This window comes from Stigmatopora nigra, chromosome 14 (assembly GCF_051989575.1).
Source record: "Stigmatopora nigra isolate UIUO_SnigA chromosome 14, RoL_Snig_1.1, whole genome shotgun sequence".
Taxonomy (NCBI): domain Eukaryota; kingdom Metazoa; phylum Chordata; class Actinopteri; order Syngnathiformes; family Syngnathidae; genus Stigmatopora; species Stigmatopora nigra.
In genome coordinates, this window is record NC_135521.1 from 11503537 (window position 1) to 11791894 (window position 288358).

The window sequence follows — 288358 nt, forward strand, 5'->3', positions numbered from 1 at the left end:
GAAAAAGTCATAATTCATCACATTTTAAAAATAAATTATTCAAGTGAGCAAGGAGTAAAAAAAGGTAGTTTTAGATGCCGAAATGGTCAGAATTCAATTTGTATTTCTTTGTTTGAGTTGATATTTCAACCAGAATCCCTCAAATTATGCATTCACAAGAAACATTAATAAAATAAAATGAAACTTACCCAGTGCCACTCACCTTAATTGAACTCTTGAAACCCTAAAAATGCAGAATATCAGAAAGCTGGTATAAAAACTGTAGTATAATACAATATAATACAAAAAGGAGGCACATAAGGGCATTTTACTATAATAAACTTAGATATAAAAAAAACCTTTTTGTTTGAAATATTTTATGTCCTATCAGATGAATGAAACATTCAACTTTTATTTTATTTTAAATTGTCATTTAATTCAAAATGTAAAAATAATTGGATTTTACTTCAATTTTGTCTTATCTTCTTATTCTCACAGACTAATCAAGTTTCCAGTGATCTATTTCAGAATCTCAATGAAATTATATAGTATCTCAGATGGCACTTTTGCAGAAAAATGTCACAGTCATGTACTGAACAGGGTTACCACCTAGTGGCATATTCAACTGTGTGCGTATATTTAGGAAATAACAGAAAGTACTCCCTGTTGGGGTGTACTTGGCACTTTAACTTGTATTTTGGAATACTACAATGAATATAAGGTCACTGTGAATGCATGTCAATAATGATCTTTAATGCCAATATATACATAACTTGAAAGAAAAATAGAATCTTAAAAATCAAATAAAATAAATACAATATGATACAATTTTCACAATGTTTTTTTTTAAAGAGATATCTATGGATTTTTCTTTTTTTATTATTCAGCCTCTCTGGTTTGAATGAGTGCATTTCATTCCTGTCAGAGAATTCCCAAAAGCTCCCACACATGCTCTTCATCTATAGAATATTCACTGTACATTAAGATATTATGTACAATCATTTGCGAATGAACTCGGTACACACGGACAAAACTAAAAAAAAAAAAAAAAAGTATATGCACTATATGATCCTATTTTTTTCTTTCCATCCAGAAAGGTTTATTTTTAAATCTAGTGCTGATATTTTGCACGCTATTCACTTTTCATCACCGAAGCATTAAAGAAAAAAAATAATAAAGAAAACCGATGCAGTAACAGCCTCATAAATGGGTCACTGTATTAGTTTAATCCAGGCGTACCAAATAAATTAGCAAGTAATATATGTCTGTGTGCAATTCAGAACTTCTGTCATATTTACCACAATGTATCATCACATTCATTTCAAGACATTTTGTCCCTCCACAGCGTCTTTAGACCACTTTTGATACGTACATGGTTAGCATCACAAACATAAAGTAAAGGTTAAGGAAATACAGCATCTGTCCACACATGCATTTTTACTGCCAAAAGTGCTTGAAGATGATTTTTATCATTGGGATTCATCACTACCTCAAAAAAATAATCACATTGATTCTTGTCGGCTTTGAATATGGAAACTATGTGACTCTCCTTTACTAGTTATCATCTTTCTAGCACTCTCATACCTTTTTATGTCATAATAGTGGAGAAAAGAAGAGTGTAAACTCAATCAAGGAAGGAGAAAGAACTGGGAAGGGTGGTAGAAGAGAGATGAAGAGCAGTGGGAGGCCTGGGGTGGGCACAGTTTACCGAAGCAGCTTTATATCAGCCAATCACAGTGAAGTAGAACGTCAGCTGGTGCATTTCTTCCCGGGGAAGAAAGAATGAAAGGCGAGGAGGGCAAGTGCATATGAAAGTTGTGGAAATAAATACAGGTCTGTCTCCAACAGTAACAGATGCAATTGTCTGGTCTTGCTTTTGAGTTGATCTTTGTCAAGTGGGCATGTGCATGGAGCCGCCTGTCTTGGTTTGGTTAAATAAATACATTAAAATGGGAGACTGTTGAATTGAATGATTGAGGTCTGTATGGTACCATGGGGTCCTTGTGTAGGTGTGTGTGTGTGTGTGTTTCTACATATCCGTTGAGGTGAGTTTCTTCATGCTGCGTCGTTGGGCTAAACTGGATGCAGCTACGGGTTCGAGAACGGGCTGCTGGCTTGTCTTCTGGCTCAGCGCTGAATAAGTGGCAGCCATAGCTCCCTAGAGCAAGGAAAGGAGGCTAAAATTGAACTAACTCATCTAATATTTGTTTTATGGAGTCACAATTTACAGTGGGAATGTACATTTTTATAGAAAACAAATACTACTATACATGTATTGTACGGTCTATTGCAGATGATATTAATCATTAGATCCCCTATTCAATTTTCCTGTCCCTAGGTTCCATCTAAAGGTACAGTACACAAATTAGGTGGAACTGTAAGCATCAAACGATTTAAATCCAATTTTTGACTGTGATAAGTAAAGACATTGCAAAGACCACTCACCTTGACGAGGTGCGGTGCATCATGGCGCGTAAGCTGGAAGTGTGGCAGTGAATCTCTGCAAGAAATCCAGGAATGCTTTAGAACCTGCTCTGCTGTGTATCGCTGGTGAGGATCCACATGGAGCATGTGGGACAATAGGTCCTGCAAAATGTAAAACAATTGGTATGTTTTCCTTCACAACGAGCTTGTATTTGTTGCATGTTATTAATTTTGGACACACCACATAAGATACTAACAGGTAAAAATATTTACAAATGTGGATGCCAATTTAGACTCATTTACCTTTGAGCTGTCTGATACTGAATCCCAGTTACCACCTGTCAAAGAAAACTTGCCAGAGCCTATTCGAAGAAGAATCTCCTCTGGTGTGTCATTTGGGCCATTTGCAAATGGGGTATACCTTAAACACAAAAGAATAAAAATGACCAACTTGCTCAAAATGTAAAGTTAAAAGCACAATTGCCATGTCCTGTTTTAGTCTTACCCAGCTAACATCGTATATAGCAGAACCCCTAGACTCCATATATCACAAGCTGCGTCATAACCTTGCCGCATTAGTACCTGAATATGAAGACATTTGAAAAAGACAGTCTAAGATATAAATAACTGACTTCATCATGCATGTATTATCATTTTTATAAGTAATGGTTCACCTCTGGTGCCACAAAGTTGGCGGTATAACAAGGTGTAAGGAGTAGGCCATTGCCTCCTCGAAGTTGCTTTGCAAAACCAAAGTCACAGATCCTGATTGAGTCTGGATTTCCAGAGTCATCCATATACAGGATGTTGCTGGGCTTCAGGTCTCGATGTACTACCTGACAAAAGATGATGTAAACATATTGGACCATTGCACTTCCTAATGTGCTTCTGTGGATGCATGTCCTCACCCCTTGGCAATGGAGGTAGTCAACTGTCTTGGTGATGGTGTAAAGCACAGCACTGGCTTCTCGCTCTGAGAAGAACTTCTGCCTGAGGATCTTGTCTAGAAGTTCTCCCCCTTTCATCAGCTCCGTCACCAGGTAAACATACCTGCCCTCGTCATATACCTGAAACATTTACATGCAACAATTGTCTGTCAGCACATTTGACAAAGTATTCCACACTTAATAAAATAACGAAACGCCATCCAAACAAACACTGTACTTACATCCTTTAGCGTAATGATGTTGGGATGCTGGCCGTATCGCATCAGGATCTCAATCTCCTCGGAAGGGTCCCTCTTACTTTTGTCTATAATCTGTGATATTAAGAAACAAATTGCTTGCATCATGTATACGTTTTTGACCAATGCTTTTCAGTTGTTGCGTAAAACTGACATGAACGGCTGTACTGCCCTCTACTGGAAATCCACATTGCTAAACATATTTTCAAAACCGAGAACTATGAAAGCAACTAGTTTTGCATGTATATGCTACATAGGCAGATACAGTTGAATATCAGTGTAATATATTATATCGCGGGCAAAAATATCTGTAATGACAGTGGGATTTAGAAAAATCATACTTTTGTACAGCAAAATGTTAACTTAATAAAAACTGTGCCTAGTTTTCCTTCACTGCTCAGCTAGTTTAATTTTCTAATTATTTTGTGACCTTTGAAGGGTTTTCTTTAACAGCCAAAATGTGTTGATGGGGAATTGGTTAAGCACATTGCCGAATAAAATAACACAGATTTGAGTCTGAAGGGGGTTAATTACTAGCTCTAGCTGTCAATATGCCACATGCTTACTACGGTCATGCACTTTAGCACTACACTGCTGTGAAACATGACAGGTGCCAAATCAAACTGTGGTATTATTGAAAACATGTGCCAATATGTGTAGCAATGTGGAAGTGAGTTTTTTTTCAACTAAAAAAGCATTTTAACATTCATTGGCAGAAACTAGTCACCTTCACAGCATAGTCCACGGCAGAGACTCTGTGAACACAGCGTTTACAAATTGAGTAGGAGCCAACTCCAATGTCCTCCTGCAGTTCGTAGAGATCCAAAAATTTGGATCCCCCATGCATCTAAAAGGAGGACAGAAAAAAACACAATTTCTTAGAAAACATGAAGTTACTACTTTTTTGAGAGAGTACATAAGCTGCCTATATATGAAAATATATCTGTGAGCAAACTGTTCTGCACTGTGACAAAACAGTGATTCTAATTAATCATATAACCTCCCACACAGAGTACAGTGCTTCAGCAGTGTCATGTAAACTCAAAAGGAGTTGTCATAAATAGAGCAATGTTTGTTTGCAGGTTTAACATTAAACTCTTAAAATAATATGGTAAATTTTGTTTTAGGATGTCAACAGGAATCGGTGTTTGCAATTTATTGGTAGAATGTTTGCTGATGATCGAAGTTCATTCTGTGGATGAAATTTTGCATAATAATTTAGGATTGTTTTTAAAGGAATATGAATGATGGATAGTCAAAGAATAATTCAGTTAGGAGGCATGAGTGACAAATTATGATGCCAAACATAAAAAAAAATGAATTGGGAGTAACGTGATCAATGTATGCCTTTAATTAAATGTTATGTAATTTTATGGATAGGTTGATTTGGGTAGTGCATCTGCACACACACACATACGCAAGAAGGGAATGAGTAAGTTTACCTGTACTATTGGGAGTATACTGAGAAGCGGGGAACTCTTGTTTTCATCCATTGGCGTTGGAGCAACAAAACTGAAGCCTTTGAAGAGCTGGTGGGCATTTGCACTGGGGGGGATACCTGGGGAGTCTAAACCAAACAGCGATGCTGTATAATACAAGACGACGAATACACAACCACCCAATAAATTATGTAGTGACAGGTATGCCCACACAGCAGGATCCTTTTCAAGCTTACAAGCTTGAAGCGAGAAGGAGTGTATAGGAATACTTACCCTTCGGCGTCTTTGCAGTGAACTCTGGGTCGAAACAGAATGTGTCGTCTGGTTTACCAGCCGCGGGCTTGAATGGGGGTTGCAACTCTCTCCTGTATAGCTTCTAAGAAATGACATATTTTAGTATTTTAAGTATTAGGGATCAAAACATACCACTGGTGGCATCTAATCTGTAAACAATGTGTCAGAAAAGTTACAGTACTAGTGTCACAATACCATATTTGTGTGTCTAAATAATCACATTTTCTGGGATTTCAGACAGGTTAATCCAGTTTTTTTTTTATATTGGACTAAATTATCAAGACATCCCCAAGGGCTCAGACAAACAGCAGTTGCCATTAAAATGTTACAAAGAACGAGCGTGTTAGACAAATCCCGGACCTTTTTTTGATATATTATGAGAGGTAGAAAGGGCAGACTGCTCTTTAAAGAAGCCATTCCTTTTTTTCCACTACCATGATGCACAGCCAATAGAGGTCTGCTGGCTGATGAACACTCACGCGGTGCTATTAGTGCACACAGCCAGAACTGGCCATCTGCCTAGATGCGCACATACAGGGTTGGCAAAGCCAAAGTCCTGGGCAAACTGAACATTTGTGAGGTGTGAATCTTCAGCAGAAGCCATAGTTACATGTGTGTTTGTGTGGGTGGGAAATTAAAAGTGAACGTTCGTGTGTGTGTGTGTGTGTGTGTGTGCCTACATTCCAGTCGATGGTGGAGAAAAAAGCATGACGTTTGATTTCTTCCACACCGTCGGATCCAGCCCCTGAAGACAATGATCAAATAATTTCAATTAAACTGGCACGGTCAGGTTGTATCGCGAAAGGGGATCAACACTTTTACACGTTTTTTTTTTTATTCTCTGTGTATGCAGAATGCATTTGAAGGAACTGCCATGCAGTCAACAGGTTCATGTTTGAAAACATTCAGGTTACAGGTGATTCACCAGTAACTGGATTAGTACTTGCCTAGTCTGTTCGTGGGGTTTCGCTTGAACAGCATCCTTAGCAAACTCTGGGCTTCCAGACTAAGGAACTGAGGCATTCCTAGCTTTGCTCTAGAATGGAAGAAATAGAAGAAGGGAAATTATGCACCATAATGCAACTGGTCAATGAAACCTGTAGCTATTTTTTGTCACCTAATTGCCTTATTTAAAGATTAAATAAACCATTATTGGGAAAAATAAATATATATAATATACAGACTTACATGTGTATATATACACAAAAAAACTATTATATTTATAGATATAGAAAGTCTATTTTTCGTGCACTGAAACAGTTAATTGTTCTATTTCACTACTCACTTGAGAATCATGTTCATAGTCTCATTGCGGTCTTTCCCTTGGAATGGTAACGTTCCTGTTAGCATCTCAAACTGCAAAAAAAAAAGGGAAAACAAAAGTAATACAATAACTATCTCCAGTAGTAGCAATTCTTATTAACCAGGTGCATGTTAATTAAGTTTAAAAGACTAAAAAGGTTTTACTTGAGCTAATATTCCCGCATACCATTAGTACACCCAGCGACCACCAGTCAGCACTCTGTGTGTGTCCTCTCCTATTGACCACCTCAGGGGCCATATACTCCACTGTACCACAGAAAGAATAAGCCTTCTTGTCAGCATCCACTGACTCCTTGCTCAGGCCAAAGTCTGTACACAATGACATCCGATTATGTGTCATCTGGGCAAACAAAAAAACATGACAGTCCCATCCAGAGGTTGTAGATCACATTAAAGTATTGTACATCTATCTTTTGAATATCTCCTTTCCAGTCATACTATGTTAAGCTGCTTAAAAACCAACAAACAAATGAATAAACCCTACATTATATTCTGAACATTTTTTAATAGAAAGAAATGTATATATTTTAACAAAATACAGATGGTTACTAAATTTGCAATAGAACATGTTACGTCTATTTATTGTAAAAAACATACCTGTTAACTTTACATGTCCAGCTTCGTCAAGCAAGATACTGAGGAGAAAGCACAACATTTTTGGTGATGGAAAGAATCATTAAGACAAAGAAAAATCCAATTAATAAATGAGATTTTTTTAAGGTCAGAGTTAATTAAAAAAAATAAGTGTTGGTGTGTGACACTTTGTGAAGGGTTTCAGGTAATGTTTAGGTGTGAAGATCAGAGAATAACGTGGTTTCTCTTACTTCTCTGGTTTGAGATCTCTGTAAACTATCCCCAAGTTGTGCAGGTGGTCAAGGGCAAGGGCCAGCTCTGCAAGGTAGAATTTCACATCTTCCTCTGTAAACATAACCTGTTAAGAACTGGACAGAATTACTCTCTGAACATTTCAAAGTGCAAAATATGTCAGAAAGTTTTGTTCCTGAGACAAGCTTTAAAAAAAGCTCATTCAAAACACACAACCACACATCACTTGTTTCATTAAAATAATGCCACAGAAAGCACTTGGTGAGGGCCACAAAGTGATATGCAATTAAGACTTAAAAAGCTGAAAGCACTTGTCGGAAATGCACTCATAATATAATTAAATGTGAACACAAAAGAGATGTCAATTGACAAGAGCTGATGTTTACAAAAAAACTTTAAACCATTAAATAATGACTTTACACCAGATTCAATTTTAACAATTGCTTTGTATTTGAATAACATTCATCTCTGGCTGTTAAAATAAACATGAGCTCTTGTTGCCTTTCAAACTAAAAAATAAATACAGATAGGACAAATTAGGCAAAGGGTAAAAGGACATGGGCTCACCTCTTTGGATAAACGAGTGAATACATCTCCACCCCTGAGAAAGTCCAGTATTAAATACAGTTTCCCTTCCGTCTGAAAGGCTGTAAATGCAAAGAAATGATGTAAACCACCATTACAATGTTAAACTATGATTTACAAAGAAGATGCTGGATGCTCATCCTGCTAAATTGCATCAACCTAAGCAAGACAATTAATACGTAATCAGTACCTGATGATATATGTTCTCAATTTTCTTACCGTAGTGCAACTTCACTATGAAGGGATGATTGACCTCCACTAAGATGTCTCTCTCCATCTTAGTGCGAACTCTGTCCCTGACTGGACATAAATACAGGAATGCCATTATAGATTAAAATGATCATTTTCATGGATTTTGTAAAGTCATCTTACCTTTCAATGATGCCTTTTTTAGAACTTTCATTGCATATAACTGACTGGCATCTGGACCCACAATTTTTCTTACCAGAAATACCTTATGAAGAAACAACAATTTAGTAAGATTAAAAAAAAAAGATAGAGATCGATTTGATTACTACTTTTGTCATCACCTTGCCAAAAGAGCCCTGGCCCAGAACTTTGAGGAGTTCAAACTGTGATGGATCTGCTTTCTCACAGCCTTCTTTCACATGGTGTGTGATAGGAATCTCCTTGTAGGTCCCTTCATCCTGCAAGCACATGCAGTGAAGTTAATAAATTGCAATCCTCACTTGTTGTATATACCACTATCTATGCATTAAAATCTCAAATGGGACTTACACAGTGTGTGTAACACTCTCCCTCCTCCATGGGCTCATCGATGATCTGATGTCCATTGACCTACAACCGCAAAAACAAATGACATCATAGAAGTCGGGGGAAAAAACAAGGCTCAAGGAAAGCTTGTGCATGCAAGCTTTCAGCTCAACAAGACTTCAGCTCCTGCACGCCCACGTTGTACAAATCAACAGATGAATATGATGAGTCACATGCAATAACAGCATTTTCAGCCTCATGCAGTTATGTTTGTTGACAAATAGAATGGAATCCATGCTTTAAAAGTGTATATTTAAACAGCAGCAAAGCAAAGAGACTGCACTAGGGTGGAGAAATATCTAATTCCTTAAGTATTTTTCCTAGCATTTAGCCTCTTAAAGATAATATCATCCTGATTCATGGTTTTAACAATGAGTTAATCAATTGTGATAGACAAAATGCAGTTCTGCCATGTAATAATAATAATGAACAATGCAAGTCAATGCAATGCAATGTGCATGCAAATGACATCAGTACCAATTGTCCTGGACTGCAGAGGTTTTCACATTCATATGATGAAATTTCTTTTACTGCATGATGTATTTAATCTGTGTGTATTTGTGTGTGCTGAATTCCATCAAGCCTCTGAAGAGAGGGGATGAGTCATAGCACTACGTAAGCCCACTCTCAGTGGGTGGAGCAACTGACATACACTCACTCACACCCACCCACAGAACTGAGGCCAACAAATCACTTTCCAATACGACTGAGTGACAGAAATCTGTAAGAGTATTAGCTTTGAAAATGCCAAAAACGCAAGAATTCCAACACAAGATCCAATTCCGTGAAATCATAACGTGTGACATGCGGGCTACATCTAAAGCCAGGACATCATTCACACATGCATCCTCACTCCCACCTCTGCTGCGGCTCATCACAGCTTGTAACAAGAGTGCAGCCTACACTTGCAGGATGGCAGGCCTTTTTTTTTCTATACTCAACAATTAATGCCCTAATGCTCTTTGAACATGGCTTTCTTTAAGTGACTTTAAAGTTCTGAAACTGATGCAAAGTGGATTAAAAGGCAACTCTAGTTTGAGTGGCTAATCTACATGTTTACTTCTGTGCTGTCAATGCACTGCTTGCAGGACTTGTGAAATTGGCGGAATTTGGAGTAAAATATGAACAAAAAACAATATGTCTGTAGTCGATAGAGATGTGCTGCATAATGAGACTGCAACAGACAAGTGTCAGGTGTTTTCATATCTGTGAGGCTGCATGTAACCACATAAATGCAATTTTACATTGACTACCATTGAGGGTGATTGATGCCAAATCCATTTGATTTGGGAGTACTGGCAGTGTCCATCCCATCAAAATGAATTACAGGTATTTTCGGGGAAACGGCAAAGTTAATTGAGCAGTACTATTTTACTGATGTTTAAAATGAATAACAGAACTAAGTATTGGCTTTGTTAAAACATGAAAACTATTATAATTTGCTTTCCCTTAGGGATAATAAATTTATATTCAACAGCATCACTTTTTAAATATTGACAGTGTTTACTGATGTATTATGAGATGTGTTGCAGACAACCCAGCCATTTGTATTAAATATGGAAATATAAACGTCTCGTGCTGCCTAGTAAAAAAAGAAAATGAATAAATAAATAAAAATCAGTGATGTTTAATCGATCATGGAGTTTAAAAAGTTCTCTGATCTCAGAGCTGTCACTAAACACACCAACTCTATGCTAATGTTTAGGCTACGCGCGCTAGGCTAGCAAAGCACCAAACTCCACATGAGAAGTAAAAATCACAACAAACCCTGCAAAAAAGCAAGGTGTAAATGTACAAGCGATTCCGACATGCTGATGTCCGGATCGTTTTGGAAGTGATAAAGACAGGCGATGGGAAAAAAAAATAAACATCTAATCAGCTGATAGCATTAGGTAGCGGTTAGCATGCATTGCAACGCGCTGCAAGTCGTGACGCGAATCGAACTAACCTTTCGCCGCTAAAGGATACCTAAAATCTGTGGGAAAAGCCAAAAGAATACAGAGCAACAATACACAAACCCACCTCACTACTGACGTTGTTGATCTCCATGTTGTGCCAGGATTCTTCTTTAAATCTAAGGCATCCTCGTCCACCTAGACCCCGACTCCAAAGTACATGTTCCCCCCACTTCAGAATCCTGGCTGATCTGCTCGATCGTTCGGTGTGGAGATGCGTGGATGACTGTGCTCCACGATCCGCGTGGTTTTTGGGTGTCGGTGCGCCAGTATTTGATGGCAGTGATTGGACCATGCGCTCTGCCACGGAACCGCTACCCTGCCATTGCTGCGAATATGGCGGCTACTGAGGCAACTGCATAGTAAATGAGTTTATTGACGTATTAGTGACGCAACTCAGGAAAGGATTTCCCCCTTCCCCACCAGAGCACCGCGTCTCAACATAGACAAGGACATGCTTAAAAAAGGCAATATATATTGGTAATCGATGCAAGAAAAATGATCTGATAACATCAGATTCTTGTTGTCATCATCACATGTCTCATATCCCAAAGCCGAATGGTCAAGCTTGACCATCTCTTGTCCTGGTGGAAATAAGAGGCTTAACCCTTGTGCTGTATTGCGGATCAAAAGTGACCCGCAAGGATGTTTAGCTGTAGTTTTATGTGTATGTTGTTATATTTACTCATATTTTAATACTATTTATATAAAAACCTGCAATTGAAATCATGTTTACATTTCTGCTTTTGTAATTTTCATTAGTTTCATCAGTATTACACTACTATTCTTTTCACAATAAAATTAAATTGTTGCAATTTTACAGAATATTCTTGTGTGCACGGCCTCCTCTTCAGGAATTAGGAATCAAGTCACAAGCCATTTGTATATTTTGTATTCATTACGATACAAGGCAGTTACTTAAATGCAATAAAAATGAACTGAATGAGCCAAACAGTCATAGTGAAACTTCAATCCACAGGCACCAGGCACATAGTATTTTTAAAATGACGATGAGCTAGTAAATCCTATTTCAAAAATGTTTTGAATAGCATCTGGAAACATTGTGCATAAGAGTTTGGTCATAGTCACTAATGTTGTTGAACTCCTTGCATTTGCTCCTCTGATGCAGAGTGCTCAGTAACTATAATGTAATTGTCTTCTTTAATGTCCATCTGTGGGGGACCTTCAATTGTTAACTTCTGCACGTGTTCAACATTGTGTTTTGTCATGGTAATGTGGCAAGTAGAGGACTTGTCTTCAGACACAACATCAGGCAGAGTTCCTCTGTCCTTGGTCATGTCCAACACCTGGTCCAAAGGCTGAGGTAGAGGGGCAATCAGTTCCTGAACATAGAAAAATAAATACATGTCAAGTTGAGGTCAATATTCAAATGTATCCTATCGTCAAGGGCACCTGCTGTTTCTCCACATCTTTATTTCTCACAGCACACAGCAGCCTCTTTGTGAAGCTTACAAGGTCCAAGTATTTTTGTTTTTCGTTAGCTAGCTCCACCTCCAAGAACTGCACTTCTTCATGCTGAAAGAGTTCAAAATAAAATCCTTCCTTTTAGTAATGTTTACAGTAAGAATTCTTCAGAGACTATAACAAGGACATAGTAAGGCAAATAAGTGTGTGTTCTTACCTTGAATTCAAGCAGACTTTGCATGTGTTCTAAATCCAAGGGCATCATTTCATCCTGATCGTCACCTTGTCCGTCGTCCTCGGCTATTACTTCAACCTTCTATAAAAACATATTACAGTCAAAGTCAGTGCTACACCCATTTAACTGCATAAATGTTTCAAGCCTGAACATAGGAGGGATATGTACCACATTATTAGCCAATTGTGCAGCACTGGTCACATCTGTTCCATTTTCGTCTCTATGGTGCAACTTGATGGTGCTGTCTAGAGGTGAAAGTGCTGAATTAACACTGAGTTACACCATCCAAGAGAGTTCAATAATGATGTGAGTGGAGCAGTGACCTCACCTTCAGATAGGCAGGTAGATGCCTTATCATTCAGGTCATCTCTAAGTTCGGGTGTTCTGAGACACTCTTCGTTAGGGCTAAAATCAACTGGAGAATGAATTCTGGGGGAGCTTGTGTTAGTGAAGCCAGCAGGCCCACCTTGTGCCGTTGGTATTTCAATACACATGACACGGTACTTTCTTCGCATGTTGCTGATCCAGGTCTGTAAACCAGGAACAAAAGAAAAATGCAGTGCACAAAAGTTTAAGCTTAATCTCAATTTAAAAGCATTCATTAGCTCACTTCTTCAAATGATGTTCTTTAATTTTACACACTAGCATTTTATATATACTAGTTGCGCAGTTGGCACTCGCATCTGAAAATATGTCCTGTAGATGGCGTCAAACTCCATTTTTCTTGAGAAGCAGATATTATATATTGGAGTTTTTACCTTAACTATTTCAGGATCCACGTGGAGGTGGTTTGCTGCAGCAGTGATCTTTTCTTTACACAAAGTGCCTAGGCTGGTCATGCCCCTCTCCCAGTAGCGTTTCAGTTGAATGATATCATCATCACTGAATTGAGTCCGATCCTGGAACTAAATCCACAACATACACAAAGATGATAAGCACTATTTATTTTGGAACATTATTACATCACAAAAAATGTTAAGGATGGGTGTGGAGAATTTAAATGCAACCACAGTAAAGTCTAAAAGTAGCATATGTAGTAGTTCAGTGACAGTCAAACCTGAGTACTAATATTTATTATCCAGCTCTCTTTTCCTTCCCTCATTAGATTTTTGTACTTTCGCAAATAGTGGCCACGGGGCATTTTTCAAATGAAGTCATGGAAATAATTTAATTGCAGTGTTTTATTTTTGGTTGCAATGGCAGTAATGGGTTCCTAATGGCCACTATTTGAGGAACTACTATATGCCGGTATACCTAGTAAAGTGTCCATTGAGTGTGTGTTGCATTCTTGTTCTGGAATTGGCAGAATGAGACTCACTGTTCTTTTTCTGGAGCTGCTGACAAAACAAGTGGCAGCACTGGCTGAACTCTATAAACAGAGAAATTATGATTAGATTTAGGGGTTCAATTCAGTTAGATGGGCAACTTTAGAAAATACATTCCTACCTGTGAATTGGCTTCCATAGAAAGCGAGGTTTGAGTGCAGGAATAGTTGCCCTGATGAGTAGAGTTGCTATTGAGCGGGACGTTTGGGGAGCAGGCTGTGGCCAATGAGGGACTCCCTTTCATTACAGATGTTGCCTGCTCCTGATTGTTGATATTCTGAGCAGCCATTAATGCCAGTTCTTCTTCCCTTTGCCACTCATCTTCTTCATCTCCGGTTTCCATAGCAATGGAGAAGTTATAACTGGTATCCAAAGAGTATGAAACAGGCTTCTGAATCTCCTTGACTTTTAAAGTAGAACCTATCACATCCTTTATTTTGATGCCCTCACTTCTTTCTGCTGAGTTGAACACCTGCTGCTTGCGAGGTGTCTGCTCTGAGGTAGAACTCGAGTTTTTAAGAATGAGGGATAAACTAGTTTTCTGGGGACCAGGCGGTGGTGATTGCAAATTGGTCTCCGATTTAGGCTGAAGCTGATTATGGGAATGAGAGGATGACCATGGCTGAGTTAATGACGTTCCAGGTCGAGTCCAGCTGGGAGGTAGGCCTTCTATCCCTGTAGTCAATCCTACATCCCTGAGGGGCAAAGTTGTCTTAATATCTCTTGCAGCAGTGTAGACCAGTGATGTTGAGGGAGATATGAGGGATGGCGGATTCTGGGACGATGGCACCTGCTTTGAGTGAAGAGATGAGGCGCTAGCGTGTGTCCTGCTCTGGATGGCCTGTCTGATTAGGGGGGTGGGAGAGAGTTCAGACTCTGACTGTATAGGTCCTGTGGGTTTTGGCCAGGGACGAGGGTTGGAGTTCAGGGAGTACATACTGGGGTGGATGACGTTATCATTATCGTTGTTCACACTGTTAAGAGGAGATGAAGAAGACGTGGAAGAAGAAGATGATGAGAAAGAAGGAAAGGAGGATGATGATGTGGGAAAAAGGTGTACACGATTATGAATATTCCGCACGGGAGCGAGTTCAGAGGGGGCGAATGCTGCTGCGGAAAGCCCATGATTGGCTAGACCTCCTCCACCTAGTGTGTGATTGGACAACAGTGCCCCAGTAAGTCCGTGAGTAGGTAAGGGATGAGACACGCCTCCATCCTGGTCTCCCTTAGAGGCAATTTTTCGTCTTTTGTTACCGACCCAGGTCTAGTGAGAGAAGATTTAATCAGTAAAATTAAAGATCATCACAGCGAGTGAGTGATATGAAGGCAGAAAAAGGAAATTTGCTTTGTTATGCTCACCCGGACAACGCTGAAATCTAGTTTGGCCTCTTGAGCACATTGCAGTATAAGCTGGAAGCATGCTTTGCTTTGATTTGTCATGCCATTGTCGTAGTAACGTTCCAGGATGATCTGCTGTTCCAATGTGAATACAGACCGCAGGTTCATCTACAAAGTAATCAAAAGCAGTAGTGTAACACAGTAACAGAAGTTTGCAATTAGTAATTACATATTGCAAACACTTTGATATGAAGTTTATCAATGCAATACATTTGCTGACAAAACGGAATACTCACAGTCTGGAAACCACGCCTCTGTGGCCATGAATCCATGTCACTACCGGAGGGAAATGAGGATGCCATGCTGATCACAGCAAAACATCCACAACCTTATGTGGTCCCCATCTTTCTTCACTTACATATTGTCCCAGTGCACCTGACCCACTGTAGGCAAACATAAGAAAAAAACAGAAACGTTAGGGATGAAGGCTTAAAAGTCCTTTCTTCTAGAATAACAAGGAGTATAGTCATCCACAGGGGGTCAAAAGTAGTTGTTGCTATGCGACAATAATGGTTATTTATATCAATAGTAACCGGCAGATCCATTAACGGTAAAATAATAATAATAATAATGATAATGATAAGAAATAACGAGTACAGTAGTGAGCAACTTTGTAAAACCATCTCAGGAGGATTAAGAAAAACATACACACAAATCACATGGGGTTCGATCAACCAATAAGCATCCAGCCGCTTTATTTTGGAAATCTCAGTGCGCATGGCCACTGTCGGCAATGATAAACCAACAGAGATAATTAGCAAAGCCACTTGCATGACGACTGATAAAATAATCCACCGATCTAGACGCGTCTACTTTTAGTTTGGAGCTGACAGGCAGACGGCAAAGAATTCCGGCGATCGGCACAACAGAACACGCGCTTTCAACGTAGTTAGCTTGCAGGCCCAAGCGGCCGTGTACGTAGGCAGACGTGCGTTAGCATTAGCATAGCTTTCCTTAAAGGACAGCCACAGCTAAACTTTTCCTACAAACGCGATCTTTCCCGAGCACCGCATGCCTTTCTAGTGATCCGGGATTCCTGTGGTGAGCGTAAATAGGCTAACAAGAAGCAACTCAAATGGAAAGTGAGATGATGTCCCTACTTGCTGAGTCCAATTCAGACGGAGACCCAAAATTCAAGCAGATTTCTTCCCCACGGTCCCCGTTGCTAGACAATGAAATCAGACTGTCCGATCATCAATTCTAATCATGATTGTGACGTGTTGACGGACATGAGCCAATGGGAACGCGCCATCAAGAGAGCTGAAAACTGAGCAGTCAGGCCCCGCCCCTCGGAAGGAGGACGTGGAACATGCACCATATTGCGTTTATCTTGCTTCCACTAAATAATATTAATAACAATTAAGTCAAGTAATTTATGAAAGCTTGGCGCAAGACAAAACTTTTCTGTTATCATTGCTTTAACATGTGGCACAAGTTTCCTTTTTAGTGCATGCTTCAAGTGTGTGCTTTTTGATTTTATTTTATTATTTATCAATTTTTTATGTTTGTATGTACAAAACAAGATGGACAGCACCAGTGGTGGAACAAAGCAAATCTGGGTCTGAGGTAAGACACAAGTCCGGGATCCCCTAAACCCAAATATTAAGTACTCTATTTTTATAATGTCGCCATGCTGACGTTAAAAAAAGAAACACAAGTACCTGCTGAGGAAAATTTGCTAAATGCACCTTGGAAAAGCAAAGGGATTTAAAAAAAACACAAAAACTAGACATCCCAGGGACTAGTTGCTTGTGATCCCCTCTCCCACCTGGGCCACCTGGAGTCCCTGGTATAAAAGCACCTCCAACACCCCCTACGTGCTACCCATGCGCAGTACATCATATTCTACTCTGCATGATTCCAACTTTTAACCCCCTTAAAATGTGTGTGTATGTAAGTGCTTTTCATAACTGACGCGTTACCCTATGACGTCACCCGCCTCTTAGGTGCACGACAGGGGGCGCTGTACCTCGCAGTTGATCGATAACTTTGAAGTGCAGATGCAAACGACTGCTGCGGATTTCCCCGTAGAAGCATAGCATGTCACAATTTTCTGTTGCAGGCAAGACAAGAAGGCACAAAGTGTCCTGTTGTGTTGTGTACTTTTTTACCCGAAAATCCTTAAAGGATAGTCTAACTCTTCTCTAAACGTAATTCTGAGTCGTTGAAGATCATCTCAAATGTGCGTTGCACCATTCCAGGGTCTTTATTGTGAGAGGTGGCCGTTATGATGCTGCAGCGAGGTGGGTAGGGGGAGAGGAGGGAGGGGGGCGGGGTCGCTCTCATCCATTTGCTCCCACCGAATCCCCTTCTCACATTGCGCGAACTGCTGGCGGGGAGGCACGAGAAAGAAAGAGAGGGAGAGGGGAGGGTAAGGGGGCAGGAAAAAGCGCGTGCGTGCGTGTGTGTTTGTGCGTGCACGTAGATTGCACCACCGCATCCCGTTCATCGTTTCTGCAGGCGTCCATGCTCTGATGGAGGGACTAAAACCGACAACCTTCACTTTACATTGCGAATGATCATCCTGGCGTCACGTCACTCCAGATGTGACTGACAAGTCGTTCTATGTCGCCTGATTTCACTCTTCGGCTGTTTAACGCGGAGGAGAGGCTGTGACATCATGGCTTTGGTGATGGAACCTATAAGTAAATGGACACCAAAGCAAGTGCTGGATTGGATGAAAGGTGAGTTAGGATCTTTTCTCTGCATCGCTAGCACCCGGCCGGCCTGGTATGTGATCTGCCTGAGGATTATGGGGTGGTGGTGGTGGTGGTGGTGGAGGGAGACTCCATGCATGGAACGTCCCTTACTATGAACGAGCGAGTGCTTTTAACTCCAAAGCATATGTGGTGGTACAGTGAGATGAGTTCCCCTCTCTTGTGATATCACATTTGCTGGAGAATGAATGACCCTTGCATGGAAAACCTCCAGAAAGATGCTGCTGGTGCTGATGCGGTTGGAGTAAGCATGCGGTGCTCTCATCAATGAAGGTGGAGGATCTGTCATCTGCTCTTTTCACTGACACGCTCTAGGCTTATATCACCACTCATAGTGTGTATGTGTGCTAGTATGTGTGTGTGGCTATGTGATAGTGTGTTCTGTTTAGCTCACGCCTCTGATTAATGGTGTTAACTGCCCCTCTACACACATGCACACATACACTCAATTCAAACCAACCTCAATTTTCCCATAAAGTCAACCTGTTCACTGACATTCACAAAGGAATTAGATTAACCTTATTCGGCAAGCAGTCAATAAGTGGCTATTAATCATACATCTGTATATCCATGACTGTGGTTTAACTGGTGGAGGGATGCTGGTAGGTGGTATGGATACTCACACACTGATTAGCTGGAGAGAGCAGTGTGGTTGGCATACACTGTGGCAGTCCTATATGGACAGTGAAGGAAAAAAGAGGGGAGGAAATGAGGGTGTCCGCAAACCTGTGTGATCAGACAGATTAAATGTGTGTGTGTGCATGCAGTGTTATTACATTATCTCTAATAGTGGATCGTGATTCGGGATGATGACACGCTGAGAAATGAAATAAATGCAAAGCATTCTCACAATTGTATTTTGCACATTTTGAAAAGAGTACCTGATAGGATCAGTGGCTAACACTGTTAACTCACAGCAAGAGAGCTGCAGGTTGGGAAAATGAGATTTCTAGTCTTTTTTTTGTGTTCATGTTCTGCTGACGTTGTCTGGGTCCTCTCTTTGGTTTCAAGACCCACTTCCCATAGTCCAAAATGTATGTTGGATTAAAGGAATAAGTAGTTTATGATTTAAATGCTGATGAGCTAGGACCAGACCGTGGTATATATTATATTGATCAAGTCAGCAAAAAGGCTTGTATGCTTCCTTGGCCATAACTATTCCATTCATACACGTCCTTTGAAAAGTCACAGTCACTCAATCCATTCTTTCCCCTGTTACACTTTCTCGAACAATATGTCGTCACTTTTATGTGGATGTGACATAGGAGCCATTTCAAGAATATATATATATATATATATATATATATATATATATATATATATATATATATATATATATATATATATATATATATATATATATATATATATATATATATATATATATATATATATATATATATATATATATATATATATATATATATATATATAATGTAAATTAATACTGTTTGTATATAATACTTTATAACCAAACATAATTTAGAGCAGAAAAATAATCTTTAAACATTGAGTGAAACCTGGATAATGGAAATGAGCAACTAGGTCGCTTTACCCCATCACCCCCTTCAGTTTGACATGTCACTCTCCTCTTGTCTTCAGTTTACTGGGTGTTTTTTGCCCTGACATGTTTTCCTTTGGTAAGAATGGTCATATATTGCAATAGCCTCACTACATGCACTATGTAGCTCATGTTTTTAATCCTGTTTTATGTATCACAATTGTTCTTTCTTTCTGTTTATCCCCCATAACCTCTTTTTGTTATGCTGCTACATTCTTTGAGTCAAAAACTAATTAATTTTTCGCTTTTGCTCAGCATGTTTTCAGACTGGCATAGATTGAGGGTTCAATCCCGTGTTGGTTTTGATTTTTCTGTCAAAGTATTTTGTCCTTAAGCAATATACTGGATTTGAATGACAAGATTTAGGTAGTTCATATTCCATTTATCTATCAATAATTAGGTATTTTTCCAAGAAAGTGAGCCATTTTTACACAGGAATGATAATTTCATCCACATTTTTAGCTTTGTACTTTTTTTTAGGATTTTTTTTTGTTCTGCAAGGTTAATCTATTAAGGCAGAAAACCAGACTTGGTGTGCAGCTGAAAGACTTCAAGCAGCAAAACGCAGGCAAAGCTCATAGAAAGATGACTCATCAGCATTTATTTTGAACACCCACACCGGAGGAGTTTCCTCTGTGTGTACAGTATTTGTGTTTGACTGAAATGGAATGTGCCAGGTTGTGTTCCAAAGATCACTCAATGCACCAATGCTGCTAATTTGTCCCATTTTATTTTAACCGGAATAGGACATTATTATTATTATTATTTTTATTAAGATAAAACAAATGTGTCTAAACTTATAATTTGAAAAGGGAATTGATTTGTTGATTAAAACATGACAAAAATGCTTCAATCTGACTGACTTTCCATTTAAAGAAAGTCATTAAAGCAATGTAATGTAACGCAAAGAGATAGTCAACCATTCATACTCACAATTACTCACCCACTAATTGGGAATCAACTTTACTCTACTCACACCAAAGTCAGGCGAATGAACCTATTCAGTGTACACAATTATAAGCCAAAAAATGGTAATGTCTCCATCACACCTATGCATAATTATTTTTCCAAACATTATCCTTAAATCTCCCAATAATGCATTGGGTGAACCCCAATACAAGGCATATAACAAGTACAGACAACTACAAGTGAGGAATACACACAGTTCCTATACTGGGTAAACAATGAATATAGCTCACAACATGAATTGCACTAAAATAGGTTTGCATTATCACATCATGTGATGCTTTTATATATAATTGCAGTACATTTTCTCAGGACTTTTTTTCCTATTTAGTTGAACTTCATTTACGCATTCATGAATACCCACGCATCCATATACACACAAACTACAGAGTACGGGCTTTAAGTGGGGCATTGGTAACCATGGAAACCAAATCTGATCTTGTTGGAGTCACAACACGTCATAAGACGGAGCGACTGAAACCACACACAGATGTCCACCACATATGCCTGGATTACATATATTGATACAGAGTATGACACGTATGAATTTAGAACTGCTAACGAATAAATAAACAGAACAGAGAGAGAGAGAGGATCAAGAAATTTAGAAATGGTGAAAGCGTGCTGCAAATTGAAAAAGCTTCTCTGAGATGGGGGGAGAGGAAATGAGGGCATGATGGAGAAATGGGGAGAACACAGTTGATGGCTGTACTGTGCATAGAATGAAAGATGCAGTGGGCATCATATCAAAGTAACAGCTCTATCCGGACATTGACACAGAGGGTCCTGTGTTTGTGTGTGAGTGTGTTTTCGTTTTGCACCTGTTGTTCCGGGAGCAGCACTTTACCAATCCAGCTTGATTTTATACGAACACCATTTGGTCTGTCTTGATCTAATAAGAAAAAAGAGAGAACAAAGCTAAAAAAAAATGAAAAGGTCAATATCTCCCCACTGTGTTTTTTTTTATTATTATTATTTTGCCTATTCTGGTGTCAACATTAATTAACTCATCTAAAATCTGTTTCCCTTGTAGGAAGGGTTGGGCAAACTGGTCCTGGAGGGCCAATGTGGGTGCAGGTTTTTGTTCCAACCCATTCAGCACAGACACTTTAACCAATGAGATTTCTGCAGAAAACAAGAAGCACCTGACTGCCATCCACTGATTGCACTTGTAGGATATCAGATTGAGGAAAAGGAGTTGGAATAATAACATGCACCCATTTGTGGAATAGTTTGCCCACCCTTACCTTATAGAAACCACCTTAGGTAAGAATTAAACAAACGACTTCCAACTTAGACTGCTTTGGTTTTGGAAGGGTAACAGCTAATCTCTACCAACTATATTTATTCTTCCTTATTTTCTGATAATGTCCTCACCTCAGAGAGCAACTGGAATTAGACTTTCCCCTCAATTGAAGGATTTCACTGAATAACATGACTCATTTCTAACATGATTTTTGTATAAATATGAATGCTTCCACCGTAGAAGAGCCATCATTTCAGATTGCATCAAAAGTCAGTCAGCAAGCTGTGTTTTTAGAGAGCAGGCTGAAGTGCATTTCAAAGCTCACATACAGATGGACTAAAATGCCACCTTCTTAAGAATATTCTGCACGATGTGATGAATATTTCACGGTAGGGACATTTTAGTGAGTTTTGAGACGCTTCATTTTTACTTGCACTTTCTCCTGTTGAAAACTAAAAGATAGAGTGTGAAGCTATAAGAGAGAATCCAGCGCTGCCTGTCGCTGCTCTTTGCACGAGTTCCACACTAACCCTAGCCTGGTCTCAAAGGAAAAGCTAAAAACAGATTTGACGTTCTGGTTTGAAAAATGTTAATGGGCAGGTCACATATGCTCATCTGTTACTTCTACTAGTGGAAGCCATGTTGCTCTTTTAAACAGTGCTATTTATTGTCTTTTTATTTCAACTCAGTGCCAATAAACAAAGCAGTATTTATATTTTTGCTTAATATTAAGGTCATCTAACTATACTGAAAGGGTTCCATATTACTAGTGATTTAATTTAGGGAGAATAATTTAGTTAGTTTTATCCAGAAAGTTACCTACATAGAGTAAAAAACAACAATGTAAAAAAACCTACAACACAAAATAAAGATAACGAACAACTTGAAAAATAACTAAAAAATAACAAGACATTCCAAAATAGACAGATGAATTAAAAAAAATATTTTAAAAAAAGTATTTATTCCCATGCGACCGCCTACTAAGAAAGAGATTGTACAACATGGCCAGTAGGCCACATTTCATTAATGGAATATAAAATAACAAATATGTCTCTCTTATATGGTAATGTTTGGAGTCATGAGTTTATATTCCTCGTTACTTGCTGCAGGGTCTGCACTTCCACCATCCTTTTAGTGTGGCTGTATCTGCTCGCTTGCATTGCTGCCGGCTGCATGAAGAAATCTGCTCATGCAGTCAACTTGCAGATATCTCTGCCACTATTGGCCATGATTTATTGGAATACACTGGGCTATTTCTGCACCGCAGTAAATAATCTAAAAGATATCCATTTGAAATGGAATCCTGCATGGTATGCATTCTATTTTTTTTTACAAGCTAAAGATATATAATGTCAATCAAATGATAAAGCACTGTTTTTTTTATGCAATAATACCTTTTTTGGGACATTAAGATTATTAATTTACACAGTTTTGGGGAATAATATATTTGTTTCTCGTAGTTCACTTCAATGTACACACTCAGAAAGTGCTGGGTTTTTATTTAAAGGAAACAAACAAAATCATATACTTATGATAAAACTTTTTTTATAAGGTTGTCACTTCAGTGTGCAGTTTCTCTAAATTTAACCTTTATATGGGTGAAGCTACTATCTTTTTTTCATAAAGGATGGTGCCGTGTCAGCAACTATTAAATCATTTTGAAGCTTGGAAAGATAAATCTTTAGGATTACATGTACATAATATATGCTGGTTGAATATTATTATTAATTAATTTTTGTATTGGAAGATATGTTGCAATTACCATTAACTAGGCGCCTTTTGTGCTGTAAGCTATGCTGACAATAGACATTTCATATGTAGCTTTCATGAACAAAAAAAATGATGTTATCATCTTGTATCTTTCATAAAATAATATCAGATTGTCACCTCCGAGGCAGACAAAATGAATCATATTGAATTCAATTACTGTAGACTGCGTAGACACGTGTAAGATTAAAATTCACCCTGCATGTAACAAGATTGTGATTCTTTTAGAACAACACTTGGATTATATTTTGCTGTCTGTGTCCCCATGATATTCTTGTTGCGAGATTCCTAACACTCATTTTTGCTATTAGTGTGTGTGTGTGTGTGTGTGCTGATTGTGTGAAGGTGCTACCACACTGTCTGTGTCGTTCTCGTTTCCCTGGGGCATCAGTGTTTTCCTCACGACTCCACTCAGTTTTATCAACATGCCACATGCTCCACAGAAAGCCAATCCAAGAATAACAATAGCAATAAATGTTCTGTAACTGCCATGTTTGAAGCAAATATCCACAGGCGGACTCTAGTGCAAGGCTATAGTGCTTTATAATGTGCTCTCTCTTGCTTTTTCGCCTAATGTGCTCAGATTTTTTTTCATTGGGTCTGTAGGGGAGGCGTTCTTTTTTGCTGACTTTGCTAATAAAAACCCTGAGGCTCTGAACTGATCGATGGTATCCCCAGACCACATCTATATACTGCATGGCAAGTGGCCATAGCTTAACAGCAAAAAGAGGAAAAAGGGCAATATGTTGCTTCTAAATTTTGATGCAGATTTGGGACATCATCTTAATTGAATAAATTGTAATTTTAAATCGTAAAATAAAAGTGAAACAATTAGAAAACTGCAGCAACTTGGTTGGTTTGTGTGATTCAACATTTTGTGAATATAAAATATATGGAGACATTTTCTTGATTTATGGTTTGTGTTCATCAGCCAAAAATATTATTGTATTTGTCACCTATGTTTCATTTTGATGCATTTTCTAACAATTTTTTTTTTACTTAGGTCTGGATGACTGCCTCCAGCAATATGTGAAGAGTTTCGAGCGGGAGCAAATGGGCGGGGAGCAACTTCTACATATCACCCATCAGGAGCTGGAGGAGTTGGGGGTTACAAGAATAGGACATCAGGAGCTCATCCTAGAAGCAGTTGATCTCCTCTGTGCCCTGGTCAGTCACACACACTGCATGAAAAAAATTTCTAACCAGTTTTTTGTATTGGTTATGAAATGGTTAAGTTATTTTCGACCTGATTTGTATGTCTTGACAGGCAGCCGATTTAGTGGCCCTGCTTGGGATTAGAGAATTTAAGGGGAATTAGGTGCTACCCTCCAAGAGATGGAATGAGTAAAGTGAATGGGGAGGTGTGAGAGGGAAAAGGAAATAGTGTATGTGGAAGAAAAAAAAAGAAGCATGATTCACCTTATCTCTTAGACACACATTGCTGGATTTGCCAAGGTTGTTTGAATGTGTGTGCACGTGTGCACACGTCTGCATGCTTATGGCTGTTAATCATCTTCAAATTTCATAACATGGTAAGAAGGCATCTGTGTCTATGCACACATACAAAATTCAGCATCACTTCACCTAATTCCTTGGCTAACTCGAGCCAAAATTCGATATTTGGAGACCAAGTTATGGTCAACCAAAAAATATTTCGCTATATTTGAAGCAATGTTTGTGCTATTGTAGGATCGCTTCATTCTAATTCCTTAAATCTAGGTGAAGGATTTTAAATACAAAGCTTAATCCCAAAATGTAACCATCTCTGTAAATCTGACATTTTTTATGTTAATCTTAAAGAAGTTATCTCATTACCTGCCATTGATGGCCAATTAAATCCAGGAAACTTTTCCCTCTGTTTTATATCTCGTACTTATTTGTTGAAGAAAATCATTCAGTGCCAATATGTATTGCTCGTGATACATAGGGTTGTGAACTGGAATGAATAGAGCAAAAAATGGATGTGAGTGAAAAGAAAAAACGACGACCGTAGAGTAATTTGTATATCAAAAATAACGTCTGATTGTGGTTACATAGCAATGATTAAATTCCAGCATGGAAAAAGGCTTTACCGCACACTGCTGCTATGGTAACCAGATCGACATGAAGGTAGTGGGGGTCTGCTCTAATGGCATCGCCCTTGTATTGTATTGATTGACACACAGAGGCACATAGGCACGCTCAAATTCTTTTTCTCTTCTTTAAAGCCAAACACATACACAAAATCTTGTTTTTAATTTTCTTCTTTGTTGGTGCACTAGGTCCCCAGGAGGGAGACACAAGTGCCATACTGAATCATAGGAAAGCCTAATTGGAGCGTGTACAAACACACATTTCAAATTCACATGTACATTCCCATTTTCATACACTAGATTATAAACAGCATAACATATGCATGACCCAAATACAGCATGATGCATAGCGAGTTGCTCCCTATTCCTTATTTTCTGCTTCTTTAGCTTCTATAATTTGCTCGTTCACTTCTCTTGCTGCCACTGTTCCACTCTCTCCATTGTGTAGTCACTGTGATCGTGACTGTGTTAAATAGAACTACAGGCAGAGTGGGAATAGATTGTACTTTTCTGTATATAAGCGTACACAGTCGTTGTGTCAGCAGGAATCAGCATCTTTTTTGGGAAAGATGTTTACAGAGGTGCCTTGGATGAGTGTGTATAACGCGACTCAATGGATCTGACTGTTTATTTACAAAGGTTGAAGTACAGGGTTAAGATGTATAATTGGCTACATAACCCTGTAGTCATAAATGAGGGTCTTTTCATAAAAGACAATGTAAAATTGTTGAAGAGAGCTAATGGACTGGCCAGTAATAATTTTCTGCTACAGTGAGAGAGGTATTCATTTCTTGATCTATAAGATTATTGTTGTGATAGGTTAGTACATGATTTTATGGCTTTAGTGGTTATTATGCAGCATAGTTATGACATTTTGGTTTACTTTACTGCTGTAACAAATGCTTGTATTCCCTCATTGGTCACATTTTTATAAAACATGTCTAAATATCTATTCAGCCACTTTTCTGTATTCTCCCAAGATATTTTTGAAGGATATAAATTAAGTTGGGAGGATTGCTAAGAAAAAAAGCAGATTGGTCTGGCCACACTGTATTTATATCACAGTGATACAAACAAAAGAAAACTTAAACAAGAATATATAGATACCTTTGGAGGCTGTTGGCTCCAGTCATCGACTCTTCTCATGCATTTTCCTTACAGAGCCGATGCAAACGGTTGGGTCTGTAAAACAGCTTCAGGAACAGGCACAGAAAGAGTGAGGCCAATTTAAAGAAAAAAGGTTTATTACTAGACTACAGATTGGGGGAGAGCTCTAACAGTTGTGAACCGCACAGCCTGTTGTCCTTGGAACTCTCTTTGAATGAACAGTGGTTGGGTCTTGCATATATGCGGACAGAGCACCGTCTCCATGACAACGACCAAACTTGCAGGGCAAAGTTTGATTAATCAGTGTCAAGTCTCTGACAATGATCAAACTTTGAGCAAAGTCTGATTAATCATTGTCAGGTCTCCATGACAACGGTTAAACTTTGGGCAAAGTCTGGTTAATCAGTGTCAAGTCTCTGACTAAGATGGTTTTATTCTTACAAATATTGATACAATATGAACAAGCAATTGCAAAGCGACTTTGTCATCTTATCTTACAATTTTATCTTTCACAAGCTTTGCTGATTTTTTTTCATGGATAAGTTCTATTGTAAAAATAATAGTAATAATAATAATAATAAATGAACTACAAACGTAGGGCAATTATACTTCCTTGGTGCTTTCTCGGCTGAATCTCACATTAAATTGAGAAGAAAAAAATAATTTTGGTTGCAAAAGCTTACCAATTTTTGATTTTAATGAACCTTGAATTATGAATTGAGGGATTATTTAGAACATAATGAAAAGAAGTTGCAATGCCTCGCACACTGCTCATACACATTTAATAAGATCCAAAATGATTTCGTCCCCTCCAGAATTACGGCTTAGAAACGGAAAACCTCCGGACTCTGTCTCACAAGCTCAATGCTTCGGCCAAGAACCTTCAGAACTTCATCCTTGGCAGACGGAGGGGAGGACATTATGATGGAAGAGCTTCCCGAAGGCTACCCAATGATTTCCTCACATCAGTGGTGGATTTGATTGGTGCGGCGAAAAACTTACTTGCCTGGCTCGACAGGTGTGAACGACACTCACCAATGAATTTGTGGAGTGATTGTATTTTCATTTTTATCATTTTCAGTTCAGAAATGAGATAAAAAACATATTAAAAGGATAAAATATTAAAAAATATAAAAAAAATACTGCTGCAGAGTTAAAACCTTACAGGATTTTTGTAGTTGAGGGACCACAATAAATGAAGAAATAAAAAAAAATCAGGCATGCAGCATGCTGGTTTTGATCCTGAAACAAATATTATTGTTTGTGCTGATTCTTTGCTACTGAGTATTTGAGAGAGGAAAAATATATTTACCTTTTTTCTTTTACCAAATCTCACAGTTTTTTCTTTGATTCCAGGTCTCCATTCGCCAGTGTGACAGAGTATTCATTACTGAAGAACAATATCGTGCAGCTATGCCTAGAATTAACTACAATTGTACAACAGGTGACTTTACACTCATACCCATACATGGGTTTAGGTAATATTCCTTCACACACATCCACCGTTGAATTCTTCCTTCTCACGCCGTAACAATCATTAACAATCAAGTCAAAATAAGACTTTTTAGGGTCAAATTTCTCAAACAACAATTCACAGTTTACAGAGCATGCAGCATGACATTTAAGAGATTACTCCATGCATATCAACAATACAGTTGAAATGCCAGGGAACATTTGATTTGTTGTCTGTGTCATCAAGGCTAGGCACTGCAAGGGAGCAAGGACAACCATTTGTGTAGGTTATCTACACAACAAGTTTAGTTTATATAATATCTTCAATGTATTTTTTTTTTTAAATCAAAGGGGCTGCTGTAATTTCATAAAACTCTAAATTACACATGGATGTGAAAGCCATAATTTTAGCTAGAAGGCTAGGTTATATCTGTAGTATTGTATTCCTAATGTAAAAGAAAAGTAATAAAATACATCAGGGCCTTCTAGGCTGATGGGACAATCATGCTCTATCAGAGATGCTCTCCCCATTTTCTTCCATAATGCAGATTTCTAACATTTACAATTGTCCCTTTTTCTAAGAATGATTGCTAGTGGAACCATCTTATTGTTTGAATGGAGACTTTATATATATTCTTCCATTCACTGTAGATACTTAAAGATCTTGTTTGGAGTTGGTGCCCAAAGTTACTCATGGTGCCTTGCAGATAAGACAAAGCCACACTAATATGAGCCATAGTACCAGGATAGCAGAGAAGACCCTGCTAGTCCACAATGGTCCAAATGGACTTATCGCTGCCAGTGTGCAGTGATACACACAATGGGGGTAAAACAGCCTGTACTAATGGATCAGGAAGATGTATTCGCTACTGCCGTGTGGGTCTGGTAGGGTCTGTTGGCTGCTTTCCCAGAAATAGATGAACAATCAGCAATTGTTAAATACCAGGTCTGTCAGGTTCACACATTGGAATTGATAGTATTCCAAATGCTAAAGAGACTTCTCTCTGCCTACCATTGAGCCATATGCATATTCTGGGTGTCTAAAAATAGAAATAGTACTTTCTAGTGAAATAGCATGTATCTCCATTGATTTTGATCCTATCATTGCTCCAAATTTCCTTATATTTGGTACAGAATGGTAGCTTCAGGAGCTAAAATCAATGTTTTTTTCCTCTTTTCACAGGATTGCACTGTATATGAGACAGAGAACAAGATTTTGCATGTGGTAAGTTTATTCACCAGACAACACTTTTTTTCCCCAAAACGCCATTAAAACCATAGAGACACCATATTTCAATTTGCATTTATGTTTAAATATAGCATTAAGCTTTTTAATGCCAAAAAATCTTAAATTTATTTGACACCTAAATAGACTCACTGTGCAGCTGTATGTTTCCTAATGTAACGGATGACAAGAGTATTTTGCAAATTTGATGTTTATTTTGGATGACAAAGCTTGTAGACTTTAAAACACTAAGACTAAGTGTTGTTTTACCTGTGTTAAATAGTCAGTAGCAATTGCCTGGTTGTTGAATGAGGGAACTTTCTTATTACATTCATGGTTATGGTTTAATTTTACCTCAATTGTGACAGAGCTATCTGACTCCTTACTGACAGTGGATGCAGGTTCATGCCCCTTTCTACACACTGTATACACCAGGACACATGCACACACACTCCAGGGGTGACAGACTAAGAGCTACATATGACTCTCGGTTATGAGTGGGAGGTTTATGCATGAAATTGGAAGACGGCATGAAAGAGGAAAGAGGGGGAGGTGTTTATAGGCGCTGCATTCTGATACCTTTTACTAAAAATGACATAAAGCTGGGGTGAAGTGACATAGCCCACTAAACTCTTCCCTTGACATAAACCTATGAAGAAAGGAACATGGGGGACATTGCAGATAGAAAGAAAATATTAAAATAATGCAATAAATATGACTTAAAAAATAGTTAAAAAATACATGTAAAGATGTTTTAATTACTGCATGACACCACCTTTAATTTGTCTTGAATAGTGGGAGAAAATATTCAATCTGTAATTATGTTTTTTTTTATTCTAGCTGTCAGCCTCAACATCTGTTCTTATTGGGAAAACATTTGTATATACTCATTACAACAGATGGTTTACCGAAGTGAACTCCACACTGAGTGAGGCCACATTTGAACAGTCACGCACCAATTGCAAATATAGCATGAGGTTGATTTCTGTAGTACATACCATTTGACTGACAGTAAGAATTTGCTGTAAATCCACAAGATTCTTCAATTATTTATTCTAGTTCAATTTTGTTTTCATGCTATGTTGTTCTTTGTCATACCCAAACACACAACTAGTCAAAACAGATTTTTTCATTCCATTTAAAAGTTGGAATCCACAGAGACTTGGTGTGCCAAGACAAGATCAGATTTGACAAGTGACTTAATTTAAATGATGAAATAAAATAATTTACAAAAGCTGTAAGAATATTTTTGTTTAAATTCAAAATTACCAGTACCCTGCCAAAATCACCTAACTTGATGTAGACCTTTGCTGAATGTGGAAATCAAGCCCAAAATTTGAAACTGCTAGCCAGTTGGTGGCTTGCTTGTTTTAGTTGTTTTAGGTAATTCGCTATCGGTCCTGATTGTAGATATCTCTATATTTTTCTGTGGATTTTGCTTGTCTTTGGGCAGAATTTTATTGTCAAAACAAATAAGAATCAGAATTTCAAATCAAAATGCATGATCTACAACTGGAGGTGAGTGCATATTATAATACAATATGAGACAGTGAGCTTCCTACTCTCATATGGTTCAGTCTTAAGCTCCGGTCAGCCCTTGTGTAGTGTGACTTGTACATTTGTCAGCTTCTCCTCAATAATGCAAAACTCATTGTTCCTTTGCTCTGCTGTAGACTACAGCCTACAGCAATCAGATGGACAAAGATTTTGTGTATGGGAGGGAGAACGTAGCGCTCAAGTCTTGCGCCTGATGGAGCAGAAGTGTGTATAAGTGTATGTGTTTTTATGTGCATTCATGCATAAGGATGAGTACTATTACGTAACGCTGCCCTAGTTGTGTTTTTCTCCTTTTCTCTATATTTCTACACTGGATTCTCACTTTTTACCTTTTGCCCTTTTTGTGCCTTTCCTCTACCGTCCTCATTTTTTCTCACTCATTGTGATTGTGATGAGCCACATATGCACAATGTATACACTGATGATGATGGCGATGCCTGTGTATGTTAGATGCAAGAATAGGGAAGAGAGTTAGGGAGGAGGGTGAAACCATGAAGCCAGAGATTAATCCATTTGGCAGTGTACTATGTCTGGCTTTCTATTTGACTGCGCTTAAATCTCACGCCAGCGAAGCACATAAGTGAACTTCTCCGTAACCTGTGTTCAGATTGTCCAGAGGCGTGTCAGATCAAGGTGGGGTGTGTCAGTGCAAGGCAAGTAGCAATTTCACTCTGGTGATTTGCCTTTTTGTGTCTTGTTCCTTGTTAATCCCAGGTCAGGACTCTTAGTCTGATGATCACAGAAGAGGACAAGGAGAGCCGTGACATTATACTTTGTTTCAGTTTGTAGTTGGAGGCCATTAAAGATCCACAAGCATAAAACCATACACTTAGAAATTAGACCCTGAATTTTGGAACACAAACTATTACTTTTTTCCTCTGATTTGAATCTTATGTTTATAATCCAGAATGGATTATATTGGTATATGGATTTTTAAAAGTTAATAAATTCTTTTAGTTCGATTATCCCTATTGACCACTGAAGTTTAAAATAAAATATATATTTTTTGCAAAATCTTGTGGTTGCATTTCATAATGAGGGCCACAATCTAGTCCAAATAATAATATAAAACTAAAAATTCCCTTTTTGCTTTACTCTGTCATTTTTATTTCATGTTGTGTAGAGAAAAGATTCCAAATGCAGCAATTTTATGTAATTCACCCAAAAGAAGTGACACGACTCCAACTGAGATAGCCAAAAATAGCAAAACCATTATCTCTACTTTTTCTATCATGAACGAATCAGAGATACATGGCTATCAAATGTGTTTGAGTACCTCTCTGTGTGTATTCATGTGTTTAGCTGCATATGTGTGTTGCTGAGATCTGCTCTCTTCGTTCCAGAGCTATAATCCTGTAATTGCTCATTAAGATTGAGATCAGAAGATTATTTTATGTAGGGGTTATCGGTGTGTGCACTGCAAGGCATCGTGCAACACCACTTAATGTGAATATCAATTTTATTTGAAGCCTTTTTAACTTTCATATCAGGATTCTAGCTTGTGTGTGTGGATGTTTGTCACCAAGCTTATGGGGAAAGGGAAAAATACATGTGTGAACCCATTTGCAGTCAGTCAGAAAAGATTAGAAAGCACTGATGTGGCTGATAATTTATTCAGGAACGCATGACCTAACACATAAATAGTCCCCTATACAGTCAATGTTTATTTAGGACACAAGCAAAGAAAATGACTTTCATTTTTCAATGTGTTTGTACAGCATGCCAAAAATGGCATTCAGATTTAACTGTCTATTACTCATGCATCTTTTGAGTTGTCTATTTTTGATCGGTGTTCCTTCAAATGATCACATTTGTATATATATAAAACATGAGGATGGCTTGTTGTAGAGGTATATTAGGATTGGCTATTCATGGTGTTGACTGTTCTGAGAAACTTTTGTAGGCATGCCCATGGATACATAGGAAACATTTGTGTGTTGAAATGTTAAAGCAGTGGCATGGAACAAAAAAAAAAATCCAATTCATTTGGCTTGTTCTTCTCTCATTGTGTCACTATCTTTAGTGTAAGACCTTAGCGGGAATATGCGACCACATCATCTCTTTGTCATCGGATTCACTGGTTTCTCAGTCTGCCCATCTTGAAGTTGTCCACCTGACAAGCATCATGCCCAGTGAAGGCTTGGTAAGAAACACAAATATTGCCCATTGTATCATATAATAAACAAGTTATTAACAGAACTTTTGGAAGGAGATCATAGCAAAGACAGCTGGTTCACGGTCTACTCATGGAAAAGGACTACTACTACTAATAACTGTAATTTATAACTTTGAAGGCTTGCTGGACAGATATTTATAACATAGGCAGGGAAGGACTTATAACATTAGCACTGGGTCGAACTTTATTTTTTCTTTAAAGTCCCAAGCCAGTCTTAGAAGATTTTTTAGATAAATGGATGACAACTTTAAGGAGAACCCAAAATAGAAGAATGTGACTAATGTATAAATCAAACCCAGTTGGGACAAAGAACAATTTTTGGAAAATGTTTTCATAACTATAAATATGGAGTTGACATTGAATTTCAAATGACCTAACCTCCCTTGATTTTCCTTACAGGGAATGTACATTAAATCAACATATGATGGACTTCATGTTATTACCGGGACCACAGAAAATGTAAGTTTGATCATAATTCAAATATATAAAGACTGTTTTCTGATTTGATCTATTCTAACAGTTTATTCTACCTTAATTCCCTTTCTCTCGCTGCAGTCTCCGGCAGATCAGTGCAAAAAGATACATGCAGGGGATGAAGTCATCCAAGTCAACCATCAGACAGTGGTAAGTCCAATGAGTCTACATCAACACTAATACCCAACCAAAAACTAAAAAGAATTCCTCCCATGTTTTTTCCTGTCAAATCCTACTGCACATAAGTGGTTGTTGTCCATTCAAAGTGACTATAACCCTGAAAATTGATGCACTCCTCTATTGCTATAGAAGGAAATTAGTTTTGCAAGCCCAGGGGATTGTTGAACACATTCTCTGAAGGTCTCAAGGGACCACGCCAGTGTGACTGACCTTCGATTGACTGCCTGGTTAAGCTAAACATGAGAATCATGTTGCTATACCTGAGTAAATTATCTTGTTGTGCCTAATTGCTCGGTAGCTGGTTTTGCCATGTACATAGTCGTGCTTTGTAGTGCTGATTGTTTTTAGCTCTGGTATGAGTTAACTGACATTTATTGAGCAGAATGATTGTTTTTGGATTTAAGGTCTCTCTGTTATCTGGCTTGTGTCTGACATAGTCTTCAGGGATGTTTTCCTTTTAGTTCCTGGTGTCATCTTCGTTTTTTCATTGACTTTTTGAGGGAGCTCCTACACTACGACTCCCTAGCACTCGCCCCTTGGGTGATGGTACAGACTGCTCCCTGCCGGGCGCTTAGTTCCAACTGCTCGTTACTCCCTCTGTGAGCCCCTCCATCTCTCTGATCTCTCACCCTAGGGGTAGGAGATAAGTAGAGGGAGGCACAGGTGTGGGGAAGGCAATCGGAGCATACTGGTGTGAAGCAAACCTGGGGGAGAAAAAGAAAGGCGAAATTATGGAAATAATATGTCCTTCACATTCCTAATATCTTGGAAAAAAAAATGAATAATACATATACAAAAGGATATCTCCGGATTGTATTGTTATGTATAGAATATACAATAAATGTAAGATCTTTTTTGGGTGCAAATTTTGTTTCCTAAGATTAGCAGCTTTGTTTGTGTGGCAAGATTTAGGAATTTCTCAGATGCCAAATGGATTGTTTGAAAAGATAACATAATTATGTGTTAGTAATAGCATTTGGGAAAATAATGAAGACTCTCGGGAGTTGAAAAAACATCCCAGCAGCAGTTTATGTGGTGCTGTTATTTTGGTGTGTCTCTCTTTGTAGCCATCTGCTCTGTTTGCATATTTGCAAAGTGAACACTTTCTAACTGGCATGGTTAATAGTATGCTTTGTGTGTTTTGGGTGTCTGTGTGGCTACTGTGGTGTCTGGAGAGCTAAATTCCCTGTCAATGATCTGACTGAGGTTCCCAATTAAGGAAAAAGAAGATTTGGTTCCAACCTTTGCTAATCATATTTTTTTTAATTATATGGTATGGCAATACTTTACGCATTATGGATTGTGTCCTCCTCAGGTGGGCTGGCAGTTGAAGAACCTGGTCAACGCTTTAAGAGAAGATCCATGTGGTGTCATCCTGACGCTGAAGAAACGACCTCAAAACACCTTGAGTTCCACTCCAGCTTTGCTGAGGAATGTGCGCTGGAAACCACTGGGCTTGCAGGTACATATCAGTAACAGCACTTGCATTGTGTCATTTTTTACACTCCAATTTAAACCTCCTTCACATGATTAATGACCTTGTTGTTGAGTGTTTAGTGGTACTCACTGATAACTTATCTTACAGTGAGCAACAAAATCAATTCTTGATCAATATGTGTGCATTTTATTGTCAACAGATGATTAAATGCATATGATCTGTGTTTTGGCATTTTCTTCTTGCTGGTTTATTTTTTCATATCCTTTCTTATCCCTTCTGTCCTATCTCTTTTTCTTTTTCATCTACTATTTTTGTCCCTCTGGGAGCTTCTTAGCAACTCTCTAATTACTTTAAAAAAGACTATTCAACTTCATGGATGTAAGTTTCCACTGAGAGGAACATCATAAATACATGAAATGGAGTTCTAGCTAAGGCCCAGAATGGCAGGCCAATAAATATATCTCTGAGAACAGTCAAACTCATGCACTCAAAACCTGCAGAATAGCATCAAAGACCTTAAACAAGACATTGCAGCAGATGGTCTATTTGGGCATTGTTCTATTACTCCGCACTCTTCGCACAAGTCCATAGAAACTATGGAAGAATAATTTGTTAGAAGCCTTTTCTGAAAAACACAGTCGCTTGCGGCATGCCGAAACACATTTTGACAGGCCAGTTTCATTTTGGAATAAAACAAAAATGTAGTTATTTCGACATAACAAGGGGTGGTATGCATGGTGGATGAAGAACACATCATTCCAAGACAAACACTTGCTACCCGCAGGAATACTGTAATAATACTGTATTGTATTATTCATTGTTTAAAGACAGGATTTCAAGACGTACCGAATATTTTAACTGACTAACTGGAGGGATATAAACACATCAGTGAATATTTGGCAAAACTGAAATATTTGTGGGGGGAAAAAAACAGCGTTTTAAATATTTTCGCCCTTAGACAGACTTGAGCTGTTAATTATTCATGAGGAAATACAGGCTCTGAAACAAGATCTTCTACTCAGCAGTTTCTGGAGATAATCCACTGTCTCCGAAATGCTTTACTGCATCTTCACACATTTTTTATTTTTTTTAGCAAAGCACGATGCATGTTCTGTATTGTCAAGCAAAATGTTATGTATCATTCACGAGTACCAATGTAGAGCAACGTAAACAAACCTTTTGCTCTCCTCTTACTTTGTACAACACATAAGCCTCCTGTTGTAGGATGAATTGAGCAGCTTTGAAGTTGATCCGATGTGGCAAATATTCGGATGGATTATGACTAAATCCAAAAAAGAAACAATTTGTCTCTGAATGATCATGCGATTCAAGGCCCAAATCCCCCCATGGCTGTCTTTTCCATTCCTATTTGCCTGTCTTCCTCTTTTCTGTACATTTGCCAGTCCCTATGCTGTGTAAAAGAACAGGGTTATCATCCATTTTAATTAACAAAATGCAATCTTTTTTTTTTATGCCAATACTAAACAATTTGTCACATTGCTCACATGGGTGCTACTCATGATGCCCTTTTTCATAAATGTGTAATATGTGTAGGTGTATAAATAATTACTGGTTGAAAATGCTTGCTATTTTAGGCCACATGTTTGTGACTTATGTATTGTTAATAAGAAGACTCAGTTATGGCTTTGTTAACATCTCAGTGGAAGGTTTTTTTTTTTTTTGGTCTCTTTTGTGGTACTGGACAAAATAAATCCTTGACAGCTTTTTAATTATTCATTATTCTGTTTTGGCTTGCTCTCATTTTACTTTATACTTTCCTCAGTTGGACTGATGATTGTGTTTATACTTTTCAATTGTGAAAACAGGTCCATGTCCCTTGTGAAATCGATGCTTTTAGTACTGGAAGCTATTTTTTTTGCATAGGTAATGTTAAGATTGCAATAACAACATCCTTCTGTGAAGTATTTAGGTATAAAATAAGTTAGATTATAAGATGTGAGACATTCATTGCTAATGCAGCAGAGGTCAAATGGTTTTAAATGATGAATGGAATGTTAGCTGCTGTGAAAGTCCCACTCTCCTCAGTGTGCACTCCGAGCCCCACTTCTGCTCTTCCTAAGGCCGGATTGTAATCACTAAATGACTATTTAATTCTCACAGGACAGCACCCTTTCTCACTCTCCCTTTCCACCACTCTACCCTTGTTTTCTGGCTCTTTTTGACCTATTTTGGCTTCATAACAATCCCCATTTCTTTCTCCGACCAGCTTTTTCTTATTCATGTACCACATTTCTTCATTATTACTTTACTTGACAATTTATCGGAAAACTTTGAAGTTTCATACAGAGATAATGCCTGCTCCTAAAAAAACATGTATGATTCTTGATATGGCAGAAACATATATTTCGCTTATATATTCCCATGACATCAGCAAAGCATGCTGTTCAAATGGCAAACCCAAAAGACAAATGACGTGTCCTTGAGTCATGGCGCGGTACGAGGCCACGCTAGCTCTCCTCTGCCCTAAGTGAGAGCAGGGGTTGTCATGGAAACAGACACGGAGAACCCGGTGTGTAAAGAGGCTTGAAACAAAATGACAGGATAGTCAATGTGGGAAAGGCTGCACAGTCAGAATCTATACAACATGGCAGTGACTATTTGGAGAATTACCTTATTTGTTTGTGTTTTGCCATTCACTATCTAGCAAAGCTCCTTGCTTTAATACTTAAGGGATTTAGTATGTCACTTTCATTGTTTTTTGTCAATTTATTTTTGCATAAAATGCTGTTAAACTGGAAAATAATCATATTTACAAGTCATTTAAAAAGAAAAATGTTAATTTTTGCTTTTTCAGCCTGTCTCCACCAGCCCTACCAGCACCTCCCCTACACCTGGAGGTACTTTAGGTATGTCTAAAATGGATGCCCAGGATGTCTATATCCTCTCACCTGTCTCTGGACTCTACAGCCCCAGGTGAGGGTCCGGAAACCTTATTACGATCTCTCTCGGTAGACCTTCAAGCTTTTTATGACTAAAATGGCGACTGTGCTCTCAGGGAGGAGTTGGGATTGATGTCATGTGATGACGTCACTCGATACAACGTGAGCTCACAATCTGGGTCGAAAGGGTCCGAGGCTATCAGCTATTATTTGGACCAGGATAGTGGTCAGTACTTCTCTCTTTTGGAGGGTGATGGCCCCCCGGGCTCTGAATATGACAGAGGCCGTAATACAGGCGTACGCAGGAGGGACAAGACCCCTACACATGGTAAGAAGGATATTTAATTTTTTTGTTAATTAAGTGCTTCCAAACCTATGTTTCTTCAGTAAAACAGCATGCTCAACCACAAATATTTTCACCTTTTTTGTTATTGACATTTCCTCATCATGTGTTCATTTATTGCTTTTAATGGCTGTCTAACACCTCTGCAAACAATGCATCTAATGCTGTCTGCCTGTCAGCATGATGCAGCATTATGCCAAAAATTCTGCGCCAATTCAAATGGTTAAAGGCGTGGAGTATGGACCACCTTGTCGGTTATTTTCTCACACTGGGGTTACAAAGACTTTATCTTTGAATAGAGAAGCATCCCGACACTGAGCAGTCATGGCTTGAAATCAAACACAAATCCATGAGCACAGTTTAAAGCCCTCTCTATTCCTCGCCACCTAGAGCCCTCTCCCACTATCCCAGACAGCTTTCAAGACATCCTCTGCCTTCATGAGAGACTCTCAAGGGGCTGTTGCGATGTGAAAGGCCAGGGTCAGACAACAAACAACTGCATTAATATGCATTCACAGGAGTTGTGAGTCTGGACTAACAATGAAGGCAGGGATCTGTTTGATATCCCTCTTGTTGGATAAAAAAAAGAAGTAAAAATATAGCTAATAAGCAGTTTAATACAGGAAAAAAAATATTTTGCCATAGAAGACTCCTATATGTGTTATATTCTATTTCGTATTTCATGATCACACACTATATTATTATCTTAAATGAACAGATTAGTTTTCTGACCCACTGCTGTGCCGGACTTTTTCAATTGCACCAAACTGCTGAATCTTATCGTTAGAATGATGCTGAGCTCTCCAGATCAACCAAAGTGCTGAGCTCATTGGTTTTGCTGGCAACATCGACCAACTAAAAATGAATGTGCTGTATGGAAAAAAAAAGATATTTAAACTTAATTGGAAAATGCAAGATGTCTGAATACCAAAAACTATATTTTCACAGAAAATACCTTGATTTCTTTTTATATTTTTATTTATTTTAACCCAATGATTGAACAAATACACAGGCTTCTACTTAATGAAGACATCAACATGAAATGCCAACTTTTAAAGAGCATGGAATACTTGGATAAAGACTTTTCAGGTTTTTTTTCAACCATTGAACTGAATCCATCATAACAAGAAGTAGGCAGAAAATAACAGTCACTACCAAATAGACTCCAATTTAAAATACATAAACTATTTATGTAATATATGGTGGCCTGTTTTTGGAGAGAGCTCATCTAATATCAAGGAGAAGATCTAGTAATATCATCCCAAAAAAATGTGGGTCATGTGGCCTTTGTCCTGCATGTCATTCCTGTACCTCACCTGCACACACCTTGTCTACCTCTGCCTTGTCCACCCACCAGCTGTCTCTCAGTCACTCTCGATTGCTGCTTGCCCACAACCCGAATACCCACGTTCCCCCTTTAGCCGACTCTCTGATCGCTGGTTGGATTGTTCCAGGTGACCTCAGACCTGTATCCATGCCTCCCGAATATAACTGGATGGCCGAGGCCAAGGAACCCAGCATGGGCAAGAGAGGGAGTCGAGGTACACGCATACTATCACATACTGTATTATACAATACATACAAACGCTCCCTCTGACACAGTTCAAAGTAACGGGTATGGACCAGTGCTTGCTTTGCTTCCAACTTGGCTCAAAACATCCCATTCTCAGGTTATTCATGGTGGTGTGGTTGTGCAAAGATACATATCTGCCATGTATATGTGTCTAACATGGTGACAAGTACTCATAAATGCAATGGCATTGCATTTATACAACTGAAGAAATTAAGGCATTTCAATGTTACTAACATTTTTCAATAGCACTTGATCTGTATTCACCTCCACTCTACTACTAGAAACTCTATGAATAACATTAAAAACACAATACTACGGATGGAGTCGAATGCCTATGTTTCTTCACCTTCTCATTCTTTTGTCAAAGACCGACATTCAAGCTGAAATACATGAAAAGCAAAGAAATGATCCGATTCTAACTTTTTGTAACAGTTTGCAGCTTAGTACTGACTTCTTCTAAATCTGTATAATCGTTGTGACTCTCAGATAAGCAGGCTGTCCCAAGTTGGTGAGTCGTACTCTTCTTGATAATGCAGCTTTGGAGAACAGTTATCTGTTTCAGTTGATTTTTATCAATGGGTATTTCCAGGTCTCAATGGGCCTATGTGATCTTCCACCTCGTATATTTCTCTCTTGGCTCTATCCTATCTGCAAAATCCTACTTTCCCCTTTCTCTCTCCCTCCCATTTATTCAGTTGAACTTTGCTAATCATCTAACTTCTGTCTTCCAAACACAGATTCGGATAACTCCTTATTACGTTACCTCAGCGATGACAAAATTCTAGTCATTGAGGAGGAGCCCGAAGGTTTGGGTCGAGAAAGCCGCAGGGATTCCACCAGACGTTCCCGGCGTAAGAGTCGCAATCCCAGCAGCCCAAGTTTTCCTCTCAGTCCATCTATGCTGTCCTCCACACTCCGTTTGGACCAGCCACCTGATCCTTTGCCTGTATGTATACTTTATGTGTATCTATCTGTTGGGAAGTTAATTGCACCATAACAATTTAGCTGTTCTTCCTTAGATTAGGTCTTTGTCTATAGCCTGAAAGGAATGAACAGAAATATTGGTCAGTAAATGGATTATTGTCAAGCTTAGTTTCCCATTGAATGAATAAGTCTGGTTTACTAAAATAGCCTGCCATTGTGTCCAAGGCAAATGAATCTATTCAATGATTTTTCGACAGTATTTCTTACCTTGGTTTTCTTTGAAAATGATAGTTAGGCTGTATGTAATACATAAACACACAAACACAAATGGATTTTGAAAGATGCTGTCTGGATAGCATGATATAAAGGCACACATTTTGTCTACTTCTGCCTAAAATAACTGTGAGGTGGAATTACAGGCCTTATTTAATGACTTATGATGACTGTATTCTATAAAACCTCAAGAGAACATGGGTTTTATATCTGGCCAATAATGATGATTATGCTCCAAAATGTCATTTATATAATATGATAAGGGTTTGGCATGACACATGCATAATCATTTAAAACAATCTGAATTCTGTGCAAATTGCAGATGGGAAACTTTTTGCTAAACTCCAAGTACTGCTACTTATTTTTGGCACCATATGATAGTTGGCAGATGGCTGGTTTTTAGTCTACTTTTAAGTCTGAAAAGCCAGAACAGGGAAGAAAGTTAAAATATGCTCTTTTGATGTTCACCATTAAAACAACACTCTATTTACCAGCATTATACTTCATTTCCACTGTGTTTAGACTTTCAGACATGAATAATGTTGAATGCATTGATTTTTTTTTGTGTGAGTTATATTAATAAAGTTACAGTACATAGGGTTAAATCAATGATAAATATGTTGGATGTGTTGTATTGTCGTGGCATAATATTTTTATCTCACACATAAAAATAATACACAACTTTGGGAGTAAGTATAGTATATAAACCACTATAGATTCCAGATTTTCAGAATTGTGCTATTTATAAAACTTGTGGATAGGTCTAAATGTTCACATCAGCTTTATCTCTAGTGATTTTGTTGTGCTTTTTGGATTATAAGAACTACAGGGACACTTTCCCATTGGTCCAACTTATACAAACCCATAGACTAGATGCATCTGCACAACCAAGCTCACGGAAATTAATGTGCATGCAGGGAAGCAATCTCACGATTCATCTTAACAGCACCATCAAAATAGGAATTTATTCTGGGCAAACACACACATTTGAGTGCAAGCACGCAAACGTGCATCATCCTAGGTGACGAGGCGTATGACTCAGCATCATCTCGAACAATTATGAATGTGCTTAAATACAAACACACACAAAACACAATACGCTAACATGATAGTAGTATACATTGTGCTCTCTCTGTAACCCTCTAAATGTTGTGTTTTGTAGGGGAATCAGTTAAATTTAGTCAATGTAATGTTTATGTAACTGTTTAATGTTGTTTGACAAAATATTGCATGTAATTGCATCTAATTTATATATCATTTTAAAAACTGCATAAACATACTGGTCAAATACCAAAACACATATTTAAGGGGTTTCATTCTCTCTCTTTTAGCGATGTGCGGACACACTGCGAGCCGACACAACAGATCGGTAGGTTTATTATTTTTGTCAAAATGTATGAATAGAATAAACTGAGTACTGATTGGAGATAATTTATCTTTTTACAGGTACTCTGGTTCTGGAAGCTCAGGAGCAGCCTCCATGAAGAAAGTAAATAGATTTTCACTACTTTACATTATAACCTTTCCCTTATTACTTTATTTATACTAACTTTTACAATTTTTTAAAAGTTGGTTTTAAATTGACCCTAAATAAAACAGTGCCCTGCAATCCAATTCAGAGTCTGCTCTGCCTACAGCCCCTTGTCAGCTTTGATAAGCTTCATCTACCCCCCGTGACCCTTGTGAGGATAAGTGGCTCAGATAATGAATAAATGAACTAAATGAATCGGATCTTTTTAAATATTGCAAAGGCAGAAAGACTTCACTCTCACGTCAGCTGTCTCCTAACAACCAAATCCGATGTGAAAATTCGATTAACTGTGCTCAAAAATCATCGCCATATCCAAGAATAAGATCTATTGCGGGACTGTATTAACCCCAACAATTGGGTTCTAAATCAAATTGAAGTGAGCTAAATTTATTTTCCACCTGAGCGTTATAATCATACTGGCAGCATTAGTCATCAGTGCTTGCTCGTTGTAGCATTTAGTGAGCCAGACTGGTTCTCTGTGAATTAATGTCTCTTAAAATGGGCAGTTTGCAATGTTAAAGTGGTACTAGACTTTTTGCTATAATTTTTAAAATCCTATAGCCCACGACTCTTGGAATAACTTGAAATGTTAGGATAATAATAATAATAATAATACCTTCTATTAATACCTTCTATTTTAATAGAATCATGATGTAATATTTACCTTAATTTTATTAATATTTACTGATACAATGAAATACCATGCTACTACTCTGCAATGTGCTTTTTATGTAGAAATATTTATAACATTTTACATCTGTATATTGTATGTATTATACACTACATGGTAATGTTGACATATTGTTGTCTTAATTTCCTTGTTTTTTTTCTGCTTTTATTTCCTTTATTAGAAAAAACCCAAAAATTAACCTGTGAAATAATGCTCTAATTATTTTCTTATTTGTCTTGCAGTCTTTCCATTACACGTCACTGAGAACAAAACCCAAAAAGCGAAGTAAAGGTAGGCTGTAGAGTATACATTCAAATGTATTCTTAATAAGTATTCTTTATTCTATGTCATACAGCGTCATCCCAAATTTTGTTTGTTTAATATGATGCCATAAGTTAGTTTTTTCCCAGTGCTCTTCCCAGTACTTCTTGAATTAGGAGCATTAGTACATTTTATTGGCTTTGTGGGACTGTGTATGAATTCTGCATCAAAATACGCACTAGTACTAGTTACCAGTTGCCACATTATGTTTCTTCTAACTTCAGGTTCACTAACTAGCGCCAGTCGACGGAGAATTTCCTGTAAAGATCTCGGCCATGGTGACTGTGAAGGCTGGCTGTGGAAAAAGAAGGACGCTAAAGGATACTTTACCCAGAAATGGAGGAAATACTGGTTTATTCTGAAAGAATCCAGCCTATATTGGTACACCAATCAGAATGTAAGTGGATTTCCTGTAAAATATATGCCTAAGAGGTAAAAATTCCCCTAAGAAAATGTGTGAGAAGCATTTTACTGATCAGTTTGGCAAACATTTATGCAACATTTTATGTTCTGTGTCCTTTTAACAAAAAGTCTAGCCCATAACTGTTCTCCCATTGATTTTGCAAATGGCAAATCTAGCAATCCTGGCAGAAAATGGTGCTTTGTATAATGTAAAGTGTTGAAAAGGCTTGACCAAGCCAATGTAAACAGCACGTTTAGTTTGTAGAGCAGCTCCAAAATGCTCTATCAGTTTGTGTGACAGTTTGTTCCCTGATGGTGATGATAATAATGTACCATCGCTCTCCATCTGTCTCTGCCTGCAGGATGAGAAAGCTGAGGGCTTCATCAGCCTCCCTGAGTTCAGAATAGACCGAGCCATAGAGTGCAGACGGAAATTGTGAGTCCCGAAATTATTAATCAAGCACATTTGCTCCCGTCTGAACAACATGGGTTCATACAAACCTACTGTTCGCTCACAGAGGCACTAATCAGTCTTTTTTTTTTTCTCTCTTCTGACTCATTGCAGTGCCTTCAAAGCCTGCCATCCTAAAATCAAGAGCTTCTTCTTTGCTACAGACTGTCTTGAGGAAATGAATAGGTGAATATGTCTTTGTTGTTTCAATAACTAACGGACTATCACATGATTATTAACGGATCCACCCTGGACATGTTCTTAAAATTTACAGTACTGGTATTAATAGTTTAAAATTCAATTGGAAAAATCTAATTGTGCAGTATTTCAACAAAAGCAATACAATATTCTATCCAATTGAGAAGCAAGATGCAATCAACTTTATAATTTCCTGTCTTCAAACCATTTAATTTATCCACGACTTGCAGTACAAGAGATAACTCGAAGTATCTAAGATATTTACGATGACTTCACCACTGGTATTAGTCATTGTTTAAGGTCATTGAGGTTAATTGCTAGAATTTGATCATAAATGTTACATAAATCCAAGGCTTGGAATCCTATGGGACAATCACAAAAAAACAAGGTCTTAGAATCCCTTTAGACATTACTTCTGCTATTAAAATAATTGAAAAATCCAATTTTAATGAATGACGACAGCCGATGACGCTTGAAAACTGAAGCTATGCATCATGAAATATCTTCATTCTATTTTTCAATAATACTGTACAGTACTTAAATTAGCTTGTTGGTCAGATCACGTGTGCACAGTGTAATATTTGCAGCAATGCTATCTAATCAGATTTAATTATGCCATGATGACATTGGAAGATAATTGGGAGAACTCATTAGCCAGCTCTATTAAGAAGCATGCTAGGCCTACATTCTTTTAAGACCTGCTTATTTCCACCTTTGCTCATGCATTGTGCTATATTAATAACAACAAATCCTGATACGACAAACATCATTTTTTAGGTCCTATGAATTATTCATTAATTTTTTTATGTGCTGTATATACCTATTGTTGTAAAATGCGGCATATAGTATGGACTTTTGTGCCAATGCATCATCCGGCATACGTGTTTCAGAATTTGATGGATACTAGTATTGTAAATGAGTTCTGGCTATATTCATTAATTAATTCATTTGGCGTACACAAGGGTGCTGGAGTCTATCCTAGCCAACTACTGGCAGTAGATGACAACCACACTGAGTTGTTTGCCAGCCAATTGCATAAAGGGGACAATTTGTAGAGTTTTAACCAGCCTACCCTGCATGTTTTGGGGATATGGGAGAACAAACATGGAGTACCTGGATAAAAAAAAACCACATAGGCCTGGAGAAAACATGCAGACTCCACAGAGCTGCAAGGTGGATGGATGTACTAGCCAATGGGTCACCTGAGCCGCCCATCTGGCAATATACATACACTGGTAAATTTGTGTTGGTTCAGGATGATTTTTTTCCTACACAATTTGTTGACATCAGCACCACAATATGAATATGACGAGTTTCTTGGCCCTAGTATTCAGATATGGTTTCTATTCTTGGTTGAAGTCTGATTGTGCAGAATCTGCAGGGACACAAGGCTCACTTTAATCTGCCATGGAGATTGAGATACGTACTATAGAAAAGAGGTAGACATTCGATCTGGTTGAGGACATGATGTGTGGTTGTAGATAAAAAGCCATCTGAGAATCATAGTTCACAGACTGAGAAAAGGATGTAGTCAGCTCTCTTTTTATGCATCCATTGCTCTAATTTACTTTCTGCTTTTGTCTCCTCATCAAGGGGATGAAGTCAGTTTGAAGGATCTCAACTGTTGAGAGGCGTGACTTTAATAATTTAAAGTGAATCTTTTTTTATTCATCAACCTACAATTACCCAGAATAACCCTACATATCTTATCTCTGCCTTTTTCCCTATTCATGGTTACCTCTCTAAGGACTTGTTTTGAATATGTCACATTTCTACCTTTTTATGAAGGTGGATGAACCGGCTTGGTCTGGCTGCTATTGGCTACACACCAGATGACAAAGTACCACGTCCTGATGAAGGTAAGACAACTTGCTTGAATTGTAAAATGTTTGATTTTTTTCCTCCCCAAAGTCTGTACATATCAAATGTTAACATGTACTTTTCTCAATTTAAGACTACTGGAGTGAGAGTGATCAAGATGAGGTTGATGGTTCTATGACACTCAAACAAGAAGGACCATCTTCCCTCTGTGATACTTACCATCGCACACCATCAGTGAGTACAAACTTGACAACCTCACTACCGTGTTCCATTCTGGTTGAATATTTTATTTAGAATAGGCTGCAGTTTTAAGTGCTCTCAAAATTAATAAAACACGAGATTATCTGGTTCGTGAAGCAGCCAAACCTTTCTATGTCAGTGTTATTCTGTCAGGTCATAGCATGGCCAAGAGATGGCAGCAACTAACCCACATTTTGAGACAAGGCACTACATTGTTTTGTTTTTTTGCATTTGTACTAAAAGGTAACAATTTTTAAGATTATTCACCACTTTTAGAACCCTATTATTGGTCAATGGTACCTAAATTGTGGAATGTGTACAAATGGACTACTCTGATCATCAGGGAATCAATTGTAATGTATATTTTTAATACAAACATGCCTCTACTAAAAGTCTTTTTTAGGAAAGTAACCATAGTAGCACGGACGGAAGATCAAAACATGCCAAAGTGCTGTCCGGTGCTGAACTTTGCAATAGTATATGCTTTGGTCATGTCTCATTACATTTGGTCTAATACTAACTAGGAAATAGAAAAAACACACAATAGTTGATATAGTTGATTTAGTTGAATTATTGTTCTAAGTTCAGCCACATAACAGCCATATCTTCCATTTTTTTGGAGTTACTCATCTGACATCTCATTGCTTTTTTGCGCTCATCTTCTGCTCTCTTTACCCTCTGCTTCTTTCTGATACCTCCCTCCACTCCCCCTCTTAATATCCTCCTTGTTTACACACCCACTCTCCTTACGTTTTTCCCCTGCCTGTCCCTCATATCTTACCTATACCCACAAAGTCTAACCTCCTCTACACTTACGACCAACTGCCCCGTTCCGTGAGCTCCATGAGCCTCATGCGTTCCACTCCGTCACCTCATCCTCTACCAATGAGTGCCTCCACCTCCCCAGTCCCTCCACAGATGGTCTCTTCCACCTCCCCTCTTCCCCCACAGGTGAATTCCTCCAGTCCCTTCCCAGAGCCAAAGCATGGGCGACATTTTTCTAGCGAATCGACCCACTCCCACTCGTCTGCTGAAGACCAACGCGGAGAGGGATTGGGCATGGGCACCGGAACTGGCAGCACCAGTACCCATTCCTCAGGCTGCCGTTCTTCCCATCGTGAACGACGCTCCTGGCAGGACCTCATTGAAACCCCCCTTACCAGCGCAGGGCTGCATTTTCTCCAGACAGCGCCAGGGGAAAACGATTATGGTGGCCTAATGGGAAGCATGGCTGGTGAAATGGGGCTCTATGCAGGACTTGGCAGACAGGGCATGTCCCCGGAGAGACGTAGGCAGGCTACGCTGCCGGTACGGAGACATCACGCCGCAGACAGAGACAGGGATCGGGATGGGCCTTTTCCCCTGGAGCGTGGGCCTCACACACACAGCTATACACACCGGCGCTCGCATAAGCAACGTAGCCAGAGTCTCCCCAGGAATAGGGACCCATTCCATGGAGGAAAGTTGATACACTCATCACCTCATATGGAAGAGAGAAGTGAAGAAGATGAGGAAGCAGAAAGACAGGCTGCAGATATACTTGAGGATGAGGAAGGTAAGGACGTTTTCTGTTTACTATTCTATAAGTAATGAAAAAGTGATATTACCTAAGGTTTTTCATGGGATAAAAGTACTGTCCAAGAAGACAGGCTTAATAATCTTTTCGTTATTTTCTCCAACTAAAAGAAACACCAGTTGTGCAAGAATGTGTCTCATTCAAAGTTTTAATTCAAACCTATTACCAGAGGTGCTATTAAGATAACACAAAAATCAAATGTAACTGTATATCTTATTTTCTGCTACCTTAGACCTGCAAGAGTTAAGAGTTGACAGCAGAGAGAGGAGAGTCTCTGAAGGAAGGGAGCGACGGGTGTCAGATGGACGTGAAACCGAGCCTCTGGATGGACTTGAACAACTGTATCGAGCCCTGGAACAGGCCAACGTTACAGCGTTTGGCGATCCAAGACCCTGCAGCAGGCAGGAACTCCGACGAGGTTTCAATCAGAGAGTCAGGGACCCCCTTCTGAATGACAGACTGCATCGTGTCAGAGCACTACGCAGCACCTTGAAGGTAGCTGGGACTAAGAATTCAGTTTCTAAACAAACATTACATAGAGAGTAGATCCTCACCAAGGAGGAGGAATCCAAATTTCAAACAACAAAAATATGTAATCACTTCATCATGTTAAACAGATGTGCGGTCGCATATTCACCAAAATCCTTATATTCTTATGAAAAATCACGGAAATAACATCTATATATGACAATTCTAGCTATAAAAACTTTCAAGACTGTCAATGCCAATCTCTGACAAAATGTTTAATGTTTACTAAGCTTACACTTGTACTCTTTTTGACATAGTTTAAATATGATGAACCTTGTTCTTGTCTTATTTAGGATAACAAAGAAAAAATCTTATATGTAAGAAAAACATTGAAAAACCAGGCCCACAATTGAAACAAAAACTCAAAGGAAAACCTGATTGCGATGGTAATGTCTCCTTCTCCAGGCCAAAGAGTCTGAGCTGGCGGTCATCTGCAACCTCCTAGAGGACCCTGGCCTTTGCTCCCAGACCTTCAGGGAATGGAAACAGTGGCATAGTGAGCTCTATTCTGACATCTGTCAGCTCAGCAGCCCCGGCACCAACGGCCAGGACGATCTCTCCCCTCTCAGCGCTCCCATCATGACCCACACACACTCCTTTATTGAAACCCATGTGTGAGAAATATGACAAACTCGGACACCCTACCGCTCTATCAAAACTCTCCCACAATACAAACAGCCAATCACATGTAGTAAAACATGTTCTAAGGTGTAAATATAGAAAGAACTATCTGATAATACGACTGTATGAACTTTTGATATTTCTGAGGACCTGGCAGGGAGCCTGTTGCATGCCCGAAGAGAAATCATTAATCTTATTTTGTCTGTGGAACTCCGCATAAAGTCCACATGCCTGTAAAGAAGGAAATGGGGGTATAATGGAGATGTTTGGACACATTACGTGTCCTTTGTATACCACTCCTTTTGTTTTTGCTATATTTCTGATTGATTTTAGGGGGAGGCGCATCTATGTAGCAGCAATACAGAGGAATTCTTTTCACCACAGCACTGTACTTTTGTACTGATAAACTTGCACCCAGAGTCAACACTCCTTCGCTTTCTCCCTCACTTTTTCTCTGTTAATTCTTCACTGCATATCATGCTGACAGCCCTGTTATTTTACAAGTTGATTTGACAGGGAAGTGTGGGAAAACTAAGCTCAGTGACTTTATTTAAAGACTGTGATAGGTTGACATTAAAATGGTTAACCTTTCTTTACCAATGAAAATAACTATTTTAGCCAACAACAGCATTATTCACTACATACTCTCAAACTGTGAAAGAGTTTATGTGCAAACTGCACCTATTTTTTTTTTTAATCTTTATCACTCCATCTCTGGTCTCTGTCATTTTAATGCTAACTTTTATTTTGCTTTTGTTTTAGTTTGTTATATTGTTGTAGTTTTAAAATCATGTGTATGTTTATACTACTGTGTATACTAATGTAAATGTTTGTGTTCCACAACCACTGTGAATTGCTTTTAGAAAGGAACACAGTATTTGTTACCCCGCATTTTTTTTTGTTTGTTTGAGTGTGATAGCAAGAGTGATTATAAAAAAAGTCAGTTATTAAAAAAGAAAAATGCACTTTCTATATATTTTTCAGCTCATTGACAACATCACAGGGTTTGTGTCATTGGGCTCTTTTACCTTTGCTATTCAAAATATCAGGTAAAGTCATCTCATTTTCCCCCAGATTTATGTACAGTGGACTAATGTATTTAAATATAGAAAAATATATAACTATTTATGTTTTGTGTCATGAATTATAATGTAAAAAAAGTATTTTATGCCAAGGTTTTGCATTGTACCCCTCTTTATTCTGTTGTATTTGATTGAACTCAGCAAATCTGTCACCAATCAAGTTTTGTTTTTGTTTTTTTTAATTGTTATTCATTAAGAGTTAGTTATTCATTGGCATTTTTTTATGTGCTGCATGACAACAAGGCTTGGACTGATTTGATTGGACAGGGTAAAACATTGTAGATCTTTTCTTTCTTTCTTTTCTTTTAATGCTCCTTGTTTTATTCCCAAATGATACACTTAAAAAGCATAACTTAAAATGATTTTAGACTTTTAATTATGTCCAGAAATGTGAAAAAAACTTGTTAGAACATGTAAACAACTGTAAAATAGGGAAGGATAGTTTATCAATCAGAATTTAACATGCCTCTTCCATCAGTAATTTGGTTTATGCACCACAAACTGAGCCCAAATTAGAAACATGCAGTCAAAATATAAAGAAAATATCATTTGTTTGCAATATCAGGCAGTAATTATACCGATCCAACATCAGGCCAAGGACAACAAGTGTAGCACCTACTGCATTAAACACGGTCTTTACATTTATTCTTCACCTTCTACTGTAAATCTTTAGTATAACTTCAGTTTGTATTATCATGTTACACGCCTGTCAAATATCAAACAGATAGCCTTTTGGTTTATTTTCTTTTTTGAATGATTTCTTTGAGAATATCACAAAGAAACTAAATGATGCAAGCACTTTCCCTGTGCCTCCCATCCCTCTCTTTGGCAACAGTAGGCTGACTATACTGGACTTCCTACATACACAGAGCTGTAGAAGAGTGGGAATGCAGTCTTGGTCTGCAGATGTCTATTTGGTTGTTATTATTTGGTGTGTTGCCTTTTTTTTTACCACCCTTCAAGCAACCTGTCTGTATACATACAAGGTTCATTTTGATTTGTGGCCACAGACTGTGTTGTCACCCCCACTTCATCTTTGTGTGTGTAGACCTGCAGAACCAACCCGAAAAGGGAGATTCCACTGTGTCTCTCTTCAGGGGTGTGCACCTCATGGAACATTGCACAGGTGTGTAAGATGTAAGTTGCACTGCGACATATAAAAGGAACATATTGCTCTTTTTCAATGATGATATTAGCTTACTGTAATTCTGTACAATGAACTGACAAAAGATGATATTAAAAAAAGACAACTACATTTATTCTTCCTAAAGTAGCCTTTTTTTGCTTTCATATATATGAATATATATTACAAAAAAAATTGTAAGTTGTTCAAATTTGACTCCAATAAACTGAATCCTCTGCACTACGAGCTTTGTTTTGTATGTGAGTGACTTGACCTTTTTTATTTGTTTGTTGTGCCTAATTTTCTAATTGTTGCCTAATTCTGGGTAATTATATGGCTCTCCAGCGGCTCTTAACCGTTCAATTAGAATCCAGATCCAAAATTAGTGTCATTACTTAAAAAAAACAACAACTAAAAAACAAACTTCATTTGTAATCCAATTCGGATGTTACCTGAAGCAGGTAAATACAAACGAATAAGCAAAGAAATTGGAACAGAATACAAGATATGTATGCATAAGTGCATTTTTTTCAATCATTCCTGAAGATGCAAGCGTCATGACACTAACTGCAATATTATTTTTGACTACTAGAGGGCAGTAACGGATCGTGAATTGGAGACTAGAATATCTACAGAAGAAGAGGAAGGAGACGCTGTCATGGCGGCCAAGGTGAATTGTTTTATTTTCTTCAAACTTTCCGTTAGATTTATGGTTGATCTCAATGAATATGTTTACGATCGGGTTATTCAGATATTTCCTATGTGTAACCCATGCTCATTAATCCAAAAAGATGCATTAGTCATTCTGTCTGGCCTAATAAAGCTCATGCTAACGATATCCAGCGTACTGTACATAATTATGTATACTGCTGACAAAACTTTAGCCCTCCTACCCATTAATCAAACGGTTTAATAATTCCGATCGAAGTTCCTAGCTGTGGCATTTTAACTATTTAAAAGATCTAAATGCCTGTACTGATTATTTTCCCTTCCATTTAATTGCACCTAGATAGATTCAATACAAGTCCTGCAACTGTCACCATTACCTGTGCAATGACTACAAGTTCTATAGATATATAAACTATAGTATATATGTATGAACTTTCTCCATCAAAGTATAATCAACCACATTTTCTGATCTTAAGTTTGCATGCAATTTGGACACTTCTAGTGACATTTATTTTGTTATGCATGTGTGTAGGAATCAATTATATTGATACAATAATTCAAATTCAGTATTTATAATCCTTTCATACATGAGTTCACTACTCTCTTACTACTGAAAGTCAGATGCTGAATTGCAATATTTATTTCCTTAGGTGGCTATGGTGGCCGTCCCAGCGGTGCTGGGAATAGCCTCCATCAGAGTGTACACCATTAGTGAAGTGCCTACTGAAGGTCTCACTCGAGAGAAGGTACCCTTTCCCCAATCCACTCCATCTCTTTTGAGGCTATTGAACCATAAAATAATGCCTTCTTGTCCCTAGATGAATGTCTACACCCCAGCGACAAAGTCTGCTCAGGCCGAGCTTATTTCTCATAAGCCAGGTCTGGTAGAGAGTTGCCTGAGTACTGCAAGAGAAGGCCTACTACCCGTTGTCCATGTTGTTAAGGTATGGATTCTTTTAGAATTTAAGTTTACTGGTAACATGACATTGTTTTATAAGGTTTGAGGTTTGCTCTAGTTAATATAGGGTGGAAGAAAGTACTTGGATTGCATTTTTAAAATCTTTTTAAAATATACTTCTGTCCCATTGTTCCCATAGGGTGCCTGCATCTCTGTAAAAAGACGAAGTGTAAATATATACCACGCTGGAGAGGGTGAGTTTACTGTAGGTACCTGAAACTTTCTGTGGTTATTGTGAACACAACACTTATTGCCATTATTTAATTAATCATATGCATGTTGATTAGTTATTTTTCTAGATAAAGTAAATCTAATAAAGAGATGAATGTAAAATGTACTGTATGGACTTCCATTCTTATTGAAAAGAGAATTACGCTATTCAGAAGAGTTATGAAGTACTCTCAACCTCATTTTATTTAATGTTTTTTTTTCTTAGATGTGTACTATTACCTGAAAGATCCACCCCCGGGTTTCCTACCCAGGTTTGGCACTATCACCATGGCTGGCCTAGTTGGCATGTTATTGGCACGCAAAGGTAACTTGATCACACACACACACTCATAGTTTCTGCAGTAAATGTGCATGGGAAGACATTTTGGAGGATTATTATTATTTGTATTTATAGTATACAAGCAGACTTTGGCGACAAAACCTCTCTACTTTTGAAGCAGACATTTGTCTAATTTATATAGTTTTTTATTTTGACGCATTTTGCACGTCTTCCATTATTAGCCCAATAAAGACGTGGTCACAAAAACCTAATTTGAACATGTGTTTTAGGTTCTCGTTTGAAGAGGATTGCAGTTCCAGTAGGTCTTATGACTGCTGGAGCATCAGTGTGTTACCCAGCCCAGGCTGTGGCTGTCTTTAAGGTGAGGACATTGTCAAACTAACACTGTGACCAACTATTGTTGTTGTAGTATTCATGCGGTAAGACACGGATATTTTCTTGTTACCAAGGTGACCGGTAAGAAGGTGTATGCTGCAGGCCGATGGAGCCGTGCTGCTGTGTCTTCTTTGCTCTCCAATAAGCCCACAGAGTCGGATGCTGTTCCACAGCCACAGGTTATTTAGGCTTTTGATCATTAAAACGGAGGCAATATGCTCATGGTTGTGAATGAATATACATCCGTGAACTCAACCAAGAGTATAAGGGAGCTTTATCTAGTGCCGCACGGCATGTTTTGGCGAATTTAAAAACATAGTACTAAGTATAATACAATTTTTAACCACTATTTTTTTAACAATGGTGTTGTAGATATGGAACAGGAGTAATTCCCTGTATTCTCAGTTTTATTCTAGTGTTATACCGAAGGGTATAATCTAAACTACTTTGAAATGCACAATGATGATCGCAGCTAAGTAGGGGTATTCATCTTTTCCCCCCCCCCCCATTTGCTCCAGAGTCCAATTCCACACAGTGTTCAGAATTTTTAATGAACAATTATTTGATTTTTTTTTTCCTTCCAATGCCTGTGAATCATCACAAATGCTACAAGCTTAATGCAACTAATACATCTAAAATATTAGCTCTGACATAATAAAAAAAAAAACGAAGAAAAAGGCTAAAAAAAATGCTTCTGACGTTGTGCAGATTGCATAAAAAAGAAAAACCTATTTTACATTTTACTCATTTTGATTGCTGTCCATCATGAATACTTGACAGGCTGTGCCATCTCCAGAGGCTGCTGTGGTTGACGAGCCTCGTCACGGCTCAGAACCGTGCTCGACGCAGCACGCCACCATCTCAGACACCGAGGCGGGTTCAGTGGAGTGTGTTCCAACCGCTGATAATCTCATCACTGCTGTCGCTGCGGAAGAGATGTCAGTCACACACACGGAGACCTCAACCCAGCAGGTCTCTGCAGAGATAAACTCAGGTATAAAAAAATACTCCGTCTTCCAGTTTCTATGTGTTTATTTCCTCATGTCAATCCCATCACATATGCACACTAATGTTTTAATGCTGTGCTTTGTCCACCACAGCTTCTACAGAATCACTTCAGTGTGGTCAAAATGAGGTGCCTCAAGTCTCAGAGGAAGCAGTAGAGGGCGCTCTTGCTCCATCTGAAGATACAGTGGAAACATCAGATGTTATTTCTCCGGCTCCAGATAGCTTCCCTGCTGAGTCCCTGCCTGCTGAGCCCACAGCAAGTTCAGAACCCCAGACCAAGGAGTGTGCTCAAGTTCAACCGTCTCCAGCTAAGATTCCTGCTTGCACAGAGGAGCCGCCTACGCCAAAAACCTCAAATGAACCAGCAGGTAGTACTAATATTCTTCATGTCAGCATGAATTACTCGCTTCACTTGATGCCCCTCGCATTTGATCTAAACACAAAATATTGATTAGAAAAGGGTAACAAGCCAACTTAAGCAATATTCCATAATCATTTATTGTAAACAAGAATAATGACAGTGTGGTAATGGGCCTGCCATTTTAGGCTATTTTGTGCTTAAGACAATACATTTTTAATTTAAAAAAAAAATTAGGCAGTTAGATGGCATATACAGTAAATCAGTATTCACATAGGTTTTCATACAGATACCCAAAATGTGTGGGTTTTAACACAATGGGGAAAGATGGCTTGACAGGATTTATTTTTTTCATCAAACCATTAATTCCTCTTACATCCACCAACTCGATCCACGGGAGCAGCTGTAGGCCGTCAATTGTGACGTCTGATTCACAAAGCATTCATGCTTCACATTGTGGAAGTGATTGTTCACTTTGGGACATCTCAAATAAGACTTCTGGTCCAAGGATTTTGTTTGTGCCTTTTTTAATGGCTTTTTCTAATCTTTTTTCTTTCTTCAATTCATTGCAAATGACTCATTTACATACATTTGTATGAATCCTATCTTTCGCTTCACTTCAGTCACATTTATTCTTGTAAGAGATGTTCATTTTCCTCCAGCTGATTTAATCCTAAAGCAATACAATGAACTCTCACTAATTACTGCATACTACTTTTCAGACAATTTGACTTGAGTCAAAATGAATGACTCTCAACTTCAGGTAAAAGGACAAAACTAGTTTTAATTCACTTTTTTTAACTAACCAATCACGTCCGAGCTCTTGCTTTAGCTTTTTGTGAAAAAGACCAGTTTGTGTTAGTTGTGGAAATTATTTAACCTGCCACTAGAGGACAGTGTCTTCTGCCTTCGCGAGGTAAATAAAATAATACGTAGTCCAAATTACATTAATAGACACCATAGAAACACTCCTTACATCGTCTTGGAACCTATTAATCACTGTAAATGGAAATACTTGTTTTACTTGTTACCCTGTAGTTAGAGAAATATACAGTACAGATAACCATTGACCACACTCTTATGTATTCTCTCTACCAGTGCCAGTTGTGGAGTCCAGAGAACCAGTGACGTCTGCTTTGGTTGAAGATGAGTTAAAGACACACACACCTGAAGACCAGCCAACCAAAGACAGCAAAGGTACTTTGTAGGTACTTAATAGGTAGATTTGGTATAACTTGATTGAGAGGTTGCAGTTTCCAACAAAAGAATAGCCTTGTGGAAAAAAATATTACTTTCAGTTACTTAAGTTGTTGCTATTACCAAATAAAAATAATAATCTGTTGTTGGATTTCTCTTGTTGGTCACCAGGAGGATCTGGGTTGACATTAGATTCTGCACTCTTGGACTTTGGCCAGTCTAATCCTGAGGATGAAGACCTGTACAGCACTCGCTGATAAGTTCAACTACCACATTGGCACATGCTCACATCGCAGGATTGAAGGTGTATTTTAAAAAGGCTTAATTCTTGACATTATATTTTTAGACCCAGCACAAAATGGCTTGAAGTTGGTAAAGAAAAACACAGGAGTGCAGATGTCTGTCCTGGTTTCTAATGTAGTGATTCACATTCGAAACAAGGTATGCCAAATCATGAAAGTATGGAGATGTAAAGTTGCGCAATTTAATTACCACCAGAAAATTCTTCACTTATTGTTTGAAGAAGTCAAATAAATCTATTTTTCATGAATTTATATTTGATTGCTTTGTCTGCCTAAATAACTGTTACATTAGCATACATTCTCCATTTTACCTGAAAAGTGAGAAATTGCATGACGTAGTGATGTAGAAATTCTTTCGCCTAACTGCCATGTTTGCAGGTGTGGTTTGAATCCTGTTTAAGACTCATTCTCAAATGATGACTAAAGAAAGTGTATCTACTTGGTGGCGCAGAGGTTTGTTCACCGGACTCCCGTCCGGGAGACCTGGGTTCAATTCCCGGCCCGGACACATTTTCACTTAGTTATTTCTGTGGACTTCTTCTCAAGACACTCAAATGATTACAAAGAGAAGTGTAGTCACTTGGTTGGCGCAGAGGTTAGTTCACTGGACTCCCGTCTGGGAGACCTGGGTTCGATTCCCGCTGTCGTCATTTGGTTGATCACCAAAACCATGTAGGTGAGTAAATGGAACAAGAAAAAAAAAAAGAAAAAACTTTTTAATTTATATTAAACACTTAGTCATACTTTTCAGTAAAAGGTTATATTCCGAACTGCCTTCGGCAGTTCGGAAGAATGTTGGAGGGACCTGTCTGTGCACAAGGCGTTCTCGGGTCGGCCTTCGGCCGACCCTCGACCGCTTGCTTGGTCAGTCAACCGCCGACACCGGGAAGCGAACTTACGTTCTCTCCGTGCAAAGGCGAGTGTGCAACCCACTACACCAACTCGTGCCCCACTTATACAAGGGTGTTGAAACGTTTTATCCAAGGAAATGGGGTGAAACACTTAGTCATTTTTTGGACAAAATGCTTCATCCACCACTGAACACTTATTCAGTTAAACACTTAGCCATTAGAACTTATTCTTTTAACTGAACAATTGTGGGAAAATCTTTGCCTGCACTGGGAATTGAACCCAGGACCACAGATGTGGGAGACTGATGACTTATCCACTGGGCCACCACCCGGTGAGAGAAAGAAGTAGTACTTGTACTTTTATCCTTTTCATTTACCTGAATAATATTGGGAAAATCTTTGCCTGCACTGGGAATTGATCCCAGGACCATAGATGTGGGAGACTGATGACTTATCCACTGGGCCACCACCCGGTGAGAGAAAGAAGTAGTACTTGTACTTTTATCCTTTTCATTTACCTGAATAATATTGGGAAAATCTTTGCCTACACTGGGAATTGAACCCAGGACCACAGATGTGGGAGACTGATGACTTATCCACTGGGCCACCACCCGCTGAGAGAAAGATGTAGTACTTGTACTTTTATCCTTTTCATTTACCTGAATAATATTGGGAAAATCTTTGCATGCACTGGGATTTGAACCCAGGACCACATAGGTGGTAGACGGATGACTTATCCACTGGGCCACCACCATATGTGAGAAAGAAGTAGTAGTTGTACTTTTATTCCATTTACCTGAATAATATTGGGAAAATCTTTGCATGCACTGGGATTTGAACCCAGGACCACATAGGTGGTAGACGGATGACTTATCCACTGGGCCACCAGTCTGTAAAAATAGCTTGTAGTACTTATACTCTGATCTCTTTAATTTACCCGGATAATAGTGGAAAAACTCTGCATGCACTAGGATTTGAACCCAGGACCATACAGGTGGTAGACTGATGACTTAACCACTGGGCCACCACCCTGTGAGAGGAGGTATCAATACTTGTACTCTCATCTCTTTCATTTACCTGAATTGTGGTTATGACTTTAACACTGAATAATAATTCTTCCCTCATCCTCAACTAATTCTAGTGCAAATAATGTCACATCATGCATTTAAGCACCAAGCTGATGGAACTAATATAAGCCCCATCAATCAGATCTCAGTGACTGCAACAGTGAAAATCATCTTTCATTTTTCTTGATATCAATCTCCTGTGATTCTACCTTGGAAAAAAAAATCTGATAAAAACACTTAGTGTTATTTTCAAATCACGTGTCTTTTCATTGAGTTTGCTTCATTAATAATTTACTTTTTTTTAATTGCTGCCAAAACTTTCATCAGATACTTGAACTTTAGTTGGAGTATGATGCTTCCACCTTTGCATCACTTTGTATGAATAAAACATAAGAATAAAAATAATGCAAAATTGCTCCTGACATTTTACTACAGCCTAAACTAATTCAGACTCATACAATATGTTAATAATTTCTTAAAACTTAGGCATTGTCTTGAATGTGTATATCAATTTGACTTAACATGACTTTATACAGCATTTAGATCCCAAGATGCCCCACTTTTGCGGTCTTTTAGTGTTTCTTAAACCAAAATGGAATGTTGGTAGTATTTCATGCCCAAGAACCAAAAAAAATGGGCTTCTTCTCATCTACACTTTAGCAAACCTTGTTGGTGCTACATGTGCAATCAGTTAACAGCATTTTTAGGGCTCCTCTGAGGAATTGAACATCCTAAAATCAGTTGGAGGTTAACCAGCGTAGTGACCTGTTGGTCACGCATGTCCTTGTTGGTGTGTGAGAGGGAACAAATGGGAGAACAAGATGTCGAAAGAAAAGCTCTGGTGATCTTTTTTTTTTTTCTTCCTGTATGGTTACACAACCATCTGGGAACCAAATAGCCCATGGCATCTTTTTGTGCTACTGGCTTCCACTGAGGGAGTAACTTAGTCATTTTCATTTATTCTTAAATCAACTGCCAGATGTCACAATGAACATGAACACGTTTATCCACCAGCCGCGTGTGTAAAGTGAAACGACATGTCACATAATGTATGGACCATTACTCCAATAAGTGACTTACTCAACATTTTTCTAGTTAAGAATACATGGATAATTAATTTTCTGGATTTGGCTACTTAACATTTGCACTTGAAGGTAACACAACCTTGAGAGCCATTTTCCAAAGTTAAAATACAAATTTTAACTTGTATTTTAAATTTCACCACAAAAACTACTTTTCACATTCTTATACATTTGCTAATAAATGAAAATATGCATTCCAGAAGAGACTTATGCAAAGAAAATGAAGATTAGTAGATGTAGTATCTAGTTTCCATATTTTAGTTCACAGGTTAGCAGAGAGCCAGATCCACCCATCAAAAGAGCCACACGTGGCTCCCAAGCCATATGTTCTCTACCCCTGACATAAAACAACAGGGTTGTGAAAAACTTTGTTGTGTTGTTTGTAAGAGAAATTCAAAATAAAATGTTGGGCTTCTTACAAATTGGAACACTGGCTGAAATTATACGTCTCTACATGTATTCACCATGACCAGACCAAAAAAAAAGGGATGTTTTCTAGCCAATCTTTAGGGACTGTGCTTGTACTGTACCCTAGATGCACCCCCCAAGCCTCCATGCATGGCTAAAAAATAGTAGTAGTCATAATGTTCCGAGAACTTCATGTTCTACTGGACTGTGATGTTGTACGCTATGCTCTCAGATTTTTTTCTTGCGTACAGAGGAAGTGGATTTTACAATGTTGACATCTCACCTCTCACCCACAAAGCCACATTTTCCACCGGGGGGACAGTGTGAAGGGTCTAGTTTGTGGTCGCAGTCTTCCCAGGGTCTGACCAGCTAGGAAAGACCTCTTCTATAAAATAAACATTTCGTAAACTCATCAGCAAAACAAATTTGAGTGTAGAAAATATAAGCAGGGTTGGAAAACATCATCAATGGATGTGTCTTTATTAGTATGCATGGTTTATCTGTTTCTCCCTGAAGAGATGTAAAAGGGGACTTGAATACAAATAAAAGAAAATTGGCTCATTTTCGTGAATAGCACAAGAGATTAGAAATGTTGAATTGCAGCAAGACTCCACAGCAATGACCTTTAATGAGTGCAAAGAGTGGAACGTGGGATGAGCTGCAAAATGATAAATGAAATGGGGACAAAAAAAATGCCTGTTTGATAAATGTTCATTAAGAGTTTAAGTTTGAGTTCACTACTCTCTGCTCTATTGCTCTCCTTATCTGCAGCCTGTAAAATAGTTGCTTCAACTACACTACACAGTCACACGCTTGGAGCCCAAGCAGAGTAAACCCAATTATACTATCTGTTTACAGGAGTAAACTGAAATGAGTGAAAGTCTCTACATACTAGTGCACTGCTTTGAAAAGATCAATTGTCTACGGATAGGAGAAAGTCAGTCCCTGCAAATATTGACAAAGGTCAAAAAAGCACGTTGAGTTAAAAAACAAGTATGCAGAAGGACAAATGAGCACATCATTGCAAAATTTAGCGCAATATTATACACCGTTCAGGCAATTTCTGGCAACTTAAGGGATAAAATCATAATAGAAGCTGTATCAAATAGTATGCTGTTCCAAAAGGCAGAAATATTCAGTTTTGATTGATGCCGTCAGTGAAGTATGACTGACTACAACAATATTTTTGTTATTCTACTTGTAGATAAGTGCAGTTTTGACTGGCTATCACAACCCCTGGTTGTTTAAAATATCGTATATTAGTACTGGTTAGGAAATGGGCACAAATAATGTTGAAACTATAACAAATAATATCCCAAACACACACAATAGCCTATTTTTAAGGTTTTCATTCCAGTTTTAGTGTGCATAAAACAGAAAAAAAACTGGTAGACATTCATTTTCCAAACTGCTTATCCGCACAAGGCTGCTGTAAAGGACTACTTTGCAACATACTTTATTTTAGATTGAACACACATCAAGCCAAACACGATCCTTTTATATGTTAAATGTTATTTGTTTTCTAAGTCTATCTTTGAGAGGATGGCCTGCACCACTATGGGAACAATTATCGCTAAATTCAGGAGCAATATTTATGTAAGAATGGTGTTTAAAAATGGTGCTATGATCAGGATAATTAGCAGAGATCATGTGAACATAGACCATGAGTAGGCTCCAACATATGTATATTACATAAGAAAAATTAAATGAGTACGGGTTTCAAATTGGACCTTTGCACACATACAAACATATTTTTTTGCACAGTAAGTTAACACGAATTAAAATGCTTTTGCCAGCACATCTGTGCAAAAAACAGAATCAAAACAATAACATTTTTTAGGCTGACAGTCAACTTCTAGATGGAGAAATCTCATTTTAACCATTGAAAAGTGTTTTCGAACCGTTACTTCCAATAAATGTCATTTATATCTATCAAAATACAAGGTTAACATGATGAATAATTGAAGCACAAATGTAAAAATTGCTCTTTTCAATGTGCCTGACTGACTTTAACAGACTAAATTGTCATGCTAGGCACATCTCCACAGGATTTGTAACCAGTGGTCATACCATCTAAGTTATATGAGCATTTTGAAAAAGCAACATTCTGTTAAGAGCCCACCAAGCCTTCATCTGTTCTCCTCTAGAGTCAGCTTTCTCGCAGCTATTTGGACACGTCACAATCTGATAGATAGTCAATGGAGCAGAGTGCACACACATCTGAGCAGGCATGTAAACAGAGGCATGCATGGCAGTGTTAGATTAAGTGTATCAGGTTGAGCAGGTACTGTATTGAAGCAGACATGCAGTATGCTCACACCATTGATCATAGAAGCAGTGATGTAATCAGTCATAGGGCTTTACGTGCATCCCTCATTAACTTGCACCCTAGGCTTTAATGAAAAAGCACTGGAGAGAATCCCGTCTTTCTCCCTCTTCCATCCCCATATTCACTCCTGGTAATGTATGTCCGTCCCCGTTCCTCGTTTTTTTTTTCTCCCTCCCACGCTTCCCTCAAATGCCCCAGCGGCTGGTTTGACTTCCGCTGAGACAAAGTAAATATTTCCCATGGCTTATCTGACCACTGGCAGAGGAAGACAGTGCAGGGATAATTAACAAGTAGCCTCCATTTCTCAAATCACAGGTCCTAGTTGGGTTTAAAGCCATTTGGCTACCTTAAAACCCCCAGCAGGGCTTTATTAGAGAAAACAAGTGAAATTGGGTTGCTTCCTTCTTTTTTTTTTTTCCATTAAAACGTGCAATGCTTGTTGTATAACACAGAAACACGCAATGGAACTATGAGAATGTGTGATTTATTAAAGCTTGGAACTTTACTGCATTATGACTAACTAAAAAATAAAAAAAAACTGTAATAATAAACACAACATCACTGCAATAAACAATAAATTCAGTGAAATTGTGCAAAAATGCCATGTTTACTTTATTATCTCATTCATGGTCAATTCTGGAAAAACTAAACAAAAAATAAAAACAGATGGTTTGGTAGGGCGGATTAAATGAAAATAATTTTTTAGTACATGCTGGCCTATGTCCAGGTACAGTCCCAACCCCTCTGATGATGAAAATGTGACGTATGTGCACCTTCCCCTGTTGTGCAATCATCAAGGGGGTTATACGACCCCCCCTATAGCCTCATCTGGTTTCTCAGAGGCACCAGGCCGTGTCCAGCTCTTAAACGCTCTGAGGCATGATACGGCCCGTAACTTTTAAATGAGAAGGGGCCAAGGAATAGACATGGACTTTCGTCAAATGAGGTACTAAAGGCAACTCGAATATTGGACTTCACATATAATCTCTTGAGGTAAAAAATATCTTTTTTTTTTAAGTTTATGAAATGAATTTTTATATGTCATAGCATGAAAACTAGTTTGCTGATGTAATCCTTCCTGTTCACATGCCTGACAGCCTTCTTTGAAATGGATTATTTTTTTGAGATGAATAATATATTTTCTGTCACCACTAAACCAGCTGCTTCCGCCAATGTCAAATTAAACTTGACATACTGTTTGTATTTGCTATGAATGTTTCAAACCTTACTTTTAGGTATTAATATGGAATACATGTTTGGAGACAAATCCGATAAGTAGCGGAGATATTTTCATTTGGGATTCATTAAAATGCCACTGTAAAAAATGTTTTTTTTACCACGATATATTCTTGACACAAATGCTAAACAAATGGGGAAAAACATTTTTTTTCCATCTATAGAAGGTACCTAACTTTTTTTAATTTTTCACTTCTTTATAGAAAACCTTGGAACATATAAAAGACAAGTGGATTTTCGTGATGGCCGCCCCAAATGACAGCACAACCTTGAACTCTACCTTCATTCCACATACAAGCGAAAACATTGCAAACCAGACTTGCACAGATTGGCCTCATATCCCTATGATCACAATCATCCCCTCTATCTACACCATCATTTGCATTCTGGGTATCATTGGCAACACTCTAGCAGTTTGTGTATTGGCTCACACCAGTACCTCGAGAAGAACTGTCGCCAACATGTTCATGCTTAACCTTTGCGTATCAGACCTTCTTTTCCTACTATCTCTTCCACTTTGGGCTGTGTATTATTCAAGAGGCTACAACTGGCCATTTGGACAAATAACATGCAAAATCTCTGGAAGTCTCCATAATCTCAACCTATATGCATCAATATTCTTTATCACATGCATGAGTGTGGACCGCTACCTCGCTTTGGTCCACCCACTACGCTCCCAGAGCCTTCGAGACCCGAAACGTGCCAAACTCATCTGCATCCTGGTGTGGATCCTAGCATGTGCGTGTACTGCGCCAACTATAGCTCTAAGGGACACTCACTACATCAAGGAGTATGATGTGGAAGCCTGTGCGATTATTTATCCGGATCACACCTGGTATCTGAGCCTAGCCTGGATGAAAGTACTTCTGGGATTTTTACTGCCAATGATCATCATCTCTTGTTGCTACTGCGCAATTGGCTGCCACCTCTTGGCTGGTTTTGGAGACATAGCCCTGCGGAAGCCATCTCGTTTTGGCAGTACATTTAAATCCTCGAGCTCACAGGAAAGTAGCAGTAGAACAGAAAGACCCCCAACCCCATGTGTGAACCCAAGCTCAAGTGGAAGCAGACCCAAGGAGGGAAGAGGGTTGGAAAGGGTGTTATGGACTGTAGCTGCTGTTGTTTTGGCTTTCTTCCTTTGCTGGTTCCCATTCCATTGTGTGACATTTATAGATATATTGCAGAGTGATGGCTGGTTGGATGGCTGCTGGGCAAATTGGACTATCAACAACCTCACTCCCCTAACCCTCTGCTTGGGCTTCTCCAACTCTGCTATTAACCCAGTGCTATACTGTTTCATGGGGAATCATTTCCGGGGTCGACTAGGTGCCCTGAGCAAGGGACTGTGTGCACGTTTGAAGGCGCCTGATGAGGATAACAGTCAGAAGAGGGGTTCATTCAGTACAAGGCTCAGCTCTTTTTCCAGAAAGCTCAGTGACCTGAAAGATTTGGCAATTGTTGAAGCCGCTGCCCAAACCTAAGGAACTGACGGGGGTATTTAAGGAAGAATAATGAGGGGGAAATAATGTAAGCGGAAGATTGAAAATGCTTATTAATAGCTAATTAAAGTATGAAGATTAAAATCTGTTCATGCAAAGGAGCAGGGAAATAAAGTTTGCTGTTTTTTCTATGAGATATATAAATGAAGGTATGAGTTATTACTCTTGCATATGATTCAATATTATATTTTTCCATATCTGACCTGGACTGAATACGATATGGTTGCAAAGTTTGAGCTGAAAAACAAGTTGTTGTACACTAATTTTTCTGCATATCCTTGAAAAGAAGTAAAATATATATAAAACACAACTAGTATAAAGTGACAATAATCATCACTGGTTTTGGATCAGTTCATTTGCAGACAAACTATAATTCCAACCTAATTGCCACCAATTGACAAACTGCCATGCTACTAAACTTTAACAACGTTACTCAGCCGACAAATGCTGTGGATGAAATACAATGTCTGTCCGTACATCAATCAATCTAGCATGTTTTTTTAAGACTGCTTTGCTTTTTAAACATGGACTGTCTGTTATTTATCAAAAACTTGGAGTTCCTCAAAAAATATACCTGAGCCTATGTGGGTTTCTTCTGGGTACTCCAATTTCCTCCCATATTCCAAAAACATGCATGGGAGGCTGATTAGACCCACCAAATTGCCCCTAGATATGGATGTGTGTGTATCATTCTCTGCCTCAGCTGGGATTGGCTCCAGCACCCCCTGGCAACCCTAATGAGGATAAAGCAGTTCAGAAAACGAGATGAGATGAAATGTATACTCTTAAAAAAATGCTTGTTAATGTGTGTTATATATATATATATATATTCTCACGACTCTACAGATTCTTCAACCACTAGGCGGCGCTAGCGTCCCACAGATAGTAAATGCATTGACAGACAGGTGAGACTGCTGGCTCCACACACATCAAACCCAGAAGCCCCACGCTCATGATCTTTGCAAGCTGAGGGAAAAGGGGGCTATGACACAGACTGATGACTCGGAAGCAACACTTGTAAATTATACCAAATCCAGATCAAAAGATTCTCCAAACTTGCAAAGCTATCTTCTTCTGTAGGAGCAATCCAGTGATTTGAACAAAGGACAGAAACCATACATGATTGTGGTGCCTCATCACCTCTAATCATACACATATCAATGTGACAAGACAGATGCCTTTGCAGCCACTTAAAGAAAATATGCACAAAAAAATGCCATATTTGAATCAGCAGCTCCTGTTTCTAGCAATATTTGACACAACTGCAACACGGCACGTAACATGACAGATTGCAAGTAGGGTTTGGATCAGCTCTGCGGTATGTTGAGACACACAGCTTCATTAGCCGCTTCCTTACTGTTCGGTATGTCAAGTCTATGCGTCTTTGACATACAATCAATAGAAGACACTGGTGAACGAGACATGAGAAAATACGGGTTGAAGTTAAAGGCTCTTTTTTTGTTTTCTGCCTGCAAATTTGAAAAAAAAAAACCACCTTAATTAAGTGTCTTTTCAATTAAGCATGTCAAAACTGTACAATGTAATACTGAGTTTGTTTTGATTGTGTGGCTGATGAGTTTTTTTTGTTCTGATTATAATGATTTATAGAGATTTTCTGCAAATATATTGCAAATGTAATGCAATTCTTGAATATTCTCATAATTTCTGTACTTTATTTAGTAGATTAAGCCAAAGTCATCAATGCTGGGATCAATTAATGCTTCTGGCATTATCTTTTTTCTCTTCATAAACAAGACAGTAAGTACCATTTTTTTTCCATCACCACCAAGCAACTAAATGAACATCCTCCTCATTTTCACAAGTAAAACTAGTAATCTAAATGTTATGAAAAACTATTAAAAATGAGTTAACGACAGCTCAAATTAATAGCGTAATGATATCAGCCAAGGCGGTATGATGAAATAATCATCCGCCTCATAGTTCTGAGATGGAGGGTTCAATCCGTTGGGGGTTCCAACCTTTCGCTGTCGAGTTTGCATGTTCTCAAAATTCATGCGTGGGTTTTCTCTAGGTAATCTGGTTTCCTCTCACATCCCAGAAAGCATGCATAGTAATCTGGTTGAACATTTTAAATTGTCACTAAGTATTAGAGTGAGTATGAATAGTCGTTTCTCTCACCGTGTTTTAGACAACCAATTCATTCTACTGCCCATTGATCTCTGGAGCTCCAGCCCTCCTGGCTCTCTGGATTGTTGGTTTGCTTGGGCTCCAGCACCCCTTCTGAGGATAAGTAGAACGTGGTTGAATGAGTAAGCAGACAATTTTCTTCTTTTTCTATTATTTTAGCTGGTTATATACAATTTGGGAATGCTCATTTAAAAATTACTACGAATATTCCTATATTAGTGGTGCAGGAATGTATTTTTTCTACCTAATATTAGGTTATGTTTTTATTTTATACAATTTATTTTTATATTTGGTTTCCATAGTGTCATATTGTCTTCATCTCTAGTCTGCAGTTGGCTAAAATATGGCATAAGTATTATTTTGTTACATATTGGTACTTTTGGGATAGTATATATATATAAATAGCCAAATATTTGTGTCCTGTTTCTCTTAAAATATGACTTTGCATTGCATAGTGAAAAAAATCTTGTTTTGCAGAAAAAGAACTAATTCAAGAAAAACCGGCTTAATCAGTACAATATTAGAATTAGCAGAAAAAAACTGCATTGTTACTGTTGTTGCTGGGTTTGTTTGATTTAACTGATGGACATTTCAAACAATTCATTTTAAGTGCTGCAGAAATTGCTCAAATTATGAAAATGTCGACGCTTTGGCATATTTGTAAACATTCAAAGGAAAATTAGCTACAGTAGACAAAATGTGTAGTTATTTCAAATGACAAACAGTCAGCGTGTGATAAGAAGAATTCATGATTTGGAAAGCTTGATACACACCAAAACAGACATTTGTAAGAGTCAGACTGAACAAGATAAAACGAAACTCTGCCTCATTGCTTTTCAGTCTGTGTCATATACAACCTAACAACCAAAAATCTTTCAGTGAGAGCTCTGCATTTGAGTAAGAGCGGTTTATTTTCAGTGGTGGAGAACAACAACAAAGCGGTTGTGGCATACAAACCTTTAAAGGGTAAGATGGAGAAATTGTCTGTTTACCATGGAACAATTGGTATGAAGGAGGGAGAGAAAGAGAGGCGCAAAACAACAATTTTTACTTTCTACCAAGAGCACTAATCCCATCAAAAGCACAATATATTAATTTGTGTGTAAGTACTTTCATGCCAATTGGAAAAAAAAGCAAAACAGACTAATTTAAAGTCACCAATTTACTGGTGATAAAATATTTGCCAATAATACAAAGTCTGCCATGACTCAAGGGGTTTTAATAGAATTAATGTGAGGTTATGCACAGATTTCACGGGGATGGATTTCACTTTAGGAAAAATAAAAATACAAGTATGTTGATGTTTTTTTGGACAATTTTGTTGCTAAAACAATTTAGAGAGCCATTCTTTTTAACAAAACTGTCTATCTAAAAAAAATGCCTGTTTTCCTTTATTTTTTAATTACAGTAGTCGTCTAATGCAGTGGTCTCCAACCACTGGTCTGTGGACCGGTCTGCGGGCCACCTGGTGGCGGTCCATCAGCGTAATAAATATTAATGTTTTCTATCTTGCTCTATTACTTGAAAACTTGTTATAATAATGATCATTGCTATTAAATAATTGCTATTATGCTTGGGACTAGGTTTTTTTGCAGATATAGACTTCATTAATGCACCTATCCCCACAATTTTATCTTAAGTAGTCCCCCTTCCCATTATCCGGTCCGCGGGAAAATCGAAAGAGCTTTAACCGGTCCAAACCGGTGAGAAAAATGTTGAGGACCGCTGATCTAATGCACAGCACCTGGCAAATGAAATGGTAAATATTTATTGAATTGCCCTTTGACTACTATCAGTAGTAAACCTCCTGTTAAAATGTTTTAAAATAAGGGTGAATACAAGGTCATAAAAAAGTCTCGGGAACAGATTGTCTTAAAATATGCATGTTCTTTTTTTTTTTTATCAAGTTGAGATTTCTTAGCAAAGGAAGCACAGTAAAATTGCTGCATTCCTTCACCTTTATGGAATAGATTTAAATGTCAGACATTGTAACACTTCGGGATTGAAAATGTAGGATTGGACCTGACAGAATTGGTGATGAGGTCTCTATGATTGAGGCTGCAAACAGCATTCTGTGCACATAGTGACATCCTAATACTGTGTTTGCTGCGCCAACAGTATGGAAGACGTATGTCACATAGTCACGTCAAAACTCAAATGCCATCATGTTGCACATTGACACGATCAATCAAACAATATTGACGAGGACAAACATGGGACAGTGTTGCAAGCTCAATAATCATTTACATTATTCATAAACCAATATCACTTCTATGAAATATTGTACAAGATAATATTTTCCGCCAGAGAAAATTATATTTATAGGAAGCAATCACTTTAAGTGATTATGTAATGTACTATTTCAGTATGAGTGATAGAAAGGAATATAGTGTAATAATGGCTGAAGAAAACCTCTCATTTGAAAAAGCAATGCTATTTTTAACGTTAAATCTAGTGGCCTTCTATTTTGCCAGGTGGAGAAATTGACTTCCTACAAAAATTTTGTTGTTTTGAAGGCACACATGTTTGTGTTGTATCTGTTTTAATTGGCCACAATGGAAGCTCCTGAGATAATGGCACACATTTCAAACATGCACCCGCAATCAACATGAATAATTGTTTTTGTTGACAAACAACGTGCAAAAACGCCTACGGGGAGTGAAGAACTCAGTCTGCATATTCCTAATTTAGTCTCCAATACCCCAGTGTTTTATTTTCCCATCTGCTATCACCACATATTCTCTGTTCTATTAATTTTTGGTCTTTAATGAGAGCACTGCCAAATTGATTGCATCATATAAAGATATAAATAAATAAATAAATATTATATACATATACATATATACACATACACTCATAAATATATATAAAAAGGATCTTATTTTGTGTTGCAAAAGCCTGTTTGTATCCTATTTGATGTATTTTGTAGAGCACAGCTTCCTCATTTCAAACCCGTGTCTCATCTTCTTTCCAACCCTTGAGTTTGATGTCAAGATGAAGTCTATGAATTGTTCTATACCTCCTGTTTTACCTTACTTTACTTTTTTCTCCCCGTGTTAACCCTCAGAGCATTTCCGTAAAATCACCAACCTGATAGAAGCTTTCAAGCAGCCTGGACAAGGAATGGCCATCCCTCTGCTTTACCCAGTCGCTGCCGAGTGACGGGCGTAATCTCCCACTGTGGCGCAGACACCCAGTAATAGCCTGTCACCAAAGTGCAGCAGCTCGAGTGTGTATTCTCCTTTAGCATTTGGGTGCTGCTCAGGAGGGAAAAAAAATGGAAAAAAGAAAGTGTGATAAGTAATCTGTTAGGTACAGAAACAAAATGTAACATACATATTTATATAGTTATGTCCTGTTGTTCCAATTATATATATGTCTAACTCCTAATTTACTGGAAAGTGTGATTTAAAACATGTACCTGCTGAAACATATCCATTAATTCATACATAAATTAACAAAAATTATATATCTATAAATGTATTGTGAGTGTAATAGAAAATATATATTTTTTTCTTTTTACATTAGCTCCCATTTGCTGTCCGACACAAATACAGTACATTGCATTCAACAAAATAAAATTTGACATACTTGGAGTGCTGATATCGATGGAGAGACTGCTGACTGCTTAGGTAGGATTTGTGAGGTTGATGCAGTGCTGTCATTTTTCTGATTGACATTACTGGCTACTCTGGAGGAAAAAAAATATGAACACAAGAGAGAAAGAATGCTTGAGCATCCATTCAGCCCGGACAGTGGTCTCCTAGCAACCGGACTTTCTTTTCAACACCGAGATATGGCTGAACAGTATCTAACGAAGCATATGGTTTTCGGAACGGAATTGCAAAATCCTCGTTGGGAAACGTATATCACCTGCTTGCAGTCACAACATATGCGACGTGGGGCTCAGTCATCCGAAGCCCACCAGAGAAACACAAACAATTAATGATGGGCAGATGGCGGAGTGATGCAGGAAAAGGGGAAGCATGCGGCTGGGGGAGGCAGATGGAAGAGGAGGTGGTTTAGTGAAAGCTCGCTTACATTTTTTTTACACGAACTTTTTTTTGGGGTGGAAAGAAAAGCTTGGAAGTGGTTCACATGTACCCTGATTGGCATGTCCTAATGAGACGAGGCAAGCTGTAGAGTACACTGTAGCCAATTCTGAGGTCCTGCCCCTTCTTGCACTGGCCACCCACTCACTGAGCCTCAGCTGTCACACATTTCTTCCTCTTGCCCACAGTGTCTTTTGCTATCCCCTTTCTTTCTTTGTATGTGACAGATGCAGGTTCCTCATGCAAGGCAGTTTGAACCACAATGATAGGCGATAACGACCGCACAGATTTGAGAGCGACTATCTCCCAGAGATGAGAACAAAGAGCAAACAACAAATGTGCAAGTAGGGCAAGCGAGGACTCAGAATCTGAATTCCACAGCCAAAAAAAAAACAAGCCAGAATGCCATCACAGGGAGAACACACTGATTATTCACACATAATAACTTTAATCAGTATTGTAACTCCATAAAGTTATTTTTTTTCAGCATAATATTTACTCTAGCCATGTATAATTCTTTGCAAAAATGTAACTGCTCTTTCTATCGATTAACAATACTGACACGTACTTATGAACAACAGAAGTTCCAGTTGAGTCTGTCTTTTTTTTCTCATCAGTGTGAAAGCACTGGCTATTTACATTCTTGATTTGGAGCATAGACACTCATACAAACTACTGTTGGAGCCCCGAAAAAGTTCACTTCTCCTTTTAGGGAAGTGTCCAAGTCAACAAGGCCTCACTCTCTCTCACACATGATGTAAACGGGAGTATATCCAGAGCAATTGGCAATTTCAGAGACCTTGATTTGATTTCATAAAGGAGATAATTCACTAGCAAGCATAGAAATCTTCCGCTTGGGTGAATTGGAACAAAATCCAAAGTGAAGAAGAGGTTTTTTAGGACAGCAGAAGAGGAGTCGATCCACTCCCGGTCTATCAGGGATACAAAAAGCAAAGCCACAACCAAACCACACTTGCTTGTGCCACTGTTAGAAACCAGACAATAATCATAATAATAATAATAATCATCATAATCATAATAATAAAATACCATCATTCTGTCACAGTTAAAGGCATTTTGGAAATCTTTTTTTTCCCCTAATCTCTCCTGTTCTTGTTTTTTTGATGATGTCCTCTTCTTTTCATACAGTATAGAAAGGGTAGAACAAACTGGAGTAGAGTAGAAACAGGCAGTCTTTGGTGGGGTGGGAGAGCTTCTCGAGTGTTACCTGCCTCCCACTTCACTCTGAGTCATGAAATGGATGTTGTAGGGACAGTCAGAAAGCTCTGACTGTTGCTCTATAGGCAGGGAGTAGTAGCCGTCATAACCGTCCACGCGTCCTGCAGATAGCAGCTGGTTCTTTTCCGTATCGCTCCATGTTCGGCTTCCCGCATCACCCAACTCTATCCTCTTCTTCTCGTGGTCCCACGCTCGTTCCACTGCCCTCCTCCTAGCCTCATCCCTCACCCTGACTCTCTCCTCTTCGTCATTGCCTCCGTAACGGATACACAAGCATAGCGCCCCCTGCTGGAGAGTGATGTCAGCAAACCGACGAGTCCTGCCATTGACTGTAGCGCTCATTTGCGATACGCTCACGTTGACTCCGCTCTCTAACACGCGACCTCCGACCCCTAAGCTCAGAGCTAGGTCTTCCTCGATAGGCCGGGATTGGAGGAAGTGGTGGGTGTCGCAACCGTGGACGGTGAAGCTTAGACCGCTTAAGTGGACGGCGCCGTTTAGAATGGCGGCCACTCGGCGGCTGTCTTCGCTGGCTACGCCGATGACTTCGGCGCTCACGCGGCTGTGGGAAAGGGCGAAGCGGATGCTGGGGCCCAGGAGAAAAGGGCGTGATGCAAAGGGAGGAGGCCGGGTTGGTCGATGACGGGTTGAGCCTACGGGTGCTGAGACTAGAGGTAAACGCTCCAAAGAGATGAAACGTCTCAGTTGCCGACGTAGCTCACACTGGATACCTAAAACCACCTGAAATGACAATATTCTTATATAGTAATCAATGTCCATCAGGTTACGTTAATGCAAATGCATTATAAGCTGTGAGCACCTTGCTGGAGTCCCAGTCTTGTGTCTTGGTTTGGGTCTTTCTCAATTCATACGTTTGTTCCATGTGGCTGATCTCAGGCTTTGGGAAACCTGGAACAACATTATGAAGCTGGAAGCCAAATAGCTGCAGCCAGCTGCCAATGTCTGCACACAAATACAGAATTGGATTACACAAAATCAAACAGAAAGGACAAATGGAGGTGTATTTTATATTTGGGCTATTTTTATACAATTCCACTGATAACAAACTACTACTACTAGTGTACAGACCCTCATTTAAGTAATTAATACTAATATTAATTCAGGATTTGTTACTATTAGTTGATTATCAAGCCACATTGCGCATGTTGAAACCTTCTGAATCTATCATATTAATTCACCACTCTAAAGAAAAAAATAACACCATCTTCATAATTAATAAAAATAAACTAAGCCATGGAAACAACTTCCATATCAAATCATAATATGCTCAGTTGTGTCTCCATGACGAACACAATTATACTTTAATAAACAATAATGATGCAGGAGAGCATAATGATTAAAATGAAGGCATAACCCGGCAAACATAGTACATTTACTCAGATATTATTTCCTCCACTTTTCTAAATTTCTATTTGACACCTTGGGGAAACTGTGCTCTTGGCAGACAAAAGGGGAAAAAGAAGAATGGCTCGTGTTTTGAAAAGAAAAACACACCAAAAAACAAGATGATCAGAGCCTGTCCTGTTTCTTTCTGGCGTGTTCTTCAGTCTATTGCATTTTCTCTGTCTGACGCATTGCTTCACCTCTGTCATCTCATTCTCAGCGACAGATGTTTTCTACATGTGGTGCGTAGATGTGTGTATTTGTGGATGTCACAGCGAGTGTGAGAAAAAGAGTGGGTCAGTGTAATATCTCGCCCTATTTCTGCTATAGTTGTTAGGTGGCACTTCTGAAATCACTGGTAGTATGGATGCAGTAATGTATGGCACAGTATATATATCAGAAAACATGTTTCAAATTCAGATTTTTCTCCAAAGGCTATAAATATATAACTCAGATTCTACTGTACAATAGAGTCGTAGTAGTTTCCACTCATTTATCGCACCATGTTTTGTCTAAAAGTACAGATTACTTATATTATCTACTTCCATACTGAGGGCAGTAATATATAGTTGACTAGTATACCATTTAGCCCACTGCTACCAAAGAACAAGGGTAAGATGCCTTGGGATTTTCTTTAAATTGCCATAAAGTTTATTAATTGATTGGAAGTGGTGCATAGTGAAAGTAACATAACAGCTTAAGCCTTTTTCACTACATGGCAGAATATTTTGTGTGTATTCCTGTTGGCATTCATGCCATAGAATACATAAGTCAGGAATTCCTGTCATAATTAATGCTAGTTGTATATTTAATTAAATAGGTCTAAGGTAAGTCAATTTGAGAGCAAATAAAATGAGATTATTATTATTTTAGTGATCACATTGTGAGATTTGTGTTTGGTGGAGTGACTCAGATTGCTCGTATAGAGCTGGTACTTTAACTCAACAAAGGCAGAGAAACAAATGAAAACAACTGCTGAGATGTAATTGGAGATATTGCAGTGTCCAGGGAGAGATTTGTTATTTCTCACAATGTCTGAAAAAGGTGTCCAATGTGCTGTGATGACAAATTTGTTTGCCTTATGAGTGACTGGCTAGCAAAGGTTTATATAATTTATATTTTATTGAGCTGTTGAGTTAGGAAATGCAGAGTCACCAAGTGCTAGTGTAAATATATTATCCTCTGTTGTCTGGTTTTGACTGAAAAGTGTAAGAACAGTAGCCAGTAGACTGAAGGGACAATTTTACAATCGATCAATCGATAGACAGGAGGTTCAGGTCAACCTATCATTATTGTTTTGTGTCACACTACTCCAACAAGGAGTTCAGAAAAGTAAGTACAGGATATTTTGAAAACATACTGTTTGGTATAAATGGGACGAAGGTGTCTCTAAATAAATGCGTGAGGCTCACCTGTTGTAAACTGTGTCACTTCTTCCACTCTTCCAACTGGGCAGTTGTTTTTGAAGGCATACGAGTTAAAAGGTCTTGGCTCCTTGCTTAACTCCGCCCACAGTTCATGATTGGGTGAAGTCCAGCGACCAGCCAGTGTGTCGTAATCCCTCCTTCCAAGGTGAACTAGGCGTGTGGATGGATCATATAACCCTCCATGGAATCCAATGACGAGTTTAAAGTCAGGGTTGGTGTCCTGATAGACTTCTCCGTAGGGGGTGTACAAAATTTCTTTGACCAGTCGGCCTTTGCTGGAAAAAACAGCCCTTGGGGTTCCCTCGCTATCACATGCGACGTAGTACTCCTCCCCGCTGCTCAACTCCATGGCAATAAGGTGACCCTGAAGGTCGTAGTACAGTGACGTGATCAAGTTGCTGCTGTGGTTGTACAAGTGGCTGACCCTAGTCGGGTGTGAAAGATCAGCGTAAAAGAACTGAAGTCGCTCCCCCTGGCTTGTTTTAGTGGCCACACGCCGGCCCAGACCGTCGTATCGGTACCACACGGTGTGTTCAGTTGCGCGGTTGAAAATACGCATTAGAAGTCCATTGGAGTTGTAGTCAAACAGGTCATTGGCTCGTTGGCGGAGGAATCCATCTTCATCCACACTGTATTGAATCTCACCGAGGTGAGTGATGCGGTCTCGCTGGTCATAACGCAGAGGGACCAACCTGAAACCAAGTAAACCAGTAAATAGGCTTCGAATTCATACTCATACCGAACATTATTTAGTGTGTTCAACCAGCCTACTTTGTTTATCATTCCTAAATTCATGTTTTTTTTAAATAGAGTAATAAATCATCCTTAGGGTAGAAATAATAAGTTCAATAACAATATTAATTTCCTGCAAAACAAATACTACTATCATGGTCGTTCCTGATAAAAGTTTAGATATTTTGGGTAGTAAATCAGTATTTTGAAGAAAAGTCATGGAAAGCATGTGTCAAGTGGATGGAGATGCTTAAAGATGGAAAATTTTAAATAAATGACATTAAAAAAACACCACTGATAGTGCCTTACCTTGCGCTGGTACCATGGCTAAGCAAGTTAATGTTTCCATTGAGGTCGTAGCTATAGCGCCACTGAGGCCGCTCATTGACAGCAGCACTTTGCAATTGGCTGTCGGCATCATACTCGTAGGTGTAGCGTGTCACATTGCTGTCAACGCCAACCCTTATGTCACAGGTGGTTGTGCGTCCAGCTGAGTCATACTGGATAGTCATCCAATAGGCGATTGATTTGAGGATCTCATACTGGACTTCTACCACTTGCCCATATGAGTTAAACACTTTGGTGTGCTTCATCAGATGCGTAGTAATGACCTAGGCAACCAGATATTTTTAATCAGGGTAGTATTTTAAAGCCAGTAAAGTGTGCAAAATGTAGTATAGCACAGTATAATCAAAGTGATTTACCTGGTTAAGGTCATAAAAGATGACGCTGAACTTGCCAAACTGCTCCACCCTCCCCGATACATCAACATATCGGTACAGATCAATAGGTAGGGGAGTCTCGTTGATCACAGCCTGCATGCTGGTCACTCGGAAGTTATTATAACTGTAGTCAAACCTGGCATTGACCAATCCTTCCTCACTGAAGCGGAATATCTGGCGGCTGGTCAGTGGACCTAAGGAAAAAAAAAATCAGCCATTAAGATGCCAGTAAACACCCTTATATACAGTCCCCTAGTTGACTATCACACTACCTAGCTGAGCCTACCTAATCGACTCAGTTGACAGACAGAATCCCACATCATAAACGACGACACACTTGGCAAAACCTGTTCATTTTATAAGTACCCGCACACCTCCCTGGCATTTTCAATGCTGACCTTTAATACAGAGGAATAATGAAGTCTAAGGACAATAGTCATGATGGGCCAATGTCCCGCTAATGTCAGAACATCAACTTCAACATTATTGGTCTAATCTCTTGCTTCCAACTACCACTCTTCATCCATTGGGGCGAATGGGGAAAAAAGCCTGTTAATGAAAAAACATTATAGCGCCATTTGCGATCATGCTGATTGCATTTAATATGACTAAGCGCCTGGCTGAGCAGACTGCATAGCGCTCGATGATCATTACATGCTTTTTATTTGCTATGCAATGTTGAATCTTACACCTCCATAAATAGGGAAATGGTAGATTCACACACCATGAGTAGGAAGCTTTTCGACAACCCGGGGGGAACTCACAGTATGCGCATATCGCTTCTAGAGCTGTCATCTTTTCACTCCTTTTCTGCTCATTTTCTCTACTCACGTACAGTATATCCCCTTTTCACTTTCAACTCTTCACTGTCTCCTCTCAAGTTGACAATTACCACTATCTGCCCTCTCTCAGAACATCCGTTTGTTCTGCTGAAATTAGATCAGTTAAAGGAAGGTGAAAGTCTTTTTACAGTGAGGGCAATGTGATAACAGGTATACTAAAATGCTCCCACCCAAGCCCACAACCACATGCAGGCTCTACATATGGTTTGCTTTATTTTGTGTTTGTTAATGAGACCTTCATGAGTCAAAAACACCATTGTCTGATTAATGAAGAAAAATGTCAATTGCTTCTAGTTATGAATGTGACCGCATTTGGTTGGCCACCAATTCAGGGCATCCCCTGCCTGGTAGTTGGCTGGGATAAGCACCAGCACCCCCCGTGAATAATAAAATGAATAAAATGAATGAATACAATTTTCTTATGTCCACATATAAATCCATAAATAAATAAAGTTAATAGAATATTGGCAAACAAAGCATAATACAGTTTAAATCTATACTTTCCAAACTGCTTTTTGAAGTATGGTTAAGTATATTGCAGTTTATAATAATAATATGCAGTATTTGTTTCAGTATCAAACGTGAGTTATACTTTTGAACAGTGAGTTGTTGGCGATTGAGCTTTTAGGCTGAATTTACATTACGTCATCCTTAATCATACTGCATTTTCTTGTTTTCCAGTCGTGAATGTTAAAAATGATTACAGAGTGTAAAAAATGTGAAAGTGGAGCTGAGCCTGGCTTTTAGCGCATGCGTACCTGTCTGCCGGTATCGTATAGAGCTTATAAAGCCATCATGTGTTAGATGGATGGTTTTCACACTGCCAGAAGCTTCGTCATAAGTGAAGGTCACCAAGGTGGAGTCATATGTCACCTCTGAGAGTCGTGCTGCTGGTGTGTACCTTGGAAATACAAAAAATAAAGGATTAGCTACTTCTAACATAATATCAACTCACTGTGTTGTAGTATGCTGAATTTATTGCATAAATGTGTTAGATAATACACTTAAAAAGTACATCGATAATGCGACAATAGTTATTGAATAATAAATATCCCTAACCCTAACCATTTTAAAGCTTGGCTTTAAAATACTAAAGTTTTTTTCATTGGAAAAATAAGGTCAAATCAGTGCTGTCAAAATGATGCCTTTTAAAATTGCTAAAACGCAATCATTTCATTAGTGTCTAAATCAAGAAAATGAGTATCAAAAAAAAGTAAACGTATGTCAGAATATTATCATAATCAGTCCTCCAGTTACCATTAAAATTAAATCAGCACTGCCTCTGCTTTTTGCTGCTGCTGACGATGATAAAATGGGCCTTTAATCAGAATCCCTATCAGCCCAATCACTATAATTTGGAGGGAAATTTGAGTCGGATGTCAATGCAAATTACAAATGACCTTGTTTTGTGTGTAGTAGAGCTCTCGACCCATTTTTTTGCAAAAAAAAAAAAGGCACACAACACTTGCGTCATGCCTTCTCGTTTTTGAATCTCGAGTACCTGTAGATGACAGTACGTCCCGTTCCTAAGTACTGAGTTCTCAGTAGCCTCCCATCTAGGGTGTAGTCCTGTAAGAAGGATGCCAAGCTGTCGGGAGGCGTGTACATATTCCTGTAGTAACCAATGGACAGCAGCGAGCGCAGGTTGTGTTTGGCCATACTGGGCATGGTGACGGATATAAGTCGATCCGTCTGGTCATATTCAAAGACATATCTCCGTTGGCTGTGCAAAAGTAGGATGACGGACTGCAAAAATACAAAAAACACAATCGTTACTACCTTGTTCAGACTGCTTCTTTATTACCTTTTAGACTTGTCAGCAGTTCTGACAGTTTTTATAATTGTATATGGTGTAATAATATGAAAAAATCCAAAATAAAAGTTTTTTTATACCAGGAAATATCAATAATAATTTTAAATAAAACTGAAGGAACTGAAGATTGCATTCATAAATTGTGTGTTGTATGTAGCCATGCTTTTTAACACTGTAGTGGGTGACCAATGTTCTGTAAAATAATGGTCTATTTAAATCTTTAGAATAAAAATATCTTAATAATATTGAAAAAAAAAGATCCTTTCAGGAGATTCTGTCCTTTTACTATAATTAAACTTTAATTGTAAAGTAAAAAGCTGACACTGATTGTATTTTAGGATAAATGCACTTTCATTAAAATGTATTTTAAGAACGGAAATTAAACCTCAATATTTCACACTAAAGGAACCTGCTGTATAATTTTCACTTCACGATGATTGCCAATTAGTCTCATTCACAACACACATTACAACATTATTAGGAGAAACACTGCAATCAGTTAACATACTTTCGGACACTATATCCAGAATAAATCCTGGACAATGTACTACACTAATGTGTCCAGTAATACATTCAATTCTCCCATGCATTTATATATTTTTATCCTAACCTATAAACATGCCAAAAGAAAAGCACAGATATAAAAATAAATATTTCAAAACTCATTGAAATCTTTTGTTGATGCAATTAACAAAACAAAAAACACTGGTATTTAAAAGCTCAATTCACTATAAAATCTACATTTGAAGAAAAAGCTAAATAGTATTTTCAGATGAGCTATTAAAAACATGCACTCAGGACTTACTCTGTCTATGTATGTGTAGCTCCATATCTTCCCATTGATCCAGGCCCTGGATACCACCTTGTCATTCTCATACTTCAGATGTTCAAACCATTCTCCACGGTGGATGGCTGTCAAGAGTCCACCTCCTGAGTAACTAACATTTACTTCAGTGTATTTGCTACTGGGAGACCAGATCACCGGTCGCCCAAGATTATCATACTGGATATGGAGGGTGAATTTCCTGTGGTCGTCGTATATCTTTCCCATTCTAGTGCTTTGATCAAAATCTATAGACAGCAAGTTTCTGTTATGCGCCTGAAAAGAGAATAAAAAAAAGTTAGAGTGAAGAGGACCAAAACGAATGGTATCGGGTAAAATAATCACCTAACATTTTAAAGAGAGTGCTGCGTGTTAAAAAAAAAATCAAAGGTCACTAGAAACTACGAAATATAAATCCGTTCCATAACTTTCATAAATTAAGATTAATCAGATGTGACATTTATAGAAACCATGTGCAAAAGTAGACTAATCAATTATTATGCCTCAAGTTTAATTTTCTTTTAAAACCCCATTTTTATTTAATATTACATTCCTGACCTATGACAACTTTTCCACTGAAGGAGAAATACATTTGTTGAAGCAATGAGAATAATTGTTTTTAATAAATATTTAATAATGATTTCATTTTCTTGAAGTGCTTTAAAATCTTATTGATGGAATCATATATATATATATATATATATATATATATATATATATATATATATATATATATATATATATATATATATATATATATATATATATATATATATATATATATATATATATATATATATATATATATATATATATATATATATATATATATATATATAAAAACACGGTAGTTATCAACTACCTTTGGTTGCCATAGTTACCTTAAGTCTGCGCTCATAAGTGGTGTAGTTAGTCTTGCTCTGTTCTTTCCTCTGCCTCCATTCAATTAGGCTGGGGGCATGGTCACCGGGCAGGCTGATGTTACAACGGCTAGCAGTTGGACTGACTCCACCACCAACACCTCCTGGGAGGAAGGGCTCTGTGCTGAGCGACAACTCCATCCCGCTGGCCAGCGACACAAAGAACGAGCCATCGGCGTTGACTTTGTAAGAACTCTGTGCATGGTCTGAGTGTCAAAATATGGGCGTGGCACAAACACACACACACAACCAAACACGCACACACGGGGGACGGTGACACCCAAACCACACATACGGGCAATGGAAATGTGCAATAACAGGTGAAATAAACATCAGTCGTGTTCGTAGCACAAAACAGGTACAGTATTAAAGTCAAAATCAGTATAAATGATTAATCCTTATTCAGTCCTTTAGAGAAGGGAAAGCGTATTACTATTTGCTTTACGGCTGGTTCATTTTTTGAAGACGGCAAGCTCATATCTGTGTCAAGGGACTGTGTGATCTTTATTTTAATTGTGTTTTATGTATGGCATTTATGATACTTTTAATGCTGTGTCACACTGAGTCCCCTGTGGCCATTCAAAGTTCAACAGGCGGATGATTTTGCACAATTATGGCAAGACTACAAACCATTCTGAAGAAATAAAACAACCCTCACTTTTGTATGGACAAGAAGGCTTCAGACTCTCTACGTTGGACGGTTTAGACAAACCTAGTGTGAGAATCTTAACATACACACACACTCACACTCATAAATCACGCTTTATAATTATTATTACATAAAAAATATATGGATGCATGCTAAGCTTCTGCCACACTTCAGATGACATTGTGGCATTCAGTGAGTTTTTTTTAAATTGTTCGTCAAATTGAAAAACAGTATATAAAAGAGAAAAAGCATCGCAAATCCGTAGAAAATTATGCGAATCAATCTCCTTTCAAGCCTGCATCACCCATCACAGTCATAGAGCTAAGAAAAAGTAAGTACTAAGTAAAAACACAGGTCATATCACCAATACCTGGGAAAAATAAAAGCCGCATTGTTACCATTTGCTAGCCATAAAAAAGATAAATTAGAACTTCACAGACTACCTTTCTTACAGAGCTATCAATGTTTGGTGACCCCCAGATGACTCATAAATGCTCAACCGGATATTGGTGGAGGAGAAGATGGATCAGATACATGAAGGTTATTTGTATAATCTTTCAGGTGTCAGATATATAAATGAAAATATTACATATATATTTGCTGCAATGTCACTTTTCTTACAGTTTAGCAATTTTCTAGGTTATGAAGGGGAAAAATACACTTGTTTTAGCCTCTGGCATAAAAATGCATTGATGCTATACCTCGTTTAAATGTGTAGATGGTGTCACTTGCAGAGAGGTTTGTACTGGTGACAAAGTTCTCTCGGTTGGATGCTTCAACCTCAACCCGAGACCAGCGCTCTAGGTTGCCTTGGAAACCACGCACATCCCCCGTTGGGAGAGTGATGTTGGTCACACGGCCCTCGTTGTTATACCTGCAAGAATGAACACAAATTCGATGATGGACAACCTTGCACACAATGATATGACTTTGATAGTTGGATGAGTAAAAGAGACCTTTTTTTACACAGTACTGTTCCACTTTTACACATTTAACTGTTAGTTTTGATTTATATAGGCAATTATCAAGTTATGTAGTAGTAAATAAATCAGACAGATGTAGGTAGCACTGTACTTTACCTGTTAAATTAAAAGGTGTAACTGGTTTAGCCATGTTTGTACATATATCACACCTCCACTGTCTGGGTCAACTGATCAATACATTAACCCTATGCCCTAACCCCATGAGTTATTTTTATATGGAAAAGATTAGTAGGTTGTAATTAATTGCATTAGGGAAATGAGGTTCCAAGCGTTTACCCTTGGGGATGCGCACCTTCCTATCTCACACTAATATATCAACGCCACCCCTCAATCATCTTCACTTGGCAGGGCGGGCTAACACAATCAAGGTTACTCCCTTTTGTCATAAATGAGAAAATATTCAATAAGTATAATGTATTCATTATTATGGTTTATAAACCATATAGAATGAATGGTATGAAGGAATTGCTCTTGATACTGTGTGGGTTCTAAATCACCTAACTATTAAAATGTACAGCACATGAAATTAAAACAAAAAAAAAGACAAAGTTTGTACTGGAAGCAATAAAATAAAATGCTTCTATTGCATGAACTAATTCCATATCTTGCCCAATGACACTCGCAGTTTAGATTCAAACTGTTGACCATATGGATAAATAGATCCATCTAACTGTACCACAGCTTCACTACACAGTGCCACCCATAGTGTTTGGAAAAAGGCCCTTTTAAAACGTAAGAAAGCCAACTCCAATCACCACCACTTACAGATGAGCCTGATATTTCACTGCATTAAGCCTAAGAACAATGACATATATTTCCCCACAAACAACAGGTTCAACAATGAATACAAGTAGAAGGCAGACAGAATGTTGAGAGAACAATGAGTGCAGAACTTACTCATACACAGTAGTCCAACTGTTCTCATCACTCTTGGTTGCCAGGAGACCAGTGTTACCGTGGTAAATGATGTGAGCGACATCATGACCTTGGGCTGAAACCTTCCTCAGTGTTCCACTGTTACTAAGAGACAAGCGGTAAACTTGTCCACCAGGTAGTGCAAGCCAGATTGGTACACCGTGAGCATCTCGCTTCACTTGGAGTCCATGAGAATCACGGCCCATCACTGAAGACAGCAGACCGTCTCTTCCGTAAGTAAAGTTGAACAAGTAGTGTCCGGTGATCAGGTGCTTAGTATAGAGATGGGAACCATTCTGTTGTGGAAAAACAAGATACTTTGGTCACCAGAATAGTATTACAGCTTATCATGTATAAATTAACTACCATTCTTGGGGCTAATGTGGGCGGCCAGGTACTGTCTAATGTTAAAGTGTCCTTGAAGAAAATACTGAATTCTCAATTACTTCCAGTGAGCATTGAAGTAGATGTTTATACTGGTGTATCAATGGATGATTTTGAACCCATAAACACTTTTTTTGCGATGTTATAGATAAGTAAAACCACTATATAGATAGCCAAACACTGCAATTCTCAAGGAGTGATCTGAAGGATTGTTCTCATTATTGTTGTTCTATTGATGTAAATGTAAATGTAATAATAATTTGGTTTCATAGAGACAGCACAGATATATATGCTTTACTTGGATGAGTTGACTATAACAAAGTATTTCTGGATGATTATGCATTAACTTGAGTTTGATTTGGTTATTTTTCTTTCTCACCTTTGCCTTCATATAAATGTTGGTGCAGAAAGGGGAACATTTGCTTTGAAAGGAATGAAGCAGTTTGAAATGATCCTCTGTTTAATCTAAATAATGACTGGTCTCTCATTTTTTTGCCACTCCCAGATGGGAACCTTATGTAGGGGGTATGAACACAGGGTTCCCACAGATGTTTTTGTTTTTAATTATTGTACAATCTTGGCAAAGGGCTGATATCCATGGAGCGCAATTGTGGTCATTAAAACAAAGTTGCTCCATCAATGACCTCGAATAATTGATTCGAGGTCATTGATGGATTGAGTAAGTATGGAGAATTTTATTTAATCAAGACCCCCTTCTGGGGTGCTGTGTGTACACATAACATCATTATAGCTCTATAGAATAAGCAATTAAAAGTTTAATTCCATACAGTAAGAGTTATATATGCTGTTGAAATTATATTACAATCATGCTCTATCGTTATTGCATATCTTTGTCAGTGGCAAATATACTTTCAACGATTAGACTTAACTACAGATTTACTTCACACATTTTATTTACCTCATAAATAAAACACATTGCAGGCTAAAAAGAAAGTCCTTAAAAGCTCTGTAATAGAGCTGTATAACAAAATAAATGGTTAAAATATTATATTTTATCAATAGGCGGTCCTCAGTATTACTTTTCCTGGGAATTGTATTTGTCAGGGTTTCTAGGCACACACCGATTTGGGCTTGGAGTCAGCTGGGATAAGCTCCAGCACCCCCCGTGACCCTAATGAGGATAAAACGATTCAGAGAATGAGATGAGATGGGTTGCTAGGCAACAGAAGCAGCTCTATGACACAAACGTAAGTGCAGCAATTGGTGGGCCAAACAGGAAATCTTTCATTGTACACCATGAACCATGACTTCATATCTTTGTACTTGCAGCCCACATATAGGGACGTATAATTTGCAACCATGTTAGAAACACCCTGGTAATCAAATATAAGTGATTTATTTTGTAAATTCGAAATGAAATGACAGGGAATGGACAAAACTCCCATTAAACATGGCCATTGCTTAATGGAAATTCAATGGGGGCATTTTTATATCAGTTTTGTCTTTTACAAGGACGCATTTTAATTTGGATTATTGTCAGGCCCTTAACTTGGCTATTTAAAAAATAAGAAGATAAAACAACCCTTTGGATTATTAAGCAGTATGCTATGTAGATGGAAATGTCATTAAAGAACAAGACAGTAAAATAACAAAACTAGAAAAACAAAACATGAACTCTATTACATTAGTGCTTGACTCAATGGATTCACATAATAAGAGGCCATTTATTCACCTGGCTGAAGATATACAGCTCCTGGTCCACTGGGGAGCTGATCTCAACCAATCCAGCTGGGCTAGGTTGAGCTTGGTTGGGACTGACCGCTCGAATTCGGATATTTCCCAGATCAGCAATGTACAGTGTGCCATTAGGACCCACGGCAAGCGAGGATGGTGCTTTAAGACGGGCATCACGAGCGTAACCTCCGTCACCTTATTAATGACACAATTTGTGAGTTAGGGGGTTAATCATTTACAACCCTATCCACATAAGTAAAAAATCTACTTAGAAATAAGCATGCATTCAAGTCAGCAAATAAGATTTCATGGTGTGCCTAAAGCTGAACTCCAGTGGCTACTCAATGGTTTGAATGAGATCAGCATGATACCGACTCAATACATTCACGTGTTGTGGTAACACAGCAGGACTAGTACTTGGTGAAGCCCTTTAAAATGTAACCAGCAGGAAGCTATAGAGTCTGTGGCAAGTCAATGCAGCCACAAGAATTGCGGTTTACCTTTTAACAGCATACGGTAAATATGCAACTTTTTTCCACATATTTTGTTGTCGCACGCTAACTTAAAAAACTAAATGAGTGAGTGTTTGCGGTGAGGACATGGAAACGGAAAGCTTCAGAGTGGAACCATCAGCTAGCAGCAAAACGTGATTGAAAATATGCAAAGCAAAAAAAAAAGAAAAAAACGTTGAGGGGAAAAAAAACGCTACGGTTACAGCCCATTGGCTGGTGGCAAGGGTGCGACTTCCCTTTCCTTTGAAAAGGAAAGGGGGAAATTGACAGCATTTTATGAACTGAATTAAAAGATAAAATCACATCCTCTGACACTTACAATGGAAATCATGGCCTAACTGGAAAAAGGGAAGAAAAAAAAAACATCTGCTTATTTGTCCGGTCCTCTTCTTCTCAACCTTTTATTAGATTTCCGTTGCCCTGCAATGATGTGCCAAGTCGTTTAAAAACCTTCATCTGCTATGGCCGTACAGATTTTCGTTCGACAGTAAGAAAATGATAGGATTCGGGAAGGCTTTTCTCACGTGGGTTTCAGATGAAGGTCTTTGTAAAAGAATGGCCTCATGAATTCAAATAAAAGCCTCACAAAAACATTTTCACTTCTATATCTAAGACATTGAATTTTAACACACCCAGAAATTTCCAATTCCAGTCACGTATACAACTTGAGGTCAGTGATCAATTTTAATTTGTCAATTTAGAAAAACTAAACAAAAAAAAAAAAAAAACGAAATATGTGATATCCAAGCAGAGGGAGTTTTTAAATAAAAAAACTGACATGTAGAAAGTTAGGCAGGATGATTTAATCTCTCCCTTAAGGCAACTTGATGACATCAATTATAGCTTGTTGTGTGGCTTGTAATATATAATGTACATCTAACCAAGGCCAAGGACTTCATTTCAAGTGCAGATAGATAGCGACATGTTGTTCTTAGCACCATAATCCTATTAGGCATAATCTAATACGGTTGCATTATGATAGTAGCATTCACCTCACATAAGAACATGACTCTTTGTTAGAGTGTGTGTGTGTGTGTGTGTGTGTTAGTGTAAAAAGCAGATAACCTACCAGAGAAGCAGTCACAGTTTGGGTCTATCTTGCAGTCGCAGTCTGTAGGAGCACCAGAGATAACTGATATCTCGCCGTTTGTTGACACCTGTGTAGTGTTAAAAAATATATGTCAAACTTTACAACAAAACAGACCATTACTACCAGGTATAATCTCGTAAGATAATTATGGGGTTTGAGATAAATTTGCTCTGTTTATGAAAGTAAAGCTTTCAATGTTAAAATATTTCTGAAGTTAACAATAATCTATTTAGCTGATGCAAGTGTCAAGAAACTGTACAAGTCTGATAAAAGAGCTGCAATTGGTTCTGTAAATCCCTGTGAATAATAAACCAATAGACCGATCCAAAATAAATAGACTCATTTACTACTACGTACATTTGGTGCCTGCATTAGACCATGCAAAAACGAGAGTGCCTGCAGGTGTTCCGATTCAAAAGGGATACAGCTGATTTTAAATGTCTTCTGACTTGACTATAATTAGGGTTTCATAACTATTCCCCTTTACATGGGAACAAGAGCTCAGAATTGATGCTTGTCCCAGTTCACTCAGTGTTCTGTGAGTATGATGAGAAGAAACATCCTGTGATCTTGCAGTCCTGTTTCTGTGCAGAAGACTAAGTAGTTCAGGGGGAGCTGTGCCAACATTTTTAACCTGCAGGGGGGTATGTCGCCTACTCTTCCTCTTGTGAAGACTATACTGTAGATTGAGATGCATGAGGCACTATGACACCGACACAATAAATAAGATCTAATATAAAAGTTGTGTGGGACTTATTTTTGCCTTTGAGATAGGCAATAAAGGTCTTTTGAAGACTGTTTAGAAAATATTACAGTTTTTGTCTACCCTAGCTGGCTCAAATATTCTTATGGTACACATGGTAGGGTAATACAACCCTCTAAATTGGCCATACTTTAGGTATGGATGTGTGGGCAAAGGTGATGGTCTGGCGGTTAGATAAGAAAGCTGAGATAATTCAAATAAAAGTAATGAAGATAGAAATGTCGATGCTGTTTCATGAAATTGGCTCTTTGAGATGGCCCTGATGAATTGACCAATAAGTGCAAAGGCTTATTAGATCACCCTGTTACATTTGTATTGTTTTTCTCCACTTAGAAGGTACTATTTGCCATTGTTTATCTCATATTGCTAACATTTGTTTTTATGGTACTGATGATGGCCTCATCTTATTCTATATTGCCTTCTAAGAATTGAGAAATAATTGAGAAGTTGAGATCATAAAATAAATATAAGATCGGGTGAATATCAATCTGATAGATATCACATTACTAATAAGATGGTTTCAAAGAAAATTTCTATATAGTGTGAAAGAGTTTTTTATGCCTTGTGAAAGATAATTTCTTGTTGTTTTTGCATGTATCCTAATAAAATGAAAAAGTGAAAGGAAACGAAAGCAAAATATTCATTGAGTGATCTATACTGGCAGATGTTTTCCCTTTCGAAGATACCTGAAGCCTTTTCACTGCTTGATCAGTATCCTGGAACTATTGATTGAGCCCAGCGGGCTGTGTCTTTGTTGGTGCTGGTGTTTAAATATAAGGAAGTGTTAGGTTTTAAATTAAGGGAAAAAGCTTTAAAATATATGCATATATTTTTAAAGTAACAATTTAATAAGGGATTGTTTTTTTTGGCTTAAGGAGTTCTCAGCGTGATCACTGTAGCTATACTTTAGATTTTAAACATTTTTGAGTGCTCAATGGGTAGGCTGTCAACACATTGAACATTTGAGTGAATTGTTTTATTAAAGAAATTACCTGTTGAATGCGATTGATGCGTCTCTCATCAGTTTCAGCGATGAAAAGGGTACCCAAGTGTGAAACAGCGATGGCTTTGGCAGATTCCAAAGTGGCCCGAACTGCAGCTCGACTCATTAAATGGTGGTCAATACCTGGCACCTGGCAGTGAATAGGGCGACCAGCGACTATGCGCACTTGAAGAGTCTCTGATACCTACAAAAAAACACATAAGGCATGAAACGGTGTGTTATAAAGTAGTATTTCAGAATTTCAGCTGATATGATGGATGCTAAATGACAAATATGGATGATTGGGTTTTTAGTCAAAATTACCAGTGTTTTTTTCTACATTTTCTATATTTTTTTTCTCAAGAGTAGTTCCAATCTTGTTGACATTTTACCATAACAAAGTTGTGCAATAGTTCTTTCGAAATCATCTTGTCTGACACGACATGTATATTATAATAAAAGGCAATCTACTTTTAGCTGACATGTTTTGATATCCAAAAGAGTGACAAACAAAAGCACAGCGCCATGAATGACAGCTATATATAGGATAACATTTCTTCCACTGGGAGTAGTAGGGTTTTCAATTCAATTTAAATGACTCGTATCGCTCACTTAATAAAGATAAAATGACAACAAGGCAGTTTAAAAAAATAAATAAATCATTCATGTTTTCAGCATCTCCTTGGGAAAAGAAATTATGCAATGTAGAATACATCAACTGACTGTTCGTTTTCTATACGATTGCTATGTGTGTGTACCTGTAACACAATATTGTTGTCCAATATGTAGAGGGAGTTGTCCAAAGGGTTAATAGCCAAGTCTGTTGGCCACTCCAAACGTACCTGTATACCATAGAAATACAGTTTTAGTTTCACAATATTATTCATGAACACAGCAGCCTTCACACTGACCCTTAAGTGTCAGTTACAGGTTATAGGAATGTAATCTCCTAAATAACATAGCATTAGGTTGCCTGGTCCTTCCCATCCAAGCAAAGGTCAACATCAGGCAGGGAGTATTCCCCATATTTATTCAACAGCCGCAACTGCTGGCTTTCTGTGGTGATTCAAATGTCAGCCAATAACCTCGATCGCCACATCATGAAGCAGCAAGAGCAGCTTGCTCTATCACTGTGGGTGTCAAAGACAGACAAAAAGCTGCAGTAGATCACACGCAAAGATACAATAAAACACAAACTGGAATCTTTTGTCTGTGGAGATTTGTCAAATGGATGAGAGAGGAGCTTGAAGACTCCAAAGAGGGATTGGTAAATAAATGGATCATGTTAAATTGCCATTGACATGTCCAATTATAGGCTCTGTCAAATGAGAAGGAAAAGATTTCAGTCTGAAATCCCATTTTAATGGGAAAAGAACTTAATCAAGGTGGGCTCATCTTGTCTTGTTAGAAAAAGGGCACCCAACAAATCTTTGCTCATGATACACAACTTTGAGCAGGTAAACGTGACTATATATTGAATGCAAAGAGAATAACCTCAACAATGTCTGTCAAAGAGAGCTCAAAAGGCAATACAATGCAAATGCTGGTGTAACTTGATGTTTAGCTGATCTTTTTTTTCCTCTGAAAGTTTCAACTTAACAAGCCAGACATGCAAGTTCCTTTTAACATAAAATGCGATGCTGTAGGTGATTTTAGTGCAACCAAAAGACTTTGAAGTGCTGCAAACTACAACTAAAATACACAAACTAGCTCTGTTTTCTGAGGCTGAGGTCTCTATGGCAGAAATTAAACTGAATAAAAGAAAGAACATACATTTTATCCAATTATTTAACTCATCAATAATACGAGTATACCTGCTAACAGTTGATCCGGTAAAGATGGCCCCCAAAATTGTTGTGTTCCATCACTAAATTATCTTGGTTAGGGACCAGTACCAGTCTGTAAGCCACCTAAGTTATCGCCCTTTGCATATGCTGTTCTGCGATAAAATAGGAAGAGCTTTACCCGTACTAAGAAATAAAAATAACACTTGCACTTTGCCTGGTCAAGAAGAGGCAATGTGTTGAAATTTTGTGAACACTATCATAATTGAACTTTAACGAAAATACAACCCGTTAAAAACATTGCTGTGTGCAGAAAAAGCACTTTCATCCCACCCAAATTGTATACTACTGTTTACAAAAACAAAGTGTTTTAATTCAAAAGTCAGTTTGACTTTGCACTAAAACTCATGCCAACAATCTGCTGTTTATTTGGAATAAATTAGCTTGTTCGTGTTGGACAAGTCAAACAGCTACAGAAGTTTTGATCAATATTGCGGCGAGTTTGAGGTCACTGCAGTTTACAAGTGCAAACACAGATGGAGGATGATGACGGTCAGATGTGCTGTAGCGGATGATGACTAACAGGAGGATTGAGCTGGCCTCTTTTAAGACATGCAATGGCATCTCTGGAGAGTCACCTGGCCTGAAGAGTCAGACGCACACTCAAAGCACTTACAAGTCACTGTGCATGTGTGTGTTCGTGTGTGTGTGTGTGTTCGTGCAGAGATCGCACTTCATCTATAATTCATCCACAGCTCTAATAGGCCTGACATAAGTCAGCAGTGTGATCTGAAGGCTGGCTGATCAAATTAGTTGCCTTTGGTCTTCACCAGATACTGTCACACACACACAGACGCCCACATACACACAAATGATCACATACACACCCATACCCATGCACACAAACACACAAGTGAAAGTAAAAGAAATATAAATAGAAACTAAAACAATTCTAAATGCAATATTTGTACTGGCATAAATATGAAGAGGCAAACAAAAATGTGAGTACTGGTAGATTCACGAAGAGAGATGCATAATACAAGAGGGTGGGTTGCACTATTTTGTTCACGAGACACTTGAGGCTCCTGCATTTTTGTTCAAAATGGTTCCTTTTCTCACACAACAACAATATTGCACGCATGCAAAAACTTTTCCAAGAGTTTTGTCACTGTGCGTGCCTCGTGTGTCAAAATGGCAACGTCTATAAAATAATGTCGGAAATTAAATATATATGCAAACCTCATTAGTGATCAACTGATTATCGAGGCTGTTATTTGGACATTTAAAGTTTATCGATCTCAAAAAAAGGAGTAGAATAGATATTTTTGACTTTGCCATTTCTTTAGTATCTCATTATCTGCTGGTACAACTCAATCAAATTACCCAGTGCGATATATTAGTTAGGATTTTACCTGACTGATATCCATACGTGCATCACAGCTTAGCGGTTGCGTTGACATCAGTCCATTGGAGCCAATCACAGTGGAGAGGAAACCCCTTTCATTAATCTTCTGAATAGTAGTGCCATCAACAAAGTACACAGCACCCTTTTTATCCACAGCAATTCCTGGTAAGTGAGAGAGGCAAAATTAGCTTGAAAGATAACAATTGAAGCAAATTGGGGGTAGAGGGGTAAAAAAAAAACTAGAAAGGTGAGAGTGAACGGCAAAGAGGAGTGAGGGACAAGATGGACAAAGTCAAGAGACGAGGGGACTTGAGTGGCATCCAATTCAGTTAGGCATTCAGCTCAGCTAGAGACTGTCTTATCACACACCCTGCACTGCAGAAATGTAATTATATTTCCATCCCAAAGACCACTAAAGGGATTAGAACAATACAACTGCAGGAAGAGCTTATTCGTCACATTTAGATGTGAGTAGGGGTGCTGCATTGAACTTTTGACATTTGATGCCTGCAAATTTACATTAAAAATGTTGACCCACCATGTACACGCACATGTTTTTCCCTCATAGCTGCATACCCTGATGTGTGCATTGAACTCTCCTTGCAGTCTTGCACTGCAGCAGGAAGTGAGAGCAAGGCAAGTCAAAGTATTAAAGGTTAGAGCAGACAATGAATCATATGTAATGGATGAGAAGCGACCTTCTCCACAAGCCTCACCCTTACTCGCTCTCATCTTCATACTGAAAATTGGCCCTTTGACTCAACTCCTCAGCAATATTCTGTGACTCAACCCTCACCTTTTATTCTGTGGCTTTGCCATGATTGCTCCCACACTACACCTGCAACAATCAGTCATATTTCATAGTTCCTTGGTGCCATCTCTAATGGACGCTGGCCTCTGCTGAGCTGTTTAAAAATAGATTTGGTGTATGGTTTACTATTAAGTCATGGCGAGTTTTCGAGTTGCCTTCATCATACTCATGCCTCAAAGGACTTGGCAGAGACATCCCATATTTAGGTTAAATGAACTAGGGGAATATCAATCGCTAGAAAATATGAAAATCGTGATGTTTGCTTCCATTTCATTGAGGAACACATTACATATGATTGAAAACAACACAATAATTTAATCTCTATTTAAAATTGTATCTTGTTGCGGTTTGAAACGAGAACAATAATTAAGATGATTCATATTAACTAGAAATACCTTCCTCAATTTAGCCCCCAAAAAGTTGCATTTTATGTTCAAAGAGTGATATAAAATGAAAGAGTGCAAAAACCTGGACTTTGAGTCTGTTGGTCCCATAAAAAAATCTTATTAGATTGAATGCATTAAGTTATGTATTGGAGAAAATGGCATAATGAATTAATATAATATAGCATTATAACATTTTTTATTGTTTCTATAATTGACAATACTTGCATGTTCAATTGGCAATACTCCAACTTGTCACGATTATTTTTAAAATACTTAAATCTGCTAACCAATGACTCTATTATGCAGTAATAATGTCCTGTTCACAGTATTTTTAACAAAAATCTTGCTTCAAGTCACATTCTGTCATATGTGATCAAGCAAAAGCACATTTTTATTCAACACGTGCACAATCCCACTTATAAGAACAGTGCACATCATATTTGCGTGGACCCTCAAGCCTTTAATCCTACATGGGACTATTGGGGCGTAAATTGTGCAGGTGGAAAAAGGCAAGTGGACATGGACAGGGCCAGGGTCAGACTGCTTCCTCCACAGGCCAAGAAATGAACTGCAGAGGTTGCTCTGCCAGCCCCTTTATCTTCCCTCTGACACAGACAAATTAAACCACCCAACAGCTTTATACCTGCATCCCACTCTTTAATAGTTTTGACCCCCAAAAAACACCGTAAGCCAATCTGCTTCCATGCACATCTTCTAGAACTTTTGTTTTCTTTTGTTTTTCTGTCTTTCACAAGTGGATAAAATCATTGGCCTTAGAACCTTCAATAATGCAGTCTCAACTGTTTTCTTCTGCTATTTTCATCCTTACTGCCTTCTCCATTTCTTCTGCTGCCACATGCTATTATGTAAAAGAAACATCTGCACCTTGTGTGGAGTCTGAGCCTTTTTACATTTATATTTGCACATTTTCTATCCCTGGGTCCACTTTTTCCTATGTTTCCTTTCACTTTCAACACATTCCTCTATTCAGCATTTCTACTCAAAACTGCTCCTTATCTCTGAGCTCATAAATGCTGCACAAGGGAGGATGGATTTTGTCTACATCTCGGTTCCTATGTATTATTATTTCCCACACATGTAGGATGCATTCCATTCGTTCTCATCGCATTGTCTTGCTCCTTTTGATTTATCAAGATAATAAGGATTGACTATGTTTGAACAAAAATAAATTCAGAATAACCAGCTAATTTATTTTCTTTTTTTCTGTGTCTGTAATTATGTTTTGAATAATTTATCTTGGGGCCACCCAAAAAGGTAGTATTTCTTCTGCCTGACTTGGTGCGGGCAGTTTTGGGTTCAATTCCCACTCAGTGGCTATGTGAATGGTTATCTGCCATTTGCCCGAAGACAGCCTCCTCCGCAACCCTTTACGAGGTTATGCGCTATGGAAGATGAGTGAATGAATGAATAATTTCTTGGTTCCTTAAACGGTCATTACCTAAACTGCCACATGCTGGGTTCATATAGAATACATTTCCATCTATAGTGAATAAAGCTGGGTAAAGAGCATTTGCTAACCCACCCGTGCTGGCCATGGATTATCACAAGTATAGGCTGCCAGTAAGAATCCTTGAGATACATCTCAAATCAAAGGACAGATTAAAGTTTGGCTAAAATTTTCACTTGCATTGTACGATCAAAGAATTGAAGATGAGAATGAGCTGTACTGATAAAGGTAAAAAAAAGTGGAGACTTAGGTGTGGAAATTTAGACAAGGGAAATAGATAAGATTTAAATGAGGAAGAAGAGATCAGGGGGAGACATAAGGACGTGTTGAGTAATAGCTATAATTAAGCAACACAGCCAATATTTTTCAGTCAGAACAGTCAGTACTCCCCAAAAGTCTTGTAGCACAGCAGTACAATTTAATCTAATAAATGCAAAAGGAGTTTTTGTTTAATAAGGCATTGGTGTTGATTACAGCTATATGCAGAGATAGCCATATGAGATTACTGGGTGAAAGGGTGAAAAATAACGGATAGGGCAAGTATCTGCATTTATAGGCATGGAAGATGAACGAATGAATACATGTATCTGCTACTGCATATCCCTGAAATTCAAGTTTTCAAGTATCTTTACATTCTGACTAGAGATTTCAGGAAACAGTAACAGAATGGGAAAACTGCAAATAGTACACCATCTAAATGACTCATAATGGCATCTACGACTATTTTTGCAATTGCAACATTTCACAACATTGTAAAACAGCAGGTGCACTATAATTTCACAGTACTGTTGCCATCAATGCAATAGTTTGTCATTCCACCCGCCTTTCCATATTCCTCTCCACAGTGGGTGTTAATTACAGGGAGTGAAGTATTATTACTGCATCTAAATAATTCTAGCTATTGTTGATTATGGCCTGCAGTTCCTCACCGCAAAGTGTGACTGACAAGTGCACATTGACAGATGGACAATACCACCTGCACTATTCAATTTGTACAAATAATAAACACACTATTTGTACTTCGCAAACATGCATCTTATTTTATTTATTATGTCCAAGCAGATTTTAAGATGATTAAAAATGTTAAAAATGATTAAAACCTGTTGGTAGTAGCTAAATTGTCCATTCAGCTAAGTCTTAAAGGTTTTTAGACATGATTAATAATGTCTAAATCCATTAAATTGATAATTTATTGTGTTATATTGCTATATTGGAATAATTGGTACAGCTCAGATTTTGTCATAGTGGTTACATGCAAGCTTATCTAACTAATGGGCATAGTATTTAATACTATTTACTCTGGAGAATTAATCATTGAACTATGAAGTAATCTCGATAATTGATTCAGTACATAGTTAGAAACAAAGAACTGAACTACTTATATATTCATGAAAAACTAAAATGTAAAAGCAAATCTTGTTACTAATAGCTCTTAATATTTGGAGTAAATTCCCCCCCACTACAAATCAATAGAAGTTAACCAAATGGGTAGTTGTTTATCTTTGGTAGGTCTTTAGAGAGCAATCATTATTCATACTTCTTCTCATTAAGTATTTATGCAAGCTCCTCAAGAACAGACACTGTCTTTGTAATTAAATCTGGATCATGCACTGTATCTCATCTAATTATCAATCCCTAGACATTTGTCAATATATGAACCTGAGTTAATTAATTATTGGAATCGGTTATTTTTGTAATGACTGGTTATTAAAGAGATGTATTATGTACTGTATGGCTGTGGATGTGACAAATGGAGAGCCATTTGAAAAAATACATAAATATATATTTTTTGCACCCAAACAAACAATATTGGTGTGTGTGTAGGTGTGTGTGAGAAACATACGCCTTGGCAGTAATTTCCTTCTTTTATAATATAAACGAGATTCAGCAATCACAAAGGCAGCAGACAAACTCAATTATAAAAGCAATTGAAAGGCTTTGGACTATAGAATGCTTCATGAAAAGCTGAGGGGGTTGGATCAGTACAGAGTGTCTGCAGATTATGTCACACTGTTTGGAACATCAAACAAACACAGGGAGGTCTTAGAAAAGAGGCTCTTTACCAAGTGCAGCATCACAACAAGAGATGCTCTGCAATAGTAGAAGGGAAGGAAATGATCAGATTTCGGGAAGAAAAAAAATGTTTTCAGAAGTAAAACGCTTGAATTAAAGCGACAACTGATTGTAGGTAGCTTTTTTTTTCTAAGGATGAAGTCTTTCTAAAGCAAATAGTGAATGTTTTTCACCAGCAACGATTTGACAGTGAAGGCTACAAGTTCCATGAGTGATAATGGCACCCAAGTGACATTTTCTGTCTCTTTCAAGCCATTCTGTCACAACATTTGACCTCAATACAAAGTTACATTTACCACCAACCTCTCCCAGCTTACCCAGGTGAAATTGAACGTCCAAGGATAGCTTGTCTGCCACCATCAGGCTACTTATTCATCGTTCTGTCAGTATGTTTAAGGAATCCAGATAGCTTTCAACCTGTATGGGCACAAGTTCACTGGTGCCTTAATCACGCCATCACCTGTCGACTCTGTATGTGTGAGCACACCAGGTTGAGTCGGTCCTGCACCCACCTCGGGGAAAATGTAATTTATTTCCCGCCACATTGGCAAAGCTCCACTCCTCCTGTCAGCTTGCCAGGCTCCCAGTGGAGGTTGACAAGCCTGCTGCCAGCAATGGCCATCTCAAATAGTTAAAGGGACACACATGTCACATTCCCCATGATCATGCTGACATTGTCGCACTGACATCCCTTTTAACAACACTCCTCTAACTAACTCTATGTCCTATCAGTGGGAGGAGTCGGTTCAAGCCCAGGGTACTAAAAGCTGGAGACTGTCAGTCACAAAAAGTGGAAAGCCCTCGGAGTGGGACTATCGTAGCTAGCACCTACGTTAAAGTGACTCAGTTGCTGGCCTAAAGCCATCTCTTATTGACTGTGGGCTTCATTAGACACACAGTGTGCTTTTGTAATCTCTCACTTCCTTACTCTTGTGAAAAAGTAGCTATCAGCTTTTATGAAGCTCTTCAAAAGGTGACCTTTGGAGGTAATGCATTTTTTTCTCCACTGTTTAATGGAAAACATGGATTAAAATGAGTTGTGCAATCTAATTGAAGTTCATTATTCTTATAGTTTGTCAATGAATTGCAAGTGATGTTTCAACATTTTTGTAAATGAAATGATTTGGCCAATGATATGACACGCCCACCCAGCATAAGTGAGAGACTGCCTGACTGACTAGTGGATTCATGTACAAAGTCTGTCAAACCCTGTCAAGTTTATAAACGGGAGAGATTCTTTAGTATTTTAGGAAACGGATTATACCCTGCTGGGTCCATTTTTTGACAGTTGACTTCAGCTGCTTGCAGGGCGGACTGAACATGATCAACTATAACAGCTTGGAAAAGGATATTCTGGGGATATATATGTATTTATTTTAACACAAATGAAAATGCTATCCCAAAAAAAAGGTATAAAAATGATTGGGACAAATACATAAATGGGAAACTTTAGAGTTTAAATGTTAAACCCCTCATCAATTTGTTCCATTTATTAGGCATGCATGTAATTAGGAGGGAAGACAATAATTTATACTTAATCGAGTGTGTAAACCACAACACCTCAAGTCATTATTATATATTCAATCCATTCAAATACAAGTATGTACACATACAAATCTAAAAATCCTTAGAGACATTTATCAATGCAACAACTCATTTAAACAGCCAGTTAAGATGTTTTTTTATAACCGTATAATCAATTATGTTATTTATATTTTGTATTTTATGTCAAGTGCTTTAGGTCAATTGGAGATTCATATTAAGAATATGTACTCTACAGTAATCATACATGGATAATTCACAGCCACATTCTTGCTCAGGGATCACAGTGCACTACACTTAAAAGCCGCATGCTGTTTGTTTTCCTTTCTTTAGTTTCTTTTTTTTAGGAGTGAGTAAATCACTTTAATATTCTGCCACTTCTGTCAGAAATGCTCACATTGAGCATTGTGCACTGTCTGGCTGAGACATATTCAGCAATAAATATACAAAGTACAATATGGACAACATCCCTGCAATTGCACACTTGGTTGACAGGTCTTCAATGTGTCTGTGTGCATTGGGCTTTGCTGGGGTGTTGTTTACTTAATCCTGATTTTGCAACTGGAAGAGCCTTATTTCTATTAAAAAAACAACAAGACTTCCTATTGTCTCTACTACAAAACAACATCCCTTTTATATAATTAGCAGGGGTAAAAAAAAAACACTGCGGTAAATAACCAGTCTGACCTAATGTTGTCATTATTATCAAAAAGGCATACTGCTGTTTTCCTTAACTGTGTGATTAATTCATGACTGCATCATTAATGCAAGAATGGCTGTCGGCAATGGCAAAAGCTCGGTCAACGTGAAATGAAATACAAGAGGAGGTTGTTAAAAAATTGCGCGCCAGCACAACGATAATCTTGCATCTTAAAAAAAAACTGTTAGGTTGATCAGATGCACTCATTTTACAAGGAACAATGATATAGTTGAACCAAATAAGGCTGCCACAGGGCCAGTTTAATATGCAGATGAGATGTTAGGCTGCTTCTTTCTGCAAAATTTAGTATAAGCCAACGACTTTTTTCACTCTATCTACTTCACTGATTTTTTCCCCATTCACCAAGACTTCACATTATCTTTATTTGTGATTGCATTCAATCTCTTATTCTCTTTCCTTACACTCTATTAATGGAATCCACTCATCCAGTCTTTCTATCATTCTCTGGCGGTTGAGTCAATCACAGCATTAAACCTCATGAGAGGCAGCAGTGGAATAACAATGCTATAAGCATAAGCACATTATAATAGGGAGCAGATGCTATAAAGTCAACATGACCATAGGGAATGTTGTAGCTTCACTACAACAACCCGCAAATACATTTTTTTGGGAAAGGGGAACATGTGGGCAATGCGAAGTTGAAATGATTTGTGTTGCCATTGCAAAGAGGAACGTTCATGAATATCTCCAATCACATGTGTTTGCAGCTGTGTACCCACAAATCTGGCATTTGATAGTCATGCACACACTTACAAAAGGCTTCAGATGCTTGATCCTGATTTAGATTTGTTTCAGCGTGTTAGGTTATTTCATTTTGTTAAGCTGTTTAAAGTATCTCAACCCCACTGACAAGGTAGATACTGAACAACAACAACAACATGAAGCCTGTCTGCAGTTTCCGGACTTATTTTATAATGTATTCATTTTAGAATTATTTTTCTGTTGCCATTAATCAGAAAAAATTCAGAAAGATTACTCTGGTGGTGTGTCGAGAAGCTGCAGATGTGAGAAAGATAATACCCAGTGTGTGTGTTTGTCAGTTTAAAACAGTGGTTTTCAAAGTGGGCGGTACCGCCCCCCGGGGGGCGGTGTGAACTTTCAGGGGGGCGCTGACGAATAAACAGGCGAATGGGGGGCGTTGAAATAGTGAAGGGGGCGATGGAGCAATTACAGTAAAATGTGACGTTGGTGTTTGTAGAAAGACCGGAAAAATTGATTGTCTGTAATAAAAAGTCGACAAAAAACAAGCTTTATTGAAACAAGAAACGTTGTCTGCTCGAGCGCTCACGAGCAGCGCGCATATACCGTATATCACTAATTGTCGCGAGTTTATCGTCGATGCAGGCGACTGGGGAAACCACCACCATCCAGTCAGCCGCAGAGGAGCACACAATAGCGCGCCGGCAACGCTTAACCACAGACGTATGCGCACAGCGACCGGCTTAATGCATCAGCTATCAATTTTTATGATTCGAGGTGAACTGCGCATTGGTCTATTAAAAGAAACGAAATTAGCGAATAATATCTGAGGCGCCTGTCTTCTATTTATTTAAGCTTCGTTCGTTGGAAAGGGGTAAAGAGGGGGGCGTTGGCATTTTGGCCCGGCGGTGAAGGGGGCGGTGGCCAAAAAAGTTTGAAAATCACTGGTTTAAAAGGAAGGTGTGATTCAAAGAGAAAAATGATGAGAAAAGGGTCAGTTTGACAAGAGGGAAAATGTGGAGGCAGCATGTCAGACTCTGATAAGGGCATTAGTCTGCCCCCTGTGGGTCAATGGGGGCGACTGACTCCATCCACATTTGCACTATCGCGCAGATGCCACACACATGTACACATGCTGTCTCCCTTATTTTTCCAATTCATTTAGAGGAATATTTATGCAGTGCAGAGGTCACTGAAGCCAGACTAGAGTGCTTCGCTCTTGGGTTAAAGTCAAGTCTCTTGCCATGCTTTCATGGCTCTTGCTAGAATAGAAAGTACACATCAAGTTGCAGGGTGATGAAACCAATGCCCTGAATCGTAAACTATCAACCCTCAACAAAACAACAACAAAAAACCTTTACCACATGACCAACCAAACATAAAAACGCGAACTAACTACTCTTTGAAGCTATCAAGTATACCATACTACATCAATTGCATTAATCATACGTCATAGTCCAAAAATTTCTCTCTCGGTCTCCACATCAAACACAGATGTGGCTAATTTTACACGTACACATCTTTTAAACCACTACAAATGATTCTCTTTCTTGTGTTATGTGCGTGAAGGGTGCAACAATGTGGGCCAATGCTGTTGCATCTCAAAGGAATTGTCTTTCTTTCATGTCAGACATGGGATCCATCTTAAATGGAGCAAGGCCTTTTATTTTCCATGCTATATGACAGCAGAGGAACATCTGTAGCCAACTCTAAACAATACTTCAGATCGTACATTCTTGTGTTGGAGGACACAAGATAATCTAGGCTTTTAGTTGCTAACTATGTTGAAAACTTGACCTAGCTACAGTGTATGCTATTTCTGGGGCGAAGATTGTGGTCTTAATTTAAATTATGGATTATTGTAGCAAGCATTTGCAATGTTGTCACACGTGTGAGAGCAATCCGAGTGCAGCTATGTCAACATTGCGGCACATGGATGATCTACTGATGGTACACGAAACATATTTGAACGTGCAAGAATAAGAAAGGGAGCTGCTCATTTGGAAAATATCCAACACACGATAAGATCAATGCCTGAGAGTCAAGGACAGCCATTTTTTCAACAAAAGAAGTTAAAAAAAGGGATGAAATAGACACCTACTTCTCTAGCAAATCTATTACTTATTATCATTGGTTGAAAGATGTAGAAAAATGGGGAGTGTGAGCGTGGGCTGTGGCAGATGGATGACTAGGTACCAGGAGGCTTTGGGTAGAACCCTCCAGAGCCTTCCTAAGCTGGTTAGTCAGAACGTAGTGGCCACACAAGATTCTGTGAAGCGAAACGAGTCAAAGAGTATAAAATACCTCAGCCTTGGGAGGCAATTTTCCATTGCTGCATAAAGGAATGAAAACAGAATGTTCTGCACCCAGCACATATAATGAGCATTATACGCGTCAGATCAGCTGTCAATTAAATAGATCTGCTCCATTTTTTTCTTAGCTCCGTATCTTGTCCTCTCTTATGATTTCTCAGATCTAAAACCCTAAAAATGTACTATGAAAATAATTATTTTGGCAATCTGTGACATTTTTCGGGCACTTAGATCAGTGATTATTAGGATTTCATCCTAGTAGAATATACTTTTTAAAGAAATACAACCTAAAAAGACTCAATTCAGTCCTGTTGTGGCTATCCTCTAAGTATGGAAATTCCCAGATCAACGGCCTTATTATGATTGTATTTTCTGTCATAAATAGCCTCCAAAAGTTTTTCTGTCCTGAAGCGAAATGAGGAAACAAAAAAAAACCAGCAAACCATGGCAACCAGGTCTTTAGTAGCTCATTTACATAATTTATTCCATCTAATCAAGTACACCAATAGGGGTTTATTTTCTGTAATTTAACCTCTTAAGTCATTCAACCTAACCTAAGTAAAAAGATAAAGTAAATTATTAGGCCTTGATGATGATGTATTTAAATACAATTTTTAGAATAGTTTTTCTTTTTAACCCTAACGAAGATTGCATTAAATTGGAAGTACTAATAAAACCATTGAGAATACAATGTTTATTTCTGCCTGCTGCTTCCAAAAACTTTACAAATGTTTTTTTTCTTCTATTTTTTAAAGGTTAAAGTGCGCGAGTTGCCTTATAGGTTCTCCTTAACAAGCTCAATTAATGGCAACCAGGTTTCTCTTTATATTCTATTTCATGCTGTAATAACCTCTCTGTCTTTCTCAATAGGTTTTTGTTATATCTTTCCAGATATGGTAGTCTAGAGGATATATTTGTGCATATCAATACATACATGGTAAGATGGCAAATGGCTGAGCAATATTAAAGGGGCACACTTCCCATCCAAAGGTTAATTCTATGTCTGCTGATTCTCTTCTTTTACTAATGTCTCAAATGAGCCGAAATTTAATTGAATCCTGAATTGAAATGTCAAGCTTGTACATAAATATGGAAAATAAAGTAAATGCTTTTCGATAAAACAATGATAATAATCTCAATTGGAATGCATTTACTTGGCAGTCCCTGTACAATAATTTAAAATGCAGTTATGCATTAAAAGAAAACATAAAAAATAATATTGTCATTTTATGCATGCGAATACTACTTTTATGTGAGGAATTAGTTACAGCTATGTTGAAAGTTGCACAAACAACAGCCTAATCACATCCTTTAAGTATATTATTATACATTTTTTGTAGCAGTAGTAAGATAAATTAGGAAAAAATACAGCATTCAAAGAGGCAAGCTAAAATAATAGCCATATTAGTGGGACAACATAGAGTGCTCTATACTATACCCCATGCATTTATGTACAAAATTGGTTAACAGTTCAGAAAACAGGGTTATAAATATAACTTTAAGTAGTTTTAGGACAAAATCATTGTTGCAACAATTGACAACGACACTGACCTATCAATCAAAAGTATATAGTCCTCTACTGAGACAAATCATTCTTATCATTTTTCTTTTTTTACTGGCAATAGTATGTGAATGATGTGCAGCTGCAGGGTGAACGCCTCAATCTATTTTAGCTCAAGACAACAGGGCAGATTGCTCCAGATGCAAATTGATGCTTTTGGCAGCACCTAGTACAATCTTTAACCCAGTAATGTATTATACTATACACATGAGAACACTCATTTAAACTTCAATTGAAAAAGCAATAGAGATAATCACTACTGTAAAAAGGTTTGGTGTTGTTGTCCACACACAAGTCATTACATTAATACCTTTGTAACCTTTAGTCAAGAGAATTACTGCACAGTACATAAAAACACGGATCATTATTAACTATGCCATCATTTTCCTTGACTTATTGGCTCATATTTATCTCTACTATTGACAAAGTACTACTCATTTAAATTCACAGCAGAAGGATAAAAGTGCCACAAGGCCTAGCTCTCTCATTGGCAAATCAAAGATTTTATATATAGGCCACATCACCCTAACCTACTTGATTATTACATATGATTCAGTGGCAAAAATATAACCTTGGCATTAATACATGTGAGACAATTAGTAAGAATGTGACAAGGTCTTACCTCGAGGGTTATTGAGTGCGGCTTCAGTGGCCTTCCTGCCCTCTCCACAATGGTTCTGGTCAAAGGGCAAACATTGCTCCCCTGTCCCTGCTACCACCTCCATGTTGCGTGACGGATCTTTTGGCTGACCAAGGTTCCTCACCCTGTAGACTCTGCGACTACTCGTATCCGATACATAAAGAACTTCTCCCATTGGGTCCATAGCTAAGTAGTATTTATGGGCCGGGCTGGTGCTATCAAGGACAGAAAAATACATTAATTTTTATTGCATACGTACATTTTGTAATTCAGAAAATGATATGTCAATATGGCAAATCTGTAAAAAAATGTGGGGTGAAATTTGAATTTTTTCACATTTTTGTTTTTCTATTTTAATATAAATACCAGGTCTAATTAGCAATTACTCCAAAAACATAAAGTGAGAGCTCTTATAAGCTAAGTTAGCTCACCATATGCCTTCCTACAACCTGTCAGCAAGGGTAACTACGGGTGGGAGTCATCCATTGGGTATGGCATTGTACATTCTGCTGAAGTGTACGACAGCAGAGTGTGTGGGTGGGTTGGTCGGAAGGGGCATCCTTACACAGAAATGAGAACGACCCGTTGTGCCAAATCACCATCACATACTCACTCCATGTGGCGGCTTCCAATAATAACCTATGGATACTTTATTTAAAATGTTTCAGTTTGCCTCTTTTTTGACAGTTATGTGCAGGCAGATTAGTAATGTTCACTAACTTTTGCAAAAATGCTCCAGCTCCGATCATGATTGAGCTGGATGGGCGGATCTGAGCGACACACTTGTAGTCCATTAGGGGCCCATATTTAAGGATCTCTGTGTGCATCATACATCTTCGAGTTTACCTGCCTACAGTTGTTTTTCATTTCTAATCAATTTTGTATTTTGTCTCCTGAGTTTACTGAATTTCGTCGTGCTGCTTTGGTTGTACTATGTTACCCGCGTATAAATTGATAGATTATTTTGACTTTTTGTGCCTATTTCCTTTGTTTAGTTGCCAGCTCGGTCGTCCTGTTTTTTGTTGTACTTTGCTTGTCCTGTTTTTGCCAGGTTCTCCTTGCTTAACAAATATTGCTATGCATATAAATTCCATCTTCTGAATCTGTTTTGGGATCTACCTTCAATGGCTTGCCAATTTCACAATAAACTCAAATCATAACTGCTTTCCACAGATTTAAATTGAGTTCATTTAATCTTAATTTCCATAGCAGTCAATCTAAGTATATTTTCAATGTTACTGTTTACAGTCCCAATTGATTTACATACATCATTGTGGCTATTTGGAGAAATCAATATACAAGAAGTAATTATTTAATTCCTTGCCTTAATTCAGCTCATAATTGAGCACCTGCTTCCATGGAGCCAAAATATTAAATATTGCAAATGGACATGAAGAACATTCCCATAATTAATGTCATGCCTTTCTGCTATTTAAACCTGCGGTCATGATGTTTTACCCAATAATGATATGCATTAAATTATTCGTGGCAAATTCCATTTTTTTCAGTGTGAACTGTTTTGAACTGGATTACACTGTGCCTAAATTGCCCCAAAAAAACAAAGGCTTGATGCAATACCGAGTGTTGTACTGTTTTTGTTGCTGTTGTTGTTGTAACTGTTGGGATCAAGGAACATTCATACAATACCCTAATGTAACCTAAATGCTCTTAGGAGAAACATGTCCCATGACATCAAGATGAACATCCTTTTTGCTCTTGGTAAATTACAAAAAAAAAAATATATATATACATATAAATAAAACAGATACTAAAAAATGCAGCGCATTGTGGAGATATGTCAGTCATTTGAGTCTATTACGAAGCATAAAACTGTTTGGAGAACTCTGCACTGAATTGCACATACATAATTTAAGCCTGATCCAAGAAGAAGAATTTTTCAATGAGTTTCAAAGTGTGTCACTGCTTTGTGCAGCATAAAATATTTGTTGCGCCTCTTTCAGAAAGCGTTGCTGTCGCACGGAGCTTATTACACATGATTTGCCTGTCTCTTTTTTTATTTTTATAAATTACATGCTGAAAAAAACATCACTCCACTTAAAGGATAATGTATGTAATATATATGTTTATATACATGTGTATGTATATACTATATTACATAAAAAGAACAGCTACATACATATATATATACCTTTATATATATATATATATATATATATATATATATATATATATATATATATATATATATATATATATATATATATATATATATATATATATATATATATATATATATATATATATATATATATATATATATATATATATATATATATATATATATATATATATATATATATATATATATATATATATATATATATATATATATATATATATATATATATATATATATATATATATATATATATATAAAGTAGAGGATTTCTTCCCTTTGTGTGTTCCTTTTGAGGCAAAGAACGGTCTATGGTTTAACGCTGAGTACATTCCATCGAGTATATCCTCTGAGAACACCTTGCTTTAAAAACACTGCTTGCTGATCGACACTTTGCAGGGAAACATGTGGAGAAGAAAGGCTTTGAGAGCTGAATATGGATGAATAATTAATACATTTGACTTGGGAGAACAATAGTAGTGTAGAATAAAAACGAAATATGCTCCAAAGCCGTAAAAGGCAACCATGGAAGCAGGAAGTAAAGGAGAAAGCCCCAAGGAGAGGAAAGGCTATCTTAAGTGCCTACTGAAGAATACGCTTCATGCATTATGGTTTTCAATGTTACTTTTTTTGGGTTGACATTTGCCGACAATTGCCTGTCAGATGATCTGTCGGCCTGGAAATTCTACACTTTATGTTGTTTTCAAGGCTAAATATCCATTAATGAAAGGTACATTTTCTGGTTTTGCCATATTAATACTACTAAAGAATGTTTAGTCTTCTGCTCCTCTTATACAATGTAACACTTTTACTGGATGAAAAAGTTACCATAGGAAGCTAACCATTCCATGTGCAACTTGCAAAAACCAACATAAATTGGTGTTAAATGAGTGTTTTTCTCATTCTAAGACATTCCTTTTTGTTTTGTATGTATGTGTCATTCAAACTTGTTGTTAACAGCCACTTCTCACCTGTGTCTGGTGTCCCGGTTCCTATTAACAAGCCATGAGAGTGCAGTAAAATAAAAAAAGAGAAGAGAAAGACAGACAGAGAAGAAAGCAAATGTGTGACTCACAATTCTCCCCAAAAAATGTCACAAGTTACACTAAGTGAGTTCCATGCCCATAAAGTATGATTAGGGTTGTTTTAAGCGGCTACATTGTTACATATTAAATATTAATCCTGGCAGGAAACTGTTTGCAAGTTCTGCCAACAGGAAAGTGAAATATAAAATGTAGTTCTGATGAAAGTCTGAAGTAGATATACTGGTAAGAAATGCAATAATACCAGCAAACATAACTTAAGTTACATCAGAAGAAAGAACACTTTACAGGACAAATGACTGTGAAATTCATTTGGGAAGCTATTCCTGAGAAAATAGAGCAATAGAGATTTTAGTGCCTCCAGCGCAGCGTGATATTGTCATAATCCACCACAAAAACATTAGTTCACAGTAAAGACTCTACCCAAAGAAGTGGATTAGAGTGTGTGAAGTTGGAAATACACATTCACTGCTTTGCCATTGAGACAAAACCAAAACATATTTCTTAAGGAGAACTAAAGCCATTCAAACTCGTGTAATGCATGTTTTCATGACATAAAATCAGATTATTTGTAATAATAAGATTAAACTAATTCTTAGAACTCACTTTAGTTCCAAAATGGTTCTGGTGTATCCATCTGGATGGACTCTGCGGATGAAATTGAAGTCCCCAACAAAAAGAGAACCATCAGGTCCACTGGAAAGTGCAACAGGGGCATACAGCATCAAATCTCGAGCTGTGCCACTGCAACTTGGTCCGCAAGGGACACTCCGGTAGAATCCGTTCCCCATAACTGTGGCTATAACAGGGGGTTGCTGAGAGAGGAAAACATTTTCCCCATTTCCCTTGTGGAGGATACCTGAAAAAAGGACAAATGACTTAATTAGTATATCATCATTCATATGTACAATAACTGTACAATGGAACCCAAAAAATCTCCAACAGAGAGAGCTTCAAGTGCATAACAGTTATGACTTATGTTTATTTATTTCAATACGTACTTGTGTTTTAATACAATGTAGATAAGTACAGTATTTTCCCGCCGTTTCAGGAGCATTAGTGTAAAAGCGCACCTTCAATGAACGGCTTATTTATAAACTGTTTACACATATAGGAAGAAAAAAAACACATTTTAACGTAAAGTAGCAGCACCAGTAGTAGTGTTGTGTTATGCATCCACTTAATGTAACAATGCTAAAAGGAATGATTAACCAAAATTGATCCATATATAAAGGGGCTGTAAATGATTGTCTCTAAGTGTTCTACATTGACTGACAACCAACAGGGTGTCCCCCCACTCAACTGCCTAAAGTAGTCTCTGGCACCCCAGTGACTCGTGAGGATGAGCGGAAGAGAAAATGAATGAATAGTTTAAGACATATGGACACACGGATTACAGCGCGCACTGTTGCCTTTTGCGAAAATGAAAGGGTTTTAAGTGCACCTGACAGCGCGGAAAATACAATATTTTGTGTTTTTTAACTTCCTTTGGCTAACGAGTGCAAATTTGCTGCAACAATGTATTTTTTCGTTCTATCTTTTAATAATAATAATATTTTACTGGTATTGTTTGGTTTCCATTGATTTTGTTAGTGTTTTAATAGATTTTTTCTTCATAGTTTGAATAGTGCTCGTTATTGTTTGTTTTATCTTTCCTGCCATTGAAAGTAAAAATAAAACAAGGGAATACTATGTAGTTTACAAATAAAATTGACAAATGCCAAAGTATACATGTGGGGGGTTTCACTTAGTTTTATCATTATAATGGTCTCTGATTAGGCATTAACCTATAATGCATAATGATATAATGAATCAAAGCAGCTCAGTATTTATATTTAAATAATAAATGAAGCACCCACATTAGTTATTCTTTCAGTCAAACAGGTTGTCAGATTTATGACCAATTCTGTATGGGTTTAAACAGATTGCCTAACAAATCAGGATTTTATGGTTGAAGTAGGATACAAAACACATACTAGTTGATAGAATTTAAAAAAAACAACAACAACAACATGATTTTGGCCCTTAATAGCTGCCAAAAACAGTATCTTGGACCCCACAGTCCACCGTCCCGCTGTTAGCACAGGCTGATGTAGAGCTGAAGCAGCATTTAAAGTTTACACAGCCCCTGCTCTCTTTAATTACTACTCGTGTGTTTATATGTAGCCAAAATCATTACACAGTTGGTTGCATTTGCATTTTACTGTTTCTATTGTCAGACAATGGCATGAATACACTTTTTTTTTCACAGCTCATTTGCTGACAACCAGTGCTGGCACAGTGAAATGATAAAACTGATTTTACAATCACAACACTTTACAAAAAAACATAGATTAGTTATCTACTTCTACTGAGATTTAAAATGATGTATTCCATTAAAAAAGGGAAAGCAATGTTAGTCTCACTTTGGCTGTTTAGGTCATGTTTGGATATTAAAGGCTATATAATAGTTTGGAAAATATAAAGTATATATTTAACAACAATTGCGCATTTCCTTTTTAAAAAAATTGATTTAAAAAGTATTATTATTAATCAATAAATTTTAATATCCCACTTGGGTTCGGTTTAAAAATGTAATATGGAATTTTGGTATAGTCATTTCATTTTTGACTCAATATGTATTTAGGACATACTCACCACTACGTATATTGAGAGAATGGTGTTTGTCCAAGGACCAACCTCCGAGGTTTGAAGGCACCAGTTCAAAACCCTGCATGAGAGCAGTCCTCCTCTCCCACTGTATAAGCCCAGGACATGATTCATATTCATAGCCAACGGAAACTAAAACACACACAAAAGGACATGGAAGGATTTAATATGAACACAGTATTACTTTATGGAAGTGAACTAAATTAAAACTGCCCAAAAAATGTTTAAACTGTTACTGCATTCTTTACATATAGAACCTCAATAGTACATGTTGAAGTGATCTGTTTGTAAAGAGAAGTTTAGTTAAAAAAATGTACAGTACATCTATCATAGATGTGTATCAAACATTTGGTGCACATGATTATATGACCTAGAGTTGTTACTTTATTATGCATCATTTTTTTCTTACTAAAATCTTAGTCGTCATAAACATTTCAAAAGAGGATTTCTCAAGGGTTTGCTCTTTCAGTGTTGCATTTTGCTGTCAAGTGCACTAAAACAAGGCACATTGCATAATGATGGTCAGGCAGGAATGCCTGGGTTTTAACCTCTTGAAAACATCTCAACTTCATTTCAGTAGCCGTGTGCCTGGAGCATCATTGATGTTGAATTTAATCTCCCTCAAAGCTATATTGCATGTTGGATTGAGCGAGATGAAAGATATGTCCAGCATAACCTCGTCATTGGATGTGTCTGCAGAGATCAGAATGAAGTAGCAGTGTAATAATAAAAAAAAGGAGTCGCTGTTCTATGGAAGAGCTCTAGAATTTGGTGCCTGGCATCTTAGTTCTATTGATACACTGAGCATACCGCTACAGTTTCACGGTATATTAGCCTTTGCATTAGAGAGCACTGATACACTTTCTACAATCTGTCTTCACATATAAATTCTATTTTGTAAATATTTGAGCAGATAAAAAAAATACACTTTATATACACGTGTTAATCATCCATACAATAACAGTAAAATGTTTCTGGTTTGTTTGAGTTAGATGAATGTGAGCAGTGCCTTTTAAAATTAGAAAAGAATAAAATGAAGGAAACCCCATTTTTTTTTCATACGGAATTCTTAATGTGACTATGATCATGCCAAAGAAGTACAGAATAATGAGTTTTTTTGTCAGGGATACATAGGAGACTAAAGTAATGCAATATTTAATTTTAACAACAGTCACTTTTAAACACCGTGGGATCTTTAAATGGAAGGAAGGAATAAAGAGGCACTTAAAATTGAAACTAGTAAATGCAAAAGAATTAAAACACACACACAATGTTCCAATGTTCCATTTTGTAAAGTGGAGTCAAACAGTTAAGTTGACATCTCTGACAGAAATGTGAAAGAAGATGACCTGTGATTGACATAGACTGTAGACAATGATGCATATTACTGACTTGGACTAAAATGCATGTGAATTGACATGCACTCAAGGGAACTGAGGTGCATAGTCAGCAGAAATACCTGTCGAGAATGTCAAATACATACCGTAAGTGGGATATTCACATTTACAGTATGGGGGAAGTCAAACATTCACTTAAAGCTTAAAGCACATAAAAAAGCTCCATCTATTATGATGTGGCCCAAAAAATGTACGGATTTTTCGAAATATATATTTATATAAATATATAAAAAGAACCTAGCAGACGTCTCAAGTACCTTTAAATCCTTGAATACGGAGATTTGGATTGTCAAATGTCAATGATTGTACTTGTAATATACAGACAATTCAATGATAGCAAGTGTTTGAGAGCCTCTCAGTTCCTTTAAAGTTTGTATCGGCTCTAATGAAGAGCTTTACAAGTCCTTACTTATGTAGTTCATCTGATTTATGTTTTAAGTGAAAAACAGATGACTACTAAACCGTTACATAAGCCAATTTTTACATCCCTCACAAAGGGCAACTGGAATACAGGAGAGTTGGTGTCAATCAAGATCCCATTCAAAGATCTAAATTCAAAGCTCCCCTGTCATAAAAGCAACGGAAACAATCTGTCACCACAGGGAAGCATTATCAGCCATATGGGCAATGTTAACGAGCTAGTGAAAAGGAAAGGAAGGACAGCTCTGGATATGATAAGAAAGAGAAAATGAGATCATTCTGTTAAAATGATTTTGTGTCACTCTGGAAATTCTTCCACTTAAGGCGACTTACGTATTTTCTATAAAATCAAATTCAGTGCATTTGTTAAAAGCCGTGACCGGACGTTTGGTCGCCGCTCTTTTGGTTACCGCTCAAATGTACTTGGATATTAAACAGTACTTAGATATTAAACTGTCTCTCTTAGATATTAAACTCTCATGAATATAATTTCGAGAGTTGGTTTCAACAGTAAACTCTGTCACCATTTGACCGGCGACCAAATGACCAGCGACCAAACGTCCGAGCAATGTTAAAAGCTGGTAAGCAGCAAACAGATAAATGGAGATGTTAATACTTCACAATTCCCAGAACCTTATTTCAGACGAATTCCCATAACACAGACCTATTCCCACAAAAACTAGACACAAGAGGCGGGGTCACACAGGCCCACTTCCTCAAAAACAATACCACACTCATGAACTATTGCACACAGGTGAACGAAAGCTTTCATTTCCCACTGTTGAAGCCTTAGGCATATATTCACCCTAGCAAAAAGAGCATGATCTTTCTTTCTGGCAAGCTCATTGGATGTGTGTGTGTACATGACCATAAAAAAATGTCTGTGTAGGCCACTGTGCCAACAAAGTATCAGAAAGTCTAGAGAGGGAAGGTTTAGGGGGGGAACAAGGATACAGAAGGAAGAACATGAGGACAGTGAGACATAAGGAAAGTAACAGGGGAGATGAGAGAGAATGTAGAAAATAACAAGTTGGAGAAGAAAAGGGCAAAGCGAAGAAGAAAACCAACATAGAAGGAATGAAAAGGAGAAGTGCAAAGAAAAGAAAGATATCTCTGTTTAGACAAGAAGGTAAATACAATGAGTGAAAATGTGATGGAACAAAAGGTGATGGATCAGAAAGAGAAGTGTGAAAAAAAGAATAGAAGCAAAAGAAAATCTTTTTTGATTTGTATGCTCAAAGTTTCAAAGTAGTATAATATACACATCTTTCGTATACTGCAGTGGGAATGTCAAAGGAAAAGTAAAATTATTATATGAAAACATCTTTATAAGTCTATGAAGCCTATGAAGTTATTTTATGTGGACTGTTAAAATAAAAACAAAAACAAAAATAGTATGTTTTCTTTGGATTTTTAGATTACAATGCTCACACAAATTTCAGTATATATCCCAAAATACCTCAAGATTTTTGATTTGTATATTGCCTGGAGCCAGATTAATTCCCAGGTAGAGTTAAAGTATGTTGCTTGGTATGCTCTAGTTTTAATAAATCTGAAAATTTAGCAGTTTTTTTACAGCTTGCAGAGAAGTATGTACATTATTTTTATATCCTTTCTAATGAAAAGTGTGTATTTGCATTGTTCTAAAGGTTTTACAAAGCTTGGGGGCAATCCTTGTTCTCTATCATAAATACAAAAGATAACCCCCCAAATTAAAAAAGTAATAAAAATAGATAAAAAATATCAGCAATCATTCATTAACCACAAATGCTTTTCCCCCAATGATTAGATAAACTAACAATATGACTATCATGCAATCTGAAGAAAATCAATTTGCTTCAAATAACAATTAACCTGCTAAGATTACGGTTTAAGATAAGATATTGACGTCATATAAGTGTGACAATTAATTCAGGGTTCATTATATATTTGTTTTCATTGCCTTGTGCCCTTACATAGAGTCTGTATTAGTTTAACATTACAAAATAATCGTCCCAAACACTGACTGTGTATAATTGCCATAAATCATTGTTGGTCTACTTTAAAAGAGTTGGTGTTAGAAAGGCACTAGGCATTAAGAAAAAAAATCAAAGATAAAATCAGTCTATTCAAACTTACCAGTTGCATGAGTGAGGCCCCACACCTCCTGGCCATAAACATCTGTCTTATTCCAGACCAGTTTGTGGACCAGACCAGGCCCAGCAGGGTACCATCGTTGATACAACCTTCCCTGGACAGAAGCTCGAACATGCACCTTAGAGAGACCACCCAGAGGGGAGATGGGGGAGGAAGGAGATGAGGGTGTCAGGAGAATACGGAGCAATGAGAGGTAGCCTGCAGCTCGTGTACTCAAATAGTTTAGCTTCATGAAAGCTCCTGGGATGGCTACTTCTTCCTGCACTGCCTGTAGGAGAAATAGAAAATAAAAGGTGTTTTATTACTGTGTTAAATCCTGATTAATAGAATTTAGATGGGCACCACAAAACAGAAAAGAAAACTTTATTTATTCTATTTGTTGGGTGTAGTCTTATTAGGTTGGAGCTGAATGTTTTGGTATTTACTGCAATATACAAAAAGGCTTGGAAACAAATGCACGTTGAATACGTTTCTTGATTTAAAAGATTTGAATGTCTGAAAATCTGTTTTACAGATGAATTTTCCTTCAAAGACTTCGTTGTCATATTGATGTCGCCTTTAGTTATTACTGCTTTACAAGTAATTTTCAAAGTTCAGCTGCTAATTTGTTCTTTTCTGTCATTTTTAAAATGAACTTGCGCCTTTCATTTGTCATGTATCATCTTCTGAGAATTGTATGTTTTTGGTCCTCATGTGGATCCCTCATAAACTGTTTCCAACATTTTTTGTCTGCTAGTCTAGGGAAAGGAGAGCTGGCATTTGTAGTAAGTTTGTGTATTTTATTGATACGGAGGACACTACAGTAGCGTGTTTATTTTCAAACTTAGCTTGTTAACGGATTTGAGTGACGCTGTGCACAGTGTGATCATGACATCTTTGATTCTTTACTGGAATCAGACTTAAAATGTTGTCTTTCAACTGTAACTGCTTATAGCATCAAAGCGAATGAAGGAATGAATAGGGAGGTTACTGCTTAGCTCATTTTTGCATTGTGGGTTCATTAGTAAGTACTTTCTTTGCTTATGTACATCTGTGCTGGTTGGGAAAGGCCATACGAATAGTATAAATAATATAAAAAGGTTTTCGTTTTAGATTACCTGTCCTTAGCATTGAGAAATATAAACACATTCATTTATCAGGCAGGATAGTCTAGTATTTGTAAAGCACAAGTGACAAAGTAGAAATAATTAAAAACCTGAAGCTCTGGTACAGCAGGACCCTTCTCTGTACATGTCCCAGTGTATCTGGGTAGTGGATAGGGTAGGACCAGAGGGTAAGGACTCAAAACAGTGCTAACATCACACTTTGTAGGTTTCAATTCTTCCCTGGACATGACCACCATATCAAGAACAAGGAAGTTGTTGTTTGGGGTCCAGACAGTGCGTGTTTGTGGCAAGAAAGGTGGGCGCTGGAACATTAGGGTCACTGACATTGCGCCTGAAGTCACCAGGTCATAACTAAAGTGTTAGAAAAGATAGTTACAAAATTAAATTTATGGATAAAAGGGAAACATTTGTATTGATATTTAAATGTGTGGTCGAATTTGCACCTTCCATCTTGTCGACTGATGGTGTAACCATACTCTGGATGCTGGGGGAATGTGATGTTGACGCCAACCAATGGAGATCCATCTTGCAATGTAACACTACCTCGGATCACAGCAACACGACTGGCACATAAAGACGGACGGTGCAAACCATTAGCGCAAGCAGAAACACAAAAAAGAAGATGACAGCTCTAAAAGTGTTTTTTTTTGATGGGATGGAGGAACATGTTAGGATGTGTTCACCAAATGAAAACAATTAGTGCAAATGCAACTTTGTGAAATGAACATATTAAAGCATATATTGTCTAGAATTAAAATGTAGATGTAAACATCTGAATACTTGATTTGGAAAACAACATTTTTTTTATAAAAAGTAATTTTGATCATAAGTCCCTGAAACCTTGTCAACATTGAGTATATTCATTAAAAGGAATACTAAAACAAAAACTATGATTTTGAGTGACATTATGACTAAGTGGATTTCTTTAGGTACATTAATGTATCAATAGATGGATTTTGTAATGCTCAACCTTTACACTCTGTATTGGTGAATAAATATCAGTTGAATAAAAACCTTTTAAAATTTCAACCTACGACTTATAAGGTGAATCCTGTTGCAAAAACGAACAACCACTATGTCCTCATAAAATGCAAATATTAGTTAGTGCTAACTAAAAAGATCTGCCAAATGAATACGACTAGAATAGGGATAAAAAAAAAAAAATACAGAAATTCATAATGGTATTGCCTCTTTAAATTCTCCAGACCTTGGCCCAGAGGCACTTTCCACTGATAAGCCATAGACAATTTAATACCTTTATACCAAGATATTGACTTCATTTTCTGCCGCTTGTATATTTTAACAATGGATAATTCAAGGACACAGTCTCACACAACAAATAAGGGAAAAGACTTTGCATGCACATGGTAACCCAGACTCTCAAAGAGTAAACAAGCACATACCTGGTATCAAAGGGCACGTCTCCGGGGAGGGTGTGTGTGGCTGCTTTGCCAAGGACAAAATGAATGCGGCGATAGAAACTGTGAGTATGTGTGTTTATGGGTGAAGGAGGTGCTGTTGGGGGCAAGGGGCTTCGCTGCAACAGAGCCATGGGGTCAGCCGAACCACGACATAGAGGGTCAGAGCCGCAACTCAACTGTTCGCAACAATCCGGATCCACGCAGTCAATCAGACCATCTAGTAGAGACAGAAATATAAAGTATTTCATAATTATGGCGCATCCCCATTCTCGTAAACACCAGCACTTGCATTTCGATATTACTGCCTATTTTTGGATTGTTTTGATGATAATGATGATGGTAGCTCAGGCTGGGTAACTCAATAAAAATAGATAGCATATTGTATTATCTTAGTGGTGAAAAGACACCGTAAAATTCTTGCCCCATTCTGAGGTGCCTAATACAAACAATGTAATCTCAGACAATCATCTTTCCGCATATCCTTATTATCACAAGAATAAATCAAATTAAATCCATCATCAACGCTATAAATCAGGCATTTGCCAGCGCAATTACGTGAATAGGAGCCATAAAAGTCCAGTGTAAACAAGAGTCTACTGATAGGAGGCGAAGCAGCAGGTGACAGAAGCCCGGGCTGGCATTTGTGTTTCCTATATAAGGATTCTTTCTGAAAAGGCAGGAAGCAGTGCTGACATTTAAATGCATCTGACCACAGAGCAGCAAGCTAAAGGCCAACAATATTCTATTGTAACCTCCTTCTACAAAGGTTGCCGAGTACAATAATTCATTTCCATACCATTCAACACTCTAGCTTAAAAGAACATATTTAATTGAATTTGCTGCGTAGTTGCCTTTAAAAGGGCGATGTTGGTAAATTACTATGCATAAATGGCAATTGAAACACACAAATGTGCACGTTATATATTTGATTGGATCAACATGTATGCACTGTAAATATTTGAGCGTTGCATTTTGTGTGTAATGTATTTATTTCCAAGTTCTATTCTCATAGGCAGGGAAATTGAATAGTTGTTTTCGTACATTGATTACTAGAAATGGCTCCTTTTCATCTCTTTCTATCTTCATAGTTTCATTTTTAAATGCAGACGAGCATAAAAGTAGATTAAAACAACAAGCGGAAAAAGCAATGTTATTGTAAAAAAAGAGTGAAGTATAAAAGGCGTATTTGAGCTCGGTAAAAAAAAAGGCAGAATATACAGCAAATTGTGTTAAATTAATAGGGTTTTTTTTTCTATAGGTGTCTTGCAAATCTACTCTTTGTAACTGTTTTCCTGCAATGTGGAAACTACCTTGTTGCAATCGTTATTTTAAAACCAAATTATTGATGATTTGAGCAGGTGCTTGGGTGTTTTCATTGTTTTTAATTTCAATAGACTTAAGGGGAAACAATTTGTAAATGTTTTTAGGATTTTTTTTCTTGGAATGGATGCCAAAATGCAAGATTCCAAATGATTATAAGTGCGGTATCACCTTTAAGGGGCGCCATGTTGGGACGTTAGGAGTAATAATGATTTAAAAATCACAGAAGCTTTAGCCTTAGCAATGAATGCCTGGAACTAGTGTGATATTAAAATGTACATTGTATTATATGCTACACAATGAGTTTAGTTTCCCTCGAATGACCAACATGACTCCACAAGCTTCACAGCGGGACTGGGACAACGCGAACTGCGAGAAGGAAGAAAGACAGAAAGAAGTAGGTGGATTATTTTTTGGCTATTGAATCAGGAAAAGTGATGGAAGGGAATACAAGGCAGACAGAAATGAAAAAGGTAACAAAGACAGAATAGAGATAGAAAATGATAGATGCTGATAGAATGTCACCTCCATCATTGTCTGTTCCATCACTGCAGTCAGTTTCCATGACAACACTGCACCCAGGCCCACTCCATCCTGCCTGGCAGATGCAGCGCCAGCCACTTTGCTCCAGGGTACAACGTCCGTGCCCGCTACACAACCCTGGGCATCCATCTGAAGATGAAACCCATGCGCATGCGTATAAACATATTATGAAAATATCTTTCCAATTATTATGCACTCATTATGCTTTCAAAGTGCTTCCAAAATACTTTTAAAAACTACCTTTCACAACAATGTCCAAATCATGTGAAACTGTGAAAGAAAAAACAAAAAAAGGTATCAATGACACCCTTTTTCCAAACCTAATATGACAAGGAATAATTAAAATCTCCCACACACACACACACACGCACTCACCAATGTTGCAGTGTTCTCCCTCCCAACCGGGTTGGCAGATGCAAGTCCCGTCGTGGCACTGTCCGTGTTCTTCACAGCGAGGATGGCACGCTCTCTGGTTACACGCCACGCCATGCCAGCCCTCCTCACATTGGCACCGGCCCTCTGAGCAAACACCATGACTGCCACACGGCACTGGGCATAACTCTGCCAGCAAGATATGTGGAGATGTGTGGGTGAGACAAACACGTTAGTGAAAGTGGAGAAAATAATAGGCTAAGCAAATGAAGCAGATTAAGAATTAAAAAGCAAAAGGAATAGTTCAGTTTAAAAAAAATGGAAATCTCTATTCACAACTGAAGAGGGCAGATCAGTTCAAAAGAAAGTATTAGTCTTATTGTCGTAATTTTCTACTCTATAATAGCTAGGTGATGGAGAAGAGTGAATAGAATAATAACCAACACCAAATTTCTATTTGCACCTTGTGTTGTAACCAAAGATTAATATACAGCTTTTTGCTGGACATGTTAATAAAACCTTTCTTTCTATTCTGTTTGAATTTGAATCTATCCAATTTTACAACAATTATTTTATTTCTTTACAATTTTCTACTTCCCTTTCTGCAAAAGGAAAGAAAAAAAATGTCATCCGTTAGGAAGGCAAGAAAAGTGCTACAGGCTCACAATGACTACTTACCCAGGCACAGTGAAAAGTGACTTCAATTAAAATTCACATTGCATGAAGAGGACGGGTAAGGTGGATTAAATGTGCATTTTCATCATTCCATTAAAGTTACACTTAGCTGTGATTCAAATGTACAGGGTGTAAGTGGGGTTCTTTTTCATTAAGAAGACTGTAGTGAGAAAATTATTTCTTGTACCATTCACAGATATTTTCCCTTGGTCTGTCATTATCAAGGGCTACGGTATATCACAGTAATAAGGCGTTCGCACTCTCAAGAGTGAGTGCCCATCGCCCATAAATCATCTTTGCCAAGACCAGCATTAACTTTATGTTGTGGAAAGTCTTAAAATGGCCATTTTTGCCATCTGTCATATAATACTGCAAGAGGGAAAAGGATGAGATGTGAACTATACTATAATTCAGACATTGTTAAATATGCTGTCATTGTGATAAGTACATGCCAAATGTTAAAAGGTATCCGAGAACTAAGGTAATCTCAAACATTTGGGAGAGAGAGAGAATAAGAAAGAGACAGAACGAGAGAGAGAGAATGAGAGAGAGACAGAATGAGACAGAAGAGAGAGAGAATGAGAATGAGAGAATGAGAATGAGAGAATGAGAATGAGAGAATGAGAATGAGAGAGTGAGAATGAGAGAGTGAGAATGAGAGAGTGAGAGCGAGAGAGTGAGAGCGAGAGAGTGAGAGCGAGAGAGAGAGCGAGAGAGAGAGCGAGAGAGAGAGCGAGAGAGAGAGCGAGAGAGAGAGCGAGAGAGAGAGCGAGAGAGAGAGCGAGAGAGAGAGCGAGAGAGAGAGCGAGAGTGAGAACGAGAGTGAGAACGAGAGTGAGAACGAGAGTGAGAACGAGAGTGAGAACGAGAGTGAGAACGAGAGTGAGAACGAGAGTGAGAACGAGAGTGTGAGAATGAGAGAAAGAGAGAGAGAATAAGAGAGAATAAGAGAGAGAGAGAGAATGAGAGAGATTGAGATGGAGAGATAAAGAATGAGAGCAAGAGAGATAGAGAACGAATGAGAGCAAACATGTATGATATGCAATCTCATGTTTGTGTTTTGGCATAAAACTCAATGCCTGTTTTACCAATGTAGCAGTCCGGTCCTGTCCAATTGGGTTGGCAGGTGCAGGTATCTGACTCAGGGAGATAGGTGCCATGCCCTGAACACTGTTCCTGACAGGCTGGCAACGGGTCATGACAGCTCACTCCTGCCCAGCCTGGAGAACACACACATTCCCCACGGACACACACGCCATGTCCACCACACCGAGGGTCTACGCAGTCCACTGCAAACATAGAAAGGACAAAAATAAAAGTCGGAGTTTGCGGTGAAGGGAGTCATTGGTGTATGATCCTAGGTTGCCTGTCTAATTATAATCATCAGTTCACTAAGTATGAAAGCAGTGTTCTTTGCATCTCATCCAGGAGTTAACTGCCCTAGCCACAATTCCTGTATCTGTTCCACAACATTACATTTCATAGGACACTTAAACCCGGGCTTTGATAAGGGGTGAAATGGCCTGGTTGAAATCTGCATGTGCGAGTGGTCAGTGTTAGTGTGTGTAATTACAGCTCTGAGCGTCGAGCCAAAGCTCAGCACAACCTGCACCAGCTCAGCTCAGCTCTGCTCTGTTGTTCAAGGTCAAACACGTGATTCAGTCTCTGCGGGCAAAGCGCTACATACAGTTGCGGGCATGTTTTGGAACTCTCTGCTAAGATCTTATAGTTAAGCATAAAATATGAATAATGCAGCGTTTGTTATTTTTATAATTCATGGTGAGTTATATAGTGGAATGTTGCAAAACGGCAAATTATATTACACTGTACTATTCTATAGATTGAAAAGTGTTTTTATCTACATGTTTACATTATACCATGGCGTTACAGCTGTAAATCAGCATTTTCACTTCATAGTATGCCATATTATTGCTTGTATTGTTGGTATTCAGCAGTATGTATATTGACAGGTGAATAATGGTGTGAAATCAGATAAACAATCTCTAGCATAATCATAAAAAACACAGTTTAATAAAAAACAGCTCAAATTAAAACCCCACATTCAAAAGATATATCTGTTCGTATTATAACAAGAAACAAAACAATGAACACAACTTAATCATAAAATGTACTGTACTATTTATCCATTTATAAGCGTCAAACATACATTTTTGTTCATAAAGAATCACTGTCAGAGTACAACTTTAGTTAGGTAAATTATTTAGTGTACTGTCTTACCTAGCTCACAGTTTACGCCTTTATAGGTTGGGCTACATATGCAGACACCCTGAATGCAGGAGCCATGGTTGGAACATGTAGGGTCGATACACTGGCCTTCCTCTACATTACACTCAGCTCCCTTCCAACCAGTCAGGCACAAACACCGTCCTTTTTCATACACGCCGTTACCGCTGCACAACACCGGGCAAGAATCTGTAACGGGACAAACACAGATTAAAGCCACGTGAAAAGGCACACATAGTACTGCAGTATATTAGCTGGAAGACCACAGTAACCCCATGTGAGATGGGTGACACACTCTTATCTCAGCTACTGCACGGTTTCAGCAAATCCTCAAACAGTCTTTCTCTTTCTCTCCCACACTTATACTCGGACAGACACACACAAACACACACACACACACACACACACACATACTATCTTATCACTCATGCTGTTTCAATTTACTCAAGCACCACCTAAGCCTAGCTACCACGGCAACACAAGAATTGCAGAAAATCTCCCGGACATCACCTCACTTGCTCTGAACAGGCCGTGAAAACAATCGTGAAAATGAGAGATTAGGAAGAAGAGCATTAGGGTTTTTGTAGAATGAGGAGCTCTCTCCATGTAGAAGTGGAGAGCTGTGTGGCAGAAAGCTACATGTGCATTGACAGTTACCCTCTGGCCCCCAGTATACATATAGAATCACTTCAGTGTACAAGTACATGTACTCTGCATTTTTTTTAAACTGCCATATCGGGTCTAACCTTGTTCAGCATTTTCATATTTTCTTTCTTATTTCTCTTACCTTTTGCACAATTAGGACCCATGAATCCAGTGAAGCAATGACAACGGCCAGCAACACACTCTCCATTTCCATTGCAGCCTTTGGTGCAGCCATCCATTGTGTCTATGCAACAAAACATAAACAAAAAATATTAGTACATGCATTTCCTCAATACATTAAAAGTCAAACATAAGAACAATAATCCACACCACTCAATCAACCCGCATAGCAATCTGTTATTGAATGAAAATGTGATAAGCAATGGATGACTCCCCAGACACAGACGCTATATTAGATTAGCCTGATCCAGCTGCTATCATTCTCTGGAGACTGGCCAAACACTCACTTGATCTGTGTTGCACTAAGCACATTATGTTGCATTACAGGTTGAAAACACACTGCATGCACATTTACATACATCAGCGCTTCATCACCAAACTGTTTACAAGAACACAATTTGGAACGAGATTGAAGAACACAAAATGTGACATTGTAAATGACCCAGTTAGTGGACTGCGGATAACAGTGTGATGTTACTGCTGTTACTCTCAAAGGCAGATGTCAGTAAATTCCAGTGCATCATTCCACAACAATACAAATTCCTATGTGTCACTGATTTGCTACAAAGCTTAATCATAATATATAGATGTTAGTGTCTTTATGTCAGTGAGCATGCGGTAGTTGACTGGTCTACCAACTAGTGTTTTGCTGAAAAACACACTATTCCACAATCCCAGAAAAAAAATAGATCTAATATGAATATTAAAATTAAAAACCATCCTTTGCCAGGCCCGGCAATTGCCTTTTTTATGATAAAAATATGAAAGTTTTACAAAATGTACTGACAAAAATAATCAGTCACACTTTAACCAATAAATATACACATAATTAATTGGAATAGGGCGACCCGAGTGGTAAGTCTGTCGGCCTCACAGTTCTGAGATTCCAGGTTTGAAACTTCCTGAGTTGAGTTTGCATGTTCTCTCTGGGCTTTCCATGGGTTATCTCCGAGTACTCTGGTTTCCTCCCACATCGCAAAAACATACGGGGTTGGCTGGTTAAACACCCTAAATTGCCCTCAGGTGTTACTGTGAAAGTGAATGGCTGTCATTCTCGCGGTGCCCTGCGATTTGCTGACCACCAATTTAGGATGTCCCTCGCCTGGTGCCCATAGTCGGTCGGCTTGGATAGGCTCCATCACCCGCCAATGACCCATTATGAGGATAAGCAGTACAGAAAATGTAATACTGTCTTTAAATTGACCTTATGCGCTTAAGTTGCTTCTCTGCAGAAGGAACAAAGCAACAGTCAAACAACTGTTGTGAGCTGAGTTCCTTTATTGAGGTTGAATGAATGACAAATCCTTCACTGGCATAGACCACACACATATGCAAACACACCCACGCACACACACACCTGGGCACGCACTTATTCTACAAACAAACGCACACACACACTCCGATATAATGTGACTCTCGCCTTGAGGCACGTGTGACACATGCTAATGAGACAGGCAGCATAGTTCCTCCACAACAGTGCATCACTATAGAAACCAAAGTCATTTTCACCTCCATCACCTGTCATCGTCACACTGATGGAGAGGAGTGCCAATCATCTCCCACACAGTCAGGAAAACTCCTCATATGAATCTTCTATCCTCTTGGAAGAAAAATAAACTCACACGGGTAAATTCTAATATTGGATGTGGCACCTGACAAATGCAATGAGCAGGAACTCATCTGCAAGGCCAGAAAACAGCTTTTATTTCAGAGAAGATACAATGATCTCTCAGGAAGCTCAACATTGGCAGCAGCTCTAACTGTGAACTAAACCCTACATTTTCAGGTGAGTATCTCGGCAATAATATTCTCCAGATAATTAACAAGTAATGCACAAAGACCAGTGCATTTCACTACATGGCACATCTATATGCATGCATAATCTATTCTTTCCACTGACTAAACCCTTTTTAGTTGGAAACCATCCATGCCATAAGTTATTGCAGCTAAGTGTGATTATAAAATGGGTACTTCCACCCAAGTGGTCTGATTGGTCAAATAAGCATTCCAATTGTAGTTTATGAGCCTTTTAAAGTTTCAGCCATGGTTTATGACCCTTGGGTTTAATGTGAAATGAATTGACTATTCAGCTGACTTAAAAATACTCAAGCATTCTCTACCCATAACCTGCAACATTAATTAGAAAATATTTTAAATATATATACACATACATATACATACTCATTTGATTTTTTTATGGATAGAAAATATGCCTCAATATTTGCAGTTAGATCCGGTTACATTTTTCTGTGCAAAAAGCTCAATATCCCGACAATGATCATCTTGTATCTGACAGTATCTTCCTCTCTGCAGTCATAGTTCCTGCACAGAGGATTATATACAGACAACACAATGCATTGCGAACCAGTTTAGCTGCTTCATTTTTCTTTTTACTCAAATTGATGTAGTACTACACAGTGGTAGATACTTACCAATTTTAGTGGTTTGAATTGACACCAACATAAACTTTATCACAAAATTACGTAAACTCCAAAAAAGTGGTAAATCAAACCCCGCGACTATAGCAGTAGAAAAATACTATACACATTATTAAACCATTCACTGCTATTGACAGCGTTAATGTCAAAACAATTTTATCTATGTCGGCCTGACAGTGCTAATTCACTGACAGCCAGACATCTTTGTGTTGACTGGCAGCAAATGAGTTTCGGATTACATTTCAGAATACAGTATTTGCAGGAAAAAAACTTCGGTTTTATGTACCGCCTGGTATTGTAGTGGTTCAGTCACCCAGCCCTGGTGTCACTATGATTGTGCAACCTTTATGAGGATGTGCGTTATGAAAGATGAATGCATGAATGTTGAATAAAACAAGTGAAATCATTGGTATGTTAAACTGTAAGCCCATCTTCTCACCTATGGGGGTGCTGTGAAGTAAGACTTGCTCGAGATTGCGTCCATCATTGTAGAGAGCCAGATGCCAGGTGCCGGGGTCCATGTATTCAATGAAGCGCGTTTCTTGGAGTCCGCTCAGAAGCAGACCTTTAGGTGCTTTGCCAGCTGAAACAGTATCACTCAAAGACCTGGGCAGCACTTTTCCATCCAGCAGTTTCACAAAGTCAAACTAAATGCATTCGGAAACATGAACAGACAACAATCAAACTTTATCCACAGAGCATAACAAATAAATGGTGTTGGCTATAATTATATCAATTAATGGATTAGTTTTTCATCAAAACACCAATATCTGGTTGTTTTATAGCATACACCTCTTCAAATACACAAAACACACTACTGTGGAAAATAACCACTAGAATGTAATACTCCTGTATTCCCCTTGTGACCTAGTATCACTCTGGGAAGCAGCTTTAAAACCAAATTGGAGAAGAAGAATTACTGCCTTCAATTTGGAGATTGACTGAAAACTGGCACACTGGCAGCTTAATCAGCGGGACTGCTTTTCCCCTATATAAAATGGTCAAAAATCACAGTGGAAAAAAATCTTTCCAAGCTTGGGAAAACAAAAACAGTTTCGGGCTGTTACTCATCCCATGAAAAGTCTGTGTTATTAATCTCATTGGTAATCTCAACTGCAGACACAAAACGTTTTGGCTAAATCAATTTAGTTCATGGTTCTTGTTAAACTATAGTGAAATAATTTGAATTAAATATCTGTATGTATTATTTTTTCATTTAAAGTAGCATTTAGTTCGCTCCATGAGGCCTTGGTAATGTAAATTTGGATTAAAAGTAGAGCTACTTTGGATAAAACAACAGCTCCCTGAAAAGCAGTTCATTGTAACGATTATTAAAACAATGATGTCTTTGACCAGTGGACATGTGTAGGGCATCATTACATGTCTTCCAAGACCATATTGACTAACCTGTGTGTGTGTAGGTGGTATATTCCTGCGTCCATAGACCCCCAGCAGTGCATTATGGGAGAGAGAAAGATTGAACTTGATGTGAGTTGGATGGTGGATAGTCATATGAAACCTCCAAAATACTCCTGGTGGGATGGCCTGATTCTGTTGAGTTCCAATGTCGACCTCACCACGATCGATGGCCCGGCCACGCACCCACTTTTCTGTAGAATCAAATGACAAATAGGTATTGTAAAGGTCATATACTTTAGAGTTATCAAAGACAAGAGGGTTTCTCTTGAAAATGAAAGTGCTATGTCCTTCAACATCATTGGGATCAACAGCTCTACTAATGAAGTGAGACTGAAGAGACATCGGGAGTGACTCGTGGCTGTAAAAAACCCTGCTTTTCAAGAGACTCCACATTGGCAGTCCCAGGCTCTGCATTTACAAAGGAGTGTTGTGCCTAAGCATAATTTACAGGGTCTTTGACATGAGCTATGTTAGCATCTTTTCAGCAGAAAAATAGTGTGCAGAAGAAAGAAAAGCGATAGAGTAGAGAAAAGGGGTGACCACACGTATGCATGCATTCACAAATAGAATCATGGAAGAGAGATAGGGTCTTGAATCAGAGTGTGTCTTTGTGCCCAAGGAGAATGGCATTTCCTAAAGTCCTTTAGCCATTAGCTCATTGCTTCTCTATGAGACTTTATCAACCACCAGGTCTTTCGGTCTTTTGTGTCGGTGGAGCAGGCGGACCGCTACAGCCCTCTTTGTGCCTGCCTTTATGGAGAGATATATCTGTGCTTCTAAAAGAAGATGGAGAAAATACACTGACAGAGGGGAGCCCACCGATCGTTACGACCACAAAGGCAGATGAACAGTTAGGGGTAGATTCATGGATCCGTCTGCGTGCTCTCTATCTATAATGGCCACAGCTTTACCACTCCATTATGGCAACATCATGCACATCCACAGGGCAGCTGTCATATATCTCGTCAAATGACAGCAGGCAAGAGCCCACAGATATCTCTTCTTAGACCCATAGTGTCATTATTGTTTGCTGGCTTAGAAATAGTGACAGTATAATGACATGGATGAAGCTTATTAAAAATATTTTGATGACACTTGATAATGGTCATTTCATGACTTTAAGTTATGAAAATTTAGGATATTGGCTTGTTGAAATGTATTGTCAATTGCATGAGAGCAATTGAGGAGCAAAATAAATCGAAAGTGTGAGCTTTGAACTCTCCTAGTTTTTATTTGGCACTAATCGAGCACAGAAAACCAATATGATTGTTTTAATTTGATAGATTGTTTCTTTATTGGTGCAAGTGTGCATAGTAGATACTACAGAACACTTGCTGACTGAAGCTGTACTAAATAAATTCATATTTGTGTATATTTATTGGCTTACTATACTAGAAGTTCTGCATTTCCAAACAAACCAATTGAAAAAACACAAGGTGGAAGGAATTCACTCAAAACTTGTCTTATTACTATTGTTTTCCCCCAACAACCTCTGAAGTCTACCACACAAAGTCTATTTTTATAAACCAGAGGCATTTTGAGTATTAATACAAAACAGTGACTTGCCCAAAAGCTGATGGTCTTTTGGTTTGGATGTGACTGGACAGGGAGAAAAAACATACAACATTCCCTCCAATTATAGTAGCAGGATGTAAGCAGCTTGGCAGAACTAAAGTATGCTTTTATGCATTCCTACTGAGTATACGTCCTCAGTCTATTCCCTTTCACACTAATCCTCACTCTTGTGCCTCACCACAAAAATAAAGGCCAACAGAGGGATGGATGTCCCGAGGAAAGCAGCCTTTTATTCAACTCTAGATGAATAGGACATGAATTGGGTATGGTGGTTGGCACAAAACAGGCAGGCATTACACGAGTGCAGGCACCACTGCGGGCCAGCTGACTGGCAGGGAGATGAGCAACCAGGTCCTTCTGATGCTAATTACTGCACTGTAGCTTTTCTTGTATGATGCAATGTGAGGAGAGACACTAGCGCTCCGAGCATTTGAAAGTATGGGTATTGGGTAAAGCAGGAGTTGTAAGGAATTGTTGCGGGAGGGAGGAGGGAGAATAAGGATGAGAGGGGGAACGGGCCAAGAACAGAGGAGAATGTCAAAAAGACAAGCAGAGAGCATCAACTTACTGGTGCTGCTGATGCAAGGCAGAGGAAAACATCTTGCATCTCACACAGCGGCAATAAATACATACAATTCTAAAGAAAAAATGAAATAATAATATATTTCTAAGATAGAAACAGATGTATGAAGCCATTATGTGGTTCCAGCAGAAAAAAATATATACAAAAAGATGCTTCTTGTGTATGTCTGTACATGAACACAATAGCAGAAGGACTCTGTTTTGGCCAATTAAACCTTAACTGCATTCCCAGGGCTTCATTGGTAATTTGTTGATTTGTAACATTTGTAACAAGCCCTGATTCTGATTCAATTCCATACTTCTTATAAATTCTGTCCTTCTTTATGCTGCCATAGGAGCCAATTGAGAGTACTACAGCCCAAACTAGGTCTCTAAAACCATTTAGTATGAGTAAATCAAAAGTCACCTCTTTTCAGGGTTGTGTGTATATCTAGCCTAATGACTGTGATCTTCTTTAGGAGTAGAAAAGCACAAGGTCTAATTATTCTTCTCTGGCCTAAGGGTTGTTCAGGTAAAACAATTAGATTTTATTAAATCATCTTTCAAAGGAACTAAAATCTCTTCAGCATGCATGGTATTAACCCTGAGATTCTAGTGAATAATGTAACACGGGGTAACAGAGGGATTAAAATAGTGTGTTTTAGTCCATATTGGACCCCCTGCCCACACGTCAATCTCACACACTTTGGTGCACCAACATTAAGAGTGGACCTAATACAAAAATATCACAATGGGTAAGGTCTCTACAATTACTTGGATTCGATTAGGGTCTTTTTGAGCACGTTGCTTAATAAGCTTTCAGCCTTCTTTCTCTACTCTGAAGCCTAATGAGAGTCAGTCTGAGTCAGTTGAAGATAATACTTTTGGCCTTCAGGCCCTCCATTACTCTCTCACCCAATGTCCACAATCAAAGCCTCGGGCAATGTATGTGACTGACATATTTGCTTGACTACAAACATATTTATGCCAAGAGTCAAAGATTTCCATTTTTAAAACAACAACAACATTTTTAACATCAGTGTTTTTCCTGTCTAAAACATTTGATAAAATATGTAATCGTAGAAGACAGTAAATATTGTTTTTAACTGTTCAATGTGAAAACATGAATTAAACAATATGTGACATTGTTTGGCAATTGTTTTTTGTTTTGTTTTGTAATAAAGAACATTTACAATCAACATTAAGATCTTGAAAATATTAGTATTGTAATGTATTTTTTCAGAAAAGTAAATGGTCCATCGTTATTATAAAAATGCTGATCGTGTAATTTTAAAATGTAAATTATAAGGTAATTCACATCAGTTTATTATGCAACAGAGTACATGTCACAAAGCTGTTACACAATTACTTTAAGCACAGTTTGAATTCATAAGCCAATTATCTTTGGCCACATTTGTCAGTGATTGGGATGCAGAGAAGCAAATTCACATTGCAAGTTTTTTTTCTGAAATTGAACTTTGGATTCACTCAATTGTCTATAAATGCCTATGTGTTCTTGTAGGATTGAGGGTGTAAGGTTGAGTGTGTGTGTGTGTGTGTGTGAGATTGGGGATGGGTGGCGGACTTCGCTCGCATCACATGAGAATGTATCCCAGCGTGAGAAAATCAATGAGACTAGTGTAACACGGAGCAGTCCATCAGCATTTTCATCCATCTCTTCTCTTACTTCTTTCTCCCATTATATCCCTTGCTCTCGTTCTCATGCACACTCATGGGCAAGTACCTGCACATGCACACACACCCATTTAGATATTTGTGAACTAATACTAGTTAATGAGTATGAGATATTCTGCAATTGCTATTTACTTCATTCAGGAAAGAAAATTATTTTCAGAACTTGTTTAAATAAGGTATACTGAGGCAATAGGGACATTTCGCTGTGTGTCGGTATGCCAGACAGATAAAGATATTTTGAACCATGTGGTATCATGCATACTTAGCGAACTGTGTTTGATTATTATTAGGTGAGTGGCAATTACTGATGTGCTAATTAGAAATATTTGTGTCTTGTAACGAGCTGGCTGCATAGGGCCCCTGATTATATGCAATGCGGTGAAATGTATGAATCAATATGCCTTTTACAATATCATACTGAATAAAACTAACTACAAATTTAAATGCATTTTAACAATCAAAAGTTATAAAATGATGCATTACAATAGTAGGGTTGTAGAAGAACTCCCTCCTCTCTCTCTCTCTCTCTCTCTCTCTCTCTAGTACAATGTATTTATCCTTTTGGTTCCCTTCAACCGCCAACTCACCAGTCCTTGTGGTGTAATCTTGGGGATTGTGTGGTTTTTGGGTGTGAGAGGTGATGGGTACATAAGGATGAGCGTGATAATCTGACGCAGTGGATTACAAAACCAATCTCTAATCTCCCAGACCATTCTTTGTGTAGGAAATACCTCTGAGGGTAGTACAGTAATCTCAACCCTACTTTTTAAATTTCTATTTTATGTCCCAGTTGTCATCAAGGACCTAAATCAATGTATGTTGAAATAAAAGATTGTGTTGCAACAGTAAGAAGTACCCCATGTGCTCTCTTATCTAGGATTTAACTCCCGAGTTGAGCGTTAATCCTTCAAATGTGAGTATTTTTTTAAGAACAGTTGCTTTAGGTATGTCCCTAGTTGCTTAAAACACAGTGTGTTGCAGTCTAGGCAAAAGGCTTTTCTTTCTAAATGCTGAACATAATCCATGACAACGATGCAATATCCATCAGCCAACCATGAAGGTTGTTGTGTCCTGTCCGACAGCATGACCTGCAACACTAACAATTAATGTACCATATCATGGGGTTAAATTGGTGTTAGTAATTTCTCTGGGTAGTTGAGAAGTGAGCGACGAGAGTCAATTCCAGTCACGCAGCGGCTAGGGGGGAGAAACATGATTAACCAATTATCTTTCCTTTCTTTTAAATTGCTACTCAGTCTGGAGTGAGCTCTCTGATTAGAACATGCGTAGCACATGGCGCGTATTGTCTATGCAGGCCAAGGTTCAAGTTTCAAAAAGAAGGGGTTTGACTAAAATATTACGCTTTTGGACAGTAAGTTTTACCCTCTACTGACTACATGCAAATGTAATTCTTTTCAAAACATAACAATGAACATTCAATGTGTTAAGAAAAGCCTATAGTAAATGTAGCAAAGCCAATGCATAGAATACAAGGGTAGAAACATTTTGTAGCCTCTGTTCTGAGCCTCTGAACTGCACTAAAACACCTGTTTTGAGGCAAAAAAACTGTCTTGACTGGATTGTCCATTGCCGAATCTAACATACGACTTTTAGTATTAAAGATTTTTATGCTCACCTCTGTCATTGGCATGTGTGTTCTCAGGATCGAGTGTGTCTAGAAGGTGAATAGAGCTGGTAGGTCTAGCTTTGCGATCCTCCAGTTGATGGTCTGCAGAGCTTACACCATTCTCATACAGCTGGCTCTTGCTGTGCCGCAGATGCCAGGTCAGACCTAACAGGTGGACCGCTAGACACACATGCACAACCACACAGAATTTGTGCCAAAGAGAGAGAGAAAAGAAAGAGAAAATTAAAATTCAGCATGTGCATATGGCCAAGTCTGACTCCCCCTTTTATGTCCATATCTGGCCTATCATTCATTAGATATGCTTATTAGTGTCCATCAAGGCAGGATACAATTAGTAGATCCACAAATGTACACACACACACAAACACACACACATTTTCACATATATTGTGGCAGAGGTGAGCAATTATAAGCGATTTTAAGAACTTGAGCCCAAGGCGGATATTAAAGTGCTAACACAATCTTTTGTGCATGACTAATGATGCTTTGAAAGCCACTGCCGATTCACAATCCATATGGGCCTTTTAAACAACAAAGGGTACAAGAAGATACTGGACTTCCCTCTCCTGATCATCAAAATATTTACTAGGAAAGCAATTCCACACTCCGTTAAATAGAAACAACTAACACATGCCCATTAAGAAAATTAATTGTCTTGCAAGACTGTCAATAAAAGGTTCCATAAAATAGTCACCCTGCTCAAACAAATCTTTATATTCTATGTATGCATAACTGTAGTCCTTAATAGCTTTCATTTTGACTTAAAAAAATAAAGTATCTATAAAAAGGTAGCATTGGTTCAGTGAAGCAAAAGAGAAAATAAATGAAATAAGTCACTGCCACATTTTCATCTGTGACACCTTTGGAACATCAAACAAAAGCATAAAGTCTAACCACAAAGTAACTATGCAACGGTGGCCGTCAGAGGCTGTCTGCAAACATTACAGATCAAGGGGAAGAACTTCTGAAGACTTCAAACATCTTCACTCTCTACCTTCTTTCTGGTGATTGGTTGCACTTGACATTCTTGCTAACCCTAAGACAAAATAGCTTCTCTGTTAAACCCAACTAGGCATAATAACCAACACCATTGACCATGCCTATGCTAAAACATTAAGGTTCTGTAGTTTCACATATGCTTGGCTTTAACTTCAGATAAAACTGCTTTAAATCTAAGGCAAATAGTTAAATGAATAGCTATCAGACATTCTTGAAAAAGATCTGCTTTGAAAACCACACCAGGAAAATGACATTAATATTATTTTCTATTATTTTGGGGGCTGACAGCAGAAATACAGTAACGTTTTGCACTTTCATTCTAGTGTGGAACTAGTCTACTTTTGTTCTGCTGTTAGCTAGAAAATGGGAAGGGAAAAAAATAAAATGAACAAGTTTTTACTTTCTCTTGGAATTGATTTCTCGTTTAGAAAGAAAGAGGGGAAAAAGTGAAAACAAAAAAATAGAACTCATTGTTTTTTGTTCTGAAAAATTCTGGTGTTTTGGTCCAGAATGTCTATGCCAGTGTGTATTTTTATTTATTTAGATATGTATTCTTATTTGCGCCAAAATTCTTGTAAATCTGAGTGACGACTTGGTGGCAATAGTCCATAGAAACAGTACTGCCCCTATGACGTCATAAAAAACATCCTTCAAATATCATTTTGGAATACTTGCCCTTCCAGTTCATCAACCTTGCTTTTTTTGTCTCACTCCCAGTTTGCTTTACAGTTGTTGACCTTTAGCTTACACTACTTTAGCCACTTGAGTCACGGGTCTGAGATAAGGAGGCATGATGAGGAGGAAGATGATCGTTTTGAGTGTGCAGGCTGTGAAGTCTAGTGAGTTCAAGCACCAATATGCATTACAAATGACTTCCCACTCTGTATTTTTGTGTAAGCCGGTACAGTCAAAATGTCAAAATATCCCAGACAAATGTACAGATTAAAATAAATGTTACCCAATCCCAGAAGAGCTGTTTGATGCAAATGCAGTTATTGCAAGTAATTTTTGTATATTCCATTAACCTCCATGCTCTCACGACTGTGGGGAATTTGGGTTTAAATTTGGGAAGAAAATAAACACTGAAGATTTATTAGTCTTGAAATATTTACAACATTATAGTAATCAAAATAGCTGGTGAAAAGAAGGCTTCAAGAAAGGCAGAAAAGTAAAATAATACAGAGTTCGGACAACCAACAAACCCGACTAAGCAATAACTAGATATAAAATAGCCAAATAAATAGATATTATTAACAATGATGTAAAATATGTTGGCTTATTTTTTATTTTTTTGTTTTTTTATTTTTATCCCCCTAATAGTACTAACAACAAAAGGAAATGAAAACGGGATTCTACCTTTTAAGTATTGGACGCAGTCATCATATTCTGAACTTACTGTAAAAATGATAATTTATTAAAATTATGTCCTAAATGGTACTTTACTGATGTCATGCATGAAGATTTAAGAAACACACACACACACACACACACACACTCCTTAAACAGCGTGCCGCCAGTTATGTGAACAGCACGTGCTCTGCAGAAACCTTCCCTCGTATTCTTTTTTCTCCCTGGCTTTCGATCGATCTTCCCTTCAGTGTCCATCTTCTCAGCATTTGGACCAAAAAGGGACTAACAGTGGGAGAAAATGTGAGCGAAAGTCCAGTCATTATTTTCTGAGGGGGCACCAGCACCGTGGAGTCAGTGAGCTGAGAGCTGAAACGTAGCAAGCTAACCGGCCAAGGTCCTTTTGCACATGAATCATTGATCAGCATGACAGTGAGATGACTGCCACAGGTAATAGGACGGCAGTGCACTGAGGGGGTTCTGTACTGTCACTAGCCCATTGAGATTTATTTGAAGGATATGGATGAAGTGAGCCTACATCTCAAAGAGGGAAGCTTGCTCATACAGTATGTCCTGCCTCAACCATCGATATATGTATCTGTATATACATACATACATATATATAGATACATACATATATAGATACATATACATATACCTACCTACCTACCTACCTACCTACATACATACATATATAGAGCATACGTACATATATATAGAACATACATACATACATATACATACATACATATATATAGAGCATACGTACATATATATAGAACATACATACATACATAAATAGTGTTGGTAGTACAGTTAAAAAAATCACCACTATACGTTAAAAATACAATTCAGCCAAAGTTATATGGCATTTTTTTAAATCAGGCTAGAGATAATAATAATAAACTATAGACAGGAAAAATATCTAATCAATGCCCTCCAAGCACTGATAAATAAATGAATTCATCATTCAATGTACTGTTTAGCATAAACAAAAAAAAAGGGAATGTTCATCTTAGTTCAATGGTGTGGTTGTGTCAGCTTCCGGCAAAGCTACAACTTCAGAGGATTGGTGATGGTGAAGGGAAGGAATGCAGGCAGAGATAAAAGTTACACACAAGAGAGAGACGGGGGAGTAATGGAGGGGAGAGACAAATGGGCAAAACAAGTGTGAAGGAGAGTGAAGGGGAGTGAGGGAAGGGAACTCCTGATCCAATAAAACACATTTCTGTCAGAGACTGACTGAGAGCCTGGGGTTCTGTGCATGTTTGTATGTGTTTTGGGGGTCAGACATGTGGTCGAAAAGCGTTTTCCTTACTTCTACCAACCGCCCACTGGAAAGCTTAGAATACTACTGTCATGACTGGCTAAATAGAAATGTTTTTCTGCATGATTGTAGAACTGCCAACAATCACTCCTGTGCGGCTGTGTATTATGAGTTGGGTGTAGTAAAATAAAATAAATATATAAAATAAAAGTTTTAGTAAGAAAGTCTTGGTAATGATGCAATTTTGAATTAGCATCCATTCAATTTTATTTGATTTATGCCGGTGGCAAAATATACAAATATAGAACTTCCCTGCTGTTTCTTAAGCAACCTGGTGTAACTAAACCATCAAATGGTAGGCGGCTTTTCTATTGATGGACCAACAAACTTATGTTCAATAATAACCACAGTATTTGAATTAAATTACCATATTTTCTTCACTATAAAGGCGCTCGACATTATGAAGTGTACCTCCAATAAATGCCCTTTCTAAAAATTGGGGTTAACATATAAGGCGCACTGGATTAAAAAACGCAGTAGTAGTAGTGGTAGTATTAGTAGTGTATCATCTTTAGTAGGTAACCTCCCACTGGCTCTTATTTGTCGGGTTTGAGGCTGAACATTCCCCCAAATATGGCTTCTTCCGTATGTTGGTGAATTACTATATTGTTTAGTTCTTACTCCACACATCCAATACTGATATCAATATATATTTTTTTTACTAGTACTGCCAAACACTGTATCCTTCCCAAAAATAAAAGGAACAAAAATGTATTTAGTTCCCTTTACGGCACATTTTGCAGATGGTTCTTTAGTAGTTAGAACACTTTCAATCAATGCCAGCGGGTTTCGTAGGGATGCGTCGGTCGACCAAAATAGAAAAGTGAAAACATAGAGAAACTGGACCAATCAATATGAACTGAAATGAGGCATGAAGCAGCTGGCTCAAAGAAGCTGCGGGTGAGAAATGCACGCACACACCTACACACCCTTGCACGCTCGTGCACGCACAATTTCAAACATTAGAAAGCACACTAACATTCAGTTGAACTCACAAGCACATGAACTCCTTTTCAAATATTTTTCTAAACTCTACCCTCTGAAATCATCCAGTGTTTCTACAAATATTTTTTTAAATGTTACGTTATCCTTGCTGCAGTACTTAACATTTTTTTTCGGTGCAAAAGTTCAATGACTTTAAAAATACATTTCAAATACACTTATTTTAGAATGTGATTGCATGCTCTCCGAGTGGGTTTTCCCCTTAACCCCAAAACATGCATTATAGGCTGGTTGAACACTCACAGGTATGAATGATGTGTGTTGGAATGTTCTCCTTTTGCCCTGCAATTGGTTGGAAAACTGTTTATTTTTGTGACTCATCCTCTACTGGGCGGAATGAGAATTTGGTTTGATCAGTGGAATTGTTGCTTGCCTTGAGGCAGACCAATCGCTGACCAAGACTTCATTGTGGCTTCAACAAAACAATACCGACTACACATCCCTTGAGTTTAAATGATGTATACAATCCACATGCATTGATGTATTTTAAATTATGTTTGACAGTAAGAGAATTGGATTTCTAATCCTAGCCTATATAAGACGTAAGTAAACATGTTTTTTTGGTTATTCTGGTAAATTCCTCAACACCAAGTGTTGCATCCCCACCAATAGATTGCTTCATAATACTATCTAACCAATGCACACAGCAGGAGATATCAAAAAAAGCAACACCATGGTTTATTACCTTTTGAGCTGTCAAATGCATCCACAAAGAAGCCAGCTGCACGTGTTACATCTGTACCATCTGGAGTGACAGATTATCTTCACAAAATAATATTCCATACCAATTTGTCATTTGGCGTTACCACAATATGCTTTAATTCCTTATTTTCTACACAATGGATCCTATTGTTTCGGTGAGCATGGATTACTCCTTTATGGTTAATAGGTGACTCAAGAGAAAACATAAAAAATTTATGACATGTACATTCCCTGCAGGAAAATTACTTCTGGGTGGGATTTGTAATGAAGAAATTACATTATTAATAGGTCTAGATTGGCATACGTCTTCCAACAATACTGCAGTTTCTTAACCTGTTCACCAAAAACAAAGACAGCTTAAATCTAGATTGAAAGTCCTGCAATACATTTGGAATGTGGACAAAGACCGAGCTAATCAGTAATCAAGAATGTATGGTATCAATTTTAGACTGGTTTTCTAGGGAAAGCTTGATTTTTAACAACACTGCAATTTCCTCAGGAAATGTATGAGGTTAGCACTACTGTAGTGGAGATGACTCCCCCCATAGACGTGCATTGAACTTTGGCCCATTCATCTTTTGTTTGTTTTTTTATGCAGTATTGATCAATTTGAATCGCCTGGGAACAAACCTTTTTACCTGCCTTACCAGTGTTTGTGAAATGGATGGAATTAAGCCAATTTCATTGTTATGTGGAACAGAGCCGGTGAGTGTATGCTTAATTTCAAACAAACCGATTGATACCATTGGCTTGTGCTCTTCCTCCAAGATTTTTCTGGTGTGCTCTGCATAAAAAAATGGGCTATGCAGGAGATCAGATTGGTTAAAACTGTTTTTGTCTCTTTTTTGATTGAAGGAAATTTAGCACACTTGATTTTAAGGAAATGGTCCAACATTATTGTTTTAGATTATAGAATACATGATAGGAAATTCTTCAATTGGGAAATTTATCGGGTGAAATGATTTGATACTTAGCCAAATAAGCTTCCCTGACACAAAAGGGTACAAGGTTTTACAGAGGCAGAACTCAAATGAGGCTTAGACAATAAAATGAGTGAATGGTGGTGGTGGTGTCATCACATCTATCCTTCAAGATTATAGATGCAATCTGAACCTGTCCTCTAGCTCTCCTTAAATGCCTCATCATAATGCCCTGCTCCTCATATCTGATGGTCGGGCTGCGCTTAATAACAAGTTAAATCTGCAGGATGGAGGTGCACTGGGAAATGAACAAATTAACAAAGCAATTCACAGTCTCCACAGCTCTGTGGAGATTGTGAGAAGAAAGCGAGAGAAGTACTGAAAGGGCCAAACACTGTAGTCACCTACTTAAAACGTGGCATGTGCTGCAATATTTTAGCGACAATAATACTGGCATTTTATACTGCCTAGCCCTGTTTAGGTGCTAATTATAGACCTTAATCAGGGAAAAATATTATTGCTTCATTATTGGGTGGGTTATTTTTCTTCTGCGTAATTAAGTCTTATAAAACTGCATACACCAGGCTCTCAAATACTTATATGACGTTAGTTTTAAGGACTATTTTGCTGATTTATGTCTAGCCTATTCGTGCAATTCCAAGAACCTCCAACTGGGTATAGTAGATTAGTGTTGAGCACATCTACAGTTTATTTTTATGTTTTCCACATGCTACCATTGGTTTTATACGAGTACTCAAGTTTACCCTCCTTTGTCAAAAGAGGCTTCCCAGAATAATGTAAGATACTGAATTACTGGAGTATCTGTGGAAAACCCACACAAGCCTGGTGAGCACAAAAAAAAAACTAGTTAGCCCTTCCAAAAGATACTACTAGATTAGGTGTCGTCTATTTTTCACGTCCTAGTACTTGTATTAGTTTGATATTTGAGGAATTTTAGAGTAATTGGTAAACTGCAGAGAATATTTGAAAGGGGTACATGTGTAGAGTTTATTCAATTTTTGAAGACACTTAGTATAAATGACTGGGCAATTTCTTGAATCAATCAAATTTGGAAGGGTGGTTAATTGTAATCCTATCTGTAGTGTGTTAAATTAAGAAGACATTCAATTTTGCTTTACAGAGACTAAGAGAGTAATAACAAGTATGAAATGTCACATCCATTATATTTTACAAGCAACTTTTTTTTTTAATTTGTAGATTTGGAGATTTATAGTCTACTGGAATTTGCAGATAACCTGTAAAGTGTATTTTTATTAGTATTTGGAGGAGGCCGAATTCACATATGAAAATATGGAATTAGTTTTTCTTAATCTCCTATAAGGTCAACATATATCTATTTGTTGTTTTAGGTTATGGTAATTCTGCACAAAAGCATTGGTATCAAATTTCAAAGTACTGTTGCTTTAGTTGAGGCATTACTGAAAGTGAGCTTCTGGGAGGGTAGAGGGTAAAAGAGGCATTCCAGGGCTGAGGGATTAGTTAATTAATCGGTTTATATTATGAAAAATGAATAGGAGTTTCAAATTTCCAAACAAAATATCTATAGAGATCTTATTAATAAGAAAAATACCATCTAGGCATCTCTAAAAGACTTAATCCTCGCTTTGAGACAAAAAATTCTGTGTTTTTTTTATTACTAGTGTTCTCATTCTTGGAAAAAAAGCAACGGTAGGTATAAGAATTTTGCCATGCTGAGAGACAAATCTCATTGAGAGTTAAGGCATACACACTATGCTTTCTGCCCAAACAACAACTGTTTTCAGGGTTGCAGTTTTCTGGCAAGGTAATGCTTGTCGGTTTCCTCGGTTTGAAATAAAATAAGGAAATCATGTTTCCCCAAGAGAATTTCCTCTAGTTCTTTAAAGTTGATATCTTCAGTTTTGCTGCTTTTTGAAATATCCGTGTGCATTACATGCCTCGGTGTAATTCCAGCATTGTGAGAAATCAATGGCTAATTTAGGAAGAACAATGTTAAATTGTTTAAATAAAAATGCTCTTAGTTAATGTAAGCAAAGTAAATCAAAGTCAATTTTTTTACTCATTTTGAGGCATTTTACAAATGATGAAATATGGGGAAGGGTACTTCTGAGGACATTTCGCAGTGCCTGTCAATGTATATTATCTAATTCATTAAAATGACTGAATCATTATGTAATGAGAAAGATTCACTATATAATGAGAAAACCTAATCAAGTGGTGACCTGTGTCACAACCCCTCACCCTCAATAAAGACATTAATTCCATGACCACCTTGATCTCGATTTTTTTTTGGTATATGTATAGATGAAATATCAGTTTTCTTATTTGTCATCCATCTAAATTTAGGTACCATGGCTATGGCAACATGGAGATCAATCATTGCCAAGCAAGAATAGAGCATGACACCAATTAAAAGGTTGTGTTGTCTCCCAGTCATCACTCACACTCCTCACTAATATACTAATTACCAGGTCCGGGACATTAATGGGATAACATGGTTCAGCCAGGGGATTCATCTGCATGTGTTTGGCACATAAATGTGTGTGTGTGTGTGTGTGTGTGTGTCCCAGTATGTGATTAATGTGAACCCCCCAACCAAGTGTGACAGCCTGAGAATGACTTTGAGAAACGTCACATGAAAGGAACAAATTGCAAGCGAAGGCTGCGGTAGCTTCAATTTGAGACCATGGGCTGAAGTTGAGGCTAAGTTTTATATTACAATTTGTTTATTAATGAATTTATTTTTGTGTAATTTTATTCTCTAGTATATACACTAATTATATCGATGCAAGGCTGTAATGCACTTTAAGTCGCTGTCAATTTTTAATGGCCATTTCCTTGAATATCACTTTCAACTGGTTTGTGTGCTTCGGAAATCATCGCTGCTAAGTTTTCAGATGGTAGGTTCACCTTAGGCAAGCAGAACTTAAATGAGGAACCAATCAAAGCATGGTTTGGAATTCTTAATTATGCTAAAAAATGTCAGATTATATTATAACTTGTTTGATTAGAAAGTCTGGATGTGGTGCTTTATGACCTGCACAAATTAGCACTGGGAGGTAATGTCCAAAAATGGAAAGTGGAAACCCCTGCTGATAGATTTATATCTGAGTGACTGGCCAAAGGTAAGGGCTGCTTTTTGAACCGTGTGGGTACCAAAGCCAGTCCAATACCCAAATAGAGTTTAGGGATGTAGAATGTCACATCTGGATTGCTAAAGTTGTGGGAAGACAAGATATGGGTAGACGTTGGTTTATACTTGGACCAGTCATGAAGATAGGAGCACGTGTCTAACAATTGCAATGGAAATATTTCCCAATATCCAAAGTTAAACTGAACAAGTGAAAGAAAATTCAGGATTTTAAACAAGAGTCAATGCACACAAGCCTCACCATTATACACAATTTATACTGGAAAGAGATTTAGCAGCAGGAATTATAAGTCAAGGATAGCTCATTTGAGTCATCAAAGTATTTTGAGAAAGGTTGAGGCTTAAACTATTCACCATTGTAATATGGAGGTCTGAACACAAAAATAGAAATTCAAATAAAAATCGTAATCTGCAGTTCTACAAGCAGCAGTGTCAGAAAGAGAGTGAGAAAAAGATAGAGTGAGAGAGCGAGAGAGAGAGAGAGAGAGAGAGAGAGAGAGAGAGAGAGCGTTATGAAATTAAAATTTTACAACTAAATTTATGTGTCTCTTCATCAAGGAGTAATTACTATTTTTGAGTGCTTTGGTCCAAGGACTCATGCGATTTCGAATTTCACACAGTTTCCGAATACATTACTTTATGTGCTTAAATCCATTTTGCACAGCTTATTACTGCAACATTCTACTTGTGTGTAATTGCCTTTTAGTAGTTTGCATTGATTATAGTTCAAATTTATATTGTATTGAGAGAGCCCCTTCGGTGATTTCCTTTAAAATTATTGGCTAACATTAAATAAAACACAAAAAAAGAAAACTAAGACAGGGCCTTCCTCTAAAGCTTACTATCTACATTAAAATAAACCAATACATTGTTTGTTGTGGTCTTGGACTGTTTCAGTAATAATACTAATTCAGTTGCAATTAATAATTTTTCATAAGGATTCTCACCATCATCATCACTACTATATTTAAAGAAAATATTAATCATAAAAATGTTATATACCATTTATTTGCTTTTGCTTGAAATTAATGGAGAAATTCCTCATCATTCCTTAGAATGATTACACCAGCAAAAATATTTCTCCATTTTGTTGAATTGTGTGAGACAAATACATTTGCCTTTTGTCATATTCGTATCACTCGTCTCAAAGCAAGTAGGAAAATTTGTAATTAAATCTGAATCCAATAAAAATGCAAAACAAATATTATTAGGTGACATAAACAAAAAAATAAATGTTATCTCAGTCCTGCATATATATATAGAATTTTAAGGGTAAAAAACATTGTTTTTCAAATGAACAAAAACAAATTCTTTAGTAGAGAGTTATATGGGAATTAAAAACTCACCAATGACGTATGTGAGCAGCAGAGCCAAGGTGAGAGTGAGAAGTGACGCTGATAATGCTGTACACTTCCAGTTGCAGCAGCGATGAGGCTTGTTGAAGGTAAACAGTGGTCTGGTTACACTGCTGCGAGGCAAAGGCCTGGGTGGAGGCGAATACACGGTCCCAGAGGTCAAGGGGTAAGCCTGCCCCGTGCCCGACAGTAGGGCTGATGAGCCAGAGCCTTGTTTGAATAGGAAGTGTCTGAAATGGAGAAACACATTTACATATGTACCCTTAATCGGTGGGCAGCCAATTGCAGCGCAGAAGGAAACAGACAAGCATTCAGACTTACACTCATACCGTCTGTGTTAGTAGTCTGTCTATTGGGAAGACAGCATATAGAAACTCTTTAAATGGCCGAGAATATGTAAATGTATTGCATGCATAGAAGACCACTAAAAATTCAGACATGCATGTTCTACATCAGAACTGCTTTGCATATAAATAAATGTTTAATAACGTACAAATTTGGACAAATACTGCATGTGTGTTCATTTCTAATCTAAAACATCTCTTGAATTCATTCTATATTAAACTCATTTTAACCTATGTAATACATTGGGGAAAATAACAATGTTGGTGGCATTGGAACTTGAAGATTTATATTTTTCTTTACTAAGAAATTTTAGACTATATCCCTATCTGCAATATGATATCATACAGTTTCAATACCACAGTATGAAAACCCTCATCAAGCAAAGATCAATCACTTACCTATTCCTTTGTGAACTCATCAAAATGACTACTCAATTTATGGTTGCATTAGAGAAATTCTGATTTTTCACCCCATGAGGGCCACTTTAGATTGGCAGATGAAGATAAAAAAAGATTAAAATTAAGTGTAATGAATCTTTTCATTATAATGAAAAAAGAGATGTGAGCTGGGGTAGCAAGACAATACAGAGTGGGGTGCAATCTAATTAGAAACAAGTGGATTTTTGCGGGCAGAGGAACTATAAGCAGCTTTAACAGTGTTCTGTCATTTGGGTAGATTGACTACAAGATGGTCACCTCTTGGTGAAGAGGTTCACTCGCCTGACTTCATTGCAGGCGACCAGTCTAGGGTGTAGTAAACCTTTCTCCAACCCTTGCGAGGATACACAGTACGCAAGATGAATGATTGAACTAAGGCTCTTAGAGTAAGTGGCAAATTACATTGTATTTAGTTATTTGTATTATATTTTTTAAAAAACTGTGATTGCTTCATCTATGGTTTTTTTGCAATAAAAGATTATCACCCATTGCCATAGCTTACTTAGATCTTTATTGACATTGACACTGGTTGACAGTGTGCCATGCATATCTTTGTCCGACTGTGTTCTCATGAAGCCAGCACATGATGTGAGGACACTGTCTGCTGGTGGATTTCCGAAAGACCCTCAGAAGACAGGTCATTAATGTCGAGCCAGAAAGCAGAAGGAACACATTGAAGGACACCAGACTATGACAATCTATTCCTTTGTGTGCAAGCACATATTTCTAAATGATGCCTGTATTACAAGAAAATTATTCTGCCATTATTACAACGGCCATGTCAAGATAATTACAAGAAAATTGTAGTTCATCATTTTCTCATTTGGTTTCTAAACCTTGTGTCACATGAGATTTCTCTTGAGGAATATTGCTCTCCTGTTGATTTTATCTGTCCTTTCTCTGTGCTTCTCAAGCTCGGTTTGTCTAACTCATGTAGCCCCTTGGCAATTTAAGAGAAGACAAATGACATCCATTCTTCATTGACTGTCTCATGTCCCCTGCCTATCCACCCATCCAACTTCAACTTAAGAGTTGGTGTCAGATAGGGGACACAGAGTCTGCACAAGATGCTTACATACACCCAAAGGGTCATTGCCAGTTCAAGTCTAAAAGGAGATCCAATTGGGACACACACTGACGCACAGCCCAGAGACAACAAGCATACACAAATAGATGACAGAACTAGGTGGGCTTTTCTGTGTTTTGGGGTCAATTGACAGGTTAGATCAATGGGTCCTTCTAATTTTCTTCAACCAAAGAGTTGGCTCAGTGATGATGTTGAATTTTCCGTCAAAAAGACATGCTCAGTAAGCTTGAAATTCATATTGGGGGCAGATTTCCCTTGATAGAAGAAATAAATGAGTCCTACTGCCCTAGGGCTTTTCAAAAGGTAGTCTCATGCAAATACAGTATAGACAAGATGGGTGCTATCATGTTTTAGTGATAAGGAGAAGAAAAGGCAAGGCTATGAGTCAAAGTATTGTAGTTTGAGGGTTCTGTGAAGTATCTTAACAGTTCCTGCGGCTGTACTAAAGGAGATAAATCTATGTTTTCAGGGCATGTTAAAAAAAAACACATTGAGGTCATCAATTTTTTGAAAAGCAGGTGCGAGTCGGTGGATCATTTTTAAAGATGAAGTCAGAACCTGTTGCCTACAACCATAACATATGCATTTCTGATTGAAAGCCTGAGGAAAATGGGTCGGTCAATACAGGGAGGGGAAATTTTAGATAGGTGCCAGAAAATTTAAGATGTTCTGCTAACATGATTTCTAATTGCTTAAAATGAGGCAAAAACCAGAGCCATGTGACATAAAACAGAAGAGAACAATCAAAATGAATCACATAGTAACCAGAATGGCAAAGGCTCAGCCAATGATCAGCTCCAAAATGATCAAAGACAGTCTGAAGCACCTGTAAGTACTGTGACAGGGAGAAGTTAATCTATTTGAATGAAGCTAATCTATTGACACAAATCATCACAAAGTCCCTCTGTTAAAAAGTGTGCAAAAGATGCTACAATTTGCCAAAGATCATATCAACTGGCCTAAAGAGAAATGAAGATTTTGTGATCTGATGAGAATAAGAAAAAAATGCTTGAAACAACCGTCAAACTCTGTATTCAAGCCACATTACGCAGTGAAGACAGTGAAGCAAAATGCCAGAATTTAGCTGCCAAACAAGGGCCTCATTAAACATGCAATCATATTCTGTGCACCTTTCTGTTTCCTTTCTAAATCAGCCTTACAAATGAGAATCTGCAGGATAATTCTGTGATCAATTATTACTCAGGCAGCTGGAATATACGTAATTCTGTTTGATGGGATGAAATCCCAGTGATTCATACCTAAGCATTAGAAGGTACAGTATGTTTCAGGTGTCACAACTGAAGGTGGAAATTCAAACATGTTCCCAAAAAGAGGATTTGTGCTATATAGCGGATTTTGTTTTTGAGACGTCTTAACTCATAATGGTCCCCTTGGTGGATCTTCAGAAGTGTGGTGAGAATATCCAGTGAAAAACCTGAGAGATTCATGATGGCTTAGATGGTGTGCAAAGACATAATATTGCCCATGAGGCTTGTGTGCTGCTCCACTTTTTTTTTTGTTCACGTTCAAAACATCCAAATATAGTTGCACCCGTGTCCTTAATTGCTCTAGACAGAATTTATGAAAGTTTGCCATTTCCTATTGAAATACTTTTAATGAAATGATACTCATTCGTCTGATTAAATCAATGGCTCTCATCACATGAAACAATATTTGCCTGGAATAAGCACATATCTAAGATTGCAAAATTATAAATTTACAGTTTAGAATAGACAATAAAATTACCAATCAAAACCGAAACTTTAAATGTTATAAAAACCTTTTAATTTTTCTTTTTAAGTTCCACTATCTCTTCAGAAGGTATACTTCACAAAAATCAATAGATTGGACTTCATTTAACTAAAATCTTTATTTTTCTTCTTTGTAAAATAAAAAAAATAAACTCCAGACAGTTTTAAATCCAATTTTTCTATTTTCCAAGAATCCATAATCTTTAACGAAGTAATGTAGCTGGAGCTAGGCGCCTGCAATCCGATGTAAATGGATCCATCCCCCTTTGTTTACGTGTCCGGCGCACTCTTACTTTTTTTCGCACCCATTTTCCCTGTGTTATGGTGAGCCTGCCTTCAGTTTGAACTTGAATCATCTTCTTATGGACTCACTTCCATCTCTGACGCACTTTCAGTCCTATATTCCATCTCGTCATATGATAAAAAGAAGTCTCGACTACAGTTTTCCACAAAGTACCGCACTCTAACATCCTTTCCTCTCATTATGTCATTGGTTTCAACTATGCAAGGCCAAACCATTAAATAAACTATAATTATTGTACAATATAAATAATTGTGGATCTCTGTGATATTCAAATTGAAATATTCTTTGCCAAAATTCTATGATATAATTAGCGTGTGAAAATCTGTGATGGTAGGATTCAAAAGGTCATATCAAAAAGTTATTAAAATGCGTATATATATCCCCATACCTGGTCTCAAGGGGAATGTTGCTGTTCAGCACCCAGCTGTCATGAAGCTGTGCCTGGTCTGTGCTTGAACTAGTGTCTGCCCCCGGAACACCATGGCTGGCTTGACATCGTGTCGGCATGGTCTTTCTTTGCAGACTGACTTGAGTGTACGGTGCTGGGCGGGCGCAGGTGCAAGCATGGGGCGGAGGAGGAGGTGGCGGTAATGGGCGAAATGTGAACTGACCACCTGGACTGCTTGGCATCTCTGAAAAAAGGGGAAAAAAAAGAGCATAAAAACAGTTTTATTAGCAAAACAGTCCAAAAATTGCACTCAGAAGTCATAAAATTCAAGTCAGGAGAGTATTGTCAACATTTTGATTGACATAAATCTACCTGATACTTTCCTATATGTCTGGTTTAATACATTCCCCACAAAAAAATATATATTTGCTTGTCCACATCATAAGAGATCACATTTCTGACTTAATCCTCACCCGCCAGAATAAACTACACATATGAGGTTTATTAGGAGATGTGTTGCTCTGTGGAATAAACGAGCCAGCTGCAACCTGCTGAGACTGGTAACCTCAGGTCAGGCTGGAGCTCTTTCAATCCGTCATTTAACATTCTCTTCTGCTATAATCCTCAACACCGTCATCCCTGCCGGTGCTAAAATGCTTCAGAAAGTTTGTATTTCATGTGTGACAGCAGCTGTGTATGTTTATATTTATTCATGAATGCACATCAACTGCCCAGAGACTTTCATTTTCAGTGTTTAGGGTGACTTGTAGCATATGGATGTATTACGGTTCCACAAACACAGCAATTAACACTGAGAATTTTTCTCTAAACAGCAACTATGTGCAGGAATATTGAAAAAGAATGAATGGATGTTGCAAACCAGATGAAACAGTTTAGGTGAAAAACACGTTTCACCAAAACATAGTAAATAAGATATGCCAGCCTAGAATGAGGCACTCTCGGGTAGCATGGTGAAATAGTGATTAGCATTTTGCGTCACAGTTCTGTGTTCAGGGGTTCAATGCTTGGCTCCAGCCTTCCTGTGAGGAGTTTGTATTTTCTCCCTGTCCCTGTGTGTTTACTTTGGATACTCCAGATTTATTCCACATCCCAAAAACATGAAAGGCAGGTTGATCGAACACTCCAAATTGTCCCTTGAGTGTGTGCTTAAATAGTAATAATTTGTCTCCTTGTGCAAGAGATTGGCTGGCAACTGATTCAGGGGTTACTCAGTGTGTGTGTAAGTTTCTGTGTGTGGTACTTTTGTTACCCATGAATATATGAAATTACAGTCGCAATGATAAAGTAGGCTCACAGTGGATACAAAAACAATGCTCACAAATTGGCTATAGGGTTATAACACCACATGTTTACATCAAGGTTTTGTAGGTCCTAAATAAAATAAACATGCCAGAGATTTATTGTGTACATTGAGGCAAGAATTCTCAGCAACATGACTGTCAAGTGTCTATAAACATTTCTGTGTGACATCTACTGTTATGAGGCCATCTGTCTGGCCTTAGCAAAAATGATAGACAGTTATGATGACATTTACTATGGTTGTATATATCTGTGTATTTCACATTAATGTGTGTGTATGCGTGTTCACATCATCATAGGAACTGACCAAAACAATTGGCTTTGTCATCTTTTAAAGGGCACCATTTCATATTGATCTTTTGGCAATGCGTATTTGTATTTGATGAAATCCTTGAACAAGTGATTAAATACGCTTGCATCATATTTACACTGGCGAAATGACATGTTTTTTTTCATTCATGACAAACAAATTGCTCATTTCACATATTTATTTTAAGTTTTCCCTGACACATGTATCACAATCTCACTAAACAACCCTCCTACATAGTTGTTTGATGCTTGCAGCCAACAGCAATGATGCACATTGTATTTTTAGTCCGCCTAACAGGTTTGTGTTGAGTTCTAATCGTATGCCAACTTGTAGTTTGATGACCATTTTCACTATGCACAGCAGAGTAGGCCACTAGATGGTGTTTAATAAGGCTTAGCTCAGAGAAATGTTAGGGCCCATGCTCCCAAACACCAAATTATGAATAACCATTTGATCTAGTCTTTTCCATTGTATTCAAACACACTTCCATTTTTATGCGACAAGACAGATAGACAATGACCACAAGCTGCGCTGCTCCAAAAAAAGGAACCCTTAGAAGTCAGTCAATGTAGGCTAGAGGGTCCACAACATTTCTCCACTTAGCCTGGAGTTCAAAAACATCAACTCAACTCGGTGGGAAGCAGATAGAGGCCAGGGGAGGGACCATTACTGCTTCAGAAGACATCCATGACAGTGTGGAGTATCTTTTGCCCTAAGGTTCCTTTGGGACTTAGCCCTCCAGAAGCGGTACTTTGGAAAGTCGGTTATGAGAAATCTTCAGCTTTTCGTTATATAAGGGGCATATATGAAGGAGGGGGATAAAAAAAAAAAAGTAAGAACCTGATGATTTAGTAGGCTAAAGGAAATAGTAACAGCAGGTATCTAAGCACATTATGAGTGCATCACAGAGGGTGGACTACAAATTGTATTCAAATTGGGTGTTTATGACAAATATTGGATTTAAAGTCAAGTCTTTTCTGCCAGGGAACACACACACACACACAAACATACAAGCACAACTGCAGTGGTAAAGCAAAGACTAGATCCTGGAACACAATGTGATAAAGTCATGTCATACTTATGTACATTGCGTTATTAATGTTTTCATTTTACAAATCAATCAATATACCACTGATCATAAATTTTAGTAATGTCATTGAACTCAATGCTCACTCCTTCTTAACATATGAAAAATCCTCAGCTATCCACAGTTAACATTTTAATACTGATAGTAGTTTTTAATAACTTGGACTAAATTCCCACATATCCTCACTGCTGTGCTTAGATAAAATAATCATCACTATAAAAAGGTCAAACACCAGAAATAGATGCTGCCACCATTTATCTTTCTTTTCTGCAGGAATAATCTTACTTCCACTAACCTATTGTACCATATATATGTTATAATTTGTCTTTGTTATCTCCTCCAACATAGTAACTTCCAGGATGTCTCATTTAATTGTTTAGTTCCTGATGAATTTGACACAAACAATAATGATATCGATAAAAATAATAACAGGCAAGAAAACTGGGAGTAAAATTGCTAATGATCTTGATGAAAAAGCCATTGTTGAAGATGATTTTACTGACAACAGTGTCGGCAATAACAACAGTAACGGCGAAGATAAAAAACATTGGTAATAACAGTGCTGACAGAAACGCTGATAATTGTATTGATGACATGGGGCTTGGAGGCAGCAATTAGAATAAAAACAGCCAATGATTCATCTTTGTAGACACGGGAATAAATGGCAGGGATTCCATTCAATTAAGGCCAGAAAATTCAAATGAAGAAAGCGAGGGCACACAGTTCTTTCCCTTTCCCCACAATCGATTTTCATACAGACCATGATAATTAGCAGACATGCGTCATATGGCTTTTTTTGTATTAAGTTTTCCTCATGTGCACAGCTGTGTGTGTGTGGTGGTGGGTGTTTATCGATGTGTGTGTTTGTGTGCATGCATTAGTGTAATTGCTTGTTTGTTACCACATCTTCAAAAACAACTCCACAATTATGTTTAGGCTTCAGGTGATTCTGAAAGTAGCATTTCCCTGGAGAAGGCGTTGAACCTTCTAGAGTGGAGCGCTAGAGTTCTAAAGCGGAAAGCTTAGCATCACTCAAGCAATTCACTGCAGGGGCCTGCATTCTCCAAATTAGTTTTTTTTTCCCAAATACACTCACACTTGTGTGCCATTTTGATGATCAATTTCGGAAATGCAATGAAGAGCCCATGCTTTGCAGACATGAAACATTTATATTATTATTATACATACATTAAAGTTCCCTCTGCTTCACAGATATATTTATTTGCAAAGTAAGGCGGGAAAGCTGAAAATAGTGTGACAGAACTTTAGTTGAATGGTTTCTGCAAAAACATCAACAAATGAAAACTCCAATGTAATCAAATTTAAATTTATACCTACTTCTACAGCTGCTTAACCCATGAAACGTTTTAGTGAAATAAAATAAAATGACATTTGAGTGCTATCATTAAAATTAGCCATGATTTCAGAAACAGATGTTACTCAAAATGCATATTTTTCCAATGCAAAATGAATGAATGGATATTAGATATCATTACATATCAGCATGTCCACATAAGCTTTGGATCCATTTTACTGATGGAGAATATATTAGTTGGAACACTGACCATTTCCAAGGGGAGGATAATGCCCATTGTTAGAGACTTGACCACAGCCATTGTAGTGATTATTGCACAATCCCAGATTTTATACGCCTCACGATGCTCTCGCTTGTTCCCTCTCACTTCTGCTTTCCGATGAACACACGCTACATCTCCCTCGACCCCAAAGCAATCACAACAAGCACACAAAGAATATGACGGATTATTGCTTTCACTCACAACTACACACAATATTTTTGCGACTCCAAACACTAAAATTGTAGAAAGTAGCTAGGCTTGACAGCAAACAAACCAATATGAAGAGATTCCTTGCAGGCTAAAAAAAAGAGATGAAAATTCAGACAGATGTATTACCACAACTCCACCGAGTGAGCAAGAAAGAGAGAGACAGAGAGACAGAGAGAGAGACAGAGAGAGACAGAGACAGAGAGAGAGACAGAGACAGAGACAGAGACAGAGACAGAGACAGAGAGAGAGACAGAGACAGAGAGAGAGACAGAGAGAGACAGAGAGAGAGAGACAGAGAGACAGAGAGACAGAGAGAGAGAGAGAGAGAGAGAGACAGAGAGAGAGAGAGACAGAGAGACAGAGAGACAGAGAGACAGAGAGAGAGAGAGACAGAGAGAGAGAGAGAGACAGAGAGAGAGAGAGAGAGAGAGAGAGAGAGAGAGAGAGAGAGAGAGAGAGAGAGAGAGAGAGAGAGAGAGAGAGAGAGAGAGAGAGAGAGAGAGAGAGAGAGAGAGAGAGAGAGAGAGAGAGAGAGAGAGAGAGAGAGAGAGAGAGAGAGAGAGAGAAGGACAGATAGCAAGACAGCGAGAGAGAGAGAGACAGAAGGACAGATAGCAAGACAGAGAGACTGGGAGACAGGGAGTAGAGAGAGACAGAGAGACTGGGAGACAGGGAGTAGAGAGAGACAGAGAGACTGGGAGACAGGGAGTAGAGAGAGACAGAGAGACAGACAGAGAGAGAGAGGGTTGGTAATTAGAATGGGCTCTGAGGAGGCACAGGCAGTGAAATGAATGCAAATGAATTCAGTGGTCTGGCAATGTGCTACACAACCACACATTTCATAAAGCATGCCTTTTAGACATGAAACTACTTGCATGAATAGTGCGGGACTACACAGTAAGCAAGCAATGAGTGACATGACTGTTGGCACACACATGGAAACAGCGCACGCAAGTAAACACGAGTGTGAAGATGCACGAAAAACCATTGGGCCTGAAACAAATACTAGCCCTACAGTGCATAAGGAAGAACGCAGATGGAAAGGCACAAAACCACAGAGGCACAGTGTGCTAATCCCTGTAAATACCAAAGTGTCGCTTGTGAAAAGAGAAGGGGTGAGGCTGTTTGTTCCAAGTGAACAGCCACAGCATGTCCCAGAGCAGAATAAACAAAACCTTCTTAATTGGTGTCGATTTGGAATGTAGTGATGATTCATCATGCGGAGCTCGCCAGTAGAGTATTGGAAGCCCAATCATTTCTAATCCATATGACCTTGACAAAAGGGCCATAGAAGGACTATAACTCCTTGTGTATGTGTATTCTTTGACAAAGTCACCCCATTGAAACTGATGTTACAGTTCGTTGGAAATGTAATCCACCAAAGTCAAATCACTTCACTGATTACTCCATCTCAAGCGGGAGCAAATCTTTATGAAGCACTCAATTCTCCACTGTAGTCATAAATCAGAAAACTATGAGCTTTCTGTGTCACTGATGGCACACCAGAGACTTCTTTCTATAGGATGCTACTTTAGCAATAACTCTCATGTGCAGTTCGTTGTACAGCAGGATTTATTCTACCTGAAATCACCTAAAAGATTCAAACAATTGCATTCAGCTACCACATCAAGCCTGAATCATTCAGAATTTACTGAAGGAGAAAAAAGGTCAAGTGTGATGGTGTCCTGCTCTTTACTAGCTACTGATATAAATGGTGCTTATTGTCATCTGGGATAGACTCCTGCACCCCCATGACACTGACATTATGCATAATGAAATCCCTATTGAGATTACAGCATTGAAATGAAAGCATTTGGAGAACGTGACAATATGACAAATGGTTACAAACTAATTTGGTAGCTTTGTGCTCAGAATGAACAATAGAGGAAGCGTGTTGAAGAAAAGGAGATTATTTAGTACCACCTGTGGACTTGCCGGCCAGCCATCTTGTGGTCAATGAGGTGAATGCAGCCAACGCCCTGGGTCAGTATTAACACAGTCCAAAGACAAGTATGCACTTGCCCTCTGCTGCAACAACACATTGCCGTTCCACTCCACCAACTGTTCCCATCACACCAATCACAATACAAGCCCACACACATTTTGGCTCACCGTCGACCCACTTCCTCTATGCTCACCATCTTTAAATCACTCACACCAGGCTAAGCTTAACAAATGAGGGAACAGATGCCCCACATCAGACTGCAGTTGCCCTCTGCTCCTCGTGTGTCCCCAGAGAGACAGCGGAATACCGTCAAAAAGGTCCTTTGCTGTCTCAATACGGGCCTACATGTTCACACACAAAGCCACAATCATAAACCACCATGAACACACACACAAAACCGGACACATAAAATACACCCCACTTGACAATGCTAGGATTACCACAATTCTGTTTTACTGCCAGCTCTGAGAACAAAACTCAGTCAATAATAAACGCAATACTTATTAAAAAAAAAGCATATTTTCTATTTTTTTACTATATTTTTTGCTTCTTTTTAAAAGCTAGAATTGAGAAATGTAGTAGAATCACTTGAAAATGGCACAAATTCATAAAGAGATTTGATAATTTCTCTGCTTCATAGACAATGCCTGAAGTGGGATTTGAAATAATAATTGTGAAAAGAAAAAAAACTTCACAAAACTATGCTTGGTACACTTTTAAAAAGTATGATATATGAAAACAATTTGGGGAAAAAAAATGGAAAAGTTGAAATCCCTCTTGTGCTGCGTAGTGGTCTCGACTGACTTCTGTGCGAGCAAGCGCAGGCTCGATTCTCTCTGGTGGCAGTATGATTGTGATTGGGGCTCGTCGTCTTTCTTTCTGTGTGCCCTACGGCTCACTGGCTACCATTCTAGCGTGTGCATTCTGTTTTTGGCATACATGCGGCTTGATAGAATCCTTCAAAGTATGTTGATGTCAAAAAATAGGATAATTTTAAAGGTCAATGACACTCAAGCATTACTATATATAGTACAGGCCATTGAGCTAGGATCTTGCCAGAAGGGAAACCAAGTGGTCACATCAGAGAGACATCACCGGGCCAAAGAATAACAGTGTTGGAGATGGTCCCTGTGGCACAACAAAACATCTTACAAACACATTTATGAAGACATTTTTTGCATCAATGGATATATGGGTACTACAGCAACTATTGTAATGAGATTAAAGCGGGTCAGAAAATGAATGAAATATCTAGTACTAAAATGTGAATCATAAAAATGTTTTTAAATAAAGGTTTTGATTTTTTTGGAACTGTTTAATGGTTTTAGATTATTTCGAATTGGGGCCCAATAATCATAAAACACCCAGACTAATATCTCCCTTTCACTCAATAATTTACAGAAATAAACTGTTCAGGTGCTGCAGGTGTTGTTTTTGGTTTTATTTTGTTGTTGTTGTCGTAATAGAAAATTCAATTTGTAGTATTTAGTGTCTCCACTCTATACCAACGCTTAGACAAAACTGTTATAAAAAAAATTAACAACTGAGAAAAACATACATAATTGCAACCATCTACCCACAGATAAAATATGCTACTGTCCTCCAGCTCACCCATTTTTTTTCTCTAACTACAACAGTGACTAAAAGGACCACTAACCATTGACATAGCAGAAAGAGATGCAAAAACTAGAAAAAGCCCATAAGTGACCTCGTCTAAAAGGGTCAGTTGGCTAAAGGCGCTAGAACTTAAAAAAAAGGGAAATAGGACAAAATTATAGTGTGAGTTATTATCACAGAATCCAGGGAAGGAGAGTGAGACAGAATGTTGGCCTTAATGTAGTTTGTAATTGTAAGTGTTGGTCTTTTATAAAAGCCAAGAGTATTTGGTCAGGCTAATAGACTCGGCTCTCTAAAATCCACCCTGCTATGCATTATTCAACAGCCATTAACTATCGGCTCATCTGGGAGGCTTTATGAGTTCCGTGATCGGCTAGGGTCTAGGCTAGGGACATTTAAGGTGTCTGCATAGGGAGTGGGTTTAGCATAAAGATGTATGGAAGAAGGGGAAAATGTTAAGGATGGGAGAATCAAAACAGAAAGCTGGCATAGGCGATGATCTGTGAGATGCAAATAAATACAAGCGGGGAAATATATGTACTATATAGCTGGATGAAAGCCAAAGGTCATATGGTAGACATATGAAAATTGGAAGGCTGGTGCAAGGAAATGAGAACACAAGTGACCGGTGGAAGGTTGTACAGGTACAGCAAGGTCTATGGAAATAGCTGTCAGATAGAAGCATTGGGTCAAGGCAAGGCTGGAGGGAATGGGACAAAATGAAAACGGGATGCCATGTAGAAGTGGCATTTTCTGTTGGCCAAGCATATAAATGTCAGCAGCTTCTTCCCTTTCCCCTCTCAACCTTTTCTCCTTTCAATCCCACTAACCTGACTCTCAACTGGCTGCTTCAATTCCACCTCACCCTTATCTTTCTTAATCTCTCCAGAGCAGTGCTAGCTGTAATTTTGCATTCGGTGACATGAAATGGCTTCGGAACACATGGTGCTGTTTGCTTAGTGTCCAGCACAAGGATGCATATGTGCGTGCATGTGCATAAAGGTGCGCGTGTACGTTTAAGTGCATCTACACATCGGAGTAATGGGAGTTTAGCAGACTTGCCAGACGTGTCCCAGGACTACCAGGTTCTTCTGACCCTCTGCGCTATCCCAAGGACACATGGCTGTCTCTCTAATTAAAACACAACCTTGACACTCACATATCCTACACTCACACACCGCACACAACCTGCCGCTCTTTCTCTTAAAATAGCATTAAAAGGAACACACAAACCCACCAACCTCCAAATTAAACACACTTCAAAGAAAATTCTCCCTATTTTGAAAGCAGGCAGCACCCAGGCAGCCGTTTCCACCATCTGCACGCAAATTCATTGCACCAAAAAGAGACCCCGATTTTTATGGGTTATTATTATTATGGGTAATTTTTAGGCACCATTTACAGAAAATCTCCTTTTGTATATGATAAAACTATCTGATGTTTCGGCCAATGGAAAGTACTATATTTTGTGTGTTATATATTATATTTAACAAACTCCTGTGGACATCACTCATGACATGCCGGATTGAGACAGCTTCTCCATTCTCCTCCAACAGACAATTTAGCGTGTTTACTTCCTTGTTAAGCGCGTGAGAGACTCTGATTGAGGCATTCCAAGGAGGCAATGGCGTCCTGTCACGGCAGGTTACCACTGCAGCATGATTTAATGAATCCGTCTGTCAGAAGACGGGAAAAACGACTATCAACTACAGAAGAAAATGTGGCCTGCCCACTCAAACTCACACAGGAATTGTCAGTCCTCGGGTTATTGTCCATACACATGCAACTAAGTTCTCCAATACACACACACACACACACACACAAAATATAAAGATCATATCAGAATATAAATACAAGAAAGATGAACACCTGACTCCCACATGCATATTTAAGTGGAGGCCTTTAAGATCATCCTACTGTACTTAAATGATTACCTGATTACCTAACCCATATCAATATTGACTACAATACACAATGATGAATATGTAATTTTCCATCTAAATCCAAATTTTAAAAAAAGTTAGGATGGCAAAAGGGCAGATTTCTTTCCACTGCTCCCCAAAAATGAAGGAGAGCAATCACATCAGTCAACCATAGGGCACCCGTTAAAGCTCCATTGTATATCCAGTTCACCATACTGACTGGCGAGAGTTCTGATTGGCGTCAGGCTTTGATTGTTCCACTCAACAATCAGTTCTTTCATTCTCTCTCGTATCTGCCGGCTAAAAAAATAAAATCTTTGTGCGCATATGTCCAGTTGCTGAATGTAAGCTTGCACTTTTGGCTACAAAGTACGGAGTTGAACTTCAATGATCTGCTAATATGACTTGGCTTTACAATCCATAACTTCAAACTGCAGCCCCATTTTCCAAGAATGACCATTCACACTAGCCATGAAAAAGGTTGCCTCTTTACAAATACCGCTCTCTGTGGCCATAATATGATAAGCTGCAGAGGACATTGTAGTTCTCTCCACAGTTAATACATTTTGTATGGATTGTCTTGGGGCTAAGGATACAGGGAGTTGAGAGATCAATAATCCGAGTATGTCTGGAAAAGAGGAACCATGCTGGGAGATGGGTAAATGTTCTAAAGGAGCAAATGCTATCTGAAAACAGCAAATGCCAGGAATCTCAATATTGAGTACTCTGTCTCAATTCTCAAGCCAGTCGGTGGTTTATGATCTCACCGCATCTCATTTTCTGAACTACTTCATCCTGACTAGGGTTGCGGAGGGTGCAGAAGCCAAATCACAACTGACTTTAAGCCTTGATTTGATCCCAGGACTCCCACTGTGAGGACCACACTCCACTCATCTACCAGACCGCCCTTGGTTTATGATAAAAAGCAGCTCATTAACAATTTGTTATGGATCTCATATCGCAAAGGTTATATGAGAGTGTATAAGGGAAAAGTGGGTGACTCCTTAGAATCTGTAGTGTTGCCACTCTAGACCAAAGCCCACTCCAACATTTCTCCGTAGAGCTGATGTCAAAGTCTTGCTCTAAATAGAGAATAGTTGCTTGTCCTTTGAAATAGAGGGGAAAAGGGTCCCATATTTAAATGGCCTTATTTGCATGGGAGAATCCTTCACTTAAGCCCATTTGAATCACACACATGAGCAGCTATACACGATCGAACATACACACAACTTCTGAGCATACAACTACACAGAGACACATTTTGCCCCCTATTTCTAGAGTCAGAGGACATTAGCACTGCATCTATTTCTGGAAGCCCATTAAGGCAGTAAAACATTTAAGAAGTGGCTGGATTGATTCCTACTGTCAGAATTACCCGTTCTTTCCCCATTTTCCTTGTGCATGTAAAAAAAGCTGACACGAGGCTTGTGACAGAAACATGTATTTGGTGGCGTTTCAGACTCACCTAAGTGAGCAAGCCTGGGCATTTTGACTGGATAAGTGGGGTGAAAAAGAAAGTTGAAGGGTTGAGGTTTCTTTCTCAAAAGAATATATTTTTTAACAAATGAATATATATAGTACTTTTTTTTTATCTTGACAGGCTACAATAATAACCAATTGCTTTAGTATTTATTTGCTCATGTATTTGTAAGTTTGAGTGCCATTAACAAGATTATAAAATTAATAACATCAGCGGGAATTCTCAGTGGTGCTGGTGGCTTTATATCCTCATTTTAGTTTTTGGCTTCGTTCAGCAATATTCCTTTAAAAATAGTTCAATATAAGAGGAAAATGAAATGCAATGCAGCTTAATGATGACTTATCTATAGCTGCAGAAACTCTCACACAGACACACACATTTTAAATGTACGTTCAATGAGAAGCAAGTCTAGCCCCATCTCAGTTCTATACATAAATGTATAATGTTCTGTCCGGTGAAGACTAAAACCATAAAAGCAGAAATGCTACGCACGTTTAATGTAAAATGACAGATTCCTCACAGCTCTTAGTGGCCTAACAACTCAAGAGAATTCTCTATTTCACAAAGAGGTGTTCATATAAGTACTGTGGAACGATAGCATTCAGAATAGCTGGAACACAACCTTGACCCTATGCCTTCATAAACTTCAGGAACTAGAGATAATAGTACCCAGAACATTATGTCCATTGCAAAGCATCTATTTGTGGGTGAACATCTCTATGCTTCTATCACAAAATAAGTATTGTAATATATTACATGGTGTTACTGAGAGATTTGCGCGAGTGACCTTGAACTCCAAGATGCAAAATTCTTTAATTTTTTCAGTATAGGCCCATAGGGGTTAAAGCAGCAAATGGTGGGTGAAGTACTAATCAAGTGGATTTTAACAGAAAAGGCATTATAAAAGGCTCAAATATTTTTAAACACAATATATTTCATAATGTTCTTGTGCTTGCTTCACAAAGCACATTGTGTTCCAAGTATCAAGAGCGTGAATGTTATCCATTTTACATGAACTTTGTTTACCTTATGCAATTAAGATTCCACTTGTTTTTGGAAAGATATTAGAAAAAATAAATTTAAAAAACAAGGCCATAGGCGTTTCACTGGAAAAGAGTCAGAATAACACTCAAGTGTTTATGCTCATAATTACATGTCTCCTTGAAAACAGTGCAATGGAAGTATACTGCAACATCTTCGACTTCGCATAAATCAAGGATGAAAACATAATTGTGAGGAGTTGACGGAGGGCAACTGAGGGCAAGGACAGCCATTTCAGATATTGGCTTCTTTTTCGTTCAGCCTCCCTTTGCTTTTCCTACTCTCTCTAGTGCTGACACAACTCCAACGCACACCCAAAAAGCATACTAAGTATTGTCTACCACCAACCCCATTATTGTTGTGGCACAAGTACGAGGAGGCTGAAACACAAACTTCCTGAGCTGCTCATCTCTCCACCCATCACACAGACACAAACTGCTCATTCATGAATGATATAGGGGATCTCATTTTGCCCCCACTCAAGGGTCTTACCAATCTCTTTGTTCCATCACTGTAGCAAAAACAATATGAGTAAACGCAACAGTATCTTGTATACGCTACCGGGACTGTGGTGAAGTTAGTAATGGAAGGACTATATTCAGTATAAAACTCAATGTTTTTGTCCATTCAACACACCCAGGGGTATACAACAACAAAAAAAAGGTCCTCAGGAGAATTCCAATTTATTTTTGACAATAATTTGTTCTATATAAAGAATACTGTTATTCATACCATGTTTTTTTAAAGCTTTTTTAGCTTTGAAGTAATGTATTTTCCTGACAATCAAGTGCAGTCAAAACTCTTAAATTTTCTCAGGGGTAAAGGGGTTAAGGTTCATGTGCCTGCTACTCAATTGAACCATTTGTTATAAGGGCTCCTTCATACAAGATAAACATGAGCCACATCATTCTCATCTGAACTGGCGCCCACATGCTTCCTCTCATGCATTTTGAATCATGAAATTCTATTTATATAGATGGCTTGACTAAATATTTGATGGATAATATTTGTTGAAAACGGGCATCCATGACAATCAAGTAGGCCCTGCACATCAATGTGGATTTATAAGTCTAATTCAAACTATTGCTTTTATAAAACCAAAGAAAAAAAACATGCATGCATTAATTTTTTAACATGTCTTTTATTGATGATTAAACTAAGACTTTTATTCATAATTCTGCTTGTTTTTCATCTTTATCTTAATCCTATTCAGTGTCTATCTTTTTCAGATGAAGAAGTGTTGCAGAATCGAGTTTTATATGCAAGATGAAGAGCTGCACTGCTGCTAACCAGAACGTGCTGTAATTTACATGACAGTGAAATGGCTTCCATCACACTTGGGGAACAAAAGATTACCTCCTTGCTGCCCTTGATCAGGGAATAGTTCATTTTGATGTGCTCTGTCAAAGCAGTATATAGTAATTAGACAAGAGTAAGAAGGGTTAGAAGTATATTTCCAAATACCCTTAGAGTGCCCACAAAAAGCACAGGTAAAATGTTGTTATGGATGGCCTTTGTTCTATAGGTCAAATATATTGCCTATATGTGATCTTTAACACATTTACCACTTCCCCATATTCAAAATGATCTTTACCAATAGGACAATTTGGTCATGCAACAACATATTTATCTGCTTTCAAAAATACTATGGCATACTGAAAAAAAATGACCTATGCAAGTGCCCTCCCAATAAATTAGAACACTCAAAATATCAAAGTGATGTGCTAAACCAAACTGTCAAGCTTGATATTATCAAATGTATACAGTATCTTCAGGGAGTTGGGGTTTAGCGTTTAGCACATGCATACATCACATCAATGTCACTCGACAAAAGCATCCCATTTATATTGTTGACAGCACAGCTGAGCCCAAAATGTGGAAGATGGTGTGTACCCGTATGTTTCAACATGAACACCTGTGTGTGCAGAGGAAGATACCCAGAGAATAAAGAAGGAAAGGAAAATAAACATTTGAGAGAGAGAAAAAGACTGTTTGGAGGCGGTGCTAAAACCAGACCTGAAGGAATTTACAGTTATTTACATATGCAGATTCTCATGACCCTCAAATCCCTTCACTCATCATGGGAACCAGATTAAAATTCCCCTTATTTAATTTATGTTTACCTTAATCAACCCTAACAATTAATGGGTTTCCCCAAGCCCTATTGTTGAATTTTCAATTAAGCATCAAATGTGACAACGGTTGCAAAACAATGTCTGCAGTGAGTCAAAGATGTCCGTCACAGGGCATAGTAATTGAAGTTAATTGCTATCGAATCTGTTAATTTTCCGTTGTTGTTTGTTTGGGTCATGAAAAAGTAATTAGAATGGTTTACTGAGTGCATTCATTTTCTTCTACCGTATATTAACGGAAGCTCAGTATGTTTATGTTGGTGTATACAATAACACCTTGAGATACAAGCATAATGCATTCCAGGACGGATCTCGTATGTTGATTTACTCGTATCTCAAATCAACCTTTTGCAAAGAAATGAAATAAATACAAATTAATGTGTTCCCACCCTCTGAAATAACACAGAAAAACAGGGTACTACAACGGGAAAACATTTATTGGTTCTAACTCACCAGGCCAACTATAACAAGCAAAAACTAAACCAACTATAATTATAAATGATTAAAAAAAATACGGTTATCCACCCAGAGTCTGTTGTCAAATGAAGTTCTACATATTTCTTGCCTGTAGTATCTATCACAAAACGTACAATAACCTGTAAAATCATTACAAGATGGGAGATGGACCAGCATTATCTGTTCTTTTCTTTGTTTCATACTGTAAGCTATTTTTCATCAATCGAGTTGCATTTTTTTAAATGCCTTTCCAAAGAACACACTCCTCCAGGCCAATTGCCCCCACACACACAACACCCCACAGAAAAGAGTAGTACGTGGGTTTCTGACAACATACGTGTGCGTGACCATAGATGCACTTCTGTGTCCTCCACCCCCATTTAGCCCCTGTTCTTCACCATAAACCACTCCAAATTTCACTAATCCTTCAGCACACTATCAGGGCTATTGTTTCTTTCAGCTTTCAGTGTTTTTGTGTGTCACCCAACCTGCTCTACGCTCATGTTAATACCATAAAAAGAGCTTTAAGCTAAAAGTAGTTCAAGGCCTGCTTATGCCATTGTTTGTTTAAAAGCAGCCAGTCTTTAACCTCCTCCACTGTGTAGGTGATTGTAGAGCTATAGCTATAGGAACACTTGGGGAAAATTGGCAGGTAGTGGCAAGTTTCTGAGATGTTTCTATCGTAGAGTTTATGTATACAGACAGCCTGTAGGCAGGCAGTGGATAGCATGAAATGAAAGCTGCGACTGATGTTCTGATTCAATGACGTTGCCATGGCAGCAAGATGATAATAGAGTGGTGTGTTTAAAATCGCACACACACAGCGAAAGGCTGAGAGGAGGGAGGCGAAAATATAGTCTCAGTCTATCATATATGAATACAAAAAAAAAAAACAAGAAATGCCCCTCAAGGACCAGTGCAGTCCAGTAAACTTTCTTTTGGACCAGTCGATTGTAAAGGGTCATCATTAGAAAAGTCTATTTTTATTCCTCTTTTTGACAGCTGGTCAACATGGCTTTGTAATGAGACCACCAATAGAGAAGCAAACAATGAAATCGCTGCTGAAATCCAACGTATGGTCAAACCACAGAAGCCTAGCAGCTACTTCTAGATGCCTGATCGGCAGGTTTAATAAAAACGGTTTCTGGCTGTAGTGGACGGACGGGTTTATAGTGTTTCCCTTGGCCAAGCATGGCACCAAGGTTAAGTTGATCATCTCTCACTCTAGTAAAATAGCCAGGGGAGTCTGTGTACCACTAGATCAACTCTACAACTTAAAGACCCTAAACGTTACAGCTCAGATGATCGATATGGCACTGAGCAATGTTCTTTACGAGCTAATAGACAAATCCATTACTGCAACCCCCCCAGGGCTTTGGAAAGGCAAAAAGGGAGTTTGAGCATGTGGCTGTTTGTCCACTGTTGCCACTTAGACTGCCACTCACACAGGCACAGACACATACAATCACACAAGGGAACTTAAAAGACATATCGGATGGAACATGAGTGTCTGTATGTATGCTTGTATGGTTTGATTGGCACATCTGTAGTTGTCTTTATCTCTAAGAACGTTGTATATAGACGGAAGTTATCTGGATCGCAGTAATGCCAAATAGGAAGATTTGTGTCTTCAAAAGTAGAAATAGAAAAAGTAGTGGAAAAAATGAAACTATTAAAGTTTATTGATTTGGCATTGAGATGAAGAAAATATGAGAGAGACGTCAAGTTTTAAAAGAAAAATACTCCTGGAAGAAGCCAATCCACATTAAGTGCTCATATTGTAAACAAGGTACGTAATTGCATTATTTGAAAGAACCTCAGTTTTGATGGAATTTGCGGAGGTTTTATAATAAATCTGTTTAGAAAACGAATCAAGAAAAGAAAATAGAGTCAAATGCCGAAGGTAGTCTGCACCACACCAAGGTGTCAGTGCAAAAAGTAAAGATATGAGAGTCCATAACGATAGCCATTAGACTTGACAAGTTATAAATAAAAACGGGTCACTTAACATTGCAAGTGTTTCAACACACATTCCACAGTAGTGTTTTTCTTCCCCATTTTAGTAATTCAATTCAGTGGCATCATATGCAGTTGAACTAGTGCAGTTTCCTTTTGAATTATATGCGTCAACATGTATTTTAATGCCATTGCATCATATTAATTTTGCTAAAGGGTGCAATCAGAGTGACACAATTACATAACCAGATGGATGGAAGGACTTAAGCACAACGCTGTATAAATCTAAAAACAGTTTCTTGCCAGTGATATACAATATCGAAGTTTTTCAATGAATGCCTTCAAGGTTTTTGTTGGATAAGTCTTTCCTATGCGGTTGTTAAATAGTTCCCCAACTGAATCACAGTACACACATCACAACACATCTGATAATTCAACAGCGCAGCTTTTTTTCTGGTCATAACATTGTATGTCCCTGTTTGATTGTCAGTAATGGACTGAAGCGGAACCTTATTTTGTCTGTTGTGCTGTCAATCAATCTCAACTCTACCATTGCAATCTTTGTCATTAATAGAGTGAGGTAGGTAGCCATGACTTAACTCCTAGCTAGAAATATAGACTGGAATGCTTCAAGTAAGCTATCACAGTTGGGAATACAACTACCAAAGACACACATGCGTACATATATTTTTAAATAGGTTTTCCCCCCAAATCGTACATATAGATATAAAACAATATATGAATGCATCGATTGAATCTCCTGATCTCAATCTTTTGCTTTGTTTCTCCATTTTTCTCAGTACACATGCACCAACAACTCATTTACTGACAAAATTGGTTTGCCACTTTCAATCAGCCGAGGACCAAACGGATTTCTGACAATTTTAACTTGACATCATAAATGGATTTGGGTTGGAGATTGCTGCAGAGACACATGAAAAAAATGGATGGAAATCTGCTGGACTTATAATTCACCTGCATTTTGGAAGCAATGTAACATTTCCAATTTCCGGCCCTTTACACTTAAATTATTAATATATATACATTTGTTTTAGATTAATTAATCCTCCCACCCCAATTAGCTCTGACCATTAATAAAGGCAACCAGAGTATTAGACTTTGTTGTTCAGAAAAGTGTGACATCCAAAATACATTTCCTATTAGAGGACGTCACACATGGACACACCTGGCCACGTGTCACAGTGAGATGGACAGCAAGTGGATGAGGATGAATGAGAGCAGATGAATAAAGGTTGCCAAGTAACAGATTGCAATTCAAGTGATGGGTGATGTAGGAGTCTAAGTAAGTAGAAGAGACAGACTCAATGTGTCGGATTCAGGAGTTCACTGGACATTTAGTCCTTCATGTGACTTATAAAAACTATGCACTAACTAGATTTTATGATGCACCACAGCAGTTAAGCTAATTGATTTACACATTTCAATCTTCTCTCACCTCTCCCACTTTTACTGCTTTTGTTCTTATCTTTGGCATGTCTCCCTTTCTACGTTTTTGATCCCAGATAAAGACAGAGTGTCTCATCTCAAATAGTAATGATTTTGCTCTATATGCACACAGCCATCACAAATTGATTGGTGACTAATGCCGCAACCACTTTCACTCCCTTACTCGCATTCGCTTCTCTTCCGCTGTGTGATTTTGCATTAGGCAGACTCCATTTTCAATCAGTCATTAAAGTGCACCCCTGGGTGCATCACAAACAAAAACAAGCACAATATAAAAAAAAAGCTCTAGAATTTTTATGTAAAAACAAAAGAAAAACAATTCTACTCTGCTGCAACACTATTTGTTTAACAGTGTTCTTTTTACCCGTTCTTCCAACCTCTCATTCTTTTTTTTTATTCACATTCTAATGAAACCATTGTATTACCATTTCTGGTCCTTCATTAACATTTCTGTTTGCACCGTCTCTCCATTTTTCCTCTCCTTTTTATTCTTACTTTCTCCTACGTTTATGCTATCCTCAGCCTTTGAATACGTTCCACTTTTTCGCAGCACATAAACAGACAGTGCCCTTGGGGATGAGTTGGAGAGCTCTGTCTTTGTTTGTGCACACCTCTAACTAACTCTCCATCTGCAGGGTGCCAAGCCTGCCAGTGCAAGACAGATAGCTGGCTCAATTCCAAGCTCCTTCCAGTTGGACTCATTTCTTTACCTTAACCTCACAATGTCTCCCTTTTTGTAACATAAATTCTTCCATGTGTAGTATATGGCATCTACCAATAGTTGGTGAAAGATTCACTTTCAAGTCTTTAAAAAATAAAATCAAAGTAAATATTAAGGCCAAATCTCTTAGTTTTCAGTGGCAAACCAATCGTCTCCAAGATCAAAGTTCATCATTAGACTTTCCAAAATATTCATCCCTCATCCAAGACCACACAACCCCCAGGTTTAATCTTTGTACCGAGATGAGGTTGCCAGTAAGATTCTGTATTCTCCCACATGTAGTCATCAAAAAATGTAATCTTTTTTAAAAACATTTTCACTATATCAGATTAAGGCTGTAACTTAAACCACAAAAAGCAGTTTGATGTTTTAGTTTTTCACAAGAATTTATATCCACCCAAGTAAGAAATATGAGGTCTATTGAAAATGCACTTATAGAGAAAATTACAGAAGCTGCTGGTTCTCAGAATGGGCTTCCACGGTACTTACATGCACAGTAATGCACCTTCAAAGCTGCACTATGCGTTGCTAAATTTCTATCTCCTCTAGCTTTGATAGACAATCTCCTTATAGAGAGTGAAAAGAGGTTTTATCACTCACCATTATCAGGTTCAGATTTCCTGTCATGCTCCGTGTCAGTGAGAGACAAGGCAGAGTTGGCACGGCTCGTCAGACACGAGCTCTGCTCAGACTTCAAACCATGCATCCACATGTGCTGTAGGCCATGACCAGGTGACGGATCCACTTCTGGCTCAGTGTCCACATCGGAACCTACTCCCAAGGAGTAGCCATGATTGTGGATGTGATGAGCATTGGGTCCAGGGCATAATACTTCATCCTTTTCTTGATGCTCCTGATGCTGCTTCTTCTGTTGGTGGATGAAATCTGGACTATTCATCTGACCAGCTTTGCAGAAATCTAAATCTATAAAACAATAGATAGGAAGGCAGATTGAGAGGCTGAAGAGAGCAAAGCCAGTGATTCTGGAATGTGTTTGTTCTTTGCTTTAGCAGGTTTGTTTTCCAGGTGTTCACTTAAGACAAACAAACCACCAGGAAACATACCTTTTCCAATATTCAAGATTTTAAAAAGGAAGACCTTAGAGTTCCCCTGCAAATTATCGGGATTAACTATGAACAAAAGTATAATAGACATTTAAGAACAAAACCTTACATACACAAGGAACCGTATTAATGAGAAAAAACTATATATTTTTATCTGTAATTCTGACAAGTGAATGCATGATTTTGAAGAGGAAGGATTTCAAATACAAAAACACTTTTGGGAGGTTTAGAGGTCGAAATGCTAGTCTTTATTATTCCTAAACTTTAGCTAAGAAACCAGAAACTGTTCCGACTATCTGATATGTGTTATTGAACTTGAGATGTATTGAACCGCTGCTCAAACAGAGCACTGATCTCATCTATATTCTCCTTGGTGGGGTGAAGAGATCAGATAAAGATCAAACCTTATTAATATTGACTCAGGCTGAGGGAAAAATTGAGCCTTGCACGCTTTCACGTATTAGAATGCTCCCCAATCCTGAGAATCAACCTGATCTCTGAGAACATCAGATAAATTGTGTTAGTTCTCTTGTTATACCTTTATTCAATTGAGATGCACTTGTTTTGGGGTAGGAATCTGGTGGGTTAAAAACCATAATTTAAGCATTTTATGGAGTCAGTGCAAGTTAAAAATAATCATGGCATTAATTGAAATCTAAACTTGGCCAAATTGATTCATGTAGATGGCAAATAAATCTATTACAATTTTTATTATTATTTTGATGCTTTATTGGAATTAATAATGCTAAGATTACCAGTCCTAGAAGACAAGGATTTGGGGGGTTGTGTTTTTTTATTTTTTTTATTAAGAATTATTTATTGTTTTATGGCCACCAATTCAGGGTGTCAATTGTAGATTAAATTCAAGCATTCCTTTTTGTTTACCCCATTATAGATTGCAGCTAGTAGTCACATAAAGTGTTAACATCGGAGGAAATAGTAATCTTTCCACTTTGAGTGAACAAGGAATTGGCAAACGGACTCAGAACTGACGCTAGCGTCTCCTTGTCACAGACCACACGACAAATTTTCATGAAACTTGAGGGGTCTGATTGAAAGCATGGCATTTCATCAATCATTTGAAAATCTTACAGTAATCACTGGCTGCCTACTTCTAGAGGTCTTTCCTTCTCATATATCCTCATTCTTTTTCTGGCAGCAATGTGTACTTCCACAAGTGTAGAGGTACGAATACGCTGCCTAAATTAGGAGCCCTCACCAATGTAATGAACCACTTTGCATTCTTTTGAAGATGGCTGTATGTAGCCTCATAAAGTTTTATTTTGATTTTTAAGCAACCTAATCCATTATAATTTTTCGGAGAGAGAAATCTATTTGATCTTAACCTTTTTAGAAACCAGGCCTCAGCTTTTTTTTTAATTACACATTGAAATGAAAGCAGTTTCCCCTTTTTTTGATAAAACAAACTGTCCTGCTGTTAGCACATAATAGCTGACAAAATGAGTTGATCAAATGCATGTATTATTCATATGCAGTATTATGAGGTGGAGTGTATTTACGATGGATGTGTGGCTGGATAGATAGATAGATGGACAGACAGACTTATAGATTCATAGATACATGTCCAAGTTTGGCTCGTGATCTAACTGAAACAAACACAAACATTTTGCTTGATCATGAGTGCAATTTCCACAATGAGTGTAAAGTGAGGAGGACTTGTTCCACTTGATTATGTTTGATTCACTCACTTAAACCTCTCTAAATAGTACCATCTTGCTGTCCAGCTGCCATAATTCAAACGAATGAAGCTAAAGAAGGTTTACTAAAGATGACACACACATCTGCTTGGGCCTCATTTAACACATGTACTGTAGCTATAACCACATAAAGGAATATTTATGTTCATATGTCCTCAAAGAATCAGTAAAGAAACGTAATGGGATGAATGAAATCATCCTCCAAAGACCCAGGACCCCAGAACTGTTAGGCCGACGCGCTAACCACTCACTCCACCGGGCTGCTAGATGAACATACGATTTCAAAATAATGGCCTTTACTTACAATCATATGCACTGTATAAAATAAATGTATGTCATAATTAAACTTTAAAATACTAGACAGTGGTATAATCATTAACAGCAATAACAAGTGTTGTGCACAGTCCTAATAGTATTTAAATTAGTCCTATGAAAATGTGAATATGGCTTTTTGCCTAATCTAAAATTGCATTTAATCACGGTGAAGTGTAAACAATGCAAATGCACATTTTGCTTAAATGTTCCTTTCATTCAAAAAGTAATCAAAACAAAACCGATTATAGTCAGTGATGATTTTGTGTTATGCTGACTTGACACAAAGAAAAATCTTTGTGGTCAGCAGTCATATTTACTGGCACAGAATCTGATAAAGCTTCTTGCTTGACCTCAGCATTTCATACCTACCACATATTTCATCCTTGGAATACTGGGTGGTGGGTACTTAGTGTTACAAAAAAAGTGACAACAGAAAATAGAAATAGGAAAGAGAGGCAGCCACACATGACAGAAAAATGCAAATAATATGCTTGGGGAATAGAATGAATTGCCTGATCCTTGTCATCCATTAAAAATATCACTGGAAGTGATGCCCCTCTTAACAGTTGGTTACTTAGGTAGGCTATCAACTCTGTTGCCCAAAGATGAACAGATGTGCTTCATATCAGCGGCTGTCATTGACATTTGAAAGGCTGCTTAGGGGGGTTCTTTGCACCTCACCATATGACGTTGATGCATATCATCAGTTTCAATTGATGAGGAATGCATGTGTTTTTTCTCAAAGAAAAGACATCAAAATTAAACATACAAATGCTGGCAATAATCAACCATAAATGTTGGCCAACATGGGTGGTTGCATTTTGACGAATATGACCAAATAATAGTATATAGGCAGTTTTTAATGTATGTAATCCTGGGAAAACTAATATAATAGTGAAGATTTTGGATAGGCAATGTTGCTTGATAGCATGTTGTGATGGTGTCGGAGAAAAGCAGGGCACAAGGGTGGCAGGGAGTTCATCTATTGATCACCATGAACCCTAGACAGCAGCACACTCCTGATGAGGTACAGCTTCTCTCTTAACACCATGCATGACCTGCATAAAGGCCATCCATCACAGCACGCACTGGCCCATTTTTCCTCCTGTCATCGGCAGGGAAGAATTTCACAGTGTGTATGTGTCAGCATTACCTCATGTGCGTGTGCGTGTGTGTGTAATGAAGGGTGGTGTTTCACCCCAGGTGAGGGCAAAGAGGTTCGAGGCTGACCCAGTTTAGCTGTGGGAGGGAAATATTACCTCCATAGAGGAGAGGTAATTGGCTGCCTCCGACTGTCCTTCTGTCTCATTGTACAATGTAATAGGTAATTCACAGAGGTCCGTTTAAGAACCTGTGAGTAGGTGTGTGTAGGTGTGTGTGTGTGTGTGCCTTTTGTGACTCTAGAGCCAGCTCCACTGAAGCTTTCAGTTTGCATTTGCAGGTAAAATACATGCTGTACCTCTCTACATGCCTTGGGCAATTGGCATACCTGGCTGGGTTTGGTTGTAGTTGTTCTGTCTTTCACGGTGTGATCCAAGTGTGAGGCGTAGTTCATGCGTGTAGTCAGGCAGGGTTTCACGTGAGGTGTAAGAGCGGTGGTGGGCGCGGCCGTCCTCGCTCTCATCAGACGAACTAGTGTAAGACATCTCCATTTCATGGCGGCCCTTAGACAGCGGCTGGTAGGGTTTACTGTCCATCTCCTCCATGGCTTGAAGGGCATCCACTTAATCACTCAGCACAGCCACAAAGGAGAATACAGACTCTGTGAATGTGAGGTGGGAGGGTAGAAGTGAGTAAAGGTGAGAGAATGGAAAGGACAACAAAGAGGAAAAGGGTTAACGGGTGCAGATAGATAAAAAAAATAATTCAAAAAAATGCACTGGCTTGAAGAGGCAAGCGAGAGAAAAATAGTATTGAGTACTGCTATAGAATATAGTATAATAGAGTAAGCACAGCCCGGCGGATATGTGCAGAATGGATTGCAACCTTGTTCGAATGCATTGGATAAAAAAATGTCCAAAACAGATTTTATTAGGAGTTTTCTATTATATCTGCTACTTGAAAATTAATTTAAGTCACTCCTACAGAGAACTACTGACATGTTCCAAAAATATGTTGCTGAATCTCTATTATTAAGAAACTCAGTGACTCGGTCATTATGCTACTGCATAATGATGAAACACTTACAAACCATAGAGTCATTGCTCTGCTAATTTGAGTCATGTTAAGTGACTTCTTTCAGCTCCTTTCAATTACTGCAGTCGTGTTTCTCATCCCACGACATTGAAATGTACTGCAATGTGTTTTAATATAAAAACTAATGATTTATTAAAGCCGTGAGTGACAACACTGCATATGCAATTAGAAAATGCATTCAGTTCCAGTAGCATATTTCCATGAAAAAAAATGATGGCATACAAACCATTATGGCAATATACTACTTTGCAGAAATGCTGATTATTTTTAATACACCAATATTAAGAGGGTGAACTACAGAAATAAGTAGGAAGTCATTGTAAAATGTCATAATAATTATTCTTTTCAGAAATAGATTCTTTTTTCTTTTTTACTGAAATAGTTTGAATAGAAAAAACAAAATTATCCATATAAACCCCACTTTAAAAGAATAAACTATAAAAAATGTGTAACTGTCTGGATGTGTTGGGTCGTAGCATCCCTAATGCAAAGTCACCGCTGATTAGCTTTCAGGTACAATGCCCAATCTGAAGTATTTCCGGCAGACATAAAGCTTCTAAATGGAGCTTGAGAGGGTCATTGCTCATAGAGACAAAGTGCCTTGGTATTGACCTCTTCAGGGAGTCCTGTAGTCCATATATCAAAGCTATTAGTGTGCCTGCTCAATACCTCAGAGATATGTATGCAGCAAAGGGTGATCACCACCAGTCTGATACAATATAAGTATACAGCTGACCTTTCTAACAATACAATAATGCGTTGATTCTACTATAGAGACACTTTCTCTTGTCTTCATGCTCAGACTTCTCATTCCACCAACACGTGTCAACAAGGAAAAGTTAGGATTGTTGTCCTGCACTCATAAATGCCAGTTCACAATTTAATAAAGTACAAAATTACCTGAACCTTTCTTACCCATTCATCCCACACCCACCAACACCACCCTGGTAAGAAGAAGCATGTAACAATGCATTAACTTAATTACTTTCCTAATTTATTGATCGAATATAGGGTCTGAGTTAGTGAGGGTTAGGGTTGGGGATGATGTGGATGCCCAAAATTGTGCCTGCCAAATAAGGCCTGGGGGTGCATTAAAATTGATTTTGGGCTACATTCTCTAATGTGTTTAAATCAGAACAGGCACTCAGTTATGCACGTTTTTGGCTATGTGGATCCTCCCATCCAATTAAGCCTGTAATGTAAGCAATTCTATGCCAAATAAACACTTTGGCACAACTGTAGCAACTTTAAAAATGTATACATTCCCTTTAAAATGTAGCATTCAGGGCATTCATAACCTAAATCATGTAGTATTATGCATTTGGCCAGTATAGTAAGTACCATTCTGTGACAGTAAACATGATACATTGTACTTGTCTAAGGCAAGGTTGGTTCGCGGGCCATATTCATGTCGACAAGCTCTCATATCAGCCTGTCCAGTTAATTTTTGGCCAAAAAAAGTTAACTTACTGTCACCCACTGATGGCCATAGATGTTCATTCCATTTTGACTGGGAAAGGGGAATGGGCAAACGTCCATTCAAAATTGATTGGACATCTAGCAATGTCAATGTCACTGAAAGATGAGAATTCACAGCCAGTTTAAGTGAACTGGACATCAATCATTGTCAACGATAACACACACACAGCATCATTTTCAATTGGTTTTGGGGGAATTTCTTTGTATTCATTGGGCACTTTGTTAATTTTTGGACATTTTCTGTCGAGTTTGGGGTATTTTAGGGTTACAGAAACCCTAACAGGCCGTCGATTTGACAACTCTGGTCTAGAGTCAGTTCATATACTACCACAGTCCCCACACACAACTAACAAAACAATTGTTAAAAAGTATCAAACTATCAAAATGGGTTTTTGAAAAGATTAAATAAGTCCCAAAGCGACTTTTCCTACAGTTTTCCGATGCCTGTGGTAGTAACAGGTCATTCACATTTACAACGCAAAAAGACTGAAAGATAATTAACACACAGTAAAACATCCAACACACCGGCCAATAATCTCTTAGCACAAAGATGCAATTTCGCACACCCTATTTATGATTTAAGTAATTCCAGCTCCATAGCATCTAATTATTGTTGCCCTGGAAGAACTGTAAAATAAGCTGTTATCATGACACGCTTCCTTTTTTTTATTGGCAAGACCTATTGTGAGAAATCAAAGCCCACTATTATCTCTGCTGCTTTGTCAGGATAGGGTTGACTCATGTCACCTTCTCTTTGGTATAGTGAGTAGTGAGTATACATTACCCGTGAGCTCTGAGCTTGCTGCAGGCACTGACTGCCGTCTGTCTCCGCAGAGGCCCTCTGTCCTGTTTAATGTCTGTCACACACTCACATGCATGAATGAAGGCAAGAAATCACGCACAATGTCAACCACCATGTTGACCATCATGTGAGCACAAAGAAGCAACACAGTTATTCCAGATCTTATTATTATTTTTGGTTTTAACACTTATTTTCCCCCCATTGTCTTATGTTAGTGCCCAAAACAGTAGGTCATCTGTTTCTATGAGAGCCTATATTTTCCATTCTCTTCTCCAAGACAAACAACTATAACATCTTATCACAGCATCAATCCATTTTTTCATTGGTCTTCCCCTCTTTTAACAAATTTGAAAATAAACCACAAGAACTGAGAAGTATAATTACTCATTTGTGTCAAGGATATATTTAGATGTACTATGACAATATAGGTTTTGTAATTATTGTCTTTCAACTCATTTAGATAGTGCATTTCATTTAAATTTAATGAGTGTTTTTATTTTTCTGTTTTTATTAAAGCTCTATGAAGCATTTTATGGCATGCTGTGTGTATTTTAAACTAAATGTACAACAAAATTAAATACAGAGCTTTTATATTTCTATATTAATGCATACAGTTTACATCTCAGTAGTAGAATGAATGGTAATAGTAGATCAATGTAAAATCCCTATGATATTTCAAACAGGGTTTGGACCACAGTTGAGATACAAATGACTTTAAATAATGACTAGAAATGTCTAAAATCATGCCACACTACATCAAAGAGATGAAGGTGCAGACAGCAGGAGTTCTACATTCACATCAATATGACAAACTGAAATAATAAATTTTGAGTGAACAAAACAAACCTTTAATGGAACTGTCATCATTACTAATCATTCGTACTGATTCATTGTTGCAGTTATAATGCCGACAGTAAAGCTTGATGACAGGACAATTATCAAATGGAGAAATACATTCAAAAGTTATATTTTGAATAAGAATTTTAGTTTTCTGTTGTACTGTGTTCCTTAGGCAATATTTTTCTCAAATAAAAAGATAAAAAAGTAAAAGTAGTTTTGTGTGGCATTAGCTTTAGCAGATTCACTGTTTATTCTTGAGATTTTCTGCCTAACACCAAATTTTATGATCAAATCATGCTGTAACTAATAACAATTTATATTTGTTATGCTGAAAATTTATAGTGCAGTCTACACAAGCGACAGCCAAGTAAAACAAGAACATTTCAATGCTTTGAATAAACATTTGACATGAATATGCAACAAAGTTTGGGTCAGCACATTGGCCTCGACAACTATTGTAGTTTCTTATAAGGCAACCCCATTGGAAAATTAATTACCCACCCACCCCTGGTTTACATGCCCTCTCTCACCTTATTCCCTCTTATGCTGCACTCGCTTTCCTACCTTATGTGCTCTACAGCCTCGATCCCCTTCTCCAAGGCATTTAGAGACGTAAGCTTGCTGGTGGGGGTTATTCCCTCTAATTCTTGCCCACAGCGGGGTTCCCATTAGGGGGCTTGATTCTTGGTTTTGATGTGAAAATCTAGAGGTTGTTTCCTAGAGCCAAGCTCTCTTCAAACAAGACACGTGGGACTTTTTGGAGGACAAGTCAGCATGTGGCACCTTAGAACAACACCAAAAATCGAAGGTTGAAGTCAACCAACTCAGTCTTGTTCCTATTCATCGAAAACAAGGCAGTACTAGGAAATGTTAGCAAAGGTTTATATAACTAGCTGTCTTAAAGGTATATGGGGGAGAAAATGCAAACTCCAGGTTTTGAATCTCTGATCTCAAGACTGCTGGCCGTGCTACCAAGTCTTACACCATGCCTTTAATATTAAATGAACCTTTAAAACCCTCTGTACTATAATTTAACTCCGAAGGTCGACACTGTTCCAAAACAGTCAGTGAAATACCCTCTAAATATGTGCCTTGCCTTTTAGTCCTCTTCATTTTAGGTTTGTACGATTATTCCTACACAAGAACAGTTTCTGGCAAATCCAAGCCATGATATGGTTAATCCATGATAGCCGATCCCCAAAGTGTAGAAGTATTACTGTATTGGAAAATAATAAAAACCATTTACAACGTCATCCTTTATAAACTATTGTTTCTCTAGCCCACTCCTGGTGTCTATATTTATGGTGTCATAGTTTATCGCCCATTTCATCATCTTATAGCAACTAAGGAAGTGATCTTATTCCTTGCAAGACATAGTATGTAATATTTATGAATTTAAATGATTAATGAATCCCAAGTTGCTGTATTAACCACAGAGCAGTCATATTTGTTTAGCAGAGAAATATAACATTATTGATAGACTAGTGTCGCAACTTACAGGGTAAAAAAAAAAAAAAGATGAACCATGAAGCCTTAGCATTTGAAGCACATCTCAAGAAGACCTACTAATGGACCTCAACTGTATCAAAGTCATTTCAGTTCTAATTTACATTAGATCTATAATTCATCTGCGTGTAATGAACTCCTCTGCGCTCAATTTTAAATAACCACACAAAGTGTACTGCATGCATCACATTACAGCACTGTTCTGGCACAATACTAGACCCCTCCCACATTCACCTATAGCCATTGTTTAACTATTCTTTTTCTTTGTCTCTTAACACACATACTCTTCATGTAAAAGCACACAAATTCCTGAGGGACTTAGCAAATCCATCAATATACAGTTGCAACAAAATTGGACCCTTCACAGACTTGATTCACTCTTGTCCATCACGAATAATCAATGACAAATATATGCTCCTTTTGTAAATCTGCTTGGAGCATTGATCAATTCTGTCATGCAAGTTTGAATAGAATTAACATTGCAAATCAGCTTAGGGTTGTAGTCTGTAAAAGGTTCATGCTACCCTGGTAAAAATGGCCGTGCAAGGGCCATTAGTAATATGACAAATCCGTTCCAATTATCAACAGATGTTTTGAAAATGTCATGTTGGAGAAGGGAGCAATTAAATCAAAAAAGAGGGACGAGTGATGAAAAAGAGGCCTGGAAAAGCAGGGCAATTTCACAGATTTTGCATTGGTAAATAAATAAGAAAAGGGAGGGTAAAGTAGAGAAAATATTTCAGCTCCTCTGATGCAGTACAGCAGCTGGATTTCAACCATATTTTTATATTAGTGAGAAAGTCTTATTTTCATAATATATTGTAGACCCTGTGAAAGGAACCTTTTATTTCATGTGTTAGTAGCTCTGGCCTTTGCACATTTCACTGAAGCTTGTTTGCACAAACTAATCCTCCTCAGTAAAGTGGCCAAAGGAGTAACAAAAAAAGAATCATTGAGAAATCTAAAGCAAGACTTTCTCAGAAAGATAAATATAAAGTTGTGAAGTGTCCATGTTGTTTGCAAGCTTTGTATTCCAAGTATCCAACCAGTGTACACAAAATAAGATTACTCTAGATCAGTGTTTCCCAACCACTGTGCCAAAGCACAATGGGAAATTACAAGTCATACATTGTAATATTCCAAGATTGAAATTGAACGCCATGTTCAGATAGCAACAAACTATGCGTGTCTCAAGTGTGTCATTTTTTTTACTGAGAAAGAGACAGTTAGCACAATCAATTGAAAAATATACAAGTCTATCCTGAAATATAAGAAAACCCTAAGAGCCATTTATGCACACTCATCTGGAAAGATTTACGCTACCTGAAGAGGACATAAATTCTTACAATGACCATTGGCAATTCACCTAAGCCCTCTTGTAACAGTAAAAAGACAGAATACAGTACTATAAAGGCTGCTTACACAAACAAACAAATCATGTTCAATCAATAAGTTCTTTATTTAAAAAATGAGCTGGTTAATGTATAAAAGACAGTTTACTGTCATTTCTTTTCCCTTCAGTTAACTATAGCTGTGCTTACTTGCAGCACCGACAGGCAAAACTGATTCACAGATATCGGGGGTGGACAAATGCTAAAATGCTCAGTAAAATAAAATATACTGTAGCTTCTGGACACAGTGACAATGGAAAGACGTTAGAAAGAAATGGCAAAATCTGCTGAGTGTTGCATGAAGTGATGGACTTTTAATTGTTGCATCAGAGCCAGATATCAACGGCCCACAGCTCTCCCATCATGTTCTTGTGCTTTCATAGTTGACCAAGCCTGAAATATTTCTTTGATAACATTATGTTCACCAACCATACACAATCTAAAACTGTGTAACACTTGAATCATTTATCAAAATGTGTTTCCAGTAATTAAGACATACTACAAGCAGGAGAGGCAGCCCGTTGGAATGGGTGGTTAGCTCGTCGGATTTAAAGCTCTGGGTACTGGGTTCAAGTCCAGGTCGGTCTACCTGTGTGGAGTTTGCATGTTCTCTCCAGGCCTGTGTGGGTTTCCTCCAGGTACTCCGGTTTCCTCCCACATTCCAAAAAGACAAAAAGTGGTGCATGATGGCTAAACTTGGACAGAACCCAACATTTTGGCAAGAGCCAAGGACAATTGCATTAAATGTATTGTTGCTAAGAAAATATGTTACTTTCCTCATGTAGGAGGGTGAGATTGAAACAGCTTCACTAGTTTGGGTGAAAACATGGTGTGAGAGCAACTTTTCAAGCTTCCCAAAGAAAATGCACATATGTATCGGTCAGACCAACATAAACATTGAATGACTCCCTGCTCTAGAAGTTGCACTGGGTAGGCCAAAATTGGAGTGCCATGTCCATCAGCAGCAGCCTGGCTTCTTCAGCTCTTGGCCATTGAATAGCAGCGGCTGGCCTCGTCCTCGGCCTAGCCCAGAAGCCGCCACCTGGGAATCGCCCACCGTGAAACCATGATCCGCTTCCTCAAGCTCGGGGCCGCTGGAGCCCAGCAACTTGGCCAACCGACGCTCGGCCGAGAAAGCCTTCAACTTGGATGCGATTAAGAGCAGCTGATGCGAAAACTCAGACCAGGAGAAGGACCAGCTGAGCCGGGTGGACATGTGGCAGCGATACGTCAAAATCTGGAAAGGCGGCTTACTCACTGTGCGCCCTCACCTATATTTATTGTATGGGTGAGCAGAGTACAAGTAAATGGCAAATGTGGTCCTGTTTATATGATTTTCTGATAGTCATGTGACTTCAGATTTAAGTTAGTGAGATTGCTGTCCTAAAGAGGAACAACCATAGCCTAACACACTGCCAAAATGGGCTGAAAACACTACATCTTCTCACTTCTTAAAACAATTATTTGATAAATAAAAATTTTTAAAAATCCAATTTACCGACTATCAAAATTATTAGTCATCATGAATCATCTCGGTAACAGCAAATTTTCAGTATGCTGCCCCACAAATCCTGCCACCACTCCTCAAGGGATAAACAGCTTTTTCCTTTTCCTTTTTTTTAAGGCAACAAGAAACCAACGTGGAACACTGACTATTCATTATGTGTATGGGTCAAAGCACTGATCCTCACATTTGTCTGAGCAGTATGAGCACATCCATGAATTGCTTTGCTTCAATGATCTTTCATCCGACTTTACAAAGCCACCCCCCCCCCCACCCAATCTCGGATAAAATATATTTCTCTTTCATACGACTTTTAAATGGAATGCCAAGTTCGTTACGTGAGACTCCCTTTGACTATCTCACTGATCTGAAACCAGCTGCTGTTTTTCCAAATATAAAAGAAAAACAATCAAGATAAGACATTGCAAAGACATATGCAATGCTGTTTTTTCTCTTGTTTAGCCATATGGAATTAGGAATTTGACCACAAATACACCGACATACACAGAGGAACACACAGCCCCCAAAACTACTTAATCAATATTCCTGACAAGGCAAAGCCTTATTCAACACAATTGATATTCCTCCTCTTCCGCAAGATAAATACATGTCACTGTCCTCCTCGCGGGCCTAAAAGGCTGTTCACACTAACCCGTTTTGCAAATAAAGCTTTACATCAAGACTGACAAGCGCCTAAGCTCTCTGCATCAGCCACTGCTCACTAAAAAATCCTCTTTCAATAATGCATTTGGCTGCTAAAACCTCCACTTCTCAAAGATAAGCAAAGTGGTGGCATTACAGCAGCAGAATTAATTGATAAATCAATGCCAGAAATTGGATTTGTTTGAAAGACAGTACTTCCTCTATAGGCCCTTAATTAAGTCATTGGTTATGGAGAAAAAAGTAATTTTAAATTAAGTTATTGAAGCAATCTATGATGATTATTAGCACATTGTAGATTAATTTGTGAACAAAAAATGAAATAGTACATCCATCAGGCCTTTGCATTGTGAGGTTAATCATCTGACTAAAGATGGATTTTTGTGATGTCTCTAATCTGAAAAGTCTAAACATTTTATGTTAATGGTTTGGGATCGTCAATCTGATCCCAAAAGTTGACTTAATGATAGATGGGAGTACATAATTCAGTCGTGTATCCAAACAAAGACTGAAAACTCCTCATAATGGTTAAAATACTCAAGCAGATTTTAAGTAAATATTTTTCAAGCAACTTTTTTTTCTTCCAAGGAAAAACATGGCCGACAGTGATGGACTCAGAATTGTGAATATTTTCTTTGCTCGTTAAAACCATCCTTTCCAAATTAGATCCCAAAATATTGGCTTTTCTCATACTGGTCCTTATAAAGTAAGCCATTGTGCTCCCTGTTGCATTAAACAGAACAAAACGCCTCAATTATTTTTCTGGATGCATCAGGTAGGAATAACAAGCACCGCATGCTGTAAAATTTGTAATTGCAGTGACTTGGTCTGGCTTTGCTTGAAAAATGTCCGCACAATCCATCGGTGATATTCTCGGAGTACATTTAGGTTACTTCATTTGCTCAAATGAGTTTCTTTTGTGCACTTTGCCTGGCAATCAACATGGAGCTTCTCCCTGTCCAACTGCAAGGCAATTTCCTGATTCTTATGCATCGAAAAAGTGTTAAGAGTTCATGGTGGATCAGGAATCAGGCTAAAAATGAACATCAACAACGAAATAAACCCATATAGTGGTGAAATTTTCCTGAACAAGAACTAAAACGAGAACCCCAACTGAGAAATATCACGAATTCCTTTGGACCTATTCATCTTTCCTCTAAGTACATAATTCATAATCATTTCGCCAAAGTAAAGCCATGCATATTACTGGTGATATACACATGAGGCTATTTACAACTGAGCAAGGTAATAAATGAACTCACTTAAGAGAAAGGAATGTTCGGCATATAATAGCTGTTTAATGTTGCAAGTAAGCGACAAGCAAGTAGTTTGTTTAAGCAAATCACTTCCTAGTCAGCAAAGTTACACATAAATGAGTCATATTAATAAATAATTTATGTACGGAGTTGCAAATTTTGATAAACGATTGTGTTCCAAAATGAAGTGGTCAACTTACATCTTAGTTCAATCATTTTGTCAGCATTTGTTTGAAATTGAAGGTCAATTTTGAGCCAGGAAAAGATTTAAAGAGATAGCCTTTTTGGACCAAAGCCTTCCTTCCTCAATAATGTGTACTAAACTGAAGGTGAAGTACTGGACTTCAGTAAAGGCTGTCTGGAGCACACTCAATTTTGTCCTTTGTATCAACAAGACGCATATAATGGATTTTGACTTAATTGTTTTGACAACAATGCCAAGATCTGCAGGCAGAGGTGAAGGAAGATTTACTTGGCAATAAATCTGTGTAGAAACAAACATTGATTTTCCTTCTTCTAAAATCGTCCACCTACTTGATTAATAAGAAATTTCACTGAGAAATGTGTCCCTCTAGGTGACCATCAGCTTTTCCTATGTGAGGTTTTGCCTAACCTCATATGTGTCATATCCAGTTTGAATTCTCTACCAAAGACAAATGTATGTCGTGACTTTTTACACTCTAAATCTAAATCATGCACTTTGAATTTTAAATATTTGGCATTATCATTCAGGGGACAATTAAAAGGGAAAAATTACAATATTTCACAAACCATTGGAGACAAATTAAGCACTCAGAAATGACCGCAGCCTCTACGTGATAGCTCTTCTCTCCGAGCCCTCCAGCTAGCTACGCTCTTTCCGAGCATCTCTTCACATGCTAAAAAAGACGCACACGCCACACTTCTCTTGACAAATTAATCTCATATTTTAAAGAAAAAGGCTAAGTGCCTTGACCAGTAATGCTCTTGAGGCTCTGATCCTTCTGTCTTTAAACCGGAGAGGCAAAGTGTCGAAGATACAGAGGTGGTTTGTGATGGAAGACTGCAATTGTATTTTCACAATACTATTCTCATATGAGAATTTTATTCTTGTTAAAGCACATATAGTTCCTACCGTTTGCCCATAGCCGAATAGAGTAACACAAGAGGGAATCAAGCACTGGAGATGCCGGCTGACACAAAGCCAAATACTTAAAAGTAAATTGCCGCAGGCATACATGCTACACCCTGGCCAGTCTATGTGTTTGTGTGTGTGTATATGCGTGTACGTGCTTTTTGGAGTGTGCGTGTGAAATACGTGTGTAAGACTTGGTCTGAGCCAACAATGAAGATGATTTTAGTTTTTATATTGTTTTTGTTCTATATTTTTTCCTTCTACCGTGAGTTTACTATTAATATATCATCTTTTGCATAATATTGTTTTATTGTGTGAAGAAGCCTAGTGGCAAAACCCATAAGGTATTCATATTGCATGCACTAAATCTTAAAAGTAATTTCTCTACTTTGAATTAGCTAGGGTCATAATACTCTTTAATTTTGAGAATATATGACTATTATTTTTCTTAAATTTCATACAAGTAACATGAATTAAATTGGGAAAGAAAGAATGCTCAACTTTTAGGTGATAACCCTACTTAATTGGTACAAAGTGTGAATTTTCCTTTTTTTTTTTTTAAATAAAAGTTGTTGGGTTTTTTTCTCCAAGATTTATAATTGCTAACTGACTGGAATACATGTCAACATGTAAACAATCCCTATTGGTGATGGAGCGGCATTACATTACAGCAAGATGGTAAATATTTGAACTTGGTTATAAATGAAGTGTATTTACATGTATTTGTGCATCAAAGAGTCCAGTCATCTCAATACTCGGAGTAGAAAGGCTTCTATTGCTTTAAAATTATCGACAGGGTGGTGAACATTCCAGCTTTTCTAGCAATTATCTTCTTATAAAATATGATGGACACGCAGAGAAAGAAGTGGGTGGTTAGATGTCACACTGGGCTTCAAATTGCGTCTTACTGCAGTGGTGGGTGTAGTGCTCTGAGCAGTACTATGTGTGTTGTGTTATGAACATCCCTTGTGCCTCACACATTGTCCTCTCACTAATTCATGACCTCAAATTTATTAAGGAAAAGTCGTTTGGCAGCAGCATTGTGGGGCAGGGAGAAACGTCTGAGCAATTCCACAGGAGAGGAGAGCATTATAGTGCCATGGGCAACACAATTCCTGGAACAAAAAATTATTAATAATGCAGGCTGGATAACAAAAAAAAAAGAACAACTTTAACCCCTACCCCCTGCTGTTTGGTACACTACCGTTCCTTACAAATACAATGCAGTTTCACGTCAACCTCAGGCATATAAAAAGTATCACATACATAATAACTTTTCTCCACATGGGGCAATGGACAAGATGATGAAAAGGCAGCACTCTAAACATTGTAGAGGTTCTGTCACACTGGAATAATGAGACTCCAAAACATGGAAATGAGCTTGTAGGCTTCCTACATATTTCCATCACGCCATATGTGCAAATTGTCTCGTAATAGGGCTAAAAATTTAAAAAAAATGAGAACGTAACAGCTGAAGGAGATCATTAGTATCGTCGCCCTGCTGGCACCAAACTGCTGCCGAGAAGTCAACCGATGCAAGTTACTATGATTAAGAGGAAAATGTTAGACAGATTGATTAGCCATGTTGGATGACTGACAGAAATGCCAATGCTTCATCAGTGGTATGAACAGTGTGTATAATTGGTCGTGTGACATTTTAATTCAAATAGCAGCCATAATGGGTGTGGCATTTAACCACTTCTGCTCTTAATTACCATTGATAGAGGGTAAAAAATAGCTACCATACCCAGATAGCAAGATTAACAGAAACACATCAGTACATTTATACATATGACTCTTTCGTTATGTGTGGGTGCGCGTTTACGTATGTGTGCCCGTGCTTGTAAATTCCAGGTTGTGTGTGGGAGTGTGGTAGATAGGTCTTGCAGCTTGTGTGTGCGTGTGTGTATACAGTACCTCACCGCCAAGCACAGATGCTCCGTTATAGAAAAAAAAAAAAGATGAAAAAGCCAAGACAGACTGTCTTAGTTCACTGTCAATAAGGCACACGCCAAGAAAAATAAAGAACGGTTTTCTGCTTCTTCCTGGACATGTTCGGGTATAACAATGTCACATCGACATTTGATTTCTTAAATAACAGTAAAAAAAATGTACTATAATTATCAGGAATAAGTACTATATTAATATGATTGTAAATGTTTCAGTAAAAAAGGAAAATATAATTGCATTTAAATTTAAAACAAGTGATTTGCTTGATAGAGCAGATTAACAAAATATCTTTAGTTTTTTTATGTGTGCAGATTCATTAGTTTTTGCATAGAATGTATTTTCTGTAGTTTATTGAATGCAATTACTTTGTGAAAAGAGGGAGGATTCCTGTAAATCTATCGAAGCATATCCACACTGATGCAAATTATGTCTGCTTGATAATAATTATGATTTATCCCAACGCATTACGCTTCCCTTAATTATTAGCCCTCGTTCCCTCACTTTTTGTAAAGTCTTCTGATGTGGAAAAAAATAGATTTGCAGTCCAATAATTTGCAATATTTTGTTTTACAGACACCATATTTTAAAAAAGTGCAAAATCTCATTTAACCTCTTGACCCATACAATACACACATGACCTTATATTCCAAATATTCCACTTTTGTATTGCATCAAATCAATAAAATATGACAGTAACGATTGCTGGAACAGCTTTAAAGTGTGAGATATTTAAACCTTGTGGACCTAGTGGCCCTGTTGGCATCATTAGGCTACCTCAGAGCTGATGGTGACAGAGGGGCACCAGCCAGCCAGCATTTGGAGCAGCTCAGGGCTGCTAGTGGACCAAATCCAATGTGGCACTTTGCAAGGATGAATTCGAAACAGTTGTCACCGTTTGCACCGCTCATTTCACAGTATCTTTTCAGCATTTGCAAAGTCTACTACTACATGGAGAGGTGTACGGAGCATGATTAGCACGCGTCCGTGTAGCCTACACACTCCAGCATGTACACTATAAACAGCTGCTGATCATTTCTCATGAACTCACGCTGTCCCAGCACTCGATCCGCCGTCAACCGAGCAACAGTGCTGACAACCGGCAACACACCGTGCATGAGTACACACGAGGCCAAGGATACGACACTTACCTTTCCAACCTGCATTAGCCATTCCCGTGTTTCCCGTCCAAATCCACGCGTAAGATCCAAAATGCAGAGCTATCCCCCCGGCAGAATCGGAACCCCGTGATGTTGTGCTTCGGTTGAAACGTGGTTGTTGAGACGCCTCACGCTGCCGGTGTGGCTTCGATGTTGACAGCGCCTCCGGCGAGATGTCCGCAGAGGCGATCGGAGGTCTTTTTTGGGGGGTATGGGGAGTGGAGAAGAGCCAGGCGGATGCGGTGACAGGACGGAGCCCGGCAAACGGCGATTAGCAGCAGTTGAACCCGATCAGACTGACTGGTGTTGCTGAGTCTGACTATGCTCCGTCTCGCTATAACAAGCATCCGTGGATCATACCAACGTACCGCGAAAAAGGGGGTGTGGCACGAACCGCTTTGCCTGGTGCCATATTAGTCATATTAGTAGTCCTAGTCCCAGTAGAACAGGGGTATGCAAACTATTCCAAAAAGAGGGCCGCAGTGGCTACTGGATTTTCGATATAACCTGCAAAGAGGAAACGTGTTCACAAATCTGATTTCCTGCAATTGCAATCAGTGAACTGCAATCAGATGCTTCTGGTTTTCTGCAGAAATCTCATTGGTCTGTGTTTGAGGGGTTGTAACTAAAAACCTGCACCTATAGAGGACCTCTAGGACCGGTTTTGGTCTGCAAAAAAAAGCACTTTAATGCCTGTTTGCAGGCATCATGCAGTGGAATGTGCTGATTTTATTATGAAACATTTTTAACCTTTAAAGATATGAGATTTTGTTACCCAATAAGTCCAATAATTATCCCTTTGAGTTGCATTAGTGTCAATTATAAAGAAATGGACTCCTTTATATGTGAAATGGCAGGACTGTATACTTCATTAGTGAGAGGATTTATTTATGGTCATGCACAATAACATTTTGAGGTGATCTTGAGAAGCTTTGGCATTGCAAAATGCATTGAGATTTAACAATATGGCAGTTTTTCAAAGATAATGAATTGAAATTGACACAAAAGGGGCAACCCTGAGGGTGTTTTTCTTCTGCTAAATTAAGTGCTTAATGACTCCGACCTATGTGCTCTATGTGATGCATCCATGTGGGTATTTACAGCTAGTGATACAAACGAACTGTGAATGACAGGTGTCCTAATGATGCAGTTTATTATTTCCCCGAAGCCCAACACGCGAGGGGCTACAAACAACCATTCTGACAGCTGCTTCCATCTATCTGTCTTTCAGCCTGTCTCACCATATCCTCAGAACGCCACAGCAGCATGCATCTTTTATCAAGATTGGTTCTGGCACTTTCCTGCAGTTTCATCACTGATTCTGAAAATTGAGGTTGCATTCGGGTGCGTTGTACCAAAGCGCTGAAAAGAGAGCCCACCGACCGACCCTGTGAGAGCAGGTTCTGCTAAAAAAAAATACTGTAAAAGCTGCTCTGTGCCTCATTGTATCTCTTCCGTATCATCTCGGGGATGTATTGTCCTTAAGTGGCTGCCAGGCCCAATTGCAGCTCTGCCAGTAAAAGAAAGTCCAAAGACCTTGAAAGTTTCTCTGCTTGCCCACAGAGTCATAATGACATGAACATTACACCTTAGAGGCTGGGTGAACATTTTTTTTTTAAAGAGATGATCTTTTGGCCGCCAACACATCTCACCAAGGTATCTCCTTGACAACCAGCTCATTTCTGAAGATTTGAAATGTCACAATGTTTAACTGTGATTTTTTTTCTTCCCCCTAACCCTTTGTGTCTCAGTAAAAAAGAACTAGTAAGATAGAAGAGGATTCTGGACTTGTTCGTACTGAAACAACATTCTCGTACTGTGTATTATTCAATAAAACTTTTAAATATGTGATAAATATTTGACTTTTTTACTTGGAGTTTGCAAAGTATGGCGTCAACACATTTTTGAAAGGTATTTTCTTGATAATCAGCACATTTCTGAAGATTTAAAATGTCACAATGTTTAACTGTGGGTTTATTTTATTCTAACTAAAACAGCTAATGAATGGAGGAAAAGCATTGGGGACTTGTGATGACGGAAATAAAATCCCCATATTGTACCTTATTCCAGAAAACCTTTAAATTAGTGATAAAAGTTATATTATTTCCTCCTTGGGATTTGATAGTGACAATTGGTGTCAATGTACATTCGCATTCATGGGAGAAAAAGTTGACATTTTAGCGTAATTAGGATCCCGATGTACTCATCTAGCGTCTGTTTCACCCAAATTTTATAGACACAATGCTATTGTGTCAAATTAAATGGCATCAGATGATACTGTGGATTGAATTCAATTGCAGAAGCTAATATAGGAAGACCTGAAATGGTAAAAAAAAAAATGTCAGTTGAAACAAATAGAAGAGGCCCATTTCCATAAGAGCATGTTTGCTGAGCCAATTATCCTTGCCCTATTTGGATGACACGGAAGCACAGCTGAGTGGGATGTGGCTCACAGAGGTGGATTTAGAGCTGCTATTCCATGAAAGCGATTTGAGGGTGAAGAGAAAGTAAATGTTGCTGTTGTGAATGCTAAGAAGGAGAGTCTAGTGAGAATAACTTTGATGGGAAGTTGTCTATACCGTCGTTTATTCCTTGTTTTTTACACTACATTACAGTGAGTGGTACATCTTAAGACCAAATACACTGGGCAATTTTTAATTATTTTTGAAACAAATAATTGCATGTGTGTACATGTAGTATTCATTTTTGGTGGAAATTGAGTTGTACACAAAATCTTGTTGTGGTGGTCAATAAAGTCTATTTATAGAGGAATAGGTTGTTAATCATAAATATATATATATATATATATATATATATATATATATATATATATATATATATATATATATATATATATATATATATATATATATATATATATATATATATATATATATATATATATATATACATTTATTATGTTCTTTATATCATTTGTCATTCATATTATTTGTTTTATCCTTTATTCGATGGAGTTTAAAAGGAAAATATTTTTTGTGGCAAGCCTTGCTATTGTAGGAATGTGTATTTTGTGACAAAATGTACTTAAGATCTTTATTATTTGTGTTTAAAAGGGGTTCCTATTGGAATAACCTATTTTACTTGTGGAAAATGAAATGGTTGAGACTAACAGTTCCATCCTTTTTTTCAATGGGAAATTTTGTGCATTGAACCAAAAAAAAAATGTTGGTCAGGTCAGAGGTCAACTGATATTGAGCGAAAAAACCTGAAGGCTTAACTGGAAATTTTTCACTTAACTCATGGTTGATGTGTTGGGTGGAATGGAGGTCAATTTTAAATGTGTCAGTTAAGAAATGTCTTCATGTTAGTTTTGTCGCTTTGTTGTTTACTTTTGTGCTGGTTAATATCAGATTAAGTAAGCCATGCTACATCACTTCACAGCTGGAGGCCCTTTAAATGTTCATTATTTAGTTGTGTAGATGCAAGCCGTTTTTCTTCCCTGAACTCGTTGTCCCTTGTAGGCTGTAAAGCATTGGTCATTGATCAGAGCTTGAGCATAGGGTGATTGTGGCTTTCTTTATTAGATACTAACAATTATCCTTTCAGGAATTTGTGGCAATTCCCACTCGTAAATTATTGCTTTAGTTCAGCTTTTGTCTCCTATCTCCTTTCTACTCTTAATGTTGTAAAAGAAATTCTATTATTGTTAGCCTTTTTTAAAATGTATTCTTTTCTCCCTGCTCTGTTTCCCTTTGCTTCTATTTACATATTTTATACAGACAGTAAAAAAATAGGAATATATATTTTCATACTGATAGGTTTGTGTTGTTCCATTCTTTAACTTTTGTTTTTTTTTCAGTTTTTTTGTTTTGTTTCAATATTAATATTTAAACTTTTGGTCAATTAAGAGTTTGTATAGTAGTATATGTTTTCAGAAGGTATTGTTTAGCCTAAGAAAAGCCATTAAGTTGGTATTTCAGCTTCTTTTACCAGCCAAAAAGGGTCATTTTGTCCAAGTCTGAGCACTGTGACACACATATAGTATGATCTAAACTAAAAGGAGCTTAACTATGTCTTTTAGGGGTTATATCTATGCGTGGGCAGTTGTGGAATGCATAAAACATTTTTTTTTAAATATTCAGAGTTGTGAAGGAGTCAGTTTGGGAAGGAGTGGGAGAAAAGGCTAAGGGATCTACAGTATTTGAGCAACTGACAACTGTGTACATAAGCTTGGGAGTGGTGTTGGAGATAGAAGTAGGAGTTGGTGGCGTTTCAAATGCAGTGCGGTGTCTTTAAAAAAAAGTGCTCCTGTCACAGGTAAGCAGGGCAACAAGAGCAAAAAAAAAGTATATGGTGATAAAAGTAAAAGTGCTGAAGCTTTAGGGTGGCATTCACTCTCTGAGGGCTTTTTACTGCTCACATAGAGAAAAGCACTCAAAATCACAGGCACTGGAATACAAAAGACCCCCTTCCGTATCCATCACCAAAAAATATACACCCCCACTAGTACCCCTTACACACATGTAGCCCCACCCACCCCACACAAAAACGCACTTTGATCTACACGGGATTGGTCCCCAGATTTTAGAAGAGCGAAGTAGAAAGCCCTGATTTTGGGACCAAAGCATGTGCGCATGTGTCAAGAACAAAGCCTCGATTCCATCACTCGACATGATTCTCTTGATGTTCCTTTTGCTTTCATGCATACTGTAAGGATAAAGATACGCCTTATAAATCAATAACTGCACTACGGCACCCTCGGAGCCAGACTTTTGGTGCAATGAAGTCCTGATTATTGTGTCCTTTGTGGCTTTAATCTGGACTCACACTTCAATAACTATTGAATGTCACTGCATTAATACTGGTTAAAATATTGCTTTATTTCTTTCAAACCTGTAAGAGTACATACTCTACATGTGAATTGTCAATTTTATTAATGTCATGGCCTTTAAGGGAAACAACTAATTATAAGGCAAGCTCTAGAAGGAGAATGGCAACACTTTAAAATGAGTTCATACATGGTTTCTGAATAAGAAATGTTTCATTTTTCTTATTTTTTTATGATTAAGCAGATGATACTTCAGTTCCTTTTCTTTGTTCTCTTCAAAACATTGTGACCGGATATTTGGTCGCCGGTCTTTTGGTGGCCGGTCTTTTAGTGGCCGGTCTTTTAGTGGCCAGTCTTTTGGTCATCAGTCAAATGTACTTAGATATTAAACAGTTATTGGATATTAAACAGTACTTGGATATTAAACAGTACTTCGATATTAAACTCTCTCTCTTAGATATTAATCTCTCTCTTATGAATATAATTTTGAGAACTGGTTTCACCAGTAAACTCTCTGTCACCATTTGTCACCAAGACCGGCGACCAAACGTCCGGCGACCAAAAGACCGGCGACCAAAAGACCGGCGACCAAAAGACCGTCGACCAAACGTCCGGCGACCAAACGTCCGGTCACAGTGTGTCACATGTCTATTTATCCATTTTTTATTGGTGTATGAAATCATACCAAATAGATTTGTGTCCACAATGAGGACATCCTTAATAATGTTGTAAATCACAACAATAGTATCGCATCCATTGTTTAGTAATGTCTATGGGTAATATATGTATATATATATATGAAATGCAAATCTAAAACTTTGTAAAAGTAAGGCATGCCAAAGGCCACAGTGGCTGCAGTATACTGCTCTTGAGTGAATTAATCACAAGGGCCGCCTACTCACCTAAGCATTTGTCAGAGAAAGAGAGGACACAGTGAATGAATTTGCATATGTTTGAAGATGTATTATTAATTCATGCCAATGAGACTTTGCATAAGGCGAACTGGGTGAAATTTTTGAAAGGAGTAAAAAGAAATCTCCAGTAAGCACAGTGTATGTTTGATCTTGTTTTGGGCTTTATGTGAGCAAAATTATAGCTAGTGTCCAAGCTGCTTTTACCGAGGACGTTCCATAAAAAAGGCTGTCCCGATAACAACAACAGGTCGTGGAGGATGGCCTTATCTTATTTAATCAGCATGTGTTGAGCTAAATAACAAGCTACTATTAGTGGCCAGCCAGCAGCTGCTGCTCACATTCACAAACAGGCCAGTCCTAAAGGTCAAACACTGATAATGAGTAGAGTGAAAGTGCTATTACTAATTAAACGAGAATCTAAAATTTGAATGGCGGATTAGGCTGCTGTGTGCAAGCAAACACTTGGACTTTGTCCTTTTACCATTTTGCTCATGAGTTATTTTCTGGGCTATGTGTGTGTGTGCTTGTGTACTGTGAGGACATATAACTATTTAAATTGTTATCCATAGGCCAAGACTCTATATTCGTCGAGCTAAAAAACAGTGGTGAATTTTTTTTGGGATTTCATTTTAATGATTTGCTATAGTAGATAAAAAATTAAGAGTAAATAAAAGTAAGGAAGGTTGAAAGTTGCTTGTATTCTGGAAGTATTTCCTGGAAGCGAACACTTGACATCACAAATGGATAAACTGTATGTTTGTGTGTGTGTTTATACAGTATTTTTCACACTATCTGAAGTTAGTGAAAGTCACAAGTTGTATATGTACTTAAATATGTCCATCTAGTTACAAAAAAAACTGAAATAAAGGGCATTTAGACCAAGCCGTGCCTTGTCCTTTAATGCTTTGGTGGCAATAGTTAACATTGATAATGTTTATGGATGTTTTTAAACTATGGTTCATAACACCATTTAAGCTACGGGAAGTACTTTGTGGATAACATGACGTGTAACTCCCTGCTTGTGTCACTTTGGAGTAATCATACTGTAATTGCATGTTGTGAGTGAAACAGTGGAGTAGGGGAGAGTCAGCCAGCTGTTCTACATCATAAAACTGTTCCATATACTGCAGTTTCTTTTCTTCTACTAGAGTCCAGCTTCTTTTGTGTGAGTGATGAGGACCACCTTCACTCACTGTTATGTTTTTGCACAACATCCTACTGGAACATTCCCTGTAAGCTTGAATATAACATTTGGGTTCTTTTGGGGTTTATTTTGTGTTGAAAAATTCCTGTTTTTTTTCATCTTGTCATTGTGATTTTCCATTGATTTAACCTGCTGTGCAACTCTCATGCGTCTGAGGCTCATGTCTCAGCCACCTGTTGTTTTTTGGTCTCTTTAATTAAACTTTTTAAGTTGCCACTACCCTGCCTCCCATTTGACTGTAATTGGTTCCATCCTCGTTTATACACTGATAGAATAAAGAAATAACATTATAGTTGCTAGTTGTTGTTGCTGAAATGCTCCTATTTAAAAGGTATAAAATCTTATTTAAAATATTTTTTATTTAATTCTCATTTTGCTCAGAAAATGAGATGAGATGAGACATTTTTTTGAAAACGTTTTTGAATTATTTAGCTATTTTGACCAGTTGTTTACCACATAAAATATTATCGATGCCACCGATGAAGACACAGTATATCCTGACGAGAATCTCCTTTGGGACAAGTATGACCGCAAAGCCAGGATACTAGAGAATCCACGACCACCATTTATGGTAAATACTACAGGCTGACTGTGAAGAGGAAATCAATGTGGACCCACCAAGAATCGCACAAGCACAAGTAATTTCATCACCTTGTACCAGATAGCAATGACTGAGAGCAGTTGTTACATGTCCAAACCAGAAGCAAAAGCATTGAATATCAATTAAAAAGAAATCGAATGCTTGATCTATCATCATCATTCTGACTGCCACACTTTCCACTCTCGTGCACTGGCATATTCGAGTGTGTAGACGTGACTCAGGAAGACAGCTGCAAAATAAATTTGTTAGTGCGCTTGTCACTATGAATACGATAAAGCTATTATTATCAGAACAGCTTAAGGTTCCAACCTTTTTTTTAATGTTTCCATGTGCCTAACCTACAGTGACAAAAAGCAAGAACAGACACTCCTATGACTAAGTAGCACAGATGAGCAGCATTGGCTGAGAAATATGAAACTGCGTATTAGTGGAGGCTGACATAAATGATGTTTTAAATATGAATCTGTGAGAATACATGTGGTTTGAATATTAAAGTATATTAGATGTTGCTTTATTGTTGTTTTAATTACATTAAGTGCTGAGGCAGTGGCATGGTGAGCTAGTGGATAGCATGTTAGCCCCGCAGTTCTCGGGTTCACGGTTTGATCCCAGGTTGGTATGGAGTTTACATGTTCTCCTTGGGCTTGTCTGGGTTTTCTTTGGGTTTTCCGATTTTGTCTAACATAAAAAAACATGCAGAATATGCTGGTGAACACTAGAAATTGGCTGCAGCACCCCTTGCAAACCTTGTGGTTTGGAAAATGAACACCTGTATGATTTTCAAAAATATCTAAAAGAAATGTCCTTGTCTTCCTACATCTTTATTTAATAATATTCATAATAATCCACATTTTTTGGGTGGTGAAGAGTATTTACTGGAGCAGTTGTGTAACTGTTAACCGATAATTTCAAAAGCAGGGCGCGGACTTTTAAATTGCAGTCATCAATCAGTCAGTAATTACTTTTGGGAATATTGCTCTAAAGTACTGCAATTTAGAAGATGCATTGAGATTCTCTACACAGTCTTACTCCAGTCACAAAATGGTCAGTTTATTAATGTTTTAATTTTGCTGGGGTCATCCGAAAGGCCATTCCTATTGATGACGCACTGCAAACTGGCCAATACAATTTGAAATCTGAACCCAATCATAAAAGGGACAAAATAAACTATTAAGGCTATTGCCCACACAAGAGAGCACAGTAAATGTGTGTATTTCTGTGTGTCTGTTTATATTCCAAATATGTGGTGTTTGGTCTTACTGGTAGCTTGGATATAATTTGACGCTGACACATGCGTGTGGGTGGTAAATTTAAATATAACGGTTACGCATTCAGCAGCTATGCAATCTCTAGCTGGTAGTATTTAAGATGCTTAGAGGGGGCTGGAATTCTGTAATGTGGGTTGAAATCAAGCAGACAAACGTACTGAGGGCTTTTGCCCATTAGGATGAAGGGTACTGTAAAGATAAAATAAATAGAGGCAGTGCTCTTGGTACCTCTTGCAGACACTTAATAGATGTCTATGGAATGTTGTTGATTTACATCACTCTGGCAAAAAATACATGCAAATTCTGTTTTTCATCCAGTTTCTATATGATCCAATAACACATCCATTGTATATACTTAATACACAAGCTATCTTTCAACCTCAGGGACTTAGCTCAAGCGCCAATGACAGTAAGCGTTTACGTTGTTCAAGTGTCCTTGAGCACTTTGTTTAATCCCCACCTGCTCAAGGGGCACTGTTGTTGTGCTTACCACTGCTTTCTATGGAGGCAAGAGGGACACGAATTTACCCTTCTCGAACTACAGTTTCAAACAAGCCTGATAATGTAGCCCACGGTGCTGAAAATGCTGTTCATGGTGCCGAAAACGCCGACCCTGGTCCTGAAAAATCTGTCCATGGTGCTGAAAACGCCGACCATGGTGCTGAATGCTGTCCATGGCGCTGAAGATGCTCTATCCATGGCGCTGAAACTACTGTCCATGGTGCTGAAATATTTAATCGAGAATCCACAACCGTAAACCTTATGCCTCCTCCTTATGAATTCAAATCTGTTATGGAGTATGGTTAAAAGGGAAAAGGGGTGAGATTAAACACACTTAAAGATGACCACATGCATGCCAAAAAATGACTTTAATCTTTTTGTGGGCGATGCTCACGGATATATATATATATATATATATATATATATATATATATATATATATATATATATATATATATATATATATATATATATATATATATATATATATATATATATATATATATATATATATATATATATATATATATATATATATATATATATATATATATATATATATATATATATATATATATATATATATATATATATATATATATATATATATATATATATATATATATATATATATATATATATATATATATATATATATATCTATATATATATATATATATATATATATCTATATCTATATATATATATATATATATATATATATATATATATATATATCTATCTATATATCTATATATATATATATATATATATCTATATATATATATATATATATATATATATATATATATATCTATCTATATATATATATATATATATATATATATATATATATATATATATATATATATATATATATATATATATATATATATATATATATATATATATATATATATATATATATATATATATATATAGATATATATATATATATATATATATATATATATATATATATATATATATATATATATATATATATATATATATATATATATATATATATATATATATATATATATATATATATATATATATATATATATATATATATATATATATATATATAATTTATTTATTCTTTATCTATTATTATAAAAACACATACAAGGCTGTACAATTGGGAAACTATTCAATTCAAATTTAAGGAGAAATAGAAAAAGTGTGTGCATTTTTGCGCACGTGTGTGTGTGTGTGTGTGTGTGTGTGTGTGTGTGTGTGTGTGTGTGTGTGTGTGTAGAGGAAGAAGAGGGGTAAAAGCTTCAAAACACATCAATTGGTAATGCTGTGGATTTAAATGATGCATGTGTCAATGTGGGAAGTGCAGGGTTGATCCAGGAAGCATCAATGGTCCCTAGGGTGTCAGAGTGCACTGTGCTTCCCATCCCTGATTGGTCATTAGTTGGGAAGGTGTGAAACACTACCACATTAACACTTTCACACATTGCCTGTTAGCAGGATGAAAATCTACTGTCTCACACATGTATACGCTCACGCACTAGCTCAAAATATTTTCAAAAAGGGACACCAACACCAACACAGATTGCTAATTCCTCAAGTTACAGTCCAGAGTTCTACACATAGATTTTTTTAGGTGTCTGTAATATGCGTAATGGTTTTACAGATCTCACAGCTGCTATGTGAGGTCAATGAAATGATCCATTGATTCAAATAAAGAAGAAAAAATGAATACAGCAACACCATCGCAACTGACACAGCCTGAAGCAACCAACATTCACACCAGTCAGAATCAAAGGGCAACCATGACAAACAATGTAGTTGGGATTTAGTCCTCGCACAATTTTATGACTTTGCCTTAAGCCAAAAGTCATGAAATTACATTTTGTTATCAGGTGAGAGTATGACAACATTTTGACAAGACATTCTTTGGGTAAGGGGACAATTTTCATGAGTATTTGTTCCAACTCACAACTGTAAAACCATCTTTTCCACCCAGTTACAAAAAAATATATGATTTCCGGATTATTCCTACAGTTAAGTAACATTAATCTGATTATTTACCTTTTAGTCTGAACTTGAAATAACTCACAAATCTAACCATAGCCAGAAATTGTAGAAGTAAACACAAAGAGTGACAAATACCATACAAATATATTGAATATTATATACACCAGACTATAGTATAGCTACTGGCCTTCACCCCATATGAACAAATTTTTGCTGTCATACCAGAAAAATGAAAATATATGATATCTCCATTCCTCAGGGGCCTTGTTGATGTATCAAGTGTTTCATAGTATTACAAAAATCTAACACAGACTACGATTAAGTCATTATTTTACATGATAATTTAAAGTGAAATGAAAAAAAATAGGGTAGCTTGCATGATAATGTTGTTTACGCCTTACAGAAGAGCTTTTGAAATTAATGCAGCATTTCTATGATGTTATGGAGCACACACTGTGTGTGTCTGAGCTCCAGAGGTCCCTGAACTCCCTAGACTGTTCTTGTCGGGAACCAAAGGCATATCTGCAGGCTGCCACATCACACACTTGTATCATTCTGGAGCTAGTGAAGATGAGCATGAGCTGTGAGGTACTGGGTACAGAAAGATTCAAATGCATAGACTCCCAGGAGAGAACCATTTTCTCTTCTCCAAAGCTTGAACATATTGCATTACGCTAAGGGGGGAGTTTGAATCAGTGTCATATCTGTTGGAGACTCGGCTTTTTTGCCTTGCAGATAAGTTGCACGACTTGTGTTCTACCCGCTGTAGTTATTTGTGTTCATAGGCTATCTGAGTCAGACGAAACACTAAACGTGAAAGAAAATCTGTAAGCAGTGTCAATCATTGGTAATGAATAATATCATTTGAGGATAATGAGAAAGGGCGCTGAGCATCACACTTACACACACGATTACTGACAAGTCTCTGAGTCTCAATGTAGCAGAACTAATTCACACATACAAATGTGTCTATCAAAAATGATGACTTCACTTCAGGCTAATTAATAATCAAATAAGCCTATAAGCAGTGAAACAGGGAAATCATGCCATGTTGTCTGTCTGACTTGGGGGTGGTTCTCAAAATGTCACTGATTCTTGATATTTTTGTCACTTCATCTGTCAAGAGTGACAATACATTCTTGTCACTCTAACTAGACTGATGTTTACACAACATTTCATTAAAAACGAAGTAAATACTGTTCATTCCAAAAGTATATTTGGACAATAATAGAGTCTGCCACTGAAATGTGGAAGCCAATTTTTAATTTTATTTGGGTTACTTTTCAAAATAAGAGGTCACAGTCACACATTGTCCAAATTCTCCTGAAATAAATTGCAAAAAAAACCTTATTTTTTCAGTAGCTTTGGTATATTTGTTCACCTGTTTTTTCTTCAGAAATCCGATTATGTACAACTTTAAATACTACATTTCATATAGAATCAATTCAAACCTATCTTAACAATGACCACCATTGACGCTGTCAACTTACCGGGCCATTACAAATTAAGATAGAGTGCATTGAAGATGAAGGGGTGATGAAAAGTAGCTATCTCGGCAGATTGAGATCTATCAAGCAAAGAGTCTAAAAATGTTATCATGTTATAAAAACACATGGGAAATGTATTCAATTATTTAGAACCACACATGTTATACTAGAGCCACCCCATGATGTACTGGTTCTTACCCCAGTATCTCTATGACGGTTTGATTGTGAGTGCCTGAAATTGAATGCATGCTTGCTTTACACAGAGTTGCCATTATTTTATTTCTTGTCACCAATGAAGGACGTTTCGTTTATTCCTATTCAAAACAAGATGTGCCAAAGCGTCTTAGAGTGCTTGTCCTTTCTTGTTTTTTTTTTGACTGTAGTGATGAGTTTGTGAACGTGTTTTGGATACTCTGACATCCCAAATGTATTATCCTCCCTTTAGAGTTGGGATGTCCATGTAATCAGAAGCCTCTGAATGTAATAAAAATGGAGAAAAGACAAAGAAAGGGCAGAACACCATTGGGGAATTGTGACATGCAGTTCTGAATTATGGTCCTCCTTGCAAGTGTGTGTTCTCTCTTCATTGCTGTATGCTTTTATAGATGTTTAAACGGAATACCCGATACCTTTCCCTTTGTGTGGATTATGACAGTTTCACTAGAAGTCTGTTGGGATAGGCTACAGCACACTGACATAGATTAGCAACATTGTAAATGAATGAAGGAATAGTATAGTCCACTATTAGGATAAAGTCTATGACTACTTTGCTATTTTAGCAAACTAAACATCTAATTTCTATGTTTTTTTTCTCTGGATAATTGAGAGTATAGTCTTTGATATAAAGTTCACATCAATGTGTTATCATATTAAAGGCTTGATAGAAGAAAATGTTTAAACTGAGTGTACCTTTATAAGAGAATGTTGACTTTAATTAATGAACTGTTCAAATCAGAATTCATTGACTCCCAAGGCATTTAGCTCACATTTGCATTCAGACCAAATGACAATTAGTATAATCTCTTTGTGGGTTTAAATTCCCCGACTGTCAATAGAGCGGACAAGTTAGTATGCGAGAAGGTTAAAGGTTACAGCTGCTGCATAATTAAAACCGGAAGTGCAATAATTGTGTCTATGCCTACTATAGCATCTCTGAATATGTGTGTATTTGCGCTTAAAACTTTGCGAGACAATACACGATCAATTTACTCAGTTTATAGTTGAACAATTAACAGTCTTACATGCCTTTTTACTCTGTGTTAACAGTCTTGGGTGAATTTCAGGATTCTATTCCTGAATAATTGGACAACAGAGTACAAAATCTAAGCCTCTTGCTCACCCTTGAGCAGAGGGAAAAAGTTGTATTGATCCATGTCTGAATCTCTGATCAATCAGCCCAAATCAGTCCCTGGGGGTGAAGAAGTAGAGGAAAACAGGTGAAAAAAGATATCTCTATGACTATATATGTATTCATCACCAAGGTGAGACGTGTTTAGCATCTTAAGTAGCATTCAACTTTTCCCGATATGGTACGCCTAAGTGGAGTCCTTTGCTCACCCAGCCCAACTCTCCAGGTGACATGGGTGGTAGAAGAGGCGGCTGTGGCTTCTTGTAATTGAGTTGAATAAATGATTGCGTTTCCTGCGGCGGCGGCTGCGGCCTTCAGCTTTCTGCCTGGCTTGAGCCACCGCCGATTTGATTAATTTTTAATTAGGAGGGGAAATTGCAGGCCTGTTCCACCGAGACCTTTAAGACATCTGTGCATTTGAGATAACATTCTTAAATACTCTGAGCTTCCCAAAAGTGGTAGGAGAACTTGCTAGGTCCGGGACGGAAAAGAAGGTCTGGGAAAGTTTCTTGTTTTTTAAACTGGGGACACAAAAAGTGGAGAACCATGCTCTATTTGGTCCTATTTCTAGCATTCAAGGCCTTAGTCTTAGTAGGTTTATGTAATGATCTGGTGTAGGCTTGAGTAAATAATCCAAAATCAATATTTCTTTCAATTTAGCCTTCTCACAGTCATAAAATATTACATTGAATCTGCGTTTGGTGGAGCCTCTGCCGAGGAGGTCAAGACAGATCATGTCTATACGAGATATCATCATTGGCTGCAGATTATGAGACGTGACATTGTTTGTGCTGCAAGGAATTGAAATATCTTAAATATCTAAAAATCGTATTTTATTTTACCCTTAAGTAGGGTTCGCTAAATGCACATATAAAACTGGCTCCAACAAGGTTAAGAACCATTGCACTAGATGAAACATGGTATATGTATTGCACAGTTTAATGTTTACCAAAGTTCCAAGGTTGTAAACATAGCTTGAATAGACCTGCAATAGCAGTAACCTGAAAAAAAAATCAAATGTTGTTTTTCATATTCAGACTGTTTGTTGCAGGAACTTCAATAATACCCCAAAATGTATTCTATGTTTGTCCAAGGCATTCTACAAAGGACAGCTTTCTAAATAATAAGATTTTAATAGCAGACGGATACACAGATTAGTGCTTGATGCTATCCCAACTCTCAGAAGCACGGCACAGGTAAACTGAAGTCAATTTTGGCAAGCTAATGAAAACATTTGAAAACATTACCTTGCCATTATTTATCTAAGAGGTGACAAGGTACTCTTAGAGAATACCATATCATATATTTAAAAATTACTAATACTACAATGCAGATCATTTTTGCATTGTATTAGTATGTTTTTGGCATAAATAACGCCCTACCAGCATGCATAAAAATCCAGTCACTTATGACTGTTGGGGCTAATCATTATAGCGGATTGGGCCCTCACCATGAGTTTTTATGGGATTTACTTTTTTTAAATTAAGTTGAAGTATTAAGGTGCTCGGACGTTTGGTCGCTGGTCTTTTGGTCCCTTTTGGTCGCCGGTCAAATGGTGACAGAGAGGTTACTGTTGAAACCAGCTCTCAAAATTATAATCATGAGAGAGAGTTTAATATCTAAGAGAGAGCGAGTTTAATATCTAAGTACTGTTTAATATCTCAGCACATTTGACCGGCGACCAAACGTCCGTTCACAAAGTATTACATATGGGTATGTTTCTACCTGTCTTAGTCTCCCTAACAATAAGATATGTATTGTTCGTTAGAGTGAATGTCACCCAGTGTTACTGCGAGACCTTAGATTTGATCCATCCATCAGACAAGCAGATTCATGTCACTATCGAAGGTTGCTTTAATTGAATGATTGATTGGTACTTTTACTGCTAGACACACATTTATGTAGCAGACAGTTTATTTGCACATGCTATACTAAGAAATATATATTTTATCTTGCCTGGTGTCATCTGATCTCTCATACATTTACCTTGAAAACACTGTGGCTCCCCGGCCTTGATGTATAGCAGTCAGAGTGTGAAAAAATGTATGTAGCATGCTGATGCTCAACAACCAGTTGGAAGATGTTTTACAGCCCTGAAATGCAGTATGTTGTCACAACGTGTTCAATATCACAACACATCAAAATTTACTGCAGGCTTCCAGCACTTTTCATTCATTGTACTTTACTGCTGCCATAAAACACATTGATCCCCGCAAATAATACTTTTTATTATTGAACATTATCTTACGCTCTCTTTAATCAGAATTATTACCTATCTGGAATGGATGTGTGGAAGGTATCATATAGGCAGATATAGGTGACAATATAAAGACTGAATTATGTCTATACTCGACTTTATTGTGTCAGTGAATGAAACTCTATCAACATCAATGATGAACTCTTCATGTGTTGTGTCTAAGAACAAGCTGACCTATTCTTTAGAGATAAATTGATTTCTTCCAGAAAATGTGGCACATAATGGAAAAAAAATACCTCCATTTCTGTTGTGTTCTTGAACAATATCAACAACAAGATGTGACCGTGATCAAATATAATTCAGCCGATGTAATTATAGATTGAACACTGCTACTGGAGCTGATGTAAACATTTCAACATGTCATTGTTGTGTTGTTGTATTTTACAAGGGGCTTCAATGGCTTAGAAAATAATCAGTGCTTCTTTGAATTTGTAAAATACCACGAAGAACAAGCATCTCTCACAAAGAATAAAAAAATCCACATCCAAAGAACAACGTTTTGTTGACTTTTTGCTTTCGTTGTATTTCATCATAGCAGTCGTCAAAGTATTTGAATGGCAACATTCATATAAACTATGAAAACTGAAATTTAAATGAAATATTTAAGATTTACTTGCATATAAGACAGAATTCCTCTTGTAATTAAAAAAAAAATACAACACAACCCATTACAAAAGGTTTCCTGACTTGGAGTTTGTATAGATATAATATAATATATGTATCAGATAGGTAACTGTTAAAAGTAAAGATCATAAACTGTACAATTTGATGAATACCAAGATATATTTTCCATATTTGTTCCATTTTGAACATAGACATCATTGCAAAATCCGCTAAATAATCAAGCCATATTTGTGTTTTTTGTGAATTACATGAAAGCATATACTTATTCTTCCAAGATCAAAGGTTAATGTGTGATTTGTAGGACTTCTGTACAGTTTTTTAGGGGTTAAATCGGTGCCAACAATGTTTTGGATGCAGCATTCTTTTTTTTGAAAGGGCCGATGGCAGAGCGTGGAAGTGTCTAATTAGGCTGCTGTCCAGAAGGCTGTCATGTGTGTGAGAAACGCCCCGTCTTTGGCATTTAATCTAAAGTTGTCAAATCCACTTTGTATCCTCTGAAGACCCAACCACAAAGAGGTGTGTACAACTGAGGGAAAACCTGGATACATTGCCACACATTTTACTTTTCAGGCATCATGTCTATATAACGCTTTTGTCTCCATATATAAATAGTAAACCACTAAGATGAGTTCATTCATTCATTTTTTGAACTGTTAATCTTCACAATTGAATTGAATTGAATGGGAAGATGATTATACTTTGGAAAGTGTATAATTAGGTCAATCTGGATGACTATCAATGATTACAGTTTACCAATGTAAATTGTATTTGCTGGCTGAGTGGAACTTTTAAAGTATCTTGACCTTTGCTGACTTCTGTTTTTTTTAATGAGATGCTAAAGAAGTATAACACTTAACTGCAAGGGCAAATAGTTCATAAAACAATTTCTGCTTTGTTTTACAAAGTCCAGAAGACACCCATCAATGCCTTACATTTTTGTTGGTATTTTCATAATCATCTTGCCGACTTTTGTCATTTTCCCATTTGATTGTCATGTTTACTGTGTACATACTGTGTGTATATGAAGCTATAATACATGCATTTTTGACCCCTTACAACCTGTAGCTTTGGTATTTGTGGCCAAAACCCTAATCTGCAATTTTATTTAGCACCAATGCCACATTTGGAAAAGGGCAAGAAGGACATGATTTCTTTACATTGCCATGTTCACGCTGCAGGGTGTGATGCTCTTTTTATTCAGCCTTTCACATTTGAAAAACATGAGATTTTGTGCTTGAACTGACTTGATGGTCTTTCAATGCCTCGTCCTCCTCGAGAGGGCAAACTTTTCACCGCCCACAGCGAGACATACAGCCCTCAGTCTCATCAATATGTTACATATTTCTCAGTTCTAACTTCTAAAGCATCTTGTTTATGCCACCGATTGTTTATGGTTCATTTATTAGCTGGTGTTTGTGCGGAATGGTTGCCTGAGTAACTTCCAAACGTTGCTTGTAGCTATGGATAAAAGTGATCTGGGTCTTTTATCTCCCACTGGCGGTAAACAGGCTGTGCAAGTAAAAAAGAATATACTATATAGACTGATGGAAATAGGATTTTTGCTTTGTAAAAAATAAAATAATAAATAAATAATAAAAAAGTTTGCATTTCTTTTGTGGCAAGAATTGACTTTCATATAAAAGTAAAACAATGCATTGAACACAGAAATCCAATCAATACAACATGACCTCGCCATTCCCAAATCTTGTTTAAAGCAACATAGCACTGATACATGTATATTTATATCCATATTAAGATTTGGGACAAGAATAAGAGGCAGCCATGTCCACTCATCTTGTCTTGTTGTATGTGATGTGACCTTCTCTAAAGAACCATGAAAATGCCTTCCTAATTAGGCCAATCACATTTTGTGTTGAGAAATGTGACAGCTTGATGCAAATAGTGAAAATTGCTCCATTAAAAACGTTTTGAAAGGAAACGCACACATAATTGATTTCAAAAAATACTACATAAATGTCATACAGAAAACTGACTGAATGCATGATTGGCTGGTAATACACTCTCATTAATGTCCAGCTTGTCATAAATGCATGTGACCGTAAAAAAAAACCATTATCACGATCAAGGATTTTATATCTTTGAAAAAGAATAGCCATGAAACATGTGATTAATGCAGAATCAACCTATTCTAATAATCCAATGAGGCCCAGTGCTTAATTTGGGTGCTTTGTCATGTCATTACTAATATTAGCTGCAAACATGGATTTGATAGAGCTACATTGCTTAACAGAAACCTCATATACCTGCAAGGTGGGCTTCATTAATCAACTGGTAATTATTGGGATATGAATTTTCCCTCAGGCATGCAAAGCCTCCCAGACAGTTTCTCACAAGAGCATGTGTAGAGTTCTACATGCTGATCTCCATGCTTCTCTCTCCAGTCCACATGGGCAAATGTACATATTCAAATTCAAGGCACCCAGCAGAGAGTAATGACCTTGATTCCACACATAATATGATATAAGCCGAACCTTTTTATTTCATTAATGCAGCGTACGAGTAGTCCTTCAAGCCCTGTAGTTTCTGCCTTAACATTTAACCAGTCTTTATTGCTTGCTGACGAGGCTCAAGACAGCAAGGTCAATTACCATGAGTTCCCCTAAGAGGCTACTTTACCGACCTCATCATTTTGCATAAAGTCTTCAAAAGTAACCATAATGATCCTTGTAAATGCCAGGCCAAGGGATTAAAGGAAATTTGTTTGTTTTGTTGCACTATAGTTGTGCGGTTTACAGACAGAGCAGAGTCATAAACGTGTTGCAAGAACAAAGTGCATTAAAAAAAATACACCAACTAAATAGAGAACTATAATATTATTACTCATGGGATCCAAAGTTGAAACCTAATCCTCTCGTATGATATTTTAAAAATATGTTTTTAAACATATATATATATATATATATATATATATATATATATATATATATATATATATATATATATATATATATATATATATATATATATATATATATATATATATATATATATATATATATATATATATATATATATATATATATATATATATATATATATATATATATATATATATATATATATATATATATATATATATATATATATATATATATATATATATATATAGCCTATAAACTAAAGGAATCTCACACTACTACAAAGGGTCGTCAACTAGTTAAATGTATTGTACTGCTCTTTTGTTGCTGAAGTAATACTAGCTCTACTGTGTTTTTCTATTTCCAAAGACAAATAGCGGAATAAATACCTTTGGGATTTCATTTTGTTTGACAATTTGTTATTAATATTGTGACTTCAACTCATATTATACAGGTTATACGACTAAGGCATTAATTGTACTTAATATTTTATGGAATATATTTTTATGCGTGCATGCATGTACCAGTTGAGTATTTTCTACCAATACACTGTTGCCAGTCTAAAGAAAATAGAAAATAGTTGCAAGAAAAAAATTGGTGCTGGCACTTACTTTAATGATATCAAGTAAAACAATATTAAAATCATTTTTTTAACTTTAAATCTATCTCATAAATGTATGCATATCCACACAAAATGTACACACCATAAACACACTTCCACTCATGACATACACCATGTATGAACTGCTCTACTACCCACTGGCGATTTTAATTAAAGGTCAACGCAAGAGGAGATAAAAAATATTGTTGTTAGATGGCTAATTTAGTTGAACATTACATAAGCTTTAGGCTGTTCTCTGCAATCAACTTATATGTTGTTGTGGTGGTGTGATTGCCTTTAATAACAGTAGCCATTGCCCTTCAATGTTTACTTCATTGAGCATGCTGATAACATGATGATTATTAAATGAAATGTACAGGATGAGCAGTTGTATTGGTTCATATTACTCATGATAAAATGGTTCAGATTTTTTTCAGTTCTGTGCCATTCCAGTTGTAATCAAATTCTTTTGAACGGGAATGGTATTAGGGGAATTTTTCATCAACCGCACTCTGACAAGCACATCTAGCTACCCTTGAAGATAAGTGCTAGATGAATTTAAAAAAGAGGGCTCAGATGACCTTTTTTCTCTCATTTGCAGCTCTCCCTGCTCACTCAAAACTAATTAACAGGACATTTAGTTACGTCTGAAGCCAGCAACTGTAAGATCTTAGTTAAGCTGCCCTATCTAGAAACGACATTTGCATGCAGCTGTTAACAAAAGTGATATTTATGAAAATGACAACTTGAATATGCAAGTCTTTGCTCCCATTTTAGTGAGACTTTCCAAAGCAGTCTTCAACTTAATGGACTTAAAGTCAGGAGGAGTATAGCAAGTGGAATCCTTTGCATACATGAATTTGATCTTAAACCGCTTTAACAAATACACGCTTGATAAAAGCTGGGTGTTATTTCATGCAGTTATACTCAATGTTAGCAGGGTGAGACATCAATTGGAGGCTAATGGATACGTTTTCAAAATAAAAAAATAAATCAAATGCGAGATTGAATGGTACTGAATATTGACAAAGTAACGTCTGTAATGAAAATGCTACTTGATTGATTTTCTATTTAAGTTTGCCATATAAAAGTGATGTGTCCTACCTTGACACACAAAAAAATAAATGGGAATCCACTCAATCTCGGTCTATCGGTCGCATTATTGAATTGAGCATTGTAAACACAAATACCTGCTTTGACATTGACAAACATAACCCTCTCATTCTCAACATCATATTGACAAACAACACTGAGGACAGGCTTATCGGCCCTGGCATCCCCTGCTGCTGCTCTAAGTGTGTTTGATGAGGCCGTGTTGGCAGCTTAGACACCAGAATCACAGCATACACTGCTACCTTTACAGAGAAAAAAAAAGCACTTCCTCTACCTTTACCATACCGACTTTTCCCACAAATATCCCGTTGGAAACCTTTGCATGAATTGAACAAAGCAGATAAACAGCAGGTATAGGCCTTCACAAAAGAATGCCTAAGGCATCATGCATTTTCAGTCATTGTCAATCATCTTTTTAATGCACTTGGAAACCTAGCAGCCACCAGAGACACACTCAATGCTACACGGTCTTCTATCTATGCTTTTCAAAGGAATACAAAAACAATAAACACCCTAAATCACAAACCTCCCTTGAATGTAATTATTATTCTCTTGGTAATGCTGCCCTCCTCCTCCCTTTTTTCTTCTTCTTCCTTGCCTGTGTCTTTTTTAGATGCTGGCATTTGAATAGGATGCAAAAAATCATGCTGCTCTAATACATGACGCATTTGCTTCCTCGGATGTTATTATGGAGCCCTTACAGAATGGGTGAAGGAATAAAAATGTCTGTGAACATAAAGCTTCAACATACTGTATAGGGGTTGGAGACACTGACTATGCAAATGAATGTTCCAAGCTGCCTCATTATGAGCCCTAGAGAGAGGTCGTTTTTCTTAGCTATTTTTCCTGAAGAAGCCTGAGAGGTAGAGAATTTGCTTCACGTTGTGTTTCTTCTGGGGATTGTAAATACAAAATAAATAAATTAAGAAAGAAAGCTATGACAAGTTTATGTGATTTATACAAATAAGGGCTTTTTGATACTTGTCTTCTCTACAGTATTTGAGTTTATTTCAGGTTTGTTTACCAGTCACTCACAAATGAACAGTAAATTACTTAAAAGTAGAGAAATAATTACGATTCAAGTTCTTTTTCCACCTCAGGGGCTTTAGTGATTTGAATATAATTCCCATCTAGTCGAAAAGGAAGCAAAATCCAAGTTATCCATAATTGTATGGTGTAAAACTATGATTCCGTCGCCATTTTGCAGCAAGCAAAATGACACCCACTCTTAGTCTTCTCACATTTTCTGTCCTATTTTCTTTTTTTTTGTAGCTCCTCTTGCTGATTATTTCTGATGCTGCAATTTCCCTGTCCTAACCCTCATTTGCCATCAACATCACAGCCTCATAATTAGCAAGCATTAATTAGATGCACAAGCATAATTGTTAATCATTGGTTACGCTAGGTGTACAAAGAGAATGTCAAGCAAGGCAATGGAAGAAAAACACTGGCACAGTAACAATGTGATCAAGAAATGAAGGTTGTGTGGTCACGTCCAAGTGCAAAATAATGAGCACCAATACTCCTGCTTTCAAACAGAGATGCCACTAATATCAGGCTGCTTACTCATTATGATTATGTCTCTTCTCATCATCTGATATTATTGCTGCCATTAATCTAGGAAAGTGAGAACTTAAAATAGTCTGTCTTTAGAGAAAGGAATAGAAGCACAAATGCCATAGTGAAAATGCCATTAAATGGAAAGTTATGCTGATGATTTTTCCAATGGAAGTCCACAGCTTGCTAAAAAAATATCTGATCACCATCTAATAGAATTCAGCCTCATGTTTTGGCAGCTCCCGTGAGCCTGATGCGTTGTTCGACTCTTGTGATCAAACATAAAAACAAGACACTGTCATTTCATGGTGGAATGAGACAAGGGGGACATGGAAAACCTACATCACACCCTCTCTCACTCAGTCTCAACCTTTACAGCCACTTAATGTGAGCAAAAAGTTTGGAGAGTCCAAGCCATTAAATAAATACTTTCGGAAATAGACAGAGGAGGAGAGAGAAATGTATTTTTGTTCATCTAGGCACAAGTAATACTGGAGTGTTTGTAAATTTAAGTTCAAAACAGTAGGAATAATGTATTATGATAACCCAAAGGAACCCCTAACAGTTAGGGGTACGGAAACTATGGCTCGGGAGCCATATATGGTGCATATGGCTCTCCACTAACCTGTAACCACTTTAATCATAATTTAGTTTTTCATGACTCTTCTTTATGCAAAATGTCATTGATACTGATTGATTAGCAACAGCATACCAATGTTTTTAAAATAATTCAGAGACTTTTTGTACTTTAAAAGTAGGGTAATGACAAAAAAATCACACATTTTCATATATTTTTACTTTTCAATGCTGAGAATTATAAAATAACGATAATAACATTATAAAATGTGAATTTTTTATGGTTTTCTCTACCAAAAAGGTTCCCGACCCCTGCCAAATTGCTTTTTATGAAGTGTATATACAAAAAATAATAATTCTACCTGATTTTGGAGAGTGATTCCTTCTAAGCCATTTGATTGGGTTGAGGTGGAGCTCTCAAACTCATCCACACCAAATCTTTATGGGCCTAGCATTGTTCACCAGGGGACACTAAAGCTCAAACCTGAAAATAGACTTCATCTGTTCTGAAAAAGATTGAAGCATACAATTGTTGGAAATGTCAACGTAAGATGAAGAGTTAAGGGAATGAGAGGCCACAACTGTTGCCTGCAGTTATGAATGAATGTCAGTCAAAAAGATGAAAGGATATATATAATGTCTCCTGGCTAAAATATGCTATGCAATAAATGATTGATTAATACAGTAATTAAGTATTGCCATTCATTCATTTTCTGTGCCACATTAGGCTTGCAGGGGCTTAAATACCATCAGATTTTTTTTATATTTAATACATTATACATCTAATTCTCTGCTTCTCTTTATTTCCCAGTTTGAATTCCCTCTGTTTTCCTTATTCTCTTTGTTGAATAGCATCTCTCGGCATGTTAATGATAATAGCAAAAGCCTTCGGTAGAATGATTGCCAGTCAAGAAGCGTTGCTGAATAGGTTACATCGCTCATTCCTCATTCGCCATGTCAACTGCCTGTAAATGTTTATGGCTTTGTGGTAAGACCTCGGCTATTCAAATTGTCTTGTCACAATGCATCCCTGAGCAAGAATAAAACCTTCCTTTATGGGAAATTGTAAACAGTCAGTGTGTGGTTCATGGGGAACAATACCCATTTATAAGAGTCCAGCAGAGGCCATGTCCAAAGGGTACCGTAAACTTGTTGGGTTTCTTTTGGTCCTCTCGTGCTTTCTCGCCCCCCCCTCTTTCTTCTCTCACTTTTCAGTTTTCTTGCTTTTTTCAAGTCTTGTTCACCCCTCCTTTCCCAGGGCTTGGCTGGGATCAGGTCGGGTTTTAATGAGAGCTGCAGCCTCATTCTGAGCCCTCCTTTCTATGCAGCTCCATGAGCCTCGTAATCCGCCATCGATCCTGTGATGAGTTGTTGCTGTCAGCTTTCTGAAATAACAGAAAGTACAACAAAGCTCATTCCAATTACCCTACTTCATAATTGGGCATTATTACTCTGAAAGAAGCTGATTTACCCAAGCGTGACACATTAGTGAATGGGAGTTACGTTGTGGCCATCTAGCCAAACCAAATCCCTTCATTTTTGTTAAAGCAATGACTTCTTGCTGTCCGAGTAAATAGCTAGCAACCCAAACTGGATTGGCCACTTAATGTGTTTTTTTTAAATTTCAGTCAAAAACTAATTGCAAACAGAAATTTAGATAAGGCAAAAAGACAATTAACTATTAATTATTACAGTGACATTTTGGGTTTACACCCTGGTTTGGATGTCAGACAACTGTAGAGTACAAACAAATAATAACCAACATTTTTTCCGCTCAAAAAAATGAGCATTAACCATCCAAGTTACTTGATATTGTCGATCAATAATCGAACTTGTCAATATATGCCATTTAAGTGAAAGACTATATTCAGATCTGCCAATTATCATGTGAATTGATACTGTATATACTTACATTGAAGTAGTATTTTTTCCCCAGTCAAAGGCAATGCGTACACAGTCATAAGGTATATATTGGCAGATTGATTTCCTTTTTGTGCACAGACTGGAGTTTTATCAAAATGATGGATGTACTTTAATTCCACTACTTGCTCTCCTATTATTCCTATCCTGTCACTCCTTGAGGGCAAATGCTGGTGCGAGATCGCTTATGATTGAGTAGCCATGAACTTGCCATCTTGCCAAATGTGGCACCATACTCGTGGAGGTGAACCTTAAAAGTTGAACACAATATGTTTGGAGCTGCCAGATATTTTTATTTTTGGCTTTAGAATTTTGCTACTACCTTAAAAAATAGAGTTTTCATCATTCCTTCTTCAATATGCTGTCATAAAACACTCAAAACACATAAAAACAATTATTGAGGACCATTGGTGTGGATGAAAATGAATAAATAAATGATAACCAATGCTTTATTTTTTTTAAATTAATTTTATTTGTATCTAGAGGTCAAATAGTGACAGCTATGTATTATTTGGCATGCCCATTTAGTGTGTGCAGACATTGTTGTGTTGATTAAATGTGAAAAGAGTGACTGTCAGGTATCCACAACAACTACATTCTCTTTGACTATCCTGTTTCGAAGCAAGAGTTCAAGAGTCTTTGACTCTGGTTCAAATGTACAGTTGGGCCACTGTAATTTCACATGTAGTTGTCATGGTAACACACATCTTAACCTGTTAGCAGAGTTACTTGATGTTTTATTTTGGTGGTTTTTTGTCTGTAGGGAATACTGTGAATACATGTGTGTGTGTGTTGATAGCCTAAATATATATATAAATATATCACTTGCCTTCTGGAGTTTTCTCCCCTGTCCATGTTTGGAAATAAGGTGATCTTGTGTTTCTTCCTTTCCTTAAACCAACCTGAGGTCCCTTCCAGGTCAATAAACCTTGATCCACAAACTGCCTTTTGTCCTGCCTCGTGTCTTTAAGGTCATCTGTGTGTTCACCTTCCCATAGCAATACTTTTGTTGACACAGAGTAGTAGAATGCTATAATTGTCGACATTTGCGAGCTGTTTTAATTTGTGGCCAAAGAGCAAAATAGACCCTCTTCTTCATCTACACATTAACAAGCAGTCTCACCGGTGGGACTCAGTGTTCCATAGAATATGAGTTCCAACTAGTCTTCAGATAGACTCTTAATTGCCCATTATTTGGGTTGGCTAGTGACTATGTTATTGTGCAGTGTACACCACATCTTAGACAATTCAGCTGGGAAAGGCTCTAAATGCGATCTCATTGAGGATAAGTAGTAGAGATTGAAAATGGTTGAATGGGTCTTCTTTAAGGAATCGCTTCTAATATACCTTCTATAAAACAGTAGTAGAATTCTACAAATATTTGAATTGGTGAGCAACAACAAAAATCCAACAAGTCAATTACTCAAAGCCAGTGAAAATAAGTAACATTTGGTAGAGCAATCCAGGTGTTAGTTAAGCATTAAGGAGGCTTAAATTGGCTTTTAAAACCCCATGAGTTGAATCTAGAGAATCCTCAAGAGAAGGACACAGAGAGTTTGCTTAGGCTTCAATGGGTAACGAAGTAAAAAATACCATTTTCTCTCTCTGCAAAAGACAAACAAACATAGGGACAATCTACTCTGATAGAACTAGAGCTTGCTATTTGCCCGCATGTTGTCTTGGCAACAACAAAATGATCATGGTGAGATAGCCTGATTGTGATGAACATGGTCAGCAGGACCAGGTTGTCAAGCTGCTTGGAAAGAAAAAAAAGCACTCAGAACACTTAGCGGCCATTTAATTTTTCCATGGGGTTTTCTTTCCTTTATATATGTCAAAGTGACCGGCCCAGTTTCCCAATGATTCACAGGCACAGTATGCTGCTTCTACAAGTGGAAGCAACATATCGAATACTTGTGAACTGCTTCATAAGGTTTTTGGAAAATATAAATTAAAAAAAACAGCATTATGGTGTTGTATAAAATTAAATAAATCAAAACAAAGAGCACCACAGCTCATGATCTTTGCCTCTGCCATCCCATGGGAGAGAAACAATGGCCGTCAGCCACCTGCCATCAGGAGCATTGCACTTTACTAGAGCCATGAAAAGACAGAATCAACTCTCCATAGGCTAATCAAACTATACCAACATCTGGCTTGCCATCCTCCCTATCTTTGCTCTATTCCCTTTTTCTGATGCTCAAATGTCCTCTTTACGTATGCCTTTCTCACTCCAACACATGCAGAGAGCATCTCCGTCCCCCTGCCTCCGTCCCTCCCTCCCTAATGACAAATATTTACAGTGCTGCCTTGATTTATTCCGGGTTAATTAGTGCACGTTAAATCGCCATCATAGGCATGATTCTCTAAAACACAACAGAACCGTGGCCCAGTACACAAACACGTGTGCAAGCTGACAAGCTGCTGACCCGCCCTTTAGCCCCCAAAGGCATAATGTGGTTTATTATAGACATGTGAAGACTTAATTAGATGTGTATAATGCATGCCGACCAGGGACTGCTCGGCGTAGTGCTTTATAAAACAGGCCGTGTTTAAAACTGGCTATCCTAACTGCCTGCATTAGTAAATCTCTTTGTGTTGTGCTCATGATGAGAGGCAGCTCGTAGTAAAGCTCTGCTGGCTCCTCATTATGACAGATATATGCTGCTTTGCTAGCCGGGAGAAGAAGATTTCATACACACGCAGCATTTCTCAAGCTTTGTGAATAATTGGCTCTGTATAAGGGAAGGGAAAAATGGAGCAGTGTGAGCAATGATAAGTAATGAGCATCATCATTAAACAAATAGAACCTGCTAGACATTATGGTTCAGCTAAAGATGTCTCCCACTTGTGACAGCTGGGGTATCTGAATGTGTGTGTCTCCCTTTAAAAATCAGCTCAAGACACTCTGGAGAATATCTATATCTCAGGCAAATCATTCGGAGAGAGAGGTTCAGTGTCCTGCCCTGGAGAAAGCCATAAAGATTACCGACGAGATTACAATCTTTACTACAAACAGTCTTTCCGAGAGTGGGAGGGTGAAAGAGCAAGCCAAAGCATTGTCGATGAGGCAGATTAGCCTGGGCGGAAACAAGAGGGACTAAACAAATCCACTCAAAGGGAGAGGACGGTTATACAAAAGCACTGGATGAGATGAGGGGGGAAAAAATGGAGGGATGCTGCTGACTACGGGAAATATTTATGACTCTGGCTGCACATAAATCTCAGGTGAGAGTTGGAGTAAACCAAACAGACAAAGAGGAGACCATCAATAAATCCATAAATGTTGGTACTAACTGGGTTCTGTCTCATTCTTCACATGCATTATAGGCATTGCCGTATAAGGCAGTGACCTTTTTTGATGTTACTCTGCCTTCAAAAATGTGCACATCTGAGTCACACTTTTGAACTATTTTGAAATTGCATCATTTGACTGGTCGCCAAATAGTTCTATTTTGAATAGAATGTCCTTCTTAGAAACAATGGGACCTAATTTGTGACCTCCTAAACAAGGTGTTTTAGCAGCCAAACCATGCTTTTACTTGCACTTGTACCTATTTTTTTTAATACTTTGTCTTCTGACTATGATTTTTGATTTTGCAACACCCGGATTTTTCTTATGGGGAAATCTTACGGCACTCATTTTTGCTGTACACAGTTACACGGTAGAAAGGAGATAGTGCATACAGGAGAGAGATATATAAAGAGAAAAAGAGGTGAAAATTTGTAATTATATAGACAATTTTTATTTTATTCTTTAATCTTGAGTAGCCATTTCCAAAAAAAAAACATCATCTGACTGGTCTGTATGTGGATTTTTTTATCATCACGTATATTTAATCAAAACCACTCATTATCCAACCACAGGCAAATAATGTTAATAACCACCATCCCCATAATTTACCTGTGTAAAAAGACCCCAACAATTTGTTATTTCATCAGCATCAATGGTTTATCTAAATGCATCCTTGACTATTAAATGCATACACACTTACGGCTGGCAGCCTGAACACACACTATGTAGGAGGGGTGTAGTTTACCAGTAGAGTCTACAGGTACATGAAGCTGTGGCTCCACCTCTGTGGCAAATCCCTGCCCAGGCCAACACAGCTGTGACTACTTACCCATCATCTCTCCTCCAATCAAGATTCACTTCCTGCCCTTATTTAAACCCTTTTTATTTGTCAGTTCTAGCTGACTCAGCTGACTTGCTGACTTGGTTTCTCTTGTTTCCTCACTGGCTGCATAAGATTGTAACTGCTGAGGCAGTTGAGTCCTTTCTTTCCTTAGAATGCACATGGTTTAGTGCAAAGTAAAGTTTGATTGTCCCAGCTTCACCTGGTAATGTGAGTATGTTACTCCTTGTTATATTTAGTATTTATGTTGGCAAAGTTAAAGATCTTTGGTTGTATAGGGGGATTTGAGATAAGTATAGACACCCTGGGGGTGTACATATAGTTTGTGCATTTAGACACATGGTTATTCCCCTGTCTAGACTTTGATTACATCAGTTCTGACAGTGGCACCCTTTGGCCTTATTTCCTGTATTTTGTGGGTGTTCATTTGGACCCCTGTCTGGGAGGTTGTTTTTACCGTGTTTATTTGAGGGTGCCACTTTAATATCTTGTGCTTCCCCTAGGTTATCACGTAATCTAGGTTTTTGTGGACTTTGTTGTGAATAAAATATCACTGAAGACTGCTTTGTCTGGACTCCTCTTTGACCGAACCCATCTGCTGTGGTAGTTGCGACTCCCTGGTATATCGTACCCCAGGGGGAGTCGTACCACACACACTCACACACAAAAAGATATGAAAAGAAAAGCAGAAAGCGAACATAAAGATTAATCTAAAATAAATGTGTTGTTGTGTTTGCATGTGCCTTAATAATGGCCTACTGTTTTATTTGAAAGTACACATAAACTTGACTCATGCATATGTGAGATGGGAAGATGACTAGTATTTAATAATGAGATAAAATATTGGGGACTGTGGATTTATTTAGGAATAAACAACAGCTACGAAGAATAATTATAATCTGGACATTTTGTCACTACTGTTGTGTCCAGACAATGTATCGTAAGTGATATAGCTGTGGGAACGTCGTTGTTGGCTTCCAGTTCTCCCAAAGGTCCAATTATCACACTTCAAAATATGTTGCATCTGTTGATAAAATATTGCCTTATATCCAGGTCCAGCAGTGGTTTTATTATTCTAAAATTACTCATGAATCAGACATTACAAAAGGCACAAAGCTATTTAGAAAAAATGTCCTGTTCCACAACTGTTACTGGAACAGCTTGACAAGAAATATTTCTGAAACTCAAAAGGATCACCAAGATGTTATTATCTTTTTTCCAAATATTCATAAATGTCCTCATCTTGGGAAGAGAAAATGTTTTTTTATTTTTAAATCTGACTTACACAGAACTATTCATATTTGAAGTGTAATAGCTTTAAAAAAAAAATCCTTTCACTCAAATTTATATCTACAGCATGTTCCCAATCACGAAACATTTAATAAACTTATTTGGTTATGTATTGCAGCAAAAAGTGTGTATCTTGTAAAAAAAAAAAAAAAAAAAAGATCAGGCCTAAAGCAAGTTGGTGTATTCCAATTTGACTCCATATAAAAATGCCCTACATTAATGGTTATCTAAACAGCTGTGTAGATCGTTACTCTGTGAAGTTGTAAGTCGTGTTACAACATTAGTGATAGCATCGGCAGCTAACAGGATTAGTGAGGCACTATTTTGTTTGGCCATATCATGCTTGAAATCTTTATGGCGACAATGTTACTGGCGGAGTAAAGTAAACGAACATATATTAGGTTTAATATGTTGGCATGCTGTTTAGACCTTCATGCATGGTCAGTTTTTGTATTTGCGACCTTAACCTATGATAGAAATTAAACTAAACTGTCCAAATGTAATGTATATATTTTTAAATTATAGTGAACAAAAAGACCGACAACCATTCACACTCATTCTCATACCAAAGGGCAATTTAGAGTGTTTAACATGCCTACAATGCATGTTTTTAGGATGTACAAGGAAACCAGAGTACTTGGAAAAAAACTACGCAAGCCTGGGGAGAATATGGAAACTACACACAGTGAAGGACTGACCTTGTATCGAACACTCGACACCAGAACTGTGAGGGTGACATGCTAACAACTGGGCTGCTGGGATCCTATAGAAAATTTAAAATATAAAGAAATAAGATGAAATCAAATAAAAAAATGATAATATGGAAACATTGCAATGTTTTTGGGTGCTTGCACGTTTGGTTGCCGGTCTTTTGGTTGCCAGTCAAATGTACTTAGATATTAAACAGTACTTAGATATTAAACTCTCTTTCATGAATATTATTTTGAGAGCTGGTTTCAACAGTAAACTTTCTGTCACCATTTGACTGGCAACCAAAAGACCGGCGACCAAACGGAACCAAAAGACCGGCGACCAAACGTCCGGTCATGCGATTTTGAGATAGCACCAACAGGGATTTACTATGTGCGAGTGGATTTTCACTATTTATTATGACAAAAGAATGCATCCACAAAACATGTTTCAGGGAATAAAGGGAATGGAAGGACTTCTCAACACTGTTTTGAGTGAACCAGATTGTCTTTGTCTCTTCTGGTTTGTCAGACGATCGATTATAGCTGTCTCAGAGGAGCGCTCAGTGAGCTGATTGGATTAATAAGGAAACAGATTGAATGTGGTGGTGTGTTTAGTTTACAGGTTATTCCCAGTGTCCTTATCCCTCAATTGTTGTTGTATGAGGCAGAGCATTAAAACCATTTGTTGGAACCTTGTGGGATGGATTGGTTGAACATTGCATGCAACATTGGTCTCACATCCCATGAACTTTCAAACCCCTCCTGGGACAAACATTGATATATTGCAGTCACACATTATGTATTGCTGCTGGCTTTTCCATAATCCAATAGAATTAAATTCTAATCATTTTAACATGAATTCCCAATCCTCCATCACTGATGTAGCATTGTTGTCAAAGGCACTGAAACATTTATTCTATTAGCTGCTACACTATGTATATTAGGGTGATTTTGTTTCCCTTCCCAGAATATTGTTCCTGTATTATTTATTATTTGATAAGGATTTATAGTAATATGAAAATGTCATGTATAAAAAAATAGCTAGAAATGTGTATCCAATATATTTCCATAGTTGTATTCAATTCAGTTCCATCAGAATCTTTTTTTAAAAGTAATTTTTCATTGCTTTATTTTAATTCCGCACACAAAAATATTTGATTTTCCTTTTACTCTTAAAATTGATAAGATACAAAAAAAGATTTTGATACTTTTGAGTCAAGTTTTCATTGAATTACACATGTTCTAAACCACTTATCCTCACAAGAGTTACAGGAGGGTGCTGGAGCTTATTCCAGCTGACTTTGAGAACCAGGCGGGGTTTATCATTAATATTTAGTTGAATCTCAATTCTTGTTTTTATTTCATTCCACGTTTTTACCTTTTTTTATTTGAAATAGTGAACTAAATCTAATAGAATATCTGTATATTTATTCCAAATGTATTGAAAATCATTGCAAAATGTTTCCATTTTACTTATGATTACCAGTTAAAAGAATAAATAAAATCCTTTGTGTACAACTGCAGCCTATTGATCTGGCAACAATTACTCCTCTAAGTGAAGTCTTTTACAAACAAAGATGTCAATCACCATCCCAGAAAATCACTGGCACTGATCCCGACAGTTGGTTAACAGTGTAGTAATTTGCCTCTACTACTATGAAAGGGTTCGGAGTTAATGTATATTGCCATTAACAAAGGAATCTTTTTTTTAACCCTCAAGATGGAGACTGCATTTTTAAGCTTAATTAGGGTATTATGTAATTTGAAGTAGAAGCAGAGGAACACTTTGAACTATGATTTCTCTTTTAAGGTTGTTAAAGTATTCAAAGATATAGTCTTTTGTTGTTTTCTGCTCAGGATACAAAGAAACTGAAAGTTAAAACGTCACCAACAAAAATTTTGATTTAAAATGTTTATTATGCCACATCATTCATTGAAGGCTTAAATGAATGATGTGGCATAATAAACAATAGAAATGCAAACAAATGACTTACAGTATGTTGTCTGATCCAGTATTTCTACTAGTTTCTACAGTAATATGTACTTTATTCTTAGTTGGATCAGAAACAACATTAGAAATGAAGATAAACAGTTCCTCTCATTGTCAATGCAGGATGTTTGAGGATTTTTGTATTGTTTGGGATTCAGACTAAACTTCTGATTTACATATACTTAAATAGTACATTTCTTATCCAATTATAATGTCTTTGTTACACTGCCAACTATGAAGAAAGTCAATGAAAGGACGACACTATCTGACAGAAAGATAAGCAAACGAAGAAGATGTAACTGGACAAAAGTTCTTTGCTATTTCCATGTTCACTGAGTAATTAATTACAAGAGAAAAAAACTGGTGCAGTAATTTTGGAGCCTACTGCAAACACCACAATTCCTACAAAAGCTCTGATCTGAGGATATGAGCAATACACAAAAACACACATTGGCTTCAACCAGTGCACCAGTAAAACTCCACCTCCTTTACTCTAACAATTGTTTTGTAAAGGGGAAAAAAAATCCAGATGTATTGTATGTCAAGAAAAAAATCTTGTCTTTTTGTGTCAGCTCCCTTGCTAGACATCTTTTGTTCAAGCACACAAAATAATGTCCTGTTTTTTTGTCCTTTCCATGAGGAATTTTTTCTCACTCGCCATTAACCAGCACGATGCCTGCAGCGTTGAGTCACATTTTAGAGGGAGGAGATAAAACTGCCCCCCCCCATTAGAGACCAGAACAGATTCTAACTAGTCTGCTAGTTTCTACAACAACAACAAATACTAACTCATACTAAAAGACACATACATAAACCATAACTTGGCCACTAAGCAGGCTTTTTAGCCTTCAGGATAGTCAATGTTCACTTGATAAAGATGCAATAAAAAAATAATTCCAGACAAAATGTGTAGGCATATAATGAGCTGCAGAGGGAGTGGAGGACACCTGTTTGTTTATATAATCTTTCACAAACAGTGTGCGGTTAATCACCTGAGGTGCTGCTAAGGTGACGCTCATCTGCATCAAAACAAAGAGGTCGGCCCACATGAAACACAGAGGACAGATGCTGTCCCATTTTGCTTTGGCTTTTCACTTTTAATGTATGTTTACTCTCTGGAGAAAAACAGTTGCAGATGTCTTTTCTTCTGCTCTACACCTGCTGCTCCTGCTTGTCCACCACCAATTAATAGATAATGTTACACTGATAACTGAAATAAAATGTTACTTCTTGACCAATGTTAAGATAGAAAGACATGAGTACTAACTGTTTTGAAAGTTTGCCTTGATTCGTCTTAGAACAGAACTAGTTGTCGATAGGTGACAGAGAATCCTATTACATTTGTCTTATTTTTTTACAAGCTTTGTTGCCTCTGATGGCCTTTCAAAAGATGTAGTTACCACTTTATTTGATGCTTCCATAAAGGTGATTTATACGCTGTTATCACAGGGTGAAAAAGAAATGTCAATACCTAGTAAAAAAAAAGTGTGAAAAGAGAAAGAGACAGACTTCATTAATGCTGAGCTGGGCTACAAATGCTTTTTAATAAGTGACAGACAAGTAGACTATTTGAGAGGTGGTAGAATTGAGTCTTGGTTCCACCATTGGGTACTTTTGGACTCCTATTGATTTGTTATACGTGACCAAGTCACAAAGAAAATCTTGTTGATTTTTTTTACAAGCTATACGTTGTGATCTTTAGTTCAAGATGCACGCTTTAAAAGTATCATGAATTGTTCCCTTAACCATAAAGTTACAGAAGTTTGAGGCGAGAAAAGGGAAGGACCGTAACATAGGAAAACAGGGAGGCCAGGAAAATGGGCAAAAATGCATTGATTAAAGTGATCAAAAGATAAACAGGGGCTCCGAAAACACTGCAAAAGACAAAAGGTTGGAGTCACAACCAACTAACTGAGAACAAGGAAGGACGACAATGCACAAGAAACCCAAATGTGACTTTGACAATTATGCAACAATTAATGAACAAACACATCAAGCTTGAATACACAGACATGGAGTAATGAGACAATGAGAGACAGGTAGGTGACACAAGAGGAAGCCAATTAGTAGACACACACAGAACTGGCCACAACAGGTGAACTCAACAGGCAAGGACAAGCCACAATAAACCACAAACATTAAATTAAGCAAACACTAACAAACTCTATGCAATCAGCTGGCCACCAAGTGGGTGTCCCTGCCCTCTGGCTCAAATTCAGCTGAGCTCCAGCACCCCCCGTGACCCGAGCGAGGATAACGCGATTCAGAAAAGGGAATGAATGAATAACAAACTGTTAGGGGCGTCACCCCTTCCTTCTTGAGACCTGATTCGCCGGAGGCAGATGGAAGGAATAGATTTGATTGCAGGTCAGTTGTCAGACTGGCGGAGCGGCCACATCTGTCAGCAATCCACATCAACCACGTTTAAAACCCCAGTGGACGCACAAGCATGTCCCCCAATCAACCTGTCTGTTTTACACGTCACTTGTTTCTGGCCTTCCTTGAATAGTAGAGCTGATCTGTGGCTTGCCACCCCTTGTTTTTGCCTCCAGGCCCTCTGTGCAAGCACCCCGTCAGTTTCTTCATCTGTGCCCTCTTTTTCGAGTCCCCTTCAATCTATCCACTCTACTTGATCCAGTCTATTGCTATTTGTGCCCACATTTTAACTTAAAACTACCCAAAACATGGCCTCAACAGACAGGAACTACAACCGACATTTGCCCCAATGGGAAGTAAATGTAATCAATGTTTTTTCTGTAGTTGTATTCTTTTATTTATTTTTTACTATAATAGTAAGTACCATAAATATCTCATCTCATTTTGTAAACAGCTTTGTCCTCCTTAGGGTTGCAGGAGGTGCTGGAGCCTATCTCAGCTGACTTCAAAAACTAAATGGACATTTCCTTATGAGGACCAACATTGATTTTGTCTATCTTTTCATATTTGTTCTATCAAAACTTGGCTAAATAAACACATTCCTAAAAGTAGTTACTTGGTTTATTCATTCAGCAGAATGTGTCTCAGAGCCAATACTGAAAACTAATGTGATAAAATCTAATTTTTACATGAATGGAGGTTTGCGATATGATGTTACATTGCTCACACTAGGGAACAACTCTAGAGACATGTTTAAACGGCAATATATTCTATTCTCTGCGTGAGATTTCCCGCTTCGTCTTTGTTCATGTTTATATTCTACCTCAGACGAACGTAAACAACACATTGCTAGAACCCATTTGTCAGTCAACATGACGACAGTGGAACAACCTGATGGTTTTAAGGTCTTGTCTCTGAACTTCAACTCTGTATTCAACCCTAACATCTTGAATTCTTGGTTCCTTCTTGTTCCTTGACTACAGCATTTACCGTGCCATCTGCTTTTATATTCATAGGCTTCATAACAATTGACAGACATCAGGTGAGACTGGGAAAACTGCCTAAGGTTGGCACAAGAAGCAAGCTGATTCATAAATGACTTGCTTACCATCTGGCCATTTGGTTTCTTTACAATAACAACGCGCTATTGGTTTCCACTCTCAGGAAAAACATACACATAGACGAGTACATTGCGAGTGCCCATTATATGAAGATTGGAACTGAGGAAGTCTTTGGTTGAAACCATGCAACAACAAAAAAGTTGAGTTGCACTGGGCCAACATTTCAAAAGTAACTTGAAGTGTTCAACTTGACATCCATGAAGTTTTTGAAGCTGAATATTAAAACTCCACACAGCAGGACCGACCTGAATTCGAACCAAGCACCCCAGAAATGTGAGGCTAATGGGCTAACCACTCTAACTCCACTTAGAATTTTCCACAGTGAACAAATATTTCCATTTTTTATTGAGCAAGTACAAAGTTTTCTACAAAAGACCTTGATACATGGTACATGCTTTTTTCTTTGTTATAACGAGGACGACAAAACTCATTGCCAGGACAAAAGTTGCTGCCGATGTCTGCTGTTTTCTTTTGGTAATTTGTTCCTGCATGCTTGAGAGCAGCCTTTTTTTCCAGGTAAGTGGATTTGTTGGACAAAAAGGCAAAAGCTTGAGCCGACAACAAGGAGCTTGTCCTTACAGAATAGTAATTTAGCATCCAGTTCTGACCTCTTACATTGAATAGGAGCATAAAATCTAAACTTGCTCTTCTATTGCACAGTGAAATGCTTTATTTCATTTGTGAATATTTACAAGGGTCACACGGCGTTGAATGTTATAAAACTGTTAAAAAGAAATGTTATTGGTTAATGAATGGTGCTGGAAACAAAGTGTCACAACATGTACTTTTTCACCAGAAGTGCTCAAACACAGCTATACTTTTTTTCCTGATATGTCAAACCATTTGTGCAATAGTCGAAAAAAAAACACTAATGATTCCCATGAGCCCCTTAATATAGGGTTGTCAAATTTGTGGGCCATATTGCAGTTATGGTTGCCCTCAGGATGTGCAGTGAGAAAAGGAAAATCCTACATAAATATCTCATCTCTAGGGGTGTAAACGTGTACGCAAAAATAGTAGTCAGAGTTTAGTTCACAGTGGGAAAAACAAATACAAACCTGCAGTTTCAAAATACTAGTACATCAGGGCTAACATACGCACTAGGCTACCAGGTACCACACCGGGCAGACTATAATCAACGTGCATTAGGAGTCAGGCAATCAAAAAAGTTATGACATTTTTATAATTGTGCTTACAAAAGATGTGGCATGTATGAAATTCATTTTTCTTGAATAGTACCGTATTTTCACCACCATAAGGCGCAACTAAAAGTCTTACATTTTCTCCAAATTAGACCGGGCGCCTTATAATCCAGTTTGCTCTATATATGGAAAAAAAATAAAATGTGTCATTCATTCACGGCGCGCCTTAAAATGTGGTGCGCTGTATAGCTGTGAAAATATGGTATATATGGCTATGTCCCAGGCCATAGAAAAATAATAATTGTATGGAACTATGAACTCTTGCCACACACATGCAGGGTGAGAGCTGAAGTAAATCAGGCTTATGTTTTTACTATAGTCGGTGTGACATTTGAAATACAGTATAACATTGCATCTCTTTAGAGGAGGATTCATTACCAATAACCCGTACATTACATTATGTTAGTAATTGCTCTAAATGTACATTGTAGTAAATGCTACCACTCTCCAAAGGAAATGTGTCAGGAGATCAGAAGAAAATGTAGCAATCCATCAGGGGGTATAATTATAGAGGCCATTTCTATTTATTTTTTTGAAAATTGAATGTGTTTTGAATCAGCTGGAAGTACCTCCAATTTAGTTGTGATTGTGTTTACTATGATTATATATGTTGAATTCCTTTGTCATCTGAACCTACATGGCAAAAAAAACATATTTTCTAACCACAATACATTTTTAGTAGCAATGTTAAACATACATGAACTGACCTTTTTGTTTCTTTTGTCATCATGCGTAGAATATGCAGCTGTAGAGTTTAAGTAATATCACAGCACAGCGTCAATTACAGCTTGCAAAAGATCTACAAAGGCATAATGTAAAGACATCATTAAAATTATATGAGTCGCTGTCCGGGATGATAAATTATTCCATTTTCTGTTCCGCTTATTCTCATTAGGGTCATAGTGATCTGGATGGAGTCTATCCCATCTGACTGGCTGAATAGAAGGGTTTACCCTGAACTGGTCTCCAGCCAATTGATTGGCTTAATGTTTTGAGAATTCAGGTAAATCGAAGTATGATTGCAAGGAAACCATTTTCCTTTAGGGATGGTAGGTAATGAAATAATTAAAAATTCCCAGACATTTTTGGTCCTGGTTCAATTGTCTTAGGACTACCTGACAAATGTGTGCAGGAAAGGAAATGAATGAATATTATAATTGAGTTGCTAATTTTAGGCAGCAGGTTAAGAGTCTTTCCTTCCAGTAGAAATTAAATAATGACTCAAATATAGTGCTTATTCAGTTATATTATGTTTTCTATTAGAATATAGCAATGCAACACACAAATGGGCAACTATGGATTAGAAAAGTACTATTTTCTTACTGTCACCTTAGCCTTAATCGAACCTTCGATCTCAGAACTTTGAGGCCGAAGCACTAACCACCCAAATTATTATTAAATCAATTTGAACAACTTGAATTGCTATTCTTGGATGGAATAAAAAAATTAAAAAAAACGATGGAGGAAAAAAAGTTAAAACCAGACTGCTAAACTTGACCATGAAACATTGATTTTTTTAAATACATCGTTTGTGTTAAAAATAATTGCAGTCAAACTTTTACCAAATACTTAAAATTTTACAAAAAGGATTTTCATATTAAATGTACTTTATATAAACAAAAAAATGTCCTTCATGAGTAGAAGGATGTCCACAAAAGCAGCGTAAAAATAGAATGCAAATAACAGACAATAGCCAGGATGCATTTAGTAATGTCAGCATCTCCAAAGTGCGTCAGCTTAACTTCACCGCCAACCAGACAGCCAGAAAATTCACCATGAATATAATATTGCCTTCTTTTCTTTCTTCTACGCAAGGGCACCATTTTCATCACTCAGCAGTGTAGATATCTTTTTTTATTTTGCTGACATTTCAATGTGCTGTTATGATGTACTTAGAGAAGAAATGTGTAAGGTCACATTGAAATTAACTATGTGGAGGGCCACGTAACATGAAGCAATTTTGATTTTTTTGGGGGGGTGGGAGAAGGTCTGATAGAGGGAATCCTTTAGTCAGACTAGAATAAATTCAATAGCAGAGAGCTCAAAAAGAGAAAAGTTGGTACTGTATTACACAATTGCAATGTTTTGAAATGATGTTTCACTCTGATAGTTACAGTTAAGGTTGGTAAGGTTTGGCTTAAGATTTCTTTTTTGACATGTATGTATTTTCATGTCATTTTCATGGAATTGGACAAAACGGCACTTGATGGGGTGGCAGGTAGGTACAAAATTTGGAAAGAGGGTGTTTTGTACTGCTTTGACTTGAATTCCAGCGACTTTTATGGCAGCCAATAAACAGCCAATTTTGTATATTCTTCAATATCCACTCATATAAGTGCGCATTGCTTTTCCTTGACATGCAGAAGAGAAAAGAAACTGCTTACTTGAAGTGAGACATTGTTGATTCATGGTTATCATGAAGAACTGCAAACATAAGGACAAGAAATGTACTCGTTTCACCTCAAAAGTATTGTTGTTCTCTAGTTTTGAAGTAACTATATCACATTGCTAATGTGTGGCTGTCCAACTTACACTCTTTTCATTTTCTTCAAAGAACTATGTTGAATGATTATGGACTCACAGGTATCCATAAGGGGCAGTTAAACTAGTGATGTGTAACCATTCCACCATAACAGTTGTAGGTCTTGCTCAACAACCCTTAGCTTCATTAAAAGTTGGTTAAGTGATGGTGAACGAAATCTACTTGTGACAGAATAATGAGCAGGGTAGCAAGGTCAAGTAAGGTGAATCGTCATGGATATGCCTATTAATATAAAGAGAAGCGGAGAGAATTGACGTATACCCTTGAAAACATTAAACTACCGTATTTTCACGACTATCAGGTGCACTGCATTATAAGGCGCACCCTTAACAAATGACATATTTTAATTTTTTTCCATATATAAAGTACACTGGATTATAAGGCACCCTGTCTATTTTGGAGAAAATTTTAGACTTTTAAGTGCGCCTTATAGTCGTGAAAATACGGTATATGGAATCATATTAAGTTAATAAAAAGCCTAATCAAGTATAATTTGTAAATAACAATATTAGGTTGTCAGGCTTAAATGCACATTCTTCTATACTTACATTTGTACTTCATTTCTTCTACTTACAACACTTCACTAGAGATTAATCCAAAAATTGAGCATCCCAAATGCATTTGCAAGTAAGACAGAAAAGAATAATGGAAGTGAATGTTGGTTAAATCCCCCTTTACAAGCTCTTAACAGTCTAGATGGCAGGTAGTCCGAGATCATCTGCATCTATGTTCTGCTATGCATGAGTAAAATTTCAATTTGTTCCCATTCATTTAAAGGACGTTTACTGCGCCCCTCTAATTTATTTTATTCTAGCTATCAACAAATCTGTTGACAGAAAGCAAATCATTCTAGGACAGTGATATTGGAAGTCGTGTATCATGAATATGTTCTAACAATCTCAGTATTATGTGCGGAATTCTATGATGAAGCGTTGAGGGAAGCTATAAAGCATATTTGGCGGAAAGTATCACCTTTTAAGTAAATTAAATAGAAGCCAGGCGGCATTGTGTGGTTATCTCTGTGAAGAGTTTGCATGGTATCCCTATAACTGTGTGGCTTTTCTCTGGGTAATACAATTTCCTCTCAAAGCCCTCCAAAAACATGCATGGTAGACTGATTGAACACTTTAAATTGTGCTTATAATTGTGCAAACCTAATATTTTATCAGTGAACCCCGCCGTTTTATGGTTACGAAATGGCACCCAAACAGTGATCATCTTGACCAATGAGCATCTAAAATAAGTTTATTTCAAGTAATAATGTCAGCGCTTCTTGCTTAGAACCCCAACTGACTATTTCAAACAAAATTGTCAACAATTAGTAGAGTACTGTTTAACTGAGTCTATATTGGAAAACATCCCGATTATTAGTCTTAAAGAGTAAAGTGATGTCTTGAATTTACACTAAGAAAATCTGAACATTTTGAAACTAAAATTGTAGGGTACACTAGGAAGAGGGATGGACTTGCCTTAAAAACTGTAATCTTCCTACACAGTTTGTCATTTATGCAATTATGCATCAGACTCTACTCAGGAACATATTTTAAATGTCTGTGAAACATCTATGACGCACTTTGTTATTGTGGTTACCATTTTCAATCTCCAATTGGCCACTTGTGAAGTGTTTTTGAAAAAATAACACATGGAACCCAGTAGGCCATGCAATGCCTTGCATAGAAGTGGCCACCCATTGTTGTATGAATATAAGCCATTGTGATGTGAATAAGTGTTTTTGTGCAAAATGTGAACTCCATTTGACATTTTTCGCATGATTATTCCATGATATATATTCATTTTTATTAACCTATTAATACATCAATCATATTCAATAAAGTTGAACCATGCATGGAAACAGATTGGTTCAACATTAAAGGCTTGGCTGTAACTTTATATCCCATAATAGAGCTGTTTGAGAGGCATGGACTTTTTCTTTTAGGGCATTCATACCTTGAAATTGTCATGTTGAATGTGCACTTTTTACATTTTGTCTCAACCTCCTTTACTGTATTTTACAATCACAGCACTTCTCCTTCAGGCATGAAACCTCTTTTAGCTCTTCTTTAGTGGTTCAGCACTATTGATATTTTCCAACTGCAGGGTATTGAAGTGCTGGGTCATCTGAGCTATTATTTCAAGATTAGGGTGACACGGGGCACTTCACAGGAGAATGGCTTTGAAAAATCTCATGTGCTTCCATTATTGTGTCATTTCTGACCAAGTCCAACTGTCCACAAGTATAGAAAAATTGCAACGAAATTGACCGAAACCGCAGCTCACCCGCTCGAATGTAAGAAATCATCCTAAAATTGAATGTTTCTATACTTGGCAAAAAAAAAAATATCCATCATCGGGTGGTTAACATTTATTTTATTGTGAGGAGAGTACAGGATGTTCTCAGTCAGCTTGTCTGTTCCTCCATAAAAAAAAAATGTTTGTCCCTCTTTTTCCTAGTAGAACATTATTACAGCTGAAATAAAGTACACTGTGCCTACTCATTGGATATTGATTTAAAGAAAATTACAGATTATTTTGCAATAAACTGAATGCTCAATTTATAAAAACTTAACAAATTAAAGAACAATGAAATTTGCAGTACCTTAAATAATATATTTAATACGTGTAAATGCAGTTTTCTCAGCTGATGGGCAGGGGTGGGATTGAAAATAGAATAAAATAAAGTAGGAAATTACGATTATATTATTTTACGATTACACTATAATGTTTGCACTCAGCAAATTTTACAGGAAAATCAACAGTTGTTCATGACTGGATTAAAACAAGCAGGTGTCTATATTGTATCATGAGCTAGTCACACCCAAATTCCACAGCACTCGTTAGTATTCCAAAATCCATAATAAGGCAAAGTAGATATGGAAAAGGAAGCAGTTTATAATCCAAAAATGACAGTAGGAAGAATGTCAAAGTCAAGTTTTTGACTCCCTGTCAAACTATGAAGAATTACTGAACATCATCTACAGAGCAAAGGTAAGTAAAATCACACCAACTATACTTCCATTTCTCCTAGTAATTGGCAAAATAAGTGTCACCCAAAAACTTTTTACGCTTTAACTTTTTCATATTAATAAATTAAATCAGGTTTTCTTCCATGCACCAACATTGTTTTGCAAAAATTAAGTTCTCTGCTGATATCCCACTCTTTCACTATCATTATTTTTCATTTTCTGAACGACTTTATCCTCACTAGGGTCGCGAGAAGTAGCCTTTTCTCTTCCTTTGCTGAAAAAAAAGAAAAAAAACCCGCTAAATAACTGCACATTCATTGAGCCAATCACTTTTTCTGCTGTTTCTCTTAACCAGCCCAAACTCTAAACCACTGGGATCAAAAAGAAGAAAAGATAGACCATAATCCATGTTAAGCCTTCCCCGCAGCTCAGTGTCAATGTACCAGCTGATACATATCATTCGGAAAACCCACAGCCTACAATTGCTCTGCTGTTGTGTTTTCCAGTTAAACGTTTAGTGATTTCACCTTATTCTTTTAACAATGTATCATTTTTTTGGTTATTATTATTTCTAGCAAGCTAGTGCACTATTCAGTCTTCTTGAGCATCATACATACATACATATATATATATATATATATATATATATATATATATATATATATATATATATATATATATATATATATATATATATATATATATATATATATATATATATATATATATATATATATATATATATATATATATATATATATATATATATATATATATATATATATATATATATATATATATATATATATATATATATATATATATATATATATATATATATATATAATATATATATATATATATATATATATATGAGTGTGTGTGTGTGTATATATATAGGCCTAAGAAGAAGTTGATCCAGTATCATCCAGTATCATAGGAAGGTCACAGAAAAGGTGGATAAAAGTGGACCCTCCACCCACTGCCACAAAGAGATTTATCAAGCCAGCTTTGCTCTCTGAAACACATGGTTAATTTAGCAGCCATTACAGGTGACATCTTGATGAATAGGGAGTGCTTTCCACGCATACATAGACAATAGGCATAAACACACAAACACACGCGGAGGCACGTTCATAGGAAGAAAAATGGCCGTTTTATTGCAGTCTGCAGGAGGACAGGAGATAAAAGTTAGTGTTTGTGGAATGATATGTCAGGATTGTTTCATTAGCTCCAAGATAGAAGGCTCCAGCCGGTTCCATCACTGATGATTCCAGGGAATGAAATGATCCCAGGCAAGCCATGTGTACAAATGCAGAGACAAACCTATGGATATGTACTTACTGTTAATCCCAACTACTTATGTACCCAGGAGATTAGAAGGGCTACTAATCAGGATTTAAAACATTGAAAATACACAAAAGGGAAATGTACCTGATAGTAACAACCTGACAGCCTGTAAAAGATCCGAGATATCAACAATTTCATTTATTCACCATAATATTCATCCACTAAAATATACAAGAAAAGCCACCCTTTACTGGGTGTAGTTGTAAATTCCCCCACAAAAGAAATATTTGATAACTGATAAACATATGTTGCTACCAACATATCAACATAAACGAATCCACACTACCCACTATACAAATGCTGTAGCTGCGTATCTAAACTCTAAGATTGAATGGATTCGGTCCAGAAAAGAACACAAAACAAGAAGTTTTTCTGCTTTATAAGGGAGTGATCATGTTTTTATATCTCTACAGACACTATTATACATGCAAATATAAGCTCCTATTAATAGAATATGTCAGATTTATTATAATGGTTTGTTTTTTTTCAGGACCAAAAGGTCGAAAAGGTTTCAAAATTCAGAAAGACAAGTAGAGAAAAATGCTCATATGTTTCTGAAAGGCTAAACAACTTGCACCAACGCAAGAGGACAGAAAGAATTTAAAGAGGGAAGAGGTAATGAGGATCAGGGGAGCTGGAAAAAATGAACAGATAGGTGAAGTCAGTGTGAAAGAAACGAGAAGATAGAAACCCTGTGACTGGGTATAATGCTGGAGTTGTAAATACATAAAATAAATCAACCAAATAAAATAACATCACAGACCAGATGCTGCAAACCTAAGAAAAAGGATGCTTTTGATCCATTTGCATTGTGATTGATTTAAAATTTAAAGAGATATATGTTTTGTTACATCCCTACTAAATAGAAATAAAATGTGAAATGTTTTCCAGGCTCATGAAATGTCGTAGCATTAGGACAGTGGTGGCCCTAACTTGAATGGCGCCCTTTTCAAGACCCTCCATGGGAACTGCTTCTCCCTGCTTAAGCCAAACCGTAGAACGAGAGCAATTCACAGGTAAATCGCATCTGTATTTATCTTAGAATTGCACGGAACTGCCAATTTTGCACAATTTTCCCATGATTATTTCCCTCTTACATTCACCGTTTCTTGCCTCAACTCTTTAACAATTGCCACTAGAACAAAACAAACAACAAAGCCAAAGAAAAAGTACTTAGTTCAATCTTGGTTCCGATCTTGCTGAATAGACTTTACCTGTTCTCCTCAAGGGTTTTCTCTGGATTTCCTCAAACATCCCAAAAAAAAATACACATAGTAGGCTGGTTGAACACTCTAAATTGCCTCTAGATATGAATATGAGCATGAATAGGTTTCTGTCTCCTAGTTACCTGCTACTGGCTGGCAACCAGTTCAGAGTGTCTCGTTCCTGTTGCCAATAGTTGGGTCGGATAGGCTCCAGTCACTACGCTACAGTCACTGAAAGAGTTTTGTCAGTCTTCTCAGAGGGGAACAGTACGATAAATGATGGGAAAATAAATAAAGAGTCAACTGCAACCAAAATATAGAGGAAAATAAATATAAGAAAGTCGAGCCAAGTGGAGTGCCCACAACACCTTGGAGAGGAGTCATTGTGAATTGCTGATAGATGATCGGTGACAAAACTCCCTTACCCACTTAAAGTTGACACCTCGGTGCAGCTGCCTCTTCCCTTCAGCGTACAGGTGGGGATGATATCAGTGTACCTGGGAGATGTTAGAATAGTCCCAGCCCAGTTATAGATGACACTGGAAAACAATCGTCACTCATCCTCTCCTACTTCTTAGCTCCATACTTCTTTCTCAGAGGAGATGTCCTCTGACAGTATTCAGAAGTATGGTGATTTTTTGGAGACTATTAAGTCATAGATATGCCCTCAGGCTGGAATTTATAGAGGGAGGTGCATTCTAGTTTGAGCGAATTAAATATGAAGTTGATTCTTAACCTTACCATCAAGCAATTTGCAAATAACCTTAAAACATGAGGACAACCTATTTTACTGCATTAGCCATGAACTTATATTTAAAAGTGGAGCAGAAGCGCTCGGCTAAGCCGGCCAGTCTTGGAAATATCCTTTCCTAATTGTGGCCTTCTTGAACCTTTAGTCCATCTTCTAGTCTGTGTCTGCTCCTTTCTGTAGGCTACAGATGAAGTGCTCTAAGCCTGCAGTATAGTCCATGGTGTGCTATGCATGATAAAGAGCAAAAAATAGGGTGGGGGAAGACTGAGGAAGTTAGGGCAACACAGCTGCTGGTAGAAGACTGCATGCAATAAGGCCCATTGTAGCCATAGAGGGAAAGAATATTTTTTATTGTCATCAATAAACAGATGCAAATAAGGAAGATATGCATGAAAGAAGCTGGATAAACAATATTAAGTGCCTAGAGTGTAAATATCTCTAGAATTTATGTAGGGAAGCGTGTGCCTGTTTGAGTCAGGGGTAGTAAGTGAGGTAGACATGCACATGCCAATAAAAGGATGGATAATGGACGAGCTGACTTAACGTCATTATTATTTCTTACCTTCCAATTCAAATATCTAACTATTATATTCCAACAATATTTGAGGTATTCATTCATCTTCTATACTGCGCATCCTCAAAAGGGTTGCGTGGTTTGCTAGAGCCTAACCCAGCTGAATTCGACAGACTACACCAAAAACTGGTCGCCAGTCAGTCGTAGGGCACATAGAGACAAACGATTGACAATCGGCACTCCCAATCATACCACCAACAGCACCAAAGTCAGGTAAGTGAACCTCTACACCACGAGACAGGATATATTTTAGAAAATTTACCGAAATTTTAAAATCAAACAATTTTAGAATTACTTGGAAGACATTTTTAACTTGAATTTTTGTGTAAAATGTACGCGCTGAAACAAAGGATGGAGCTGTTTGTACTCGAAGGATCTAAAGTACTCCAGTCTCAAAGCTCAGAGGATTAAATTAGAGGAGCAGAAAGTTCTTGGTTGTAAAGCGGCAAAGGATGAACCGCTCCATAAGTTACATTTCCAGACTCAGGGAGTTGAAGACTTACTGACATGAAGGTCTCCAGGGCGCAAATAGGAGTATCTGACCTTAGATGGGTGTAAGGGTGGGGGGCTCAATCTGTATTTCTAGACAAATTGAAATGGCAGCACAAAATATTTGTGAAGGTTGAGAGTTTTATTAACTGTGTAGAGCTCCCAAATAGAAAAATCAATTGAGGTCTACTATATAATACTGTCCTTTATATTGTAGCATAGCTGCAATCCATTCCTTCGATAGTCAAAAAACAAAATTGGGCAATCAAGTCCAGGAAATGCTATGAATTCTGTTACTATCATTGACCAAATTTTTCAAGAATTTTCAATGCACCGATTATGGCGGAAGGGATTGTTCTTCCTAGCAACCCCAGCAGCTAAATTGTCAAGGGCTTGATGCCCCTAGCAAGGTCACCCAGGGCAAGTGGGTTGTAGATGAGGAACCAGACAAAGGGTAGCTCAAAAGATCTCTTATGATCATTATTTTCACCTGACCTCAGTATCTCCTGACGTGTCGCGGGTCATTCTAGCAAACCCTCGGGAGCCAAGCCTGGAAATGCAGCTTTATGATGAGCACCCGGTGGCAAGAGTTGGACCCAGTATCAGGCTGAAATATGACAAGGATTTTATGAACCATTCCAATGGAAATATTGAAACTACCGTGCTGACCCCAATCATATTGTTTGGTAGACATTGGGCTTATCTTACTATTCCAGCAACCTTTTAAGGTTTTCGTGCCTGTCTTGGTCTTATCTATGGATTTAATGTTCCTCACTCATGTAAAATTTCAGCCACGTATTCCCTTGTTCCCTCGACTAGTATTACACATACATACAATCATTTCTCCACCATGTTGTGATGTCAAAATCAATGGAATCTTCCCTCGTACATCTGCACCCTATTCTATGTTTACATCCCATTCTCAGTGGCACATTTTAAATGTCTGTTCTCTTGACATCAGGCTCCGCTCACAGCCTCTTCTTCCTCTCATCTTTTCACCCGTTCAAACTACTTCACTATCCTTTCCTGATAACAGCCTCAGCCAGCCAGCTTCATCATCTTTCTATTTCCCCAATACCCCTCTCCCTTCACAAAACTTGCCCTCTTCTTATTTTATTTCCACAATATACAGTCCCTTCTTATCTCTCTGCCCTCAAGTTGGCTGTGCCTGGTTTCAAAATGACTGAGAGAAAATAGCACAAATAATAAATTAAGATCTGGCCATATGGCACAATGTGTTTGAATACCTTGATCGTTTTTAGTTTGTTTGTTTAAGCCTCACAGAATCCTGCTACCATGCATAATTTTTAAAAGTGGGCTAGTTCCAGCACCACACGGTGCAAAACCTTGTTTCTAACAGGGATACTGTTTTGTGAATGCACTTTCAATCATTTACCAGGTCATGCAGGGCAGGAATTTGCATTTTTACTCATTTTTTAAGCAATCAAATTTGCATATTTGGAAATACTCTTTGCCTATTTTGGCACAAACACCGATTTGCATATTTATGTACTTTTTTTACACTGAGTTTACCTATAATTTATTCAGTTTTAATAAGGATTTTGCTGGTATTTTGTGTTAGTATTCATTGAACTCATTCTACTAACTCACTTCTTTCATTTAAAAATGTATATAGACTTTACCCCCTGTTAAAGTAACTAACTCAATGACAGATGAATGAAATTTCATTTTATTTTCTAACTCTTGTCCTTTGTTCCGTCTTGCATTTTATTCCAAACATAATTTCAACTCACATGATCACAGTTTGATTTGGAATATTACCTTGTTGACAGAGGGCATGATCTAACATGTATTTATAGTGGCTTAGTTCTATTTAAACACCCTGGAAAAAAACATATTATTATTATTATTATTATTATATCTTAGACTTCTGTGGATAAACCAATGATTGCCAATCATGTCTTTCACCTATGGAATTTATCATTTCCCAACAAGGCAGTCTCCCAATTAGGTTAAAAAAATATATTATATATATTTCATGCACACTGGGCCACTAGTTTTACATATTTTTTAAATTTTTCTTATCCTATGTGGACCATACAGTGAGGACCGACCTGTGATTGAACCCTTGACGCAATAACCGTGAAGCGGAAACACTAAGCACTAGTCACCAGGTCACTATATATGTATATATTTAATATAATGTATCTTAAGTAAAAAAAGATAACAGCCGTTACATAATCCATTACTGCATGACTACTGTTGGGATTTCACAGCTATGTTAAGATATAATGCTCCTGTGACAGAAACATATGGTTCTTTCAAGGCAACTACAACTCTGACAGTAAAAGGATTTTTTTATAAAGACATTTTTGTATAGGAAGAAAATAGTCTAGTGAGTTTACATTAGCAATAACTAGGTATACAAACGTTTATTTATCTTATCATGGTTGAAATAGTGAAGCATAGAAGATAAAGACGGAAATTTGTTGTAGCTGAAACACATTTTAAATTGCTTCATTGAACTAGCTAGATTAAAAAAAGTGAATTGCATCATTGGAATTTTTAATCATTGCCTTTGAAAACAAAAAGCTGAATGTGTGATTTGAAATTGAATTCATCTCACAGGTGCATTACTTCATTTGAGCACCATGTACCCGTTTTATTGATAACAAGGGACATTTTCTAGTTTTTCCACGTGAGAGATAAAACTTCAGGTATCTCCATTCAAATTCAAATCCCCAAATTCAATTTTAGTTTAACACCTTTTTTTTTTACAATAAATGAATGCAAGGAAAGAATAGAAAGCCCTTTCACGTCTCCAAATAAGAACTTCCAAAGCAATCCGTCAATCCAGTCCGAGTCCTCTTGATCCCGAAATGTCTTTTTCCCCCTCTCATGAAAAATCCAAGAATTGTCCCTCATGATCAATAAAACCAGTAGCGTGGTGATCACAGTGTGTAAAGCACCTGTGAGGTGACAGCCAATTGTGCAATGACTGAAATTGAGAACATGTCGACATTCAGTCTTCACAGAGTTCTCGGTCTCCTCTCTTTGATCCTTCACGATGAATCACTAGCAGTCTTTGATCAAACTCTGCCGCTCTATCCTTGACACTGAGGAAAAGAGATAGGCTGCAGGACAGAAATTGTAATATATTTATACCCTGCATCATTTTAATTTCTTTCATAATTGTTCACCTCCAGTCACTTCACAACAGCTTAGAGAAGGCCATGATCCAGACTAAAGCCTCTATCTGATCTGGTAAATCTGACTGAACATTATTGCTTTTACGGTATGAAGCTAGTGCTTGGAGCAATTATAATCATTATCATTATCCGCTGAGAGACATGCTCGACACAAATTGGCTCTCCATCAGTAATTATGGGATGCACCCATTTTTTCTCAAAGGGGAAAAGGGGATGTGTGAAGTTTTTGTGGTGCTTCTAAAATAGAAAGATGGCTGATCTTGTACAGAATTTCAATATCCTGGAGGTGAATTGGACCTTTTTTCTCAAAGTTCCACATTTCTATCTGTACTATTAGTATTCACAAAGTTTAATTTCACTCTAAAAGGAATCTTAGCAGCTTAATTACATATTCTGTAGGTTTACAGCCAATATCAGAACAAAGACTGATCATTTTTTGTGCTAATTTGTACATATATAGTGCTTTAAAAAATGAAGCTATTACAAATGATCTGATCAAGGATTTCCATGATAGAAATTTGTACTACTTTAATTGTATCATGTTTTAACAGTTGAAATTATCACATATATTATAAAACAAGGGAATTTGGCATTGCACAATTGTAGAAAGAAAAAATACATTAGCTGAATTAAAGCAGTGTAGTAACCAAAAAATGAGAAACGACTTTCCGAATGCAGAACAACTAGTCAAGCCATTTTACAGGTGAGAGTTTATGCACACATTAATATACTACTCATTAAGTTGGGGTTTATCGCCTCCCGATGCTCTCACTGAGATAGTGCCGAGGGAGAGCACGGCTTTGGAGCAGCAGGAACTAACAAATGTCTGCACTAAAAAAAAAAAAAAAAAAGCAATAATATTATAGGCAAATACCAGATGCCATCAGGGCGACAACGATAGCTTTATGTCTTGCACATTCCTTTTAAAGTTTTTCATGTCTTACAACTTTGGAAATTGTTTTGGATATCATATTTTGGGCATTCAAAATAAAAACATGTGTATACACATTTCAATTTGCTTACCATGTCAAAAATAAAAATGGATGAGGATGCTGTTTTCCATATGCCCTGAATGTGTTCATGCTGGGAAAATGCCGATAGCACTGTCAGGCTATTGTTTTCATGTAGATAGTGCTTTTAAAAACATCCAGACCAAGAGTTAGACTTCTTTGAATTTAAAGAGGGAAATATTCTTGCAGAAATATATGCAGCTCAGCTGTATTGATGTGGATATTGACTAGTATTATTCATAAATAAGTAAGCAGATTGCATGGAAATCGCAGAATTGTTTTGGATATCAATTTATTTAATGCATAGGTACTTTTTATTGTTTCATTAATTCATTCATTCATTTTTTGGGAACCGCTCATTCTCACAAGGGTGCTGGAGACGGAGGACACCCTGAATTGGGAATCAACCATTTATGCTTACACTCATAACCAAGGGCAATTTAGAGTGTTCAACCACCAAAGTACTTTTATCATTATTATATTACCTGCTGGTACATTGGTTGACTGCTAAGTAGCTGCCGCATATTTCTAAAAGATCAAGTGTTCAATACATGTGTGGGTTTTTCAAGTACACATTTGATTACTGCAGTTTTTGGACTAAAAGTAACACTTTTTTTTCATTGTTTTGCTATGCCTACAACTTATACTCCGGTCCAATTTATATATTTTTAATATTTTTCACTCTGACTGGCAACAGCTTGTTATACCGTGTTTTTTAGGCTTATAGTTATCCAAAAATCTATTATATTACATCAGCAGGTGCTTATTTTGATTGCAATGACAAAATACAAAAATGCTGGAGGCCTTAAATTGAGTTGGGTGTGAGTTTTCGAATATCACAACCCAAATAAGTATTCGACATGCAATTGTAGCACAAATATGGTAGACGTACATGACAAATGAGATGGCAAACTTATACCAACAGGGAGAGGGTGGAGAAACAAGTTGAAGAACAAAAGATTGATGTGAGGTTGGAAAAGAAAAGAACAGGAGTTAGTTGGTTGAAGGTAGCTATGGGGGAGGGGGGGGGGTGTATGTGAATCTATGGGATATTGGATGTCCTGAGTAGGCCAGTGTAGGGCACAAGGATGGATTGGCCACTACGGACCATCTTGGTAAGGCAAAACAGAAAGGGAATGATGGGATGATGGAGGGGTGGAGGAAAACAGGGGAGTAAAGAGAATATCAATGGCCAGACGGAGATCCGTATGGATTTCTCTTCAGTCTCTTCAGTGCAGAAGTTTACAGCTGGATCGAATTAGAAGGGAGAAAAAGAGGGCCTCCTCATCCTCCTCTGAGAAATCAACACTTATGCATGAAAAGCTGCTTTGACAGTTTAACTGGGTCTCCCTGCTTATTTTTCAATAGAAAATCCCCCTTGTTCCGATGTTTACAAGTCGATGCTATAAAAGAATCATTAGGTGGTGAGAAAATAATGACCATCACGTGCATTAAGAAGATACAAAATAGGATCATGGGTAGAATTGATAGCATGATTAAAAAAAAAAAACAAGATTTTTTTTTTTAAGAACAAAGTGAAGCCTTGGGATTTATTTGCATATTTCCAATTATGCCACATTGACACATTTGCTTCCTGAAATGATTCGCGCTGTGTGTTAATAATCATCAGCACAAACAAAAATGTTGGTGTTGGTTCTCTGATTGAGCGTGTTAAAATATGTATGTGTGAAATTTTGGGGGATGATATAAAATATTCAAAAATATCTAAAATATAAGACAAGAGGATAGATTAAGGTGGAATTAATCATTTGTTTTCTGATCAATGATTGGTTGTGTGTTTAGGATGCTGCTTTTTGAACGCAATATTTTGTGAGTGTTTAAAACAAATCTTTGAAAATACTGATAGTGAAGAGCTTTTTTGGTCAAAAATAGCTGGGACTGAATGATCTGATTAAGTTGTTTCATCATGTAATGTAGCGGGTTGTTATTTCGAATGAGAATTGAAGCAATTCCAACATGTAGTGGTTGTGTGATAAAAATATCAAAATAGGAGTCATAGTTGGAGATAAAAATGGCAGACTAACATTTTTTTTAGTCTAGGAACGTTTTTAGTGAGAGTTGCTATGAAAAATACCATTCCAGGTCAGCTGGGATTGACTCCAGCACCCCCTATGACTCTACTGAGTCTAAAGCAGTTCAGAAAATGAGATGAAAAACTAAAATATATTATCACCAGCAAACAGGACTGTCAGCTATTATCTTAATTCATAGATTGTGGATTTCAACAAGTCTCCAGGTAGAAAATAAATGTTCTGTCAGCACAATTCGGATCCTTTTTTTTTTTTTTTTTTTGGGTGATGCGATCCTTTTGTCAGGTTTGCTGTGATCAAGAACTCTTTTGCAACAGCATAGAAAGGAGTGGAGTGATGTCCTGTGATTCCCAACAGAAAGATCGCCTGTGAAGAAGATAATGAGTAAATCAATGAGACTGGTTGTAAGACTCAGGCGAAGTCATGCCTGCTCGGTTGGGGGTAAGCTGTGTCTTACCATCAGGCCTCCAGCATCATCTCAAACTAAATGTCTTCCATGCTTTAGACTCTAACACATGGAGTTTCTCATCTTGTGTTGCCATGTGCATCCAAATGTGTATATTTTCAGCAAGTATTATAAAAGGCTCTCAGATGAGAAGCATATTTATGGATGAATTTTTCACCTGTCATATCTTTTGGTTGAAAAACATAAGCACTACTAAAGTGACAGCACAAAATGGCTATTATATGTCATGGGATGAGTGTGTATGTATGAGTCATATTGACACTCTTTTAGCATAATAGTAGGTGCAACTGTAGGGTACTGAGAAGGGCTTTTTTTTTCTTTTTTCTACTTGGCTCTAACCAGGCGAGCCGGTGAAGAATTGCTACTAGATTATTTGAATTAGCTACCTGAAAGTGTGGGGCTTCACTCGCCTGATTTCGGTGCAAGCAAGCGTGGGATCGATTCCCAGTCAGTGGGTGTTTGTTCAAATGGTTGTCTGTCTATCTGTGTGTACTATGGCTGACTGGCGACCAGTCTAGGGTGTAGTCAGTGTATGTCTGCTGTGATAAGTTGAATTTTTTTATGAAATATATGCAAAACATAAAAAAATTGAAAAAGATAAAGGATATTTATTGAGCCATTAAAATTAGTAAGACCAAGGTTATGTGTTAGGGGAGAGACAGCAACTTTACCATGACAATTTCCAAATACTATACAGAATACTACAAGAGGATGTTTTGAATTTTAGAGATTTCATGTTTCATAACTTGAAATTTCTTTCTTATCTTGATACATTTTCTTATTGAGGAATATTTTGAAGTTAGACACATTCATGAGATGTAATTACTCTGATTAATAGTAATATAATGTCACAAATGTACAGTGGAAAGTACTGTTATATAGTGATGTTATACTTTTTATTGTTGAAGTAGTAGGTAGGAATATTTTTTGGAAAAACCCTAAAATCCACAGCTTACACACACACACACACACACACACACACACACACACACACACAGGAAAAAATATTCTACTACATGCACTAGTAAGCAATTTAATCACCTTTGGATACAAATGTTCAATCGGTAACCATTTAGAGTTGCTTACTTTACACCAAAATAATCGATACTTTTCTTTTGTTGGTACTGCAATTAATCTTTATAATTTTATTGCACACACAGCACGGACATTGTCTTTCCTTCTTTCTCTCACCTTTTATAGTGTTGTTGCCTTTAGGCTTTGCCTTCATCACAGCTCTAGCAACACTTGCCTGATGTGCTCAGGAGAGTTTGTCAGAAATACAGCATCGAGCCTACCTGTATTCTTTTCATCTGCTGTCATAGTTGGTAGGTAACAACGGGGCTCCCCTTGAGACTATACAATAGTATATTGAAGCTGGAGAACATGTGATATTGTGCTGGTCCTGTGTGGCAATGTTATGACTATTGAGTGATTGTGTATATTATGCTGTTATGAGGAAATTACCTTATGGACAGCTTGGTGGAATGTGACAGTGTCTGAATGGGAAATATGACTACCTGTTTTTTTTTTTATGTGTATGTTAATATGGTTGGTTGATGTCCTGTATCTTTACTTATCAAAAGTCATAGTAGGTAAGAGGTACTTGAATTAGCTCCGATTAATCCCACAGACTTATAGTTAACAGCAGCTCAAACATTAGGTTTATTTTGATGAACGTGACATTAATTTAATTGGAACCTGCCAGTCCTAGAGTGCAAAATCCATGTGCTACCTGATTGAGCTCATTTCAATTTAGTAAGCTAATTTCAAGACAATTCATGTGAAGAAAATAGGTGTCCTTGGCACTTTAATCATGAAACTGCCTGAAAAGTTAGATGAAAATAAAAAGGAATTCATACTTATTAATATAAATGGAAATTAGGCAAATACAAAAATAAAAAAATGGCAAAACTGAGAACTATCTTGCAAAATTAAGAGTATACCTTGTAAATATATATGTATAGCTCATTTTCTAATCCACTACTTGATACATAGTGAATGAAAAAATATACTGAAGGATAAATTGAAGTACTAGCTATAATTAGTAAGTAGTACTGTACCTAGACTAGTTTAATGAATAGAAATTTTTGGACAAAGTCATACTTTTGGTAAACACAAACTGAACATAGTATAGTAGTATAGCAAGCATAGTATAGTAAGCCAATAATCATCATATTATCTCACCCACGAGGTGAGTCAGCCTATTTTAAAAGGCAGATTTAAATCCAAAAATGTAGAAAACCAACCTTTAGCCAATTCTTGATTTTTGCAGACCGCCTTACAACTTAATACTATTTTTCATTCTTTCATTTTCCATTCCACTTATCCTCACAAGGGTTTGGGGAGCCTATCCCAGCCAACTATAGTCCTTTTTGCTCATGTCAACTAACTTTTCTACACTGTCAGAGCAAAGATTCTCTTTGTTAAGAACCTAATTACCAGCAAACAAGAGAACCTATGTCATTAAAATTCCTAGCACAAAAAAAAGCTTCAGATGATCAGAGGCACTGCGTTACAACGAGATGGAAGAAATAAATTGTCAGTCCAGTGTAAAATTCATTCCATCAATCTCATAATAACGTGATGCTGTTTGATCAACTGTTCTGTTTGATATTGTCATAGCAAGTGAGTTAACATAGAAATATGTATTTTATGATACTGTAGTCTTTGTATTAAATAAGTATATTGGGAATTGAGCTTGGAATGGATTGTCAAGGAAATTTATGAAGCGTAAATATTTTGTAAGCTTTGACAGGGCTTGGTTCTTTCAATACAAACACACACAAAAAGCAGGATCTTTTTTTATTTATTTCAACTCTTTCCTTTCTTTTGGTACAGAAAAGATAGGAGATGAGGACATTGGTTTGGTTATATATTCAGGACGGTGCTTTGGCCTAATCCACATACACTCCAGCTCGGTCCCTCTTGTGTGCCCTGCCCTTAAGAAGGCAAACAATGGATATTCTTCAGTCTCCTTCAGATCACCTCTTTCAACACATTACCCTTCATCAGTTGTGCCATAGTCAATCTTCTCTCTCTCTCTCATTCTCTCCCTCTCTTGCTCTCTCTCGATTTCTCCCACTCTTCCTCTCACTCTGACTATCAATGGAAAGCAAAGCATTGCTAAAATATACTCTTTTCCCCCCTCAAAAAATGTTAAAATCCCACATATAATACAATTCATACACACACACAAAAAATGGATCACTTTCCGTGTGTATGGAAAGGGATTTTTAGTTAAGCCCAATTTAACACTCAGTCAGTTTAAACAAGGTGCTGCACACTTTTTATTCTGCAGCATAAACACTCAATATATGCTAAGCCTCATTCTCTTGGTACGCATAATGTTGCCCAGATCTTAGCGAGCTCCCATGGACCCGCACACTGGGCCCCCCCATCCTCCTTACTTCTTCTGCCAATAGCTGTCAAGGAAAATCAATATTGTCAATTCACATGGCAAATGTTGGGTCTTGACTTTGCAAGGTGATGTCTGCTTGTCTCTGCAATCTTGCTCGAAACTTAATTCAGTATCATTTAGGTCGTATATTGTCACTAAAATACACTTTCTCGGTAGCTTTTGCACTCTTTATAATGTGTGACATTCAAAATGTTCTTGATCTCAAACCATTACAAACATGACTGTAAAAAAATGGCATTGTTTTGAATGCAATTGTCTCAGCCAATCAGATAGAACAATGAAAGGATATTAGCTTGTTGCACAATGATTATTGGTTGTGATTTTGTCCCATTTTGTCATGTTTATCATACTCTTTTGTCATTGTAAAATAACTAAATGTGAAAACCATTACATGCAAGATGTCAGCAAATGTACTGTCAGTATTTGGAGAGTCAATTGTGAACTTAAATGGTATTTAATGCCAAAATTAATTGATAAAAAGCCTGACAAGACTTGACCATTTTCTATTTATTTCACAATGTGCCTGATCGAGCCGTTAAATTACAAAAACAATGAGTCAATTCAAGTCAGAAACCAAAAAAAGGGTTTGAAGGCTTTTTTTTACTGGATTTTACACTACATAGTTCTATATTGCGTGTTATAATTTTCCTCTGTCTTCTTTAAACCATTGTTCTACAAAAAACTCCTATATTGACTTTATACACCCTAAGATTTTGTGATAAGGAATTAAAGCAAAACACAAGGACATTTTGTACTCATTCACCAAGCAAAAAGATTCCTGCGAAACTTTAGTAAGAAGAAGGTTTGAGCTGGCTCTCATTTGGGATAACAACCAAGAGATTTTGATTTTCAAAGCAACATTTTATCTAAAGACCCACCTGTATGTAAGTGTAGTACAAACCAAAGTCAGAGTAAAATAACAGGACTAAGCACAAAGAGCCTAGAGACCTCTCTCCCTCTAACAGATTGCCGCTACTCTAAAAACCATTGCTTAATCCCCTCTCGGAGGTACACACACACACACACACACACACACACACACACACACACACACACACACACACACACACACACACACACTCATATATGTACATAACAATGCAGGCACGCCAACGAAATGCAACTGAATTATGTATACGCGACAAAAGAGTGAATATGACATTTCCGGGGGAAAATGGCAACCTCACATGTTTTGAAGAGTTTTGAGTACTAAATCTGGAATTATGATGATTGTCACAGTTTAAACTATTTTCTTCCAATACTCAAGATCCCTCATGTATTTTGTGGGCAAGTGGGTGGAGTAGTTTATTATAACTCATGATGAAAAGTCATGCTTTCATTGGAATTTCTGCAATATTCTTGTATAACTTTTTTGTGTTCAGACAACATGACTGCAAAAGCTTTTTTTTTTTTTTAAATTAGCCCTCGTTTGTGCATTTCAAATAGGTACATGCTGCCTCTGCGGTTATCTATGCTCATGAATCTGACAATGAGCTCCTCACACACTTCCTACAGCCTTCTCATATTTTATTTAGTTCTAATTTTCTATCATCAAGTAGAAGGAGGGATGAAGGGTAGTTTTAGCTGTCATTTCTGAGAATTTCATGAATAGAGAGATACCAAAGAAGACACTAACAAAGTCTGAATTCCATCAAGGTTGCTGTCTCTCCAAGGAATGAGTTTCAGCCACTCTCACAAACATGTTCTTGTTTGATCCAGCACGAACCCTACAGCTCAGTGATTTTGCTGCAATGGGTGACTCATGAGTTAGGAGATAGTGAATAAATTATTTAATGCCCTATACGTCTCTTAGCAAAGTAAGGTCTTCCATATATAAATATACATTCTAACATTTCAAAACAGTTGGTCACAACAGGTCTCATCTTTTCAGTTACCTTGCAATATCAACCAATTACCTCTAATATAATTGGAAAGGTTGGCCAATTACTGTATGATATGCCATGGTTACACATGTGGTTGCTTGGCTGTGGTACCACTTGATCTTTACGTGATTGTCATGTGATGCGTGTAATATTTTAACTCTGGACTTATTAGTATATATTTCTTACCATGCAGTGACACTTCCATATATATATACGAATCAATGTACACAAACCTACTGTGTAGTTGTCACAGAGTTGTAGAGGACCGAGGATCCAGAATGGAAGTAGAAGCCCGGTAAAGAAACAAAACCGAATGTGGCATTGACAAGGACATGTCAAAAATTGAACCAAAACAGGTCCTTAAATATTCAATCTTTTTAGTAGGTGCACTGGCACATACTGGCTGGCAACCAGTACACCCCACTTCATATCTGTAGAAAGCTGGGATACCCGGAGAGGATAAATTATTCAGAAGATGAATGAACATACTGTAACTGAAGAAGTATTCAGATAGGCTTCCTCCAAATAATAAGCACTTTGTGCAGCAAATTTCCATTTGCGCACCTGCTCTAGTGATCTTACAATGTAATTTCCTGTTCCTGCCTTTTTAATGCAGTCTTACCTTTCTCATCAGTAAACTATAGAATCCAATTTGACAGTATGTTAAGGCAAGGAAATAGAGTCATGAATCAGCAAATTATAGAATTTGGATGAGTATCACAAATCCAGGAAGGATGTTGAATGATTTAAATAATGAATCTCGCAATGTCTAAGGTTGAGGTCCAAATCATTTGAAAATATAACCGCTTTGTTAATAAATAATGACAATATGCAATATTTATTATCACAAAATACTAGTTTTGTGGAACAAATCATGTCGTAAATGCACCATAGTCTATATACTTTGGTATGAATATATATATATATATATATATATATATATATATATATATATATATATATATATATATATATATATATATATATATATATATATATATATATATATATATATATATATATATATATATATATATATATATATATATATATATATATATATATATATATATATATATATATATATATATATATATATATATATATATATATACACATTGATTGAAATACATCAGTATCATAAATCCTCTTTAATCCAATTAAACAACTTATGAAACAAACTTTTGTCTATGCAGACATTGTCAATATACAGATAACCATGACAATCCAATGAACTCCAGCACCACTGTCACACTTGTTTGATGATTATATATAATATATTGTCGCAGTGAAGCCAACCTGACAACACACAAACATGCAATATGTAGTTTGGCCATCGTACAGGCCGAGGATAAATCAACATTTAGTGTGCACAAACACTGTGGAAATATTTATCCGGGGAACAAACATTGTGGGTGACAAAGCTGCCATATTGGGGGAAAGCAAATAAGGTAGATTAACTGTTCTGGTGTTCTGGTGATCTTCCGTTCCCAGACTTGTTCTTCTGGGACAGATGGAAGCAATGAAACATGGAAACCTCATTGTTATCACAGATTGGGCATAGGCGCATTAGGATTAATCACACAAAGTAAGCGTGAAGATCCTTACGGAAGTTTTTGGGCACAAATAGGGGCGGAGTCGACAGCTTATTTCACAGTGTTAGACATTGTATAACTGCATTTTGGATGGGCTTTGTTTCTAACTTTATGGGAATCATTTTGTCAAAAATATTTCATCTTTTAGCATACATGTATATGGCGTATTCCACTTTTTTTTTATTATGGGCAATTTTTGGTTAAGGTTGATGTGGATGAATGACTCAATTGACTTGAATGTGAACAAGAAAAGCTTTATATGCAATTTATAACTATGATAATCAGAATGTCTTCAATTCTTATAGTTCCCGAATACTTAAGACTTATTTCAAATAGTTTGTTAAATTTGATACAATTCTTCAAAGCTTTTAACACAAATTTTCATTTTTACTTCTAAAAACAGCATACATTTTTGTTATCAAGATAAAAGACCAAAAGGAGTTAAAAAGTCTATACTTTATTCTCAAACTGTTGTCTTCCATATCTAACCTTACATCTCACAGTAATCTCCTTTACTTAGCACTAATAAAATAGACTTTTTGTATAGCGATAGAAGAATAATGTTGGCCTTTTACAAAACTCTTGCCACTCAACCCACATAGACGACCTAGAAACAACATGATCAAGTTTTCTTCAAAACTGTCTTTGCATCCTGCAAAAACAGTTATGTAATACGGCTGCATTGCTAATAACATAAACCAATATTAGCTTGTATGAAATGAATTGCACATTTAACCATTTTGCATTACAGATTTCGTCGTTTATGATGTCACACCAAAACATTGCTGAATATATTTGAAATATCAAGATGTTTAAAAGGTGAGTAATTTTTAGTGATATATTATAATGATGTTTAAGCTTGTATTCATCAACATTGTGAGTTTTTCCACTGCTTTTAAAATAATATTTCACTTCATTCACTAACAAAATGTGTTTAAAATAAGATAATGACTTTTTACTTATTTAACATGTATTTTGTTCTATCTAGCAGTTTTAAAATAGAAAAAAGAATACAATATCATATTCTTTAGAGTCAGTATACTCCACTAATATTCAAAAACAATGCATGTACCTAATCAGATCAGTGCCATGGTCTCAAAATTCATTTCACTCTCCATTTCCGTACGCTGACACCACATACAGTTGACTTTTTTTTCCTGTTATTCATCCGGCCTTGCTTATTTACACTGCATAATCAATGTGAGCAGACCAGGTGATGCAATTCCAATGATATTATTACCATAAAAACAATTCCTGTTGCGTAGGTAGTCACACACACACACACACACCAGAAGGACCCATTTAATTGAATCTATTTCCTTTACAAATGATAGATTCACTTCCTGTCATGGTGGATGTTGTCTGATTTCCACAGTCTCATTTTATGGCTTATCTCGACCATTTTTTTTTTTTACCTCATCTGCCATTGGCTCTTTTTCCATCTGCGCGATACGCCTGCTAACATGACCAACACCAGCAGGAAAATGATGGTAATTGGCCATTTTTTTTGGCTCAGGCAGCTGCTAACATGAAGTTGAGTGGCTTTGGCTTGGAGTGCTGAAAAATATCCGGGTGCAATCTTTTCTCTAATAATCTCAATTTCTCTTTTTTTTCCACCCTTATATAGGCCTACCATGAATGTACGAATTGGCACTCGGAGGGAAAAAAATGACTAAAAGGTGGAAATTTGAATCTTAATAGTGAGACCTTGTTGTGACTGATAGGAAAAGAAAGATGTGACAGATGTATGTCTTCCATATATACAGATTTAAAAAAAAGAAAAAGGCTCTTATCTTTCCTCTTGAAGGATTTAAGCCGAGATGATATGCTTCACTGAATAATAAATGAGAACGTTCCACTTGACTTGTAGCTTTTAATTTCGACCTAGCCATTACCTAACATGTATCAATTAACTATTATCAGATTTTATTAGATTTCCTAGTAAAAGTTTGAGATTAGTAAAAAAAAAAAACAGAAGGTAAAAAGAAGATCATGTTCAAGGAAATGTTCAAGGAAAGATTGTGAAATTCACAGCAACTTCAATTTTTTTTACCATATGAAAGACTTGTCCCTTGAAGTGGAAGCGCTACTTTTATAACGTCAAAATTTAACGGAAAAGACAGCGACACGTCTAATTAGATTTATCTCCATATAATCAGATGTAAGCCTAAAATATATTTTATATATACACTCACAGAAGCATGATCTGGTCACTCACAGTTTACAAAAAGTACATCAGAGATTTATCATTTTTCCTCATATGGCAAACTGCCTAGAATTACTATTGCAAATATAGCAGTGCAATTACACTCTTATAACAAGGGTGTGATCTAAAAGCCTCTGGGTGCCATTTATGTCAGGCATAAAGGTTGTTGTTGACAATCAAAGAAGTTTTATCACGTTTTTGGGTAGTAGTTGCTTATTAGAATCCTGTAAAACTAACTGATAATTCAATGAAAGAGTGAAGAAAACTTAGCCAAGCAGTTAATTAAAATCCAAGGAGCAAACTCAAGCCTATATATCATTTCATCATATTAGATTAATTCGGTGTATCAGTGCAAATCCCATAGCAGGCAGGATGTGCTTGTGTTATGTGGCTTCTGAAAAAATAATAATATTCTCAAATGAGCACTCTATCTGATTTGTAATAATGAATGATCGTCTGGTAAAACTAGATAACTATTATTTTTATGTGGAAGACCAAGAGCGCTACTATGTGGTAAGAAGTATTTACTACACACATCTTTAACAATATTTGATTGTAGAACCTTTTTTTTTTTGTATTTTGGTGCAAATGAGAAGAAAAATAAATATCAGACTAATTTGATATATACTTTCTTTGTAGTTTTTTATATTATATATTGTTTATGTTTAAATCAACCAACTAGACCGAGCATTTTCATTACTTTGTGTATATTTAAAATATTTTCAACAGCGTAGTAGTTTCAGTGAATGCCTGTAGATGTCTCTCTTCCTTCATCTTTAACTTTAAAGTCTCCTAAAAGCTTTTAGTAACAGTAAGGATTAATTTTCCTTTATGGAGAACCTTGACAAAGATATATTTTGGTGTATATAGTACAATGATTAGTGTCCAGAATAGGAATATGCATAAATATGACCACTAGGTTCTCATTCTTCACTACACAATCTCCTTTAGAAGGTTTTTTAAAACACAGGAACAACAATTTAAAATTATAATCTACTTAATGTGACACATTCATTAACAACTTTAGTTTGTTTTGTTTTTATACTACAATTAAAGCCAAGTTAACAACCCTGGCACCATCCCAACCTTTTTTTAAGCTTTCCTTCATACCAAAGATGTAAAAAAAATGAAATAAATAAAGTGATTGCACCAATAATAGCCATCTGATGGTGTAGTGGTTCACTTGCCTGACTTTAGTGCAGACAATGATGGTGGTTGTCTGTCTCTGTTTGTGTCCTACAGCTGAGTGGCGACCAGTCTAGGGATCTAGTGTCCACTTACAAAGGCTCCTGCACCCCCGGCAACCCTTTCAAGGATTCGAGGTACGCAAAATGAATGAATGAATGAATGCACCGATAATGGCACATTTATATTCTATAAACTGTGTCATGGAAAATGGAACACTAAACAGGAAAGGGGATGGGATATTCATCTCATTGTGATACAATAATGTCGCTTTGCCAACTGAACTAGAAACGGGACATAAACAATGCCTAGGTCAAAGGTCAGCATTCATCAGAGAGATAAAACAGATGTATCTCTAAATGGACATTCCTTATATACAATCACTCAAAGGAATGCCAGTGTTCTATCAATCACAGACTAATTGTATACTAAGTATCTTCTGATCAACCCCTCTCATTATGTGACAGACATTTAGGTAATTTTTTGACATTTTTGCTCTAGTTTTCATGGGAAATACCCATTTCTAATTCTCCTATTTAAATCGAAAAATATCCACAAGCAGAAAAAGAACACAAGTATGACTTTTGAATGTTAATTATGAGTAAATTGTAGGTGAGAAACTCAGAGTTAAGATTTAAATTCCTAAAAAATCTGCAGTTTCCTTTCTTACTCCTGAAACAGGAAGTAGTGCTGTGGTTGTCTTCCGTTCGCCTTGTTTATTGGAACCCGCCTTCCTGTTTTCAGATTCACTCTGATAAAGAATAAAGGTCCCTAGTTCAAGGCCTCCATGCATTCAATACACATTTGTTGGTTGTGTCTTTTATATATATGGCCTATTTTGATTAATAGAGCTTTCCATCACAAATTAGTTACAAACATGTCCTCCTTGATAGTCATTTTAAATTTAATTAGTGCATCTCATATTCTAAACGATGGTAACAGACTGATGGAAAGAGCCATAAACAATTCATATTTTTTAAATGTTAATCCTTGAGAGCCATGCTCTGACTTTAAGTCAACATGCATGAAAATGTGTGCCTTTTTTAGCCACTCTACCACTTTTAAAGTCCAAAAAACTCTGAATTCTTTAGACAACATTGTTACATTGTTGCTAATCAAAGAGTATCAATGAGAAAATTCATGCAAAAGAGTGTAATGAGGAAAAAATGATTATAAGGCCCTGGGGGGTCGTGTCAATGTCATAATACAAACCATAGTTTAACTCACAGGTTAGTAGAGAGCCATATGCACCCATTAAAAGAGCCATATGTGGCTCCCGAGCCATAGGTTCCCTACCCCTGCTGTAAGAGAATGCAGCAGGGGTAAAATAAAATAAAAAATTGAAAAGAAAAAGTGAATTGGACTGAAAAGTGTGCGGCAATGATGATAGTACCATGCAAATGAGTGGTCAGGATAGAATGCAGGTCAGCAGAAAGGGAATGTCAGGAATGTTAGGATAATTTAAACTCTTTTTGACTTTTGTACTTGGGCCTGCTTAATGTAAAAAATAAAAAAAAGTCTGGTGGAAATGGTGCTATTTAATTATTTGACACATATGCAAATGCATTGGCCGTGGGATTCTTTCTCCAGGCCTTTTACAAATCAGTATTCCCATCCTGAGAAAGAAAAAAAAAAAAAACGGAAGTCCCAGCTGTTTTCACAAAAGACACAAATACCTCGTGAATCCAGTTCCCATGATTACCTAAGCCTCCTATTTGATATCACAACATTTCTACCACTATACACCCGCCACTCTGACCCAGTCTGACCCGCTTTTTTTTTTTTTTTTCTTTTTAAGGCTGCCTGTTTTTACTCAACAACTTTGACAAAGACTGGTGAAATAATTACAGCCGAGCTGAAAGTCAGTAAGTGTTTGTATACTGTAATCTCTACCAGTGAGGACTGTGTCATAGGAAAAGGAGGAAAAGGTTGATTGTTCTGACAATGCGAATTCAATGACATCATTTCAAAGCCTTCTTTTAATCTATTGATAGTGTTCAACACTTTGGAAATAAATAACCAACTAGCCTGTAATGTACCTGACCAGCTGTTCACAAGTCCACACATCCATCAAAATGCATTATTTCCATCCAGAAAATGAATATTTCAAGTTATTTTATACATTACTATGTTTTAGTTCATTGTGTATAAGCTAGAAAACTACACTATTAAGACCAGGATGTCTTATGAGTGGGAGGGGACAGCAGGAAGACATCTTGGGGTCCTGAGGAAGTGGCTGAGTTTGTGGAGAGAGGGAAGGGAAGGATTGGAAGTGAGTCATGGTGAGAAACGAACAGCAGAAAAACAAAAAAGACTAGATGCAAATCAATATTGCTAGGTGTATGTATGTATTGTATAAGAATGAAGGCTTTAGTGGGAAGATATGGAGATTTTAAGGCCCTTGTGGGATGTGTTATGGTGGTGTATAGCATTTAAATCACTATGTTTCGAAGTACTTATTGGAATTGTAGAACCAGGGAGAAAAATGTGGCTCCATGGGCAGCAAGGGAAGCATGGACACAGAGATATTTACATACAGTCAGACAGACTTCCTGGCATTGTCAGCCTAAGAGCATTGATGTCAGATCCACTCCTTCCTGTGCAGAAGGGAGAAAGAACTCTGTGTAATGACAATGGGCCAAAAACAGGACAGAGAGGAAATGTTTAAATTTAGGTCCCTTCTTCCACCATCTCCTCTTTCTATCGGCTATGGAGCAGTGGAGCTGTTTAGGTTTTGTGAATTCCTTTAGTTCCCCCGACCCCCCAAGCTCCCTCTCCCCATTGTGTCCTTTCAATGGAAGGATTTTCACATTCAAGGCAAATCCCAAAGGAGGATCAGCAAGTGAGACCAGAGTGCAGTCAATTACTTGTTTTCACTGACAAATGTGTTTTAGTGTACGTAAATATGCTTTGCCAATTGGAAGAAAGACAATCTTTAGCTGGAAAAGTTGACTTAAGTGTTTAAAAATGAAAATATTAGAAGAAATGATTTAAACAGATGTATTGTGGCTAAAAAAAAAATACTAAATTGTCTTCTTAAAGTACTGTAAAGCCCTGAACAATGTCAATAAAACTACCAAAAATTCCATCTTTGTTAATATGCTTTTTATTGTTTGTTATTTAAATTAGTAAGCCATAATACAGTAACTGAAAGTTATTGAAGTCTACAATAGGCTGGTTGAAAACTCAAAATTGCCCATATGAGGATAGGCGGTACGGAAATGTAGTTATTGAATTGAATGTTTACCATCTTCTGATAAATTCTTATTGAAATCTTCTGTTTGCTCTCCCAAAATATTTAAATGTGTACGTTTATAGAACACACATAAAACTTTGGGAAGATGTTGTATGACCTGTGTGACCAAAGGAGGTTTCATTGTTCTGATATTGATTCTAAACTGTTGTCAGGGACCCACTTACAGAAAATTGTGGCTATCTTGCATTTGGTAGAGGGTTATTTGTAGAATCAAAGGTGAGTGAAGGGGCCGTTGGGAAAGGCATTAAACGCTAAATTATTCCGAGTGGACATGGCAGCAAGCTGCTGCTATAGGAATGTGTGAATGGCGTAGATAAAAGCTTTAAGTCCTTTAATGTTTTTGTAAAAGGGATGAAACATAAGATCATGTTGGAACAGAAAAAAAACTAATCCTAAATTGGATCTTTAAAACATTCTTGTGAAGTTGAAGATGAATATGACTTTGTACAGAAATTAATATAGTATTGACTTTGATCTATTCTTTTTCTTTTATATAATTCTGAACTATAAATGCCCATAGTTTAATTTTAGGATATCAAGTTGTGTTTTTCTTTTAATATCTTAATTTATTATATATTTTTTTGCCACCCATGTTTTTAACTGTTACGAGCCTATTAATTTTATGACAAAACGACTACCACACTTTTTCAAACCAAATGACTTGTAAAGAACCTGCTTTCCATTTAATATGTTAAGAATGGGAAGGAAGAATTAATATGAGTTTACCATTATGAAAAACACGGACTTCTCACGTGTGCGCGCACGCATCTGAAATCACCGTGTCGAGTGCGCGTGCCCGTGCCCGCGTGCCAATAGTTCACCGGCGTGTGGTTTAAATAACACTGCTGCTTTGGACAGACTACATCGGGCGAGGTTTTGTTGTATAAACCGAGCAGGAAGGGATCTTGTCGCGGAATGTCCGCCCGCCTCGGAACTTCTGCTTAGCAGCTCATGGATGGCAGCTAAACCCCCGGATAAAGTTAAGCGTTTATGTGAAAGTTGGGAGTCTGTGTTACACTAAAGGACTCTGAGCGACAATGGCATCTTCCACGGCGACTGGAAAGTAAGCGAACGGCTTTATCATCAATTTTTCAAACTTATTGTCGGTTGCGTTTTGTTTGATTTGTCCTTGTTGAAGTATTTGCCTCTTTTTAAGTAGTCGCCTATTGTCACATTTAATCCGGGGGAGTGTCACGTGTCTGTCAAGTAGTTTGGATTTGCGAAAATGTCTTGATGTGCGTTGAATGGGAGTCATGTTTACAAGTTATATTTAAAAATAAAAAATAATAATAACTATTCTTAAGAGTAACAGATGCCTAAAGCCATCAAGAACATACTTAACAATTTATAAATAATGAAATGATCACTAAATTATAAGATCTATGTACCAAATGCAACATATTGTTTGCATCAGACAATTGTGGTCCACACCTGAATCAAATGATCAACATATCAACAAGAAAACAGACCAGATGAGGACTTGGCCACCCCTGATGTACATAATAAAATCTGTAACTAAATGAATTAAGAACTTTACCTCTTAAAAACACTTTGGAGCCATAAATAACAGACCGTTCTTCTATTCATGATTGAAGCTCTCGTGATACAACTATCAATTATAATTCAATTTCACGATATGTTTTCCCACGCAGCTTTATGATGTATATCTTCAAATAACAACATGGCTGTCTTGACCGTTTCCATAACAACACTGTCTCCTGAATTAAATGTATAAGTCTGGACTTGCTGTCAAATTATTATAGTTATTAACACTTGTTGTTAATTCTTCTAGGTGTAGGTGAGAGATTGGACCAAGACATGATGGTCATTGGATCTAGCAGCTGAGGTGGAATGAGAGATGGAGCAAACAGACACTTCTGCCCCTGAGAGTAACAATCCTAATGGGTTTGTCAACCGAGTGTTTAATGTTTCTCTAGATGTAGCGAATGAGACCAGCAGTGTTTGTATTAAAGAGACAGTGTCAGAGCCTGCGGAATTGCAAGGCCATGACCAGGCATCGTCTTTTCAGACCCCTGTCAAGGACAGACAGGAGGTCAACCGAAGGCAGCGTGCCTCCGCGGGAATCTGGAAGATCTTAAACCGGAAAAGAACCGTCTCGGAACTGGATCGAAGACCACACTCCATGATCCTACTCGGGGAAGCGTCCATCCCTAAACTCTCATTTGCTGATAAAGTTCGTTCCTTTAAGAAACTTAAATCCCCGTCTGTGTTTAGAGGGAAAACTGGGAAATTGTCTACCACCAAGCTTAGCAACTCATTGGTGGATGAGGAGTCTTTCTGCACAGACATTGGCACTCCACAACAATCCAGCAGAGGCACGCTTAAACATCGTGGTAAAAGGCATTCATATGCTGGATACACAGCAGATTTTGACTGTTCATTCGAAGACATTGACCTCCCAGTTCCAACGGATGACAATCAACCCACTGCAGTGCCAGAAATGACTGTTCCCAATGGCTGTAAACCATCAGAAAAGGCTTCCTACTCAAAAAGGAACCATAGTAGCTCAACTAACTGTAACAAAGCTACAGGCTGTGAGGAAGTTTGTGCTAAGGCTGGAAAAAGTACCACACAAGGCGGCGGAGGAAGGCGACACAAAGACGTGTGGTGTTACTTAAGGAGGATCTCTCTTTTGGGAAAGGCCAATCCTGTCTATTCAGAGAGGAGCTTTGATTCAGAGCTTCATTCTCTTGATAAGACTATTGACTCTGATTATTGTTCTGTAGACCTTGAGAATGTCAAAGACTCCCAAGCACTGCCTCCAAAAAATGCCGACATGAAAGGCCATTTTGGTGGACTGTTTAAATTTTTTAATAATGTAGCAGAAACAGCCCGAAAATGGCGGACAACATCACGTTCCTTCACCCCTCCTGATGAAGAGAAGACCCCAATTCGCTCGCCTCAGGTTCTTCAAAAAGTTCCAAGTGTGACTTTAACACTCCACAGTGGAGGATTTCCTCAAAGTCAGAATTCGCCATCGACGTCATTGAACACTAAATCCTCAAAATCCAGTAGCTTTGACCGGGAAGTTCCAGGATCTGCGACAAGTGGGGCATCCCCTGAAGTTGGCCTCAAAGCTTTTCGGCCATCATCATACTCAGTGTCTGGGAGTACCAATGGGTTTCGAAGTTCAGCTTTTCCAGGTAAACATAAGTACACGTCAACAAACACATCCACCATTGTACAGAATCATATTCCTTACTCGGATATAAACACTGAAACTGGTGACGGGCATAAAATGGATCCTTTAAAACACCTGCACATTGGAGAAATGGTAAAGGAAGACGCAGGAAATGAGGAAGATTCCAAGGATGCTCCACCTGACTCAAGGCAGACACAGGAAGGGAATATTCAATTACAAAAAAAATGTAAAGTGAGCATGACTCAAAGTATACCGTCATCTGATTCCACAGAAGAGATATTAAAGGTAATGTATCTCATTTAAAAATTATGTTAAAAATTATGTTTTTAACACTTATTTCCCACAAACATCAATTAACTTATTGTGAAAGAAGTCCATAATATCTTTCACATTTATGCCATAACCACATTCCAGACTTTTCCTCATCATTAACAGTGCCAAAGGCATGCCATTACTGTCAATGTTTATAATCCTATGTGCCTTATAACATTAATTCATTCATTTTCTGTAGAACTGTGAGGCTGATACATTAACCATGCCGCCACATATACCATATTAACCAGTTAAATTTCCTGTAACAGCAGTCAAATCCGTAAAATAGCAGCAAAACTGCAATTTCCCTTGGGTTTTGTTTTTTGTTTGGTCTGGTATAAATAGTGGAAAAAAACATTGATAGGCTAACTTTAGGTAGACATTACTAGAGTTGTCATTTAGCACCATCTGTTGGTAAAGTGGAGGTAAGAATATCAAAGACAGACAACTTTAAAGATGGCTGTTTTTTCCTTTTCCCTGCCATGCCAGACTCAGCTAACCTTCAAGAACAGCTGTATTCCCATGAAGCTTGTTTTTTTTTGTGACTGCCCAGAAAACAAGGTCTTGTAGATCTTTCAGGGAGGCTATCCTCCAGTTTTTTTTCCCTTTTTTTTTCTTGCACTCTTGTGAAAGTATTAGTCATGTCGCTGGCAGTCACACTGAGTCAAGACACCAGTCCTATTGAAAAAATGAGATATGGCATCTCAGGCCTCTTCACACGAGCATAAGGCTTTGCTATGCAAAGACACGTGCTCTTAATCTTTGTTGCTCTTGCTTTGCTAAGAGTTAAGTTGAGATATGCGCTGATATAAATGCTTTCTAGTTGAATTTTCACATGAATTTTTTTCCTGTCCAAATGTATGAAGGTAATTCCACGTATAGTATTTGCTGTTTCTAACAGTTTGTTGGTAAAACAGGTGCATGTGAAGAACAAAAATGTTTTAATGTCATAGAATCAACAGGTGATACTCTATAGTGAAGTATTGTCCATCCGTATTAGGTACTTTGGCTTTTCTTCTGCCAAAATAGTATCTTTGTTGTTTACAAAATCACACTTGACGCTCATATTCACACTTACAGTCACAAGGTTGGAATCAGTACCACGCCAGCTGCACAAAAGTCAGTCGTGTGTACCACTTTACCACCATTGACCTGAACACAATAGATTTGTTTATGGTGGAACTTATGTTCTGTAGTGTTTTCTGACATCTGAACTATGAATGGCACAAATTAATGCATAGCGATAATTGTTCACATTACTGAGAAATGCTGTTTCTCAATGAAAATGAATAAGTATTGTGCTTGTTAAAGACTCAGTATTGTATTAGGCTTCCTTTCGACCGGAAATTTTCAGTTGTAGGTATACCTAATCTAGTGTCCTGGAAGCATTCATTGCACCGTGTGTCTGAGCCAAGCCTCTGAGAATCTTTGCCAATCCCAGCTGTGTGAGCAGATTGCAAGCCAGACAGGCTGCAGTGCAAGACTGCCAGGCCCAGCTTTGCCCCATTTTAATACAGAGGAGACCTCTGTACCTCAGAAGCTGCTGCACCCTCGTCCTTACCCGGCATCAGCTGTACTGGATCTATGGAGGCCAAACCCAAACCAAGAACTCTACAACAATGATAGTTACTTTGGCTCTAATCTCACCATGCAGCACTCACTGGGATTTAAATGGATGCCTGCTGGTCCCAGGCCTTGCTCGGTCATTGGAGTCAGTGTTACGAACGAGATGCAGACCATGGCGTTGCACCGCAGAGTAAGATGTTAAATTAGCCATCAGGCATTTGTGCACCTGTTAAATACTTCTGGTATCAATATTCAAATGTCCTATTGGCATTTCTCACCTAAACCCAGTAAAATGTTCAAGTAGCCCACATCCAAAAAAAGGTCTGTGTTCCACTTTTAGTCTCTTCCACCTCACTGATAAATTTAGCACGTCATATAATGAATGAACACACTTCAAATAGTAAAGCCCAACCTGTTCCTAACCCAGTATTTATCCATCACGCTGCATTTGCTGCAACATTGCACGCGTGTTCTGTCCCATTTATTAAGGAAGGCTTTTATTTTCTACCAGCTTGCAACATCTTCCATCTTTGTCTCTCATTTCTTTGTCTACAATCTATCCAATTTTCTACCTCATTGCTCACATAAGTTATCATTCTCGTTGGCCTAACTCAGTATGTTTTTTAACTTTCGAGGCTGCCTTCCTAGATTGATGCACTCTGCAGTCTGACAGTTTGCAGCCAGGCAAGCAACACTAACCCACCACATTTGGCATGCTGGATGTGAAATATTTTCAATGTACTGAACAAATAGAGCCCGGATATTCCATTGATATGTGTATGTTGACTCTTGACTATATATCAAAACAGCCATGTTTGAAAAATAGGAATTTCACTAATTCTTGAGTACTCTTCAGGCCTTATCTCGCCCTGTGGGGGTGTCTCCATTAGAGCCGCCCCTGAGGGCTTCTCTGCAGCGTTGCCGCTCCCTACCTCTACCCCCAAGCACTTTAACTGTCCTGGCTCTACTTCTGCCCCATTCAGGTACCAGTGTTACATATTTGCAATGTATATATGTATTGAAATATTTTAGTTTTATCATCTGTTGCTCACCATTATATTTCACCCTGTTTAACAGATGTGGTTCAATCATCGTCATCAGTACGCCTGCGGTCTGGAGGCAGAAGTTGCAGGAGAAAGAGATTGTTACGACCCGGGTCAGAACCATTGGCGGTCAACATTGTGAGTACTGCATTTTGTAGCATTGAAATTCACAGCTTTCTTGTTCTTAATATTGTAAAGGGCCTTTGCAAGAGCACCTCTAGAGTGAAACCCTAAAAGTTAAGCAAATAGACCTCATATTTTATTTGAAATAATTGGAATAATTAAGGTGAACTCTCAACTTTAATTGGGAATTTCATTAAATTTTTCAATATGTAGATGACACAGGTTCCATCAATACGCCATCATAAATATATATGATATGATGCACCACATTGATTGATTAGCCTCAATCCCCATTTTAAACCAGACAAATGAAGTTATATTAAAGACTAGCTTTACATTGGCATATGCATCTGCAGGACTACACTTGTAATTTTCAACATAATATATATATATATATATATATATATATATATATATATATATATATATATATATATATATATATATATATATATATATATATATATATATATATATATATATATATATATATATATATATATATATATATATATATAAATATATAAATATATATATATATAAATATATATATAAATATATATATAAATATATATATATATAAATATATATATATATATAAATATATATATATATATATATATATATATATATATATATATATATATATATATATATATATATATATATATATATATATATATATATATATATATATATATATATATATATATATATATATATATATATATATATATATATATATATATATATATATATATATATATATATATATATATATATATATGTATATATTTTGCAGTTTTAACCTACCATGTAGTTCAATGAAAGTTCATATACAGTGATTACTCATTACTAACATGAATCAAGCACTCTAAGGCCTCTGTTTTATTATTGATTTCACTGCTGCGATATTGTCAATATTTCTTGTGATCACCAAAAGTCTTTATTATTCTAATAGAATTAAGATAGCGCAATTGTGAGAATTGCTGTTTTTATGTGCACGTGGCCTTGGTAGAATTCTTAACATAGCGGCTATAGGGTATAAAAGAGATGTTTTATTATAGATGTGTGGGTGTGTTGCTAAAAATGGTTTGTCATCATTTGTTCAGAAGGCCTTTTCATTCACATTCAGTGACCTAAATTTGATTTCTCTTAAGACATCTCTAGATAATAAAGCATTCCAAGCACTCGATGCTTAATGGTGTTTGCAAACCGCCGCACGATGTTGCCATGACACTGGCTGTCTCGCGTTCATCTACTTGCTTCTATCTTTAGGCAGCCTTTTTAAGCGAGAGCTAAAAGAAGACAGTGTGTGGGTGAGAGAAAGAGAGAGAGAGAAAAAGGGGGTGGACGGGAAAAAGAAGAAGAGAGGGTGAGGGAATGAGACATGTTTCCTTTTTTTGTGTGTGCATGTGTCTTAGCAAGCCTTGGGGTAGGGACATGCACCGCTAGAAAGGTCGCTGAATAGTGAGAGACATTTTTGTGAGGTATTCACAGATGTTGCACATTTTTCATGTCTTATTTCAAGATAGTACACAGATTGGGGCTTTTTGGTGGACATATTTGAGGTACACTGCAGTATGGGTTACTGTTCCTATTAGGGTGACTACTTGCCTGGAGGCCGCGGGCAGAAAGAAAGCATTCTCACTGCAGTGGATTAACTGCTAATGCTGACGCCTCTCTTCTTCATTTCATTTAAATGGATTTCTCCTCCAGTCACTGCCCCCCTCTCCTTCCTCGTTAATTCTTCTGTGATCAGGGGGACAGTTTTCTGTGGTTTGACACAGTTGCTGTGATAGCATCTGTCCTAACTAGTTACAAAGTTAACTTATTTAGGCCTTCCTGCAGCTTAAAGCTGAATTTCGAAATTTTTTACACGATTAAGTGTAAGACTAACGGTATGTGTGGTGGTAATCATATTATGCAACGCGATCTTTTAATTATGAATGCATGAGTCAGCAGGCAGTGGTTAGTTGGGCAGTGAGTGGGCCAGAGATGAACTCACTACTTGTGCACGCAACTGTAGACATGCTGGAGCACCAGTTCTCATATGTTGATGCCATTCCTTCAATATTATTTAGATTATTTTGCGTATAAAAACATGCCAACGTGTCCTCAGTGAATCTCTAATGAATCCTTTTAATGAAATGTTGAGGCTTAACTTTTTTTTCTGATGTGTCGGGGGAAAAAATGACCAAGTTGTTATGTGTTGTTTTTCTCACATTATCAATTAAGAATGGCCAACATATCCTCTATGAATCTCTTGAAAAAGTCATGTGTGTTTATTTAGCGCCATTTCTCTACCAAGGTGCAAACCCATACGCAGGGTGACATCCCGCAGCCACCAGCTGTAACAGTTCTGATAAATTGCTGCTGATGGAATCTAAGCAGGTGGTTGTGTCACAGCCTCCTGAGGTTGTTTCTTCTACCGACTCAGTTTGTGCTTGTCAGGTGTGTGTGCCTTTTGCGCGTGCATGCGTGTGTGTGTGTTTGGAAGACGAAGAGGCTCGGGGCCTTTTTCTTACATAATTGTCGAGAGAGTTTCCTTTGCTCCCTATAAAAGCCATTCCCACTTTTTATTTAATGTGTGGCTTCATGTTTCCGCAGACTGTGGTAACACCCTCAACTGCTTCATTGTAGTAGCTTGATTTACTGGAACTCTATTATAATTACTATTCTCATTATCAAATGCAGCTTTTTTTCATTGATGCCCTCTTTATTCTGTACTATTTTGTTTTTTTAAGCATCCTCATTGAAGCAATCATATGTTCATGCCATATTAGGACAGTGAGGACATTTTGGTAGATAGTGTGACAAATGTGTTATGTAATTTTTCTTTTGGGACAGCTTTAGCCCATGCAGTACGTCTCATCCCTCATCAGATTATATCTGTCATCATTTTGCCTGTTTGATTAGGTAATTTATCTCCACAATTATACTGTTAATCTCCTTCTTGATTGACTTTACTTATATTTTACTCTCCTTATCTCCCAATTACATGTCATAAAGGCATATATCTGCTTTCAATAGTGTGCGAACAAAGTGAAATTGGTTCTTTTCTGTAAAAGTATCCAGTATAGGTACCGAAACGTACAAAGAAATGGCCATAAAGACTTTCATTGATGTATTTTCTGTAGAAGAGGAACTGTCAGTATTGGCCAGGTATCTTAATACTTTTTTTAAATAGGGGCAGACATAGATTAGATCTTTATTTCATCCCGTATTCGGGAAATTTCTTGGAAGTGTTGTGTTCACATGAAATCTTTTCAGTTTATTGGCTGTGCACAAAGTACTTGGTACTTGACATTTAGGTTGCTGCCTCAGCTTTCCATGAGGTCACCCTCTGGCCAAAATTCTTCGCACTTTAACTTTAACCTATTGACAACATGGCATTTGCACTTGCAATGCAAAATAGGCTGATTATATCACATGATCACCAATTAATAAAATGTAATTTATTTTTTAGGGTTAATTGAATTCTATTTTTCCTAGAACTAATGTTGGAAGTATATTGAGTTTTTTTTTTTTTAATGTTTGGAACGCTCCCGAACTAATGGCTCAAATTATAAATTGCTGTGCTACAAAAAATAAAAAAATTAAAAACAGGTTCTCAAAAGTTTAACTGTTAATGCACCTGTACAACATATGGCATCATACACACACACACACACAGATAGAATACACTGTATAAAATCACTTAAAAAGGAGCCTCACCAGAAAGGTTAGGATATTTTTCACAGTTTCTTTGGCTGGTCTGATCACTCCTACCATCCCTATGTTCATCTGCTATTTACTTTACACAAATATACATTGCAAATACACTTCATTCCTGCAGTGATCCCATTAAAGCATGGCAGTAAAAAAAGCAAAACAAATTAATTATTTAAACCTCCTACACGAATACTTAAGTAGGGCCTATACTAATTGTGACAAACTCTCTTGTATAACAGACAAGCTGTTTGGCCCTGAAGTAGTTGGTTAACTGTTGAGGATGTTGCTGTATGGCAGTAGAATCCTCAAAGGACAAAGAACCAGTTTAAGCTTTAAAAGTATCGGATGCTTTTTTGTTTTACCGGTCGGTATATGTTTCAAAGAACTCCCAAAGGTGACAGTATCTTAGATTTAGGTCTTGTTTTCCTTTATATTCTATACATAATATCATATAACCATTGTCCAAAGATATTAGCCATAAAGAAAGTGCAGTTAGAATAAGTTTAGGTCAAGCCCTTATCATTCTTCTCTCCATCTCTGACCTCACAGAGCTGTCAGATAAATGTCTCCATCACACAACCGTAGTGTTATGCAACCCCTTCACTACTAGTTTTTCCTTTTTCACTTTGCCTCTCCCTTTTAAAGCCTCGAGTTGTGAGCTAGAACCCAATCACTGGAATCTCTCTTTTTTCTCCCTTTTTACTCACATCCAGTTGGTTTTTAACTCCCCAATGTTTATTTTTCAACTGCTCACCTCACTTGCATACTCTCCATGTGGTCCTTCCCTGCAGGCATTTTTGGAGTACAGTACCAGCTTTTCAGGTGTTGTTATATTTTCTTGTCAGGTAGTCAGGATTATAGCATGTTTTTATTTATTTTGCTTGTATTTTGCAGTATAAGACAAGTTTGAGTCTGCTAAACATTTGATTGTTAACAATAATGTGTTGTTATACCTTAGTTTTGGAAAGAAGCTTATTTACAGGCTTAGGAAGTATTTGGATAATCATATTTTTTGTTTTGTATTAGTTCAGCCAGCATGAATATTTTACAATCCATTTTCTGTCACTTTTGGAAGTTATTGTCAGTAAAGGTTCTGATTTATATCAGCAAAGGATTAAAATAAGAAGTGTTATGAAATAGAGACCTACATAAAAACATATCATATGATGATATACTATAGTTTTCTCCACTTTTTGTTTTTGTTATGGTTATGCACTCACAGCAAGGCCTAACCTGAGGCTTCCATTGTACATGATACTTGTTAAGTGTATGGGAAGACTGTGTATTGTCAAGCATAAAAAAGAAGACAGGATATTATAAATATAAGGAGCTCAAGTTGACATCTTACAAAATCAAACAGACATTGCATGCAAAAAAGCGAGCCAGAAAGCACAAAAACACAGCCAGGATTCCAATGTTTAAGGCCCCAGGTAGCTGCCAGTGTAATAATGAATTTTGACAATAGTAAACACACTCATAACTGGCACAATGTGAGTGCAGTAGTGCAGCACACGCTTGCAACAAATCAAAGCTGAAACAGCTATTTTCGTCCAAGGGGGTTCTTCTACACATGCCTACCCAAATATATATATTTTTAAATATCGATTCATAAGATATCTTTAAAATTGGGGATCAAACTCATTGTAGTATATGTAAAAAAAAAAAGAAAAGGAACTATGTTTGATTATTACTTGATATCCTTTTTCTCTAACCAACCAATTGTTCATAAACTTGCACAGTTTATTTGACCCAAAAGAGATTTTCTGAGGAAGAAAATAGTGAAAAAGCTGGGTGGAAGAAAACATCTAGTATTTTTAGGTATCCTGTGGTCTAAAAAGAAAACCAAAATATAGTGTGGTTGTCGTGGGGATGGAAGTAAAACAAAAGAACAGGAGTAGACCGGGTTTGAATTATGGGTGTGGTGGTAGTGACCACTGCCTCAAATGCCCTCCAGCCACACAAAAAAATGGTCACACAAAATTCCTATTCTTTGAGAAAAATACTAAAAATGTTTGTGGTCTCATACACAGTGAATCAAAAGAAAAATATAGGGTTAAAATAATCTCACAGTGAGTACTACCGACCTGGGATCAAAGCCAGGATCCCAAACCGATGTGCTAAGCATTTGGCTGGTGGTGACTAGATTTTCAACCAAAGTATATTTGTCTTTTCACAATTTTTTTAACTCATTGACCTTATAATGAAGCAATAGCTGCTTGTTCGGAGAATCCAATGAATGTAGTAAGTTCAGGTTCAGGTTTTGAATAGGGTTTAAATGTGTCTGAACAAGATGAGGTCCAGGTCATTCAAAGAGAAGAACATGCACGGACAGGTTTCGATGCATGTTCATGGAATATTGTGAGCAATTGTAGCGTTTTCACCAAGCAAATCTCTTCTGTATATGTATTAGTAAATTAGCATTGGTGTCTGTGCAAATTTAGACTTTCAGATGTGACCTTTGTTGTCTAAATGTCAGGGAGATTGGAGAGTGAGCCCACAGTGGAATGGCATGCTTATGTAATATGCTCACTCCCCCAGTCTTTCATACACATGCTTGTGCGTGCGCACACACACACACACACACACACACACACACACACACACACACATACATAAGCACAAAACAGGCTCTTGTTTGAGAAGGGTTGTCATATCTTAGCTGTGATGCTTTGTACAGCTCTTTGCAATTCACTGAAAGCCTCACTTTCATGATGCTTCACTTTTATCTGAACGTATGTGCACAGAGTGCCCTGGAAATTATTTATGGCTTTAAAAATACTGGTGCACTCCTTTTTGGTGTTATTCTTTCAAACATATTCTTTGATCGAAACCTAAAGCTCTATGGGAACTTGTGTTGAGTGATGATTGGATTGCTGGTCTAATAACATGACTGAATTGAACTGAATGTGGAGATGCCTTATGGTGTAGTGGTTCACTTGCCTGACTGTGTTTCGGGCTCGATTCCCGTTGTTTTGTGTGCCCAATGGCTGACTGGCGACTAGTCTAGGGTGTATAGTCTGCCAAAGTCAGCTGGGTGTGGAAGATGAATGAACCGATGCAGCCTATAAAATTATTTATGATCACAGTGAGCTCATGTCATAATCTTCACACCAAGAAGGGCATAAATATGAGAAAATTACAGACCGTTCATCATGGTCAAGGTAGCTCTTGATATTTTGGATGGTTTTAGAGTTACAGGAGAGTATAGTAGTAGTTAGATTCAGTGTAATTAGTCATAAATGATCGGTTTTACTTAATCAGTAGTAGAAATTGCAGTGTATTTTACTCAATGGTACATAGACCTCACCCCAAGGCAGGAGCAAGTTACATCACAAAACCTTTTTTTTAAGCTATATTCAGTACAGGCGGACGGGTGAATGGGTGCCTCACAGTTCTGCGGTCCTGGGTTCAAATCCAGTTCAGTCCTGTGTGTGTAATTTGCATGTTCTCCCCAAAAAGGGTACAGCCCACTAGTATAAACCTAATTTATCCACAAAATCTGCAACATGCCAAACAAACCTCAATGTTTTGTATCCTGTACAAGGTCAACATTACTTTCCAATGGCCCTTATTGAAATTTATAGAACTCTATATTCACATGGCAAAAGAATCAGAGCACTGTCATCAATTGTGAGCATTATATTAGTTACATAGCAATATTTTCATAAAGGAAAATGGGCTTAAAAGCCTGACATTGGCATGTGAATATTAAGCTTGTGCTCTAACACAGCACCAGCCTCGAATATTACAGTGGAAAATGCTGACATCATACCAACAAGAGAACAATGTGTCCACGACTTTAAATTAGATGCATGATTTTCCTCCCAGAACTTCCCCCATAAGATGTGACCAATAACTGATACAAATCAGCTCAGCTCATGGAATTTTCTAGTGGGCTGGAGGTTGCAATGTCAGCCTCGTTGGTCAATGAAGTCAGCGGAGGGGTTTTGTGGTGCCCCTCCCTCGCTGCCTGGTGTGATGTCTGACGCCGGTAGTCTAGCGGTAGAGGCTTGATGAGTATTAATTCGGGACCGCCTCTCCTAGCCTGAGCCCTTCTCTGGCCGGTCCCTGCTCGCCGGAAGGAAGGCGGCTCCGCTGCTGCGAACAGCCTGCGTGTCGCCCCCTCCCCCCGTCCCCCCACCACACACACCCCCTGCTTGCTTCAATCTGCAGCCCGGAGAGTCGCTCGCTCGCTCGAATAGGGGAAGCGGCATAACACCGTCAGGTGTTGACCAGCGGGGAGAAGTCGCTGTGCAGGCTGATGACGATGATGATGGTGAGGATGATGCATCCCTTCCCGTGCCATTGTGAATTACAAGACGCAGTGTGAAGAGGCGTATCGGCGTCTTTTGTGGTGGATGACATGCTTTCCTGGGCTCTTCGCAGCTGAATTCCGCCCGAGCGAGAACGCCTCTCACGGCCCGCAGTGCTGCGCCATGGCCTTGGATGTCCAGACTTGCGCGGTGTTTACGGTGATCGCGTTGCTGGTGCTTGTGAACGTGCTGTTGATGTTCATCCTCGGTACTCGTTAATGGATCGGCGATCGGGGCCCGCTTTGCAGCGCACCTCGCTGTCACGCAGGAGAGGAGAGGAGACAGGCGGTGCTCGCTGGTTAAGAGCGGGGACACCCGGCGCTCCATCACGGCTACGCGTTGAAATGAATGACGTTGGTACAACATCATGTCTTTGTGTAACCCTCCTTCCTCCCTGACTCCCCGTTTGTGTATCATGTCCTCTCACCGTTCGTTTGTGATAGATGATGATGTTGTTTGGTGCTGGAAACACTAAATCTGTCACGCTCTTATCCCTGTGGTCACTAGTATTGCATATAGACACGTCGCCTTCCTTCCTCGATCTCCTCTCTTCTCTCTCCTCCATGTTGTATTCCATGGTTTATGAGCATGACAGTGTTTTAACTATGCCATCATGTTATTATTAGACTGAAATCAGTGGTCATTTTTGTTTTTTTGGTCATTGCTAATCATAACATATCAGCTTATGGGTGCTTTCCCTACTGAAGGCCTCCTTTATATTTTTAGGAGATGGGGTTGCAAGTGTGTACTGCATGCGCTGCAAGATCATGATCTCTGAACAGTAATCAGTTGTGTACAAGGTACGGCCTAAAAAAAGAAGAGCCTCCACTTTAGGTTCCCCCTATTTAAGAGATACTTTAATGTAGCTCCCCCCAGAATAATCAAACTTTAACAATGCATACATTTTTGAGGCTCACTGTTCTCTGACCATTGCAAAATGCATTGAACATGAGCTTATTTTTTTCCTGTCAAGTGAAAAGGCATGTTTGAGAGGAATTGCCTGTTTCATTTCTTCTACATGAACCAATAAAGGATGGGAGGCAGGTGTCATAAATGTTTAATGGATGTCATAAATAGATATGCTAAAAGCCCATCTCACAGTTGTCCATGCTTTTCCTATTATTAGTTATAGTAAGAATGGCCAGTTTGCTTTGTATTCATATATATTGATATATAGACTCCTTACATAGAAAGAGAGAGAAAAAGTGCTTCCATGCAAGTAATGTGTTTGTTTAGTGAAGGTTGAAATATTTCTTTGCATGTGTAGACAAATACCTGTCAGCCACATTTTACCATGGGAGGTAACACTCACTTGTCATGGCATGCAGGCAAATGTTCTGTTCACTGTAGTAGAAGGCTTGGGCTTTACTCCCATAGTCAAACAGGACAATGAGCAAAACAACAGTTTGTTCTGCATAAGAATGCATAGCACAAGTCCTGCAGTGTAATGTTTTTTTTTTTTTGTGGCTGTATTACCATTTTTTGTCTTTCGTTGAATTGGAAAGCCATGCGTATTTTCCACAAATTTGTACACCTTCCAGGGTTGGTATCCGCTTTTAGAGTTGTGTTTAATATTGTGCTAACACGAGTTTTAATGCGCGAATGGTGCGTGAAAGTGAGAAAACCATGTGTGTGAAAGGATGTGCTGCTATTTCTCAGTGGTTTGAGGAAGAGCTATTTCTGATTGGCTCCCAGACTCAGGGTATATGTGTATTACATAACAACATTGGCAGACGCAGGGAAGGAAGGACCGCGAGACTCACTCTGTGTGCGTCAGAAAGAGAAACCTCTTTCTGGAATTAGGCATCCTGATAATCGACAGCTCATCCAACGCTCTCGTGAACAACCATCATTTTTCAGCTAAGTTGACAGGGATCATCTATCATGATCATATGAGCCGGACTTCTCCATGCATATGCTCGCCTTACAGATAAATGCTACGAACATGGTAAGGCTTGTTGAAACATATGTATTTGCTACAAAATGCCACCGGTGCATTGGTGCAGCTATGCTAGAACTACAAATAGTGGAAGAATGCAGTAAGGGCTGCTAGTGCAGGGAATGCTGATGCGTTGTGTGGTGCAAGGATAGAATCACTCAAATCATTGTTGTATACTGTTTGTATTTCTTGTAGAAGTATTTTTCTGTCTTAAATCTAGCACATAGGTACTATGTATGTCCATGGTAAGTTAATCATTCCTCTTCCTTTTATATGCTTTGACCTAAATACAAATCTTGCAGTTTGAGGACGAACGTCGGCAATTTGACATACTGTATCGGTCATTGTGAGATGTGCAGGTCAACATTGTTTGCATGTTAGATTTTGTATATTTTTCTAATATTATGTTAAGCTTTTAATTTATGCAGACAGTTAGGGAAAGGGATGTAACATATTGGACAGTACTGATCTCAGGAAGGAGATGTATAAGTGAATGGATCTCTTTCTCCCTTTTTTATGCATGTTGCTTGTGTTACAGTAGAGTAATAGGAACTGCACTGTGGTGAATGGGGTAGAAGATCTTGTAGTGCAGTGATGAGAACCTGATAAGTTAAGGGGTGCATCAACACTGACCTTTGTTCTTTACGTGCTGGCCTAGTCAGGTAGAAATCTCCTCTATCAGTTCACAATGTATTCGTTGCATTTCAATCATTTCAGTTGGAAATGTATAAATCTAATTTCTCTTCCTGAATGAACAAAGATTTTTAATCTTTTTGAGCAGCCTCCATCCGTGCTGTTTCCATGGCAGCGTGACACATGTTTTTGCAGTAATCCTCCTCTCTTCCTGAAGTGAAGAGCTTTGAGATATAGGCTGGAGCTATTGTTGCAGCAGCTCACAGGCCTGTGTGATTGCCGATGTAATCAACCTACTCAGTGACATCTTTCAGTAAAAAACCTACACGCTCAAATCGGTGCGTTTACAAGGCTTGTAAGAAGAAATTTAGTCGGATTTGAAGTCCCGTTGCCTTAGTTTAATTAATGTGCTAAACTATTAGTGGTGTTGAACGAACAAGTTATAGAGAATAATTTCTTGCAATCTTTTTTCACGTGGAATGTGGTTTGTTTTGCTTAAGGGTAATGACAAAGTATATTGTAATTGTAGTTATAAATAGATACATGTATTCTCAGGATATTTCTTTTCAGGAAAAACAAATTTTTGTCTAATTTGGAATAATTTTACTTAGTCACACTCAATTAATACTTTTTTTTAAATTATTTTCTCTTGGTATTACAGTTTTCGCCCATATAAAAAAAACATGCATTGTAGGAATATTTAATTACCACTTTAAATTGCCCCTAAATATGACTATTAGCGTGAATGGTTGCCGTGTGATTGGCTGTCCACCAATTCAGGGTGTACCCTGCTTGGTTCTAATAGTTCACTTGGGTAGGCTCCAGCACTCCCCGCGAACTTTATGAAAATCAGCGGCACAGAAAAAGAATGAACGCAAAAATAGCTAAGTTTCCATGTTTATTGTGACCGAGAGTCTTGTGAGGATAAGTGGCTTAGAAGATAAATGAATGAATGTTTAATGTAGTTTAGACCTTTAAAACCGCTTAACCAAAGCCAAAGCACCACTTAAATAGTTTTGATAAAAGTGTCTGTGCTGCCCAAACGTTATGACATTGTAACAGTTTGGCAAGAACATACTGATGAAAAGAGCACGATTGGAAGAGAAACATTTGTCAAACAAAAATATGGAACTTTGCCAAAGATGCAATGATGCACACTGTGGACAATGTTAGTAAAATTGGCAATGTGTTATAATAGGTGGCATTACTGTGCAGTACGTATATAGGTGATTCCTAATCTCCATCCCTTTACAGGCAATGTTGCTTTTCCATCATTTTAATGAAAAAAAAACCTTTGGCTGCCTGCATCCCTAAAAGAATGACAATAAGCTCACAGGCCATGATCCCTCTATTGACCTTTGCATGTGTGAATAATGTGTTGTGTCATATGGCCCTTTTGTGTTAATGAACTATGTTGTATTGTGCTGTGTTTGGTGTTAGCAATTGTTCAATGTTACAAGCAGGCTTGATGGTTTGTTTTTGTACCCATTAGTACTTGAAATGGTTTCAACAAATGCAGTCTGCTGTCACATATACAGTGTATTTGTTATGTATTATTTTTATTTAATTGAAACTATATGACTCAAACCTGTAGAATACCAAAGTTATGAACAGAAAAAGACTAACCACATAAGTGGGCAGTAATTTGTGATATGATATGCAGATGGGAGGATCTAATAAAGCAGATCCTATGTTATTTTCTTTCTAAAAAGTGGTGTCAACACAGTTGGAGATGATTTTTTTGAATTTTACATTGAGATATGTTCTTTTTTTTTTGTCTTTTTCAGTTGATTAGTGGAGGGTCAATCGTCAACGCTGAGGCGGTATGGGACCATGTGACCATGGCGGACCGGGAATTGGCGTTTAAAGCCGGTGACGTCATAAAGGTGCTGGATGCCTCCAACAAGGACTGGTGGTGGGGCCAGATTGATGAGGAGGAGGGATGGTTCCCTGCCAGCTTCGTGCGGGTGAGTCTGATGCAACTGCAGCTGGCCAATAGCTAGACTCACAACATACACCCACACACACACACACACACACACACACATGCAAAATTGGAGGGGTATTAACATATGCAAACAAACATTGATATCTTATCCCTTTACAAACATTTACAAACGTTAAACAATCCTTTATCTGAATAATAGATATAACTCTCCTCAAAGTAAATGCCTTGGGATTTCCTTTTGTGTGGCATCACATTGATCTTTTCTCACTTAAATGCACTCAACACATAATGGTTTTATGTTGCTTTTACGTAACTATCCCAAATGTGAACAAAACTAACTCAACAATGTTTGAGCATATTGTTCAAATTGAAACTACTCTTCTAACCCAGAGTTCTCACTGATGGAAGAAGCTAGCATCCTTATAGGTGGAGGCTCTCAACGTAATACATCCCCTTCTCCCCCAAGGCACCCCCCCCCCATTGCCATTCCCACCTGTCCACCTTTCCATTGTCACTCCTAAGAGGGCAGGACTGTCTACCAAAAAGTATCTTTCTGTTGTGTCATTCTTTCTCTCTAAGGTGGAACCCCACCCTCCTCAGCCCCAAACAAAACAGGTTTTCTATATCAACCCTATAGCAACTCCACGGTTCCAAAACACTACGTCAAAGGTGCGTTTTTTTTTTTCCCAGCATCATCCACCCACCCATCCTAGCCTGCCCCACCTTCCACGCAACGCACCTCATTACTCGACATTAACCTCATCCAATCACCCTTGACAGGTGTCATAGATGGGTAGTCATGATGAGTCAAAAGTAAAGATCTTCATGTTCTTCCTTAAGACTTTGACCTAAAATGTTGAAAATATCAGGCAGTTGGAGTGACAACTTCTATTCATGTTGACGAAAACTACATATGAAGACTTTGTTTGTAGTTCATTTACTGTTGACTCTGACAAATGTGCAGTTTTAAGGCTGTGCTACTAGTTCTCGTCACTGCAGTCAGTGCTCTCCCACCAGTCACTCTGCTTGTCTGTGGTGCTGCTTTTCTCATCTTGTGTTTGGCATTTTACCCGTCGGTTCTTCAATGTTACACGGGTAATAGTGTGTGCCGCCAGGTATTGACTCCTGGGCATTTAAAATTGCGCTCGCTGTCTGCTTTTTAGTGAATGTTTTAGCATGTAAAGCTGCAAATGTGAATGTTTTTAGGAGCAGATGTTTCAATAGTATGTGTGCAAAGTTCTTCAGTGGGTATAGAATGGAAAACCGCCACTCTTAAATAAATCACATGATGTAAAAGTTAACACCTAAGGCCAATAACAACCCATTTTCCACACTTTCCACGTCATCCAAATTTAAAGTTACATAAAGATTGTAATTGTGATGGTGAAGCTCCATTAGGAGTATTGTCCAATGAATGGGTCGGTCGCAGGGAGCTGTTTATTGTGTCACGTTGTTGATAATGTCTATAGGGAGCTGCTGTTGCGTATTCTTCATGATGACAGAGGGTTGTTTTTATTACAACTCTATAATATTGTCAATAGCAGAGCATAACATTTACTTGAGTAACTTTTTGAGAAAAATATATTTTTAATCGTAGTTTTACCACTATTGTTTTTTTAAAAATTTAATTACGGAGCTTTGTAAAGTAGAAAAACTACTTTTGATACTGTTTTGAAGTAGTGTAACATTTTTGGCTTCTCTACCAGACGCTGCTTTCAATATTTACAGGATGCCCACATAGTACTCTCATTCATACCTTTATAGGCCGAATACTGAAATGCAACTTGCTCATATTAGTGCATATTGTGAATGTTTAACTTCTCATCATTTGTCATTACTTTTCTGCTGGCTCTTCCGCTGTTCCCCGGAGGCATTAGTAGGAGCAAGGCCTTTTGCTTGCGGTCGTTAAGGAAAGAGCAAGTACAACACTTAGGCATAATGTCACAAAGAAAAGAAGATATTTAATACATGCATTTTTTTTCTCTCTTAGAATGTTCTTGTGTCAGTTATTATTGTTAAATATTTGGTATATATTGAATACAGTATAAAAGCATTCAAAAAAATATTTAAAACGTTATGGGTTTTTAAAAAATCTTGCGCAAAGCCCCAATGTAGGTCAAGATTTTAGCACATAGTTAGGCTGAACCACAGAATAAAGTAGATATAACAGTGTGGTCATCTCTAATCTATAGCTACTGTATAAGTATGGGTAAGTGAAAGGGATTTGTTTAAAAATGATATGGTGTGTGTTTGTGACTGATGTGTGAGCTTTAATGGTCTCTGTGCATTTACATTTTTTAATGAAGGTTGCCTACTGATTTGTTTGGTAATAGAACATTTTATCAATGGATTAATGCATAATATATGTGCGTGTGAATATATTTGTTTTTAGTTGTGGGTCAATCAAGAGGATGGAGGAGGGGAACCTGCCGAAGGGACCAGCGACGTTCAAAATGGGCACCTGGATCCAGCCAATGACTGTCTATGTCTCGGCTCGCCTCTCCAGAATCGCGACCAGATGAGAGCTAACGTCATTAATGAGATCATGAGCACAGAGAGACATTACATCAAGCACCTCAAGGACATCTGTGAGGTAGAAAATGAATACAGACTATTGATTCTTTATTATATATCATGATTTGCTGTTAGCCAGCATCAATTACATAATCCTGATTGAACATAATGCCCTCCCATCAAGATGTAAGTCATCATTTTGAAGATGTTGTTTTTTTTTTTTGTATGCCCAGTTTGAAAAATATGTTTCTGTACTGCTCGTTATCTACTTCTGCCACATTGGGAAAGATGGGCGACTGCCAACCCAATTTGGCTAATTTCCCAATCTTTTTTTTCACCCAGAATGAAAGTCTAATCAAACACAAATTTAAAAGTTGGACAACAAAGCAAATCAGTACTGTTAGAAGTGATTGCAGATGTCTTATCAACATGTTACATTTGACGTAATGTAATTAAAATTGAAATGTATTATTTTTCAAAAACAGCTGAATTGTTCAATTAGAGACGATGCAACCATAAAACCTTCGATAGCATCATTGAACTTTAACCTTTTACTTTTGCAGGGTTATCTGCGCCAGTGCAGGAAGCGTGTGGACATGTTCAATGATGATCAACTGAAGGTCATCTTTGGAAACATTGAGGACATCTACCGCTTCCAAATGGGATTTGTTAGAGACTTGGAAAAACAGTACAACACGGAGGAACCCCACCTTTCGGAAATTGGACCATGTTTTTTAGAACATGTGAGTTCAGTGTGCTGGATAGCTAGATTGAATGCATGAATGAAAGTAGATGAGAGAAGTAGAAGAAGCCATGGTGGTAGACTATGAAGTAACAAAAGAGAATCATTTTCACATTTTGGATTTAAAAAAGAAAAAAGTCAACCAGAGATAAAGATTCCATTACTCCAACACAAACAAGACCTCTAAGGTGGAGAGGAGAGCATGTTTACACATGTTCCTGCAAAAACTAAGGCTGACTAGAAATGTCTATTTATACAGTGAAGTGAAGGGACTGGATGTGGAAGTGTTGTTAAAAAAAAAAAAAAAAAAAAAATATATATATATATATATATATATATATATATATATATATATATATATATATATATATATATATATATATATATATATATATATATATATATATATATATATATATATATATATATATATATATATATATATATATATATATATATATATATATATATATATATATATATATATATATATATTTAAAAAATAATAATAATCATTCGCAAATTACTGCATGCTACCTGGGAAAGTCACTTTGATTAAAAAAAAAACACAATATTGGTAACATTTTTGGTGATAGATATTAAAAATCTGACCTCTTTCAGACTAGTATTGGGGTAAACCCACTATTACACAACATAAAGAAAATCTTATATATAATAATCTTTTTTTAAAGTGATTTCTGGCATAGGATAATCTTTTTATAAAGGATTTCAAGCATCAGACAATGCTGTTCACAAAGATCCAAAATTGGGACAAATATAACCTTGACTTTTTGGATACCTTTATTGGAGAAGCTGAAAGGAAACGAATGAATTATTCTGCATTTGCATGGTTAAGCTTTGGAAGATCCACCTTTTTCATTACATTTTTAATTTGCTATTACTACTCTTCTATTTTTACAGCAAGATGGCTTCTGGATCTATTCAGAGTACTGTAATAACCACTTGGATGCCTGCATGGAACTGAGCAAGTTGATGAGGGATGGCAGGTACCAGCACTTCTTTGAGGCCTGTCGACTCCTCCAGCAAATGATTGACATTGCCATAGATGGCTTCTTGCTCACGCCTGTCCAGAAGATCTGCAAATATCCCCTCCAGTTGGCAGAACTTCTCAAATACACTGCACAAGAGCACAGGTATGGAACATTGCCCATTGAGTAAAAAAAAAAAAAAAAAAAAAACAACAACATTGCATCAGTAGTACCATGTATTTTGGACGCAGCTACCAAATAATGCGGAATAAAGAGAAAAAAAATATATATATACATATATATTGCATTTTTGGCAGAGCAATTCTTTATTGAGTCAGAAACCAACAACATATAAAGGTTAAATTGACATTAATAAACTGGAGAACAACAGGCTAAATAGTCACCTAATAACATGACAGTTAATCAGACAATTATAGCAACAACAAAAAAATAAGTCTGTCGGTGTTTAGAGAGAAAATAAGTTATATGTTGAACTTGAGTTTTAGTTGCAGGCCAAACCAAACTATGGGAAAAAAAGTGTGATTTATAGTCCGTAAAATTTGGTCATTATTCTAGGATGAATACCCCTTGTGCTCCATTGCATATCAAAAATTTGGATGGACTCAGGGATGATGCTTCACTTGTTCTTTTCTAAACTAACTGAAAGAAATCCAGATGTGCATGCATGCATGAAAGCAAAGCGTAAAAAGATGTAGCATAACTTAGCCAGCTGCAGGTCATTTACAAACTAGTCAGATAGGGACAGGTGCCAGCTCTGCCAATGATGCTTGCCAAATCACAGTGTTGGACTGTTTGCAGTATTTGACTGGTGAGATTTTGCCAGCTTTAGGCCATCTTTTCTTATGTCAAACTCTAACAATACATTGAGAGCCATTACAATCGCAAATAGCGAGGAAAAACTCTACATATGATGTTATCATACGGTATTTTTGCAGATAAAGTGGCAAATTGGAATTTTATACTATTCCAGTAGGGCTACCTTTGTTTCTTCTACCCTAGTAAAGAGCCTAGGTCTAATTGTGTCTTTTAATACTGCAACATCAGACATTTTTTTGTTTTAAAGAGTGGCCAGATTTCACCTTAAGTCGACCGTTCAATTCCCCAAGAGTCATTCATTATGTGTTGCGCCATTTCTGCAGCGACTATCGATACGTGGCAGCAGCCCTGGCAGTAATGCGAAACGTCACCCAGCAGATCAATGAAAGGAAGAGGAGACTGGAAAACATTGACAAAATTGCCCAGTGGCAAGCGTCCGTTTTGGACTGGGAGGTAGGTACGTGTGTGTGTGTGTATTAATTTGGCTGAGTACAAATACCTTTTCATTGGATTATAAAAGAAAACGCCTAGGGTTTTTGAATGATGCAATAGATTAAACACTGACCTGATTAAACCGGGAGTTTTTAGAGGTGATGCTTCCTTCTTTAGTAAAGATTTAAAGCAATCAATTTGAACAAAAAAATCCTACTGAAATCTATCTGAATTACTATTCTCACGTATTGTTTATAGGAATTATAATTACAATGAGGAAAGAAACAAAGTTTTTGACGGGTCCTTGGAAATTTTGAGAATTTTAGAACACTGTATCAAGTAATTTGAACATTTGAAGTTGTTGTTATTCCACTATTTAGCACAAGGTTCGGGAACCTTTTTGACGAAGAGAGCCATAAACAATTCATATTTTCAAATATTATTCCTTGAGAGCCATAATCAGAATTTAAAAGTAAAAAAACATGAAAATGTGAGCATTTATTATTCATTTCACTACTTAGAAAGTAAAAAAAAATCTGAACCTTATTTCACGGTCTCTAATCAATGAGTATCAATGAGAGTATGCATGTAGAAGAGTCTAATGAAGAAAAAATATGATTTTAAAAAGGCCGAGAGCCATATACACCCATCAAAACAGCCACATATGGCTCCCGAGCCATAGGTTCCCTACTTCTGACCTTACAGTGGGGTTCTACACATCTACCTGGAAGGGATTTCTAACTTTTACTTCATCTATTCTTTATGATGTGATTGTAAAGTGTATTATGGGTTCTGATATAAATTGGATAAGGGAAAAAAAAAAAACATTGTCTTTATATTGAAGTCTTTCATTTATTGATTTTCATATCTGTATGAATGTCTCTAGGGGGATGATATCTTGGACAGAAGCTCTGAGCTCATCTACACTGGGGAGCTGTCTTGGATCTATCAGCCATATGGACGCAGCCAGCAGCGTGTCTTCTTCCTCTTTGATCACCAGCTGGTTCTCTGTAAAAAGGTACAATGTCTTTATCTTTGTTCACTTTCTTTTTTGCCTTAGAAGCCGTTGATAAGGCGAAATACAAACCCAAACTGCTCCTTGAAAGTTGTGCATCCCATGATAACAATAGAAATGCTCGAAGGCGATGCAACTCGTGCACAAGCCCTTCGTTATGTTCAAATACTCGCTTCATTTCTTAAAATATAGCCGCAGTAGTTTGGGCTTCCATGCACTCAGGCTCTGCTCGCCTGTCAAATGCATGTTCACGCTTGGATAAACTCGACTATATAAGCACACAAAGACACAGGCCTAAATTCAGTAAGACATTTGCACACACAGTCTCGCCAAGGCAAAAAAAAAAGTGCATCCAAATGTGAACTGAAAACAATTATCTCACCATTTAGACACAGACCACAAGTCAATATATACTTAATGTATGGCTTACCTGCAGTTGCTGCTGTGGTCAATAATTTCTTCACCCCTGCTATCCTTTTAGAACAACTGATCATTTCTAGCACCCCAAATCAATTCTATTTGTGCAGATCTTATTTTTGTTTTGCACTGCCACAGAAAGAAGCTCAAACATATGTTGAATTATGGATTTTAGTCCACCCATACTTCCTTTTCTTGCATTCTCGATCCAGCAAGAAGCCTTTGAGTTGTTAACCCTCCATTTTATTCCTCCTTTATGGTTCTTATTACCACTATACATGGATGTGGGTTTATCTTTACTTATTAATGGTTATTTCCCTCTTTACACCCAGTCACCTGCAGCTCTTTTTCAGCCTTTGTACAAAAATCTGGCACCTGTATATGACAATGTTGTAACTGCATAACATTTTCTAGCATTCCTTTAAAGTCTGCTACATTCTTTTTGTGTGTTTTTAATTTTAAGGAACTCCTGTACCTCCTGTGCTACTATATTTTGAGTAGAGTCTTTATGGTGGTAGTTGAAAACCTAAATATTTTCTTGGTAGTATTTATGTGTAAAAAGTTTTGACACCCCCTACCATGAATCATAAATGTTACTAATATATTACATTTTTTTGTTATCTTAAAAAATCGATACATTAACACAAATTAAGTGATAAGTGAACTTGATTCTGGTACAAAAAGTTGATTGTGGCTTCAAAAAGTTGAAACATATTTAAATAACCCTACTGGTTTGTATGGGCTTTGATACATTACACTTAATTATGCCACTGTTAAGGTACTGTTGATTCGCTTATTTTTGGCATCCCTCAATGTGGAAAAAGAAGGAGACGGGAATGGAAAGTGTTACATAAGACAAGCTGTCTGATATCAATACAAGGTGGCTTGTTGACATGCCAGGAAAAATTAAACACACAAATAAACAAACACACCATACACTAATACATGCACATTCATATGCAACGTGTGTCCTTTGTGTCTATTTCAATAGGATCTGATACGACGAGACATTCTTTACTATAAGGGTCGCATCGACATGGATCGCTACGAGGTGCGGGACGCCATTGATGGGAGAGACGATGACTTCAATGTTAGTGTGAAGAACGCCTTCAAATTGTGCAACAAAGACAGTGACGAGATCCACATCTTCCTGGCCAAGAAGCCGGAGGAGAAGATTCGCTGGCTCAGGGCTTTCCATGAAGAAAGAAAAATGGTGCAGGAGGATGAGAAAATAGGTTAGTCACTTTTTTTTTAAAGCATTTGCTTCCTTTTTGAGAGACTATTTCTCTTTTTTTGCTGTTTAGGTTTTGAGATCTCAGAGTATCAGAAGCGGCAAGCAGCCATGACAGTGAGAAAAGTGACCAAACAGAAAGGTGAGGCAACAAGAAGATATCAGGTGATTTCCATTTTCTTTTCACCGCTGATGTGCTCTGTCTTCTCATCGTTGTTTACTGTTCTTTCAACCTGCTTTCATATTTCCTTTCTTTAATTTGTCTTTAACACCAAAACGTGCATTTTTAAGATGGGTGTGCTAGAAAATTGGAAAACAACAGTAGATGGATTGCTTTCAGTCTTTAATTTTAGTTAATTGTGTGTCTGCTTACATTACAATGACTCGCCATATGTACTACAAGCAGCTTTTAAGCATCAATGAAAAGACAGAGGGACTGTTCGCATGAAGTATTGAGTTTTAAAGATGGCATCCGTTTTATGGGACATGGATCCAAGATTTCTCTATTCAACAAAAGTTTGGAATAGGCTTATCAATGTGTAGTAATTTAAAATTTTCAGTCAAATGTGGGTTGGTTTTGACTTGATTTTAATATCCAAAGATTCACCGTGTACTTTATGGTTGGATCTATGGGTTAAATTGGAGCTTGTGTAGGATTAATACTGGATTTTTCCGGACTGGATTTTGCAGATTAATCTAGGCTAAAGGAAATATCAATGAACGAGTTTATTTTCATAGATAATAAAATGCAAAATGAGTATAAAATCCATAAGTGCATCTGTTTGATGATTCTATTTATTAATGTACTCATTATCTGTTTATTGTTTAATTTATGTAGTTTTACTATCCTTAATACATCATATTTCCTCTCTTTTTAAATTTGTTTCTCTTTGAAACAATTAAAATGACTTTGTCAAAGCCAACCACGTTATAATTAAGTGAAGAAGAAAAAAATACATGTGTTTTCTAGACTCTAGAACCAATTCATCAAAGACTGGGTCCACATGTCACAATTCCTGGTGTCATTCTTTGCATTGTAGCAATTTTACTCTCAGTTTTGTCTCTTTTTGTTTGTTTTTTTTTCACCGTGGTTGATGTTCTCGCTGGCCATTTGCATGTTAGCCTAATGGAATCATCCATCAATGAATGAATTAACCAATGAACACTTATAAATGTTCTCTCTGACGTCAACTCTCCTAGATGTCGGTCACAAGTAAATGTTGTGTATGTGCTGAATGTGTACAAAGCTGGCACAAGGTGAAGTACTCTCTTGAATTTCAGATTCATTTATAGATTTCATCTTGAGAAAGAGAGCCATGTTGTATGGGCATGGTTTGAAAATGATAAAGGTATATGCAAAACAGTTCTCTTTTAGAACTAGCACAATAAGATGCCATGGCAACTGCTAAATCAGCATTGGGAAGTGTTGTCATTACCGTTGGCACTGGAGCATGCAGTCACTGTCCAAGGTGCTGATAAGCATTATCACTTGCAGTATCTCAGAGAAACAACATCTTCTAAAACTCTTCAACTGCTGCTCAAACTGTGTTTGACAAAAAACACCTGTAACAAAGCACAATGTTTGCCATCCTTTTTTATGTATTTTCTGAGATGCCATGGCAACTTTGGAATCTTTCACCTCCAGATCTTTACTAGTTTTTGGAACTACTACTCTAGCATACTTGTAATGCTTGTAGATTAGCTTCAATGACATACATGGTAGAATTTAGTCAAGTGCATATTCTTGGCAGCTTTCTCTTGGGCTTTATTTTCACCACCCTTTTTTGTGTTGAGGGTGCTATTCAAACAAATGTGCTGTCAACAAACATGGAACAACAACAATGTCTGTTGTCCAAAAAGCTCAGTTGTGCCGCTTGGTATTATCGGATATGACGTTTTTGGGGGCCTCTTGTTTCTATGAAACAGACTTTGCTTGAATAGCATCATTAGTGTGCTGAAACCCACTACCCATTCCTCCTTCAACAATCTTCACAATCATATTTCTGCTTTTAGATGCAGGAATGTAACTAATGGAATCTCATTTTTTTGTGCCGTGGCAGCATGAATCGATGTTGTGTTGCCGAGTGGCTCAGTGACAATACTGACAATTGTTTTTCTCTTTGCTTTGTGTGCCTATGCTGCCCTCCTTGTACCCTTACCCCACGCCCCCCGTACCCTGTTTTCTTGCTTTTTTGCACTCGCCACTCCTCTAGGTGTAAACAGGTGCACGCCCCCCTCGTATCCGCCCCCACAGGAACCCCTCAGCGCGGGGCAATATGAGGTAACAGAGGACATGGCACAAGGAGAGGTTTTTGAATTCAGTCAATCCAAAAGAGGCCAGGCTCCATTCTGGCAGAATTTTAGTAGATTAGCTCCATTTAAGAAATAGAGACCCTTCTAAAGGACCAGCTATTTTTTTCTTAGAAGCACTATACACTGGATGATCTTTTCCCACAATGAAGAAAATACAAGAACACACTAACTTGGGACTTTCCAAAATTAAGGACCAATGTCAGTATTGGGTGTGGCTAAAAGCAGCAAGAGGACTGAGGACGTTCACAGACTGGAGAAGGGAAGAATAAAAGCTACTAATTCATACATGTTGAAACCCCTTCTTTAGTTCTCATGCTTTTACAGCAGAGTCAACCGGAATACTGCAACTTACCTGTAACATCACACCATCTGAATGTCCTGGAATTCTTACAGATTGTCCTCCATTTTCCTCTTTTAAATCCATTGTGTGAAGACACACACGCCGGGCAGCGCCATGTCGTCGTTTGATTGTGTCCAAGATCTTGCTGTGCTGCTGCTATGTGAGGTTGCGTGTTGCATTCTTGTGAATGTGTGGCCAAATAACGACAGGTCTACGGCTTTCGCCGAGGTTCAACTTGGTTGGGCGTCAACATTAATTACAGAGCCCATTTTCCCCAACTCGCATCAATTTGGATTTCCCCCTCTTTTCCTTCTTTAGTAGCCCCTTCATCACAATGTCGCCCTCTCATCTTATCTCTTATCTCGCTTGCTTAGCCCACATGAGTCAAAGAAAGCGTTTCTATCCTTTTAGAAACCCGCCACAAGTTATGATATGACGGCTGCAGTAACAAATCAATAGCAAGAATGTCAAAGGTAGAGTGTATAAACATTATTTCACCAAGCAGATTTGACAGGGTATTCATAATCCATCAAACATAAGGTCGAAGGCTATGGCTTGTGGAGAGCTTGCCGCTCAGATGAACCTGCTGGGAGCAGGAGATAGGCAGGCTACATTGCGCCTGCCTTGGTGCCAGAGCCCCCCTCCCCACTTTCCCCCCAGAGACCATCCCTGTAGCACTGTGCTGGCAGCTCACGGACTGTTTGGAAAGAGCACGTCCCACCCTCTTGGAATTTACAGAGAGGTAGCAAGAAGGTTGATCTCTAAAATGTTTTCAATTTTGTTTTTTTGTTCTTGTTGTCATTGTGTTTTTAACTTAATGTGTATTGCTCACACTGGGAAACAGCATGGCTGAGGACTTTTTGGTGGAAGATGGATGTGTATGGATGGTTGTAGTAAAATAAGGTAGACCACTTCACTATTGTAAGGTTAAAATGAAGAAGAATAGATTTTAAAAGAGGAGAGAAGGAGTGATATGAGTATGGATGGATGAATGCATTTTCTGATTGGGGTTTAAGCATCATTCTACACAGATTTCAAATCTTGAGATCACCTTAGCTCCTCCCCCTAACCATCTCATGTCGTTTATTCCGACCTGATGCATGTTCTAATTTCCCCAAAGGCCTGGTCAGATTTATCCACAATCAACAAAATGCCTGTAGGATTACAAATCTTCACAAGATGGAATGTAAGCAAAACAGCAGTCTTAAAGTGTGTGTGAGCATATTTTAACCTTGTTTTAATAGAAACAAAAATTCAGTGTACCATGACATTTAATGTATTACTCAAAATGAAAGAGTTTCTCAGTATTTTCTTATTTGCCTTCAAATAGGCATTATGACTTCCCAAGGATAAAACCTTGGAATTGATTTGCATGTTGAACAATCTTTGTTTTATTTTAGTCAACAAAGTCGGGACATAGGATGAGCTATGTCTCTTCCTGTCGGACTGTTCTGGAAAATAATTCCCCTTCACCACCCGACATACGGTTCCTAGACCATGATAAGCTCAGGTCCAGTGCTGCGCCCCATCCCCACACCTTCTCACCACCACCCCAACCCCCCCAGCAGATGCAAAACGCACACAGAGACACACAATCATGCATACTTACTGGCCCGTTGTGCTGCGGAGAAGAGAGATGCTATCTAACAGTGCCTTCCAGCATTCCACTAGTGATTATCTATTCAGTTTCACAGGCAGATTTGAATTCGTCCCGTATTTTCCCTTCAATGTGGGACTAGCAACGGTTCCCCCTTTCTTTCTCTCATACGAGAACGACTCGGGCAGATATCTCTTCCATAGGAGCTGTTTCTGTCCATACAGCACACTCAATACACTTATTTCGTTACAAAAATCACACTTTGCATAGCTGCAATGACCTTGCACAAATATAAGTTATTCTTATTTCAGATGCATTATATATATAGAAATGATATAGAATTCCTTTTATTGTTAAAAAAGCAGATTTCTTTGGAATATATATTAGAGATAATTAGTTTTGCTTAGTCGAGTTAGAGTATACTGTTTAAAAGAATATTATAAGCAGTGAGTTATGAATTCAAATAAGACAAAGTCATCTATTTTAACTTTATCAGATACACACTGTATATACTGTAAAAAGAACAGATCATATATTTGGATATTGGTATTTTGCGTTGGAGACGAATGTTGTTCCAGTTCTAGCGTATGGTAGAGCTCAGTACCAGGTAAATAAATGCATGCTTGTGGCATCCAATACTTTGCATGAGACTTAAAACAACTCTTTACGGTTTGTTTAGTTTCATTTCACTAAAAAAAAAGTTTCATTTCTACCACAAAGCATTCGCTTGTGAACCCCACTGCCATTTTCACCAGAGGGACTTGTGGTCTATGTCCACTTGTCTCTTGGCTATATAAAATTTTAACTTTTTGTTCTTTTTTCATGTCAGAAAGAGGAAAGAGACTTATTATCCTCATGCAGAGTTAGAATGAGCTTTCCATGGGTCAAATGAAAGGCACTGACATTGTGCTTGCCAAATAAATATTAGATGTTTTCTCTCTTCTTTTTTTTTTTAATCCAATCTACACTGGCACAGCTCAAATCACTGGATATTTATAGATACCAGTAACTGCTAAGCTTCAGATTCTGAGGAAAAGAAAAAAAAACGGGTATCATTTTTCTATGACAACCAAATAGGAGTTATCACTTATCATACATAGGTATCGTGTATAGATTTTTAGTCCATTAGAAGAGCTGAATGCATAGAAACTCTGTTGGGTTGTGCTAAAAATAAGCAGAATCCTGGAAACATACACACAGAGTACTCCATTTCAGTTCATATCATGTTGTTACTACAAAAATGATGCTCTGAAGTACAACAATTATTATCTCATTTATATTTATTTTGATAAAACCCGGTAATTTGGGAGCCAAATTTTTCAAACAATGTTTTCATTTATTCTTATAAGTAGCATTCAGAACTTTTTTGGGAGATGACAATTGTTTTTTCTGATCATAATGCCGAAAATCCAATTTAGCAAAGAGAATGCATATGCTGCTTATAGTCACTCTTTTCATTAAGTGAATACAACACACTTGCATGGAGCATGGCAACACCAACAACTACAAATTCCTTTGTTGCATCTGAACAGTCAGGGTACCACAGAGTCCAATGAGCCATAGTAGTTTTTTTTTGGTTTTCAATGACAGCAATGCGAGCTGAAGCCTGGAAAATCCCACTTTAACAAACACACTGTTCATTGTATAATACCATACAGTAGATTCCAAAAGTGTAGGTTTTGTCTACCGGAGATAATTTTACTCACTACCCAAAAAAAAAAATCCTTTTATCCATATGCAAACATTTGTCATTTTTGTTCTTGCTGACATTTTGAGTTACATTATTTGATGTAGATTTGAAAAATAATGCCTATTCAATCCAGAAACTGTGAATGGGAGAATGATGGAGATGTCAACTCTATGTACATTATATGTTTTTGGTGTATTCCAAAGCACTGGGAATATGTTGTACTTCGCTGTAAAAAAGAAAAGAAAATTTCAACAAAAAAATGACATAAAAACAACACAAACAAACAACAACAAAAAAAAGAATCCATATCTGATATAGCTGTACTTTTGTTGACAATAAAACCTCTGCAGAACAATGTTATGCATTCTTATTCTGGGACAGGGATGCATGGTATTTTAATAGAATCAACACAAAGAATCATTAATAGTAATTATAATCAGGGGCATGGTAATATTATAAATATTTTTTTACCTAGAGTAAAAAATAAACTAGGATAATGTCTCAAAATCAATACTTTGTATGTTTTGAAGTGTTTAAAAATGTTTTTTTTCTTCACACTGTTTTTTTAACACAATAATATTGATGGATAAAATTGGATTTTCATTCATTTTATATCTTACATTATCTTATATTCACATACACTGATTTTGCTTATGTTTATCAAAATTGTATGAGTTTTTGGTGGGCATAAAATGATTTTCAGATGTTTTATTTTTTTTTCCAGTTTTAGGTTTGTGAAATGTTCATATATCAGAAATGTTACAAATATATTTAAATCTCTTTATGAATGTATTGTTTTTATGCTGAAATGTTAGCTATTCCCTCTTGGTAAGTATAATCTGTCTTCATCAGGATGACTTGGGTAAAGAAAACTTATATTTCTTCAAAATGCTCCCAAAAAAAGGAATCTGCAGATTGAAACTATGCTACCATTAATTATTAATGAGTCTCATGCAAATCCATCTCTCAGCAAACAG

General features: G+C 37.6%; 9 protein-coding genes and 1 long non-coding RNA gene across 25 annotated transcripts in view; 5 read left to right on the forward strand and 5 right to left on the reverse strand.

Annotated features, from left to right (window-relative positions):
• Positions 1 to 711: 711 nt before the first annotated feature.
• On the reverse strand, positions 712 to 11152 carry rps6kal (ribosomal protein S6 kinase a, like). 2 transcript variants are annotated; one of them, XM_077733511.1, is made up of 22 exons: positions 10849 to 11152; positions 8791 to 8850; positions 8583 to 8699; positions 8425 to 8506; positions 8272 to 8352; positions 8035 to 8114; positions 7467 to 7573; positions 7240 to 7277; positions 6809 to 6951; positions 6605 to 6675; positions 6267 to 6355; positions 6000 to 6064; positions 5299 to 5401; positions 5029 to 5171; positions 4314 to 4433; positions 3572 to 3661; positions 3312 to 3470; positions 3078 to 3239; positions 2909 to 2985; positions 2707 to 2824; positions 2425 to 2565; positions 712 to 2137 (listed from the first exon to the last, which is right to left on the reverse strand). In XM_077733511.1, exons 1-22 carry the CDS (start codon positions 11074 to 11076, stop codon positions 2009 to 2011), a joined length of 2403 nt encoding a protein of 800 aa, XP_077589637.1. In that variant the 5' UTR covers positions 11077 to 11152; the 3' UTR covers positions 712 to 2008. The 2 variants fall into 2 exon arrangements, with proteins under 2 accessions (XP_077589637.1, XP_077589638.1); XM_077733512.1 differs by having other exon boundaries at positions 5029 to 5153; positions 10849 to 11151.
• A 536-nt stretch (positions 11153 to 11688) lies between these two features.
• hdx (highly divergent homeobox) lies at positions 11689 to 26794 on the reverse strand. 2 transcript variants are annotated; one of them, XM_077733514.1, is made up of 12 exons: positions 26601 to 26794; positions 21230 to 21300; positions 15401 to 15547; positions 15126 to 15272; positions 13888 to 15030; positions 13760 to 13810; positions 13200 to 13346; positions 12770 to 12971; positions 12610 to 12686; positions 12424 to 12522; positions 12195 to 12317; positions 11689 to 12124 (listed from the first exon to the last, which is right to left on the reverse strand). In XM_077733514.1, the coding sequence occupies exons 3-12, from the start codon at positions 15464 to 15466 to the stop codon at positions 11870 to 11872; spliced, it is 2310 nt and encodes a 769-aa protein (XP_077589640.1). In that variant the 5' UTR covers positions 15467 to 15547; positions 21230 to 21300; positions 26601 to 26794; the 3' UTR covers positions 11689 to 11869. The 2 variants fall into 2 exon arrangements, with proteins under 2 accessions (XP_077589640.1, XP_077589639.1); XM_077733513.1 differs by lacking the exons at positions 21230 to 21300; positions 26601 to 26794 and adding an exon at positions 16265 to 16432.
• On the forward strand, positions 15905 to 51912 carry LOC144207848 (connector enhancer of kinase suppressor of ras 2). Of its 5 annotated transcripts, none has more exons than XM_077733509.1 (24): positions 15905 to 16730; positions 24425 to 24588; positions 27416 to 27618; positions 27957 to 28044; positions 29236 to 29277; positions 32858 to 32977; positions 33410 to 33469; positions 33566 to 33634; positions 34980 to 35126; positions 37918 to 38036; positions 38119 to 38330; positions 39800 to 39886; positions 40656 to 40864; positions 42447 to 42484; positions 42562 to 42604; positions 43559 to 43607; positions 43862 to 44034; positions 44402 to 44475; positions 44605 to 44676; positions 46477 to 46547; positions 46643 to 46743; positions 47545 to 48304; positions 48558 to 48820; positions 49259 to 51912. In XM_077733509.1, the coding sequence occupies exons 2-24, from the start codon at positions 24475 to 24477 to the stop codon at positions 49469 to 49471; spliced, it is 3327 nt and encodes a 1108-aa protein (XP_077589635.1). In that variant the 5' UTR covers positions 15905 to 16730; positions 24425 to 24474; the 3' UTR covers positions 49472 to 51912. The 5 variants fall into 5 exon arrangements, with proteins under 5 accessions (XP_077589635.1, XP_077589632.1, XP_077589636.1 ...); XM_077733506.1 differs by lacking the exon at positions 15905 to 16730 and adding an exon at positions 17530 to 17848; XM_077733510.1 differs by lacking the exon at positions 15905 to 16730 and adding an exon at positions 17530 to 17848 and having other exon boundaries at positions 47701 to 48304.
• A 294-nt stretch (positions 51913 to 52206) lies between these two features.
• Positions 52207 to 57309, forward strand: apool (apolipoprotein O-like). The gene is made up of 11 exons (XM_077733062.1): positions 52207 to 52349; positions 52999 to 53094; positions 53167 to 53292; positions 53446 to 53500; positions 53743 to 53841; positions 54087 to 54178; positions 54267 to 54371; positions 54973 to 55186; positions 55293 to 55568; positions 56657 to 56755; positions 56927 to 57309. The coding sequence occupies exons 1-11, from the start codon at positions 52338 to 52340 to the stop codon at positions 57010 to 57012; spliced, it is 1260 nt and encodes a 419-aa protein (XP_077589188.1). The 5' UTR covers positions 52207 to 52337; the 3' UTR covers positions 57013 to 57309.
• A 6296-nt stretch (positions 57310 to 63605) lies between these two features.
• On the forward strand, positions 63606 to 65865 carry agtr2 (angiotensin II receptor, type 2). The gene is made up of 2 exons (XM_077733063.1): positions 63606 to 63787; positions 64234 to 65865. The coding sequence occupies exon 2, from the start codon at positions 64273 to 64275 to the stop codon at positions 65509 to 65511; it is 1239 nt and encodes a 412-aa protein (XP_077589189.1). The 5' UTR covers positions 63606 to 63787; positions 64234 to 64272; the 3' UTR covers positions 65512 to 65865.
• A 2330-nt stretch (positions 65866 to 68195) lies between these two features.
• Positions 68196 to 70848, forward strand: LOC144207785 (SH2 domain-containing protein 1A-like). The gene is given in 4 exon segments (XM_077733422.1): positions 68196 to 68746; positions 69318 to 69380; positions 69762 to 69805; positions 70745 to 70848. Coding segments are annotated over 4 exon segments (309 nt in total). The 5' UTR covers positions 68196 to 68648.
• A 1309-nt stretch (positions 70849 to 72157) lies between these two features.
• Positions 72158 to 186534, reverse strand: tenm1 (teneurin transmembrane protein 1). The gene is made up of 38 exons (XM_077733065.1): positions 185950 to 186534; positions 171593 to 171865; positions 167607 to 167930; positions 147766 to 148009; positions 143445 to 143683; positions 132639 to 132809; positions 127160 to 127362; positions 126192 to 126399; positions 123277 to 123378; positions 122484 to 122678; positions 121334 to 121534; positions 119574 to 119759; positions 119439 to 119468; positions 119181 to 119327; positions 117318 to 117552; positions 116358 to 116477; positions 116004 to 116265; positions 114791 to 115076; positions 110844 to 110987; positions 108813 to 109065; positions 108135 to 108155; positions 105009 to 105241; positions 92821 to 92975; positions 90383 to 90466; positions 89635 to 89829; positions 87859 to 87946; positions 86276 to 86472; positions 84181 to 84494; positions 83002 to 83174; positions 81613 to 81857; positions 80714 to 81007; positions 79597 to 79841; positions 78854 to 78996; positions 77236 to 77447; positions 76841 to 77142; positions 75785 to 76491; positions 73789 to 73931; positions 72158 to 73709 (listed from the first exon to the last, which is right to left on the reverse strand). The coding sequence occupies exons 2-38, from the start codon at positions 171807 to 171809 to the stop codon at positions 72954 to 72956; spliced, it is 8274 nt and encodes a 2757-aa protein (XP_077589191.1). The 5' UTR covers positions 171810 to 171865; positions 185950 to 186534; the 3' UTR covers positions 72158 to 72953.
• Positions 186535 to 252153: 65619 nt separating this feature from the next.
• LOC144207913 (uncharacterized) lies at positions 252154 to 256170 on the reverse strand. Its single transcript, XR_013328807.1, has 3 exons — positions 256048 to 256170; positions 253696 to 253851; positions 252154 to 253490 (listed from the first exon to the last, which is right to left on the reverse strand). It is a non-coding gene; the product is annotated as an uncharacterized LOC144207913 (long non-coding RNA).
• The window catches only part of arhgef9a (Cdc42 guanine nucleotide exchange factor (GEF) 9a), a 33996-nt gene continuing 949 nt past the window's right edge, over positions 255312 to 288358 (forward strand). Inside the window, exons 1-15 of one of the 10 annotated variants that reach the window (XM_077733577.1) lie at positions 255312 to 255573; positions 256303 to 257958; positions 260408 to 260534; positions 260629 to 260732; positions 273104 to 273283; positions 273844 to 273933; positions 275657 to 275857; positions 276342 to 276521; positions 277442 to 277674; positions 278670 to 278799; positions 279665 to 279796; positions 281202 to 281445; positions 281515 to 281583; positions 282723 to 282790; positions 283655 to 283796. In XM_077733577.1, coding sequence (XP_077589703.1) covers positions 256369 to 257958; positions 260408 to 260534; positions 260629 to 260732; positions 273104 to 273283; positions 273844 to 273933; positions 275657 to 275857; positions 276342 to 276521; positions 277442 to 277674; positions 278670 to 278799; positions 279665 to 279796; positions 281202 to 281445; positions 281515 to 281583; positions 282723 to 282790; positions 283655 to 283660 — 3354 coding nt within the window. In that variant the 5' untranslated portion in view covers positions 255312 to 255573; positions 256303 to 256368 and the 3' untranslated portion in view covers positions 283661 to 283796. Of the gene's footprint in view, positions 255574 to 256302; positions 257959 to 260407; positions 260535 to 260628; positions 260733 to 268562; positions 269102 to 270469; positions 270693 to 273103; positions 273284 to 273843; positions 273934 to 275656; positions 275858 to 276341; positions 276522 to 277441; positions 277675 to 278669; positions 278800 to 279664; positions 279797 to 281201; positions 281446 to 281514; positions 281607 to 282722; positions 282791 to 283654; positions 287737 to 288358 lie in introns of those variants that run through there. The other 9 variants (XM_077733575.1, XM_077733578.1, XM_077733579.1 and 6 more) reach the window with 9 other exon arrangements.
• The window catches only part of LOC144207911 (ankyrin repeat and SOCS box protein 12-like), a 3469-nt gene continuing 3068 nt past the window's right edge, over positions 287958 to 288358 (reverse strand). Inside the window, exon 4 of the mRNA XM_077733589.1 lies at positions 287958 to 288358. This exon is cut by the window's right edge and continues 903 nt beyond it. The gene's annotated coding sequence lies outside the window, so the exon portion shown is untranslated.

Bases quoted from the DNA above. Each gene is read 5' to 3' on its own strand.
- agtr2 (XM_077733063.1), top strand. From the start codon at position 64,273: ATGGCCGCCCCAAATGACAGCACAACCTTGAACTCTACCTTCATTCCA.
- rps6kal (XM_077733511.1), bottom strand. From the start codon at position 11,076: ATGGTCCAATCACTGCCATCAAATACTGGCGCACCGACACCCAAAAAC. The intron at 3,662-4,313 runs GTGACTAGTTTC...TTAATATCACAG, and splicing joins CCGTGGACTATGCTGTGAAG to ATTATAGACAAAAGTAAGAG. The intron at 2,566-2,706 runs GTAAATGAGTCT...TACATTTTGCAG, and splicing joins CAGTATCAGACAGCTCAAAG to GACCTATTGTCCCACATGCT.
- apool (XM_077733062.1), top strand. The intron at 53,095-53,166 runs GTACCCTTTCCC...TCTTGTCCCTAG, and splicing joins AAGGTCTCACTCGAGAGAAG to ATGAATGTCTACACCCCAGC. The intron at 55,569-56,656 runs GTAGTACTAATA...TCTCTCTACCAG, and splicing joins AACCTCAAATGAACCAGCAG to TGCCAGTTGTGGAGTCCAGA.
- LOC144207848 (XM_077733506.1), top strand. From the start codon at position 17,785: ATGGCTTTGGTGATGGAACCTATAAGTAAATGGACACCAAAGCAAGTG. The intron at 46,548-46,642 runs GTAAGACAACTT...TCTCAATTTAAG, and splicing joins AGTACCACGTCCTGATGAAG to ACTACTGGAGTGAGAGTGAT. The intron at 48,821-49,258 runs GTAGCTGGGACT...CTCCTTCTCCAG, and splicing joins CACTACGCAGCACCTTGAAG to GCCAAAGAGTCTGAGCTGGC.
- tenm1 (XM_077733065.1), bottom strand. From the start codon at position 171,809: ATGGAGGAGATGGACAGTAAACCCTACCAGCCGCTGTCTAAGGGCCGC. The intron at 123,379-126,191 runs GTGAGAAGATGG...TTTGTTGCATAG, and splicing joins ACTTCACAGCACCCCCATAG to ACACAATGGATGGCTGCACC. The intron at 119,328-119,438 runs GTAGTTTTTAAA...TTTCATCTTCAG, and splicing joins TTTGGACATTGTTGTGAAAG to ATGGATGCCCAGGGTTGTGT.
- hdx (XM_077733514.1), bottom strand. From the start codon at position 15,466: ATGGCATCCTCATTTCCCTCCGGTAGTGACATGGATTCATGGCCACAG. The intron at 12,972-13,199 runs GTAAAAACTCCA...CCTGGTTTACAG, and splicing joins TGGATCCTGAAATAGTTAAG to ACCTGGATCAGCAACATGCG. The intron at 12,318-12,423 runs GTAAGAACACAC...GAACTCTTTCAG, and splicing joins AAAGTCTGCTTGAATTCAAG to CATGAAGAAGTGCAGTTCTT.